Here is a 288,358-nt window from a genome sequence, read left to right as displayed (position 1 = left end):
TACTGCTTTTAATTGATCTTATTAAGAAGCTTGCTCTTTTTCTTGCCTGATCATTGTTTAAGTTATATTTCACAATAACTAACTAGAATCATTTGAGTAACTAAAAATAGTGTCTAAAATATAAAAATATGGATTGGTTAGGTTTACCAGGGCAAAGTTGTGTCCTGATTGTAGGTCTTTGTGTGTGTCTCTGTGTGTGTTTTAATCATATAAGATTTATTTATCTGGCCTGCTCGCATTCTTCAAAGCTTTATGATTCTCCTGTGTTTAGTATATTCACATATAAATAAGCCTCAAAATAATAATTCTTTTTTTAAAGTGTATTTTACTGATTATGCTGTTACAGTTGTTCCAATTTTTTTTCCCTTAGCCTCCCTCTTCTCAGTAACCCCCTTCCCTCCAGCAATCCCCCCTGCCTTAGTTCATGTCCATGGGTCAAGCATGCAAGTTCTTTGACTTCACCCTTTCCTATACTATTTTTAACATTCCCCTGTTTATTTTGTTCCTACCAATTATGCTTCTTAATCCCTGCACCATTTCCCTCTTTCTCCCCCTTTACCCTTCCAGCTGATAACCCTCCAAATGATCCCCATACCTATGATTCTGTTCCTGTTCTGGTTCTTTGCTTAGTTTGTTTTTGTTTTGCTTTTATGTTTTAGATTCAGTTGTTGGTAGTTGTTGGTAGTTGTGAGTTTGTTGTCATTTTAATGTTCATAGTTTTGATCTTTTTCTTAAATAAGTCCCTTTAACATTTCATGTAATAATGGCTTGGTGATGATGAATTCCTTTAGCTTTATCTGCCCTTTCATTCTAAATGACAGCTTTGTTGAATAGAGTAATCTTGGTTCTAGGTCCTTACTTTTCATTACTTTCAATACTTCTTGCCAGCCCTTTTTTACCTGCAAAGTTTCTTTCTAGAAATCAGCTGATAGTCTTATGGAAACTCCTTTGTAGGTAACTCTTCTTTTCTCTTGCTGCTTTTAAGATTCTTTCTTTATCTTTAATTTTTAGCATTTTAATTATGATATGTCTTGGTGTGGTCCTCTTTGGGTCCAACTTGTTTGGGACTCTCTGTGCTTCCTGGACATGTATGTCTACTTCCTTTACCAAATTAGGGAAGTTTTCTTTCACTATTTTTTCAAATAATTTTTCAATTTCTTACTCTTCCTTTTCTCCTTCTGGCACCCCCATGATTCAGATGTTGGTACTTTCAAAGTTGTCCCAGAAATTCCTAATCCTCTCTTCATTTTTTTTTCCAATTCTTGTTTCTTCTTTCTGTTCTGGGTGAATGTTTCCTCATTTCTTCCTTTTGTTCCAAATTGTCAATTTGAATCCTGGCTTCCTTCCCATCACTGTTGATCCCCTGTATATTTTTCTTTATTTCATTTTGTATAAGCTTCTCTTCTTCCCTTGTTTTGTGACCATACTCAATAATTTCTCTGAGCATCCTGATCACCAATATTTTGAATTCTGTACCTGATAAATTGGCTATCCCCATTTCATTTAGTTCTTTTTCTAGGTTTTTCTTTTTTTTTTTTTTAATGTTTTTACATTTGGGCCTTATTTCTTTGCCTCCTCAATTTGGCTGCTTCCCTGTTTGTTTCTGTGTATTGGGTAGAGCTGCTTTGACTTTATGTCTTGATATTATGGCCTAATGTAGTAGGTGTCCTGTAGGGTCCAGTAGCACAACCTCCTCTGTCACCTAAGCTGGGTACTAGAGCTGCACACTCTCTTGTAGGTGAGCCTTTGTTGCTGTCGGCAGATCAATGGGGGGAATTTACCCAGGCTAGTCAGCTGAGAATTGGCTGTGACTACTGACCACAAACCTCCACCCTCTGTGGAGGATCAGTGGTGCAGGAGTAGGGTGGTGGGCTCCAATGTGCTGTGTAGTTGTCTACTGGGTGCACTGGCCCTGGGGTTTCCTGGGTGGTGCAGCCCAAAGTCAGCCCCCACCTGTTTTCTGCCCAGGCCACCCTGCCTAAACTATAAAGCAATCTAAGGTGGCTGCTATCTGTGCTGGGCTTGGAGATTCCCAGGTAAAGCCAAACACTCTAAGCTGGCAGCTGGCAGTGCTGGGCTGGGAGCTCGCTGAGGCCTGCTGTTGCTTGTTTGATAGGATTTAGGAAGTTGTGAATCTTGAGCCAAGACCAGCCACTCATATGGAAAAGCAGCTTGGGTTGTCCTGTAAGTTGGGTGTGGCGGAGTCTTTGAGGATCTCCAAGATGGGTCAAACAGTGTTAGCCAGATTAATGGAGTCTCAAATGTGGCAGCAGCTTCCCAGCTCTGTGGGGGGAGGGCTTAGCAAAGGGACAATGGCTTCTGCTCCCCTTGATGCCAGCTACTTCAGCTTCTCCTTATGTACCACTGGTGCCTTTCAAGCTGCTACCCAGGTGCTGAAGTTCAGAGAGAGTAAGTCTGAGTAGGTGAGTCTGTGTGTGGGTTCTTTAAGAGGAACTGCTTGGGGCTCCAGCAGTTTCTTCCACCAACTCAATCCCTACTGGTTTTTGCAGCCAGAAGTTGTGGGGACTTATCTTGCTGCCACTGGAACTCTGGGTTGAGGGGCCTGGTATGGGGCTGGGACTCCTCATTCCTGAGATATCCCTCCTGAATTTTTAGCCACCATGCATGGTTGAGGGACCAGCCTGTTCTGCATCTGCATCACTGCTACCTGTCTCAATGGATGTGGTTTCTTTAATTCCGTAGTTGTCAGACTTTCATTCAACTCAATTTCTTACAGTTCTGAGTGATGGTTCTATAATTTAGTTGTAATTTTGATGTGGTTGTGTGAAGAGGTGAGCCATATCTGCCTATGCTACCATCTTGACTGGATTCTCTAATTATTCTTCTTGTGAATACTAGTTTATGCACAATGCATGAAAAAAATAACTAGTTTAATTAATTTTATTTGTTATTTTCAGTAGGAGGAACCAAATTGAAAACATAAATCTACAGGAGCTAGGTTTTATCTCTACTGTTTAAAGCATTTGTGAAAGGTGGACTTGCCTGCCACCTGTCTTATGCAGAAAAATCAGGCTTTATAGTTGCAGCTATGTTTTTAAAATTAGAATGTGTTCAGAAAACTTCAAGAGGAAAATGATTTTTTTAAACTTGCTGAGTTCCTATATTCTATAGTTATTATTCCTAATGGCATAATATTCCACAGAGAGTGAAAATATAATAACCTTTGCCATTTTTTAAACTGCCATTTCTTTGTTATTTTTATGTAAAGTAAATTTTTTTCTTGTTACGATAATGGGTATCTTCATCTTCATGAGTATGTTTTATCTTTTTTTTTATTTTTATCATTTCCTTATGATATGGCTATAAGTGGAATTATTCTCTCACCTACTTACAGCTTTCCCCCTCTCTCCTGTCACATAAAGGAAGTGTCTCCCCAAACATCAAACACATTGCATATGCTCTCCATTCTTTTTCTTCCTCTTTTTAAAATTCTACTTTTATTTTATTTACTTTTTCCTTTTTATTGACTATTAGGGTGACACTAGTTAAAAAATCATACAGGTTTCAGGTGAACAATTGTACAACCCATTATCTGTCCTGTGTGTTCACCACCCCAATTTAAGTCTCTGGCCATCACCATTTATCCTCACTATACCCTCCAACCACCACTCTTCCATGCAACAACCATGAGTTTTTCTGTGTCCATGAATTTTCCTTTTTTGCTCAATCTTTCCATTCCCCAGGCCCCAACCCTGCCTTAAGAGCTGTCAGCCTAATTTCTATCTGTGAGTCTGTCTATTTTGATTGTTAGTTCATGTTGTTCATTAGATTCCACACATGAGTGAAATCATATGGTACTTGTGTTTGTCTGACTGGCTTATTTCACTCAGCATAATGCTCTCCAGGTCCATCCACGCTGTTGCAAAGGGTAAGATTATGGCCAAGTAGGATTCCATTGTGTAAATGCACCACAACTTTTTACTCACTCATCTATTGATGGAAATTCAGGCTACTCCAAAATTTTGGCTATTGTAAATAATGCTTCAATGAATATAGAGATGCATATATTATTTTGAATTAGTGCTTCACATTTCTTTGAATGATGGCTTCCCATGCTGTGCAAAAGTTTTTTTTAGTTTGATGTAGTCCTATTTGTTTTCTTTCTCTTGCCCTAGGAGACCTATCAGCAAAAATACTGCTGTGAGAAGTGTTTGAAATTTTTACTGCCTATGTTTTTTCCCCTAGGATTTTTGTGGTTTTGTGACTTATATTGTATCTAAGTCTTTTATTCATTTTGAGTTTAGTCCTGCGTATGGTGTAAGCTAGTGATCTAGTTTCATTTCTTTTCTTTTTTTGCATATATCTGTTCAATTTTTCTAAAAGAGTTTATTGAATAGACTGTCTTTACTCCATTGTATGCTCTTGCCTCCTTTCAAATATTAATTGATCATAAAGGTGTGGATTTATTTCTGAGCTCTCTATTCCGTTCCATTGATCTATATATCTGTTCTTATGCCAATACCTGATGGTTTTGATTACAGTGGCCTTGTAGTATAGCTTGATATCCGGTATTGTGATCCCTCCAACTTTGTTCTTTTTTTTTTTTTCTCAAGATTTGCTTAGGCTAATTGGGGTCTTTTATGGTTCCATATAAATTTTTGGAATATTTGTTCTAGCTCTGTGAAATATGTCATTGGTATTTTAATAGAAATTAGATATAATCTATGGATTCCTTTGGCTAGTATGGCGGTTTAATGATGTTAATTCTTCCAATCTATGAACATGGTGTATGCTTTGACTTATTTGTATCTTCCTCAATTTCTTTTTTCAATGACCTAGTTTTCTGGGTATAGGTTTTTAACTCCCTGGTTAAATTTATTCCTAGGCACCTAACTTTTTTTGTTACTGTTGTTGCAATAGTAAATGGGCTTTTCTTACTTTCTCCTTCTGATAGTTCATTACTGGTGTGCAGAAATGCCACTAATTTCTGAATATTAATTTTGTATCCTGCTACTTTGCTGAATTTGTTTATTTGAGCTAGTAGCTTTTTGGTGGAGTCTTTATGGTTTTTTATGTACAATATCATGTCATCTGCATTTAATGACAGTTTTAATTTCTCCTTTCCAATTTGGAAGCCTTTAATCTCTTCTTCTTGTCTAATTGCTGTGGTTAGGACTTCCAGTACTATGTTGAGAAAGAGTAGTGAAAGTGGACATCCCTATCTTGTTTCTGATCTTAAAGGAAACGCTTTTAGTTTTTTCCCATTGCATATGATGCTGGCTGTAGGTTTCTCATATATGGTCTTTCTTTTGTTTAGATATATTCCCTCTATTCCCACTTTGCTGAAAGTTTTTATCATAAGTGGGTGCTGAATTTTATCCAATGCTTTTTCTGCATCTATTGATATGATCATGTGTTTTTTAAAACTAATTTTAAAATCCTCACCTGAAGATATGTTTCATTGATTTTAGAGAGAGATGAAGGGAGAGAAAGAGAAAGAAAGAAAGAAACACCGATATGAGAGTGACATTAACTGATCAGCCCCCTGCACTTGCCTTGATCAGGCATCAAAACCACAACCTAGGCATGTGCCCCGACAGGGAATTGAACAAGCAACCTTCTGGTGCACAGGGCAGTGCTCTGACCAACTCAACCCCTGAGCCACAGCTGATCCTGTGGTTTTAATTCTTCATTTTGTTTATGTGGCGTATCATGTTTATTGATCTATGGATATTATACCAACCTTGTGAATAATTTTTTTAAAGTACTGCTGGATTTGGTTTCTAATCATTTTTATTTTTTTTGAGGATTTTTATCATCTGTGTTTATGAGAGATATTGGCCTATAATTTTCTTTTTTTAATAGAGTATCTGGCTCTGGAATTAAGATAATGCTGGCCTTATATAATGAGCTTGGAAGTCTTTCATCCTCTTGAAATTTTTGGAATAGTTTGAGAAGAATAATTGTTATTTCTTATTTGAATGTTTGATAAAATTCACCTGTGAAGTCATCTGGCCCAGGACTTTTGTTTATTGAAAGTTTTTTTATTATTGCTTTGATTTCACTAGTTGTAATCTGTTTATTGAGATTCGCTGACTCTTTCTGATTCAGCTTTCAAAGATTGTATGTTTCTAGGAATTTGTCCATTTCATACAGATTGTTCAGTTTGTTGGCATATAGATGCTTGTAATATTTTCTTACAATCCGTTGTATTTCTTTGGTGTCATTTGTTTCCTCTTCTCTTTCATTTCTGATTGTATTTATTTGGGTCTTCTCTCTTTTATTCTTGATAAATCTGGTTAAATTTTGTCAATCTTGTTTATCTTTACAAAGAACAAGGTCTTGGTTTCTTCAATCTTCTGCATTTTTTAGGATTTATTTTATTTATTTCTGCTCTGATCTTCATTATTTTCTTTCTTCTACTCACTCTGGTACCCTGGCTGGTTTGGCTCAGTGGATTGAGCGTCGGCCTGCGAGCTAAGTGTTGCTGGTTCGATTCCCAGTCAGGGCACATCAGAGAAGGAAAACTCTGACTCCAAAAAACCTCCGCTGCCTTGCGGCATACCTCTTCAGGGGAAAGGCTAAGGGAGTAAACCCCGACAGAAAATCTGGAGCCGGAGTCCCTAAGGCGGTTTGACGTTGTAGTCAACACCGGCAACTCCTGCGGCGCACCTGAAGCCAAGCTGTATTGACTCCGTCTTTCCCTTGGATCCTTCAGCTGCGAAGAGAGGGGGGTTCTGCTGCATGGGCAACAGCAGACCCTCCATATCACCCTGCCCAGGCTCTGTAGCTTCACTGGAGAGGACACTCCAGCGTCATCGCAAGATGTCGATTCAACACGGGAGGAGAAAGATACCGTGTCACTCCCGAGTCGGACTGCACAGACATTCTCGGTGGTGCAGATAGACTCTTAAGAAGCTACACCATCGTCTCTCGAGACGGACAGCTGCCGACGACGACGACTCACTCTGGGCTTTGTTTGTTGTTCTTTTTCAGGATCCTTTAAGTGTAAAGTTAGATTGTTAATTCGAGATTTTTCTTGTTTCCTGAGATAGGCCTATAATACTATGACTTTTCCTCTTAGGAATTACTCTCTCACCTTCTCACATCTAAGCCTTGAAGCTCTTACATCTTTCCTCTCCCTCGTGTCACATGAGGAAGGTGTTGTCCCAAACATTGACCACATTGCATATGCTTTTCATTCTTTTTTCTTATTTTTACAATTTATTTGTTTTTTAAATTTTATATCTGTTCCTGGTATTCAGCACAGTGGTTAGATGTTTATTTAATCACCATTCTTTTTCTTTTAACATTCCCAAGGACTTATTCCTTTTGACTGTCCCTGTCCTCTTCTAAATGATCTACATCCACTTTCTACTACATGTTGTTTATTGGCATTCAAACTTTTAACATCTTCAACAATAAAAAGTCTTTCTTAAACTCTTCTTTGCAGATGAATGCTAGCTAATAAATTTGAAGAAATGATAGAAGTAGAAAAATGACCATTTGCAGTTAGAATATCAAGCACTTTAAAATAATTTATTTAAATGAGGTTTGTCAGTTGACACCAAAACTACTGGGTGAAAGATTTATCAGGAACAAGGATAGTTACATGGTGCCAAAATATTATCCCAAAGACTACCTGCTGATCGCAAGGGTAAAGGTATACCTTTATAAAGGAGATACCTAGTTAGATTATCAAGTAACCCAGTTTAGTATGATTAATGACAAGACAACCTGACATGATTTGCCATCTGATACTATGCACCATAACATATATGTATACACACACACACACACACACACACACACATATATATATATAGTACTATAATATATACAGGACTATTGTGATGTGTTTAACTATAACTTAGAAAACCTAGGGACAGAGGAATAGAAAAAAAAGTATATCATAAAGAAACAATCACACAAATTTAGAATGTGGGACAATTCTACAAAACTATCTTGCTGAATTTTTCAAAAAGACAATGTGACACACACCCACAAGAAATGAAGAAAATGCTCTAGGTTAAAAGAGACTAAAGAAAAATATTAATCAAAGGTAATGTATACACATTGACTGGATCCTTATTTGAAAGTGCTTTCAGAAGTAATTGGATAAAATTTGAATATGGATTGGACTTTAGAAATTATTAGAACTTTTTGATAATTTTCTTAGTTGTGTTAATGATATTTTGGTTTATAGAGAAATTTCTCTGTTCTTAGGATATGAAGATAGTCGTTTAAGAGTGAAGTGTCATGATATCTGCCTTTTACTTTCAAACTATTTGGCAAAATATCTATGCATACGTGAGTGTATGTCTTTAAATTCAAAGCAAATACATCAAAATATTTACAATTAGAGGGAAAACAGGTGCTCATTGTACTTTTCTTTCAACTTTTCTGTGTTTAAACACTTTCATAGACTTTTCTGTGTTTACATTTTATACATTAAAAATAAAGATTTTATTTATTTATTTTAATTTTTAGAGAGAGGGGAAAGGAAGAAGAAAGAGAGGAAGAGAAACATCAATGTGGGACCTGGCCTGTAACTCAGGCATTTGCCCTGACTGGGAATCAAACCAGCAACCTTTCAGTTTGCAGGCCGACACTCAATCCGCTGAGCCACACCAGCCAGGGCAAAAAAAAAAAATGTTTTTTAACCACATATGTCCCTTAAATCTATTGATCCTTTATAGCCAGTCCTGAAAGAGTTACACACATTTGGTCTACACCTCATTCCCCATGTCCACTCTGCAGGGCACCCTCATCTTATTTCTCTCATGCTGTCAACCCATGCAAAGAAATTCTATATTTATGTTGGGTGAAAATTGTCCTCCTGTTAGCCAATTTCTCAGCAATCCCTCTTTGAAACTGCATCTTCTAAGGTATTACTTCTCCCTGACTCCCACCTTATTCACTGCCTCTTCTTGGTGTAAATTACTGGGTCCTCATCTTTTTGACCTCAGAGTGTTGGTGCTCTTCAGTCCTACCTTTTCTGCCAGTGATATCAACAAATCTGAAGTGTCAATCACCTTGAATTTGCTCATGATGCCCATATTTCTTGTCCAGCAAACATTTCCTTTGATTTTTAGATTTGTATGTCTAATTTCCATTTAATATCTTTCTCCAAATGTCTCAAAACAACCTTATGTGAAACAAGCCCATTGAGCTCTCCCTTTGGGTGTGCCCCTGGTAGAGCTGATAGGGTCATGCTTTGAGGTTTCTGAAGCCACCCACTGGGTGTGTTGGTTCTGGGCCATAACCCTTAAACTATAGTCAATCAAATAATTTCCTTGCTTTGCTTCTGTGTCTTTTCTATAAAACTTTTCCTTAGCTCCTCTTGGTGGAGTGCTCCCAACTACTTCTGCTTTTTTCTCAAATAAATTCTTACAGTATTTAATATGGATCAGTTTATATTTTGCCCCTAGTTTTATGAATATATACTTGACTTACGGCATTGTATAAGTTTAAGGTGCAGCATGATTTCACTTACGTATATTGTGAAATGATTACCACAATAAGTTTAGTTAACATTCATCATTCACATATATATAAAAAGACAAAATATAATAATATTTTTCCTTGTTTTGAAAACTCTTAGGATTTACTCTCTTCACAGCTTTCAGATAAACTATATAGCTGTGTTAACTATAATAATCATGTTGTACATTATATATCTCTAGTACTTATTTATTTTGTAACTGGAAGTTTGTACCTTTTGACTACCTTTATCCAGTTCCTCCTCCCTTGAACCTCCACCTCTGGAAACCACAAATTTGATCTCTTTTTCTAAAAAATTTTTTCTTTTCTTTTCTTTCTAGATTCCACATATAAGTGAGATTATTTAGTGTTTGCCTTTCTCTATTTGACTTATTTTAGTTAGCATAAAGTCTTCAAGATCCATTCATGTTATCACAAATGACAGTATTTCTTTTTTATGGTTGAATAATATTTATTGATATATAATATCTATCTACCTACTATCTATAATCTATCAATATACCACAACTTCTTTATTCAATTACCCATCAGTGGACACTTAACTTGTTTTCACGCCCTGCTTATTGTAAATAATGCTACTATGCACACAGGATGAAGTTATCTCTTGATATAGGGTTTTTGTTTTCTTTGGCTATATTATCAAAAGGGGCATTGTTGAATTATATGGTAGTTCTTTAAATTTTTTTAGGAACCTCCATACTATTTTCCATAGTGGCTGTATGAATTTATAATCCTACCGATGGTGAATAAAGGTTCCTTTCTTCAGATCCTCACCAGTATTTGTTATCTGTTGCCTTTTTGATGATAGCTATTCTACAAGATGAAAGTGAAATATTATGGTTTTGATTTGAATTTCTCTGATGATTAGAGATGTTGAAAAGCTTTTCATGTCCCTGTTGATCATTCATATATTTTCTCTGGAAAAAGTGTCTATTCAGGTCTTTTGCTATTTTTAAATTAGATTATTATTATTATTTTTGCTATTAAGTTCTATGAGCAATTTATATATTTTAGATACCAACTTGTTAGATATATAATTTGCAAATATGTTTTCAAATTCCATATATTGCTTTTTCATTTTGTTAATTATTTCTTTTGTTGTGCAGAAGCTTTTAATTTGATGTAGTCTCACTTGTTTATTTTTTATTTTGTTGCTTATATTTTAAGTGTTATATTAAAAAAAATATTGCTGAGACATATGTCAAGGAGCTTTCCCCCTTATGTTCTCTAAAATTTTATGGTTCATGATCTTACACTTAAGTCTAATCTATTTAAAGTTAATTTTTGTGAGTGGTGTAAGATAAGGGTCTAGTTTTAATATTTTACATGTGAATATGAAATTTTCCCAGAACCATTTATTGAAGATACTATCTTTTCACCATTGAGTATTCTTTGTTCCCTTGCCAAATATTAGTTGACCTTGGTTTATCTTTCGACAGTAGACACTCAATGAATGCTTTTGAGTGAGGAATAAATGAGGAATTATCTTTAAACCCAAGCATTATGTTTCAAGTAGCTTCATTGCATATTTTATCATTTATATAAATAGTTTAGAGTTTTGGTAAATTTTCTTTGAAATTTTAAGAACTAAAAACACTGAATTTAGAGAGCAGATAAAAGTTCTTTTAGAGGAACTAAATAGAACAAAGAGCAGAATAGCAGTCAATAGGGGGGAGGGGAGAGGGAGAGAAGGGGGATTAGTAAGGGAAGGGTTTAATTAAAGAACCTGTATAAAAGACTCATGGACATGGACAACGGGGAGGGATATGATTGCGGGAGAGGGGGTGGGTTGGGTGGGGGAGAGAAATTAGGGGAAAAGGGGACAACTGTAATTGAAAAACCAAAATAAAAAAGAGGCCATATGAAAAAAAAAAAAAAAAAGTCCTTTTAGGAGAGAAGCCACCAGAGGGAGCACGAAGATAATTTTTTAAGAATAAAAACATCCTCAGCATTATTATTAACTATTCAAGTCAGTTGAATCTTTCATATAGGCAAATTCACTAGGTTTTGTTCAGAACAGAAAATTTTCCCCTGACTATGTAACTGTGTCTTATATATTAAAATAAAAATTATAGTTAATTTACAGTCACAAAATTTAAAATATTGATATCACAGATTTACTCAAAATGGTATTCACAATTAAGATAATTTTGGCCTGAAATAATTCCAATGATTATGTTAATATTATACCTGTTTAGAATTTGATAATATGTTTGAATAAAATTTTTAGAAAATTAAAATTTTATACTTATGCTTATATAATTAAAATATCAGGATTTTAAATTAATGATAACTTTACTTGGATATTATTTTTATATTATTTCAACCTTCTGAATTTCTCCTAATATAATCAACTTAAACATAATCTTTTAATTCTGTTATGTGGCTGTTGATTAGCTACAAGATCACTTATTAGCAATAAACAAATGATAAACAAGTAAGTAACATTGGTCTCCAAATTACTCTTATGATGGATGGCAATTTTTCTTATAGTAGGTCAGCAGTCCAGAATTGATGCAATGGCCCCTGGATGCCATGAATGTCCTAGGATTCTTTAAACACTTCACTGCACAACACCCCTATTATGTGCTACTTGTCTTGCCACTTCATTGTCACAAAATGGCTGCCCAACTCCAGCATCTTTTTTATATTACCTTCAGGAAGAAAGAAAGGAGAAAGAGGATGAAATCCTACCTGTGTAGAGAAAGAAACATTTTCCTGGAGATCCCCAGCAGATTTGCACTTATATCTCAGAAATATTTCCCATGGTAACCTTTATTTAGCTGTGCACATTTTCATCTGGAATAAACTCAGTATTGTGAGAGAGAAGAAAGAGGACATTGATATGTGAAAATAGTTAGCAGCCTCTGACACACTTCTTTAAAGAGCTGCACATTATGTTAGATACTAGGAACACAGAGATGATTATGACTGCCTCTTGGCTTCTGGTGTTCTCTAGTGGAGAAGACAAAAAAATGAAAATAAAAATACAGTAAGTTATGTGATTCAAAGCAGTAATTAACATTTCTTTTCTTTTCTTTTTTTTTTTGGCTTAAGAGTTTTACTTGTGATATTTCACTTTTTTTCTTACAATATCCTTATGTAGATCATTTTACTAGACCAGTTTTAGAAAGGATAAAACTGAGGCTTAACAAATTAGTGTCTTGGCCAAGACTGGCACGATTTGTATTCATGGTTTCCCTGTGAGTCCCCAGTCTTGCTTGGAAATCCATATGTGTGGTCATAGTCACCCCTCTGCGATCAGAGGATTTTCTACACCATTATTTTATTTCATTCAACAAATATTTGTGTTTGTACTAACATACTCTAGCCCTGGCTGGTTTGGCTCAGTGGATTGAGCGTCGGCCTGCGAGCTAAGTGTCGCTGGTTCAATCTTCCAGTCAGGGCACATCAGAAAAGGAAAACTCTGACTCCAAAAAACCTCCGCTGCCTTGCGGCATACCCCTTCAGGGGAAAGGCTAAGGGAGTAAACCCCGACAGAAAATCCGGAGCCGGAGTCCCTAAGGCGGTTTGACGTTGTAGTCAACACCGGCAACTCCTGCGGCGCACCTGAAGCCAAGCTGTATTGACTCCGTCTTTCCCTTGGACCCTTCAGCTGCAAAGAGAGGGGGGTTCTGCTGCATGGGCAACAGCAGACCCTCCATATCACCCTGCCCAGGCTCTGTAGCTTCAGCTTCACTGGAGAGGACACTCCAGCGTCATCGCAAGATGTCGATTCAACACGGGAGGAGACAGATACCGTGTCACTCCCGAGTCGGACTGCACAACCATTCTCAGCAGTGCAGATAGACTCTTAAGAAGCTACACCATCGTCTCTCAAGACGGACGGCTGCCGCCGCCGCCGCCGACTAGCATACTCATTTACTATGTGCCTGCACTGTATTCTAGGCTGGGATGCAGCAGTAACAGGCTGACATCATCCCTGCTTTTGGGTTCCTGTTCAGATTCTAGTAGGTGTTAGTCTTGAATTAATATTTACAATCTGAAAAGGGTTATACAAGAGCAAGGAAGTTTAGCTCTATTCTGAAAAAAAAAACAAAACTTCACTCACTATCTCACCCATTTTTACTTGTAACTAATAATTTTTTTCTCTAATTTTTATTAAATTTGGCAATTAAATGAGAACTGCCTCAATTTCTCACCCTTCACCTGTGATGTTTTTGTTCAGTTTTGGGACAAATGTAGGTGTCATTTCTTTTACCTGAAACTGGAACTGTGTTGTGGGTCCCATCTCCACTGTGAAATACTCTCCATCAATTAGCCCCACTCCTGCCTCTCTATCTCTCCTCTGTTGGTTCTTTCTCTTCACAGTGTGTGCATGCTCAAACTTGCACTCATTTTGAGCTGGAGCATAGTGGGAGAGAATGCAGGAGTTGATCCACTGATTCATTCAGCAAATGTGAAATATATACTATGACACAGGTTCTGTTTTGGGCACTGGGAATGCACTAATGAACCAGATGAAGGTGGCTTGACTGCCAATAGAATTTGCATTCTAGATGAGAGATATAGAAAACAAGTAAACAAGAAATCAGTAAAAGATAAACTTAAATGTTGGTAATTATTACAAAGAAAATACAACTAAGTGATGTAATTTTGTACGTATATATGCCCTCGATGTGCATGTGACTTACTGTATGAGTTTGCATGTGTATGTATATACATAGGTATTTCTTACTTTTATTTTAGACCAAATGGTTGTGTAAGTTTTTTGTTCATTTGATTTTTATTTCTGAATAAACATGTAACTATATTTCCCCCCTAAGAGCTGAGTGCATGGGACGCTTCTCTAGCAGGCAACAGAGAGTCTGAAAGTTACAGAGTGGGTTTCTCTGGCCGGGGCCTTTGGTTAAGATTCTCTTGATCTCTTACGAGTGGGAGAGGGATGGATCCACAGAAATGCATCCAGTGGAGGTCAAAGAGAGATTAACTCATGTCATTCCTGGTTCTTCTGTCCTCACTTGATCTCCCTGCACTTGTGCAGGCCAAGGCAAATGTTCTGTTTGGTCAAAAAGGAAAGTCACTTGGGCCTGGAGCTGGCCACATGCAGAAAAGGGGTGGTCACTGTACTGTACACTACATTTCTCCTAAACAAACATGGTGTTAAATTAATATGTGTGTCTTCAGTGTTTATGTGGTCTGATTCTGAATCTGTAACTGATATCAAGTATGATCATGTTGACTCCATTTAGATCTTTTTGTCAAGCTGTGTGTCTTTGTCATTTGTCACGCCCTTTATAAATCATGTTATCCTTTGCCTTTTGAACAGTGGTTTCTGTTTCTGTTTAAATACGTGCAGTTTCTTTTATGGAGAGTTGCAACCTTCCTAGAGTTTTACTAAGGGAAAAAGGGAAATTTGTATTCTCTTGCCAACCCTGTGGAATTCTTGGATTGTCTGATATTTTTCAACCAATAAAGGCAGCAGAATTGATGTCCAGCTCAATTCTTGTTTTATTCCTGAACAGCTTTGATGAGACGACTTTCCCCGTATGGCTGAATGTGCCATGAGCAAGCCAGAAAAGAGCAGGTGCCTGGAGACTGCCGTGGGAAGTTGTGTTGAAACAGTAACAATGCATTTCAGCCATTACAGACCCATGTCACCTTCTCTCAGTAGCTGAGATGGACTCCCATCCCCATGCCATCCTGCTAGAGACTGTCACTTGTGACCAGAAGGCAACCTCCTATCAATCTATACTTGTTTGCCTTGGTACCTTTGGAGGACTTAGTCTCTCATCCCTGTTGCCAAGCCCCAGAGATTAGGTTTCCTTTGTAAGGACTTTACATTTCTCCCAACAGATTCCTGTGAATGTTTTCCTTTTACAGAGTCAGTTGAGGTCCCTGAAGAGGGGACTTCCAACATCCTAATGAGCAATTGGCTCTCTGGGCTCTGGCTGTCCACAGGACCAGGTAGAGTGCATTTGATGTTTGCCTGACACTGGAGTTGTGCCCCACGGTCCTGCTCACATCAGGCAGAGCCCTGAGTGACAGGTCTCTGTGTGTGCCCTGAAGTAAGCCCACTGCTATCCAAAAGCCATTTGAAATTCCTGTACTGAAGGTGGTTTCTAAGACAGATACCAACCTATACAGCTACTCTAAAAAAGACAGTATAGCAGTGATTACTAAACTGTTAGATTTCATGGAGTGCTGAAATGTTCCTCCAAATTTTTGTTACTGATTTTCTTAGCCAAATAAGGATTTTTAAAAAAGCCTTGCCCTGTACCATCACCAACATTATTTTTTTAAAGATATTTTAACATAAAAAAATGTGTTGATTTTAAGCAAATAAACAGCTAGATATTTTCCCAGCAAAATGAGTTTACTCGAGACAATAAAGAATTGCAAATTGGGACATGAAGTCTAATGGTGAACCAGGCTGAAGTCCTGAAAAACAAAAAAGAAGGAACTCTTCCATAGGGAAGAGGAAGTTGGGGGAGCCGCTATAAACAGAATTCTTCTTGTTGGGCTCTGTATGGAGTAGGACATGAGAGCTCTCCCAAGCAGTTCCCCAAGTCCAATTTAACTGAGGTTTTTGTCCATTAATCTTCACAGGGGGTAATGATACACTCTCAATATTAAATTGAATATATTAGCCTTATAAAACACTCACTAAATTGCCTTTATCCCTTCATTTTGTGGGTAGACTAGTAAAAACTTAGTCATGGATCAGCCCTGAACCATAGACCAGATCTCTCTCTTTGTTTTCATTTTCTTTTTTTGATAAATGTCAGGTGACCTATGTTTGAATACCCTTTAGGGAAGTCCTCTGGTTAAGGTTTACACAAGGGAGCAAGGCAATAGAGAAGCTAGAATTTCTCAGGTATATATATGACTTTCTTTCTTCATTAATGGAAATTGTAGTCTGTGGTGTTTAATAGCATTATCCTAATGCTGACTGTGATGATTAGCTGTAGGCTAATGTAACTGTTCTGAATATGTATAAGGTAAACTAGGTAAAGCTATAATGTTTGGTTGGTTAGGTGTATTAAGTGTATTTTTGACTTATAATAATTTCAACTTATGATGGGTTTATCAAGATGTAACCCCGTTATAAGTTGAGGGGCATTGGTACTTACTAGTGGGATTGCCATGCTGGATGGTGTGTGTGTGTGTGTTCCAGTCTATATGTAACTATCAAATTACTTTCCAAGGTGTCTAAATCATTTTGAGACACACCAGTAATGGATGATATTTCTAACATTCTCATCAGCATTTGGTATATTTAGTCCTTTTTTTTTTTTCTTAAAGCCATATAAATTAGCATGTACTAGTGACATAAATTTGCAATTTCCTAATGTTTACTGTTGAATATTTTTCATGTACTTATTTTATGGGCTTCCTTGCTTCAGAGCCTATTCAAACCTCCTGTCCATGTTTTATTGGCTTGTTTGTTTATTTATTTATTTGTTTTTGAGTTATAAAAATTAATTTCCTATTTCAAACACAGGTCATTTATCAGATATTTATTTGGCAAATATTTTATTCCAATCTATGTCTTGTTTTCATGTTTTTAAGAAGTATATTTCAAAAAGTAGAAGTTTTTTAACTTTGATAAAGTCCAATTCTTAAGTATTTTTAATAAGTTCTTCTTCTTCTTCTTTTTTATTTTTTTGCTGTTCCCAGTCAATGGCATGCCCAGTTTAACAGGCTGGCATCCTTGTATTCTTGGGGCAACAGATTTGGCAACAGGGTTAAAAGGCATCATTAAATCCATAACCACTAGATGACAAAAGGCAGGTATTAATTTTTCAATGTCCCACATTAGGAAAAAAAAAAAAAAAGGCTTCTTTGGAAGAAGGTGTGCAAGGACATCACACCTGCCCAAAGCCCTTTTGCCCATTATACTTAGTTTGGGCTGAGGGAAATATTTTAGGTTTCCCCACCCTCTCAGACCTCTGGGCTCTTTCTGTCCAAGCCATTTGGATAGAAAAGAGAAATCAGTTTTAAAGTGAAGCCCAAAGACCACTCCATACTAACCCAACCACTTAGTTCAACCAAACTGTTGAGTCTCAGGAGGCAGTGCAGAAAAGATGAAGTGAGGCCTATATGTACGAACAACCATTCAGGTAATGAGATCATAGACTTGTGTCCTATGAAGACAGAACACACATGTTAATTTATACAACATAACCCATAAATCAGCCTCTAAATTTGAGAGACTGTCTTATTGGAAAGACATCCAGTTGCAAGGCATTTGACATTCTTCTTGCTTGTAAGTTAAGCATCTTTGATGATGTCACAGACCTAGTTTGACTTTCAAATGAAAACAAACTTTAAATGAAAAGAAACTTTAAAGACAACTGCACTACTTTGTAGTCTACCACTGAGCATTGTGGTATTCCTTGAATTGTAAATTTTCTCCTTAAGATTAACCTCCTTGCCATTAAAGGTACTGCATTAAGTCCAGTTTTAATTTATTCTGTTCATTTGCAAAAACACAAGAGCAGCAAATGATCACATATGACCTTTAAGTCTGCTTTGCTGGAACTTACACAAGGAACCTTTAGGGTGACTTTCAGTCTGCCCTTCAGGGCAGAGAAGCTGAGCCACACACCTTGCATTCAGTCCAGTTTTTATGTCATAAGAAATCTTTGTCTAACTGAAGATCAAAAGGTTATATTTAATATTTGTTTTTTTAGAAAGCTGTTCTAGAAATTTTAACTTTTACACTTAGGTGTATTATCCATTTCTAGTTAAATTTTGTCTATGTACAAGGAAAGAGTTAATTTGCCCTTCTTCTTCCTCCTTTCCTTCTCCCCTCTTCTTCTTATTTCTTCTCCTGCTGTTTTTTTTTTTTTTTTTAGTTTATTAAGGGAACTAATACCACTGATTTGAAATTTTCTTTTAATAAAAATATTTTGTGTGGTAAATTGCTCTTTAAGCATTGTTTAGCTGTTTGTCACATATGTTGATATATTGTGTTTTATTTTCATTCAAATAAAAATATTTTCTAAATTATTTTGAAAAATCTCATATGTTCCACAGATAACTTAGAAATGAAATTTTCAAATTTTAATTATGTTGGATTTTTCCTAGAAACATTGGCTAATAACATGTTTCAGGTGTATAGTTCTGTATAGTGCACCAGTTTTTTTAAAAGTATATTTTATTAATTATTCTGTTGCTGTTACAGTTGTTCCAATTTCTTTCTCCTTTTCTCCCCTCCACCCAGTACTCCATTTCCTTCCAGCAATCTCACTCCCCTTAGTTCATATCCATGGATTGTGCATATAAGTTGTTGGCTTTACCCTTTGCTATATTATTCTTAACTTCCCTATGTCTATTTTGTATCAACCAATTATGCTTCTTAATCCCTGTACCATTTCTCCCCCTCCCCCCTCCCAGCTGATAACCTTCCAAATGATCCCTATACCTATGATTTTGTTTCTATTCTGGCTGTTTGCTTAGTTTGCTTTTGTTTTTATTTTTTAGATTCTGTTGTTGATAGTTGTAAATTTGATATCATTTTAATGTTCATAGTTTTGATCCTCTTTTTCTTAAATAAGTCCCTTTAATATTTCATGTAATAATGGCTTGGTGATGATGAACTCCTTTAGCTTTACCTTGTCTGGGAGCACTTTATATGCACCTCCACTCTAAGTAATAGCTTTGCTGGGTAGAGTAATCTTGTTTGCAGGTCCTTACTTTTCATCACTTTGTATACTTCTTGTCAGTCCCTTCTTGCCTGCAAAGTTTCTTTTGAGAAATCAACTGATAGTCTTATAGGAACCCCTCTGTAGGCAACTCTGTTTTTTTCTCTTGCTGCTTTTAAGATTCTCTCTTTATCTTTCACTTTTGGCATTTTAATGATGATGTGTCTTGGTGTGGTCCTCTTTCAGTGTCGCTTGTTTGGGACTCTTTGTGTTTCCTGGACTTCTAGGTCTATTTTGTTCACCAAATTAGGAAAGTTTCCCTTCATTTCTTTTTCACATAAATTTTCAATTTCTTGCTCTTCCTCTTCTCCTTCTGGCACCCCTATGATTTGAATGCTTGCACGTTTAAAGTTGTCCCATAGGTTCCTAAGCCTATCCTTTTTTTCCCAATTCTTGTTTTCTCCTTCTGTACTGATTAAGTGTTTATTTCTTCCTTATGTTCCAAATCATTGATTTAAACCCCAGTTTCCTTCCCTTCACCATTGGTTTTGTGTAGATTTGCCTTCATTTCACTTAGCTTAGCCTTCACTTCTTCCTTTCTGCATTTGCTGTACTCAAGCATATCTGTCAAATCTGTGAGCATCTTTATCATCAGTGTTTTTAACTCTGCTTCTGTTAGGTTGGCCCTCTCCTCAACGTTTAGTTATCCCACTGGAACCTTCATCTGTTCCCTTTTTTGGGCCATACTTCTTTGTCTCCTTAACTTGACAGGCTCCTGTGTTTGCCTCTGTGTCTTATGTAGAGCTGTTGCACCTGTTACATTGTAAAGGGTGGAGCCTTATGTATTCCTCAGTATGGGCAACCAGTTTCACCATCTTGTGGCACTGTATCTGGGGGAGGGGTCTGAGAGGGAACAATGCTGCTTACTCAGCACTCGCCCCTTTTCCAGGCACTTCTCCCACTTCTATATGGGACTGGAGCCTCTCTAGCTGTTGCCCTGGCCGTCATTCTTAGAGTGGGTGGGTCCACAGATGTTCTAGGACCATGGAGGCCTCTAAACAAATGCACTCTGCTGAGAGACTGGCAGTTTCTTTCTTTGCTCCAGCTCCCACTGTTTTTTCACAGTTAGGAGCAATGAGGCTTTATTTTCCCCAGAGCTGGAACCATGAGTTGTGTGGTCTGATCTGGTGCTGGGAGTGCTCCCCAGGTGTCTGTCCCAACTTATTTTAATGCATTACTGCATTTTCCAGTGGCTGGCCACTGCCGCTGCCTCTGCCACTGCCTCCACCACTGCTGGTGCCACACTGCTTCCTCTCTACCGTGGCTCTGCCCCTTTTAGCTGTCTGGATGAGTATTTCTTCTTTATATCTTTGTTTGCTGGACTTCCAGGCAGCTAGATTTTTTGGAACTTCTTGTTTCTAGTTTTGAGATAGTTGTATTCCTTCTTACTTGTGGAGGGCGACTCAGCATATCCAATGGTGTAGTTTTGATTGGAAATGAAAGACTTCAGATCTTTGGTAGAAAGAAAAATCAAGCTTTCCCTGAAACTGATGACTCAGTGCCATAAACTAGTGAGGTATATAGTGCAGGAAGCCAAAAGTTAAGTCTGAGGCTCTTCCTGGTACACAGAGTGCATGAGAAGCCCCTGTCAATAAATGGTCACTACACTTGTATTATTTATAAAATTTTTCCTGAAAATGATACATATACCCAGACATACCCCATTTTATTGGGCTTTGTTATATACTGTGCTTCACAGATAGTGTATTTTTTACAAAATGAAAGTTTGTGGCAACCCTGCATTGAACAAATCTATTGACACCATTTTTCCAACAGCATTTGCTTACTTTGTGTTTCTATCACATTTTTGGTAATTCTCACAATATTAAAAATTTTAATTATTTTTCTATTTGTTATGATGATCTGTGATCAGTGTTTTTTGATGTTACTCTTGTAATTGCTTCGGATTGCCAGGAACCACAACCATATAAGGTGACAAACTTAATCAGTGTTGTATGTGTTCTAAGTGCTCCACCAACCAATTTTTCCCTGTCTTCTCTCCCTTTCCTCAGTCCTCCTTACTCCCTGAGACACAGAAATATTGAAATTAGGCCAATTAATAACCCTAAAATGGCCTTTGAGTGGTCAAGTGAAAGGAAGGGGACACATCTCTCACTTTACATTTAAAACTAGAAATAATTAGACTTAGTGAGGGAGGCATGCCAAAATCTGAGATACGCTGAAATCTGGGCCTTTTGTGTCAAAAAGTCCAGTTGTGAACACAAAGGACAAGTTCTTGAAGGACATTAATAGTGCTACACAAATGAACATACAAACAGTAAGAACAAGGACCTAACTCTGTTTGATTCTTTGTAGGCTGAGAGTGGTGATAAAGATGCAGCAGGAAAGTTTGAAGCTAGCAGAGGTTGGTTCAGGAGGTTTAAGGAAAGAAGCTATCTCCATAACATAAAGTGCACAGTAAAGCAGAAAGCGGTGATGTTGAAGCTGCAGCAAATTATCCAGAAAATCTAGTTAAGTTAATTAATGAAAGAAAACACACTAAACAACATTTTTTTAATGTAGACAAAACAGCCTTAAAGTGAAAGTAAATGCCATTTAGGAATTTAATAGAGAGGAGAAGTCAATGCCTGGCTTAAAATCTTCAAAGAACAGGCTGACTCTCTCATTAAAAGCTAATATAGCTGGTGGCTTCAAGTTAAACCAGTGCTTATTTACCATACTGAAAATCCTAAAGCCTTTAAGGATTATGGTAAATCTACTCTGCCTGTGCTCTATAAATGAAACAATAAAGCACTCTGTTTACAACATGGTTTACTGATTATTTTAATCCCACTCTTGAGATCTACTGTTCAGAAAAAAGGTTTCCTTCAAAACCTTCATCAACAATGCACCTATTTTACCAAGAGTTCTGATGGAGGTGCACAAGGAGATTAATGTTGTTTCCATGCCTGCTAACACATCACCTATTCTGGAGCCCATGGATCAAGGAATAATTTGACTTTTCTGCCTTATCATTTAAGAAATACTTCTGAAACTCAAAATGGATCAAAGACTTAAATGTAAGCCGTGATACCATAAAAGTCCTAGAGGAAAAAATAGGCAGGAAAATTTCAGATATCCCACGTAGCAACATTTTCACTGATATATCTCCTAAGGCAAGGGAAATAAAGGAAAGAATAAACAAATGGGACTACATCAAACTAAAAAGTTTCTGCTCAGCTAAAGAAAACATCAGCAAGATGAAAAGGAAACCAACCATATGGGAAAATATATTCGCCAATGACATCTCAGACAAGGGATTGATCTCCAAAATATATAAAGAACTCATACGACTCAACACCAAGAAGACAGACAACCCAATTAAAAAATGGGCAAAGGACCTGAACAAACACTTCTCCAAAGAAGACATACAGAGGGCCCATAGACATATGAAAATATGCTCAACATCACTAGCCATCAGAGAGATGCAAATAAAAACCACAATGAGATACCACCTCACACCAGTCAGAATGGCCATAATCAACAAATCAACAAACAACTTGTGCTGGAGAGGATGCGGAGAAACGGGAACCCTGGTGCATTGCTGGTGGGAATGCAGACTGGTGCAGCCACTATGGAAAACAGTTTGGAATTTCCTCAAAAAACTAAAAATGGAACTGCCTTTTGAACCAGCAATTCCATTACTGGGATTATATCCGAAAAATCCTGAAACACCAATTCAAAAGAACCTATGCACTCCAATGTTCATAGCAGCACTATTTACAATAGCCAAGTGCTGGAAACAGCCTAAATGCCCATCTGTAGATGAGTGGATCAAAAAACTGTGGTACATTTACACAATGGAGTTCTATGTAGCAGAAAGAAAGAAGGAACTTCTACCATTTGCAACAACATGGATAGAACTAGAGAGAATTATGCTTAGCGAAATAAGCCAGGCAACGAAAGAAAAATACGTTATGCTGTCACCTATTACAGGAAACTAATGAACAACACAAACAAATGAGCAAAATTGAACCAGAGGTATGTAAACAAGGAGTAGACTAACAGTAACAAGGGGGGAGGGGGTAGGGAGAAAAGGGGGTAAGAAGGGGAAGTGTAAAATCAAAGAACATGTATAAATGACCCACAGACATGGGCAACTGAGTGGGGACTGAATGTGGGGGAAGGGAGGGGCAGGATACAGGGAAGCAAGAGGGGAAAAAAAAAAAAAAGAGACAACTGTAATGGAAAAACAAACAAAAAAATTTTTTTTAGTGGGGGAAAATGAAAATATGAAGAATGGAAATGCCAGTTCAGTGAATATTAGGACAAAGATTTTCCTTCACGTTGTATATTTTTCTCCCTATTTGATCTCTCCAGAGTTTGGCATTCTAAACAAGTAAGTAATGACTTAAGTTTCTTTGCATAGACCTAATAAGACCAGTTGTTAATAGAGGTTCCTTTTTCTGAACAAGCCTTTGACTGGAATGTCAAGCCTAAAGGAGACATGCTTGGGCTCATGTTGTTACCAAAAAGCCCTAAGGAACTGGGAATGACTTTCAAAGGTAATAAAAGCCCGCGAAATAAAAGGCCTGCTGCCATGGTTGGTTGTGCGGTCCACAGCAATCTCTCCAGGGAAGGAACGAAGGTTGTTTTCCTGAAAGATGGCTAGAAGGGACCTTAAGGCACAATGGAAAACCAGAAAGACTTGGAAAGGACAGGTGTGTACAGGCAAGGATGAATGCCAGGTATGTGGCCCAGCTTCTGTGCACTGAAAAGCAGACTGAGGGCCACCCTAAATGTTCCTTGGGTAAGTTCCAGCAAAACAGAACTAAAGATCATAAGTGATCATTTGCTGCTCTTGTTATGCTTATGCAAATGAACAGGATAAATTAAAAATGGACTTAATGTAGTCCCTTTAAAGACAAGGAGAGTAATCTTAGGGAGAAAAATCAGTATTCAAGGAAAATCACAATGATCAGTGGCAGACTGTAAAGTAGGGCAGCTAACTGTCTTAAAAGTTTCTTCTCATTTAAAAAATGGTTTCACTTGAAAATTAAACCATATCTGTGATATCACCAAAGAGATTCAAGTTGCAGGCAAGTAGAATGTCAAGTGCCTTGCAACTGTATGTCTTCCCAATAAGACAGTCTTACAGATTTAGAGACTTTTTTGTTGGTTATGTTACATAAATTAACATGTGTTTTCTGTTTTCAAAGGGCATAAGCCTATGACCGCATTACCTGAGTGATTGTCTGTACGCATAAGCCTCACTTAATCCTCTCTGCAGCGCCGCCTCCGGAGACTCAACAGTTTGGCTGAACTAAATGGCTGAGTTGGTGAAGAATGGGGTAGTCTGTGGGCTTCACTTTAAAACTGAATTCTCTTTTCTATCCTAATGGCTTGGACAGAAAGGGCCCAGAGGTCTGAGAGGGGGGAAACATAAACTATTTCCCTCAGCCCAAACTAAATAAAATGGGCAAAAGGGTTTTGGACAGGAGAGATGTGCCTAGCACACCTTCCTCCAAAGAAGCCCTTTTTTTTTTTTTTTTTCTCCTAATGTGGAACATTGAAAAATTAATCCCTGCCTTTTGCCACCTAGTAGTTATGGATTGAATGATGCTTTTTAACCCTTTTTGCCAAATCTGTTGCCCCCAGAACACAACAAGGATGCCAGCCTGCTAAACCAAGCACGCCGTTGTCCGGAGACAGCCAACTGACCTGGAGTCTGCATGATCCTTCCCCATGTGGGAAGGCCACCCTCCCCTCCACACCCCCACTCTTATTAGGGATTTCTGGACCCAAGGGTAGGTAGGACGATGACCATGTCCAGCTTGAAGCAGCTAGAGGAGCTTGAGACCTTCGCCCATTGTCCTTTACAAGATTACAAAGGGTCTTAATATCTGAGAGGGAGGGATAGTTATTTTTTACGAACCATGGGTATGGACTTGGGGGGGGATGCTGGGGGAGGGAGATACTGGGTGGAGGGGAGTAAAGGGGAAAAAATTGGAACTACTGTAACAGCATAATCAATAAAATATATTTAAAAAAAAAAAAAGAAATACTTCTGAAAGGCTATAGTTGTTATAGATGGTGATTATTCTGATGGATTTGGGCAAAGTATATAGAAACATTTCTGGAAAGGATTCAGCCTTCTAGATAACATTAAGACTATTTGTGTTTCATGAGAAGATGTCAAAACATCAACAATTACAGGAGTTTGGAAGAAGTTGATTCCCACTCTCATGAATGACTAAGAAGGGTTTAAGACTTCAGTGGAGAAAGTATCTGCAGATGTGGGAAAAATAACATGAGTTGGAGAGAGAGACCTAATTAAGATTACTGAGGAGAAGTAGGAGGAGCCATAGGAGGAGTTTACCAAGGCAATGGAAAGCAGTCTAGGACAGGATTGGCTGAGAAGCTGAATGCCTCCAGAGTCAATGGAAATAAAGAGGGCTGCCTCTTTGTCTTATGAGCTTTTCTGGCTCCTGAGCTGGCTCTGTCTCAGACTCTGGCTTTGGCCAGGCTCAGGTTCTCAAGCTCTCATGTTCTACCTTGAGGATGCCTGGATGATCGTGCTGCAGCTTCCTAAATTTTCCAACAGTATTTTGTATGGGAAGGAACTCCAGGCACAGCCTAGGATTGGGATGGCCTGGCAGAGGGTGGCAGGTTTATTCTTTGGGTATTCTAGAGGGAACAGGCTCTGAGGCAGAAGCCTGCCATTCTTCCAAATTGTGTAGCTTTTGCATGTCATATTGTTTTAGGTTGTAAGCTAACCCTACAGGAACTAACATGTGAAAAGGTAGGAAAATTCAGGTGTTAGAGTTTAGCCTTAATTGATAGGCTTAAGTGATCAAAGCTGTGACTTGACAGGCTTTTTAAGTAACTGCTTTTATTTTTTATTTTTATTTTTTAAATTAATCTCTCATGGCTTGCATCTTCTTTTTTCCATTTTTTTTTTATTGTTGTTCTGTAACAGAACGCCTGGGCTGCTCCGATGAAAACAGAACCCATGGGCTGTTTAGTTAGGGGCCTGATTGCCCGCCGCCAGAATTATAACTCTCAATACCAGAGTTTAGTGAAAAGAAAAAAAAAACTGTTTATTTAACAGTTATATAGATTTAGATTATTTGCAGATTTCTGCTTTTAAGTCTTATGTTCTTTAAAACACCCACAAACACATAGTTCTGCCTCTCCCTACCAAATCAGGCTAGTTTTAGAAAAGTTAGAAATACCGTTTCCCTACTTCCTAGACACAGTTCAGCTTTACCGGTAGCTGCCAATCATTCAGTTCTTATAGGGGAGGTCTTTCTGTGTTGTGGTGCCCGCCAGCTTTCAATCCAGAACTGCGTGGATCTCCTCTCCTTCTCAAACCCGCATGGCAAGAGCCCCCGATAAAATGTCTTCAGCTGCTTTTTAAATCCCCGACTGCATCCTCTGACACAGTGGATGTGGCAACCAGTTCTGACCATTCGCAGAACGCTATGCAGGCTCTGTCCGCTCTTTCAGTACCATCCCATGGTCCAAGACCCCTTGCATCTTCCTGGGCCTTGGAAGTTTCAAAGCCATTTGTGCAACAATGTTGCCAGCCACTAGTCCCAGACATGCAAAGGCATCCTAAAAGCTGCTTCCTTTTCCCCATCCCCCAGCTGCAAGCTCTGGGTTTTTTTGGACACCCCAATTCTGTAACAGTTCTATTACAGTTGTCCCATACTTCCCCCATTGCTCTCCCCTGCCCTGCCTATGTCCCCTCTCTCCCACAGTCTGTCTCCACCCTGTTGTCTATGTCCATGGATCATTAATACTAGTTCCTTGGCTAGACCCTTCCCCCCCTTACCCCTCCCTCTGGTCACTGTCAGTCTGTCCCTTGTTTCCATGCCTCTGGTTCTATTTTGCTCATTTGTTTGTTTTGTTCAAAGATGATATAAAACAGCATCTTATGCTATAAAGAAATCATTCATAAAAGAGTCAATAGATGTGGCAAACTTTATTGCTATCTTTTTTTTTTTAATTGCTATAGCCACTCCAACCTTCAGCAACCAAAACCCCAATCAGTAAGCAGCTATCAATATTGAGGCAAGACATTTTACCAGCAAAAATATTCTGAATTACTAAAGGCTCATGTGATGGTTAACATTTTTAGCAATATTATAAATTTTATTTTATTATTTAATTTAATTTATTGTTTTATTTATTTTATTCAGTTAATTATTTGTTTTATTTTGTTTATCTAATTTATTTAATCCTCACCCGAGGATATGTTTAATTTTAGAGTGAGAGGAAGGGAGAGAGAGTGTGTATGTGTGAGACTGAGAGATAGAGAGAGAGAGAAAGGGAGAGAAACATTGATCTGTTGCCTTCAGTACACATCCTGACTGGGGATTGAACTCACAACCTAGGTATGTGTTCTGACCGAGACTCAAACCCACAATGTTTTTTTTTTTGTGTGTGTGTGTGTGTGTCTGGGACAATGCTCTAACCAACTGAGCCACCTGGCAAGGGCAAGAAATATTTTTTAGATGAGGTGCATATATATTTTTTTAGACATAATGCTATTGCACACTTAATAAACCATAGTATAATGTAAACATAACTTATATGCATTGGGAAACAAACAAAATTGTGTGACTAAATTTATTATGGTACTGTGAAACTCAACAGTTTCTATTCACAGCAAAACCGAATGGAAAGGACGAAGAGTTCCCATTTTCTCCCTGCCCCCATACATGCACAGCCTCATCCAAGATCAACATCCCATGCCGAAATGGTACATTTGTTACAAAGAAATGAACCTACATGGACACATCATTATCACCCAAAGCCTATGGCTTACATTAGGGTTCACTCTTGGTGTTACACATTCTATGTGTTTGGACAATAGTATGACATATAGCCTCCATTATAGAAGCATACAGAGTATTGTCACTGACCCCCAAATTTCCAATGTTTCATCTATGCATTTCTCTCACCCCTCAAACTTCCAGCAACCATTGACCTTCCTACTGTCTTCAAAGTTTGCTTTTTTAAAAATGCCTTGTATTTGATATTATACAGTATGTAGCATTTTTATACTAGTTTCCTCCAGGTCTTTTTGTGGCTCATTTCTTTTTAGTACTGAATAATATTTTATTGTATGGTTATACAACAGTTTGTTTACTCACTAAATTTTGAAGGACATCTTGATTGCTTCCAAGTTTTGGCAATTATAAATAAAGTTACTATAAATATCTATGTACAAGTTTTTGAGTGAACATAAGTTTTGGGTAAATACTAAGAAGCATGTTTTCTGGATCATATGATAAGTGTACGTTTAATTTTTTCAGAAACTACCACACTATCTACTAAAGTGACTGTAGCGTTTTTTATTCCCACCAGCAATAAATGAAAGTTCCTGTTTCTCCACCTCCCTATAAAATTTGGTGTGGTCGGTGTCTTGGATTTTAGCTATTCTAATAGGTATGTTGCGGTGTCATTCTTTTAATTTGCAATTCTTTATATACTTGACATTGTATATCTTTTTTACTAATATGTCTTTTGCCCGTTTTTAAACTAGGAATTTTCCTTTTTCTATTGTTGAGTTTTAAGAATCATTTATATAGTTTAGATAACAGTTCTTTATCAAATATATCTTTTGCAAATATTTTCTCCCAGCCTGTAAATTGACTTCTTATTCTCTTGACACTTTGTTTCACATAGCAGTTTTTGATTTTAATAAAATCTAACTTATCAATTATTTCTTTAATGTATCATGCCTTAGGCATTATATTAAAAGTTATCACCAAGCAGAATGTCATTTAGATCTCTCTATGTAGTCTTCTAGGAGTTCTATAATTTTCATTTTACATTTATGTCTTTGATCCATTTTGAGTTAGTTTTCTATTGAGCTGTAACTGACATTTGTGTAATTTTAAGGTACATAACATGTTGATATGATATATTTATATGTTGCAATATGATTACCACTGTAGCTAACACCTCTATCATATCACATTAGCTGTCACAATTAGCTAACAATTCCATCATGTCATATAATTATCCTATCTTTCTTGTCGTGGGAACAGTTAAGATTGGGTATCTCAATAGCCTTGAAGTTTATAATATAGTATTGTTGTCTATAATCACTATGCTGTGCATTATTAGATTTCCAGGATTTCTTATCTATTGGTTGCAAGTCTGTACTCTTAAACAGCATCTTTCCAATTTTCCCTCCTCAGCTCCTGGTAACCACAATTCTGCATTCTATTCCTACATAGCTAATCGTGTCACATGCAAAAAATGCTATTTTATTTCTTCCTTTCTAATCTGTATACATATCACTTTCTTTTCTTGTCTTTTTGCATTAACTAGGACTTCTAGTAAGATATTGAAAAGGAGTGGTGAGGAGGGACATTTATGCCTTGCTCATAATCTTAGCAAGAAAGTTTCTAGATTCTTGCCATTAAGTATTTTAGTATTGGTTTTCTGTATATGGTCTTTATCAAGTTTTGGAAATTTCTCTCTATTCCTTTTTTGCAGAGATGAGTAAGCTTTCCCACACTGGTGTTAGCAACAAAATGATGATTTAGGCAGGTATAAAGGAAAACACAAAGGCTGTACGGGAAGTTGGCTTTTCTATTACAAGTTATAGTTTGTTAACTATGTTACTGGAGGATATAGGTTTTTGCAGTGTCATGATAAAAGCATTTCAGGCACACTCAAGATGGAGGATTTGAGTGCTAGTGACAAGTTTATTTAGTGCAGAATGAGCGTGCAGGGCACAGATGCCCTTGAAAAGGCTGCCACACTCAAGGAGGCACTTCACTGGTGGGTTCAGCAACAGAAGCTGGTTGAAGTTGCTGGTCTTCCCCCACTCCCGATGTCTCATCCAGGACCAGGTGGTTCAGCTCTGTCTTGCTTAAGAAGAAATCTAGCTTTGAACTGCCGGCCTGCACTAATGATCACCAGGCCAGTGAGGGTCAGGGCCCAGAACTGCAGCACCATCACCTGAGGCTTCAGTAGTCCACCTCAGTCTCTGCTCCCAGCTGACATTAAAATGCTTAGCTGTGTGACCTCAGGCAACTTACTTAATTGCTCTGTGCCTCATTTCCCCACCTGCATTCCACCAGGGCCACCAGGCTGTTCCCGGAGGTAGACCTTTGTGTATCACTATGTTTCATTGGGCTTGGGAAAAAGAACAGGCTCTCTTTCAAACTATCCAATCCCTTTTCTGGCTTTCCAGGCCTGTGCTTGTGCCCTTCCCCTATCCAATTCCTTTCTTGGATCTTCTGGGGTTGTGCCCTTATCCTATCCAGTCTTTGCCCAAGATTTTCCCAGGGTGGTCTCCTTCCCTTTATGGTTTCCATTTTGGCTTTTACTGCACATGTAAAAAAACTTCACCTCACCTTTCTCCCTCTCCCATTAAACCAGGGGACTGTGGATTCTTCCCTTGGGTGATTGGAAAACAGGTCTTTCCTGCCCACTCTGATGTTATCTGTTCAGCAGAGTGATGCTGGCTTTTCTTGGAGTGACTGGGAAACGGTTCCTTACTAGTTAATCCAGCTCAATCAAATGTTTGCTTCCTTTCTTTTTGTTAATAACTTGCTGCCTACTGTAATAACTATGTTGCATTAGATCTTTCAGAAGACTTTCTTTAATAACATGAAATCAAATTATAGCAAGAGTAGCTTTTTTAGAAGAAAATTTTACCCTTTGGGACAATATGGATGGACCTGGAGAACATTATGCTAAATGAAATAAGCCAGCCAGGGAAAGAGAAGTACCATTTGAACTAATGAACAGATGGAGAGCAAGATGATAGCTAGTGTGTGTGTGTTGAGGGGAGGGTGCTGGTTAGGAGGTGGAGAGATTGAGCAAAAAAGAAAAAGGACTCAGGGACATGGACACAGTGTGGTGATTGCTGGGAGGAGGGGGTATAAAGGGAATGAAAGCTAATGTAAAAAAATGCAATAAAGATTAAAAGTAATAAAAGAGTAGCTTTTTTAAGCCTTGGGTGTCAGGAGCAAGGGTAATAGTAAAAGAAAGAAACACATAAGGAAAGTGATATTTGCCCCCTGAAGCTCATACCACCAACCTGCACCTAAAATATAATCAAAACTTAACATCTTTAGAAATATTTAAGCAATATTTTTCAGTATGTAACTAGTAGAATCAGTAAATTAAGATGAATCAAGTGAGAAAATAAAAATGAATAATTATTTTCCAGCTAAGCAAAGAAGTAAAATGTATCTTATTTGAAATGTCTTTGCATTCATGTAAAGGGCATGACAGACATAAATGTAGAGGGAGTATATTAAGAAAACTATAAAAAAAGTAAAATGTAATAGAAGTGCTCTTTTATAAAAATAAAACCAGTTTTTAATACTTTAAAATTATTTTTAATGTAGTATTCATAAAATCTTTATTTTTGAGACTATTAATTTTATGGAAAGGGCATTAATATTTATTCAGTAATAGCAAAGGCATATGGATTTAAACAAATTATATGCCTTAAATATCATTAAATTGCACATCTCCAGTAAAAGCTTTTCCTGGACTTAATTTTCAATTAATAGTTTATAAATGTTCACTAGATGGCACAAAGAGGCCAGTGAATCAGAGAGATCAGTAGAAATCATGTACTTCAACAGGTTCTGGCAAGGTTTAAGCATTATCAGGAGGTTCCTCTAAAAGTATCTTAAGGGACACTCTTAATTGAAAGTACTGAAGTCTACCAAGATTAGAAAGTATCACTGGGTGTCACCTTAGATGAACATTTGGGCTGAATATAATTTCTCAGTTGACATATTTCTCCTTTTTAATGCCTAAGATATATTGATTCATGTTATGAAATTTAAGATGCTGTTACTATATAAACTTAATGTCATAATCAATTTATAAAAATATTAAGGGTTAAAATTCTAAGTATTACAATGATTAATTTTTATTTCAAAAGTAAAAATGTTTTTATGTTATACCTTGAAAATAATGGTACTTTACAAGACCAGGGTACTTGTTCACACTTTTTGTTGGCATTCCCCACCTCCTTTTATAGCTAAGGAAAAAATAACAAAGATAGGCTGGTACTAGGTTTCAACTTTGGGTTTAGTCATGGTGGGTTTAATGAATGTAAAAATAATAATAAAATTAAATCACATTACAAACTAAATGATATTTATGAAGATATCCTCTTATAAAACCTCTCATGACCCTCAAAATTGGGCTCAGCACATCAATCATATAACCTTGTACCCTCTATCTATACTTACCACATCATAACTTTATATTTTATAATGAACAGTTGGTTATTCACCTCCCACACTTGACTCTGAGTTCCTTAAAGACAGAAGCTGTATCTTATCAACCATTGTGGCTTGTACTCAGGAAACACTTCTATGAGTTAGAAGTGTGGGTTCTGTTACCCCACAGACATTGGCTTGTATTTCTGCTCCACCGCTTACCAGGTAAAAGTTTGGACAAGGTACTGAAGCTCTGTAAGTTGGCAGTTAATAATAATGTCAAGATGACCACAGCAGCTATTCCATAAAGTTTTGGTGAGTACTAAATAAGATGTAAGACACAGTATCTGGAACACAGAAAGGTCTTTATAAATGTTTATTATTATTATAATTATTAAAATATTTGTTGAATAAATGGATATTAAATTATATGAAACCAGTTTTTTCTATAATATTTTGGATTATTAATATTACTGTGGTGTAGAATTTTCTTCTACTTTGTTGTGTAGACTTAAGAACATGGTAATATAAGATTGTTGAATATGTATCAAACTCAGACACACTATTTCTATGAAGTTATTAGAAAACTTATCTGAAACTTGGAAATAAGCTAAAGATTACCCAATATTCTTTTAATGCAGTGCTAAGCTTTTGTCTGGATAATGTAGCTTTGTAGAAGAAAAGGTTAACTATAGATTTTTGCCTGTTAAAGATGCAAGTAACTTCTGTCTGTTCATCACTTAACCTAGAGATTGTGGTCTATGGCCTTATTGTATTTAAATCAGTTTTATATTTAATGTAGCAATTATATTATCTAACTTTGTTTTTTGTCAAAAAGCTTGTATACACATAAATTCTTAAGTGTGTTTAGACTTGGCTTAATCTTTCACATAAGTTCATTTTATATCTGCATGAGAGTAATAATTATATTTTTGAAAATTCTCTAACATAGTGCAGTTTAACAATATTTTAGCAAGTTGTGAATCTCAACTCTGACAGTCAAAGAATAGAGAGGTTTCCCTATGAATCTGCACAGGGTTGTATAGTACATAGGATGATACTCTACCACTTCTATATATCCAGTTGACTTTCTTTGATGACTTATAGTTAATAATTGGAAGTTAAACATGGAGATATGATATATTCATTTGTTGACATTTGATGAACCCTGATGGTTTAAGTGATTTTAGTTTAATTCTCATAAAGGGGCCTTTTGAAGAAAACAGTAACAAAAACAACAATAAGAGTAACAGACTCTCCCAATAAGACAGTCTTACATATTTAGAGACTTGTTTGTGGATTATGTTACATAAATTAACATGTGTTGTCTGTTTTCAAAGGGCATAAGCCTATGATCTCATTACCTGAGTGATTGTCTGTATGTATCATCGGCAGCCGTCCGTCTCGAGAGACGATGGTGTAGCTTCTTAAGAGTCTATCTGCACCGCCGAGAATGGCTGTGCAGTCCGACTCGGGAGTGACACGGTATCTGTCTCCTCCCGTGTTGAATCGACATCTTGCGATGACGCTGGAGTGTCCTCTCCAGTGAAGCTGAAGCTACAGAGCCTGGGCAGGGTGATATGGAGGGTCTGCTGTTGCCCATGCAGCAGACCCCCCCTCTCTTTGCAGTTGAAGGGTCCAAGGGAAAGACGGAGTCAATACAGCTTGGCTTCAGGTGCGCCGCAGGAGTTGCCGGTGTTGACTACAACGTCAAACCGCCTTAGGGACTCCGGCTCCGGATTTTCTGTCGGGGTTTACTCCCTTAGCCTTTCCCCTGAAGAGGTATGCCGCAAGGCAGCGGAGGTTTTTTGGAGTCAGAGTCTGTATGTATAGACCTCACTTAATCCTGTCTGCAGCGCTGCTTCCTGAGACTCAACGATTTGGCTGAACTAAGTGGCTGGGTTGGTGAAGAATGGGGTGGTCTGTGGACTTCACTTTAAAACTGGTTTCTCTTTTCTATCCTAATGGCTTGGACAGAAAGAGCCCAGTGGTCTTAGATGGGGTAAACCGAAATATTTCCCTCAGCCCAAACTAAGTATAATGGGCAAAAGGGTTTTGGACAAGTGAGATGTGCCTGGCACACCTTCCTCCAAAGAAGCCCTTCTTTTCCCTAATGTGGGACATTAAAAAATTAATACCTGTCTTTTGTCATCTAGTGGTTATGGATTGAATGATGCCTTTAACCCTGTTGCCAAACCTGTTGCCCCCAGAATACAGCAAGGATGCCAGCCTGTTAAACCAAGCACGCCGTTGTCTGGAGACCGCCAACTGACCTGGAGTCTGCACAATCCTTCCCCATGTGGGAAGGCCACCCTCCCCTCCACAGCCCCACTCTTATTAGGGATTTCTGGACCCAAGGGTAGGTAGGACGATGACCATGCCCAGCTTGAAGCAGCTAGAGGAGCTTGAGACCTTCACCCATTGTCCTTTATAAGATTATAAAGGGTCTTAAGTCTGAGAGGAAGGGAGTGTTATTTTTTTATTTTTAAAATAAATAAATAATTAATTGATTATTTTAAAAAAGGAAGAAGAATATATGAAAGGGTGAAGTGGGAGAGCTTGTATGTACGACCCATGGGCATGGAATTGGGGGGCGGATTGCTGGGGGGCGTGCTGGGTGGAGGGGAGCAAAGGGGAAAAAGTTGGAACTATTGTAACAATATAATCAATAAAATATACTTAAAAGTAAATAAATAAAGAAATAAAATTAAAAAAATAAAAAGAGTAACAGACTCACAGGGCTTGTTACAGTTGCTTTGTCCTATAAGAGAGCAATATCATTTTTATGTGTTCTTAACCACTGCTGCTTTTGCTCAATTTTACAATTGTGAGTACATGAAACAGGGTTAGTAAAGCTTTGTAATAATCATAACCTGCAAGTCTTTTTCCATATGAACAACTGTATACCTACTTTTGCCAACCTGTGTATGTTAGCATGATCTACTTTATTCATTAGAACATTCTGGAGGCCAGAAAACTGGTTTCTGGCATGAGACAAAATTATTCAGCTGGCGTTAATAATAACAAATATTCATAAACAATATATTTATATATATCATGTCCAATTCTCAGTTACTTTTTCCAGCCCTGTGACTTGGCCATAAGATTGGTATTTGCCATAGTAACAGTCAAACATTTGATTCTAAAGATATAAATGATAGTTTGTACCAACCTCTTTAAATAGAAGTAAATATGTCAGAAACATGTATAATATAAAATTGATTATATAGTTACTTGAAAAAATTATATTTATGATTATATATCTATATGTATATACATTCATACATAAAGGTTCATATATTACGTATTTAAGAAATTGAGACTTTGGTTAAAGAGATGTATGTTCAATATTTAAACAACTTTATAATAACACATTTTCTATGATTTTAAAGGTAGTTTAGATTTCTTAATGTGTCTAATCAATGTTAAATGTTTGAGTATTTACCATTACTTTATTGTGTTTATATTGACCTGCCAGGTAATAAAATGTACTTGCTAAAAATACCTGTTAAGCAAGTTTTTAATGTAGTTGAATGTAAAAAAGCATGTTTTAAATAGCTTCCAAGACTCTACTTCTTCCCCACTTACTTTTGTTATTATTTCTCAAGGGTGAGAAGACAGCACTTTTGTAGAGGTATAGTGCAGCTTATGAATACTTCTGACCAAGGAAAATCACTTTAAAGGCAGGAAACCAGGCCACAGTAACCCTTGATGACACAAATTCTTAGAGGCAAATCTTGAGCAGAAATTTCAGGTAATTTTCCAGAGCTAGAGGATATTTCAGCTCAGAAGGAACAGCATAGAAATTGTGTGTAATCAGCATACTGATTTACCCAGTACAGAATCATTCTTATCTAGAAAGAAACTGGATTAGAAATCCTATTTCTTAGTTTTATATAAAAGGGAGTTAAATAGTACTCACAAAGAAAATGATTGTACCTAACCACATCAAAAATATCTAGAGAAGTCTAATATTTAGTCACTGAGATTCATAATATCAAATATCTAGATATTTCTAACATGTAAATAGTTGACAATGTATGGACAAAATGTCCAATAGCCATCCTTTAAGAAAACTATTTGAATATTTTAATACTGGCAAAAAGCTCAAAGGAATGAAAATGGATGAATGTATACATCTCTTAATTAACCTATTCATTCATTCATTAATGAACATTTCTTCTCTGCCTCTCTACACTATGATGACCACTGAGGTTATAAAAACAGGAAAAGAACTCATGGTCTAATGGTGCAGATGGACATGTCTAATGCAGGCCAATGTTCTGTCATTGACATAAGCATGATATGCTATTGGAATGCATTAGGAAATAAATCTGTAGCAAATTTTTATCTTAGTATCTGCTAAAACAATGTTTCACTCAGTCAGAAATAAGCTGTTTTATAATATTGTCAGGTGATTTTTTTAAATTTTATTTTTATTTTTTTTCTATTACAATTGTCTCACTTTTTCCTTCATTGCTACCCCCCACCCAGCCCACCCCGTCTCCCACAGTCAATCCCCACCCTGTTGTCTATGTTCATGGGTTATTTATACTAGTTCCTTTATTAAACCCTTCCCCTTCTTACCCGCTTCCCTCCCTCCCTCCCTCCTCCCCCCTGATAATTGTTACTCTGTTTCTTGTTCAATTTTGTTTATTTGTTTGTGTTGTTCATTAGTCTCCTGTATCAGGTGATATCATATGGTATTTTTCTTTCATTGCCTGGCTTATTTCACTAAGCATAATTCTCTCTAGTTCTCTCCATATTGTCATAAATGGCAGGAGTTCCTTCTTTCTGCTGCATAGTATTCCATTGTGTAAATGTACCACAGTTTTTTAACCCACTCATCTACAGATGGGCACTTAGGCTCTTTCCAGCACTTGGCTATTGTAAACAGTGCTGCTATGAACATAGGGGTGCATACGTTCTTTTGAATTGGTGTTTCCAGATTCTTCAGGTATAATCCTAGCAGTGGAATCGCTGGTTCAAAAGGCAGTTCCATTTTAGTTTTTTGAGGAAATTCCATACTGTTTTCCATAGTGGCTGCACCAGTCTGCATTCCCAAGGTCAGGTATTTTTACTGATCTGTTGGTTTACAGTATACATTAACCATTTGTTCTGGAGATGACAGTTTAGCACTAAGATCTTGTAGGCCTTTATAGTAATTAGGTAGTTGAAAATGAAAAGAGAAACAAAACTCAGAAGTAAATGATTAGGTGTCGTGACATTAGATGTAGTTTTTTATTTATAAACAAGATTTGATGTAAAAAAACTAGGTTTCCTGCATTGGGTCCTGTCGCTTCCCTGGGCCACATGTAGCTGAAGATTGTGGTTTCATGTGGTGTGCCAGCCACCTTTGGGGTCTTGCCTTTGTATTCTTTCTCTTTCTCTCCTCAATAGCAGTTTTTGTCAATTTCAGGTAAAAAAACGTGAATAATTTGGAATATAAACTGCAAAACTCTAGGGCAATTATATAAACTCAGTATAACCTAACAGATTCAGATCCTTCTATTGCCTGAATTGACAGAAATCTGCTTCCATCTTTAGTTTTACTAAAGTGTTACCTCTAAGATTGCCTGAGTCTTAAGGAAATAAGATCCTTCAGGAGGATGTTGCAAGGTCAGACTCATGTTCAGACTTTATTTCAGGCCAGGCAATTACCTGGTATTATACACTGTCCCCTGAGTTCCTCTGACTCATTTTCTCTACCTCCATTACTGTTGCCCTCTTTATTCTTACACTTATCTGTTATCTCATTTAATGGAGTTTTATACTTCTTATTTATTTATCTTTAATTATTTTAAGATTTTATTCATTTTTTTAGAGAGAGGGGAAGGGAGAGAGAGGAACATCACATGGATTGGCTGCCTCTTGCTGGCGCCCAAGTAGGGACCCAGGCATATCAAACCAGCCACCCTTCAGTTCTCAGGCTGGTGCTCAACCTAGTGAGCCACACCAGCCAGGAATTAACTAGTGTCTTCTATTGTTTTTTAAAAGTATATTTTATTGATTTTGCTATTACAATTGTCCCAATTTTTCTTCCTTTGTCCCCCTCTGCCCTGTACTACCATTCCCGCCAGCAATGCCCCCCAATCCTTTAGTTCATGTCCGTGGGTCATGTGTGTAAGTTATTCAGCTCCACATTTCCTATACTACTATTAACATACCCCTGTCTATTTTGTACCTACCAATTTATACTTCTTAATCCCTGCTCCTTTTCCCCCATTCTCCAGCTTCCCACTCCCAGCTGATAACCCTCCAAGTGATGTCCATATCTATGATTCTGTTCCTGTTCTGCTTGTTTTGCTTCGTTTGCATTTTTTAGATTCAGTTGTTGATAGTTATAAATTTGTTGCCATTTTAATGCTCATATATGTAATCTTCTTTTTCTTAAATAAGTTCCTTTTACATTTCATATAATAATGGCTTGGTAACGATGAACTCCTTTAGCTTTACCTTGTCTGGGAACTACTTTATCTGCCATTCAATTCTAAATGATAGTTTTGCTGGATAGAATAATCCACATTGTAGGTCCTTGCTTTTCATCATTTTGAATACTTCTTGTCAGTCCCTTCTAGCTTGGAAAGTTTCTTTTGAGAAATCAGCTGACAGTCTTATGGGGACTCCTCTGTAGATAATTATCTACTTTCTCTTGTTGCTTTTAAGATTTTCTCTTTATCCTTAAACTTTCGCATTGTTATTCATTCTCCATGAGTTTGAATGTCTGAGTTTTTTCCTTGAGGTTGATTTCTAGTTTCAAGGCATTGTGATCTGAGAAGATGCTTGATATAATTTAAATTTTCTTGAATTTGTTGAGGCTTGTTTTGTGTCCTACCATGTGGTTTATCTTTGAAAATGTCCCATGTGCATTCAAAAAGAATGTATATTTTGCTTCTATGGGGTGAAAAGTTCTATATATGTCAATTAAGTCTATTTGATCTAGTGTGTTGTTCAATGCCTCAATATCTTTGGTGTTCCTTTGCTTCAAAGATCTGTCCATTGTTGACAATGGGATATTAAAGTCCCCTACTATGAGTGTGTTGCTATCGATATATTTTTTGTAGTCTTCCAATATTTTCCTTATATATTTTGGTGCATCTATGTGGGGTGCATATATGTTTACGAGGGTTATATCTTCTTGATGGATTGTTCCCTTAAGTATTATAAAATGTTCTTCTTGTCTCTTTTTATGGCCTTTGCTGTGAAATCTCTTTTGTCCGATATAAGTATTGTTACCCCAGCTTTTTCTTTTCATGTCCATTTGCTTGGAATATGTTTTTCCATCTCTTCACTTTCAGTCTGTGTAAATATTTTCTTTTGAGGTGTGTCTCTTGTAGACAGCATATATGTGGGTCATGTTTTTGTATCCATTCTGCTACCCTGTGTCTTTTGATTGAAGCATTTAATCCATTTACATTTAAGGTTATTGTTGACATGTATTTATTCATTTCCCTTTGTACCTGTGTTCCTCTCTGTCTCTCTTTTTCTTCCAGCATTCCCTTTAGCATCTCTTGCAATGCTGGTTTGGTGGAGATGTATTCTTTTAGTCTTCCTTTGAGAAACTCCTTATTTCATCTTTCATTTTGAAAGCGAGCCTTGCTGAGTAGAGTAGTCTCAGTTGTAGGCCTTTGTTTTTCATAGCTTGAAATATTTTTTGCCATTCCCTTCTGGCTTGTAGTGTTTCTGTTGAGAAATCATTTAATAGTCTTATTAGAGCTCCCTTGTATGTTATTTGCTGTTTTTCTCTTGTTGTTTTTAGGATTGTCTCTTTGTCTTGGAATGTTGCCATTTTAATTATGATGTATCTTGGAATAGGCCTTTTTTGGTTCATCTTCATTGGGACCCTCTGTGCTTCCTGGACTTGCATGACTTTTTCTCTCATCAAGTTAGGAAAATTTTCTGTCATTACTTTTTCAATCAGGTTTTCTATCCCTTGCTCCTCTTCTTCTCCTTCTTGTATCCCCATGATTCTAATGTTGTTTTGTCTCATGTTGCCCCACAGTTCTCTTAAACCTTCTTCACTCTTTTTCAGTCTTTTTTCATTTTGTTGCATTGTTTGGGAATTTTTTTCTACATTGTCCTCTAACTCATTGATCTGATCTCTGCTTCATTTAGACTGCTTTTGATTGATTCTACTGCATTCTTCTGTTCAGAAATTGTATTCTTCATTTATTCCTGGTTCTTGCTGATAGTTTCTATGTCCTTTTTTATTCTGGTGTAGTTCTCAGTAAGTTCACTGTAGCTTGTCTAGAGTTCTTTATAGTTCCCCTGGAGTTTGTTATAGTTTTCTTTGAGTTTGTCAAGTTCATCGAGCTTCCTCATTACTATTATTTTGAATTCCATGTCTGATAGCTTGCTTGCTTCTATGTCATCTATCCCTCTTTATAGGAATTCCTCCTTTCTTTTTGGTGGCGTGTCAGCGGGAAGAGCCCTGCTCTCCTCCTGATTCCTCTCTGGGGAAACCTGGGGTCACTAAAAAGTCTTTGTGTACTGCCAGCTGCAGCTCAGGAAGCCAACCCAGTCAGAAATCCCATCTCGTTCCTTTCTCTTCTGCTATCCTCACCAAACAGGTTGCTCCTAGACAATCTTCTCTGATCCAGCAGTGCCAAGGTTCAACTCCTGCCAGTATCTAGATGTTAACTGAAGTGTTCTGTCTGCAATTAGTCCAAACTACAGACAGGTCTCGGGAGCAAGAAAGCTCAGCCTCCCCTCACTCCTCTGCCATCTTCTCCTCACGTCAACTTTTTAAAGTACAGGATACCTTCCCTTTGTCCCAAAAATCATACATAATGTACATATAAAGGAAAATAAAGAAAAAATTTACCTGAATATACTGTTTATTTAGAGTTACTTTATTCATATAAAGGCTATATATTGTTACTGTAAGTCAAATTGTGTACAAGTAGTAAAGTTCTGCTACCAAACATACATATTAAGGGATTTTATCTTTTCAAATGACAGGCTAGGAAATGCCAAAATGAGGTACTAAAAACAATCTTCTTCAGTTGGCAAAGCTTTAACAAATTGCTTTATAAGACCCAGTTTTATGTGCAGAGGTGGGAATATAATGTTCTTTCTGTCAACAAGTGGCTCATGTAGAATGATTGGATCACCAGTTTTGAGGTTAGTTCTTGGAGGCCAATTCGACTTCACCCAATGCTTCTCACAAGCTCTGCTGCCCACATACACAGAAAACAGGGATACTTGGTATATCCACATTGCTGACCAAGAAGGAAGTCGACTATTTTAAGGTCAACACAGATGATCCAATTGTGCTTGTGATACTGAAACAGATCAAATGACTCTCTTTACGTCTTCATATTCTTCATGAAAACATACTGAATGGCCAATTGGGACTGCACCAAATAAATTGCCATTGTGAAGGAGGACACACTTCAAGCTCCTCTGTAAGCCATTGATGAACAGTCATCATTCAGTTGCATTATAGATTGGAATTTTCAATTCCTCCATTAAACCATGTATGTTATGGCAATACACAAAGCCACCATCACTTCAAAAGTACTGCAGAAATGCACTTTCTCTTGATTGAAAGTAGGATGTCTTCACTCCTTTTTCAAGCAAGTTTTTCTCATGCAGTCTGAAGCCTTTTTTGGATAGTCCCAAATCTCATGCCAAATCATTCAACTAAGGCTCATCAAATCCCTTACAAACTGAGTCATCTTCAATTTCAAAATCTTCATCATTGCTGTCACTTAGTTCTTCACCATACTCCTGTTTTTTGAAAGAGGGTAGTTCAATGAAAATTAGCAGTGGAATTTCAGCTGAATGAAGCACTGGGCATATAGCTGATGGTAGACTAGGATACTCTATTTTACATTTATTTTTCTTGTTATATCATGACATTTTCACTATACAAAGGTAACAGTCACTTGCACAATCTCTGGGCTCTTGCCAAACCATAGGTATACCAAATGGCAATTGATCACATGTTCCCTTTGTTCACATCCGTAAACTCTTGACACACTGCTTGCACACCTTGTGAAGAGCCCAAGACTTATCTTGATCACCAAGTTTTATTTTAAAATATGCAAAATAGGCTTGTCTGACAAATGCACAGATGTTTTTCCTTTGACCGGGAATGTTGAAACTGCCACAGATATAACAAAATGAATCAAGGTTGTTTAGGCTCTTATGATGAGAAATAGCAGAGGCAGACATAATCTGAAGGAAAGGAAATAACTATGTATGTAAACAAAAAAATAAATTCGGCTAACTCCTTGTATACAGACAAGAACTCGGATTACACCTCTGAATACAAGTCACTATATAGAGAGGCACACCTCTCACCACAGTCTCCTGTGTAACTGAATAGCCTAGCAAATATGAACCTCATCCTGATCTCCAGGGTCATCCCCACCCCTCCCCACTTGAGGGAGGTTTGCTCTCAGCCAATAGGAGAGCGCTAGTGCTTCCCTCAATCCAGGCTTGATCCAGCCTAGAGTGGTTGCAATAAAATAAGCTGTTCAGAAAAAATGACGTGACAGAGGAACACTAACTGCAGTTCTGAAGTTAGCATGCCTATTTAAGTCTAAAACAGTTGAAAAATCTAACTCAACCAGAATTATGTTAAAAATTGTTCCCCTGTGTTATTTATATGAAATGTTAAAGGGACTTATTTAGGCAAAAGAAGATCAAAACTATGAAAAATAAAATGGCAAAAATACATATCTGTCAACAATTGAATCTAAAAAACAAACTAAACAAACTAAACAAACAAGAAGAACAGAGAATCATAGGTATGGAGAGTGTTTTGATGGTTGCCAGGTGGGAGAGAGGAGTGGGGTAGAGGTGAAGAAGTGAGGGCATTAAGAAATATAAAGTACAAATAGGTAGTTATAGAATAGTCATGGCGATCTGAAGTACAGTATAGGGAAAGGAATAGCCAAAGAACTTATATGCATGACCCATGGAAATGACCAATGGTGTGTGGATTGCTTGAGGAAGTGGGAGTCCCTGGGTGCAAAGGAGGAAAATCAGGACAACTGTAATAGCATAATTAATAAATATAATTTAAAAATAAAACCAGAAATAAATAAATAGAACCTTTAAAAAAAATAAAATTTTATAGCTATCATAGTAGATATGAAGTGATAGCACATTGTGGGTTTAATTTGCATTTTTTTATGACTAATGATGTTTGTTATCTTTCAGTGTGCTTGTTGACCATTTGCATATATTTGGAGAAATGCCTCCTCAATTCTTTTGCCTTTATTCATTCATTTATTTACATCTACTTTCACTACAAGGCTCAAAAGTGATATATATTTATAAAGTTGTAAAATAAAAATGCTGTTTTATTGAATAGTTTGTTAAATTTGCATTTATCTGTGGACACTGAAGCTGAGCAGCTGATTAATATAGATTTTTATTTAAAAAAACAGTGATAAAAAAATAGAATGCTCTATAGATCTTAATGTGTACCCATTCTTAAATTGGGTTGTTTGCCTTTTTGTTGTTAGATTGTAAGAATTCTTTATATATTATGCATCTTAGATACTTATCATACACATAATTTGCAAATATTTTTATCCATTCTGTATGCTGTTGTTTAACTCTCTTAATAATGTCCTTCAATGAAAAAAAAGTTTTAAATTTTGAAGTCTTATTTATCTAATTTTTTTGCTCATGCCTTTCCTAGTAAAAATTTAATTTTAAATCAAAGAAAAGCTGAAGAGATAGAAAAGCAATTTTTAAATTCAGTGCCATTGACTGTCTTCAAAAAATGATAAAGGAAGTGGAATGATGAATTCTGAATGACTTTACTTTCTCTTCTATATTTACTAGGATGAAGAACAGAGAGGCCTTTTCATATTTATAATTATAAATTTTTCTGAGAACTTACCACTCATCTGAAGTAGCATTTTTATTTCAAGAGGTAGAAATCTATCCTAAGCAATAAAGTGCAGACTGCTATGTTTATAATCAAAGGGCTGTTTTCTGAAAGTCCACATATTCTATTTTTTTTTTCTTAGAAAATACTATGGATGTTTTCCCAAACTAATATATGGCAAAAGTCTAACTCTAGTGAATGCGTACTAGAAAAGTGTCTTCTGAAAGAACTAACATTTACTGGGTACTTTCAAGTGTCAAGTACATGGGAGATACTTGACATGAATTATCCTTAATTTTCTAACACCTCATAAATATACTGTACTATCCACATCATCACATTATTGTGACTCTCTAATTTAGAGCTTAAGGTGATTATAGAAAATTTTCCTTAAGCCATTTAGTTTGTAGTTGATAAATTTAATAGGAGCTACTCAATTTCGTTTTGAAGGCTTAAGTCAATAGATGCCATATTCCAAAGGAAAGTAATCATTTTGAAAAGCAAATCTGATCATACCCTTCCCCTGCCAAAAACCTTTCAGCAGCTTCCCATTGTTGTGAGGCTGAAGTATAAGCCTTAGAAGACTCTTTTAATCTTTTTCCAGTACCTCACCTCATTTTCTTTTACCTCTCTGTCTTTTATTTCCTCCTCCACCCTATGACATTTCCTGTCTTCTCATATCCCAAACATGTAACTTTTTGCAGCTACAATCAAAGTGTGTTGAATTACCTGATGACCAATGTATCTCTAACACTGGGGAGATGGGTGAAACCTAGAAAACAAAGCTTTGGTTGGAACTCTATTTGGAGATAACTTATTGTTCATCATCAAACCAGAGTTGTTTTATTGAGACATGGGAATATATTGCTCCTCCAGCCTCCACGTTGACATTAGCAGTTGAGAAAGGGTCCCCAAATTCCCATGTTCCTGATCACAACCCTGCAATCCTAGAGAGCTGTCCAATCCTGGCAATACCCTTCCTCCTCCTTCCTTCTTCCTAATACAACTCCAGCACTTCAATCTGCCAGGAGAACATCATACATAATAGTACAAGGCACTTTGTTTCTATTTACATGAATTTCCAAAAGAATCCCCAGACTCCCAGATCACCTTTCCAGACCTGAGTTCTAACTTCTACCTTTCTTACTCCTCCATGAGTCACTTCTATGAGCCTCCTATCGACCTCTTTCTTTTTGCTCTAACCAAAATCTAGACCTTAGTTGAAAATACTGTTCCTTGTAGCTTTTCCAAGTGTTGCCTATTTTTAAATTCATTAACCCCTATAAAATAGGCCTTATTGCTCCATTAAGACTACTGTCCCTCCATCCTTCCTAAAAACCCCAGCTTTGCAGCTTATGACACTATTCTCTCTTACTCTTTAGCCCTCCTAGTGTTGTCATCTCTAGATTCTGTCTTACTCCCCACATTACAGGAAGATGTTAATGCCCAAATTGTCACTCTCTTCAACACTTCTGTCCCTTTTTCTAGTTTTTTAGAAATATAATTGATATTTAACATTAAGTTCAAGGTGTTGATTAGATATGTTTACATTGCAATATGATTATCAGTCACCATAACTGTAGCTAAGACCTTCATCACATCACATAATTATTATTTCTTTTTGTGGTGAGAACATTTAAGATCTGCTCACTTAGCAATTTGCAAGTATATAACTCAGCATTGTTAAATAAATCACAATGCTGTGCATTAAACCCCCCAGACTAAATCACCTTCTAACTGGAAATGTCTTAAGTCTAGGTCTTCTAGAATCCACTTAGATGATCTTTACAATATATTGGCTTCTTTATTTCCATGTCCTCCTCTTCTCCAATGTTCTTGTTCCCAATGATCTCTGCTATTTATTTGCAGGTTTATACTCTACACCTTTCATTAGAAATAACTGTTTCCTCCCCATAAAGTAAATTTTATATAATGTTACTCTTTGACCAATGCCTCCTATCTATCTAAGTCACCCTCTCAAATGTATGAATTCTGAACACTCCTTTGTCTTTAGCTGGTCTTATAATCCACCTTTCATTTTGCCATAATCCTATGTATCTTAACTTTTCTCTGTATCCAGTTTAGATGCCTTGTTGCCTAATTATAATTATTACTTAACATATATTCCCAAAAACTTTGACTCCTTTTCCTCTGAACTAGCCTAGAAAAATCCCACTGTAGAAGACACCCAGTTCTTAATATATGCCTGCATCTTAGAAGTGATTGAGGCTGGAGAAATATGTTACCTGGCCATATTTTATTTATTTAAAAATTTTAATTTTTTCTATTGCTCAAATTCTTATCTATTTCAACATGTTCTTTTAAAAACTTTTATTAAATTTATTAGGGTGAAATCGGTTAATACAATTATATAGGTTTCAAGTGTACAAGTGTATAATACATCATTTGTATATTATGTGTTCACCATCCAAATATGAGTCTCTTTCCATCACTATTTATCCTCCCTTAACTTTCTTCTATCTCTCCCCAACCCCTCTTCTCTAGCATACTGCTCTCTGTATCTGTTTTTTTTTGTTTAATCCCTTTACATTTTTTATACAATCCCCAACCTCACCAACAGCTGTCAGTCTGTTCTGTGTATCTGTGAGTCTGTTAGCATTTTATTTGTTAGTTTATTTTGTTCATTAGATTCCACATATAAGTGAGATCATACAGTATTTCTCTTTCTATGTCTGGCTTATTTTACTTAGCATAATACTCTCCAGGTTTATCTATGCTATTGCAAAAGGTAAGATTTCTTTCTTTTTCACATCCAAGTAGTATTCCATTGTGTAAGTATACCACAGCTTTTTTATCCACTTATCTGCTGATGAACACTTGAGCTGCTTCCAAATCATGGCTGTTGTAAATAATGCTGCAACAAACATAGGGGCACATATATTCTTTTGAATCAGTGTTTCAGGTTTCTTCAGATAAATTGCTAGAAGCAGAATGGCTGGATCATAATGTGGTTCCATTTTAAATTTTTTGAGGAAACTCTATACTGCTTTCCACAGTGGCTGCACCAATCTGCATTCCCACCAACAGTGCATGAGGGTCCCCTTTTCTCCACATCCTCACCAATGTTTGTTGTTTATTGATTTATTGTTAATAGTCATTCTGACAGACATGAGTTATATCTCACTGTGATTTTAATTTGCATCTCTCTGATGATTAATGACATCTGTATGTCCTCTTTGGAGAAGAGTCTATTTGGGTTCTTTGCCTATTTTTTAAATTGAATTGTTTGTTTTCTTGGTGTTGAGTTTTAGAAGTTCTTCATACATTTTGGATATTAACCTCTTATCAGATGTATCATTGACAAATACGTTCTCCTACTCAGTAGATTGCCTTTTCATTTTATTGATGGTCTCATTTGTTGTGCAAAATATTTTTAGTTTGACGTAGTCCTACTTATTTTTCCTTTTGTTTCCCTAGCCCAAGGAGATGTATCAGAAAAAAATATTGTTTTGAGAAATGGCTGAGATTTTACTGCCTATAATTTCTTCTGAGATTTTGATGGTTCTGAGACTTAGAATTAAGTTTTTAGTCAATTTTGAGTTTATTTTGCTATATAGTGTAAGGAGGTGGTTTAGTTTCTTTCTCCTCCCTTCCTTTCTTCTATCCTTCCCTCCATTGTTTTTTTTCTTTCTTTCTTTTTTCTTTCTTTCTTTCTTTCTTTCTTTCTTTCTTTCTTTCTTTCTTTCTTTCTTTCTTTCTTTCTTTCTTCCTTCCTTCCTTCCTTCCTTTCTTCCTTCCTTCTTTCCTTCCTTTTTTTATTGCAGATATTGTTTCAATTTTCCACACCATTTACTGAATAGACTGTCTTTACCCCATTGAGTGTTCTTGCTTCCTTTATCAAATATTAATTGACCATTATGGCATGGGTTTATTTCTGAGCTCTATATTCTGTTTCATGGATCCATATACCTGTTTTTATGTTAGTACCATGCTGTTTTATTTACTATGATCTTGTAGTATAGTTTGATATCAGATATCATGATACCTCTAATTTGTTGTTCTTTCTCAAGATTGTTGATGTCATTAGAGGTCTTCTGTGGTTTCACAAAAATTTTTGTAACATTTGTTTTAGTTCTGTGAGATATGCTATTGGTATCTTGATAGGAATTGCATTAAATGTATAAACTGGTACTGACCTCTGTGGCTCAGTTGGTAGGGCATCATCCTGCAAAGATAAAGGTCACAAGTCCAATTCCTGGTCGGGACACATTCCTGGGTTGTGGGTTTGGTCCCTGTTCAGGGTGAGTATGAGAGGCAACTGATCAATTGATGTTCCTCTCTCGCATCAATATTCTTCTCCCTCTCTTTTTCCAACCTTGATATCTCTCTTAAATAAGTGAATAAAATCTTTAGAAAAATCTACAGATTGATTTGGGTTGCATGGACACTTTAAAAATATTAATTCTTCCTGTCCATGAACATGGTATATGTTTCCACTTATTAATATGTTTCTGTTTTTTTTTTTTCTTTTTTCAGTATCTTATAATTTTCTAATTACAGGTCATTTACCTCCTTGGTTAAATTTACATCATACTCAACAGGGAAAAACTAAAAGCTTTTTTAGTTAAGAACAGGAACAAGACGGGACTGTTCCTTTTCACCACTTCTTCGACACAGTACTGGAAGTCCTATCCACAGCAATCAGACAAGAAGAAGAAATAAAAAGCATTCAAATTGGAAAGGAAGTAGTGAAACTGTCATTACTTGCAGATGACATGATACTGTATAAAGAAAACTCTAAAGTCCCCACCAAAAAACTGCTAGAACTAATAAATGATTTCAGTACAGTAGCAGAATACAAAATTAATATTCAGAAATTAGTGACACTTTTATACACCAATAATGAACTATCAGGGAGACAAACTAAGAAAACAATTTCAATTACAATTGCAACAAAAATAAAGTAACTGGTCATATTCTAAGTTTATAAGCATTACCCTCAAGTGGACTTTTAGTGCTACTGCCCAGAATCCTACTATATTCCTTAGGACTGATCACTCCTCCAACCTGCTAAATAATTACTTTACCTTTCTTTCTCATCATAAGCCTTTAACATCTTTCTCATTATTGTTCTCAACTGATGACTGTAGACTTTAATTTACTGAGAAAATGGAATTAAAGAGTATCACCCTCCACCATAGCTATCATATTGATATTTGTACTCTCATACTTGACTATTACTGTGACTTAGGTGAGTCAACTGTTTGCTCTCCCAACTGAGGTCAACCCCTTCGCTTGTCTACATGAAACATTGCTTCTTATCAACTAAAAGATTTTGCTTTAGTATTACTCTTCAATCAGCATATTTCTCTCACTATATCAGATTATTTACACTGGCATACAAAAATGTTGAATGTTTTTTTAAATTTCTTTTTTATTAATTATGCAATTACAGTTGTACTGATTTTTCTCCATTTGTTCCCCTCCACTCAGCAGCGCCCAGTCTTTCAGGCAATCCCCACAGCATTGTTCATGTCCATGGGTCAGGCATATAAGTTCTTTGGCTACTCTATTTCCTATACTGTACTTTACATCCCCATGGCTATTCTCTAATTACCTATTTGTACCTCTTAATCCCCTAACCTCTTCATGCATTCACCCACATCCGCTCCATCTGGAAACCATCAAAACGCTCTCCATATCCATGATTCTGTTTCTGTTCTACTTGTCTGCTTAGTTTGGTTTTTAGATTCTATTGTTGATAGATATGTATCATTGCCATAATTGTCCATAGTTTTGATCTTCTTTTTCTTAAATAAGTCCCTTTAACATTTCACATAATAATGGTTTGGTGATGAACTTCTTTAGCTTTTATTTGTCTGGGAAGCTCTTTACCTTCCCTTTGATTCTAAATGATAACTGCTGAGTACAGCAATCTTGGGCGTAGGTCCCTGTTTTTATGACTTTGAATATTTCTCCTCAAACCCTTCTAGCCTGCAAAGTTTCTTTTGAGAAATCAGCTGACAGTATTATGAAAACTCCTCGGTAGGTAACTAACTTTGTTTCACTTGCTGCTTTTAAGATTCTCTCTTTATCTTTGACCTTTGGCATTATAATTATGATGTGTCTTGAAGTGGGCCTCTTTGCATCCATCTTGTTTGGGACTCTCTGTGCTTCATGGATTTGCATGTCTATTTCCTTCACCAAATTAGGAAAGTGTTCTTTCATTATTTTTTCCAACATATTTCTAATTTTTTGCTCTTTATCTTCTCCTTCTGGCACCACTATGATGCAAAGGTTGGACCCCTTGAAGTTGTCCCAGAATCTGTTTATACTATACTCTTTTTGCAGAATTCTTTTTCTTGTTATTGTTCTGATTGGTTGTTTTATGCTTACTTATGTTCCAAACCATTGACTTGATTCTCAGCTTCATCCACTCTACTGTTTTTTCCCTATAAATTGTTCTTTATTTCAATTAGTGTATCCTTCATTTCTGACCAGATTATTTTTATGCTGCTGAAGTCCTCACTGAGTTCCTTGACTATCCTTATGGCCAGTGTTTGGAACTCTGCATCTGATAGATTGCTTATCTCCATCTTGTGTAGCTTTTTGTTTTTTCCCCCTTGGAGTTTCAATCTGTTCTTTCATTTAGGCCATGTTTTTTTGTTTCCTCATTTTGTCAGCATTCCTGTTTGTTTGTTTTTTTCCTATGTATTAGATAAAGCTTTGACTCCATGTTTTGGTAGTATGGCCTAATGTAGTAGATGTCCTGTAAGGTGCAGTGGCATAGCCTTCTCTATCACCCAAGCTAGGTACTTGAGGTGTGTCCTTTGTGTGGGCTGAGTACACTGTCCCCTTGTAGTTGAGCCTTGGTTGCTGTTGGCAGATCAATGGAAGGGATTTATTCAGACCAACGAGCTGGAAGAATTGACTATGACCACTCACTACCGACCTCTGTCCTCCATGGAGGATCAGATGTACAGGGACAGGGTGGTGGTGTTTTGATGTGGTGTGTAGCTGTTCATTGGTTGTGCTTTCTCTGGGATTTCCTGGGTGGTGCAAGTCAAGGTCAGCCCCCACCTGTATTTTTCCCAGGTCACCCTGCCTGAACTATAAAGCAATCTGAGATGGCTGGGCTTGGTGATTCCCAGATGAAAGCAAGCTGTGAATCTAGGCCGATTACTGCTAGTGCTGAGCCTGGGACTCACTGAGGCCAGCTGTTTCTTGTTTGAGTGGATTTAGGAAGTTGTGCAGCATGACCCAAGACCAGCCATTCATATTGAAAAGCAGGTTGGATCGGCCTGTAAATTGGGTGTGATGGAGTCTCTGGGGGTCTCCAAGAGGGGTAAAACAGTGTTAGCCAGGTTGCTGGAGTCTCAGTAATGGCACCAACTTTCTGGCTCTGTGATCCTAATGGGGGAGAGTTTAGAAAAGAGAAAATGGCCTCTGTTCACCTTAATGTCAGGCACTTCAGTTTCTTTCAATATGCTTCTTGTGCCTTTCAAGATGCCACCCTAGTGAGTAACTTAGAGTCTGAGTAGGTGAGTCTGTGTGTGGGTTCTTTAAGAGGAACTGTTTGGGGCTCCAGCAGTTTCTTTCACTAACTCAATCCCTACTGATTTATTTTTTTGCAGCCAGAAGTTGTGGGGACTTATCTTCCTGGCACAGAAAACCTGGGCTGGAATGTCTGATTCTAAATGATATCTGGAAAAAATCCCAATTGGTCATTATGTATATAGTTCTTTATATGCATTGCTAGGTTTATCTGCCAATATTTTTGTTCATAACTTTTGCATGTAAGCCCATAAAAAATATTGGTCTCTGTTTGTGTCTGTGTATATATATATATATATATATATATATATATATATATATATATATATATATATATATATCGTCGTCGGCATCCGTCCGTCTCGAGAGACGATGGTGTAGCTTCTTAAGAGTCTATCTGCACCGCCGAGAATGGCTGTGCAGTCCAACTCGGGAGTGACACGGTATCTGTCTCCTCCCGTGTTGAATCGACATCTTACGATGATGCTGGAGTGTCCTCTCCAGTGAAGCTGAAGCTACAGAGCCTGGGCAGGGTGATATGGAGGGTCTGCTGTTGCCCATGCAGCAGACCCCCCCTCTCTTCGCAGCTGAAGGGTCCAAGGGAAAGACGGAGTCAATACAGCTTGGTTTCAGGTGCGCCGCAGGAGTTGCCAGTGTTGACTACAACGTCAAACCGCCTTAGGGACTCCGGCTCCGGATTTTCTGTCGGGGTTTACTCCCTTAGCCTTTCCCCTGAAGAGGTATGCCGCAAGGCAGCGGAGGTTTTTTGGAGTCAGAGTTTTCCTTCTCTGATGTGCCCTGACTGGAAGATCGAACCAGCGACACTTAGCTCGCAGGGCGACGCTCAATCCACTGAGCCAAACCAACCAGGGTTATATATATATATATATATATATATATATATATATATATGCATTTAGTCTCTGGTTTTGGTAGCAGGGTTATAATAGTCTCATGTAATTATTTATAAAGTGTTTCCCTCTGTTTAATTTTCTGGAAAAAATTGTGTAAATTTGGTGTTAATTTTAAATGTTTGCAGAATTCTTCAGTGAAATCACTTGTACCTAGAGATATCTTATTTGGGAGCTTTATAAGTATGAATTTAATTTCTTAATGGTTATGATAGTTCAAATTATCTATTTCATCTTGATTGTAATTTGGTAGTTTTTGGTTTTTGAGAAATTAGTCCATTTCTTTTCAGTTGTCAAATTTGTGAGTATAAAGTTGTTTATTTTATTCTCTCATTATCTTTTTAATGACTTTAGAAAGTGTATTGAATTTCCATTGTATTTCTGATATCTGTGATTTTTGTCTTTTTTCTTTTCATCTTTGTCAGTCTTGCTAGAGGTTTAACAATTTTATTGATATTTATTCAGAGAAACTCACTTAATTTTATTTTTTCCTATTTTCATTGTCATTGATTTTTATTCTTCTTATTATTTCTTTTCTTCTATTTGATTTAGGTTTATTTTAACCTCCTTTTTCTAGTTTCTTAGCTTGGAATTTATATTATTTATTTGTGTCCTTTTTATTTATTTTTTGTCCTTAGAAATAACTTTATGGCAGGGTACCACATGTGTTCTTTCCCTAAAAGCTACTCGTACTGACAGTACTTATATAGATTATCTCATTAAATTTTCTTTTTTTAAAGTATATTTTATTGATTATATTGTTACAATAGTTCCATATTTTTCCCCTTTGATCCCCACTGCCCAGCACCACCCCTCCCCCAGAAATGTGCTCCTCCCCCCAAGTCCATGCCCTTGGATAGTACATACAAGTTCTCTGGCTTCACCCTTTCATATATTCTTCTTCTTCTTCTGCTTTTTAAAATTAATTAATTAATTATGTTAACAATAAAAATAACAATCCCTCCCTTTCAGACTTAAGACCCTTTGTAATCTTATAAAGGACAATGGGTGAAGGTCTCAAGCTCTTCTAGCTGCTTCAAGCTGGACATAGTCATCGTCCTACCTACCCTTGGGTCCAGAAATCCCTAATAAGAGTTGGGGTGTGGAGGGAAGAGTGGCCTTCCCACATGGGAAGTATCATGCAGACTCCAGGTCATTTGGCTGTCCCCGGACAATGGCGTGCTTGATTTAACAGGCTGGCATTCTTGTTGTATTCTGGGGGCAACAGATTTGGCAACAGGTTTAAAAGACATCATTCAATCCATAACCACTAGATGACAAAAGGCAGGTATTAATTTTTCAGTGTCCCACATTGGGGAAAAAAGGGGCTTCTTTGGAGGAAGGTGTGCGAGGCACATCTCACTTGTCCAAAACCCTTCTGGCCATTATACTTAGTTTGGGCTGAGGGAAATACTTTAGGTTTCCCCCTCTCTCAGACCTCTGGGCCCTTCCTGTAATTAGAATAGAAAAGAGAAACCAGTTTTAAAGTGAAGCCCACAGACCACCCCATACTTCACCAAACCAGCCACTTAGTTCAGGCAAATCGTTGAGTCTCAGGAGGCAGCGCTGCAGACAGGATTAAGTGAGACCTATATGTACAGACAATCAGTCAGGTAATGAGATCATAGGCTTGTGCCCTTTGAAAACAGAAAACATATGTTAATTTATGTAACATAACCCACAAGCAAGTCTCTAAATCTGTAAGACTGTCTTATTGGAAAGACATCCAGTTCCAAGACATTTGACATTCTTCTTGCCTGTAATTTAAACATCTTCGATGATACCACAGACAGTTTAACTTTCAAATGAAAACAACTTTTAAATGAAAAGAAACTTTAAAGACGGTTAGCAGCACTACTTTATAGCCAAACACTGAGCATTGTGATTTTCCTTGAATCACGATTTTTCTCCTTAAGATTACCGTCCTTGTCATTAAAGGGACTGAATTAAGTCAGTTTTTAACTTATCCTGTTCATTTGCATAAACACAACAAGAGCAGCAAATGATCACTTATGATCTTTAGTTCTGCTTTACTGGAACTTATGCAAGGAACATTTAGGGTGACCTTCAGTCTGCTCTTCAGGGCACAGAAGCTGAGCCACATAACTGGCATTCAGTCTTGCCTGTACACACCTGTCTTTTCCAAGTCCTTCAGGTTTTCCATTGTGCCTTAAGGTCCCTTCTAGCCATCTTTCAGGAAAACAACCTTCATTCCTTCCCTGGAAAGATTGCCATGGACTTCATAATGAACCAAGGTACCAGGTATTTTATCTCATGGACTTTTATTACCTTTGAAAGTCAATCCCATTTCCTCAGGGCTTTTTTGTAACAACCAAACCCCAAGCATGTCTCCTTTAGGCATGACATTCCAGTCAAAGTCTTGATAAAAAAAAAAAAAAACCCTCTATTAACAAGTGGTCTTATTGATTTTATACAAAGAACCTTATGTTATTACTTACTTCTTCAGAATGCCAAATTCCGGAGGGATCTGGTAGGGAGAAAAATATACAGTGTGAAGGAAAATCTTTGTCCTTCTAATATTCACTGAACTTGCATTTCCATTCTTTATATTTTCATTTTCCCCCCACTAAAAAATTTTGTGTTTGTTTTTCCATTACAGTTGTCCCACTTCTTTCCCCCTCTTGCTTCCCTGCACCCTGCCCACCTCTTCTCCCACATTCAGTCCCCACCCAGTTGTCCATGTCCGTGGGTCATCTATACATGTTCTTTTTCTAGACCCTTCCCCTTCTTACCCCTTCTCTCCCTCCCCTCTCCACCCTTGTTACTGTTAGTTTATTCTTTGTTTACATATTTCTGGTTCAATTTTGCTCATTTGTTTGTGTTGTAAAAGGTGACAGCATAAGGTATTTTTCTTTTGTTGCCTGGCTTATTTTGCTAAGCATAATTCTCTCTAGTTCCATCCATGTTGTTGCAAATGGTAGAAGTTCCTTCTTTCTTTCTGCTACATAGTACTCCATTGTGTAAATGTACCACAGTTTTTTGATCCACTCATCTACAGATGGGCACTTAGGTTGTTTCCAACACTTGGCTATTGCAAATAGTGCTGCTATGAACATAGGGGTTCATAGATTCTTTGGAATTGGTGTTTATCTTTATCTTTAATTTTTGACATTTTGATTATAATGTGTCTTGGTGTGATTCTCCCTGGGTCCAGTTGTTTTGGAACTCTTTGTGCTTCCTGGACCATGTTAGGGAAGTTCTGCTTCATTATTTTTTCACATAATTTTACCATTTCTAGTTCTTCTTCTTTACCTTATGGCAACCCTATGATTCGGATGTTGGCCTGCTTATAGCTCTCTGGTAAGTTTCTGAGCCTCTCCTCATTTTTCTCACTTTTTGTTTTCTCTTTCAGCACTCATTGACTATTTGTTCCTTCCCTATGTTCCGATTTGTTGATTTGATTCCTGGTTTTCTTTCCCTCACCACTAGTTTTGTATGTGTTTTTGTTCATTTCAGCAGGACTAGCCTTCATTCCTTCCCCGTCTTGTTTAAGATCTGCTATTAGGTCTGTAAGCATTATTATAACCAAAGATCTGAACTGTGCCTCAGAATGATTTCCTATCTGCTGCTTTGTTAGATTTAATATTTCCTTGCTGATCAGTTGCATCACTGGGATCTTTCATGATCTGTGCCATCCTGACAGTTTTGTGTTTATCTTTGCTTCCTGGGTAGGGCTGTCACACCTCCTGTGCTATAGGGGGTGGAGCCCTGTGCACTTGTCACAACAGGGCGACCTTTCTCCCTGCGCTGTGGCATTATCTGTGGGGGCGGGGGTCCAAGATGGATTCCTGCTGTTCACTTTCTGCTTAGAGACTGGGAGCCTCCTCCTCCATCCCCACCCCCTCCAGGCCTCACAGTCCAAGGCAATGAGGGTCTGCCTTCTTTGGTGTTGGAATCACAAGCTGATGGTTCTGTTCTGCAGCCAGGGGTGCTCCCTAGGCGATTCTCGCCTCTCCTTAAATATGGGTGTCTGTGCTTACCACCCTGTCCCACCATCATCGCTGCTGCTGCCACTGCAAACACAGCTTGACCTCTCTGCCCCAGCCCCACCCCTCCTACCCGTCTAGACGAGAACCACTTTATAACTTCATATGTTGGACTTCCATTTGTTTTCTGGAACTTCTGGTTATTTCTGGTTTTGCGGTAATTGTATTTCTTCTTATTTGTGGAGGGAGATGGAGCGTGTCAGTCTAGGCCTCCATTTTGGTTGGAAGTCTCCTGTATGTGTTTGCCTCTGTGTCTTAGGAAGAACTATCACTCCTGTTATGTTGTAAGGGGCAGAGCCTTAGGGATTTGTCAGTACAAAGCAACCTGTTTCACCACATTGTGGCGCTGTCTGTGGGGAGGGGTCTGAGAAGGAACAATGCCGCTTGCACAGCACTCACCCCTTTTCAAGCACTTCTCCCATTTTTGTATGAGACTGGTGCATTTCTAGCTGTTGCCCTGACTGTCGTTCCCAGAGTGGATGGGTCTGCAGATGTTCTAGGACTATGGGGGCCCTTTAAACAAGCAGACTCTGCTGAGAGACTAGCAATTTCTTCCTCTGCCCCAACCCCTACTGGTTTACAAAGTCAAAAGCAATGAGGCTTGGTTTTCCCTGGTGCTGGGACCATGAGCTAAGCGGTCTGGTGAGGAGCTGGGAGTGCTCCCCAGGTGTCCCTCCTGACTTTTTAAATGTATGACTGCACTTTTGCCAGCCTGCAGCTGCTGCCACTGCTGCCACCAGCAGACTGTGTCCTTTCTGCCCTGGCTCCGCCCCTCCTACCTGTATGGATGAGTATTTCTTCTTTTTATCTTTGTTTGTTGAACTTCCATGCAGTTTGGTTTTCTGGAACTTCTGGCTGTCTCCAGTTTTGAGGTAATTGTATTCCTTCTTAGTTGTGGAGGGGGACCCAGTGTTTCTGTCTACACCTCCATCTTGGCCAGAAGTAGTAATTATGATATGTCTTGATATAGCTATCTTTAATCCCTTTCTATTTGTGGTTCTCTCAGTTTCTTGAATCCATTGGTTATGTCTTTTGCTGAATTTTGAGTGCTTCAGCCATTTGTTAAAATACTTTTTCATTAATATTCCCTCTCTTTTCCTTCTGGGATACTTTTTCATAACCATTTCTTCTCTTTTCTTTCTACAACTCTAATCAAAAGAATACAATACATATTTGTTTTTCCCAAATCCCTGAAATATCATTCACTTTTAAAATCTATTTTACTCTGTTGTACAGATTGCGTATATCTCTGTTGTTCATATTGGTTGTAACTGTTTCCATCTTTATTCTACTGTTTAGCCCACTTAGTGAGTTTTCTTTAATTTTTGTGATTGTATTTTTCAGTTCTGTAGATATTATTTGTTTTTTCTTTTATTAATTCTACTTATTTGGTGGGGCTTTATATATTTTCATTTGTTTTAAGAAAATTTCTAATTGCTTATCGATACATTTTTATGATTGGTGCTTTCATATATTCATTAAATAATTCCAATATCTGCTTAATCTTGGTGTTGCTATTCATCGATTGTATTTATCATTTAAGTCATAATTTTCCTGGTTATTTACATGACAATTGATTTTATATTGTATACTGAACATTTTGGATATTATATATGAATCTCTGGAATCTAGTTAATCTTTTTCTTTCTTTTTAGACAGATATTCCTCCAATTGATATCTAGCAAAAGCCCTCAGTGGATATGTATATTTAGCTACCTTTTGGGCCTTGATGATACCATTCTGGCAAAAGTGGCATACTGATTCACACTGCCTTGTTGCGGACAGTTGTAGTAAAATATCAACTTCTCCCTTAGCCCCACTGAAAGTGTGGCACCAACCTGCACCACATCATAGCCTATGAGGGGGAGTGTAAGTGCATCCACTACCTGTCCCTTCCTGCCATCAGAGAAAAAGAAGGGCAGAGTTGAACCATAACACCACATAATAAAGTGAATACCACAAATTTTATATTTTCCTAGTGCATGTAATAGTTATGCTTATAATAAGTGTGCAGTAGCATTATGTCTAAAAACACAATGTGCATACCTTCATTAAAAATGCATTATTGTTAAAAAATGTGGTATACATCATGTGAGCCTTCAGTGAGTCATAATATTTTTGCTGGTGGAGGGTCTTGCCTTGATGTTGATGACTGCTGACTAATCAGGGTTGTGGTTGCTGAAGGTTTGGGTGGCTGTAGCAATTTCTTAAAATAAGACAATAAAAAGTTCGCACATCCATGGACTCTTTCTTTCATGAATTGTTTTCCTGTATCAAGTGAGGCTGTTTGATAGCATTTTACCCAAAGTAGAATTTTAAAAATTGAAGTCAACACTCTCAAACCCTGCCACTGGTTTATCAACAAAGTTTATATAGTAGAGTAAATCTTTTTTTTTGTCATTTTAATAATTTTCACTTTATATTAACCAGAAGTAGATTTCATCTTAAGAAACAACTTTCTCTGCTTATTCATAAGAAGCACCTCCTCATCCATTTAAAGTTTTATCATGAGGTTGGAGCAATTCAGTGAACATATTCAGGCTCCACTTCTAATTCTAGTTCTCTTGTTATTTTCCCCACATCTACAGTCAATTCCTCCACTGAAGTATTGACTCCTCAAAGTCATTGTGAGGGATGGAATCAACTTCTTCCAAACTCTTGTATGTTGATATTTTAATTTTTTCCTGTGAATCATGAATGTTCTTTATGTCATTTTGAACAGCAAATCCTTTCTAAAGTTACATTGTTCATTTACAGTACTTTGCCCAGATTCATCAGAGGAATCTCTAGCTATTGTAGTTATAGTCTTATAAAATGTATTTTTTTGTCTTCTCTGGGTTTCCTGCATTGCTTTTCTTCTATTTTAGATTTATTTATTGTTTTTCTATTACAGTTGTCCCACTTTTGCCCCCAGTGCTTCTCCCCAAGCCCATCCTTTCTCCCACAGTCAATCCTCACCTCGTTATACATGTCTATGGGTTATTTATACTAGGTCCTTTACTAAACCCTAAAATGTATTTCTTAATGAGACTTGCAAGTCAAAATTACTCCTTGATCCATGGGCTGTAGAATGGATTCTGTGTCAGCAGGCATGAAAACAATATTAATCTACTTGTTACATCCCCATAAGAGCTCTGGGTTACCAGGTACGTTGTTAGTAAACAGTAGTATTTAAAATAAAATAGCTTTTTTTCTGAATAGTATGTCTGAACAGTTATATTATGGAGACAGCTTCTTCTTTCCTTAAATCTTATGAACCAACCTCTGCTAATTTTATGATTTTCTTCTGCAGGTTTCTCCCCTCTCTCAGCATTCATAAAATTAGAGTTAAGTCTTTACTCTGGATTAAACTTTCACTTGAGGGAATGTTGAGGTTGGTTTGATCTTCTATCTAGACCAATAAAACCTTTTCCCCATCAGCAATAAGTGTTTTTCTTTCTTATCATTTGTATGTTCAATGCAATAGCACTTTTGATTTATTTCAAGATCTTTTCCTTTTCATTCACAACTTGACTGTTTGATACAAGAGGTCTAGCTTTTGGTGTATCTCAGTTTTCTATATACCTTCCACACTCAGCTTAATCATTTCTAGCTTTTGTTTCAAAGTGACAGATGTGAGACTCTTCCTTTCACTTGACCTCATAGAGGCCACTTGAGAGTTACTAATTGGCTCATTTTCAATATTGTTGTGTCTCAAGGAATAGGGAGACCTGAGGAGAGGGAGAGAGATCATTGGAGTAGTCAGAATACACACATTTATTAAGTTCACATCTTACATGGGCACAGTTGGTGGCTTCCCAAAACAATTATAATAGTAACATCAAAGATCACTGATCACAGATCACCATAACAAGTATAATAATAATAGTATTAATAATAATAATAATAATAATAATAATAATAGTTTAAATTGTAAAAATTACCAAAATGTGACCCAGAGACATAAAGTAAGCAAATGCTGTTGAAAAAATGGTGCCAATAGAGTTGCTTGACTCAAGGTTGCCACAAGCCTTCAAATTGTAAAAATGTAATTATCTGTGAAGTGCACTAAAATGAGGTGTGCCTATACTTAACAGCCGCTTTGTACCCCTTTGTTCTGTTTCATGATGCTTAATGGGCTGGAGGTTTGTCTCCCCACTGAGCTCTACTCTTATGAGTGGAGAGTGAGGGAAGCTGAGTACCAGCTCTCCCTGCTTTGGATCAGCTCATTCAGTCTCACTGCTACCAGGTAGGAGGCTCAGCTTCCAGTTGGGCTCTGCTGACACAGAGTAAAAAAGATGTAACTGAGTGCCCTACCTCACACCAGCTGTTTAGTCTCCCTGCTGAAGGTTGGGGTTGGAACCTTAGCTTGCTGCTGTATTCTGATAATACCATCTTAATTTGTGGAACCACAGTATTGCTTACTCCACACCCAGCCTCATTGATGGCACCATGGTGGGGAATTTAGGGTGTTGCTTGTTCTGCCAGGCAGAGCATGAGAGATTAACTACTGTCTTGGGTGCACAGACACCACTACACAAGGGACAAGAACACTAACATTTACATCTATGAGTAGCAGAATAGGATGGAAGACCAGTTCTTCACTCACTGCTATAGAGGAGTAAAAATGGAGTGCAGCTTTTTGTTGGTGTTTGTTTAAAGTAGGGTGGATACTGCCAGAACGATTTTCTGTTGTTAAACTATCCCAGTGTTTTGCTCACTGGAACAGGCTCTTCTCAGAGCTCTTCTTCTTCTTCTTCCTTTTTTTTCTTCCATTTTTTAAATTGTTGTTCTATTACAGTTGTCCCATTTTCCCCCCCATTGCCTTGCCCACCTCCCCCTTATCCCACAGTCAATTTACACCCTGTTGTCCATGTCCATGGGTCATTTATACTAGTTCCTTGACTAGACACTTCTCCTTTTTTGCCCCCTTATTCCCCTCCCCACTCCCCTCTGGTCACTGTTAGTCTGTTCCTTGTTTCCATGCCTCTGGTTCTATTTTGCTCTTTTGTTTGTTTTGTTCATTAGGTTTCTGTATTAGGTGAGATCACGTGGTATTTTTCTTTTGCCACCTGGCTTATTTCACTAAACATAATGCTCTCTAGTTCCATCCATGTTTTTGCAAAAGGTATTAATTCCTTCTTTCTTTCGGATGCATAGTATTCCATCATGTAAATGTACCACAGTTTTTTGATCCACTCATCCACTGATGAGCACTTAAGCTGTTTCTAGCATTTGGCTATTGAAAATAGCACTGCTATGAACATAGGTGTGTATAGGTTCTGAAACTAGACCACCAACTCACACTATAGACCAGAATAAACTCAAGATGGATAAAAGACTTAAAAGTAAACCATGATACCATAAAAGTCATAGAGGAAAACAGGCATTAAAATTTCAGATATCCCATGCAACAATCTTTTTGCCAATATATCTCCTAGGGCAAGGGAAAGAAAGGAAAGAATAAACAAATGGGACTACACCAAACTAAAAAGTTTCTGCTCAGTGAAAGAAAACATCAGCAAGATGAAAAGGGAATCAAACGTATGGGAAAATATATTTGCCAATGATACCTCAGACAAGGGTTTGATCTTCATAATATATAAAGAACTTGCACAACTCAACACTGAGAAGACAAAAACTCCAATTGAAAAATGGGCAAAGAACCTGAACAGACACTTCTCTAAGGAGGACATACAGAGGGCCCATAGGCATATGAAAGAATGCTTAACATCACTATCCATCAGAGATGCAAATAAAAACCACAATGAGAAACCACCTCACATCAGTCAGAATGGCCATCATTAACAAGTCAAAAAGCAGTGAGTGCTGGTGAGGATGTGGACAAAAGGGAACCCTGGTGTACTGTGGTAGAAATTCAGACTGGTGCAGCCACTATGGAAAACAGTATGGAATTTCCTCAGAAAACTAAAAATGGAACTACCTTTTGATCCAGCAGTTTCATTGCTAAGATTAACCTAAAGAATCTCGGAGCTCTTCTTATCTGCATTGCTGGTAGTTCTTGATATGAGGCTCTGGAGCAGTCTGTCTGGGATATATGTGAAATTAAAGAAAATCAGGGAAATCTACTGTCATGTTGTTCCTCAAGTCCCAATGTCTGTAGACAGTTCTCCTTTCTGCCTTTCAGAGTTCTCCTGTGCTTGCTGTTTATTATGTCTAAGGTTTATTTAATTGTAAGAGGGAGGTACTGGTAGGAATAGGGTCTTTGCCAGAATTAGGAATTTCCTATTTCTTTTCAACCCCTACAAACAGGATTTTATTCCTAAATCTCAATCAAAATAACTTTTGCTAAAGTCAATAATGACTTAATGTGGCTAAACCTAATGACAGATTCCTCATTTTCACTTTACTTGGCCTTGATCATTACTTTCTTACTTATTTACTTGACACAGTTAATATTTTTTTAAACACTCTTCACTTGGCTCAAGGACACCATTTTATTCTGGGTGTTTTTCTCTTGCACTGACCACTAACTTTTTTAGTCCTTTGCTAATTTCTCTCTATTTATACACTTTGAAAACAGTGTAGTACCCCAAACCTCTGTTCTCAGATTTCATCTTTTCTCTGGCTATATTTACTCTTAAGTAACCTCAGTTAGTCTTCTGGCTTTATATGCCATCTACACATAAATGTTTACAATTTCCAATGTATAATTCCACCTTGACTCCCCTTAGAATTCTAGACTTAAATATATAATCTCTTGCTTGACATTTCAGACATGGATATCTACTAACACCTCAAATTTAATGGGATTTCCTTCAAACCTGCTCTTTTTCAATAGTGACTTCATCTCCCCAGCTGATAATATTAAAAAGAAAAAAAATACCTTGATGTCATCTTTTATTTCTAATTTTCACTTTTATTTTACATCCAGTTTGTCAGTAAAACCTATCTTTTTTATTACTTCTAATTTCAAAATATACCTAGGAAGTGCTGTCATTTTCTCATCTCCCTGACAGCTAATATCTTGATTAAAACCACTATCACTTTTCATTAGGAGATTGCAATAACCATGTAATGGTATCTTGCATTACCCCTCTTCCTCGTCTGAGTTGCACACTGTCAATTTATCAGCCTAGAAAATCAAGTGTGCAGTAATCAATAAAACATTAGTGTCCTACCACCTCTATTTATTTACTATGTTAGGATTTGACATTTGAAATGTTTATGTGATATGTTTGTTTTACTTAAGTGATTTCCTGAGGTAATCTGATTCTTTCATAGAACACATTTTTATGATTTTCCAATCATTCATATTAATACTTTAAGTCCAATACCTTTCCCTTTCAGCAGGGAGATAAATTGAAAACAATTTAAGTGTAAGTAACTGAGGTTGACTGAGGTGGTATATTGACTAATCCATTCTTAATTAGTGTCAGAATTAGATTCTTAAAAATAAATTCTTTATTCAGTACCCTATAGTTTTCTGATTGCTGGTCTAGTACCTCCTTGGTTAAATTTATTTCTAGGTACCACATATACTGTGTTCATGGACTGGAAGAATTAACATCATTAAAATGCTCATACTACTGAAATCAATCTATAGATTCAATGAAATTCCTATTAAAACACCAAAGGCATATTTCACATGTCTAGAACAAATATTCCAAAAATTTATGTGGAACAAAAAAAGACCCTGAATAGCCTCAGAAATCTTGAGAAAGAAGAAGAAAGTTGGAGGGATCACAGTACCTGACATCAAGCTACAAGGCCATTGTAATCAAAATAGCCTGTTACTGGCATAAGAACAGACATACAGATCAATGGAATGGAACAGAAAGCCCAGAAATAAGCCCTCACCTTTATTGTCAATTGATGTTTGACAAAGGAGGCAAAAGCATACAATGGAGCACAGCACACCCTTCACTAAATGGTGTTGGGAAAACTTGTCAGGTACATGCAAAAAATAAAAATAAAAATGAAGTTAGACAACCAACGTATACCATACACCAGAATAAACTGAAAATGGATAAAAGACTTAAATATAAGTCACAATATCATAAGAATCCTAGAGAAAAACATAGGCAGTAAAATTTCAGATATTTCATGTAACAATATTTTTGCCAATATATCTCCTAGGGCAAGTATTCCAAAGTTACACAATGGAATACTATGTAGCGGTAAAAAGGAAGAAACAAACAAACAAATGGGAATGCATCACATTTAAAAGTTTCTGCACAGCTAAAAGAAACTGTCAACAAAATGAAAGCGGAAAGCATATTTGCCAATGATATATCAGATAAAGGTTTAGTTTCCAAAATATATAAAGTACTTCTACAGCTCAACACCAGAAAAAAAAATTAAAACATGAACAAAGGAAAAAACAAAAATAAAAGAACATGGGCAAAGGACCTGAGTAAACACTTCTCCAAGGAGGACATATGAAAAAGTGCTCAACATCACTAGCCATCAGAGAGAAGCAAATTAAAACCATAATGGGATATCACCTCACACCTGCCAAAATGGCCATCATTAGTAAGTTAACAAACAAGTGCTAGCAGTAATATGGAGAAAAGGGAACTCTAGTGCACTGTTGCTGGGAATGCAGATTAATCATCCACTGTGAAAAACAGTTTGGAGTTTCCTCAATACATTAAAATGGAACTGCCTTCTGACTCAATGATTCCACTTCTGGAACTATATTCTAAGAATCCCAAAACACCAAGTCAAAAGAATATATGCACCCCTATGTTCATAGCAGCATTACTTACAATAGCCAAGATCTGGAAGCAGCCTAAGTGCCCACCAGAAGGTTAATGGATAAAAAAGCTGTGGTACAGTTACACAATGGAATACTATGTAGCAGTAAAAAAGAAGGAACTCTTACCCTTTGTGACAGCATGGATGGACCTGGAGACTACTATGCTAAGTGTAATAACAGTGAAAGACAAATACCAAAATGTTCTCACTTATATGTGGAATCTGATAAACAAAATAAAATAACAAGCAAAATATATCAGAGGCATGAAACATGGAACAGACTGACAGCTATAAGCAGCGGGAGAGTTACTGGTTGAAAGAAAGTGAAGGTATTAGCCAAAGAACATATATGCATGGCTCATGGACATGGACAATGGTACAGAGATCACCTGAGGGAGTGGGGGTGCTGGGTGGAGGGCAGCAAAGGGGAAAAATTGGGATAACTCTACTAGCATAAACAATAAAATATTTTTAAAAATAAATTCTTATTCATGTGAGTTTTGAGACAAAGTGGATAAAAATTCCCTACAAGAACAGCCAGTCATTTTTCTTATTAAGGAAAAATATTTTTTCTTCCAAATGAGCCTTTCCAACTTTTGCCCTGCAGAGGCAACATGGAAGAGATTATATGGGCTGTTGGAGTGGTCAGTCTTATAATAAAAAGGCAGTTTAGTCAATGGAACACAAGGATTATTGTAGTAAACTTCGTGTAGATTCATGTTGGTTCTAACTTTTTCTCTCCTGAGATTAGGATTGTTTGCCTCCTCTAGGGATGTGGAAGAGGGGATGCAGGAAACCTTCACAAAGGGAAATATCTGCCTTGTTTTTTGGTAGGAAAGGTGAAGGTAGGGAGCTCTTCCTGTCTGTTGTTTCTTAATTGTCTTTAGATCAAAGTAGTCCTTATGTCAAAGTTTCATAATTTCAGGTAACATATTCTAGTCCTCTGCACTTTCTGTTTTTCTTATAGAGTTGTTCCATTCTACTCTGAGGCAAGTAGAAGAGTCCAGGCCATTGACTTCATGAAGTCTCATCCCTTTGTGTTCTGACTGCTCAGAACCCTCAGTGTTGATGGGAATCCAAGGACAACTCCTGGGCTCTCAGAGTGTGTTGTCTCTGGTAACAAGATTTGTCCTTTCATCACCAGAGTGTCCCTTAAGTTACTTCATGCCCCAAGGTCTTAAATATAAAAGTGGTTGATGCAACTTGATTAGGCCGTATAGTTTGAATTTATACACCTATAATTTAAATCTTTGAAAATCAGAATGCAATTGGTTTTAGTTACATATTAATAAAGAGTTAGGGGAGTATTTGGATCTAGACAACCCAACCCTAACTCTAGGGAGGAGTCAGACTTTTGGCCCCTGAGACAGAGAAGGCCCCCGTGGCCAGAGCTAACACAGCAAAGCACATTTAGGCCAGTGCCGGTGCTGTTGGTCTCTGGAAATATCTTTCTTTTGACATGTAAGTTGGGTTTGTTTGGAGACCCACAGACACTCAGAACAATCACTTTATTTCTCTGCCTCCAGTTCCTGCCCCTCTAGAATGGTGGAATGTTGAAGATCTATAACCCTTAAGCAGTCTAGGAATAGGACAAGAGGTAGTATAAAATCTTATTATACTTAATGATATTTTATAAACTTGTGTCTTAATACAAAACCTCACATACAGAGCAAAAATAGCTTCTGTATAGTTCTATCTCTGGACCTAAAATGCTAGTCCTTAATCAGACTAACATAGTCTAATGCATACGTGAGTGACAACATTGGATATAAATTTGAATGTTCTATTTATATTTTGTGAGTAATTGGTTTCTCATGGCTTGTTATGAAAAAGTTAAAGCAAAGGTCACCTTGAAAGAAAAACATCTCATAGATTGTCAAAATTTGGATTTGGTTGTCATAGAAATGCATCAGTAAAACACCAAAGTATATATGTTGCATAGATATGAGGTTATTATTGTTCATAAATAGCATAATATGACCTTCATTTTTATATGTGTGGAAAATAAGTTCAGTATTTTTTCTTTAATATACATTTGACTAATTATGTTGAGTTTTACCTTAGAAGTAAAGAAAAAATAATCTCAAAGGAAAATGTGAGAAGTATTAAGAACATGCAGAAAAAGGGAATGGACTTGCTGTACCCTGGGAACTTCCTTTTGGGCAGGCTCTGTGCAAGGCACTGCCCTCTGTTATCTCAGGGAAGACAGAAGAGCAGTGAATGATGAGCCTCAGGAAAAGAAAATAAAAACAAAAACAAAACCCTCTGGGGTAAAATTAACTCTTTCCCTTGAGAATCTTTTATCACCTTACAACCTGCCATCTTCACAGGCCAAAAATGGATTGGCTTGTGTGTATATAAATTGGCCTTGTTTTAAATAAAAGAAAGAATACATAGAGCATGTGCTTAGAGCAGAATTCTGGGCTGATTATAGGTCCCTCGAAATCACTTTCTCTGTTTTTCCCCTGCTCTTCATATCTGCTGATGACAAAACTAGTGAATCTACTTTTCCTATTATGGAACAGTATTTAATTTAATGTATATTTACTGTGCACATTTTCTGTTCAATGTAGTGTGACAGGTGAGGGGGGGGGGGAGTGAGAGATGATCTCTGTGCTCCAGGACACAGACATCTCCCGGAAGATAAACACAATGACCCACTGTACAGAGATGTGATATTCCATAGGAGAGCCAAATGCCAATTATGATGAGGGATTTTTAGGAAGCTTTCAAGAAAGGCTTTGTTTGGGTGGATGGAAAATAAAGGAAGGTGACACTAGATAGAGGGACTAAAGAAAGAGGAAGCATAGAAATGTCCAGCTCAACTATGGAACTGCAATAGACAGGTCTAGCTGGAGAGCCATCTGGGTGTATAGTTCAAAATAAGGGTGGAAAGATAAATTATATCTGGGATTTGGTGGGCTTTTAATGCCAGGCTGAACAAGAGTGGGAATTCCATTAAAAGGTTTTTATCAGGGAATGATGGAATAGAGGAGAGACTGGAAGCACAGGACCAGTAAAAATACCATTTCATTAATAGACTGTAAAAAAAATTATGTGGGAAAGAACCATGATGCTAACAATGAAAATAAGCCTGGTCTTCAGAAATGTAATAAGATTTTTAGAAAGAGCTTTGACCATGGGCCTCAGGAGACTGAGAATCTGCCACTTCCTGGCAATGTGATTAAGGCAAGTTGCCAAAATCAATTTCCTCATTTGCCTGATGGAGGTAGTATCTACCTTATGAGAGAAGTTTAGTGAAAATGTTTTTTAAATTGTAAAGTGCTATAAGCATCATTCTAGTCAGGAAATCTAGCAATTAATCAAACGAAATAGTTGAAGGAATAGAAAGATATACATTATAAATAAGTAAAATATATAGAATATTGATAGTAATGAGTGATGAGAGGAAGAAATAAAATGGGGACATAAAATGATTAAAGAACATGTTGAAATTGCAGACAAAGTGGGCAAGGCAGGCGCTCACTGAAACAGATTGAAAGGAAGTGAAGAAGTTGGCATGAAGATATCTGGGGGAAAGAGTTTCTGGAAGAGAAAACAGGAAGTGCAAGGTTCTTGAGGCAAAAGTATGCTTGAAATATTTAATAAATAATATGAAGATCAGTATGGCTAGAGCAGAAATATGGGAAATCAGATCATCTAAAGCTTGTGGGATACGGTAAGTATGTTGGCTTTAACCCATAGTAAAAGGGGAAATTGTTGGCATATTCTGAGGAAAGGAATAATTGGGTTTTAACTGCATCCTTTTAATAGTAAGTTGAGAAGAGATGCAGGAGGTAAAAGGAGAAAAAGGAAGACAAGTTTGATGCTTTCTAAAATGTATTTTTAGCCCTGACTGGTGTGTCTCAGTTGATTGGAGAGTTGTCCCATAACTGAAAGGTTGTGAGTTCAATTCCTAGTCAGGGCAATACCTAGGTTGCAGGTTTGATCTCTGGTCCAGATGCCGGCACATGCAACCCCTGGTTCAGACACATATGGGAGGTAACCAGTTTAGACTTCTCTTCTGCATTGATGTGTCTCTCTCTTTCTTCCTCTCTCCCTTCCTTTCTCTCTCTAAAAACAATGAAAAATAATGTCTTCTGGCGAGGATTAAAAATACATATATTTTTATTATTGATGTTTTTATTTTTGAATACCAAGCAGCTTTTTTCATTTTATATTATATTATTTTTAATTTAAACAGTTCAATTAGAATTTACATTTAATATTATTATGTATTAGTTTCAGGTGAACAACACAGTGGTTAGACAATCATATACTATACACAGTGTTCTTTCAGTATTCCCTAGGCCGTAATTTACATCCCTGTGACTCTTCTGTAACTACCAATTTGTTTCTTCTTAATCCTTTCACCTTTTTACCCATCCTGTCAATCCCACTTCCCTCTGGCAACCATCAGTCTATTCTCTATGAGTCTGTTTCAATTTTGATTGTTTGTTTATTTTGTTCTTTAGAGTCTACATATAAGTGAAATTATATAGTATTTGTCTTTCTCTGTCTTATTTCACTTAGCATAATACCCTCTGTATCTACCCATGCTGAAGCAAAAGGTAAGATTTTCATTCATTTTATGGCAAAAAACAAATTTCATTATGTATATATGCTACAACATTTTTATCCACTCAACTGTTGATGGGCACTCAAGTTGCTTATGGAAAACAGTGTAAAGGTTCCTCAAAAAATTGGAAACAATTTCTTTATGACCCAGATTCTGCTTCTTGGTATATATCAGAAGAAACACAAAACACTAATTAGAAAAAAATATATATCCATACACATGTTTATTGTAGCATATGTATTTAAAATAGCCAAGATTCTAGTCTTTAGCTTTTAACATTTTATTGGTAATGTGTTTTGTTGAGGGTCTCTTTGTGCTTATCCTATTTAGAATTCTTACAGTTGACACACATTATTATGAGAGGGTCCCCCCAAAACAAGGAATTATCTTCTGGAGAGTGGACCCCTCATAGTATAGGCTTCCCCTACTAGATGAATGTTCTAGGAATCCATCTGTATCACTGTACTAGCTGATGTAGGAGGCTGCATTCAGCTTCCATGAATTCTTTTTAAAGACTCTTTCAATGTATTTGCCCATTTCACAATGGGTGATTTATGATCATACCTATCCACACTGTGCTGAGTATTCAGAAGTTTCTGACCAAAAACAGCATGACCCAAATGCCCCCCCCCCAATTCAACCAATATTGCCCCAAACAGGTGTTTGTTGTTGTTGTTTCCCCAGATGAAAAAATTCCTCAAAGGGTAACTATTTGCTGATGTGAAAGAGGTGAAACAAAAACAATAGAAGCACTAAAAGGCATAAAAATCGATGAGTTCAAAAACTGTTTTGAGCAGTAGAACAAAAGGCTCAATACATTTATTGCATCAGATGGAGAGTATTTTGAGGGCAAATGAAGTTTAAACATGTAAAAATAAATACACAATTTTTTATAAGTGATCCTTCCAGTAAAATCTTAAACCCATCTGACACCATACATAGACTATTGTTGACTATATTCCTTATGCTAAACTTTACATTCCCTTGATTATTCTGTAACAATTAATTTGTACTTCCTAATACTTTCACCCTTTTCACCTCTCCTCCCAACACTCCTCCTGTCTGGCAACTGTCAAAATGTTTGTTGTCTGTATCTATTAATCTGTTTCTGTTGTGTTGTTTGTTTATTTTAATTTTTAATTTTTTTGTAGCTGGCTGGGAAATGACTTTTTTATTGTTTATGCTATTACAGATGTCCCATTTTTCCCCCTTTGCCCTTCTCTACCCAGACCATCCTCCACTTTCATAGTCAATCCCCACACCATTATCCATGTCTATGGGTCCTTCATGTATGTTCTCTGACTAGTCCATTCACCTTCTCTCAATCAGTCCCTTACTACTCCCCTCCCCTCTTACAGCTGTCAGTCTATTCTATGATTCCATGCTTCTGGTTTTATTTTGCTCATTAGTTTATTTTGTTTATTAAATTCTTCTTATAAGTGAGATCATATGATATTTGTCTTTCACTGACTCATTTCACTTTTTTAGATTCAATTGTTGATAGATATGTATTTATTGCCATTTCATTTGAGAGCTTATCAAAGGAACAATGACATCTGCCAACAGTCTGTCTAGTAGAAAGCTGACCCCCACCAGCCTTTGCCTCGATGCTGAACAATTCAGTTCTTCTAGGTATATCTCTGGTGCTTTTCAAGCTGCTGCCCCAGTGCTGGAGCTAAGAGGCTATGAGTCAGAGTAAGTCCATATATAGGCTCTTTTTTAAGAGGAACTGCTTGGACTTCCAAAGCCTCTGTCTTCCTCAGTCTCAATCCTTGCTGGTTTTTACAGCTAGAAGTTATGGGGACTCTCTTCCTCACACTGGAAACTTGGGATAGGAGGCCTGGTGTGGGGCTGTGAGAACTTGCTTTTCAGGGGGAACTTCTGCAGCCAAGATATCCCTCCTGATTTTTATCCACCACACATGGCTGTGCAACCATTCCATTCTATGTCTTCTGCTATTACTATCAACTTAATGTGGCTTCTTTTTTAATACCCTAGCTGTAGAACTTCCATTCAGCCAGATTTCATGTGTTCTGAATGATGATTGTTCTGTAGTGTACTTGTAATTTTGATATGGATGTGTGAGGATGTGAGTACCACATTTACCCATACTGCCATCTTGACTAGAATTTGAAATTTGTTAAGCTTCATGAATTTGTATGTCTGTAGCTTTCCGCAGGCTAGGAATGTTTTCAGCCATTATTTAATTAAATAAGTTTCCTGCCCCTTTATCTATTTTTTCCTTCTGGGATTCCTATAATATTAATATTAATCTATTTGATACTTTCCCTTAAATCTCTTGAGCTATCTTCACTGTTTTAAAAATTCTTTCTTTTTGCTGCTCTGGTTGTATGAGTTTCTGTGCCCTACCTGCAAGTTTAATTATTCCTTTATTCTACTTTAGGTTATTGTTGAACCTCTCTAATATATTTTTTCAGTATATTTATTTTACTCTTCAGTTTTGTGACTTCTATCGGGAACTCCATTGTATTTTCTGTCTCTTTGTTGAAGTTTCCACTGTGTTCATTCAGTCTTCTCTTGAGTTTGGTGAGCATCTTTGTGACAATTATTTTGAATTCTTTATCATATAAATGACTTATCTCTACTTCTTGATTTTTTTTCTGAGGTTTTGCCTTTCTTCTGGTTAGAAATATATTTTTTTCTTCATATCAATGGTCTTTCTTTGGTTTCTATGCATTAGATGAAATAGCCACTTCTCCCAGTCCTGAATGGTTTACTTTGTATAGAGATGTAACTTATCATTGAACCCTGCCCTAGCTCTTGGTTGTCTTTCAAACCTTTGTGGTTGTCCAAGAAGCCTATTTTATTTTTATTTTACTAGCTCTTAGCATTAGAGGATGTGCAAGACCAGTCAGTATCCCAAAGCAGAGGATTTCAGTCAGCACCTAGATTCATGCTGATTGGAAGTCAGACTCCCAGGCAATAGCTTTTAAAGAATTCAAATACATAAAATCCTATGGTACTGAAAGCATAAGCCTTTCCGGTCCCCAGAGACAGGTGGTCTGGAGGCATCCCTGGGCAGTAGTCACTAAAATTGGGTATCCAGATGAGTATACAAGCTCTTTGGGGGAGATATTTGTGAGTAGAAATGAGGCAGAGGAAGAGCACCTATTTCTTTGAGAATCCCTTAGTAGCATCTACATGTATGCCAAACCTGAAGTTGGCCCTTTGAGATTAAAGTTCCAGGACAAGCAAGTAGGCCTCTTTCACAGAAATTTGGGTGTGTTTCAGTCTGCTGTCTGTGCAGTGCCCTGGGGGTGGTAACCTGCCAAGAATTATCTTGTTTATTGTTACAGTCATATGGGACCCAGGAATGTATACCCTTTGGCTTTCAGAACCAGGGGATAAAGGTGCATTTCCTGGTTAGAAACCATCAAAACTTGTCACCAGACATAAAAACTGGGGCACCAGATGTGTATAGACACTTTCCTCTAGGAGATACAGGTATTTTGGAGTGTGATAGAAGGAAAGCACAAAGATGGTGCCCATCAACCTGATCGAGGCAGAGTTTGTATGCAAAGATGATACCAAAAAGAGGAAATAACACTAGTTCTGTGGCTCAGTTGGTTGCAGCATCACCCCATATATCAAAAGGTTGGGGGTTTGATCCCCAGTCTGGGCACATACCTAGGTTGCAGGTTCAATCCCTGGTCGGGGCATGTACAGGAAGCAACTGATCTATGTTTCTCTTTCACATCAGTGTTTCTCTTTGTGTGTGTGTCTCTCTCCCTTCTTCTCTTTCTAAAATTGGTAAACATATCCTTGGATGAGGATTTAAAAAAAAAGAAATAAAAAAGAAAGTAAAATAAAATTAAAAAGTAAAACTAAAAGAAAATTAAAAAGAGAAATGAAAAAAGAAAAGCAAAATTAAAGTTTTAAAAATGATTATGTTTACTGACTTTAGCAAAACAGAATGAAAGTGTGGAAGATGGTGCTGGAGCATAAAGAAAGCACCTGCAGGAAAGGGGAAAAATATGGAAGAAACAAGATGGTGCCTGCTGGATTTAACAATAAAGTGAAAGAGCAGGAAGATGGTACCCACTAACCTCCACTCATAGAAAGTAATTCAGTGGCACCTGCCTTTTAGACCAATGCTTTAAAATCTGGGCATTTTAAAGGGATTGCTTTTGCACTTGGCCCTGGGACCAGTGAGTCTGTGCCTGGGCCCTTTAAGAGCTGTTCCTCAGTTTGCCACCACCCTATGAGTCTTGTGGGCATCAGCCCCTTTGGTCTTTAAAGCCAGATGTTCTGGAGGCTCCTATCATATTACCAATCTTAAAAGCTAGGGTGCCTTATCTGGAAAATGAGCCCCTCACTCCTCGTGGTGCCCTGAGTTTTGAGTACTCTTCCTATTGCCATGTTGGGGGTGAGATTTATGGCAAGACTGTGCCTCGGCTTTTTCTACAGGCTTTAATATTGTTTGCTCTCATTTGCGCAATGTGAAGGTGTTGCTCTGGTAGTTTTTAGTTTTTCAGAGTAAATTGTTTTATATATAGCTGTAGATTTGGTGTATTCACAGGAAGAGGTGAGTTCAGAATCTTCCTACATCACCATCTTGAATGGGAACACCCGGAAGCTTTGACATGGTCCAGTCACAGGTTATGGTGCTTGCACCCGGTGGTGGTAAGGGAACTGTGGTATGAGAAGTGTCCATTTCCTGACGTTTTGAAGGCAAAGCTCACAGCATTTGCTCATAGACCCCAGGTAGAGTGTAAGAAAAAAAAATCAAGAATGACTCCAGTATTAATGAAGATGTCTTTGATTTAAATAAAATGCAAAAGTACCTGGGTTGTATAGGAGTCTTAGTAGCTTTATTCTGAACATACCGTAATTAAGATATCGAAGTGGAAGTAAGCGGCTGGCAGTTACCATTGCCCATAAATCTGGAGTGGACAGGAAAGACCTTAATGGCAATGTAGAGTTGGGAGTCAGACATTTAGTTACTGAGAGAAGTAAATTTTTCAAAGTGTTTTGTTGTTGTTGTTTTGTTTTGTTTTTGCAACACAGTTTTGGTTACTCATACCTAGTAAAGAAGAGGGGATTCATATTCAAAGCTCTGTCTCCCTGAAGGGAGGCTTAACCATTGCTTATATACACTCTTTGGTCAGTTATATGTTGATTTTTTTCTTTGCAGTTAGCTACATTTTTTCTGTTTTCTCCTGTTACTTCTTATTTTTTTAATTTAAACTTTATTTTTCAAGACAAAGTGGTTTATTGATCAAGAGTATAAAAATGGTTTTATAAGACTATGAGAGACTGACTAAACAAATGGACAATTGCCAAACCATATTTAAAACAGAATTCTGACCCACAGTCTTCAGCAACCAGCCTAGGAAAGCCATTCTATCACCCATCTATAAGTCGGACTTTCAGGTTATTAGAGCCCTAACTCTAGTGACAGTACCAGAAACTCAACAATAACCTCTGAAATAATAAGCCCCAAATGGTCAGGACTTGATTAATAACTAATAGTTTTCCTAATTTGTGTTCCTACTTCCAATTTAGAACCAACCAAAGAAAGTCTAATATATAACTCCTGACTAATCATACAGGATCCCTGCTTCTTATTACCCCACCTACAACTTCCCCATGCCTAGAACCTCCAATCAGGGCTCACAAAAAGCCTTCCCCTTTTCCCACTATAAAGCTTCCCCACTCCCATTACTGATTTTGTCTCTTTAAAATGCTAGTGATGATGGCTTACTTTATAGCAACCTCTAAATAAATGGCCTTTATTTGTTCTTATTTGATTGGTTCTGGTTTATTTCCACATCCTCTATCATATCTATATGTCAAAGAAGAATGACCACTCTAGTGAAGAGATTCCACTGGATAAATATGGAGATAGTTGGGACTACTTGATGAATTAGATTCCCTTCATAGGGAATATCCTAATATCCTCAACAAAATCTTCCTTTGCTTTCTATAAACATTCCTTAAGTATCATAATTAAAAAAATTTAAACATAACACTCATTGTTGATGCACTTGTATGCATCAAAGAACAATTATAGTATTAATTGTCTCTTTTCTCTTATGAAACACCTGAGCCCAAACAATTAATTATATCGTCAAGCAGTTGCCTTAATTTGGCTATTTGTACATAAATAACCAGAACAGTAATGGCCTATTTATTTTATGCTAATAAACAGTTGAATTTAGCTTGGTTTAAATAATTTGTTAAAAATGTTTTTAACTGAGATATGTTGGAAGAATTTTTATTATGAAGTCTGTAAATATTGTAATCAAAAATCTTAAATAGAATGGTTTAAAGGCTTATTTATTTAAAACAAGTTTTAAAATACTTATTTAAATCATTTGACTTTTTATTATAATTATTTTACATACAAGATTTTAAGATTAAAAAGAAACCGAGATGTTATGACCATTGAAAAAAAGATTTAGACTAAAATCAGATGAGACAAAAAAAATTTGTATTTGGTTTTATGAGACTTATGTTAAAGTCTTTGTTCCACTAGAGGCAAATTCTTTTGGGGCTAATCTCATAGTTGTTCAAACCCTCAGTTTCCTCATTCCTAAAGTAGAAATGGTAGTATCTGTCTCATGTAACTACAGGAATGAATTGTTCTGGTGAGACAATGTATTTGAAATAACGTTGCAAGCTATGTGCTAACAGCAATAAAATTTATTGTTACTACTAGTTCATACTTATATTTAGTACCTCAAAACACCCTAGAAATATTTTAAACATGTCTTGTCTTTATGCAGAATAAGAGATGTGTTGCTCTTTCAGGCAAGAACATTGTGTTCTCTTTTGCTTTGGTTGCTGATCTGGAGCATCTCAACCACCAGAAATTTCCAATTTTCCTGGGAAACTTACAGCATGTAGTGAACCACACTAAAGAGATCAGAACACAGCCAGCATACTAACACAGTTACACGAGACTGTTATGAGCTACATACCCAATAATGTTTCAAAAATAAAACTTAAGCAGTGAAGCCACCACACTTGTTAATAGCTTCATGTATCTGTACCTTGTTTCCAGAGCCTCCCACCTCACCCCAACTCCACTCCAGTATTCAAGGGTATATATAATATGCTCTCTAAGAGAAAATAGCTTCCCTCCTAGTCAAAGGAATGTAGCTAATGGGGACTGCTCAGGATTTCTTTATGTGTAAAAACAATTGAGATTCACCAAAATAAAAAAATTTTTCCTCTCTAATTAGGGCTTACTGTGCTAAAACTTCTGCAAAGCCAGGGACCTTGCTTTCCCCTAATTAGTGGCATTCAGATGCATTTGTAATTGGAACCTACAGGATGGTGCAGAGGAACTGACTGCCCTATTGCTTTGTGTCTCTCTGGAGGCACACCCGGAGTCAGAGGTGCCTGACATTTTCTCTCAGAGCTCTGTGGCTTTCATTGTGAACACAAACCAAATCAAAGAAAGAAAATTTTCAGCATTTTACAGAGTCTACAAATGATAGCTTATAACTGATCATGTACATAATTCCCCAAATGAGTCTGCAGTGCTACTACTTGTATCTAAATACTTGACTACATCTCATAGGTAACACTTAAGAGCCTATAATATACTTAATTACTTTTGCCATTGGGCAAATGTGAATGTATAATCTAGGACACAATAAAATCTCTAAACTATTTTTTTAAATCTTAGCTTTAAAAATACCTAATCACATACAACACAAATTTTAGCTTAGCTGCTAAATATCTTTTGCTATATGTAGGAATGAAATACTTTTCTAGGTTTTTTGGCTGGTCTAACAATTAAATTGACATGAAACAGACTCACAGGAGAAAAACATATTTCATATATATGAGAGCTACTAAAAAATATGAGACTCTCTGGTGCTCAGGTAATTGAGGCTTACTGGGCTAATGAGAAGCGGTCTGGGACATGGAGTGGGAGGAAGATATAATTCACAAGAAGAAGAGATAAGCAGGTGTTTAGTAAATAAATGTCTTCCATGCCATGCACATTAGTCTTCCTGATACAAAAAGTTATTTTTGGTAATAGCTTTCTTCTTGTTACAAGATTCCTATCTAAATTCTTTTAGGCAGATAAGGGAGAGGTAAAAACCTCTTCCAGAGTCTGCTGGGCCCTGATTGTCTTCAACTCAAAATAATCCACATGCCAAAGTGGCACATTCTGAGGTGGAGTATTCTGCTCCCCCTCAGCTGCATATATTAGTCCATTGTTCTTAAAAATAATAAATTTACTACAAAAAGCAATAAAAATATTAAAATTATAACAAGTCTTTGTTCAGAAGTGGTATCTTATTTTTTAAATTCAAAGTAACTTCTAGATGTCATCTTATTATCTTTCATTATCACACACAAATATAATTTTGTAGTTATTAAGATATAAAATACTAAAAATTTTATGTTACTGCTGAAACAACAATAAATGTCACTTTATTTTTTTATCTTTTCAACTGACATGCTGGGGAAGTCAATTGTGAGTGCTTTTGGATTTTCAGAATTATGACTGCCCCAACACTTCAACCAAAATAGGGTTCACTAAAATACTGGTTAGGGTTTGGAAGTTAATTATTTAAACTTCTTTAAACTAAAATTTACAATTAAATTGAAATAACTATTTAATTTTTTAAATTTTATAATTACCTTAATATTTTTCATGTTTTATTTTGTAAGCACAGACCATATAAAACAATTTAAAAGTGCTTCTTTAGGCCATTATCAAGTCCTCAGTTATCACAGTGCAGAGGATGTTGAGGGACTGAATATATAAACAGGCAATGGCTTGAGTACATGGCTGTAATAATATTAAATTCTATGAGGATAATAGACAAGTTGGGTCAGGAGGATATTAATATAACTATGAATAATTCTTCAATTGGGTTAATAGTTAGGGGAAGAGTTAGATTAGTAAGGCTTGCTAGAAGTCATCAAGCCGCTATAAGGGGGGGATAGTTTGTAAGCTTCTAGTAAGGCTTATATTTAGGCTGTGAATTCATTCATAATTTGACTTTGCTAGGCAAAATAATATTGAGGACATTAAGCCATGGGTGATTATTAGTGCTGTTGCTCCTATATAATTTCAGGGAGTTTGGATAAGGATTGTGACAATAACTAACAGTCTCTTGGCAGCCGTCTGTCTCGAGAGACGATGGTGTAGCTTCTTAAGAGTCTATCTGCACCGCCGAGAATGGCTGTGCAGTCCAACTCGGGAGTGACACCGTATCTGTCTCCTCCCGTGTTGAATCGACATCTTGCAATGACGCTGGAGTGTCCTCTCCAGTGAAGCTGAAGCTACAGAGCCTGGGCAGGGTGATATGGAGGGTCTGCTGTTGCCCATGCAGCAGACCCCCCCTCTCTTCGCAGCTGAAGGATCCAAGGGAAAGACGGAGTCAATACAGCTTGGCTTCAGGTGCGCCGCAGGAGTTGCCGGTGTTGACTACAACGTCAAACCGCCTTAGGGACTCCGGCTCCGGATTTTCTGTCGGGGTTTACTCCCTTAGCCTTTCCCCTGAAGAGGTATGCCGCAAGGCAGTGGAGGTTTTTTGGAGTCAGAGTTTTCCTAACTAACAGTACCATATACAAAAATAGAACTTTGATTCAACCTGCAGTAATCTACCCAGAAAACCGACCTTTTATCTACAATAAACAACCCAGGAAGCCAGCCTTCTATGAATCATGAAGGGGATCAGAATATGTGACTCCAACATATGCCACTTTGACATGAGGTTTATTTTGAGCTGATGGTAATTGAGAAACAATTACCTAAAAGTGGGGCATAAAATTATGCCTAAAAGTGGGGCATAAAATTCCCTTAGTGAACTGTTCCCTTCCCCTCTCCTGTATTAGGAAGAGGAGAACAACTCTTAACTAAGATGACTCTGTCACAGCAAATGGCAATGACTTGAGTCTGCATAAACCAACCTTACTAAAATAACACATCTCATTATATTCTGTCACATATTTACCTTCTGACCACTTATTGCCCTCAAAGCCTAAACTACTTTTTCTTTATAAGATACTTCACAGTTTGTTGTGCTTTACTAAAATAGAATATATACTTCCAAGTCTCATCGTCTGTCTGGGTTTTCACTTCTTTACTGTGAAGCCTCAGTATGCATGTTAAGGAAATCTTAAGGACTGGTAGTGTCCTTATCTGGCTTTAGTGTCAGACCTTGTAAAATGAGTTTGTGAGTGTTCCCTCCTTTTCAATTTTTGGACCAGTTTGAGAAGAGCAGACATTAATTCTTTACATTCTTATTAGTACTTCTTCAGTGAAACCATCTGATCCTGCGGTTTATAGGTCATTGTTTATAGTGAAATTATATAGTATTTGTCTTTCTCTGTTTGACTTATTTCATGCAGCACAATACCCCCTAGGTCCAGATGTTGGAATTGGCCGGATTTTGTGTTCTTTTTATTTTATTTTATCTTTTTTTGGCTGAGTCATATTTTGTTGTGTATATACACCACTTCTTTTTACCTATTCATCTGTTGAATTTGTTGATGAACACTTAGGTTGCATCCACAGCTTGGTTATTACAAATAATGCTGCATGGGCATGTGGGTGTATATGTCTTTTTGATTTTGTGTTTTGAGTTTTTTTTAAATAAAAAATTCAAAAGTGAAATTGCTTGGTCCTTCTTTGTCTATTTGATAGCCTCTGTTTTAAAGTTTATTTTGTCTGATATAAGTATTTCTACCCCAGCTTTTTTTTTGTTTGTTTCCATTTTCATGAAATATCTTTTCTATTCCTTTCTTTCAGTGTGTGTATCTTTTGATCTGAAGTGAGTTTCTTGTAGACAGCAAATGTAAATGTCTTCTTTACTTATCCATTCAGCCACCATGTGTCTTTTCATTAGACCATTTAATCCATTTGCATTTAAAGCAATTGTTGATCAATATATATTTATTGCCATTTTATTATTCATATTTTTTTATATTTTTAAATTTTTCTTCTTAAAGAAAAGATTTTAACATTTCTTGTAATACTGGCTTGATGGTGATGAACTCCTTTAGGTTTTCTTGTCTTGAAGCTCTTTATCAGTCCTTTGATTCTAAATGATAGCTTTTCTCAATAGAATAATTTTGGTTGCAGTTCTTTGTTTTCATCACTTTGACTATTTCATACCAATCCCTTCTGACTTAAAAAGTTTCTGTTGAGATATCAGCAGACAGTCTTAATGAAGCTCTCTTTTCTGCTTTTAGGATTTTACCTTTGTCTTTAACCTTTGGCTTTTTAATTATGATGTGTCTAGGGGTGGGCCCCGTTCAGTTCATCCTGTTTGGGACCTTTATGTCTATTTTTGAATGACTGACTACTTTCTGGACAGACTTGTATAGCTATCCATGATCTCTTTAGTTTCTAGTCACATGGAATATTTTTACCATTCCTGTATTTGGAGCCTATGTGTGTCTTTAAAACTGAGTGAGTCATTTTTTTTTTTTTAAGTATATTTTATTGATTATATTGTTACAATAGTTCCAATTTTTTTTTCCCCTTTGCTCCCCTCCGCCCAGCACCCCCCTTCCCCAACAATCCCCTCTCCAAGTCCATGCCCATGGGTCGTACATACAAGCTCTCCCGCCTCACCCTTTCATATATTCTTCTTCTTCTTTTTTTTAAAGTTAATTAATTAATTAGTTAAATATTTTAACAATAAAAAATAACAATTCCTCCCTCTCAGACTTAAGACCCTTTACAATCTTATAAAGGACAATGGATGAAGGTCTCGAGCTCCTCTAGCTGCTTCAAGCTGGACATGGTCGTCGTCCTACCTACCCGTGGGTCAAGAAATCCCTAATAAGAGTGGGGATGTGGAGGGGAGGGTGGCCTTCCCACAAGGGGAAGGATCGTGCAGACTCCAGGTTGGTTGGCTGTCTCTGGACAACGGCATGCTTGGTTTGACAGGCTGGCATCCTTGTTGTATTCTGGGGGCAACAGGGTTAAAGGACATCATTTAATCCGTAACCACTAGATGACAAAAGACAGGTATTAATTTTTCAATGTCCCACATTAGGGAAAAGAAGGGCTTCTTTGGAGGAAGGTGTGCCAGGTACATCTCACCTGTCCAAAACCCTTTTGCCCATTATACTTATTTTGGACTGAGGGAAATATTTTAGGTTTCCCCCATCTCAGGCCTCTGGGCTTTTTCTGTCCAAGCCATTAGGATAGAAAAGAGAAACCAGTTTTAAAGTGAAGCCCACAGACCACCCCGTTCTTCACCAACCCAGCCACTTAGTTCAGCCAAACCATTGAGTCTCAGGAGGCAGCAATGCAGACAGGATTAAGTGAGGCCTATGCATACAGATAATCACTCAGGTAATGAGATTGTAGGCTTATGCCCTTTGAAAACAGAAAACACATGTTAATTTATGTAACATAACCCACATACAAGTCTCTAAATCTGTAGGACTGTCTTATCGGAAGGAAAATCCTTGTCCTTCTAATATTCACTGAACTTGCATTTCTATTCTTTATATTTTTATCCCCCCCCCCACTAAAAAATTTTCTGTTTGTTTGTTTTTCCACTACAGTTGTCTCACTTTTTTTCCCCCTCTTGCTTCCCTGCACCCTGCCCCCCCCCACAGTCAGTCCCCACCCAGTTGTCCATGTCCATGGGTCATTCATACATGTTCTTTGACTAGACCCTTCCCCTTCTTACCCCTTCTCTCCCTCCCATCTCCCCCTTTGTTACTGTTAGTTTATTCCTTGTTTACATACCTCTGGTTCAATTTTGCTCATTTGTTTGTGTTGTTCATTAGTTTCCTGTAACAGGTGACAGCATAAGGTAATTTTCTTTTGTTGCCTGGCTTATTTCGCTAAGCATAATTCTCTCTAGTTCCAATCATGTTGTTGCAAATGGTAGAAGTTCCTTCTTTCTTTCAGTACTTATTCATTGTCATTTTCCCCCTTTGTACTCGTGTTCCTCTCTGTCTCTCTCTGTTTCTTCATCTTCTTAAAGCAGACCCTTTAGCATCTCTTGCAATGCTGGTTTGGTGGAGATGTATTCTTTTAGCCTTCTTTTGTCTTGGAAACTCCTTATTTCACCTTCCATTTTGAATGAAAGCCTTGCTGGGTAGAGTATTCTTGGTTGTAGGCCTTTGTTTTTCATTGCTTGGAATATTTTTTGCCATTCCCTTCTGGCTTGTAGTGTTTCTGCTGAGAAATCTGATGATAGCCTTATTGGAGCTCCCTTGTATGTTATTAGTTGTTTCTCTCTTGCTGCTTTTAGGATTCTCTCTTTGTCTTTGAATGTTGGCATTTTAATTATGATGTGTCTTGAAGTGGGCCTGTTGGGGTTCATCTTCATTGGGACCCTCTGTGCTTCCTGGACTTGCGTGACTCTTTCTCTCGTCATGTTAGGAAAGTTTTCTGTCATTAGTTTTTCAAAGAGGTTTTCTATCCCTTTCTCTTCTTCTTCTCCTTCTGGAATTCCTATGATACGGATATTATTACGTTTCATGTTGTCCTGCAGCTGTCTTAGAACCTCTTCAGTCTTGTTCAGTCTTTTTTCATTTTGTTGCATTGTCTGGGAGTTTTTGTGTAGGTTGTCCTCCAGCTCGCTGATCCGATCTTCTGCTTCCTCTAGCCTGCTTTTAATTCCTTCTACTGTGTTCTTCAATTCAGAGATCGTATTTTTCATTTCCTCCTGGCTCTTATTGATAGCTTCTATGTCCTTTTTCATGCTCACGTAATTTTCTGTGAGTTCCTTGTAGTTTTTCTGGAGTTCTTTGAAGTTTCCGCTGAGCTCATTCAGCTTCTCCATAATCCATGTTTTGAATTCCATATCTGATAGTTCGCTCCCCTCTATTTCATTTAGCACTCTTTCTGGGGATTCTACCTTTCCTTTTGATGGGAGGTTGTTTCTCTGTCTCCCCATTTTTTTGACTCCTATTGTTTGTTGGTGCTTCTTGGAATGATCTGCACTTCCTGGATCTGCCTCTGGTGGCGTCAGATCATGTACCAGTCTGGCCCTAGGCAGCCTGTTGGAGACTTCCAGGGATCTACTGCTGTTGTCTGTCTTCTTTGATTGTTAATCTATTCAATCTGTGATTAGCTGTCAGGCTTAAGGACTGTGGGTGTGGCAGCTTAATTCCTGTAGGCAGGGCTTTTGCTTCCCCTCAGGCTGACGCCACTTGGAGGGGAATGGTCTACCCGCAGTACTGGGGATGAGTCAGCACTGGGACCCAGTCAGCTGCTCCTCCAGTTCTCCCCTCAAAGCCACCGTGCCAAATTCTCCCCAAGTGTCTCCAGTCCTCTCTGCCTTCCCTCTGCTTGAGCCCAGGGTAAGTGGTGGCCAAAATATTTTTGTATGTGATCCACTTAAGAGCTCTTTTTCTCCTGCTGTTTCTCTCCGGCTAGCAAGAAAGCCTGTGGCTTTTCGCTTTTCACAGCTGATACTATTTTACTTTCCACTCTGTCGCTGTAGGCTGGGAAGCCCAGCTGGGGGTTTAGACCCTGCCCTTCTCAGGGGGAATCCCCGGCTGCTGAGCTGTTTCTCAGCCCCTTCAGCTGCCACCCGTGGGAGCCCAGCCAGCCCTTCCACGTCTCCGCACTCCCTACCGGTCACGTTGTGATGTAGCGGCCTTTTCTGTCTCTCCGTGGTTATAAGACTTCTCTCCAGCTGGTGTTCGGTTCGTTATTCCAGATGATTTCTCCAAAATTACATTGTAAATCCAGACTAGTTCTAGGAGGAAGTTAGTGTAGCTTCCACTTACTCCTCCACCATCTTGTTTCTCTCGTGAGTCATTTTTAAAGGCAGCAAATTGTTGGGTCTTATCTGCTATTCATCCATACATTCAATGCCTTTTGATTTGAGAACTCAATCTATTTACATTTAAAATAATTATTTTTGGGTTAATACTCATTAATATCATATTATAAATTTAATTGGCTGCTTTATAGTTTCCTTCCTTCTCCTTTTTGATATCTTGCTACATTCCTTGTGAATTGGTGATTTTTTTCATAATGGTATACTTAGATCCATCCTCTTTATTTTCTGTGAATCTACTGTAAATTTTTGCTTTCTGGTTATCATAGGTTTACATAAAACATTATATATATAAAACAATCCTTTATATTTTGCTGAACAATGCTGACTTGTGGATGGAATGAGGCAGGAAGACTCTCCATTCTAAACTTGTGCAATTATTCTCTATTTTCTTTATCCACCACATTGCTAAAACTTCTCAGTGGATTCTAGACATCTTTCAGAGCCATTTTGTTTGTAAATAATTGTTCAATTTTTGATCTTTGTGGGGGGCATGTAAAGGGACTGAGTTGTCTTACATTGCTGTTTTTCTGATAACTCTAAAAAAATAATCTTTGGAGTATTTTATTGTCAAATTAGTTAAAATATATAACTGAATAGTTGTTTCAAAGTGATCTGTGATTTTATTTAATTAAATATTTAAACCTTTTGACATTTTTGACAATGTTCTAAAATTAAATTCTGAATGCAGTCTATTTCACCTGACACTTATTTTGAGAATTCTCAGAGGAATTTTGGAAAAACTGAAAGGATTTGCTTTCTTATCTTATCAAAAGAGAAATGTGGACTTTCAGTGAAGATGGAGGCCTAGACAGACATGCTCATCTCCCTCCACAACTAAGAAGGAATATCATTACCTCAAAACTAGAGACAACCAGAAGTTCCAGAAAACTGACCTGCATGGAAGTCCAACAAACAAAGATATAAAGAAGAAATACTCATCCATATAGGTAGGAGGGCCAGAGCCGGGGTGGCAATAGTGGCAGGCTGGTGGAAAGTGCAGTCACACATTTTAAAACATCAGGAGGGACACCTGAGGAGGGCTTCCAGCACCAGACCATACCACATAGCTCACTGTCCCAGCGCTGGAGAAAATAAAGCCTCGTTGCTTTTGACTGTTCAAACCAGTGGGGGTTGAGGCAGAGGGAGAAACTGCCAGCCTATCAACAGAGTCTGCTTGTTTAAAGGGCCCTCATGGTCCTAGAACGTCTGCAGACCCATCCACTCTGGGGACAATGGCCAGGGCAACAGCTAGAGAGTCACCAGTCCCATACGGAAGTGGGAGAAGTGCCTGTAAAAGCGCAAGTGCTGACAGGTGGCATTGTTCCCTCTCTGACCCCTCCCCCACACACAGCGCCAAAACATGGTGAAATAGGTCACCCTCTACTAATGAATACCTAAGGCTCCTCCCCTTACCTCATAACAGGAGTGACAGCTCTACTTAAGACACAGAGGCAAACGAACACAGGAGCCTGTCAAGATGAGGAGACAGAGAAGTATGGCCCAAAAGGGGGAATGAATCAAAGTCCCAGTGGGAGAACTAGCCGATGAGGAGATAGCCAACCTAACAAATGAGAGGATAACCAACCTAACAGATGAAGAGTTCAAAACACTGGTGATAAAGATGCTCACAGGCTTGACAGATACGCTTAAGTATGGCAAATGCATAAGGGAAGAAGTAAAGGCTATGCTAAATGAAACAAAGGAAAATCCACACAAAACCAATGGTGAAGGGAAGAACACTGGGGTTCAAATCAATGATTTGGAACATAAGGAAAAAAAAAACAGTCAACCAGTACAAAATGAGGAAACAAGAATTGAAAGAAATGAGCAGAGGCCTAGGAACCTATGGGAAAACTTTAAACTTGCCAATATCCGAACCATAGGGGTGCCAAAAGGAAAAGAGGAAGAGCAAGAAATTGAAAGCTTATGTGAAGAAGTAATGAAGTAAAACTTCCAAAATTTGGTGAAGAAAACAGACATACAAGTCCAGGAAGCACAGAGAGTCCCAAACAAGCTAGACCCAAAAAGGACCACACCAAGACACATCATAATCAAAATGTCAAAGGTGAAAGATTAAGAGAGACTCTTAAGAGCAGCAAGAGAAAAGCAGAGTTATCTACAAAGGAGTGCCTATAAGACTATCAGCTGATTTCTCAAAAGAAACTTTTCAGGCAAGAAGGGACTGGCAAGAAGTATTCAAGGTGATGAAAAGCAAGGACCTACAACCAAGATTATTCTATCCAGCAGAGCTATAATTTAGAATAGAAGGGCAGATAAAGCCTCCTAGACAAGGTAAAGCGAAAGGAGTTCATCATCACTAAGTCATTATTATATAAAATGTCAAAGGGACTTACTTAAGAAAAAGAAGATCAAAACTATGAACATTAAAATTACAACAAACTCACAACTATCAACAACTCAATCTAAAAAATAAAAACAAAACCCAACTAAGCAAACAAGAATAGGAACAGAATCATAGGTATGGAGATCACTTGGAGGGTTATCAGTTGGAAGGGGGAAGGGGAAGAAATGAGGAAATGGTACAGAGATTAAGAAGCATAATTGGTTGGTACAAAATAGATAGGGGGAAGTTAACAAAACATAGGAAATGGTGAAACCCAAACTTATATGCACGACCCATGGACATGAACTAAGTGGGTGGAATTTCTGGTGGGAAGGGGGATACTGGACAGAGGGGAGAAAAGGGGATAAATTGAGACTACTGTAGCAACATAATCAATAAAATACACTTTTAAAAAAGTGAAATGTGAAACTGATGATGTTTGATATATTAAATTACATAGAAAGTGTTGTAAAAAAAAATACTAACATTTTCTAGGTTATATTTGTATGGGTATATGTTATTAGCATAAGTATTTCAGAAAGTATATAAAGTTCCTAAAATTCTTAATATTTTTGCTGTCTATGATATGTGTTGGTATAATACTCTGTAATAACTGGTTATTATCTAAAAATGTTGTGTGTCAAGGAGATATGGTTGGAGTTACGGAAAGAAAGTACCTAGTCCTCCTATATTTTTTAGGCATAACTGCTTTTATTTTAACATGAAATCATAGAATTTTAGACATATAAAAATAAATTATCTATGTCAAATACCTCAATATATTTGAAAATACTGAAAATGTGGTTTGCTCGGGTATTTTGTGCAGCCAGGGATCCAAGTCAGACCCCTCAATTCCTGTTCAGTACTCCTTCCAGGAAACACTGGCCTTATGTCGCTATGTAAAGTGAGTCATAGTGTTGTTCTCTATTTAAATTTTTTTAAATTGTGTTTCAGAATATTGATTTACAGTAAAATTACCAAGTTAACCATGTCAATTTGTATTTAATGTTAGTGGTTATTTGTTTATAGTATACTCTTCTAGTTTGCTTTTGTATATATTGGGTCTATATTTAGCTTAATTACTCAGTTACTTTTATTTTCTTGTTCTCAGTAGCTTTTAATTTTGTTCTTTATTCAAATTTAAATTATACCTCATTAAACTTTACAGAGGTCGGATCCCATACTATCACATAAGTGCAGCACACTTGTATCCCTGGTAAGGACCTACTTTGACAGGATTATGTTAAATGATGGGCAAATTAGAGGATTTGTAATATGACAAACTAGAGAATTAAGAAAATTACCAATCTATTCTATCTATCTGTCTATCTATCTATCTATTATCAATTATCTATATATCTGTCTCAGTAGTTCTCAACTAAGGGCTATTTTGTACTTTCCCTACCCTCCAGGGTCATTTGGCAATGTCTAGAAACAATTTTAGTTGTCACAACTGGGAGGTGTTACTGGCATGTGGTGGATAGAGGCCAGGAATGCTGCTAAACATCCTACAATGCAAAAATCAGCCTCTCTTCCCCAAAGGATTACTTGTCTCCAAATATCAACAGTTCTAAAATTGAAAAATTCATTTTATTTATTTATTCTCTTATTCTCTCTCTCTCTCTCTCTCTCTCTCTCTCTCTCTCTCTCTCTACAGAAACTTAGTTGAATTGTATTGACTTGCATATAGTCAAAGAAAGAATGATAAGTAAACTAGATATATGAAGAATGTATCATTCTGTCAGGAAACATAGATTGGACCCCTTGATTTTAACTTTGGATTTGGAAGCTAATTATAGTTTAGTTAAACTTCTTAAAGATTCTAGTCCTTTACTTGAAGCTAATAAAACAGAGCAGGAAACAGTATTTAATGTACGTTAGAACGTTTATCTTGAGAACTAATTAGAAATGTGCATTGACAGGAAATGTATCTATTTCTGATGGCTAAGCATGGGTTTTTATATTTATCTCTACATACGATAAAGTGTTCTCCCCAAAATTACCATCTAGCTCCTTCCTTTTCCATTGTTGTATTATTTTATTGCTGGCAAAACCTGTGGCCTTAAATAAATAAATGAAGGTAATTCATTGCCAAAGAATTCCCATTAATGAGCATAAAGAGAATGAAGGAATAGAAAATGGCTACTAGAACAGCACCATCATTATTGTTGCAAATTAAATCCAGTGATGAATGCTGAAATTCAGGGTAAAATTTTGTGGAAAAACGGGACAGATAATCTCAAAATATCTTTCCCCAAACATTTAATTATAAAGAAAAGGGTCGTGTATGTATTTGTTTTCTATTGTTGCATAACAAATCACCACAAACTTCATGGCTTGTAATAACATTTATTTATTATAACAGTTTCTATGAGTGTGGAGTCCAGGCAAAGTCTTCTGCTCAGTGTCACGGATCAAAATCCAGGTTTTTAGCAGTTTGTGTTCTCATTTGGAGCTCAGGTTTCTCTTCCAAGCTCATCCATATCATTGGAGGAATTCAGTTCCTGTGCTGGGGAGCTAAAGACTGCTTTTCTGATGACTGACAATCAGGGCCCTTCTCATCTTCTAGATGCACCCTGTTTCCTACTATGGGGCCTTCTCCACAAGGTACAGTTTTCTCCTTGCAGGTCAGCAGAATCTCTTCAAATTCAAATTTCTCCAAAGTTCTTTGAGGTCTCATTTCAATAATTTAGGCCCACCCAGGATAATCTGTCTTTTGATTCACTCCAACCGTTCATGACCTTAATTAAATCTGTAAAATTCCTTCTGCAGTACATTATCGCGGAAATTCTCTTCCCTATTTTTTGCAACTATTCTGTAAATCTAAAATTATTTCAAAATAAAAAGTTTTAAAAAAATCAGCAGTCTTCTATGTCAGTTGGTTAAGTTCAGAGACCTAATGATTTGAAGCTAAACATTCCCATTCGATGGTGTAAGTGACTGCAAGAATGAAACTTATCATTTGTTCTCCACAGGAAATGGCAGGAAATCTAGTATGGGAGGCAAAGCCAGGTGTAGTAAGGAAATGGCCACAAACACTAGGAATTAGCGAGAAATCTGATCAAAAGAAGGAAGGAGATCATGACACATCAAGTACCTAAAATGTGCCAAGTACTGTGCTAGATCCTTCTATACCCATTAACTTATGAAACAATTATGATCCCAATTTTACTGATCAAAAAATGAGTCTCAGAATTGTTAAGGACAAATAGGAGTGGATCTCAAAATTTGAACAATGTAGTTCTAGCTGACTTAAAGCTTAGGTTTTTTTATATTACATCACCAACATAGAATAACCAAACCATCTTGACAGATGAGAAAAGTGAAAGAATATTAGAATAATACAGATAAGAAACAAGGACCACAAAGCATCCTACTTTTTAGGATGTAGAACTGATGTGAAACGGGTTCATCAAGGAAAAGGAGGTGGTGTGATGATATAGCAAACTCCAGCATAATTTATGAAGTCATCATTAAAAAAAAAAAAGAGGCCAAACCAACAGATGGGGCAGAGTAGAGAACATTCTACACCCCTGTTCAATTCTGAAGTCAGGTGAGATGGCTGACTCTGCCAGGAACTCTGTTCCTTTGTACCAGAGCTGTGGGCCCAAAGACCAGGATCCAGTGCTGGAACAAAGAGACCCGGGAGGAACTACACAGATTGCATGTTTCCTGTCTAAGGAAGAACCAGGTAAGAGCAGCTGAACTAGTTATGGCACCTGGGAGCAGTAAAGGGAAACTCAGACAGAATCTCATCATTCTACTGAGCCAATATCAGGAATGGACAAAAGATAGGGTTGGTGACTCATGGACTGGCTCTGTCTTCAAGACTCAGGAACTATTAGGTCTGTTTGGCAGCAAAGAATATTTGGGTAAGTGTGAGGACAGCAGGGAAAGATTCCTGCCTCTGTCAGGGTTTGTTCAGGAATGTGCATGTGTGTGGTGGGTATTAGCAAAGCGTTCTAAGCAAGGACCAGAAAGAAACAGGCAAAAGAAAAGTTGCTGAAATGTTCACTAAGAGAGAATAACATCCACCTTTCACTTCTTTGAAAAGTATATTGAACTGGAGATGATTGGCAGGTATATTTAGTATCAATAAGACCTTTGACAAGGTCTCCCTACATATTCTTGCATATGATACATAATTAATTTACTGTGATATTTATTGAGTATTATGGATGAATGTTAGTTCAATTCTGTGAATTAATTAAATATTTTAAATCAATGGGTCCTGATTCATTTTAAGAAGAGTGTCAATAGTCGGTATTCCTATTCAATCTTTTCTCTAATGACAGAATCCAGAGAATGACAATTTCCAGGTGGTATACCTGCACAAAGAGCCAGGACTCAGTTCAGCTGTCAACAGAGGACCACCATTGACTGTTTTCAGAGTAGACAGGACAAAATTAGATTTGGAATTGCATTAAAGAGTAGGAAACAGAAGGAAACAAATTAGCAAGCATTCTTCTTCCTGGAAATGGGATTCCTGCATAGATATTTAATTAGCTCTGTTTTTCTTAACCTCATTTCAGGAATTTATTTTAAAAGCTTATTGCATTAGTAAAAATTTTAGTACAATTCTTCTCTAACATATTGAGACAATTTTTGTATACACTGCATTTTGACTAGAGTATATTGGCATCATGTAAAAGTGAACAATGACAAAAACTTAGCATTTTTTTTCATATAGAGAACAAATAGTCTTTTCTTTTGGTATTATTGGTTCCCTGTTATAACGAAGAAAAGGAAGACCCAGTTTATCTTTTTCACACAATTTTCTATTTTCAACACTGAATTTTTTAATTTCATAAAAAACAGGAGAAATCTACTTTAATGCATAATGGGGCTCAGGAATTTAATATTTTGTCATTTACCCAATTTTCTTATCTTCCCTACCCATAAAATTATTTTATAAATAATATCTTTATTGTTATATGGTTCACATACCACTCAATTCAATAATTTTAGTATATTCACAACATTATGTATCCAGCACCACAATAAATATGAGAACACTTTCATCACCCTTAAACCAACCCCATGCTCTTTAGCCATCACCCTCCATCCCCAACCCCTTTATCTCCACCACCTCTAGGTGACAACTAACCTACATTCTGTCTCAAAAGATTTGCCTATTCTGAACATTTCATATAAGGGAGTCATACGATACTTAGTCTTCTGTGACTGGTCATTTTCATTTAGACTTATTCATGCTTTGGAATCAGTACTTCCTTTTGTATTACTGAATAGTAGTTCATTGTGTGGATGTACCACATTTTATTCACCCATTCATCTGTTCATGAACATTTAAGTTTCCACTTTCTGACTGTTGTGCATATGCTGCTATGAATATTTGTGTACACATTTTTGTGTGGACATATGTTGTCATGTTTTGGAGCTATATTCCTAAGAGCTGAATTGCTAGGTCATATGGTCATGCTGTTTAATTTTTTGAGGAGTTGACAGACTGTTTTCTGAGGTGGCTGCCAATTTCTCCTGTCTTTACCAACACTTATCATATGTCTTTGATTATAGCCATCTCAGTGAATGTGAGCTTGTATCTTATTGTGATTTCGATTTCCATTTTCCTAATGACTAATACTGTTGAACATCTTTTCATGTGCTTATTGGCCACTGGTTTTTCTTCTTTGGAGGGATGCTTATTCAGATCCTTTGTTCATTTTTCAATAAGATTATCTGTCTTTTATATTATTGAGTAGTAGGGGTTATTTATATATTCTAGGTATAAATCCCTTATAGGATTCATGACTTGCAAAATTTTTATTCTATGAGTCATCTTTTTATTTTTTGCATTTTCAATTTTTTTTATTACAGTTTTATTTTCAATATTATTTTGTATTGGTTTCAGGTGTACAGTATAGCATAGTGGTTAGACAATCATATACTTTACAAAGTCTTTTCATTTGTGATAGTGTTATTTGTATGTCAAAGTTTTCATTTTTATAAAGTTCATCTTGTCTGTTTTTTCATTTGTAGTTGCTACATTTTTTGTGTCATATGCAAGAAATTATTGTCTAGTCCAAGGTCACTGAGATTTAAGTCTATATTTTATTCTAAGGTTCTTGTAGTATTAGCTTTTATCATTTAGTTTTTGATCATTTTGAGTTAATTTTTGTATATGTTATGAAGTCTCTGTAAATAGATAGTACCTAGTAAGAGAGCATGCATAGTCTGGAGGCTAAGATTTGATAACTCGGGGCAGGAGAGGGGAACAGGAACTAGGACAGGGTCTGTGGGGAGAAAATATTGGGCGGGTACCTATAGGATGCCAATATACAGGCCCTCATGCATGTGGAAGGATGGTACATTTATCCTTTTCTGAAGAAGCATAACACTAACTTAATAGTGGTTCCTCCTAATGAATAATAATGAATGAGGAAATTAGTTTTGTAGTATATATTGGGTAAACTTTCATTAGTGGTGATTTAATCTGTTTTGCTTTACTCTGACTTTTTCTTCTTTTCCTTTTTTAATGTAATAGAATATTTTAAGAGCTTGCTGATAAGTATAAATTTGTTTGTAGCAAAACTTTCTCTTCTATCAGTTAATTTGAAAATTGAACAACTGAAAAGAAATGACCAAGAAACATTACAATGGACTGACCCAATGCATTACTGCTCCAGGTAGTTTTTGAAAATAGATGTGGTTAGGATTAACACAGGAGAATGTGTCACACCTAAGTGAGTAACAAATGAAAGTTTAAGAGAAAGAGTAGTGTAGCATTGACATTGATAGGAATTAACGAAACAAAAAGTCACTGGATGCCAGATGAGAATGTAGCAGGTCCAGACAAACTCCAGCACTAGCCCTGTGGTTGCAGAGCTTCTCTGGGCTTCCCTCGGGCCTTCCCTCATGGGCACACCTTGGTCAGTCTTCCAGATATTGCTAGAAACTGAGCACCCACTGATGATACCAAGAAGATGTGGTCCCTGAAAGCATCTTGTGTGGGAGCCAATACAGAGGACAGCAGTCTAAAAGATCCTCTAACATGACTTGGCCAGTGTTGCTTATTTGGTTGGAGTGTCTTCCTGTGACTGAAGGGTTGTCGATTCAACCCTTGGTCAGAACACATGCCTAGGTTGTGGGTTAATCTCGGTGCATACGATCACTGTCAGGGCATGTATGGGAAGCAGTCTATTGATGCTTATCTCTTGCATTGATGTTTCTCTCCCTTCCCCTCTCTCTTGGGTGAGGATAAAAAATATTAGTTAACATGCAGTAACATGCTACATATTATCAACAGCTACAATTTCTTCACTAAGAAGGAAGAACACATTAAAAAGGAAAAAAAGATTTAATGAGTCCTTTTGATGAGTAGATCGCTTTCTCCTTAAAATAATTACATGCCTTAAGGTAAGTTAATTTGTATATAATTGTAAACCTTTCTACACATTCTCCCAAAAGTAATATTAGGTTTTCCCCATTATTTCTTATATTTTGTAGCCTGTCTCTATCAGGCAGCTCAATTTCAATGTGCAACTGTTTTTGAGAATTATTTCTTTTTCAGAGGATAATTGGTTTTGCTCATGAAAGTGATTGTTTTGAGTGGGAAATAGTTTTACCTATTCCTCTATATAAATAAGATTTCTGTTAGAGCAATATTGCTAAGGTCTAAGATTCTTTCACTTCTTGATAAATTATCTTCTAAAACTGGTAGATAAATTGTAAAATCACAGTGACAGAGACAGAAGAAACTTGCTACTCTTCTTGTTTAAATTACTTTGTAAGCTCACAAATAAAATGCTGTAATTCTGACAAGTTTCCACTGTAATATGAAACAGATAAAATATAATAAAAATTGTTCATGTTCTAAAACTGGACTGAGAAATTATTGTCCTTGAGTGGATGTCAAAATATTCTGGTATTAGAATTTTTATTTAACTTTCACAAAAATAAAAGCTCATTCTCCTACTTTTAAAATATTGTCATCTATGTTTGAATGTGAATCTGATGTATGTGTGAACAAGAAGGTACATCTTCCATTTCTCATCCAGGTTGTGCTAATTGTGTGGAACAAATGGAAGGTGAAGCTTCAGACAACCCTGCCTCTTGATATTGGATTAAACAGTTTCTATTTTCTTATATACTGTTTCTATTTTCTTATATGCCTGTGATATTTTGTATATTAAATTACCAGGAGTTGGAGAATGTTAGGATGTTAGCTTGAGAGAATGTATCAGATTCATCTAAGACATTTGTTAAAAATAACTATTTCAGGCACCCTCACCTTCCTCCCATCTCCCCTCCCCCAAACCCTCAAAGCTGTCAAGTCAGAGTCTCTGAATGTTACCCAGGGTATCTGTGTCTTTAATAAACATGCTCGGATACTTCTGAAGGTAAATCAGTTTTGGAAACATTAATCGCATCCATCCTCTCTATTTTACAGAAGAGAACATGAGGCTCAGCCAGCACTAAGCCATTCATGGTATTCTAACCCTGGGCTGTCAGAATTAGGGCAGAGGTTATCAGCGAAGTGCTAAGACCTTGGTTAAAGGCTTTAACCCCTCACCACTGCCCAGGGGTGGCTGAGGCCTTTTTTACAGTTGTATTGTACATCACCTCTGCCCAGTTCTGCTTTCCTCACATCCTAGAGGTGCTGATCATGAACAAATCCCCACTAAATGCTCCTATACACAAATCTCCTTCTCAGGGTCAGTTTCCCAGGAAACTCACCCTAAGTCAGAGGTCTACTAACAGATGAACAAAATTCTGTTCTGCTCAAACATCTATCAGTGTATTTCTCCAGCATGCAGCCAATGACATGGATTCCATCTTTTCTTACATTTTAGGACATTACTCAAGGGGAGGAAAAGAAGAGAAGATGGGTAAGCTACATGAAGGGCAACCATATTTTTACAACTCTCTTTTCAGTAACAAGTGATCTACCTTATCCAGGTGTACTCTATTCTGCCTAATCTGAAAGTAATGAATAATTATGGCAAAAATGGTCTAACAGAAATTCCAATGTATTGCATTAAGATTATTAATTGTATTAATATTACACATTCTCAGGTAGAAAATTTATTTCTCAATCTCATTTATGCCTGGCAATTTTGAGAAGATGACTGAATTATCAGTGCAAAAGATTTAATTAAAAAAAATAACAATGTATTCTAGAACTCATTAGATTCTTTGAATAATTTTTTCAAAGTTTTAGGCTTTCTTTTTAATCTCAGTGTTGTATTTCATTCTTCCTACATTTCAAAATTTCAGTTTCTAATAAAAGATTAATTTCAGTGAATCTAATTTTAGTGCATCTGAAGCAATGCAATTATTGATTAAAATGAAATTATTATTTAGGTTAGATGAGGAAACTATATCAAACTAACTTTTTTTCATAGGAAATTCAGAAACATTTAAAGACGAATGCTAACTGTACCTAATCTAGAAAAACACTATGTATAACTAGGGTTTGTTTCTATTTACAATTTTATTCAATTTTTATCCTATTCAGGGAAAATACAATATGTAAACTATTATAAAATTTTTTTATTCTAGATTCTTTAAGGAAAATCACATATTCAATAAACTTACTGGATATTTGGTATATGCCAGTTTAAGTTTAAGGGTACAAGATAAATATGATTTTGTTCCTTCTACCAAAAAACTTATCATCTATAAAAGAGACAGATATTTAAGCAGATAAGCAAATTATGTAATAACTACTATAATATTACCAACTTCATTATTGTTGTTAACATTGTTATAGCTGTTAACTGTGGAACATAATATGAATAACAAATAGTCTCAAGTTTTTGTTACAATTAATGAGAAACTCTGAATGAAAAAGGTGTTGACATGGGTATTTTTTAAATTTTATTTATTTATTTTTAGAGAGAGGGGAAGGGAGATACAGAGAGAGGGAGAGAAACATGGATGTGCAAGGGAAACATTAATCAGTTGCCTCCTGACTGGGAATTGAACCTGCGACCTTTTGGTCGGCAGGATGATGCTCGGTCCACTGATCCACATAGCCAAGGAAGACATAAGTATTTTGAAGCTTTAAAACACAGGATGAGACAGTAGTTTTTAAATTTTTATTTATTTAAATTGGGGAGTAAGTCATAAATACATAAAATTAACCATTTTAAAGTAAACAAATCAGTTGCAAGTAGTGCATTTGCAATGTTCTACAACCAATTCTATCTAGTTCCAAAACATTTTCATCACCCTGAATGGGAATCCCATACTCATTAATTAGTTACTCCTCTGGCAATTACCAATCTGTGCTCTATCTGCATGGATTTACTTCAGGTTTTTCATATAAAAAATTATACAGTATGTGACCCTTTGTGTCTGTTTCCTTTCACTTAGTATAATGTTTTTGATGTTCATTCATTACTTATGGATGCACCATAATTTGTTTATCCACTCATAGATTGATGGCCATTTGGGCTATCTCAACCATTTGGCTATTGTGAATAGTATGGCACCATTTTACAGTCCTACCACCTATATATATGGATTCTGATCTTCCGTATCCTCACCAACAGTTAGTTTCCCTTTAAAAAAAAAAAATCGTAGTCATCTTTGTGAGTGTAAGTTTGTATACATTTTGGTTTTGATTTGCATTTATCTAATGACTAATTATTTTGAGCATCTTTTTATGTGCTTTTTGGTCATTTGTATAGCTTTGTTGGAGAAATGTTCAATAATTTTTGTCTTTTTATTTTTTATCAGGTTATACTTTTATTGTTGAGTTATAAAAGTTTTCTATGTATTCTGGACCCTTCTCGGTTATATTATTCGCAAATACTTTCCTCCATTATGGTGAAACTTTCTTTCGTGATCCCCAACATATAAATGTTGCTGAATATCTCCCCCAAGAAGCCTACTCTGGTTCTTTCCAGTGTCCTCCACCTTCTTTATTTTATATGAACTTTTATATAAATCATATTTATTTGCTAGCTTGTTGAGGGAAGGAGAAAAGACAAAGCTGGTTTAAAATTCTGGTTAATTATATATCAGTCCTTGTAGTCCTATTTCATATTCTCCCTGGGAATAATGAATGAAGGGAATAGTTTTATATATGCCTACAAGTCATTATTTTTCAAATGTTTTATAAGGAATATATTTAAATTGTTCTCTCTGAATTTCAAGAATGGTAAATAATTATCTAACTAGCCAGCTTAGCCATACCTCCAATATAGTTTGACTGATCTGACTGGCATTGGTATTAATTCTAATTATGAGATTGAAATCTTATTGAAGAAGTGAGAAATGCTCATGTCTGGAGGTCCAAATCATGTTGTGAAACTTGTTTATGAGTATTTTAAAGTGTGCAAAATATTGTTGACTTTCCTTTTATTTGGTGTGTTATGTTTTTTATTTTCACTTAACAAATGCACAAAGTATTCTGATTCCTGTTAAGGTCCACTTGTGACCTTGATCCCTTAAAGCTATCTTTTTTCCAATTAGTAAACGCTGAATTAGAATACTGTTTAAATTATTTAAAATTTTTCAGTGGTAAAGTATTTAAATTAAAATTTTGAGGTCAATTTTGAGTCTGAACTCTGCCATGAACTAGCATGTTGTCCTTGGGTGAGTGGTTTGCACCCTCTGTGTCAGCACCAATGGGAAGAAGATAGTAAGTACCCACTGATCTTCTACATTCTTGAGTTTGTAATTTCATGTTATTATGCACCTGATTATATGGTTTGCTTTAGTAATTACATTTTGATTTTTGTAATATCTAGATTTTGGCAGTCTTTGTAAATCAAAATATTCCCAAGGCATGGACCGTGTTTCTTTCTTGTATGTTATCTTTCATTAAAACCCAGTACAGTTTTGAGCACGGAGTAGTTTTTCATAAATCTTTGTTGAGTAAATAGGCCTTGAGAATTTTAAAAAATATCAAAAAGCCAAATGTTATTAGCACCAGATATTTATGAGTTTATAGAAATGACTTTAAAATTTATTAGGGATCCCCTGCTATGAGGTATATCACTGCCACTAAGGATCCAGATTAAGGTTTTCATGAACTCAGTGACTTCTCTAATTCCATCTCCTTTCCTATGCCAAGGATATATTCTCTCTCTTACAAGCATTGGAATCTCAATTTAAATATGTCTTCTTAATTTAAAAAATGTAATAAGTCTGGTTTATTTTAGGGCATAAATAGAATTTTTTTCAAACGTGGCTTTTACATGGTTCCAGGGATGTAAAACTTAAATTGTATTCCATGTGCATTAGTGAGGAGGGAAGGGATTGAGGTGTTGGAGGATTTATGTCCAATTTACCTGGCATAAACAATTCAAAAATGGAGTGAGAAAGAAGGGGACTCTGTTTCTATGATATTGGTTAAATAAAAATCACCCAAAACTCTGTATTTCTCAAATATTCAAGTTATTGTACATCTTTAAAATCATACTGAGATTCAGAAACTAGAAATCAACAATTAAATCATAATATTCTAGTGGATGGAAGGTCAACAAATATTCTTAGCATTCATATTATCTGTCTTAATGACACTTTGGGGACTAGTGACCTTTCAAAAGTTCTAATTAACAAGAGATGGTAAATTGAAATTAACTCTACAATACCCATTATTATTGATTTCAAATGTGTACAATATTGTTGATTTTTTTTTTTTGCTCTGTGTTGTATTTATCACCTTGTTTCATTAAGGTATAAGGACTTTTTTATGGCCACTTGAGACATATCCTTTAAGGTTATTTTTCCCTAAAGCACTAATCTCTTCCTATAGTGATGATTTTTAGGTTAAATTTTTTGGAGCATAAATATAAAGGTTGCCAAGGAAATGCAATGTCCTTGTTATTTATAAATGTCTATTAGTCTAAAACAAGTAGCCTTGCTTCTGAGTGTCAACTCCACTGACGACAGTGGCTGAAGGTGTGTAGAATGCTTCTATAAGGCTTCATTGCTCTTGAGATACACATACAGCCTGGGGGTGGTTCCTGTTGGGTTCCTGACTTCCTGTAAGTTCTGGGACATGCAAACTGGAATGTCAGACACAAAATGCTAATGTATTTCACTGAGAATAAGCAACTCAGATTTATGAAGAGAGGAACATGTGAGACATACTTGTAAAAATACCATCTCCCTTCCTTACAACCATCTGATGAGATGCCATTGCACTATGTAGAATTGAGGAAACTGAGACCTGATATGTGTGAGGAACTTTCCTAAGGCTCTCCGCGACACACCCATGCCATTAATTTATTTCAAGTTGCTTCATTTCCTTCCCTGTAATTGCTCTTTTCTCTGCTCTCCTAATTGTCAAATCCCTGAGACAAAAGAATTTAGTCCAGTGCATGCTTTTTCTTTCTCCCTAATACATAGAAATTTATCTCTTACTCTGACACACACATGCCCAATATTTACTCTAAGCTGTTTCTCATAATATTATGAATAAAAAATCCTCACAATACCCTTTTGTGAAGTTTTTAAAAATGTGTTTTATTTATTTTTTGAAACATTTTATTTTTCAAGTACAGATGACATACAGTATTATTTTAGTTTCAGGTGTACACATAGTGATTAGATATTATATAATTTACTAAGTGATCATCCCGATAAATCTCATACCTATCTGACACCATACATAGCTATTAGAATATTGTCTATATTCCTGGTGCTGTGTTGTAACATCCCCATGACCATTCTGTAACCACCAATTTGTATGGCTTTATCCCTTCACCTTTTTCACCCATCCTCCCAATCCCCTCGCTTCTGGCAACCATCAAAATGTTCTTTGCATATATGAGTCTGTTTCTTTTCTGCTTTTCATTTTGCTTTTCAGATTTAACTGTTGATAGATATGCATTTATTATCATTTTTTAACCTTTTTTTCTTCTTAAAGAAGACCCTTTAACATTTCATGTAATACTGGCTTGGTAATGAACCCCTTAAGCTTTTTCTCTTCTGGGAAGCTCATTATATGTCCTTCAATTATAAATGATAGCTTTTCTGGATAGAGTAATCTATGGTGTAGGTCCTTACTTTTCATCACTTTGAATATTTTTTGCCAATCCATTTTGTCTACAAAGTTTCTGTTGAAAAATCAGCTGCAAGTCTTATGGGAGCTGCCTTGTAGGTAACTAACTAATTTTCTCTTGATGCTTTTAATATTCTCTGTCTTTTATCTTTTGCAATTTAATTATGATGTGTCTTGGTGTGGTTCTCTTTAGGTTCATCTTCTTTGTGACTTTGTGCTTTCTGGACTTGTATGTCTATTTCCATCACCAGGTTAATAAAGTATTCTGTCATTTTTTTAAATAGTATTGCAATTTCTTACTCCCTCTGTTCTCCTTACAGCACCCTTATAATGTGAATGTTGGCATGCTTGAAGTTATCCCAGAGGCCCTTTACACTATCCTCATGTTTTCTGATTCTTTTTTTTTAAACAGGCTTAATTCACTTTATTTTCCTTGTATAAAATTATGTGGTGGTCACAGCTGGAGCCTGAGTCCTCTGCAAAGAAACTCTGGTGTGGGTCTTTACAAGACGGTCAGTGAATTCCTGATAGAGAGACTTGGTGAACACAGTCTCTTTCCAGAGATAGCTGTAAGTCTTAGAGATGGCATCAAAGATGATCTTGGAAAATTTGTCCAGACTGGTAGTGCAGCCCCTGGCTGAGGTATAGCAGTCATTGGTACCAGTCATCAGCAGCAGCTTCTTGGGCACAGGGGCTGAGACAATGCCAGTGCTCCTGGGGGCAGGGATGAGGTGCACCAGCACAGAGCCACAGCACCTAGTCACCATGCAAGGCATGGTGTGGGGCTTGCCAATCTTGTTCCCCCAGTGGTCTCACAGCACGGGGGCAATAGAGAGCTTGGCTAGGATGATGGCCCTGCAGATGGCAGTGGCTACTTCCTTTGAGGACTGAACACCCAGACCAACCTGTTCATTGTAGTCCTCAATGGTGACAAATGCCTTGAACTAGGTCCTCTGACCTGCATGTGTCTGCTTTTGCATGGGCATAATCTTCAAAACCTGATCCTTGAGGGATGCCCCCAAGAAAAAGTCAATGATCTCAAATTATTTGATGAGCAGAGAAAGACAGATCTCCTTCGGGGACTTTATTTTCATGTCCTTGACCAGGCGGCCCAGCTTGGTGGCAGGTATCCACTCCTTGTCCTTGGTTTTGCCTCCACAAGCTCCATGGTCTCTACCATGACCCCAACCCCAGCCATGACCTCGGCCCTGGCTGCTGCTGCCAAATCCTCCATGGAAGCTGCCGCAGCCTCCCATTCCAGGGCCGCTGGGGCCTCCAGGCCCTCCTGCAACACCAGCATCATCTGCTATTTGGTTTTTCCTGGTAAACAAGGTCTTCCGTTTTATTTATTTATTTTTTGGCTATTCTTATTTGGTGTTTTTTTTTTTTTTTTTTGCTTCCTTATATTCCAAATTGCTGATTTGATTCTCAGCTTCATCTGCTGTACTTATTGATTCCCTGTCATGTATTCTTCATTTCTGACTGGTTCTTTTTTATGTTTTTTACTTCTGTTTTTATGTTTTCTATTTCTTTGTTCAAGTTCTCATTAAGTTCATCTACTCTTCCCCTAAGTTCATTGAGCATTCATATAATCAGTGTTTTGAACTCTGCATCTGGTAGATTGCTCGTTTCATTTTGTTTAGTTCTTTTTCTGGAGTGTTTGTATTTGGGACATGTTCTTCTGTATCCTCATTTTGGCAGTTTCCCTGTGTTTGCTTCTAAGTGTTAGATAGAGCTGCGATGTCTCCCGGGCTTGGTAGATTGGCTTATGTAATAGGTGTTCTGTAGGGTCTAATGACATGACCTCCCTGATCATCCAGGCTGGGCATCCTAGTGTGTCTCTGTGTGAGTTGTCTGCACCCTCTTATTTTAGTTGAGATTTAATAGCTGTTGGCCCATCAATAGGAAGAATTTACTCCCAGGCTGATCAGCTGTAAGGACTGGCTGTGCCCACCATGGAGGATCAGTTGTGCAGCATCCTTCCCCACAGAATAGGACTTACTTAAACAAGGCTCTGGTACCCACTGAGTCTGTCCCTTGAGTGTGTTGCTTGTGGAGGTGGTTGGGTGGTGGGGCTTTGATGTGGTCTTAAGCTGCCCACCAGGTGCTTCAGCTCTGCAGCCTCCCAGGAGGTATAGGTCAAGGTCAGCCACCACCTGTGCTCTTCCTGGGGCCACCTGGCATGGGCTACAAAGTGATCTGCAGATGGCTGCTACTTGTGCTGTTCCTGGGCTAACAGTGTGAGCCAGGTTGATGGACACTCAGATATGGTATGCACCAGCTGACTCTGGGGAGATGGGGCTCATCAAAGGGACAATGGCCTTTGCCAGCACTTTTGTCTGGGATAAAGCTGCCCTCCCCCAGCTCTCACCCTGATACTTGTCAACTCAGTTCTTCCCTGTATGTCTCTGGTGCATTCCAAGCTGCTGCCTCAATGCTAGAGCTCAAAGAGAGCGTGTACAAGTAAGAGGAACTGGCTGGAGCTCCAGGAGCCTTCTTCTCACTCAGCCACAATCCCCTCTTGCTTTTACATCTAGAAGTTATGGGGACTTCTCTTCCTGGCACTGGAACCCTGGGATGGTGGGCCTGGTGTAGGGCTGGGACCCTCCACTGTCGGGTGGAACCTCTGCATTTGATATATCCATCCTGATATTTATTCATCTCACATGGGTGTTAGACCAACCCTTTCGAAATCTCTGCTCCTCCTTCCAGTTTCAGTGTGGCTTCTTCTTTACTTCCCTAGTAGCAGGACTTCCATTCAACCAGATCAGGCTGTTAGTTTAGTTGTAATTTTAATGTGATTGTGGGAGGATTCAAGTACCACATTTACTTATACCACTTTCTTCAGTAAAAGTCTATAACATTTTTTTTAATAGGTAAAATTAAAGACAGTCTTTAAAATGTTTTTGAGTTAATATTTAACAACATAGCTATTTAATTTTGTACTCTCTTCTATTATTTAATTTATGCATGTGAAAATAGTGAGCATACCATGACTACTTATATTTAATCATTATTTAGCAGCTAAATTGATTCTACAAACCATAAAATTCTGAGGAAAATAAATTTTAAAAAACTCAAAAGTTAACATAATGGGTATGTAACTGACTTTAAGATGTAAATATATCATTCCATATGATATAAAAAATTAATAACTCATCATTTAATCTCCCCCTGTGCCAATGTTGGAGTTTTTATAATATCTGTGTGTACCTAAGGAGGCCCTTATACCTTTCCTAACAAAGGAGGACTGGGGTAACTATATGTTTGCAAAGCAGAAGACGAGACCTTGTTTAGAATCTGTGTTTATATGGCAGAAATGCTTTTTGTGTGTTAAATTCATAGAAGAAAATTAAAGTCATAGAGAAGAATATGGAACTAGATGGTCTGTCTTGGTCAAAACTGACATATAAGAACATTTCCAGGGGAAGTTGTTCTGGTTCTCATGCCCACTAACCCAGGTGTTGCATTTGCCCACCACACATTGCTTTTGGATATCTGAACCAGAATTTGCCTTTTTTCCCTGATCAAGAAAAACAAATGTAGTGACCTTTTCTCTGTTGATCTCCTTACAAATATTATCATTATTTTTCCACTTTGATCATGTTTTTTAAGTATGATCTATTAAAATGTTTCTCAGTTAGGAGAATTACTGGCCTACAATATCTTAAAAATGCTAAGGTTCTTGTGCAATATTATAGTAGAATATAGAGGTGAGCAAAAGTAGGTTTACAGTTGTCTGTGTGGACAAAGGCATGCAAGTTACGATTATTACAACAGCTTTATTAACTCTGTGTTTCCATACTCACAATTGTGAACCTACTTTGCCAAGCCCTGAAACACTGGATATGGGTCATAGATAATTAGGTCCACTTAGCAGCCTTGAGTTGTGGGTGGGGAGATGGTTTCAACTGGAAAATTTAGCTCTCTCTGAATTTTGTTACTGATGGTCAGGAAAGTTAATTTGAATTTTAATATCGCACATACCTGATACAGCTAGAATTTCTTTGTTGCCCATGAAATATACAAATAGATAAGAACCTATGGTATTGTAGTCATGAAATAATCAAGTGTTAAGGTAAGAAGGGCCCTAGAAATACTCTAACCCTGTCCCTCATTATTGCTACAAGTGTGTCTTTCAAATGACTAGAAAAAATTAATAGTAGAAACATACTTATATAAAAGGGAGGAGTTGTTTAATCTTTTTGTTATTTTATCTGTACACTAAAATAATAGATATTTCTGCTTTGTAATATGTTTTTGTTTTTAATTGGTATTTGTTTTGTTTTGTTTTTCAGACCCTTCCCCCACCTGATATTTGCTTTTTACTTTTATTATTATATAATTATGATCAAATATCAACAAAAGGAGACCACTGATGGAAACAAAGGGTGACTTCTAGCAGTCATGTGTGACATAGGAGGAGACTTGTTCTCGTTTTTCTTTTGCCATGACTGAAGGTGACACCACGCATATGCTTTAGTGCCTCACACTGTGGTCAGTGTCATTGCTTGCTGAGGGCTACTGTACAGATGAGGTCAACCAAAGGCTGAGGGTGTTTCCAAGACCATCAAGGTGTCTCCCTTCAACCTTTATCCAGTGCACCAGGACCCCAAAGCTGAGAAGCACTCTCTGTGTTCCCTGTGGTTCTGGGTGCTTCCCTGAAGCTGCTTCCCCAGCTTCTCCTGCACATTTAGAATAGGGACAGGGTTTCAGAGTCACTCATGTGATTCTTCTTCTTGACCAAACCATGGGCTAGAAAAGGTGCTAAGTTTCTAATTAAGTCACATCTTTCAAATGACCTGTCTAAATGGAATGGTGTTATGGCAATTACTCAATCAAAGCTCTAGGTCATTGGTTTCCTGAGTTAGAAGAAAAATGTAATAATGGAGTTAAACTTGACAGGAGTCTTATACCTATTTCTGAGCACTCCCACACTTTCTGGAAAGACTGACTAATGTGGACATGAAATTATAAAGGAAACATGAAAGTCAAAATTGAAAAATAAGCTGTGACTCTTTATTAATGTATACAATTATTTATTTATTAATTATTTTTAATGTTAGATTTTTCCCAGGGGATAATAGTAAAATTTATTTTCTTGAGTTTTGTTGTTGTTGTTGTTGTTGTTCAACTGCACAATCCTTAGAGTTAGCTTTCATATAATATTCTAAACTATTCTATGTCTTGCTGGGCTTTGAAAGGCTGATATTAAAAAAACAAAACAAAACTTGGCTTGTAATTAATGTAGAACAGGAAATGTACATTTAAGTATAGAAAAGGATAGAAAAGACCAAATCTATCATTTATTAACTGTTATCTTTGGTCTCATTTTAACCATCTGAAAAATTGGAATGCTTATAATATTGTTATAATTAGACTTTTATGAAGGTTTAGCACTCAGTGTAAAGAGTTCACAAGATAATAGGTATTTAACTCATTTTATATTAAAGGACTTAATCCATGGAGTCAGGGAATCTGGAAGTGAAGAGAAGGATGGAGGCATGCTTCTGTGTATACAATTCCATATGATGTACTTTCATTCTTGTGACTGTTTATATAACTGGCACTTTGTACTTAATCCCTTCACCCTTTTCAACCCCTCCATATGTGTCTCTAATTTTATTCCCATTTACTATTCCTGGTTGCATTCTCTGCTAGATTGCAAAAAGTTATATGTAATTCAAAAGCATCCATAAATTGAAGTAAGCTTTTGGTATGTGCTTCCCCACTTTGTTAAATGTACATTAGAGTCAGATCTTCAATATAATATAAAGAATAGATGAAACACAGTCATAGTCAGAAATTTTAACACCCCATTGACTTCAATGGATAGATCTTCCAGACAGAAAATCAACAAGGAGATAGCAGCCTTAAACAATACACTAGATCAAATGGATTTAATTGATATCTTCACAACATTTCACCCAAAATCAGCAGAATATACATACTTTTCTAGTTTACATGAAATGTTTTCTAGGATAAGCCACAAGTTAGAACACAAAACAAGTCTCAAAAAATTTAGGAAGATTGAAATCAAATCAAGCATCTTGTCTGACCACATGCTATGAAACTAGAACACAATCACAAGACTAAAAAACACACAAAGGCATGGAAGCTAAATAACATGTTATTAAACAATGAATGGGTGAACAATGAAATCAAGGAAGAAATCAAAAGATACCTTGAAACCAATTGAAAATGAGGACAACAATCTTAAATCTGTTGGACCCTGGGAAAGCAATCTTAAGAGGGAAATTAATAGTATTATAGGCCTATCTCAAAAGACAAGAAAAAGCTCAAATAAACAATCCAACTTTACACTTAAAAGAACTTGAAAAAGAACAACAAAGAAAGCCTGAAGTAAATAGAAAGAAAAAAATAATAAAGATCAGAGCAGATGTGAACAAAATAGAGTCTAAAAAATGATACAAAAAAATCAATGAATCCAAGTGGTGGTTCTTCAAAAAGATAAACAAAATTGATAAACCTTTGACCAGACTCATCAAGAAAAAAAAAAGAGGACCCAAATAAATAAAATCAGAAATGAATGAGAAAAAAACAACAACTGACATCAAAGAAATACAAAGGATTCTAAGAAAATATTATGAAAAATGGACAACCTGGATGAAATGGATAAATTCCTAGGAACATAACAATCTTTCAAAACTAAGTCTGGAAGAATCTGAATAGAAAGATTATACCTAGTAAAATGGAAGCAGTAATCAAAAAAATCCCAACAAACAAAAGCCCTGGACAGCATGGCTTCACAGATGAATTTTGAAAAACATTCTCAGAAGAATTAACACCTCAAACTATTTCCTAAAATTCATTTTATGAGGCCAGCATTATCCTAACTCAAACACCAGATAAAGACACTACAAAGAAAGAAAATTATAGGCCAATATTCCCAATGAACAAAGATGCTAAAAACTTTTTTAAATTAATTAATTTATTTATTTTTTATTTATTTTATATTTTTATTTTTTAAATATATATTTTTTTATTTTTTAGATTTTCAATTACAGTTGTCCCATTTTTCCCCAATTTCTCTTCCCCACCCAGCCCACCCCTTCTCCCACAATCATATCCCTCCCTGTTGTCCATGTCCATGAGTCATTTATACACGTTCTTTGACTAAACCCTTCCCTTACTTATCCCCCTTCTCTCCCTCCCCTCCTCCCCCCTTTTGAATGCTATTATGCTCTTTGCCCTATTTAGTTCGCTTGTTTGTGTTGTTCTTTAGTTTCCTGTATTAGGTGATATCATATGGTATTTTTCTTTCTTTGCCTGGCTTATTTCACTAAGCATAATTCTCTCTAGTTCCATCCATGTTGTTGCAAATGGCAGGAGTTTCTTCTTTCTTTCTGCTACATAGTACTCCATAGTGTAAATGTACCACAGTTTTTTGATCCACTCATCTACAGATGGGCACTTAGGCTGTTTCCAGCACTTAGCTATTGTAAACAGTGCTGCAATGAACATAGGGGTGCATAAGTTCTTTTTAATAAGTGTTTTAGGATTTTTCGCATATAGTCCTAGCAGTGGAATCGCTGGTTCAAAAGGCAGTTCCATTTTTAGTTTTTTGAGATAATTCCATACTGTTTTCCATAGTGGCTGCACCAGTCTGCATTCCCACCAACAGTGCAGTAAGGTTCCCATTTCTCCACATCCTCGCCAACACTGTTGTTTGTTGATTTGTTGGTATTTTAATGGGGATTGCATTGAATCTGTAAATTGCTTTGGGTAGTATGGCCATTTTGATGATGTTGATTCTTCCCATCCAAGAACATGGTATTTGCTTTCATTTATTTGTATCTTCCTTAATTTCTTTCTTCAGTGTTATGTAGTTTTCCAAGTAGCAGTCTTTTATCTCTTTGGTTAAGTTTACTCCTAGGTACATTATTTTTCTTGTTGCTATGGTAAATGGTATATTTTTTTGTCTCTGTCTCTGATATTTTATTGTTGGTGTACAGAAATGCCTTAGATTTCTGTATATTTATTTTGTACCCAGCTATTTTGCCAAAATCACTTATTATATTGAGTAGTCTTTTAGTGGAGTTTATAGGGTTTTCTAGGAATACTATCATGTCACCTGCATATAATGATAGTTTTACTTCTTCCTTCCCAGTTTGGATGCCTCTTATTTCTTTTTCTTGTCTGATTGCTGTGGCTAGGACTTCCAACACTATGTTGAATAGGGGTGGAGAGAGTGGACAGCCTTGTCTAGTTCCTGAATTCAGGGGGAATGCTTTCAGTTTTTGACCATTGAGTATGATGTTGGCTTCAGGCTTCTCATATATAGCCTTAATTACGTTAAGGTATGCTCCCTCTATTCCCATTTTGCTGAGTGTTTTCATCATAAATGGGTGTTGTACTTTATCAAATGCTTTTTCTGCATCTATTGATATGATCATGTGATTTTTGTCTTTCATTTTGTTTAGGTGATGTATTATATTTATTGATTTGTGAATATTAAACCATCCTTGCATCCCTGGGATGAAACCCACTTGATCGTGGCGTATGATCTTTTTGATGTATTGCTGGATTCTGTTTGCCAATATTTTGTTGAGGATTTTAGCATCTATGTTCATCACTGATATTGTCCTGTAATTTTCTTTCTTTGTTGTGTCTTGACCTGGTTTTGGAATTAGGGTAATACTGGCTTCATAGAAAGAGTTTGGGATGTTCCCCTCTTCTTGGATTTTTTGGAATAGTTTGAGGAGGGTAGGAGTTAGTTCTTCCCTAAATGTTTTGTAAAATTTGCCTGTGAAGCCATTCGGTCCAGGGCTTTGTGTGCAGGAAGATTTTTGATTGCTGTTTTAATTTCCTTCTTTGCTATTGGTCTGTTGAGACTTTCTACTTCTTCTTGATTCAGTTTTGGAAGGTTATATGTTTCTAGAAATTTGTCCATTTCTTCTAGGTTGTCAAATTCCTTGTCATACAGTTGTTTGTAGTAATTTCTTACAATCCTTTTTATTTCTGTGGTATCAGTCGTGATTTCTCCTCTCTCATTTCTGATTTTGTTTATTTGGGTCTTCTCTCTTTTGTTCTTGATGAGCCTGGCTACAGGCTTCTCAATTTTGTTTATTTTTTCGAAGAATCAGCTACTAGTTTTGTTGATCTTTTGAATTGTTTGTTTAGTCTCTATGTCATTTAATTCTGCTCTGATCTTGATGATTTCCTTCCTTCTGCTTGCCCTAGGCTTTGTTTGTTGTTGTTGTTCTAGTTCTTTTAGCTTTAGGGTTAGATTTTTTTATTTGAGATTCTTCTATCCTTTTCAGATATGCCTGTATTGCTATGAACTTCCCTCTTAGGACTGATTTTGCTGTATCCCATAGGTTTTAGGCTGTCGTGTGTTCATTATCATTAGTTTCCAGAAATTTCTTGATTTCTTCTTTGATGTCATTGTTAACCCATTCATTATTTAATAGCGTGTTATTCATTCTCCATGAGTCTGGGTGTCTTTGATTTTTTTTTCTGAGGTCGTTTTTTAGTTTCAACACATTGTGGTCTGAAAAGATGCTTGATATAATTTCAGTTTCCTTGAATTTCTTGAGGCTTGTTTTGTGTCCTATCATGTGGTCTATCTTTGAAAATGTCTCATGTGCATTTGAAAAGAATGTATATTTTGCTTCTTTGGGGTGGAAGGTTCTATATATATCAGTTAAGTCCATGTGGTTTAGTGAGTTGTTCAATGCCTGTATATCCTTGGTGTTTCTTTGCGTTGAAGATCTATCTATTGTTGATAATGGAGTGCCAAAGTCCCCTACTATGAGTGTGTTGCTGTTAATATCCTTCTTGTGGTCTTCTAGTATTTTCTTTATGTATTTGGGTGCTCCTATGTTGGGTGCATATATGTTTATCAGTGTTATATCTTCTTAATGAATTGTTCCTTTAAATATTATGAAATGTCATTCTTTGTCTCTTTTTATTGCCCTTGCTTTGAAATCCATTTTGTCTGATATGAGGACTGCTACCACGACTTTTTTTTCAGGTCCGTTTGCTTGGAATATTTTTTAATATCCCTTTACTTTCAGTCTATGTAAATCTTTTGTTTTGAGGTGTGTTTCTTGTAGACAGAAAATATGTGGGTCCTGTTTTCTTATCCATTCTGTTACCCTATGTCTTTTAAGTGGAGCATTTAACCCATTTACATTTAAGGTTATTATTGATGTGTATTTATTCATTTCCCTTTGTACCTTTGTTCTTCTCCTCTTTTTTTTTTTTTTCCTTCTTTTTCTTAGAACATTCTCTTTAGCATCTTTTGCAATGCTGGTTTGGTGATGATGTATTCTTTTAGTCTTCCTTTGCCTGAGAAACTTCTTATTTCACCTTCCATTTTGAATGAGAGCCTTGCTGGGTAGAATATTCTTGGTTGTAGGACTTTGTTTATCATTGCTTGAAATATTTTTGACCATTTCTTTCTGGCTTGTAATGTTTCTGTTGAGAAATCGGTCAATAGCCTTATCGGAGCTCCCTTGTATGTTGTTTGCTGTTTTTCTCTTGCTGCTTTTAGGATTCTCTCATTGTCTTTGAACATTGCCATTTTAATTACGATGTGTCTTGGAGTGGGTTTTTTTGGGTTTCTCTTCATTGGAACTCTCTGTGCTTCCTGAACTTGTATAACTTTTTCTCTCATCAGGTTGGGAAAATTTTCTGTCACTATTTCTCCTATCCGTTTTTCTATTCCTTGTTCTTCTGATCTCTCTTTAATTCCAATTATTTTGATATTGTTTTTCCTTATGCTATCCTGTAATTCCCTTATTTCTTCTTCGTACTTTTTCAATCTTTTTTCACTTTGCTGTACTGTCTGAGAATTTTTCTCTACACTATCTTCTAACTCACTAATCCGATCCTCTGCTTCATTTAGTCTGCTTTTGACTGATTCTACTGTGTTTTTCAGTTCAGAGATTGAATTCTTCGTTTCTTCCTGGTTCTTGTTAATAGTTTCTGTGTCTTTTTTTATGCTGGTGTAGTTCTCTGCAAGTTCCCTGTAATTTTCTTGGAGCTGTTGGTAACTTCCTTGGAGGTTGTCATAGTTGTTTTTAAGGTTGTCGAGTATATTCAGCTTCTCCACCACCATTGTTTTGAATTCCGTGTCTGACATTTGGGCTATGTCTATTTCATCTACCTCTCTTTCTGGGGATTCCTCTTTTCTTTTCATTGAGAGGTTATTTCTCCATCTTACCATGTTGGAGTCTTCTTGTTTGTTTTTATTTTGGGGGTTTGTCTGCTTTGACTTCCCACCTTTGTGGTATGAGATTCTTTATAGGAGATCTGGGGGTTTCAGTGGTACAGTCTCTTTGATCTCCTGAGCCTGATGTTCTTGGGTTACTTTTTATGTCGTTTGTTTATGCTGTCTGGTTTTATTTCAGATGCTCCTTGGTAGGATCTTCCTTCTGGATAGTTGACCAAGAGTCGCTCTATCCACTTTGTCTTGAGTTTTTTTGTAGAGATGCTGTAAAAAACATAAACACACAGCCCAGGCAGGAGACCCATGCCCTCAAAAATATCCCCCACCCTCTATCCCGCTATCGTCAGCCAACGAGCCAGTATTAATATAAGTGTAGGGAGATTAGATCTTTTATACCATAGGAAGAATAGATAAGAGTTGTTTTTAGGGAGGAAAACTATGATTTTTGAGAGAGGGAATGATAGATTAATAATAGTTGAGACTATGCAAGACAATAGGTAATATTTACATTGTATGTTAATAACAATAGAAGAAAAGGAGGGAAGAATGCAGAATATAGTAAGAAAGTGGGATTGTATAGTATTAGATTTATATAGTAGTTATATTCTATTTATTTAGAGTGAAAGGGAGGCTAAACTAGACACACAAACAAATAAACAACAATTAAAGAGAAACGATGAGAGGGAGAGATTGTATGAAACAGATTAGAGATATAGTTGTTTGTTTGTTTTATTTCTTCTTTCTCCTTCCCTCCCTTTAAGGAAGAAAAAAATTTTTAAAAAGTATGTTTTTACTCAGTTCAGCCTGTGTGTGTCGTCTTCTTTTTTTATGTCCACAGCTGGTCTATTGAGGCGGGTCAGAGGTTCCTGTTCCTTGCAGCAGCAGTGTGCACCTGTGGTGGCCAGCACAGGGCGTTCCTTTGGAGCCTGTTGGAGCTAGCCGAGTTGCCTTTGCGCGTGCAAGGTGGCCCAAGAGCTAGTCTCAGTCCTGCAGAGCTGCACTCTAGGAGTTGGTCTCTCTCCTTTAGAGTGGGGCCCTGGACACTTGTGCACAGTGGAATTGAGCACCTGTGAGTCACTGCTGCCCACTGTTCCTGCACCCACCTAGGCGGGCACGAGCAGAGCCTGAGCACGTGGTCTGTGCTCCAGCCTGGCAACCACTGGAGCTGGCCAGGGGTGTCTGCGCATGGTGTTCTGCGTGTCCAGTGGGCCCTCCCTATGCCAGTTGGGGCACTGATCTTATGTATGTTGGGGTGTGACCGAGGGGCACCTGGACTCGCGGCCCGCGCACCTGGGCCAGTGAATGAGGGCACTTCCCTATGCGTACCTGTGTGACCCAAGGGGTGGGTTGGGGAGTGGAAGAGCGTGCCTCTGCACCTGCACTCCTCAAGAATGTCCTACCACCCCCAAACTTTCCACCTCTTTCCGCAGTCCACAAGAGAAATATATAAAGGAAAAATTATGTTCTCACTTGCACAGCAGTACGCTGTCTCCTGTCCTTCAGCGCCAATGCCATCTGGTCGAGTCCTGTCTCTGCCAGCGGGCAGAGATCTGCTTTCCTCCTGACTCCTTTCTGGGGAAGCCTGTGGTGGCCAGAAAGCCTTTGTGTACTTCCAGCCACAGCTCGGGCAGCCACCCCAGTCAGGGATCCCGTCTCATCCCTTTTTCCTCTGCTATCCTCACTAAACAGGTTGTTCCCAGATGTTTTTTCTCTAATCCAGCAGTGCCAAAGCTTGACTCCTGCCAGCTGCTCACTGAGATGTTCTGTCTGCAATTAGTCCAAACTACAGGCGGGTCTCAGGAGCCTGAAAGCGCCGCCTCCCCTCACTCCTCTGCTATCTTCCAGCCAAGATGCTAAAATCCTCAACAAAATATTAGCAAACCAAATACAGCAATACATTAAAAAGATCATACACCATGATCAAGTCGAGCTTATTCTGGGAATGCAAGATTGGTATATCATTTGCAAATTCATAAATATAATTTACCACATAAACAAAATGAAGGATAAAAACCAATGGTCATATCAATAGAAGCATAAAAATCATTTGATATCCAGCACAATTTATGACAAAAACTCTCAGCAAAGTGGAATTAGAATGAACATACCTAAACAAATAAAGGCCATCTATGATAAACCCACTGCTAGCATCATATTCAACTGGCAAAATTAACAAGCATTCCACTTAAGATGGAGAACACAACAGAGATGTCTGCTTTCACCTCTCTTACTTAATGTAGTACTGGAAGAAGTAAAAGGCATTCAAACTAGAAAGGAAGAAGTAAAACTGTCTTTATTTGCAGATGGCATGATATTGCACTTAGAGAACCCCAAGGATTCCACCAAGAAACTACTAGAACTGATAAATAAATTCAAGAAAGTAGCAGAATAGAAAATTAATATCGAGAAATCAGTGCATTTTTATATGCCAATAACAAACTAACAGAAAGGGAAATTGAGAAAAAAAAACCCATTCACAATTGCAACAAAAAGAATTAAATACCTAGGAATAAACCTAACCAGGACATAAAAGACCTATACTCAGAAAAATGTAAGACACTGAAGAAAGAAAATGAAGACAATACAAATAAGTGAAAGCACATATAGTGTTCATGGATAAGAAGAATTAACATCATTAAAATGTCTGTGCTACCCAAAGCAATCTATAGATTTGACACAATTCCTATCAAGATTCCAACGATGTATTTCATAGAACTAGAACAAATATTTCAAAATTGTATATGGAACCACAAGAGGCCCTGCATAGCAACAGCAATCCTAAGAAAGAAGAACAAAGTTGGAGGAATCACACTACTTAATATCACACTATACTATAAGGTCATAGTAATCAAAACTGCACAATACTGGCATAAAAACAGACTCATAGATCAATGGAACAGAAGAGAGATCCCATATATACACCCACACCTTTATAGTCAATTAATATTCTACAGAAGAAGCAAGCACATACAATGAGCTAAGGACAGTTTATTCAAAACTGGACAGATACATACAGAAAAATGAAACTAGACTGCCTTCTTACACCACACACAAGAATAAATTAAAAATGGATCAAAGACTAAATTGTTTAGCCCAAAACCATAAAAATTGTAAAAGACAACATAGGCAACCAAACCTCAGACATTGCTTGAAGAAATATTTTATCAGGTAATATCGCCCAGACAAGGAAACAAAAGAAAATATATATAAATGAGACTACATCAAACTGAAAAGTTTTTGTAGGACAGAGAAAATCATCAACAAAATAAAGAGACAACCCACAGAATGGGATACCAAATTCACCAATACATCTGAGAAAAGGTTAATATCCAAAATTTATAAAGATCTTACAAAACTCAACATCAAAAAACCAAACAAACAAATTTAAAAATGGGCAAAGAACTTGAATAGACACTTCTCCAAAGAGGACATACAAATGGCCAACAGACAAATGACAAGATGCTCAAGATCACTAATCATCAGAGGAATGCAAATTAATACCACAATGACTATCATCAATAAATTAACAAACAAGTGCTAGCGAGGATGTGGTGAAAGGGGAACCTTTTTGCACTGTTGGTGGGAATGTGGATTTGTGCAGCCACTGTGGAAAGCAGTATTAAGATACCTCAAAAAATTCAAGATGGATCTGTCTTTCAACCCAGCTATGCCATTTCAGGGAATATATACAAAGGAGCCTAAAACACTACTTCAGAATAATATAAGCACCCCTGTGTCCATTGCAGTGTTATTTACAATCACCAAGAAATAAAAGCAGCTCAAGTGTCCATTAGTAGGGGAGTGGATAAAACAACTATAGGATGTTTAAACAATGGACTATTACTCAGCCATAGAAAAGAAGAAAATTTTACCCTTTGCAACAGTATGAATGGACCTGTTGAACATTATGTTAAGTGAAATAAGTCAGTCAGAGAAAAATAAATACCGTATGATTTCACTCATATGTGAAATCTAATGAACAATCTGAACTAACAAGGAAAATGGGGAAGATTCATTGATGGAAAGCAAGATGACAGCTGGTGGGGTAGGTGAAGGGGTAGAGGAATTGAGCATAAAGGAAAAAGGACTCATGGACATGAACAACAGTGCTATGATTGCTAAGGAGAGGGGAATAAGGGACTAAATGGTAATGGAAAAAATACAATAAGATTAACTTAAGAAAAGAATAGATAAAGCAAATGGGATATCATAACAGATAATGAATACTTTTATTGAGTGTTGTTTTGAATATGAGTTATTTAAAATGACTTCATGATGTTTCCATATCAAAAGAATCTTTAAGTATTAATAGAATAAAATTATTTCAGACCTGCAGTCAAATCACGAGGTAGCCAAGAAAATGAAGGGTGTGCTAGAACAGAGACTGATTGGCAGCAACTTGAACATGTTCATTGTGCCCTCTCCAGAGCCCTAGGCAATGGTGCATATTTAACAAATGAACAAAATATGTTCTCTGAACAATTATAGGTGGTAAAATCATTATAGTTTAATACACTTTGGGGCCTTTAAAAAAATTTGGAAGTCTAAAGGAGCAGCATATATCCTTAGGGAAATCATATGCAGATGAGCTTGATAGAAGTATACCCACCCCAGATGAAGGTACTGAGCATATATCAGGGATGCAAATTGTTTTTACCTTTTACTTCCTTTTCTATTAGATAAAAAACTCCTTAGGGACAGTTGACACTGCCTCTGAAGCATTCACATTCTTGGAAAAATAAAAATGGAGACTATAATAATCCAAATGGAACACTTCACATATTTAAATATTCAGTTACATGACATTAGAAGATTGTCAAGTAACCCAGAGTGAGGGGCAGGTGGTGTGAAGTGTCCACTGATTTTCTTCTCCTTCACCCCTTCTCCAAGCTTTCTCTTAGGGAGGCAAGAAGATAAACTGCTTGGAGTGAGGGGCTAATGTGGGAGTCAGAGTACAGTGTCATGAGGATGATGTGGGGGCTATGTGTACAGTGTAGTGAGGGGTGAAGTGGGGACTTGGACTGAAATGTTGATAGTTGGTCAGATATATCTGCATGTGCATTTTCCTCTCTGAGGTTTTCATTTCTAAATTGTGTTTTAGCTGATCTTTGAATTGCTCTGATGGCAACCTAATATAAATTATGCACAACACTTGGATGTATACTAGGACCAATTTGTGTTTTTCAGTCTGTTGTTCTATTTCCTATAAATTAAATCCCTACAATTGCACTGCTTTTCTATAAATAATTTGTCATAATAAGAAACCCAACTTATTTCTATATAAAAAGTCGTTAACTTTTTTCTAGTAAAGTGACTACTAGAAACCAGTGGTAGTTTGGATTGTATTTCATAACTAGAGAAGACAGAAGCTACATTCCTCATGTATATTTGACTCTCAATCATTTAAAGTAAGTTTTAAACCAAAGACAGATACAATAATTTCATTTAGGAGAAAATAAAATTGATTATAATTTGCCACCAGCATTTTGTACATTTTCTACATCCTGTTGAACTATTCACTCTGAAGCCAACTGCATAAAAGAAGTGTGATTATGGATATTTTATATATATATATATATATATAATGTATATATATATATGTAATTATATATGTAATTTTATTATATATTACATATATGTATGTAATAAAATTGTAAAATCATGTATAGAGATGATAGGCACAAACAGAGGACAGTAGTGATAATTCTGAGAAGTGTTAAAGGGAAAGAGGAAATGGATTGCATATGGTTATTAGCTTTTGCTTAGTGTTTTATTTCTCAAGAAAAGAGAGAGAAGTCTTGAATGTAGCAAAATATTGCTATCATGGGCCTCAGAAATATTACTATGTTAAGACCCTTTAGCACTTTTTTTAATTTTTAATATTTCATAATGAAAAATTTTTAAAGAAACAAAACCACTGGGTAGTGTTGGAAAATACAAAATATGACTACTACATTAAAAAAAAAAGATTTTAGCTATCATTAAAAAGCAATCATTTGTAAATTCATCCCAATCTGATATCTGCAGAACACAATGTAGGAAGAAAAGACATCAAAAGCAGTATAACTATTGAGTCATATTTTTAACTAATGTAAACCTTTATTTGCAAATACCCTAGTGGGCTAACACTTTGTTCAGATAAGGCTATATAGAATTCCTTTTAATTTGATTGAAGACAAAAAGAGATACTAGTTTTAAGAAACGGAGTTTGTACACTAATCAGTTTCTTTCCAGGATAAACTTAGGTCATACCCTCACTGACCAGAACTTCTATGGTAGACCCTTGAACTATTAGAAGCTGAAGGCCCTATTTTATCCTATATAACTGTATATGCTTGCCAGGCTAAACATGTGTTTAATCTATGATTAAGTCAAGAAAATTGTGACATTATTCCTACAAGGTCCTGTGTGAGTTGTGCCACTGTTTTAAATTATATTGTAGCTTTATTGTGAGTCTGAAGTTAGTATATGGCATTCTGTCACCAGAAGGATGAGTGGGTTCTTTCTGCAGCTGATTGGCCTGTTCAGCCACATCACATTTCTGCATCAGACACAGGCTTCCACCCAATGGTCATTTTCAGATTATGTAGCTGAGATCCATAGACCAGAAAAGATTTCTTTTTTGAGTTGAAAATTGTAATAGACTATATCTGGATATTGACTAATCTAAGATATGTAAAAGTTAATACATACTTTGCATTAAAAAGTATTATGGATTTAATTTTAATATTGTTTAATCAAGTAAAGTAGTTGTTAATGAACAGAAAATTCTAAGAAGGTTGTAAAAAAAGAAAGAACAGAAATTTCCTCCTAGTGTTATTGCATAACAATTAAAAATAAATAACTCATTTTGTAATACTTTTTCTGTCATAGCAAACTTGTTTCCTTTAGATGTTGATATTAGCAAGTTTTCTCATTTTTAAATATTAGGAAAAGTCTTAAGAGCTTTTACTATTTTAATTACATTACTTGTAATGTAATTCCAAAGTAAATGTCACAGATTGTCCCAAGTTGAATTCTTATTCTAGTTTGGTAAAGATGGAATGCACTGTATGTGTAATATATGTGATATATTAGTAGCTATCTATTAAATACAATAATAATATGGTAATATTGATGTAGCAACAAAAATATAATTAACTTAAAACACTCAATAATTTTATGAGAAAAAATTTTAAATTCTATTTTACCCATGAAAAAATTAAATGCTATGAAGCCCTGACTGGTGTGGCTCAGTTGGTTGGGTGTCTTCCCACAAAGCAAAAGTTTGCTGGTTGTATTCTGGGTCAGGGCACTTGCCTGGGTTGCAGTTTTGCACCTGTCTGGATGCATATGAGAGGTAGTCAATCAGTGTTCCCATTTCACATCGATGTTTCTCTCCCTCTCTTTCTCCCTCCCTTCCCCTATGTCTAAAAATAAATAAATAAAATCTTTAAAAAAAAAGAAAAATTAAATGCTATGGAAGTTGTGTTCTCTCTACAAACAACTAGAAAACCATTATAGACTTGAAATACGGTAAATGCTTTCAGACTTTGGACAGGGTCAGTAGAGGATGGTGAGAAGGGAAACAAGTAAGGTTAGGCCTATGACAGCTCCAGATTACTGTCTGCAGGCAATTCCCAGGCTTTGGTGCATTGAGTGGAAACCCAACCAGAGTCAGAGGTATCACAGAGCTTAGAAGAAAGAAGCCAGAGTTCAAGGAGGGGAAGTAGCTAAAATTTGAGTGGAATAGTATGGGATAGGTGGGAGCTAAACAGAGAGGAAGCTCTGGAGAGCTACAGAGGTATCCTCTTGAGTCTTTGGCAAGTATCGAAAGAATTACAGAAGAAAGTTAGGTAGGAGTTCTCAGAGCTCACATAGGACTGGGAAGACTTCATGTTCACATCAGCTGAAGTGAATAAACTTTGCAAAATATGGGCATTGAGTAGAATCCTCAGAAGAGTATTGCCCTAGGGTATTAGTCAGCTCTAGCTGTGATAGCAAATACCATAGATTTGGATTAATTACAAAAATTAATTTTATCACAATTCTGGAGGCTACATGTCCCAGGTCAAGTTTCAGCAAGGTTTAGCTTCTGGTGACAGCTTTCTTACTGACTTACAGACAGTTAGTTACCTTCTCATTCACTGCAGACTCACCTTGGTGCATTTCCTTGGTGCATTTTCATGAAGAGAGCTCTATCTTTTCCTTTTCCTGTAAGGTCACCAGTCTTATTGGATTAGGACTTCACTCTTATGACTTCATATAACTTTACCTCCTAAAATCCCAAAATAAAAGTACAATTATATTGAGGATTAGTACAGACTTGGGGGGAAGGGGGCGCAATTTATTTTATAGCACTTAGTATTGGAACTAATTAATTCTGGATGGGTTTAGACTACTATGTCATATATAAGCAAAGATTTAAACATCCCTCAAAAAATCAAACTCTTCCCCAAATAACATATATACTTGCCAGAATAAATATTATTACCCTTTAAAAAATTAAACAAAACCTAGCATTCAAAAACATCAAATTTACAATGTCTTCATTTTTTCTAAAATTACTATGTATGCAAAGAAGCGAGAAAATATAATCTATAAGGTTCAGAAAAAAATAATAAGAAGAAAATTCATAAATAACAAAGGTGATAGGAATAGCAGGTGAAAATATTAAAGCCAGTTTTATAAATCTGATAAATGTATGTTCAATGACCTAAAAGAAAATATGAGCATGGTAAGCAGAGAAATGTAAAATGTAAAATATCTAAATGAATAAGATAATGTCTGAAATAAAAAATACAGTAGATGAGATTAATAGATTAGGACAAAAGATCAGTGATCTTGAAACAACAGTTCAATGTATCTAAAATTAAGCTCGGAGACAAAAAAAATCTTTAAAATTATAAACAGAAGCCTAGTGACCTGTGAAACAATATCAACTAGCCTAAAACATATATGATTGGTGTCCCAAAAAGGGAAGAGAGAGAGAGAGTGTAGGGGCAAAAGTTATTTTTAAAAAAGTATAATTTTTCAAATTAAATACATAAAGGAGTTACATAGATACACAAATATCAATTAGAGTGAAGCAGAATAAACAAAATTATCAAGGTGCATTATATTTTAATTGCTAAAACCTGCATTGAGAAATTGTTAATAGTAGCCAGAGTAGGGGGAGGAAGGCATACATGTATAGCATAATTAAAGAATAGTCAATTTCTCATCAGCAACAACTCAAGCCAAAGCACAATGGAACAACATTTTTAATTTACTGACAAATAAGAGCCACCAACTTAGAATTATATATCTTGCAAAATGAAAGTGAAATAATGACCTTTTAGAAAAACAAACGCTGAAAGACTTCATTACTAGCAGACCTTACCTAGAAAAAGAATGTTAAGTTGTTTAAGCAGTAAGAGAATTATATCAAATGGAAGTTTGTATTTCCAAAAAAATAAATAAAGACTGACAGAAGGGTAAATACAGGCATCCCCTGTATAACACAGGACTTCTATAACACAGTTTTGCTCTAACACAATGTGACTGTAGAAGATATCCAAGAATTGCTAGTAGAAGAAGAAACTGATGAAGTAATTTTGGTGGAAATGACATCTGGAATGTGCCAAGATACCTTAGGGGATGATAGCACTGATAAGAATGAAAAGGTTAAGCAGTTTACTCTAAAAAGTGTAAAAAAATGGCCTAGACTTAGCCAAATAGTTAAAAGTCATATTTCTTAAATGAAGATTCTTGCACTGAAAGAAACACAAAATTTAAGAGAGAACCTCAAAAGTGCTTAGCACCGTATAACAAAATTTATAAAGATCTCTCAGCTAAAAGCAAGCAATCTAAAATAACAATTTTTTTGCAAAAAATAGAGGATAGAACTCAAGAGAATGCTGAAAAAAGTTCAGGGGATGAGTATATCTTGTCAAAAAGAAAACGTATTTGTTAATGGAGCTTAGTGATGATGAAGAAAACGTTACTTAATTCACATTAATATGTAATACTTTTAATAAAAATTGCTTTAATAAAGATATTTCTCTTAATTATAAAAATATAATAGTATATTTTAAAATTTTTTGGAACCTAGCCTCCTTTTTGTACTAGTTCATTGTTTGTATAACACTGATTCACATAACGTGTCATTTGTTAGGAGCCTAACAACTGTGTTATATGAGGGTTACCTGTATATAGATAAATATAAAAAATATTTTCTTACATATTAAAATATTTTTAAAGTATAATCAACTATTTAAAGCAAAAATATTAACTATATACTGACAGGTTTATATTAAAAAGCAAACTCCACAAAAATAGCATAAAAACAGGAGGAGGAAATAGAAATATAATGGCAGAAAATTTCCCCACCTGTATATAACATTCTTGAAAGTAGACAAGAGTCTAAAGCAATCATTAAAAATAAAATAAAATAAAATAACTAAAACAAAGAGTTGTATCTGAAAAGTCAGTAGTAGAAGTTAAATAAATCATAAATATGTTCAATCCAAAAAAGTCAAGAGAAGGGATAAAAATAAAATCTAGATGAGTCAAGTAGAAAAAATAGTAATGTTGTTGTATAGTTACACTCAACTGTATTAATAATTATAATAAATGTTAATAGTATAAAATATCTAATTAAGCAAAAGATCATTATTTCAGTTAAAAAATGTAAGACTCAATTTATGCTTTTTACAAGAGATCTATTTTAAATATAAAAACAGGTTAAAAATAAAATGATAGAAAAAGATATGTCATGACAATATTAAGCAAAAGAAAGCCGGAATGCATTTTTTTATATAAGACAATATAGATGTCACAACAAGGATAAATATTTTTAAATTTATAATAATAAAAGGATAATATACATAATTATTTTAATGTGTATGACCCAATAACAATGTCTTATAATACATGAAATAAAGACTGACAGAATAAAAACAAAAATTAGGACTAGAGACTTAAATACAGTATTCTCTCACTTATTGCAAGTAGTACATTCTAGACCCCCTGCCATCCCACAATAGGTGAAAATCCACGAAGTGGGAACCTTACATTTATTTTTGTATTTATATATATTTTAAGGCTTTATAAATCCTTCCCACGCACTTATAAACTGTTCCCAGTCCCCTATTTAACCTTCCCCACTCCCTTATTAACCTTTTCCACACTTTTATAAACACTACTTATGTTCTTAAACATATTCTACACTCTTCAACCTACCTAACTTTAGCAACATACATATACAGTACTGCAAAATCCTGCGATATAACGAAAAATCCACGATAAATAATTAAATATAATATTTTTTAAAACCCCATGATAGAGAGAGGCCGCAATAAGTGAACCACGATATAGAGAGGGACTACTGTACCTTCCTTTCTCTGTAAATAATTAAACAAGTAGGCAGAAAATAAAGACATAAAATATTGAACATTATCAATCACCTTGATCTATTTGATCTTTATGTATCATTCTGTTTATGACAACAGAATATTCATTCTCTTCAAATGCATGTAGCATATTGACTAAATGAGACCATGTATTTTGGGCCTAAAGCAAGTTTTAGTATATTGTAAATCACAAACATTTCGAAATTAAACATCCCAATACTAAATGAACCATGAGTCAAAATATAATTATAATGAAAATTTGAAAATATTTTCAAAGTAATGAAAGTGAAAAAACAATACCAAATTTTGTGGGCTACATCCAAAGTAAGAATTAGAAGGAAATTTACAGGTTAAATGTTTAGATGAGAGAAAAATTTTAAACTTACAAATTAATGATTTCAGCTTTCACTAGACAAGAAAAATAGAGCAAAATAAATTTAAGTATAGTAAAAAGAAGAAAATAATAGTAAAGATAAAAGCAAAAATTAAACAAACAAAAAAAAACCATACCCTGAAATATAAGACAGACAAGAAACAGAAAAAATAAAAGTAAAAGCCAGTTTTTGAAACTATGAATAAAATTTATAAGTTTCCAGCTACACTGATTAAGAAGAAAAAAGTCAGAAAGTCCAATATCAGGACTGAAAAATATTACTTCACTGCAGTTCCAGAGACATTAAAACAGTAATACTTATAAGCAACTTTATGCCAATAAATTCAATAATTTAGATAGAGATAATTTTCTTGAAAGATATGAAATAACAATGCTCAATAAAGCAAAAATAGATTTAATACCTATCTACTGAAAATAACTAAATAAGAGAAGACCAAAGAAATAAAAACCTAGTTTTTCAATAAAATTGATTAACTTCTAATCAAGCTAAGAAGAAAAAAGAACACAGAAATTAGTAATATCAGATATTATGGTTTTGGGTCTAACATTTACGTCTTTAATTCAGTTTGAATTTATTCTTATGTGTGATGTAAGAAGGTGGTCTAGTTTAATTTTTCTACATGTATCTGTCCAATTTTCCCAACACCATTTATTGAACAAACTATATTTAGCCCATTGTATGTGTTTGCTTTCTCTGTCAAATATTAATTGACTAAAGGTGTGGGTTCATTTCTGAAATAAACTAGGGGTCTGAATTCATGGCAACCTGCAGGGAGCCACAGAAGTTGGCTTGAAGCTGGGGCGGGCTCTAGGGTCAGAGCTGAAGTCAGATGCTCACTTTGCACTCCTTCTTGCATGGGGTGGGTGTATTCTATCCATTCAGGGCTGTCCAGACTTAGTGGAGGGGGTGACTGGGGTAGTGTGAATCTATCTTTGCTACACTCCTCTTTGCATCTTTCCTTATTTCCATGATTTATGCAGGTGCTACAATCCCTCACCTGGAATCCTTGGATCATATAAATGTATTTTGTGTGCAGTTGAGTATTAAAACTGATCTTTCTGAGGAGAAAGTGCTAGAGATTTCTATGCTACCACTTTTCTGACAGTATATCCTTGATATTTCAAATGAATTATTGAAAGTGAGAAGATTTGGCCATAAAATATGTCATTTTGGCATAAGAAATATTTTGAGCTGAAGGCAATTGAGAAGAGAAAATCCAAAAAATTATCTGAACTCATTTACCTAAAAGTAGGACATAAATTTACAAAGGTTTTCTTCCCTCCTACCTTGGCTTCCAAGAAGGACAAAGGTTAATCCCAGGAACAAGGTTAGATAGACCCTATCAGTCTGGAGAAGGCTCCAGAGGAATCCACCTGAAAAACTTTACTAACTAGTTTTCATCTCTGCTCATAGAAGTGTAAAACTGCTTTTCTTTCTGCTGTCAATGATCCACAAACTCAGAAAGGCAGAGGGACAATTTTCTTCCCCTATACTGTATTCCTGTTAGGACTTAGCTTTGTGGTATGATGTTATTTTTGTTTGTTTGTTTCCTGTAATGTCTCTGTTACTTTTCTAACACTGTAGTTCCCAGATTAGATTTCTAGTAAATTTTTGTTTATTCATTTGTTGGTTTATTGGTTGATTAATCATTTTTACCTCTATAAAAAATTGTTTTGATTTTTAGAGGAGGATATACAAAGGAAATTGAATTAAACTCCTGTTTACCATGATGGCTGGGAAATTAGAAATTGGATATTCTAATTCAGTAAATGTCTGATTAAATAAATTTAAAGCATTGGAATTTACTACATGTGTTTTACGCTGTAACATTTTTGAAGATATTTTTTTTAAATTAATGCGAGTTGTCATTCTGAATATCTTTTCTCTATCTATATCTATATCCATATCATATCTATTGATATCATCTATATCTCGTCGTCGGCAGCCGTCCGTCTCGAGAGACGATGGTGTAGCTTCTTAAGAGTCTATCTGCACCGCCGAGAATGGCTGTGCAGTCCGACTCGGGAGTGACATGGTATCTGTCTCCTCCCGTGTTGAATCGACATCTTGTGATGACGCTGAAGCTACAGAGCCTGGGCAGGGTAATATGGAGGGTCTGCTGTTGCCCATGCAGCAGACCCCCCCTCTCTTCGCAGCTGAAGGGTCCAAGGGAAAGACGGAGTCGATACAGCTTGGGTTCAGGTGCGCCGCAGGAGTTGCCGGTGTTGACTACAACGTCAAACCGCCTTAGGGACTCCGGCTCCGGATTTTCTGTCGGGGTTTACTCCCTTAGCCTTTCCCCTGAAGAGGTATGCCGCAAGGCAGCGGAGGTTTTTTGGAGTCAGAGTTTTCCTTCTCTGATGTACCCTGACTGGAAGATCGAACCAGCGACACTTAGCTCGCAGGCCGACGCTCAATCCACTGAGCTAAACCAGCCAGGGCATCATCTATATCTATATAGTAAATAAATACATGATTAAACTTTCAAGTTTTGTGAATAAGTGAAAATTTACTGTCAGAAAACAGTATTTTCTTAGTCCTGTTCTGTAGATTTCTTACACATATAGCAGATGGAAATGAGAGGTTTCAAAATGATTGGTTGAATTGGCAAAGTTTTTTAGAGAAACTTTAATTGTGAATTTAAATCCAGTTTTTAATTACCCCTTTTTCATTTCATTATATATCACTTTATTCTTGACAAATAAGTGATTTTCTACACTTGACAGAGACTGAAAAATAGATTAATATCTTATATTTTTATATATACATATATACACATACATAAACATACATATATGTACTTACATATTCCTTCCTGGTTCTCATAAACTAAGTGATTGTTTGCAAATGGCATTTGTTTTGCGAACTGACCACATAATCCTTATGTGCAAATGATTAGAAACCAAAAGCTACACATCTTTTAGGGTTGATTTCAGATTCTTATTCTTATATTTTGTTTCCAAAGTTTGATAAACTGGAGGCAGCTAGCACAAAAAGAAAACTATTTAACAAAATTCTTAATGGGAGAAGTTTCATGACTTCTGATTACAGACAGGACTTCTTCTCTGGTGACTGGAGGTGGTTTTGTCAAAGTTAAGCAAAACTGGACATTACTTAAGGTGGTAAAAACATGTTATTCAGTAACTACTGACAGTAGTGGAAAGAACTGAGCCCCATTTAGACTTGCCCAAAGGTAATAGTGAGGGACAACAAACAGGGCCTTAGTGGAGTCAAGGCAGTGAAAAAATCACAAAGGGTTGACCTTTGTAAATGGATAGTCCAGCTGTTCTGCTAGCTGGTGATTATTGAAGTTAGGATTTTATTATCCCATAGAGACTGGGAGATAGAGGCCCTATCCTTTTTGATGATTGATTACATGTCAAAAGCATGGCTTACAGGTTCTGAGAAAGGCACTTCAAGTTTTGGGAGATACATATATATATATATATATATATATATATATATATATATATATATATATATCTCAAAGGGACAGAGGAAGGATTCACAATTATAAGCTCTTTTTAGTAAATGCTCTAAGAAAGGGAGGTCAAGGGCCTATGCTCTGGTGTTAGCCAGAACATACAATAAATTATTTTGATAGACCTGAGCTTTTCCAGACAGGAACTCAGGAGGGGGCTGGGGTAGGTATTAAGCTGCTAGAAGCCATGTTAAAGTTTGATTAAGTGTCTCAGCATCAGAATTTTCACAAGTGGCTACATTTTAACAGTTCTTAGTTTCACCCAGAGGGACTCATTGCCTGGTTTATATTCATGTAAAACAAAGCTTTCTATGTATGGTATTACAGATCGAAGCTTCTTATTTTTGAATGGCACGAATGTCTTTTAGTTACCTCAATATTGTAAACAATATCAAAATAAGTCCAACTTAAATTTCTTGCTACCTGTTTATTTGAACACTTTTATAAATTGTTTCTAAGAAAAGTAGTTAATTAGGGTGATCCAAGATGGTGGAAGAGTAAGTAGAAGCTACACTAACCTCCTCCCAGGACCAATCTGGAATGACAACTTAATTGTGGAGAAATCATCTGGAATAACCAACTGAACACTAGCTGGAGAGAAGTCTTATAACCACAGGGAGACAGACAGACCACTTCATCACAACGTGACTGGTAGGAAATGTGGAGACACAGAAGGGCTGGGCTCCCACGGGTGGCAGCTGAAGGGACTGAGAAACAGCTCAGCAGCCAGGGGTTACCCTTGAGAAGGGCAGGGTCTAACCCTTCAGCTGGGCTTCCCAGTCTACAGCAACAGAGCAGAAAGTAAAATAGCACCCAGCTGTGAAAAGTGAAAAGCCACAGGGTTTTTTGCTGGCCTGAAAGAAACAGCTGAAGACAAAGAGCTCTTAAACAGATCATGTACAAAAATATTTTGGTACCCACTTACCCTGGGCTCAAGCAGAGGGAAGGAAGATAGGACTAGAGATGCTTGGGGAGACTTTGAAAGGGTGGCTTTGAGGAGAGAACTGAGGGAGCAGCCAACTGGGTCCCAGTGCTGACTCATTCCCCATACTGCAGGAAGACCATTCCCCTCCAACTGGCCTCAGCCTGAGGGGAAGAAAAAGCCCCACCCATAGGAATTAATCTGCCCCACTCTTAGTGCGTAAGCCTGATAGCTGATCACAGATTGAATAGATTAACAACTAAAGGAGACTGACAAAGGCATTAGTCTCCAACAGGTTTCCTAGGCCCTGACTGGTACACAACCTGACACCACCAGAGGCAGACCTAGGAAGCGCAGATCAATCTAAGAAGCAGAAACAAACAAGAAGAGTTACAAAAATGGGGAGATAGAGAAACAACCCCCCATCAAAAGGAAAGGAGAAATCCCCAGAAAGAGTGCTAAATGAAATAGAGAAAAGCAAACTATCAGACATGGAATTCAAAACATGGATTATAGGGAAGTGCAATGAGCTCAGCGGAAACTACAAAGAACTCCAGGGAAACTACAAGGAATTTACTGAGAATTACATCAGCATGAAAAAGAACAAAGAAGCTATCAATAAGAGGCAGGAGGAAATGAAGAATACAATTTCTGAATTGAAGAACACAGTAGAAGGAATTAAAAGCAGGCTAGAGGAAGCAGAAAATTGGATCAGCAAGCTGGAGGACAACATAGAAAAAAATTCCCAGACAATGCAACAAAATGACAAAAGACTGAAAAAGAATGAAGAGGTTTTAAGAAAGCTTCAGGACAACATAAAACATAATAATATCAAAATCATAGAAATGCCAGAAGGAGAAGAAGAACAAGGGATAAAAATCCTGTTTGAAAACTTCCCTAACTTGATGAGAGAAAGTCACTCAAGTCTAGGAAGCACAGAGGGTCCCAATGAAGATGAGCCCAAACAGGCCCACTCCAAGACATATCATAATTAAAATGGCAACATTGAAAGACAAAGAGAGAATCCTAAAAGCAGAAAAAGAGAGAAACAGCTAATAACATACAAGGGAGCTCCGATGAGGCTGTCATCAGATTTCTCAACAGAAACACTACGCACCAGAAGAGAATGGCAAAAATATCCAAAGCAATGAAAAACAAAGGCCTACAACCAAGACTACTGTACCCAGCAAGGCTCTCATTTAAAATTAAAGATAAAATAAGGAGTATCCCAGACAAAAGAAGGCTAAAAGAATACATCTCCAGGAAACCAGCATTGCAAGAGTTGCTAAAGTGTCTACTTTAAGATGAAGAAACAAAGAGAGATAGAGAGGAACACAGGTACAAACGGGAAAAATGACAATGAATACGTATCTATCAATAATAACAAAAGAACTTATGTACCCCTATGTTCATAGCAGCACTATTTACAATAGCCTAGTGCTGGAAACAACCAAGTGTCCATCTGTAGATGAGTTGATTAAAAAACTATTGTACATCTACTCAATGGAGTACTATGTAGTAGAACGAAAGAAGGAACTTCTACCACTTGTGGCAGCATGGATGGAACTAGAGAGAATGATACTTAGTGAAATAAGCTAGGCAATGAAAGACAAGTACCATATGATATCACCTAATACAGGAAACTAATGAACAACACAAACAAATGAGCAAAACTGAACCAGAGATATGTAAACAAGGAGCAGAATAACAGTGACAGGGGGGAGGTGGGAGTTAGAGAAGGGGTTAAGAAGGGGAAGGGCCTAGTCAAAGAACATGTATAAATGACCCATGGACATGGACAATGTGGTGGGGATTGACTGTGGGAGAAGGGGTGGGCAGGGTGGGAGAGAGCAATGGGGAAAAAAGTGGGACAACTGTAATAGCAAAACAAACAAATGAAAAAAATTTTAGTGGAAAAAGAACAATGAAAGCAAAATAAATAAATAAATGAGCCAGCAAATCCCCTCAACCAAAAATAAGCAAAAAAAAAAAAAAAAAAAAAACCTTCACATGTAGGAAAGTGAACTAAAGAGAATGTAAAATATGGAAATTCAATTTTAGTGAATATTAGAATGACAAGGATTTTCCTTCACATTGTATATTTTTCTCCCTACCTGACACCTCCAGAATTTGGCATTCTGAAGAAGTAAGTAATGACATGTTTCTTTGCATAAAACTTAAAAGACCAGTTGTTAATAGAGATATTGTTAACCAAGACTCTGACTGGAATATCATGCCTAAAGGCAGCGTGCCTGGGCTCTGGTTGTTATCAAAAAGCTCTGAGGAACTGGGATTAACTTTCAAAGGTACCACGATAAAAAAGGCCTTGTACCTTGTTGGTTGTGTGGTTCATGGCAATCTTTCCAGGGAAGGAACAAAGGTTGCTTTCCTGAAAGATGGCTGGAAGGAACCTTAAGGCACAATGGAAAACCTGAAGGACTTGGAAAAGACAGGTGTTTACAGGCAAGGCTGAATGGCAGGTATGTGGCTCAGCTTCTTTGCCCTGTAGGACAGACTGAAGGTCATCCTAAAGGTTCCTTGCGTAAGTTCCAGCAAATCAGAACTAAAGATCATAAGTGATTATTTGCTACTCTTGTTGTGTTTATGCAAATGAACAGGATAAGTTAAAAATTGACTTAATGCAGTCCCTTTAATGAAAAGGAGGGTAATCTTAAGGAGAAAGATTGAGCTTCAAGGAAAATCACAATGCTCAGTGGTCGACTATAAAGTAGTGCTGCTAACCGTTTTTAAAGTTTCTTTTCATTTAAAATTTGTTTTCATTTAAAAGTTAAACTGTCTGTGGTATCATCAAAGATGTTTAATTTACAGGCAAGAAGAATGTCAAATGTCTTGCAACTGGATATCTTTCCAATAAGACAGTCTTACAGATTTAGAGACTTGTTTGTGGGTTATGTTACATAAATTAACATATGTTTCTGTTTTCAAAGGGCATAAGCCTATGACCGCATTACCTGAGGGATTGTCTGTACATATAGGCCTCACTTAATCCTGTCTGCAGTGCTGCCTCCTGAGACTCAATGATTTGGCTGAACTAAGTGGCTGGGTTGGTGAAGTATGGGGTGGTCTGTGGGCTTCAATTTAAAACTGGTTTCTCTTTTCTATCCAAATGGCTTGGACAGAAAGGGCCCAGAGGTCTGAGAGGGGAAAACCTAAAATATTCCCCTCAGCCCAAACAAAGTATAGTGGGCAAAAGAGCTTCAGACAGATGTGACGTGCTTCGCACACCTTCATCCAAAGAAGCCTTTTTTCCCCCTAATGTGGGAGATTGAAAAATTAATCCCTGCCTTTTAACCCTGTTGCCAAATCTGTTGCCTCCAGAATACAACAAGGATGCCAGCTTGTTAAACTAAACATACCATTGTCTGGGGCAGCCAACTGACCTGGAGTCTGCAAGATCCTTCCCCATGTGGTAAGGCCACCCTCCCCTCCACACTCTCACTCTTATTCGGGATTTCTGGACTGAAGGGTAGGTAGGATGATGACCATGTCCAGCATGAAGCAGCTAGAGGAGCATGAGACCTTCGCCCACTATCCTTTATAAAATTATAAAGGGTTTTAAGTCTGGGATGGGGGAATTATTACAGAGCGGTGGCCCTCCCCCCTAAAAAAAAATAAATAAATTTTAAAAAAAGAAAAGTAATTCATTTGAACCTATGAGCTCTGAGGAAAAATAGAATAAAAGGGAATGTTTTTCCAACAAGTTTCACCCACTTCATTTACATTTACTTTCTATGAATAGTGACCAAAGATCTGACTTAAAATTAAGGTTTTAATCTTTTTTCATAATTTTGGCAATTTTTTCAAAATTTAACTTTATTATCTTATAATGCTCTTTTAAACCATTCCTGAAATCATTCTTCTGTCTTGGGGTTTATGTTAACCCTAAATAGGTTTTTAAACTATTTAAAACGAAATAACTTAGTTTTGTAGAAAATCAGTCACCTCTGGAGTCACCACAGCTTTTAGCCCAATACCTCAAAATTATTTATCATTCAATTAAAAAATTCTGCAACAAATGTAAGTGGCTTCAGAATTATAAAATATGTTGATCACGATAATGGCTTCCCATGAGACAAGCTGTCAAAGGAATGACGGCCATCTAAAATAAATGCTTCCCCACAGGCATTTCAAATCACTAGACTGAGTCACTGCATTTCAGACTCCGACTATTTCAAAGTGCAATGTTTTGGAAAAACAAGTTTCCTTTTTTAACAACCAGAAGCTCCACATAATTTTCAAAAGAGCCATGTCTGAGGTCACTGTTAATGATCCATAAAAGCCCACTTGCAATCACAGAAGGCAACAAATGACATTTATCTTGTAAATTAACAAGATACTCTTACTGCTCATTCATGTATGACATGTCTGTATGTGCGTGCATGTGTCAGAGAGAGTCACACACACAGGGACAGACAGAGAGAAGAAAGAGGGCATGAGAAGAAGAAGCTGCAGAAAAGAAAATATGTAAAAATCTAAGTCCCTCCTTCTGGATATTCTTCATTAGTCCCTGTATATCCACTCTCCATTTTTCTGTGTATTGCTCTGTAACCCTGGTATTTACTTGATTTGCTTCCCCTGGTTGTCAACTGGTCAGTCAGTGTAAAGCACTGACAGATTGAAGGGTGTTAGAAGAGACATATAAGAGTCTTTCTTTAGGCCCCGCTCCCTCCCTGCTGGGATATGATTGGCTGCATTCTTAATAAAGGTCACAGCACTGACTGGATGCCTTGTCCTACTGCTTCACAATTTCTCCCTCAATCCACACTTAGCATCTCAGCAAAGAATACAGGCTTATTTATGGATAAATTTATGAAATAGCTTGACCCCAGCCAGAATAGGATGTCCATGTTTCTGCAGCACCATTCTACAGTGTCTCTCAAAGGAAATCATGAAAGAAAATTTTCACAGTGGCAGAACTTTGTACAGTATATGTGGTTGGCCACTCTGCACATGAGAAATGGTCTGACATGTAGATCTATAATGATTATGGACAATGGTTTGAGTTTACAGTTAAGCAAGGGGTATGAAAAGAACAAAGACATTTGGGGAGAATGGTGTGGCTAGTTCTCTTGGAATGTGGGAATAGTTGATCAATGCCACACAGCAGTCATGCACTGTGGAGGTAGCCTCAATAATCAGGTAAATTAAATGATTACCCTGTGGATGTCAGACAGCACTTTTCTGTTATCCTTGAGTTTGCTTCCTGGGCCTAAGAACAAAGAAATCTTAATGGCAGGAATGGAGTACATTTATTCCCCAACAATTTAGCAACAACTACCCCTCACCCATGTTTATCTGACTATGCCACTACTGAGTGCCAACTTGCAAATAGCAGGGGATTAATGAGCCTTCAATATGATTACATTGCCCCACGGAACTGGCTGACAACTTGCAGGGTTATTATATGCATACCTCAGATGTGAGTTTACCTTCATTGTCTACATACAGCACTTTTTGTGAACTTAAGAAGGCCTTCTTCACCAACATGTTATCTCAATCTAAATTGATTCTGATCAAATCTTTTTTTTTTCAAATGGGCTCATATCCACAAAATTAATGTATCTACCTACATGTCCCATCACCCAGAGAGAGCTGTCTTAGTTGGGATGGTGAAATTATCAGCAGAAGATTTAGTTATTTTATCATCTGGGACATGACACTGTGAGTTTGGGGCACTTTACAGGATGCAATATGAGCCTTAAATAAGAAGCTAATTCGTGGTTTTATCCTTCCTACAGCCAGAATATTCTGGTCTGTGAACCAAGAGGAGAAAGATATGAAAGTGGCTTCTATCACTATTAAACTTAATAATCACATAAGAAAAATTTTCTTTTCTTCCTCATGAAGTAAGTTTAAGGGTTTAAGTATCCAAGAAAAAATGCTTCCACCAAGAAATATGATCCCAGTTCTGATCAATTGGAAACGGGAACTAGTTCTTAGCTATTTGGAGTTATTCCTACTATACCCCTAAGTGTATAAATATTTTGATCCCAGTCACTGAGAGAGGAAATAGTGTTGCTGATACAGAACAGGAAAAGTCTATATGTAAAGAATCCAAAGAATTCTCAGGGATGCTCTTTGGTCAGTACCTTGTCAAATAATTGTACTCAATGAAAAATGTGGTAACCCAATAAAGCCAGGGCCTCCAAGGGCTCAGACTTGCATTTACAAAGGTTGGCATTGTCTCATTTACTGAAGAATCATTTTCAGTTGAAGTGCTGGCAGAGAGTAATGGGTAGATAACCTGAGCTGTGGGAAACTACAGTGATGATGGCAACTGAGATCTTGCCACTACCTACAAAACCAGGGACAGAAACAGTAGAATCCTATGTTAAATTATTTTCTCTCTTGCCCCACCTATATAACAGATATCACTAGTGGCTGTTAATATTTTAGGTTTCAAAAGGGAGTATGATTGAATTGACAGTACTTGAGATGATATGGAAATTTGTGTGACCCCTGCACTGGGGACAATGTTTTCATCTATATGAAGAACTCAACATCCCAAAGAATCTACACTAGTAGTTATGGAGGGTCAAAGGAGAAGACTGTTCTGAACGTTCTCTTTTTGGCCCTCCTATATTTACTGACCACCATTATTTATCTTTTTCTGTTCTGCAAGAGGTTCTCTCAGCTACATCACTTGGGATCCTTGCCTGTTAGCTTCTCTGGTTGGGTTTTGTTAATGGGAAGCACTACAGATCAGATGTTAGAAATGGAGAAATGTCAAGGTTTTTTTTTCTTCCAGCTCCTTGCTGTTGGCCTTGTGGTTGGGCAGTGGCTGCCTCCTCTACTCAAGGCCAGAACACCTCTCAGGTGAACCAGTACTGCAGCTGCTGCTCTTTCCTATGCACTGTTTGCCCGATAAAGACTTCCCCCTAATGACAACCTGAAAGTGTCAGGTTACTTGTTTGATTTCCTCAAGCCTAGTCACACCCCTTTGGAAAGTGCCACTAATAATCACACTTGTCTGTTGTTTATTTCCAGCTAACAAATTCACATTTCCACAGATTCCTTTTGTAGGAAAGAAAACATTCAAGAGTAAAATAAGTTTATTTTAAATGTCTTCTAATGGACATTTTCCAATATAGAAGAGAATAATTAAGAACTATATTTATAATGAGAGAGATACTTGTGAACTCCACATAAAAATTTCAAACTCCTATCAGCAAGATGTGATCAATTTCCCTTGCACAAAGTCTCCATGTTTGGACCTTTTCCATGTGTCACAGAAATATTACAGAAATTAATCCATGTTTCAAAGACTCACCTATTAAAATAAGTATAGAACATACAAAAGTAATTTTCATCTAGATGAGTGGTGACCAACATTGAGGTCCTTGGGGATCCTCAAATTAATCATGGGAGGTTGTCAATCAATAAAACATTTTTTGTAAAGTTTCATATAAACCATCCATTTTCTACAATGTCTGCAAGAAAGTAATGTGGCAACATACAGAAAACATTTAAAAAAACAAAATTGCCTTTAAAATTTTTTTTGTAAAAATGTGACTTATAACACCTTAGGAATAAATATAATTATGAAATTACTTTAGTGTATATTAATATAATGTCATATGACAAAATCTTGTTTTTTCTACTATACATTTCTTCCAAAAGAAGCAATTCTGATAAAATTTAGTTTTAAGTACGTTATTATTATCAAGATAAAGGCTTACTAAACCTTGTTAGGAATACACATTGCTTATGCAGAATAGAATAAAGCAATTTGATAAAATTATTCAGGAAATTAAGGCTAGGTTAACAAAAATACCTGTTTCTCTTAGGTTCCTAAAATTTTGTATTGAAATCTAAATTATCTACTTCAATCAAACTGACCAACTCAGTTTTACCACTCAGACTACGTCTTTTCCGGATTCTAAGAAAAATTAGCCTTACCTGCAGCTTCTCCCATCTGCTTGCATTCTCAACACCCTTTATGGGCTGTAAGAGCCCGCTTCCTTTAATACAGCCTATCCCTGTTGGGGTCTTTTGTGCACATTCATAGCCTCTTTTATTACACTTCTTACTTGACATTTAGCATGAGTCACTAATTTGGTTAGTGATCTTGTTTGATGGACTTTTTTCCCTTTTTTACCACCCACAGGAGTAAATTCTTTAGAAGCAGAAGGCCTCTTATGATTCAATAGTAGTAGTTAATATGCACTAACCCATAGAAAATGCTCAAATATATAAATGTTTGTGATAATTTTGAATGTGTAAGTGGCTTCATTCCCAAGAACATGCCATACTGGGCCATTACGGCATTTGTAGGGAGTGTATCTTGAACCAGATATTTAATATTAATATGTGGGAAAAGCCCTGAGCTAAGATTGAAGGAACCTGAAATCTAGTCCCAGTATAATTACTAGTCTACATGAAACCCAACTATTTTCTATCTCAGTTTTCTTTGTCTAGGTCCTAGAAAGAGAGATAACTTCCAAACCACAGAAAACTACTGGAACTCAAATTATATGATAGCCAACCCTGCAAAAAAAAATTATCATTAATCAGACCTTTCCACAGGGTAGATGTACCTTCAAGCTATTGTGCTACTATAACTACAACCAGAAAGGTAAATGTTCTGTACATCAACCTGATCCTAAAATGACTGCTCCTGCCTTACTTCTGAATGCTCATCTGGAACTTTCTTCAAATGCTGTTCACTGATTATATGTACTGATTGCGGTATATCAGACTCAATCTGGCTTTAGTGTGTAATAGAATAATTAGTAATTAATCAAGAGGCTGGACTTCCAGTCAAGATGGTGGCGTAGGCAGACATGGCTCATCTCTTTGCACAACCACATCAAAATTACAACTAAAATATTGAACAACCATCACTTAGAACCATCAGAAATAGAGTTAAATGGAAGTCTGACAACTATGGAATTAAAGAAACCACACCATCCAGATTGGTAGAAGAGGTACATATGCAGAACAGGCTGGTTCCTCACCCACATGTGATAAATAAAAATTGGAGAGGGGCCCTGGCTGCTTTGGCTCAGTGGATTGAGCGTCGGGCTGCGAGCCAAGTGTCGCTGGTTCGATTCCCAGTCAGGGCACATTATCAGGTTGCATGTTAGGTCCCCAGTTGGGGGCGCAAGTGAGAGGCAACCACACAGTGATGTTTCTCTCCCTCTCTTTCCCTTTCCCCTCTCTCTAAAAAATAAAATAAATAAACAAATAAATTATAAATAAAATAAAATAAAATGAATAGATAGTGTGTTTGGGGGTCTCTGATATTTAAAAATAAATGGAGAGGGAAATCTTGGGAGCAAGGAGACCCAGCTCCATACCAGGCCCCCAGCCCAGGGTTCCAATGCCAGGAAGATAAGTCCCCATGACAAACCAGCAGGTATTGAATTTGTGGAAGAAACTGCTAGAGCCCCAAGAAGTTCCTCTTAAAGAACCCACACACAAACTCACTTATTCAGACTGACTCCCTCTGAGCTCCAGCCCCACTGGGTAGCAGCTTTAAAGGCACCAGTAGCATACAGGGAGAAACTGAAGTGTCTGGCAACAAGGGAACAAAGGCCACTATCTATTTTCTAAGTCCTCCCTGCATAAATCTAGCAAGCCAATGCCATATCTGAGACTCCAACAACCCGGCTAATAGTGTTTGACCTGCCTTGGAGACCCCCAGAGACTCCACCCCACCCAACTTATGGGCCCACCAAGCTGCTTTTCCATGTGAATGGCTGGTCATGACTCAGAACTTCCTAACTCCTCTCAAACAAGCAACATCTGGTCTCAGTTAGCCCCAGGCCTGGCATTAGCAGCAATCAGCCTAGATTCACAGCTTAGCTTCACCTGGGAATCACCAAGCCCAGCAGGAGTAAAAGCCATTTCAGATTGATTTATAGTTCAAACAGGGTGGCCCGGGTGGAGCACAGGTGGGGACTGACCTTGGCCTGCACTACCCAGGAAACCCCAGGGCCAGTGTACTCAATGGACAGCTACAGACCATGTTGGAGCACCACCACCCTGCTCCTGCGCAGTTGATTCTTCAGGGACGGTGGAGGTTGGTAGTAAGTGGTCGCAGCCAATCCTTAGAGCTGATTGGCCTGGGTAAATCTCTCCCATTGGTCTGTGAATAGCAACCAAGGCTCAACTATAAGAGGAGGATGTACTCAGCCCACACGAAGGGCACACCTCAAGTACCCAGCTTGGGTGATAGGGGAGGCTGTGCCACTGGACCCTATAGGACACCTACTACATTAGGCCACACTATCAAGACACAGAGTAAAAGCTCTAGCTAATACGTAGAAACAAAAACATGGAGGCTGCTAAATCAAAGAGACCTTAAAGAAACATGGCCCAAATAAAAGAATAGATCAAAACTCCAGAAAAAGAGCTAAATGAAATGGAGATAAGCAATATATCAGATGGAGAGTTCAAAACACTGGTTATAGTGATGCTCAAGGAACTTAGTAAGGACCTCAACAGCAAAAAAAAAAAAAAAAATAAATAAATAAAAGATCCAGTCAGAAACAAAGGATACACTAATTGAATTAAAGAACAATTTACAGGGAAACAATGGTAGAGTGAGTGAAACCAAGTAACAAATCAATGATTTGGAACATAAGGAAGCAAAAAAAAACCAATCAGAACAACATCAAGAAAAAGGTATCCAAAAAAATGGGGGAAATATAGCAGCCTCTGGGACAACTTCAAGAGGCTCAACATTCATATCATAGGGATGCCAGAAAGAGAAAATGAAGAGCAATAAATTGGAAATCTATTTGAAAAAATAATGAAAGAAAACTGCCCAAATTTGATGAAGAAAATAGACCTATAAGTCCAGGAAGCATAAAGAGTCCCAAACAATATGGATGCAAAAAGGCCCACTCCAAGACACATCATACTTACAATGCCAAAGGTTAAAGACAAAGAGAGAATCTTAAAAGCAGCAAGAGAAATGAAGTTTGTTACCTACAGGGGAGTTTCCATAAAATGGTCAACTGATTTCTCAAAAGAAACTTTGCAGTCTAGAATAGATTGGCAAGAAGTATTCAAAATCATGAAAAGCAGGGACCTACAGTTAAGATTGCTCTACCCAGCAAAGCTATCATTTAAAATCAAACGGCAGATAAAGAACTTCTCAGACAAGAAAAAGCTAATAGAGTTAATCGTCATCAAACCAGTAGTATATGAAATGTTAAAGGGTCTTCTTTAAGGTGAAGATGAAAATATGAATGATAAAATGGCAATAAATACATATCTGTCAACAATTGAATCTAAAAGACAAACTAAGGAAGCAAGAAGAACAGAGACAGAATCATGGATATGGAGATTGTTTTGATGATTGCCAGATGGGAGGATCATATAGGAAAAGGGGTGAAGGAATTAAGAAGTAGAAAATGTAGTTACAGAATAGCCATGGGGATATAAAGTACAGTATAGGAAATGGAGAAGCCAGACAATTTATACTCATGACCCAGGGACATGAATAATGGTGGGCGGATTGCCTGGGGGAATAGGGGTGTACTGGGTGGAAGGGATAAAGGGGGGTAAATCAGGGCAACTGTAATAGCGTAATGAATAAAATATAATTTTTAAAAAGGCTAGAGATTCATGGAGGTTATGTTTTCTTTCTAATCTGAAGCTAATAAAATCATCCAATATAACAGCAATTGTGTGTTTAAGCCTTCATTATTGGACAGTTTGTGTCTTGTCATTAGAAAAAGAACTGATGGTAGTCTACTCTAATCACACATTGACTAACACTAACAACAATAAGAAATCTTTTTTTTTTTTCTCTATAAAGCTAGAATGCAGTGCATACATGAAATAATGCAATGAACCATACACAAAAAATCCAGAAAAGAAATTAGGGGTTGTGTTCCCCATGATATCTGCTGTCTGAATTTATCTTGGCCTTAGCCTGGGCTTAGCCTGCACTTGTGAAATTTTATTTCCTTCACTTACATTTTAAAGGTTTCTTCTGGAAAAAAACTAATCTCATGGGAATAGTGGGCTAGAAAAATTTCAGAACCCAGGGAACACAGAGAGCTAAACAGAAGGAGTGGCTCCCAAGAGAATACAGATGTTCTCCCCCACACCACTCCCCCAGCCTGCTCTCTAAACCAGAGAGAAAGAATTTCTGAGACACGTGGCCTGGGCAGCCCTGGATACATCCTGTGTGATTCCACAATCCAATCTTCTCATCAGTAGCAGCTGAGCAAAACCCAAATATTTGCTTTAGTGTGTATATATCCATAGATATTTCTAAACACAATGAGAAAACGTAATTTTGTCATGCCATGTCTTCAAAAATTGTGTGATCTTCAATTCCTTTACCATTTTACTGTGAATGCATAGCATTGCATTGTTAACTAGATTGCATCCCTGAAACCAGGCTTTTTGAAATAATGGTGTTGATGGTATCGATGATGTTATGATGCAAGAATGAAATGCCAACTTATTCTGAAGGCAGTTTAAAATACTAGTTATGGAGTCCGTTTTGATAAGAAGTTGTAGGGTTCTAATCCTAACTTTGATTTCTCCTCTGAAAGACATTCACAAAGTTACTCTATTGTATCATTTTACTTTTTCTTTAGGAACATTTCAGAAGCATTGGTCAGGAAGATTATTTTTACTGTTATAACATGAGCAAAAGGGAAGACCAGAGCCAGAGAAGTGTGGAGACAGCAGTTTCAATTCCTCTGAGGCTGAGTCTTTAGACCCTGTGTTTGTTATGGTAAGCTTTTGTCTCTGGTTTCATTTTGTTTATATTGTGAATTTACTTTGCTCAGCAGTTGGCCTAGGTATTAAGATACATGAAAAGAGATCTTGGTCACTGGTTCAGTCCCAGTCCCCACTGCAATGATCAACTGCATGGATCCTGACTGATGCCCACACTGTGTTTCTTTGCTTCCTGTTCTGAAATATCTCCAACATGAAGATTTTATTATTCTAGGACCTGTCTGGTACCTGCACATAGAGAACCTGAAAGTCTAAGTAAGTTAACTTTCCTTAGAGTAAATATTTGACTAATGGAAGACGAAGGTTTGCAGAGAATTTTTTTCTCCTTCCTGATTGGACTTTATGAGGTACATTAATTCGTGTGGCTTTATGGAAAGAGAATCCATGAGTTCCAGAGTCAGGTGCACTTGAAACCAAGTAATGCCAGATCCATCCCTTACCTCTTTGTGTTTGCTATCTTCTTTTCTTGACTCACCTTTGTGCTCATTCTTATTTTTCTGGATTTGCACACCCTATTTATATGTTAGCACATATATTTTTACCTCAGGCTCTGTTGCTTTTTAAGACATTTTTGAGCTAAAACAATAGAAATAGAAATAAATATGAAGTGAAATGCATGAAGTCATGAACTTAATAAGACAGAAAAACTTTGAGGTCAGGGTAATAGAGAGGTATCCATTATCAACACTGAAATTGTGAAGAGAAAAAGACTATTATAAGTAGGACTGTTTTAAATAAGATTTTAAAAAGTCATTGAGGAATGTGTTGCTGTGATCTGAGTATTGGCAGGTAACAGCAATGGAAAGGATGGTTTTACTTAATGGTGAAGTGGGGGAATAATGGGCCAGGAGTGGCCATGATCTCTGAGAGGGTTCTGGTGCACTGGTGGTGCCTGTGGCCAGTGAAAAAACACTTATTCCATGGAGGGATGTTATCATCTATTGGGGCATACAAATAATATAAAAGCTTAATTGGATTTTTATAAGAAAGTTAAAGTTTCTTCTTTCTTCTTTGTCTTTAAACTGTGGGTTTATTTAAGATCCATTTTTGGCCCTCTGCATTTCTTAATCCCTTCAAAAATGTGTTATAAGAGACACATAAAAGCCAAGTATTTGTATCTCTGGTGAATACAAGTACGTAACCAAAATGATATTGCCAGAGATGTGAGTAAAGGGAAGGAGGTAGGATTTGAAAGGAGCCATTTCTTCTTTTCTTTTTTTTTTTTTTTTTTTTTTTGGTATAGGCATCAGCTTGCTAGGGAAAAGTGAAGCTGCCCCAATCTGAGCTCCCATCATCTGACAAGAAGGAGCCCTTTTATCACTACGGAAAACCAAAGTTATTTGAGTTAGTACTCCTATTCATCTCTGGTTCTAAGAACTGATTAGTGGTTATTTGCAGCAGCAACAGCAATACTATGAAAAATCACTAACTGTGAAAAGTGATGGGCCGCTTCATGTCCAGGCACAGAGGGACCTGAGTAGGGAGAGGGGAAAGGAGAGGGAGACCTGTTGTGGCGACAGCAGGCAGTGAGAAGCGATGTTGCCACAGTACTGTGTTAGGCTTAGAGATCCAAGGGACTTAACGAACTGTAGTGACTCTGGTGATGTCCAGTGCTGATGACTGGCATGACCATCCCCTTCAGCAACCAATCCCAATGCACAACAAGCTGACATTCCATGTAGGGACTCATGAACTACAAGCCAATAAGCTGGTGAGGGCTTAAAGTAGAGACATTCTTACCATTTCTGTGCTGCTCCACTCCCTGAATTGCCTGTGGTCTAGCAAACCCTGTCACAAATGGTTTCAACTGTTCTGTCATGCTACATTGATTTGGAAATCTCTGACTCCAGGATCCGTGAACTAGAATATTACTATATTTTTTAGTTCCCTAATATTAACTGAATTTATCTTGTTCCCTACCCCTACCTTCACCTAGCTTCTAAGCTATACTTTCCTGTGTCTGGTAACTATTGAATCATTCTTGTTACGTATACCCCAAATATAAGGTTATCATTTTCATCCCCTATATCCAGGCAGTCAAAATATTCTCTCCATAGCCCTTCAATCCTGTCTATTTCCAGTGTTGTCATTTACAATAAAATAAATCCTTTAATCAAATAAAATGCCTAATGCATATCCATAAAAAATTTTAAAATTAAAATAATTACCTTATACCCTCATACTAAAAATATTACTTACAGTCTGACCACACCTTAAATATCTCTTTTGTCATGAGACTCACCCATTTGAAACCTTCTTTGGGTCTCTATTTCTCAACAAAGTCTCTTTGAACTAGCTCAAATCTAAAATCATATATGAAGGAGACATTCAAATCTTGGCTTTACCACTGACTATACGTGTAGCCTTGGACTAGTTACCTAATGTTTTTGGGTCTCCATACAACTTTTTTCATAAAGGTGGACAATTCCTACCCTGTAATATCATAGTGATGTGTGAATGAATGCCTAGTATTTATCTTGCTAAATACTCTCCCAAGTGCTTTATGAGATTATCCAAATCAATCATCCAAGCAAGTAGAGTCTATTATTCCCACTTTACAGATAGAAAGCTCTAACTTTCCATATATTTAAAATAATTTAAATTATCTCATAAAGAGAGAGAGAGAGAGAGAGAGAGAGGAAAGGACAAAAAAATGACCTTGCCGAACTTGTGATGCTTAATTTGAGCATTTTTTGGTGGAAGCAATGTTCTTTTTTATGTATTATCTCATTTTAATCATTCAGCAATTTCTAGCTAGAAGGTGTTTTTTACAATGCTACAAATTTAACAATGCTTTGTTTTTAACAAAGCTACAGTGAAGCTGGGAAAGTTAAAGTAAATTTTCCAAAGTCCTATAGGAGATCCAAACTTCCAATTCAGGTTCAAATCTAAAGTACTATTGTTCCCACTCATTCAGTTTACTTACATACTAAGAAATTTTGAGTATATGCCAGGCACATATTGATGATGTCCCAAACTCCAGGAACTTGGAGTGTTTATGGGAGACAGATTGAGATATAGAAGAAGCAGAGGTGAAGTTATGTTGAAGTTAATAAAATTTAGATTTCCCAAGTGCTGAGAAGGGTTCTAATGGAGTGTTGAAAGTAGCTTTGTTTTTGTTGTTTAATTTGCAAAAATGAGATGTTTTAACTACAGCTGGCGAAGATAGCTGTCTTTTCTACTTTGACTTCCTTATATTACATTCCCCCTTTTGCTAGATAATTTTGAATAACTGTAACCATTTTATGGGTCCAGCAAAGGAAAAAATAAGGTGAGATAGCATTAGCTTGAACTTTGTGAGATATGTATTCACATATTTATGGTTTGCAGTTATTTCCATGCAAAGTAAAGTTGTTTCTGAGAATCTCAGGGAAGTAGTGTGTGGTAGGATAAATAATGGTCCCAAAAGTATTCAGCTACTAATGCCTGGGACTTATGAATGTGACATTCCATGGAAAAACAGACTTTGAAAATGTGATTAAGCTAAGGAGCTTGAATTGGAGAGGTTATCCAAGTGGGCTTTAACTGCCATTACAAGGAGATTTGACATGGAAAAAGAAGGCCATATGACCACTGTAGCGAGGTGCTGAGCTGCTGACTTTGAGAATGGAAGGGGAAGCCACAAGCCACACAATGCAAGGATAGCATGCAAAACAAGAAATAGATATCTCTTAGGACCTCTGGAGGGTTTGTGGCCTTGCTGACAACTTGAAATGGTTCAGTAAAACTGATTTTAGATTTATGATCTCCAGAACTGTAAGACATTATATGTTTATTGTTATAAGCCACCAAATTTGTGGTAATGTGTTATGGCAGACGTAGGAAACTAATAGAGGGTGAGATAGTCTAGGAATATTCCTACTGGTTGACACATTTAGTGTGGGAGAAAAGGATAGAGGCCACAGGTCAGTAAGACATTAGGGATTCACCCTACAGTGCCCAACACTAGAAGTTGAAACGTAGAAAACCAGAAGCTGTTCTCCAGAAAACTCTTTCAATAATCAGATGCCAAAATTGTAATCAAAGAACAGCTGATATAAATTTATCATAAGTTATTTGCTCTTATTTGACTTATATGAAATCAAATTAATCAGAATTCCCATGTTTGAGGATATAAATCAATAGCAGTACTATATTTGTATGTGAAGTTTTATGTTTTATGCATTAAGGAAAGCTTAACATTTTATGCATCCCAACTGTCAAATTTAAAAACAAGTTTTGATCAAATGTTAGTGGAAGAATGGTACTAACTTTTCACTCTTTAGATAACATTATTATAAAAATGCTAGGTGTTAAAGAGGCAAGCAAAGAGACTGCAGTTAAAATTGTAGGCAAAAAGGATTTTGGCAGAGTATCAGGCAATTAATAAAATAGTTATGCTTTTTTTCTGGATTTGGCGATGTTTGTGGTATTTAATATTTATTTTCCCATTATAGAAATGTATTCATTTTTACACACAATATCATATTATACTTCCAGTTATTTTTTGTTAATAAGGCCCCCATGATTCATAATTTCAGGGCCCACAAAACCTGATCTACCCACAGCACCAAGTGATTGGAAATGCCACTGAGAAACTTAACCTAGTGTGAGAGAAGTCAGAATGATCTTCCCGGGGTGGGGTGTGGGTGAAAGGGCTGTCTGAGACAACTTACTATGGCTGACAGAGGAAATCCAGATGTATAGGAAGGAGACTGGAGAGGAGACAGTGGTCAACTTATGAACTTTATCCGCTTCCTTTTAGTAAGAAATAATAAAATTTATATAAGTGTGGGAGTTGACAGCAGATAGGTTTTCAATATAATTTACCTCTTTCAATTTTACAGAATTATCACTCAGATTTATTTTTTAAGCAGCCATGTAGCTGCATACTAACACTGTAGACTAAAACCCACACCTGGAAAAAACACAACCCTCAGGCATTGATATGGAAGATCTCTGATATTTACCAGCCTTGAGAAAGGGACGCAATATATACAACAGGAAAGGCTTTTTAAACCAGCCAGAAAATAATGAGGGTGAGTTAGACTGTGTGAAGCCCCTGATAACTCAGGTATTAGTCTTAGAAATGTCTAAAATAGGTCTTAACTAGGCTGGCCCAGAAGTCAGTTTGATCAACAAAAGGTGATGGTCTGAGGCATGGATGGAAACTCATTCAGCAGTAGTTTAATACACAGTTTCTCTAGTTTAGAGTCATGTTATATAGGACTGCCCAAAAGCATACTGGTGATTCAGCATAAAAAGAAAAATTCTGATATTTTAGTAGTATTTCTAAATATGTTATTGATATTGGTATATTCAAGAACATTCTAAAATTCTATAGGAAAATATGTCACCCATAGCCTGCATTATAGGTAATTATCATAAACATATATTTTCTTCTGGTAATTTCTTAAGCATCTAACTTTTCAATTGGGTTCATTCTATGTAATTCTGTTGAGAAAACTCTTTTTTTCTTTGTTGAGGGTTTTATCATGAAATAAGTTTGTTTTGCTGATATTTCTCAAGTATTTTTGTCCATATTTACAAAAAGTATCGGTCTTTAGTTTTCTTTTCTTGTGTTATCTTTGTTTGGTTTTATTATTGGGGTAATTCTGATCTCATAGAATAAATTGGGAAGTGTTATCTTCTCTCTTTTGGAATAGTTTGTGAAGGATTGGTATTAATTCTGCTTTAAATATGTGATTGGCATTTACCAATGAAGCCATCTAGCCCTGGGCTTTACCTAGTGAAAAGTGTTTGGGTTGCTAATTCATTTTCTTTACTTGCTATGTGTCTTTTAAGATTTTCTAGTATACTTTGAAGGAAGATGGCAGAGGAGTGAGGGGACGCTGTGCTTTCTGGCTCCCGAGACTCCTCTGTAGTTTGGACTAATTGCAGACATAACATCTCAGTGAACAGCTGGACACTGATAGGATTCGAGCCTTGGCACTGCTTGATTAGAGAAAACCACCTGGGAAGGACCTGTTTGGTGAGTATAGCGGAGGAAAAAGTGATGAGATGGGGTTTCTGACTAGGTTGGCTCCCTGAGCTGTGGCTGGAAGTACACAAAGGCTTTTTGGTGACCACAGGCTTCCCCAGAGAGGAATCGGGAGGAGAGTGGATCTCAGCCCACTGGCAGAGCCAGGATTAGGCCAGGTGGCATCTGGCACTGAAAGACAAGAAACAGCGTACTGCTGTGTATGTGAGAACATGATTTTCCTTTATATTTTTCTCTTGTGAACTGTGGAGAGGGGAGGAAAGGTTGGGGGTGGTAGGACATTCTTGAGGAGCGCAGGTGCAGAAGTGCACTCGCCCACTCCCCAACCCTCCCCTTGGGTTGTGTGGATGTGCACATGGAAGTGCCCTCATTCACTGGCCCAAGTGTGCAGGGCCACGCATCCAGGTGCCCCTTGGACACACCCCAACAGACATAAGATCAGTGCCCCAACGGGCACAGGGAGGGCCCGCTGGGCACACAGAAGACCGTGCGCAGACACCCCTGGCCAGTCCCAGTGGGCACCAGGCCAGAGCACAGACCACTTTTGCGGGCTCTGCCCATGCCCGCCCAGGCAAGTGCGGGAACGGTGCACAGTGGCGACTCACACAGGCTCACTTCCACTGTGCAAAAGTGTCCAGGACCCCACACCAAGGGGTGAGAGCCCAACTCCGGGGGTGTGGCTCAGCAGGCCTGAGGGTAGCGTGAAGGCCACCTTGGGCATGCACCTGTGCGTGCGCACAAGCACCCCAGCCGGCTCCAAAAGGTGCCAAATGAACGCCGGCCACCACGGGCGCACACCGCTGCTGCAAGGAACAGGAAACTCTGGCTCACCTCATTAGACCAGCTGTGGATCCAGAAAATGAAGACGACACACAAAGGCTGAACTGAGTAAAAACTTTCCTTTTATATATATTTTTTAATTTTTAATTTCTATTTTAGTTTTTTTATCTGTATTTTATTTTATTTTAATTTTTTAAATTTCTTATTTTTAATTTAAATTTTTACTTTTATTTATTTATTTTTTAATTTTTAAAAAAACTATCTCTTTAATTTGTTTCATACCATCTCTCCTTCTCATCCTTCCTCTTTAATTTTTATTTGTTTGTCTGTTTTGTTTAGCCTCCCTTTCACACTAAATAAGTAGAATATAAGCCCTGGCTGCTGTGGCTCAGTGGATTGAGCGTCGACCTGTGAGCCAAGTGTCACGGGTTCGATTCCCAGTCAGGGCACATTACTAGGTGGCACGTCAGGTCCCCAGTTGGGGGCACGAATGAGAGGCAATCACACAATCATGTTTCTCTCCCTCTCTTTCTCATTTCCCCTGTCTCTAAAAACAAAATAATTGAACAAGTTATTTTAAAATAAATGAATAAATAAAATATAACTACGATATAAATCTAATACTATACAATTCCATTTTCTTACTATATGCTGCATTCTTCCCCCTTTTTCTTTTATTATTATTAACATACAATGTAAATATTACCTACTGTCTTGCATAGTTTCAACACTACTTGCTACTATTATTAATCTATCAACCTCTCTCTAAAAAATCACATTTTTACTCTTTAAAAACAACTCTTATCTATTCTTTCTATAGTATAAAAGCTCTAATCTCTCTACATTTACAGCAATACTGGCTCATTGGCTGACGATAGCGGGATAGAGGGTGGGGAAGATTTTTGAGGGTGTGGGTTTCCTGCCTAGACTGTGCGTTTATGTTTTTTACACCATCTCCACAAAAGAACTCAAGACAAGGTGGACAGAGTGACTCTCAATCAAATAGCAAGAGGCAAGATCCTACCAAAGAGCATCTGAAATATAACTAGACAGCATAAACAATGGGTATCCCGAGAACATCAAGCTCAGGAAATCAAAGAGACTGCACCACCGAAACCCCCAGATCTCCAATAAAGAATTTATACCACAAAGGTTGGAAGTCAAAACAGACAAATCCCAAAAACAAAAACAAACAAGAAGGATCCAACATGGTAAGATGCAGAAACAACCTCTCAATGAAAAGAAAAGAGGAATCCCCAGGAAGAGAGGTAGATGGAATAGACATAGCCCAAATGTCAGACATGGAATTCAAAACAAAGATGTTGAAGAAGCTCAATTTACTCGACAACCTCAAAAACAACTATGACAACCTCCAACGAAGTTACCAACAACTCCAAGAAAATTACAAGGAACTTACGGAGAACTACACCAGCATAAAAAAGGACATAAAAATTATTAACAAGAGCCAGGAAGAAATGAAGAATACAATCTCTGAACTGAAAAACACACTAGAATCAATCAAAAGCAGGCTAAATGAAGCAGAGGATTAAATAAGTGAGTTAGAGGACAAGGTAGAAAAAATTCCCAGACAACACAACAAAATGAACAAAGATTGAAAAAGTACGCTGAGGATGTAAAGGAGTTACAAGATAGCATGAGAATAAACAATATCAGGATCATCGAAATAAGAGAGGGAGAAGAGGAGCATGAAATAGAAAAGCTGATAGGAGAAGTAATGACAGAATATTTTCCCAACCTGATGAGAGAAAAAGTTATGCAAGTTCAAGAAGCACAGAGAGTCCCAATAAAGAGGAACCCCAAAAGGCCCACTCCAAGGAACATCATAATTAAAATGGCAACATTCAAAGACAAAGAGAGAATCCTAAAAGTAGGAAGAGACAAAGAGCAAATAACATACAAGGGAGCTCCGAAAAGGCTATTGACCAATTTCTCAACAAAAACACTACAAGTCAGAACGGAATGGTCAAAAATATTTCAAGCAATGAAAAACAAAGTCCTACAACCAACAATACTCTACCCAGCAAGACTCTCATTCAAAATGGAAGGTGAAATAAGGAGTTTCTCAGACAAAGGAAGACTAAAAGAACACATCCCCAGCAAACCAGCATTGCAAGAGATGCTAAAGGGAATGTTTAAAAAAAAAAAAAAGAAGAAGAAAAAAAGAGGAGAGGAAACAGATACAAAGGAAAATGAATAAATACATATCAATAATAACCTCAAAAGTAAATTGGTTAAATGCTCCAATTAAAAGACATAGGGTAACGGAATGGATAAGAAAACAGGACCCACATATTTGTTGTCTACAAGAAACACACCTGAAAACAAAAGATTTACACAGACTGAAAGTAAAGGGATATAAAAAAGTATTCCAAGCAAGCAAACAGGAAAAAGAAAAATCTGGGATAGCAGTCCTCATATCAGACAAAATGGATTTCAAAGCAAGGGTAATAAAAAGAGACAAAGAAAAACATTTCATAATACTTATGGGAACAATCCATCAAGAAGATATAAAACTGATAAACATATATATACCCAACATAGGAGTACCCAAATACATAAAGAAAATACTAGACGACCACAGGAAGGATATTAACAGCAACACACTCAAGTAGGGGACTTTGGCACACCATTATCAACAATAGATAAAACTTCAAAGCAAAGAAACACCAGAAAAAAAACGCATTGAACAACACACTAAACCACATGGATTTAACTGATATATATAGAACTTTTCACCCCAAAGAAGAAAAATATACATTCTTTTCAAATGCACAGGAGACATTTTCAAAGATAGATCACATGATAGGACACAACAGAAGCCTCAACAAATTCAAGGAAATTGAAATCATATCAGGCATATTTTCAGACCACAATGCCTTGAAACTAAAAATAAACCTCAGAAACAAAAATCAAAGACACCCAGACTCATGGAGAATGAATAACACGCTATTAAATAATGAATGGGTTAACAATGACATCAAAGAAGAAATCAAGAAATTTCTGGAAACTAATGATAATGAACACACAACAGCCCAAAACCTATGGGACACAGCAAAAGCAGTCCTGAGAGGGAAGTTCATAGCAATACAGGCATATCTGAATAGGATAGAAGAATCTCAAATAAAAAATCTACCCTAAAGCTATAAGAACTGGAACAACAACAACAAACAAAGCCTAGGGCAAGCAGAAGGAAGGAAATCATCAAGGTCAGAACAGAATTAAATGACATAGAGACTAAACAAACAATCCAAAAGATCAACAAAACTAGGAGCTGGTTCTTCGAAAAAATCAACAAAATCGACAAGCCTCTAGCCAGGCTTATCAAGAAAAAAAGAGAGAAGACCCAAATAAACAAAATCAAAAATGAGAGAGGAGAAATCACGACTGATACCACAGAAATACAAAGGATTGTAAGAAGTTACTACAAACAACTGTATGGCTAGAAATTTGACAACCTAGAAGAAATGGACAAATTTCTAGAAACATATAACCTTCCAAAACTGAATCCAGAAGAAGTAGAAAGTCTCAACAGACCAATAAAAAAAAAGGAAATTGAAACAGTCATCAAAAATCTCCTGGCACACAAAAGCTCTGAAAGCTTCACAGGAGAATTTTACAAAATATTTAGGGAAGAACTAACTCCTACCCTCCTCAAACTATTCCAAAAAATCGAAAAAGAGAGAAAAGTCCCAAACTCTTTCTATGAAGCCAGTATTACCCTAATTCCAAAACCAGGTCAAGACATAACAAAGAAAGAAAACTACAGGCTAATATCACTGATGAACATAGATGCTAAAATCCTCAACAAAACATTGGCAAACAGGATCCAGCAATACATCAAAAAGATCATATACCATGATCAAGTGGGATTCATCCCAGGGATGCAAGGATGGTTCAATATTCACAAATCAATAAATACAATACATCGCCTAAACAAAATGAAAGACAAAAATCACATGATCATATCAATAGATGCAGAAAAAGCATTTGATAAAGTACAACACCCATTTATGATGAAAACACTCAGCAGAATGAGAATAGAGGGAGCATACCTTAACATAATTAAGGCTATATATGAGAAACTGGAAGCCAACATCATACTCAATGGACAAAAACTGAAAACATTCCCCCTGAAATCAGGAACTAGACAAGGCTGTCCACTCTCTCCACTCCTATTCAACATAGTGTTGGAAGTCCAAGCCACAGAAATCAGACAAGAAAAAGAAATAAGAGCCATTCAAATTGGGAAGGAAGAAGTAAAACTGTCATTATATGCAGATGACATGATAGTATACCTAGAAAACCCTCTAAACTCCACTAAAAGACTACTCGATATAATAAGTGAATTTGGCAAAATCGCAGGGTACAAATTAAATATACAGAAATCTAAGGCATTTCTTTACACCAAGAATAAAATACCAGAGAGAGAGACAAAAAAGAAAATACCATTTACTATAGATACACGAAAAATAAGTATCTAGGAATAAACTTAACCAAAGAGATAAAAGACCTGTACTCTGAAAATTACGTAACATTGAAGAAAGAAATTAAGGAAGATACAAATACATGGAAGCAAATATCATGTTCTAGCATGGGAAGAATCAACATCATCAAAATGGCCATACTACCCAAAGCAATTTACAGATCCAATGCAATCCCTATTAAAATACCAATCACATATTTCACTGACCTAGAACAAATCCTCCAAAAATTCATATGGAACCAAAAAAGACACTGAATAGCAAAAGCAATCTTGAAACAGAAGAACACAGCAGGAGGAATCACAATACCAGACATTAAACAATACTACAAAGCTACTGTGATCAAAACAGCCTGGTACTGGCATAAGAACAGACATATAGATCAGTGGAACAGAATAGAGAGTCCAGAAATAAACCCAGGCCTCTATGGTCAACTAATATTTGATAAAGGAGGAAGGAACATAAAATGGAGTGAGAAGAGCCTCTTCAAGAAATGGTACTGGGAGAACTGGACAGAGACATGCAAAAAAATGAAACTAGACCACCAACTTACACCACACACAAGAATAAACTGAAGATGGATCAAAGACTGAAATGTAAGCTCTGACTCCATAAAAGTCCTAGAGGAAAATATAGGCAGGAAAATTTCAGATATCTCACGTAACAATATCCTCAGGGATATATCTCCTAAGGCAAGAGAAATAAAGGGAAAAATAAACAAATGGGGCTACATGAAACTGAAGAGTTTCTGCTCATCAAAAGTAAACATCAGCAAGATGAAAAAGAAACCAGCTGTATGGGAAAACATATTTGCCAATGATATCTCAGACAACGGACTGATCTCCAAAATATATAAAGAGCTTATACGACTCAACATCAAGAAAACAGACAACCCAATTAAAAAATGGGCAAAGGACCTGAACAAACACTTCTCCGAAGAGGACATACAGAAAGTCCATAGACACATGAAAAAATGCTCAACATCACTAGCCATCAGAGAGATGCAAATAAAAACCACAGTGAGATACCACTTTACACCTGTCAGAATGACCATCATCAACAAATCAACAAACAACAAGTGCTGGATGTGCAGAAACGGAAACCCTACTGCACTGCTGGTGGGAATGCAGACTGTTGCAGCCACTGTGGAAAACAGTATGGAATTTCCTCAAAAAACTAAAAATGGAACTGCCTTTTGAACCAGTGTTTCCACTGCTAGGATTATACCTGAAAAATCCTAAAGCCTTAATTCAAAAGAACTTATGCACCCCTATGTTCATAGCAACACTGTTTACAATAGCTAAGTGCTAGAAACAGCCTAAGTGCCCATCTGTAGATGAGTGGATCAAAAAACAGTGGTACATTTACACAATGGAATACTATACAGCAGATACAAAGAACGAACTCCTGCCATTTGCAACAACATGGATGGAACTAGAGAGAATTATGCTTAGTGAAATAAGCCAGGCAAAGGAAGAAAAATACCATATGATATCACCTAATACAGGAAAGTGAAGAACAACATAAACAAATGAGCTAAATAGAACAAGGAGCACAATAACAGTCAATAGTTTGGAGCGGGGAGGGAGAGAAGGGGGATAAGTGAGGGAAGGGTTTAGTCAAGGAACGTGTATAAATGACTCATGGACATGGACCATGGGGAGGGATATGATTGTGGGAGAAGAGGTGGGCTGGGTGGTGGGTGAAATTGGGGAAAAAATGGGATAACTGTAATTGAAAAACCAAAAAGTAAATTAATTCAAAAAAAGAAGATAAAATAGTATACGAGTAGAGTACAATACATAAATTATAAATATAATCCATAATGCGTACTATATATGAGATAGATAATAGGAAAGTTTAAAAACTAAAGTTTCCTAATAAATAAATTAAACATTATCCAAATTACAAAATTAACATTTTAAATATTACATATTACATTACAGAATTTCTTTAAATTTTATGATTTTTATGATTTTTTTTTATTTCTTTTATTTAATTTTTATTTGATTATGAATCACGACTTGGAATGTCAAAGATATAGGACAAACTTTAAAGCTTAGCATCATCCACACTTTTCAATTAAAGATTGATATAATTGTGTATAGTTTCTCTGAAATATAATGCAATATCATAGGAAGATAGAATTGATATCATAAGAATTAAATATAAAAGCACCTTATTGGGAATTAATAGTTGAACCTTGAAAAAAAGCCTACCTATTCACATTAATATAGGTACATAGAAAGGAGGATATGTTAAAACAAGAAAGATGATTATGCAAGTTATCAGTCTAAGTTATTTATTTAAGCCTTTTTTGGCAAAATTATTAGCCACAGACTCAGAAAATATCACAAAGACCCAGAGAGGGTGTAATAACCCAAGACTATATGAAGATCATTATCAGAGTGGGAGTTAGAGCTCCTGACTTTGCCTCATACAATATGTGCTATAAACCATGTTGCAATTTTTAGAAAGTCTACTTTTTCTGAGAAGTACCACGTGATTTTTAAGGCCACCCCTTTGAAGACTAAAGGAAAGGGAATTTGTAAAGAGAGTATGAGTGTTTTTGGTTTTTTTTTGAATAATATGTAAAGCATTTACTCACTACTTCTTCATTCATCATTTCTTTCACCTCATAAATATTTATTGATCCCTACAGCTTCACATAATTTACAGGTTAGCAGAGAAGAGACACAGTAAATAAATAAACCCAGTGAATAATACATAACAAAAATAAATGTAATTTATATGAGAAAAAATGTAAGGTCAGATTATCAGACATCAGAGAAGACCTCATCAAAGAAACAATATTTTCCTAAAATCCAAAGATAATTCACAGCAGGAGATAAATGAAACTCAGCTAATGACTAAGTACTTTATGTAACCTTCCTCCTTATTGGTCATCCATTGAATGATATAAGGTGTTCCTTAACTTGGCATACTATTGTGTGAACAAAATAATCACATATCTTTGAACATAATATCATGTTGTCATAGCTTGATGAATCCTCACAATTAAATAGTAGTTTTCACTTTTTCTTCTCCAAAAGTAGCTGTTCTTATACTCTCTAAGACATTTCAGGACTTCCTAGAGTGTGTTTTCCATAGAATAGCTCTGATTACATGAAATAAATTGCACTACTTTATACAGAGCTCTGTAAAACCTGGCGTCCTAACTACCTGATAGTTTTTCTTTCCTTCATGGGACTTCACAATAACTTACCTGCATAGTGACTTAAAAACAGTGCCCAGAGAGTCCTACCGTATAATTTACTCAAAACAGATGATGTCCAAATATTCAATCATATTTTTTAAATTTTCATAATCTCCTTTAGCAAAGAAAACTAAACCATTTTACTGTGATCACATTTCTAATGTGCTTTCTTTTATATATTTTATTTGTTTATTTTTAGAGAGATAGGAATCAAGGGAGAAAGAGAGGAAAACATCAATGTGCGGTTGCTTCTTGCTCACCCCCAATTAGGGACCTGGCCTGCAACCGAGGCATGTGTCCTGACTGGGAATCGAACCAGCGACCCTTTGGTTCACAGGCTGGTACTCAATCTACTGAGCCACATCAACCAGGGCCTAATATCCTTTTTTAAAAGTAATAATAGTACTGATTGAGGTTAATGTAGTTGGTTTTCAAAAATTATTTATTATTATTTATACTACCTATGATGATTTTACAAAATGCTACATTATTAGTCAGTTTGGAGAGTCCAAGTCACATTAACAAGCTGAACTGTAGGAACTGGCCTTTCCTGTCCTTTAAGCAGGCAATCTGAAAACTGAAAAGTCCTTTTAATTTCTGTGTCATGCGCTCTGCACTTGAGATTAGTCCAGACCTGGAGGGAAATAAGAGGACTGCAGACTGCAATGGTAATGAGAGAGGGCCAACTTTCTACTGAAAAATGGAGGGGAAGATCAGTCTTTATCTGGGTGAAATACAGAGAAAAACACACTTCCAAAGTAACATTCCATAGGAACTGAAGATCAGAGCCTGAAATCTAACAGTGGGATTCCAGGCAATTGGGCAAAAGACAAGCTCTAAAGCCAACTGCTGACTGAGATTGACTAAAGAAAGAAGCATTCACCAGTTTAATTTTCCATGCTTTTGTTTTTTGTAGTTCTTAGAAATGAGTAAAAAACTATCTTGAGTGCTCACTGTCAAATAGAAATACTTTTTCATTATTTCTACCTCTGCTCTCTGAAGAGGGTAAATAACCACCTTGGAAAACTTTAAACAAAACTAATTGTGATTGATTTGACTTCTCCAAAGTGGCGTTACGCCATCTGGGATTCTAAGACATTGCCAGTTCTGTTCTTCACTTTTTGTTTATCTTAGTAATTAGACATTGATCACAAAATAGAGGGGAGATATACATAGAAAAAAAGAAGAAAAAAACCTGTTTCCTATCAAATATCAAAATAGTTTGGATAAAATTGGTTGTGTCTCATTGTAATTTTGATTTTTTTGAATTGAGCTTTTAAAAAATGTAATTGTAAATGCATTTAGATTTCTTATGTCTACAATTCACACACACACACACACACACACACACACACACACACACACACACAAAAAAAAGTTTGGAAAAGCTATTTTCTTCCGGAAATGGAAAGGTGTCCTCAAAAAATTCAGGTGAAGGTGTAGCCGATGGGGACATGAATGAGGAGTTTTTCAATCCCAATGACACTGGGTAACTAGAGATAAAACAGGCTGCTGACTCATTGAGAATCTGGCATCAAATTGGATTATTTTAAGGCAATCTTATTTTAAAGGAAACACATTTGCTTCTATTCTTCCTCACAAGGTTTCAATCTCTTATTTGTGGATAAAATGTAAACTCAAATAAGAAAAATTCTGCTTCTTCTTTATATCATTTACTAAATCACCATTGGTAACTGCCTTATTAAAAAAATGGATGGTGGTTAATTTGTTTATAGAAGACAATAATTTAAGGGTTCCTAAGTGTCCCTCAGAGGGTCATGAGGGGACCATGGAAAGAGATTAAGGCAGTGATCGTGAAGGACCTTGGTCATTTAGAAACATCTCAGTAGGAGGATGGTGAAGCACTTGGAGTAATCAAGAAGCTGGAAATGTGAAGTGGGTTTTAACTTTTTGTAGAGATGAGATTGATTTTAGTTAGGTATACATTTATTTGTTTACAAAGAATAATTACAGAGCACATTTACAGTGCTTGGCACTGTGCTAGGATTTGGGGTTATATCGTCGGCAGCCGTCCGTCTCGAGAGACGATGGTGTAGCTTCTTAAGAGTCTATCTGCACCGCCGAGAATGGCTGTGCAGTCCGACTCGGGAGTGACACGGTATCTGTCTCCTCCCGTGCTGAATCGACATCTTGCGATGACGCTGGAGTGTCCTCTCCAGTGGAGCTGAAGCTACAGAGCCTGGGCAGGGTGATATGGAGGGTCTGCTGTTGCCCATGCAGCAGACCCCCCCCTCTCTTCGCAGCTGAAGGGTCCAAGGGAAAGACGGAGTCAATACAGCTTGGCTTCAGGTGCGCCGCAGGAGTTGCCGGTGTTGACTACAACGTCGAACCGCCTTAGGGACTCCGGCTCCGGATTTTCTGTCAGGGTTTACTCCCTTAGCCTTTCCCCTGAAGAGGTATGCCGCAAGGCAGCGGAGGTTTTTTGGAGTCAGAGTTTTCCTTCTCTGTGGGGTTATATATTTGAGTGGTATACCTCCTATTCCTGTCCACTTTACAGACTAATGGGACTGGGTTGGGGCAACAATAATTTCACTGGAGCATGATAGGTATTATGACAGAGTTAACTGCAAAGTGTCAGGGGGCACTAGACCTGAAATATTTAACAAATCATAATAAGAAACAGATGTTGACAGAATTTGAGGTTGGGGAACTCTCAAGGAAAAGTCGTGAAAAATCTAAATTTGTCACAGGATTCATTAAAACACATTTTTTCTCTTCCTTCCATCCTTTTCTGACAGAGATAGAATGCAGAAGCAAATATGAGAGCCCAGATACCTTCTACTACACTAGACATCAAAAAAACAACAGTGCATCCTTAATAATTTTTTTGTTTCTTTTGGAAAAGTTATTTTTTTTAAAAATGTCATTATGTTATCATGTAATAAATTTATTGTTTTTAGACAAATTGACAAATATTTTAAGAGGTTTCTTCTTCTAATATGATAATTATCAATAGATATAATCCACATAAACAGAAGTTCTTTGGGAAAAAATGTTTGAGAACCACTGGTGTTATCAAAACAATAGAATTTGAATCCTTGTACAACCTACTAGGAATGTGGCTTTGAGCCAATTATTTAACATCCCAGAAAATCAATTTGCTCATCTGTAACATGGGAATTTCAACTACCTTTCAACCTCATTGTAAGGATTAAAAAAAATACCTTTGTAAATTAGCTAGATATTGCTTAATTACCTGCAGGAAAAATTCAGACCCAGGTAGCATGAACATTCTGGACACAAAATTATTCTGTGATGAGAGAAGCAAAATTCACCATACCATTTTAATGTCCTGAATGGACAAATCTTTAAGACAATTTCATTCTTTTTGCTCTGTATTTTTGCTCATTTAGCAAGTTCAGTAATAAATTCAGTTTCCTAGCTATTCAAGAAAAAGAGGTATCTTAGGTAATAGGTAAGAGCAGGTAATTGCTAAAAGTTAATAACAATCGTTCTTATTTATACATCAATCTTTCATAAATTTGGGTTCCTTATAGTGATAATAAAACCTGCAGCTAAGCACATACTCTTTGGCAGGGCCTGTGTTAAGGTTACAGATTAAGCCCCTAGAGCATTTTCAGACTGAACAAATCATATTTAAGAGCTGAGAATTTATACAAAAATGTAAGGACAAAAAAAATGTAGTGACTTCTCCCAAACACTCCCCAGGCTCGGCAATCATATGATAAAGGACCCTTCCTTCTATTTCTCATTGTCTGTTATAGAGGCAGAATATTGTTGTTAATATTTCAAAAACTATTGTTAACAGCTTTCTCTTATAAATTGAACATATTAATAAATTAGAAAATGTTTTCTGAAAGTGTCTCAAAATATTTGTAAGCAAGTATTATGCCTGTATGGTACTTTATAGGAAATTATTACTGTCAACTTAAAAATATTTATTCCCCCCAAAAAAGTGAATTGGAAATTGTGTATTATCTTACCATCTACTTGAAATCTCAGTTTTTATTTTAGTTAAAAACCTAGGATTTTATGAAACAGCAACTCTTCCTTCATGTGCTGTGGCTAGTGTTTTGGAGAGAATAAATTTACATGGAAAATGCGAGTTAAGAATTTTACCTTAGGATTTTTAATATAATCACTAACCAATTCTATTTTTCCTAAAAAGTACACAATGTAACAGCATAGCTTTTTAGTGTCAAAGAAATTGAAGCAATCAGTCCAATAAAACTTTAGAATGATTCCTTAATTGAATAAGTATATTCAAGAGGTGAATAATTCACTTTAAAAACATGAGTAAAATTTAAGCTTTTTTCACATAAACCATTGATGTTTGTGTAGCTCACTTGGAATCTATTTCCTGCATTCCTATCCCACTAGAACTTGTAACATTTGTACCTATCATCCAGCAATCTGCATTTTTAATTTAAAATTTTTGGAGATTTATCCATGTTGGCATATATAATTTAAGTTTGCTCATTTTATTTTCTATGTAGTATTTTAGTGAATGAACATACCATATATTATTTATCCATTCTGTTCATGGACATTTGGGTTGTTTTGAAGATTACAAATAATGCTGCAATGCACACTTTTGTACATGTCTCCTTTGCACATGTGCCAGAGTTTCTCTTGAGTATGTGTCCAGATTTAGAATGACTGGGTTTTAAGATATATAAAGCTCTTGGAGAATGTTTAATATCTCTTCTAAGTGTTGAGATTTCCCATTCTTTTACATACATCTCAATATTTAATATCGTATGTTAAAAAATTTCAATATAATGTATGTGGGTTATTTCATTGTGGCTTAAATTTTTGTTTCCCTATTAGTTTGGTTGAACATTTTTTCCCACAGGTTTATTGGCTGTTTTAGTTTCTTCTTATGTTCAAATATATTCAAAGACCATAGTGCTTGTTAAAATTTTTTCCAATATGGTTTTGTTTTTTCTTTTACTATATAAGTCTTTTGTTGTTCAGAAAGTTAAAATTTTAGTAATCTCATTTGTTAATTTTTTATTAATAGAGCTTTTTGTGTTTTGTTAAGATCCTCTTTCCCACTCTAACTTTATAAAGATATTCTCCTATATTTTCTTCTAAAAGTTTTATTTTTTAAATTTAGAACTTTAATCCACCTACAATTAATTTACATATGTGTGGAGTATTGACTTGTAATTTTTCTTCATTTTATATTAAGATTCTCAATATACATGGGTCTCTTTTTGGTCCTGTGGTTTACAACATTGATTATTTGTGTATCCCTGCACCAATATTGCACTATCCCAACACCTCTTACAACAATTTTAGTATAACCTTGCTTTCTGGTATGGCAAACCTTTGTCATTATCATTGTTGTTTTTTGATACTAGCTTGCCATTTCTTGACCCTTTGATCTTCTATATTGTTTTATTAGTCAGTTGTCATGTTCCACAAGAAATGCTGTTGAAATTTTGATTGGTATTATATAGCATTTATAGGTTACTTTTGGGAAAACTGAGCTCTTTATGATAGGTAGTTTTGTGACTTATTTCTATGTTTATGTGGACTTCTTAGGTATATTTTAGGTATTATTTTCTAACTTTTTAATAAATCTTTGCTAGATTTTTTTCTATACATTTTATGGTTTAGATTAATTTTAGATTGATATATTTTTCTGTCATATATTCTATTGTTATTGATATATGGAAACAATTTTGTATTCAGTAATCTAACTAAATCCTTTTATAATAATCTTGGGAAAGGTTACACCTGGACCTGGACCTGGATACTTCTTTCTAGTTCTTCTTCTTTTTTTTTCTTTTTTAACTGTTTTTCTTGTCTTTTATACTGATAATAGAGCAAACAGCAGTGATTCTTAATCTTATTGTCAACTTTAATAAAAATTACTCTAAAAGTTTACTTTAATATTTTTACTTTACACTATAAAAGATTAAGGAAATTTTCCCATCAGACTATTCTAAATAATTTTACAGAGGCTGGGTTTATACCTGTCTAGAATCTTTTATGCATTTTTTTTACCAACAGGACTGAGAGTAGCAAGATGAAACCAACCAGTAATGTCATTATTCTTGGTCAATCTCTTCCCTCTACCCCCACCTCCACAGGGTCCTGGATCTAGGCAGCTAAATAAATTCCAGCGTGCTCTATGCTAGAAAGCCAGGTGGCTTTCTCTTTAAGTTTCCACTAGACCTGAGGTATTAATCCAGGTTCAGCAGAATGTTTATATTTTGTACAGGTTTTGCTTTTGCCTACAAGGATAAAATTTAAGACAATTCTATAATAATAATTCTGGTCAGTAGGTTGAGGCTGATTTCACTTCAAGGGTCAGCTGGTATCACTGATCACTTCAGATAGAGTCAGAGACAAATTTCTTACCACTTTTTCTAATTCACTGACTCTAGTAGGTAAAACTATTTACCAAGTGCTTTATTGAAGGCTTTCTGATTTACTGGGGACATTTTTAAAAATACTTGAACTTTTCTTATATCCACTATAGCCATCCCAAGCTATGAATCACAGTGTTCCTCTATGAGGCAAGTTAATGCTTGATATTCAAACAAGAAGGCAGAGTGAAGTCCTTGGAAATAAAATGTTTTTATAATTATCACCATTTTCCCCACCCTCCAGTAAGACAGTTAGCCACAGATGGCCTCTCGTGTGCTCTCCTTCCTTATATTCTGGTATGCTTTAGGTTCCCTAGTTCAGTCTGAATACTAGATTCCAGTCTTTCTGTTTAAAGAAACTATTTGAATTCAATCTACCTGCTTGTCTACTGCACTTTCCCATGGTTTTTTCCATGGGTCATGCAGAAGGAGGGCCATCCCCTGCTGCCTCATGGCCAGAGATGTCTGCTGCGAGGTGGCAGACCAAGGTTCAGTTAAATTCAAAATGCTCACAACAGTTTGAGAGAGCATCATCCATCTGGAAGAAAGCTCCAGGGCAATTCAGAAACCTGTGTTTCTGCAGTATTCATGCATTCTCCTGGTAACTCCTGGGTCAAAGGTATTTCCTCTTCAGGGCTGAGTGGCCGCTCTCTGTCCACTGCCAAAAAAATCTATATGACATTTTCCAGTAATTACATGTATTGACTATATATTCTTATTTTCTATATTTTTGATGCTCTGGCATTTGGGACCTTCTTGACTCTGGAGGAACTATCCCTCCCAAGGTTAGTCAATTCCTGGAAATAACAAAAGACTCCCTTGTAAGACTCTGATAGTGAACACGTGTTATTATACATTCATCTAAACCTATAGAATGTACAACACAAAGAGTGAACCCTAATGAAAGCTATGAACTTTGGGTGATAATGTGTCTGTGTAGGACCAGAAATTGTAACAAATCTGCCAGTTTGATTCCAGTTGTTGATAGTAGGGTAGGCTGTGGGTTGTGGGGGCAGGAAGTGTATGAGTACATGTACTTTCCATTTAACAGTTTTGTAAACCAAAAACTTCTCTAAAAATAAAACTAAAAAAAAAAATCATAATTAAGTCCCCTTTTTTGTCCAACTTGCCTAGCCATAGGTTGCTATTAGAAGAAACAATGTGCTAGTAGTATTCAGGGAGAATCCTGAATTTTCCCAATTTTCCCAACAAATTTATATCACCTTCCATACCTTTCATACTGACCATAACCCAGTAAGTAGCCCAGAAGAGATGATTTCTTTCTGGGGAGTGCAGCTACATTTAATGATCAAATTGTTTCACTAAGACATATGCACCCAGAGAAGCTAAGCTAAGTAGTCAGAGTCACAGCTCATTATTCAGTAGCTGCTGCCATAAAGGCTCATTGTTGCTAAACTGTGTCTGATTGGGAAAACTGAGCATATCAAACAATGTGAAATGAAAACAAACCCGGATGTGAGTAAGGAGAACTTCATTTAATGGGGGTGGGAAAGGGGACTATTGCAATAAGGAGAAAGTTCCAACAGTAGGATCTGCAAGTATTTCAAGGATCAAACAGGAGAGAGCTGTTCTTTTCTATGATAGCATAAACAAAGCTGTAAAGGACTAGGGTGTCAGGTGGGATGACTGGGTGACTTATGGTCAGTTGGTGAAAGAATGTGTTTCCCCTGAGGTCAGCCATCAAGAAGTTGTTCTGTGCTCAACACTCAGGATCCTGGTGGAAGAAGGGAAACCTGACTAATGATTGAGCAAGTCAAGTTTGTGGGCATTTTGTCTACTCAGATTGGTCAAAGGAGACACACAATTCACCTCATCATTTGTGAGGTAACAAATAGGCACTTGGAGGATCTGTGTCCATCCTTGTAATAGGAAAAAAATGGGAAAATCCTCAGGACTTATCTGGGTCATATGGGGAAGGGCAGTCCTTTGCGGAAGATTGGTTCAAGAAAAGAGTGGGGGATTCTTGATCATTGCTGCTTTCCAGAAACACAGCGCTCAGGTGAAGTTCAACATCCTTGTAGATTAATTTCAAGAATTAGGTCAATATGGTGAATCATCCAGTCCTCAGCCAAAGTCAAGGGTGGTGAAAAAGAACAGAAAGCCCAACGAGGGAGGCACAATGGGCTAGGGAACACACTTTATTTCAAGTGGCTTCCTCCAGCAAGAGGCAAATGGTCAGACTTGGTCACAGTCTGGCATGCAGCGGTGGCCTCTGGGACAGAAACTCTGAGTCCTTCGCTTTGTCCTCAGTCTGTGGCAGGGGGTTGGGGGATGTGTTCCCTATCTGGGACAGGACAAACACAGAATGCAGGCAGAAATGTGTAGACACTTTCCAGGGGTGATTCCAGCTGGTCTCCTCAGCATGAACTCCTTTCATGAGTACCAGCATGAGCGATCCAAACAGTTGAATTGGTAACCACAATCCATTTCCACAGTTCACAGCCCAGGAAAACGTGTCTGTAACCTGCAAGTCCATGAGTCTGAGTAGAACAAACATGTCTACTTTCCATTTGATAGAAATGGAAAACCACGGCATTCACCGTGGGGATTCAGCCTAGCTAAACATCAGTATACCAAGTTCAGGCAATTAGAAGGACCTCTGTGAATTGAGGATCCCATGGAGTCAGTGATTTTGCCTCATGCAGTGAAGTGTGTGAGATGAAGCCTCCTCAGCAGGTAAAGCTACTATTTATGCAAAGCTGAGATGCTGCTGGGGCAGGCACTCTTAACTGGATCACCTCCGATTGTCAAGCCAGGCTTTTTGAACCCTTTTCAACTGACATTGGTAAACTCCCCCCAAATAGGCATGTCAGGTTAGAGAGTTAGAAGACTTCTATGGGTTAGGGTTCAATTTCCACAGGCACCCAGTAGAGCCTGTAGTTTTTTTAAAGGAATGAGTCTACTGGCCAGGTCAGAATTTCAAGTCCAAAACTCTAAAAAGTAGCCAGCTGAAGGCTGCCTGCTTCTGCAGGCATCTCCCCTTTTCCAGAGGCTCTAATCAGCAACAGTCCTCATCAGTAACAGAAACTCATTCTGTCTCCAATATCCAAAATGGGTCCTCTATCTCTTCTTAGGCACAATTGACAATGAGATTTGGGTAAAATCATAATTAGTTAATGTTTATTTGAAGCCTCAAGATATCTCACTCCCCTGAACAACAACAAAAACTTGCTTAAGTCTGTATTTTTAAAAAACTCAGAGTTTGTACCATAAAATTTAATGTACAGGATTGTTTCACATGCATTTGTCTTGATTTTTATGAGAACAACCACTTATGATTATATATGCATTCTTATTACTTAGCATTTTCAAGTAATTAAATGGTTTTCTGTATTTTAGTAACCACTGACATATACACACAAAATGAAAACACTAGTTGAGAAATCAAAGCGCAGGGAGGGCAGCCCTGGTCTTTTTAATCTTTTTGTCACTTTATGATTTTCTGTTGCTCCCATCATTCTTAATTCCAAAATTGACACTCCTGTCAAAACAAAAGGCATATGTGCCACTTTTGACACTAACCGGCAATTTGAGAAATGAGTTGGTGGAAGTTCTAACACATCTTTATGTTTTAGGGTGACAATGCAATAAAAACTGAAACTTTCTAATAGGGAACATGCACTTAGTAATTGGTGACTAATATGTTTGAATAGAATTGAGTGAAATAAAAATAGGTAATATAAAATTGGCTATAGCTATGTTGTTGTTGTTGTTGTTGTCTACTATCACCAGTACAAGCACCCAGGGTAGACAGAGAACCCTGAGACTGGGTTGTAAGGGAAACACAGTCAGTTGTGACATTCATACCCCAAACTAGGTTTTTCCACCACAATACTGCATTTTTAGCATTCCTTGATGTTTTGTCTTTATATTCTCACCTCAACACTTTATTTCAGAAACTGGTTTCTGCTAACATCATAGATATAGAAATTTGAGGGATCACAAATGGACAGGATCTGACTGATACCAAGGCTTTAACATGCACAGAAAACTGAGAAGGGTAAGCAGATTTTCAAGAAAATTTCTTATGAGGCATCTGAGAGCTTCTGCCAGCTGCTAAGCATGGGCATAATTGTGTGCAATGACCAGGCCTAACTGCCTCCTAGCAACAACCAAAGCACCACAAATGGGTACCCACTGTGTGGCTGAGCACTGTGATTCTGCCAAGGATAACGACTCCACTTAATTTCATTGGAGAGGAGATTTGTGATTATGAACAATTTTCCCTGACATTTAGCCACAAAATGATGTTCAAATATTTAAGAACGTTGTTATCCATTACATAGTTTTTTTATCATAAAATGTACTAGAACAACCTGACCAAGAATTGTCAATAAATCTGCAGAAAAAAACATAATAATGTTTTCTATATATACAGCAATCAAAAAAGGGGGAAACTTAAGGTCAGCAATATGATTTCACTTAGTTGAAAATTTTTGTATGACAAACTTTAAATTCTCTTTGCTGTTTATTATATTTTCTACTTTATAAAAAAGTAATCATGATATGAATATGATGGCTTAATTTAATGCTTTTTTGAGTATTAGTCATCAAAATTAATTTGAAATGTGATAATATACTTGGAGAAAAACATCTGCTAGATTTTTCTATGAATAAATTTATAAGTATTAATAACCTTTATTTTAATTCAATTGATATTGTCTCACAGGATGAGAGCATTCAGACCAACAGTTTAAACTATACCAGAGGTAATTAAAAATGCAGGGTCTCCAGATAATAATTAACTAACTAAGCCAATTCTAAATTATTTTCTCACTTTTAAAGATTCTACCGATTTGGTCAGACATGAGGCATGAGTGACCACAATTGTAAAGATGACAAGTCATATTGACCTGAATATAAGGGAGGCTTATTATTTTGGGCAGCAACTTCCCATCTTTGTGTAAATTTTAGACTTGAATCTATTTCATAGTGCAAGCTGAGTATCCTGGAGATATAGTCATTAAAAGGCATCTTTTCTTGGAATAGCAAATGAGGTTGTTTTCTTAGTTTCCCTTTCTCATAGTTCATTGGTATATTGCAACAACAACAATAATAAAGTACCTAGGAATAAATCTGACCAAGGAGGTAAAAGACGTGTACTCAGAAAACTATAGGACATTAAAGAAAGAATTAGAGGAAGACCCAAACAGGTGGAAACATATACTGTGTCCATGGATTAAAAGAATTAATATCATTAAAATGTCCATACTACCCAAAGCAATCTATAGATTATATGCAACTTCTATTAAAATATCAGTGATGTATTTCATAGACCTAGCACAAATTTTCCAAAAACTTATACAGAGCCCCCCCCAAAAAACTCAAATAGACTCAGCAATCTTGAGAAGAAAAACAAAGTTGGAGGGATCACAATACCTGATATCAAACTATACTACAAAGCTATTGTATTTTTTTTTTAAAGCCTGTTACTGCCATAAGAACAGGCATATAGATAAATGGAACAGAACAGAGAACCCAGAAATCAACACACATTTTTATGGTGAACTAATATTTGACAAGGGATGCAAGAACTTGCAATGTAGTAAAGACAGCCTCTTCATTAAATGGTATTGGGAAAATTGGAGAGGTACATGCAAAAAAAAATTGAAACTAGACCACCACCTTACACTGTACACAGGGATAAAGTCAAAACATAACACACTTAAATGTAAATCATAAAACCATAAAAATCCTAAAAGAAAACATAGGTGGAAAACTTCAGACACCTCTCATCACAACATCTTTGCCAATACATCTCCTAGGGCAAGGGAAATAAAGGAAAAAGCTAAAGAAACTAAAAATCTTCTGCACAGCAAAAGAAGGCATCAACAAAATGGAAAAGGAACCCACTATTGGAGAACATAGTTGCCAATAATACATCGGATAAGGAGTTAAATTTCAAAATACTTAATGAACTTATACAACTTAACAACAGGAGGACAAATAATCTAATTAAAAATGGGCAAAGGACCTGAACAAATACTTCTCCAGAAAGAACATGTACATGGCCAATCCGTCGTCGTCGTCGTCGTCCGTCGGCAGCCGTCCGTCTCGAGAGACGATGGTGTAGCTTCTTAAGAGTCTATCTGCACCGCCGAGAATGGCTGTGCAGTCCGACTCGGGAGTGACACGGTATCTGTCTCCTCCCGTGTTGAATCGACATCTTGCGATGACGCTGGAGTGTCCTCTCCAGTGAAGCTGAAGCTACAGAGCCTGGGCAGGGTGATATGGAGGGTCTGCTGTTGCCCATGCAGCAGACCCCCCCTCTCTTCGCAGCTGAAGGGTCCAAGGGAAAGACGGAGTCAATACAGCTTGGCTTCAGGTGCGCCGCAGGAGTTGCCGGTGTTGACTACAACGTCAAACCGCCTTAGGGACTCCGGCTCCGGATTTTCTGTCGGGGTTTACTCCCTTAGCCTTTCCCCTGAAGAGGTATGCCGCAAGGCAGCGGAGGTTTTTTGGAATCAGAGTTTTCCTTCTCTGATGTGCCCTGACTGGAAGATCGAACCAGCGACACTTAGCTCACAGGCCGACGCTCAATCCACTGAGCCAAACCAGCCAGGGCTAGAAATCACAACTGATACCACAGAAATACAAAGGATTATAAGAAATTATTACGAACAACTGTATGGCAAGAAATTTGACAACTTAGAGGAAATGGACAAATTCCTGGAAACCTATAGTCTTCCCAAACTGAATCAAGAAGAAGCAGAAAGTCTGAATAGACCAATAACAGCTAGTGAAATTGAAGCAGTAATCAAAAAACTCCCATCACTATTAACATCAACAGAATTGTTCACGGGGCTGAATCCTCTTTCTAACTTTTGCTGAAGTAACAGTAAACATATTAAGTTATTTTTAGTCCTTATAATGCTTGCTCTTAATTTTGTATACTCAATATATATTCAATTATATTAATAACTAAGTCACAAAAGTAATTTATTGATATGTCATATTTAATTATATTAAACTTAATCCCTTAGCCCAGGAGAGAGGTTATGTAATATGCCAGTTATGAGCATAAGCCAAGGTACAAATTCTTTGTATGAAAAAATGCTCAATGTCACTAATCATCATAGAGATGTAAATTAAAATCACAATGAGGTATTACCTCACACCTGTCAGAATGGCCATCATCAATAAACCAACAAACAAGTACTGGTGTTGATGTGGAGAAAGGGAACTCTCATACACTACTGGTGGGTTTGCAGACTGGGGCAGCCAATGTGGAAAAAATAGAAATTTATTCAAAAATTAAAAATAGAGCTGCCATTTTACCCAAACATCCCACTTCTGGGAATACATCCTAAGAATCCCAAAACACTAACCAGAAAGAATATATGCACCCCTATGTTCATAACAGCATTATTTATAATAGCCCAGGTCTGGAAACACACCAAGTGCCTATCAGTAGTTGAGGAGATAAAAAAGCTGTGCTACATATACACAATGGAATATTATGTGGCTGTTAAAAAGAAGGAACTCTTATACTTTGTGACAGTGTGGATAGACCTGGAGAATGTTATGCTAACTGAAATAAGCCAGTCAGAGAAAGACAAATACCATATGATCTCACTCATATGTGGAATCTAATAAACAAAATAAACTGATGAACAAAATAAAACCAGAGGGAGGGATACATGGAACAGACTGACATATCTCAGAGGAGAGAGGGATGGGAGGACTGGAAGAAATTAGTCAAAGATCACATATGCATATGTGCAAAGTCCATAGACACAGGCACCAATGTAGTGAAAGCTGAGGGTTGGGGGCAGGTCAGGGGCTTGGTGGAGGTAGGGAAAGGCAGGAAAATGTGGGACATTTGTAATAGTGTCAATAATGAATATTTTTTAGAAAAAGTAAATTTTCTTGAGCTATTCAAATTAATTTGATTAAAAATGTTAGGTTAAATCTGTAAATATTGCAATGTTACCTATTCTGATATTTTATAAGTTTGAATTGACACAAAGCATTTGACTTGGTGGCTTATGCTGTCATAAAGTTCTTACAACTTTTTTTTTTAATTGTTCTATTACAGTTGTCCCAATTTCCCCCCATTGCTCTTATCAGCCCTACCCACCCACCTCTCCCACAGTAAATTCCCACCCTTTTGTCTATTTCCTTGAGTCATTTATACTTGATCCTTGACTAGACCCTTCCCCTTCTTTCCCTTCTTATCTCCCTTTCCCCTGCCCTCTGGTAGCTGTCAATCTGTTCCTTGTTTCCATGCCTTTGGTTTTATTTTGCTCATTTCTTTGTTTTGTTCATTAGGTTCCTGTTATAGGTAAAATCACATGGTATTTCTTGTTTGCTGCCTGGCTTATTTCACTTGGCATAACACTCTCTAGTTCCACCCATGCTGTTGCAAAACATGGGAGTTCTTTCTTGTGGCTACATAGTATTGATACAGAGAGATCTGATTAAGATCAGTGGGGAGAAGGAGCCATAGGAAGAGTTTGTCAAGGCAATGGAAAGCAGTTTAGGACAGGATTGGCTAAGAAGCTGAATGCCTCCAGAGCCAATGGAAATAAAAAGAGGGTTGGCTCTTTGGCTCACAAGCTTTTCTGGCTCCTGAGCTGGCTCTCTCTTTCTCAGGCTCTGGCTCTGGCTCTCACTTTTAGGCTCTTCTTCCTTGTGGATGCCTGGATAATTGTGCTACACTGCCTACATTTGCCAACAGACAGTATTTTGTAAGGGAAGGAACTTCAGGCATAGCCTAGGATCAAGCTGGCCTGGCAGAGGGTGACAAGTTTATTTTTGGGGTGTTCTACAGGAAACAAGCTCTGAGGCTGAAGCCTGCCATTCTTCCAGAATTGTTTAGATTTTGTGTATTATGTTGTTTTAGGTTGTAAACTAACCCTATAGAAACTAACAGAAGAAAAGCTAAGAAAATCCAAGTGTTAGAGTTTAGCATTACCTGATAGGCTTAAGTAATTAAAGCTGTAACTTGACAGGCTTAAGTAACTGCTTTTGAATAAAGACTCCTTTCCTTTATCACCAAACCTTTGCCTCTGGAAATTTGCCTAGAGGGTGGCAGAGGTCAGCAGAACCCCAATTACTGTTCAGTAACAGAATTTCATTGTGTAAATGTACCATAGTTTTTTGATCCACTCATTTACTGATGGGCACATAGGCTGTTTCCAGCATTTGGCTATTGCAAACAGTGCTACTATGAACATAGGAGTGCATAGGTTCTTTTTGAAGTGGTGTTTCAGGATCCTTTGTGTATAATCCTAGCAGTGGAAAAGCTGGATCAAAAGACAGTTGCATTTTTAGTTTTTTGAGGAAATTCCATAGTGTTTTCCACAGTGGCTGCACCAGTCTGCCTTCTCACCAACAGTGCACTAGGGTTCCCTTTTCTCCACACCCTCAATAGCACTTGTTTGTTGATATGTTAATGATGGCCTTTCTGACTAGTATGAATTGGTATCTCATTGTGGTTTTAATTTGCATCTCTTTGATGGCTAGTGTTATTTAGCATCTCCTCATATGCCTATCGGTCCTCTGTATGCCTCTTTGGAGAAGAGTCTATTCAGGTCCTTTGCCCATTTTTTATTTGGATTGTCTTCCTGGTATTGAGTTGTATGAGTTCTTCATATATTCTGGAGAGCAAACCCTTGTCTGAGGTATCATTGGCAAATATGTTTTCCCATATGGTTGGTTCCCTTTTCATTTTGATGATTTTTTCTTTAGCTGTACAAAAGCTTTTTAATTTGATGTAGCCCCATTTTTAAATTAGTATTTTTATTTCCCTGCCCTAGAGGATATACCAGCAAAAATATTGCTGTTTGGGATATCTGAAATATTCCTGCCTATGTTTTTCTCTAGGACTTTTAAGGTGTCACAGCTTATGTTTTAAGTCTTTTATCCATTTTGAATTTATTCTGGTGTATGGTGCAAGTGGTCTAGTTTCTTTTCTTTTCTTTTCTTCCTTTCTTTTTCTTTCTTTCTTTCTTTCTTTCTTTCTTTCTTTCTTTCTTTCTTTCTTTCTTTCTTTCTTTCTTTTCTTCCTTTCTTTCTTTCTTTTTTTTTTCTTTGCATGTACCTGTACAAATCTCCCAACACCATTTGTTAGAGGTCATTTTACTCCATTACATGCTCCTGCCCCCTTTGTCAAATATTAATTGACTATAGAAACCTGGGTTTATTTCTGGGCTCTCTATTCTATTCCATCAATCTATGTGTCTATTCTTATGCCAGTACCAGACTGTTTTGATTACAGTAGCCTTGTAGTATAGTTTGATGTCAGTGTGATCCCTCATACTTTGTCTTTCTCAAGATTTATGAGGCTCTCAAGGTCATTTTTGGTTCCATATAAATTTTTGAAATATTTGTTCTAAATCGGTGAAATATGTCATTGGTATTTTTATAAAGATTGTGCTGAATTTATAGACTCTGGATAGTATGAAATTTTGATGTTAATTCTTCCAATCCATGAACACAGTATATGCTTCCATTTATTTGTATCTTCTCTAATTTTTTTCTTCAGTGTTCTCTAGTTTTCTGAGCACAGGTCTTTTACCTCCTTGGTTAAATTTATTCTTAGCTACTTTATTACTCCTATTGATATAGTAAATGGGATTTCCACTCCTAGTTTCTGTTTCTGATATTCCATTTTTGGTGTACAAAAATGCCTTCAATTTCTGGATATTGACTTTCTATCCTGCTATTTTGACAAATTCACTTATTAGGTTGAGTCATTTTTGGTGGAGCCTATAGAGTTTCTATGTACACTATGTATCATATCGTCTGCAAATAATGACAGTTTTACTTCTTCCTTTCTAATCTGAATGCCTTTTTTTTTTTTTTTTCTTGTCTGATTGTTGTAGCTAGAACTTCCAAAGCTATGTTGAATAAAAGCGATGATAGCGGACACCCTTGTTTTGTTCCTGATCTTAGGACAGAAGCTTTTAATTTTGTCTGTTGATATGATTTTAGGTGTAGGTTTTTTCATGTATGGCCTTTATTTTGTTGAGGTATGCTCCGTCTAGTTCCAATTTGCTGAGCATTTTTATCATAAATGGGTGCTTTATTTTATCAAATGCTTTTTCAGCATTTATTGATATGATCATGTGATTTTTGCCTTTCACTTTATTTATGTGGTGTATTACATTTCTTGATTTGTGAATATCGTACCATCCTTGCATACCTAGGATGAATCCCACTTGGTCATAGTGTATGATCTTTTTAATGTATTGTTAAATCTGGTTTGCTAATATTTTATTGAGAATTTTAACATCTATGTTCATCTGCAATATTGGCCTGTAGCTTTCTTTCTTTATTGTGTCTTTACCTGATTTTGGAATTAGGATAATACTATTCTCCTAAACAGAGCTTGGAAGCCTTTCCTTTTCTGGAATTTTTTTAAAAATATGTTTTATTGATTATACTGTTACAGTTGTCCCAATTTCCCTTCCCTCTGCTCCCCTCCACCCAGTGGCCCCCCTCCCTCCAGTTGTGCCCCCCTTTTAGTCCATGTCCATTGGTTGTGCATCTTCTCAACCTCTTCCTGTCTATTCCATTCCCTCCTACTGTGTTTCTTTATTCCTGTACTATCTCCCTCCCTCTCCCCTTCCCCCTCCCTGCTGACCTCCCCCAGTATGTTCTCCATACCTATAGTTCTTTTTCCACTCTCGTTGCCTACTCAGTTTGCCTTTGTTTTGATTCCTTAGCTTCTATTGTTGGTTCTTGTGATGCAGTTTTTATTTTAATATTCATAGTTTTGATCCTCTTTTTTCTAAACCAGTCCCTTTAACATCTCATATAATAGTGGTTTGGGTCTAATGAACTCTTTTAGTTTTACTTTGTCCTTAAAATATTTTCTCTGCCCTTCCATTTTGAATGACAATTTCACTGGATAGAGTATTCATGGCTGTAGGTTTTGAATTTTCATTACTTTGAATATTTCTTGCCAGTCTTTTCTTGCCTGCAGGATCTCCCTTGAGAAGTCAGCTGATAGTCTAATTGGGACGCCTTTGTACATGATTCTTTTCTTCTCTCCTGCTGCTTTTAAGATTCTCTCTTTATCTTTAATTTTTGACAATTTGATTATAATGTCTTGGAGTGTTTCTCCCTGGAACTCTCTGTGCTTCCTGGACCTGTAAGTCTATTTCCTTTCCCAAGTTCGGGAAGTTCTGGTTCATTACTTTTTCACATAATTTTTCAATTTCTAGTTCTTCTTCTTTGCCCTCTGGTAATCATATAATCTGTATGTTTGATCTCTTATAGCTGTCCCAGAGGTTTCAGATCCTTTCCTCACTTTTTTTGTTTTATGTTTCTCTTTCCGCACTGGTTGACTGTTTATTCCTTCCCTATATTCTAGTTTGTTGATTTGATCTCTGGATTTTTTTTCCTCACCACTTGTCTCGTATGTGTTTTCATTCTTTTCAGAATGAGTGGCTTACAATCCTTTCTCATCTTGTTCCAAATCTTTTGTTAATTCTGTAAGCCACCTAATGACTATAGTTCTGAATTGAGCCTCTGAAAGGTTTCTTATTTGTTTGTCTGTCAGATTCTTCATCTGCTGCCGGGTGAGCTGCATCACTGGGATTTCTATAGTTGTGTGCCTCATTTTGACAAATTTGTGTTTTGCTTTGCTTCTTGGGCAGGCTATAGGGGGCAGAGCCCATGTACTCGTCACAACACAGAGGCCAGCGGTGATCCACTATCTTTTTTGCCGCTCTGTGACGCTCTGTGTGGAGGTGGGGGTCCAAGATGCATTCCTGCCGTTATTCTCCCCTTGGAGACGGGGATCCATCCTGCCACCCTCTGGGCCTCACCATCCAAGGCAATGCAGGAGCTGCTTTTCCCAGCGTTGGGGAAATGAGCTGCCAGGGCTCAACAGCAGCCAGGATTGCTCTCCCTGCCACTGTATCTGGTGCTATTGTAAACAACACAACCTGATTCCTGCTCTTCCTACCTGTCCAGTGAGCACTGCTGGTTTATAACTTTATATGTTGGGCTTCCGTTTAGTTCTATTTTCTGAAATTTCTAGTTATCTTTTGTTTTGAGGTAGTTGTATTCCTTTCTAGCTGTACAGGGAGACCGAGCGTGTCAGTCTAGGCCTCCATCTTGGCCGGAAGTCTAAATTTTTGAAACTATAAACACACTTTTTATTTTATCTTAATTTCTATTTTATTTCTTTATTTATTTTTAATTTTTATTTTTTTGCTTTTTCAATTAATATGTCCTACTTTTTCCTCAATGCTCCCCCCAACCCAGCCCAACCCTTCTCTCACAATCATATCCCTCCCCGTTGTCCATGTCCATGAGTCATTTATACACGTTCCTTGACTAAACCCTTCCCTTACTTATCCCCCTTCTCTCCACCCCTCCCCTGTATTGACTGTTATTGTGCTCCTTGTTCTATTTAGCTCATTTGCTTATGTTGTTCTTTACTTTCCTGTATTAGGTGATATCATATAGTATTTTTCTTCCTTTGCCTGGCTTATTTCACTAAGCATAATTCTCTCTAGTTCCATCCATGTTGTCGCAAATGGCAGGAGTTCCTTCTTTGTATCTGCTGTATAGTATTCCATTGTGTAAATCTACCACTGTTTTTTGATCCACTCATCTACAGATGGGCACTTAGGCTGTTTCCAGCACTTAGCTATTGTAAACAGTGCTGCAATGAACATAGGGGTGCATAAGTTCTTTTGAATTGGTGTTTCAAGATTCTTCGGGTATAATCCTAGTAGTGGAGTCGCTGGTTCAAAAGGCAGTTCCATTTTTAATCTTTTGAGGTAATTCCATACTGTTTTTCATAGTGGCTGCACCAGTCTGCATTCCCACCAACAGTGCAGTAGGGTTTCCATTTCTGCACATCCTTGCCAGCACTTGTTGTTTGTTGATTTGTTGATGATGGCCATTCTGACAGGTCTAAAGTGGTACCTCATTGTAGTTTTTATTTGCATCTCTCTGATGGCTAGTGATGTTGAGCATTTTTTCATGTGTCTATGGACATTCTGTATGTCCTCTTCAGAGAAGTATTTGTTCAGGTCCTTTGCCCATTTTTTAATTGGGTTGTTTGTTTTCTTGATGCTGAGTCATATAAGCTCTTTATATATTTTGGAGATCAGTCCCCTGTCTGAGATATCATTGGCAAATATGTTTTCCCATATAGTTGGTTTCTTTTTCATCTTGCTGATGTTTTCTTTTGCTACGCAGAAACTCTTTGGTTTCATGTAGCCCCATTTGTTTATTCTTTCCTTTATTTCTCTTGCCTTAGGAGATGTATCCCTGAGGCTATTGTTACGTGGGATATCTGAAATATTCCTGCCTATGTTTTCCTCTAGGACTTCTATGGTGTCACAGCTTACATTTAAGTCTTTGATCCATCTTGAGTTTATTCTTGTGTGTGGTGTAAGTTGGTGGTCTAGTTTCATTTTTTTGCACATCTCTGTCCAGTTCTCCCAGCACCATTTGTTGAAGAGGCTCTTCTCACTCCATTTATGTTCCTCTCTCCTTTATCAAATTTTAGTTGACCGTATAGTTCTGGACTTATTTCTGGGCTCTCTATTCTGTTCCATTGATCTATATGTCTGTTCTTATGCCAGGAACAAGACTGTGTTGATCACAGTTGCTTAGTATTTTTTGACGTGTGGCATTGAGATTCCTCCTGCTCTGCTCTTCTGTCTCAAGATTGCTTTGGCTATTCAGGGTCCTTTTTGGTTCCATATGAAGTTTTGGAGTATTTGTTCTAGGTCTGTGAAATATGTCATTGGTATTTTAATAAGGATTGCATTGAATCTGTAAATTGCTTTGGGTAGTATGGCCATTTTGATGATGTTGATTCTTCCCATGCTAGAACATAGTATTTGCTTTGATTTATTTGTATCTTCCTTAATTATTTTTCAATGTTATGTAATTTTCAAAGCACAGGTCTTTTATCTCTTTGGTTACATTTATTCCTAGGTACTTTATTTTTCTTGTTGCTATAGTAAATGGTGTTTTCTTTTTGTTTCTGTCTCTGCTATTTTATTGTTGGTGTACAGAAAAGCCTTAGATTTCTGTATATTTATTTTGTACCCTGCTATTTTGCCAAATTGGTTTATTATATCGAGTAGTTTTTTAGTGGAGGTTAGAGGGTTTTCTATATATACTCTCATGTCATCTGCATATATTGATAGTTTTACTTTTTCTTTCCCAATTTGGATGCCTTTTATTTCTTTTTCTTGTCTGATTGCTGTGGCTAGAACTTCCAACACTATGTTGAATAGGAATGGAGAGGGTTGACATCCATGTCTTGATCCTGATTTCAGGGAGAATGCTTTCAGTTTTTGTCCGTTGAGTATGATGTTGGCTTCCAGTTTCTCATATATAGCCTTAATGATGTTAAGGTACGCTCCTTCTGTTCCCATTTTGCTGAGTGTTTTCATCATAAATGGGTGTTGTACTTTATCAAATGCTTTTTCTGCATCTATTGATATGATCATGTGATTTTTGTCTTTCATTTTGTTTAGGTGATGTATTATATTTATTGATTTGAGAATATTAAACCACCCTTGCATCTCTGGGATGAATTCCACTTGATCGTGGTGTATGATCTTTTTAATGTGTTCCTGGATCCTGTTTACCAATATTTTGTTGAGGATATTGGCATCTATGTTTATCAGTGATATTGGCCTGTAGTTTTCTTTCTATGTTGTGTCTTGACCTAGTTTTGGGGTTAGGGTAATACTGGCCTCACAAAAAGAGTTTGGGATTTTTCCCTCTTTTTGGATTTTTTGAATAGTTTGAGGAGAGTAGGAGTTAGTTCTTCCCTAAATGTTTTGTAAAATTTGCCTGTGAAGCCATTTGGTCCAGGGCTTTGTGTGCAGGAAGATTTTTGATTGCTGTTTTAATTTCCTTCTTTGCTATTGGTCTGTTGAGACTTTCTACTTCTTGATTCAGTTTTGGAAGGTTATATGTTTCTAGAAATTTGTTCATTTCTTCTAGTTTGTCAAATTTCTAGCCATACAGTTGTTTGTAGTAATTTCTTACAATCCTTTGTATTTCTGTGGTATCAGTCATGATTTTTTCTTTTTCATTTCTGATTTTGTTTATTTGGGTCTTCTTTTTTTTTTTTCTTGATGAGCCTGGCTGGAGTCTTGTCAAGTTTGTTTATTTTTTCAAAGAACCAGCTCATAGTTTTGTTGACCTTTTGAATTGTTTGTTTAGTCTCTATGTCATTTAATTCTGCTCTGATCTTGATGATTTCCTTCCTTCTTCTTTTCCTAGGCTTTGTTTGTTGTTGTTCCAGTTCTTGTAGCTTTAGTGTTAGATTATTTAAGATTCTTCGATCCTATTCAGATATGCCTGTATTGCTATGAGGTTCCCTTTCAGGACTGCTTTTGCTGTGTCGCATAGGTTTTGGGCTGTTGTGTGTTCATTATCATTAGTTTCCAGAAATTTCTTCTTTGATATTATTGTTAACCATTTCATTATTTAATAGCATGTAATTCATTCTCCATGAGTTTTGATGTCTTTAATTTTTTCTTTGAGGTTGATTTTTAGTTTCAAGGCATTTTGGTCTGAAAAGATGCTTGATGTAATATCAATTTTCTTGAATTTGTTGAGGCTCATTTTGTGTCCTATCACGTGGTCTATCTTTGAAAATGTCCCATGTGCATTTGAAAAGAATGTATATTTTGCTTTTTGGGGTGAAAAGTTCTATATATATCAGTTAAGTCCATGTGGTTTAGTGTGTTGTTCAATGCCTGTATATCTTTGGTGTTTCTTTGCTTTGAAGTTCTGTCTATTGTTGATAACGGAGTGTTAAAGTCCCCTACTATGAGTGTGTTGCTGTTAATATCCTTCCTGTGGTCTTCTAGTATTTTCTTTATGTACTTGGGTGCATATATGTTTATCAGTGTTATACCTTCTTTTTTTTCCCTCCTTTTTCTCTGTTTCCTCTCCATCAGTGTTATATCTTCTTGATGGATTGTTCCCTTACGTATTATGAAATGTCCTTCTTTATCTCTTTTTATTGCCCTTGCTTTGAAATCCGTTTTGTCTGATATGAGTACTGCTACCCCAGCTTTTTTTTTTTTTATGTCCATTTGCTTGGAATACTTTTTTATATCCCTTAACTTCAGTCTGTGTAAATCTTTTGTTTTGAGGTGTGTTTCTTGTAGATAGCAAATACGTGGGTCCTGTTTTCTTATCCATTCCATTACCCTATGTCTTTTACTTGGAGTATGTAATCCATTTACATTTAAGGTTATTATTGACATGTATTTATTCATTTCCCTTTGTACCTGTGTTCCTCTCCTCCTTTTTTCTTCTTTTTCTTAAAAAGAAAAGCAATCTTGAGACAGAAGAACAGAGCAGGAGGAATCACAACACCAGATATCAAACAATACTACAAAGCCACTGTGATCAGAACAGTCTGGTACTGGCAAAAGAACAGACATATAGATCAGTGGAACAAAATAGAGAGTCCAGAAATAAACCGAGGACTATATGGTCAACTAATATTTGATAAAGGGGGAAGGAACATAAAATGGAGTGAGAAGAGCCTCTTCAACAATGGTGCTGGGAGAACTGGACAAGGATGTGCAAAAAAATGAAACTAGACCACCAACTTATACCACACACAAGAATAAACTCAAGATGGATCAAAGACTTAAATGTAAGCCGTGACACCATAAAAGTCATAGAGAAAAACATAGGCAGGAAAATTTCAGATACCTCATGTAACAATATCTTCAGGGATATATCTCCTAAGACAAGGGAAATAAAGTAAAGAATAAATAAATGGACTACATGAAACTAAAGAGTTTCTGCGTAGCAAAAGAAAACATCAGCAAGATGAAAAAGAAACCAACTATATGGGAAAACATTTGCCAATGATATCTCAGACAAGGGACTGATATCCAAAATATATAAAGAGCTTATACAACTCAACATCAAGAAAACAGACAACCCAGTTAAAAAATGGGCAAAGGACCTGAACAAACACTCCTCCAAAGAGGACCTAGAGAAGGTCCATAGACACATGAAAAAATGCTCAACATCACTAGCCATCAGAGAGAAACAAATAAAAACCACAATGAGATACCACTTTACACCTGTTAGAATGACCATCATCAGCAAATCAACAAACAACAAGTGCTGGTGAGGATGTGCAGAAACGGAAACCCTACTGCACTGTTGGTGGGAATGCAGACTGGTGCAGCCACTATGAAGAACAGTATGGAATTACCTCAAAAGATTAAAAATGGAACTGCCTTTTGAACCAGTGACTCCACTACTAGGATTATACCCGAAGAATCTTGAAACACCAATTCAAAAGAACTTATGCACCCCTATGTTCATTGCAGCACTGTTTACAATAGCTAAGTGCTAGAAACAGCCTAAGTGCCCATCTGTAGATGAGTGGATCAAAAAACAGTGGTAGATTTACACAATGGAATACTATACAGCAGATACAAAGAAGGAACTCCTGCCATTTGCAACAACATGGATGGAACTAGAGAGAATTATGCTTAGTGAAATAAGCTAGGCAAAGAAAAAAAATATACCATATGACATCACCTAATACAGGAAAGTAAAGAACAACATAAACAAATGAAGTAGATAGAACAAGGGGCAGAATAACAGTCAAATGGGGGGCGGGGGGGAAACAAGGGGGATAAGGAAGGGAAGGATTTAGTCAAGGAATGTGGATAAATGACTCATGGACATTGACAAAGGGGAGGGACGTGTTTGTGGGAGAAGGGGTGGGCTGGGTGGCGGGAAGTACTGGGGAAAAATATGGGACAACTGTAACTGAAAAACCAAAAAATAAAAAAAAAGAATTAAAAAATGAAATCTTACCGTTTTCAACAACATAGATGGACCTAGAGGGTATTATGTTAAGTGAAAAAAATCAGAAACAGAAAGACAACTACAATATCATTTTACTTTTGTGTGAAATTTAAAAATATTAAAATGAAGAAACAACAAAAAATCAGACTCATGGGGATAAAGAACAAACTAATAATTGCCAGAGGGATGGTGGTGGTGATGGTAGATCTGGGTGAAAAAGGTGAAGGGGGAAATATAATAAATAGTAGTGTGGTAATTTTGCAGTGACAGGTGGTTACCAGACTTAGTGTGGTGAGCACAGAGTAAGATATATAAATATTAAATCACTATGTTGTACACCTGAAACTAATACAATATATAAAAAACAAGTTACCAAATATTTGATATTTGCAAACTAATATGTGAGAAATAGTGCCTCAAAGCAGTTTTCATATGCTTGTATGATAATCAACAAAATTAAGCTTATTTTCATATATCAAAGAGCCACTTCTAATCCCTTATTTGTATGTCTCTTACTTATTTTCTTATTGGGTTATAGATTTTGTATTTTAGGAACATACATGGGCCTATTTTTAAATCTAATCCTTTTCCAGAGATATATTCCTAAAATATATCCCACAATTTCACATTTCTAACTTGATTATTTTGTGTTTCTGGAATCTTCTCAAAATTTTTTATGGTGTCCCCCCTCTAGCAGAACTGTTTTGTTTTCTGATGTAAAATCAATTAATATTTTCTTTCAGAGCTTTCAGTCATATTTAGCAAAATCTTCACTTCAGGATATATGTTCAATTTGCACCTCCTGTTTCTGGCTGCAGGGGTGTAGTGCGTAGCACTACTGAAAGGGATTCAGAATGAAAACACAGGCACTCTGGATGGTGATAAAGAAATGCTTTATTAGGGGAAGAGTATAAATCAATAGTAAGGCACGGGAAAAGGCAGAGGGGAGTTTTGGTGGCAATACATCACCACCCAAGCTCTCAGCATCTGAAGTCACAGAGCAACATGCTGGGAAGCCCCAGTGTGGCAGTCCTCTGGAGCCTCAGTGGGAACATTAGGGGTCCTAGGCAGTGCTTCCACTCCATGGGTAAGGCTTCAGAGGACCAGTCCCCACTCCCTAGCTTATATACAGATTCTACTAACAATAATTATATGGAAACAATTGCTCTCTTTGTGACAAGAAACACCTGGTGGGTCCGTGGCCCCTGGGAACTGGCCAGATTCCCAGAGTACATGAAGCTACCCCTCCACCCCACCTTGCTAGCATTCAAATTTGGTACAGCCTTGTTTTGGGGGATTCTTGTATAATAGCTCTTGGTACTTTTCCTTTCTGGGCTCATGTCCCCAGTTCACTTTTTAGGCCATAGCAGTACAAGGGGCCACAGAAATTTTCCTCTTTTGGCTTTAAGCTCAGGTCTGGTTGCTGTGAAAACTTTAATGATGGGAATTACACAGATTTTGTGTCTTCAGCCTCCTAAGGCATTGAAGGGATACTTGTTGGCTAGCCTTCAGTGTAGGAGAGACTCTGCACTCTCACTTCAATTCCTGCTGATCCTTTGAAAGTCATAGTAGATTTAACACAATCATACTAATCAACATCAAAATTCTTCACTTTGGGATCCATGAGCATTAATGTAAAGTTCTCTCTGGGATGTCTCAGCATCATGCCCTCACTTGTAGGTTCTTTGCTATATCTCTCAGCAGAGCTTGAGGACCTATCCAAAGTCAGCTTGATAGTATCAGTAGCTACCTGCAGAGGAGAGGCTAGTGGCTGGAAGCTGAGAGTGGAGGAAACTGGAGTCAGATTCCATGCTAGATTCACAGAGAAATGAGAGAGAATAACAACTTTATGAGTTGAATCTTTTTCTCCAAGAGAATAGTCTGCCTTTTCATTTGTTTATTTTTAAATTAAATTTATTGTGGTGGCATTGGTTAATAAGATTATATGTTTCAAATGTACATTTCTATGATACATGATCTGTATATTACATTGTGATCCCATCATCCAAGCTCAAATCATCTTTCATCACCATGTATTTGGTCCCCTTTTAGTTTTTACTACTCCCCACCCTCCTTCCCATCAGTAACTACCATACTGTTGTCCATGTCTGTGAGTTTCAGTTTTATATACCACATATGAGTGAAATTATATGGTTCTTACTTTTTTTATTGACTTATTTTGTTTAGTATGGTATTCTTTTATTTATTTATTTTTGTTTTACTATTACAGTTGTCCCATTTCCCCCCATTGCTCTCCCCTGCGCTACCCCCACACAGTCAATCCCCAATTAGTTGTCCATGACCATAAGTCATTTATACTAGTTCCTTGACTAGACCATTCCCTTTATTTCTCACCTTTTCTTCCTTCCCCTTTCCCTCTGGTCACTGTCAGTCAGTTCCTTGTTTATATGCCTCCGGTTCTATTTTTCTCATTTGTTTCTTTTTTCATTGGGTTTCTGTACTAGGTGAGATCATATAGTATTTGTCTTTTACTGCCTGGCTTACTTCACCAAGCATAATACTCTCTAGTTCCATCCATGTTGTTGCAAAAGGTAGGGCTCCCTTATTTCTTTCTGCTGTGTAGTATTCCATTGTGTAAATGTATCACAGTTTTTTGATCCACTCATCCACTGATGGGCACTTAGGTTGTTTCCAGTACTTGGCTACTGTAAATAGTACTACTGTGAAAATTGGCGTGCATAGGTTCTTTTGAACTGATGTTTCAGGAATCTTTGGGTATAGTCCTAGCAATGAAATCACTGGATCAAAAGGCAGTTTCATTTTTAGTGTTTTGAGGAAATTCCATACTGTTTTCCATAGTGGCTGCACCAGTCTGCATTCCCATGAACAGTGCAGTAGGGTTCCTGTTTCTCCACATCCTCGCCAGCACTTGTTCTTTATTGATTTGTTAATGATGGCCATTCTGACCTATGTGAGGTGGTTTCTCATTGTTGTTTTTATTTGCATCTCTCTGATGGCTAGTAATGTTAAACATTCTTTCATGTGCCTATAGGTTCTCTGTACATCCTCTCTGGAGAAGTGTCTGTTCAGGTCCTTTGCCCATATTTTAATTGGGCTGTCTGTCTTCTTGGTGTTGAGTTGTATAAGTTCTTTGTATATTTTGGAGATCAATCCCTTGTTTGAGGTATCATTGGCAAATATGTTTTCCCATACAGTTTGTTCCTTTTTCATCTTGCTGATGTTTTCTTTTGCTGAGCAGAAACTCTTTAGTTTTATGTAGTACCATTTCTGTAATCTTTCCATTATTTTCCTCGCCTTATGAGGTGTATTGGAAAAAATATTGCTGTGTAGGATATCAGAAATTTTATTGCCTATGATTTTCTCTATGACTTTTATAGTATCACAGTTTACATTTAAGTCTTTCATCCATCTTAAGTTTATCCTGGTGTATAGTGTAAGTTGGTTGTCTAGTTTCATTTTTTTGCATGTCCCTGTCCAGTTCTCTCAACATCATAGGACTGCCTTTACTGTGTCCCATAGGTTTTGGACTGTTATGTGTTCATTATCAATTGTTTCCAGAAACTTTTTGATTTCTTCCTTGATGTCATTGTTAACCCATTCATTATTTAATAACATGTTATTGATCATCCATGAATTTGAATGTCTTTGAGTTTTTTCCTTGAGGTTGGTTTCCAGTTTCAAGCCACTGTGATCTGATAAGATGCTTGATATAATTTCAATTTTCTTGAATATGTTGAGGCTTGTTTTATATTCTACCATGTAGTCTAACTTTGAAAATTTTCCATGTGCACTTGAAAAGAATGTATATTTTGCTTCTTTGGGATGAAGGGTTCTGTGTATATCAATTTTAGTTCACTTGATCTAGAGTGTTGTTCAATGCCTCAATATCTTTGGTGTTTCTTTGCTAGAAGGCTTGTCTATTCTTGACAATGAGGTGTTAAAGTCCCCTACTATGAGTAGGTTGCTGTCAATATCCTTCTTGAAGTCCTCCAAGATTTTCTTTATATTTGGGTGTTTCTGTGCTGGGTGCATATATGTTTACAAGGGTTATATCTTCTTGATGGACTGTTATCAAATATTATGAAGTGTCCTTCTCTGTCTCTTTTTATGTCCTTTGTTGTGAAATCTCTTTTGTCTGATGTAAGTATTGCTACCCTAGCTTTTTTTTTCATGTCCATTTGCTTGAAATACATTTTTTCTATACCTTCCCTTTCAGTCTGTGTAGATCTTTTGTTCTGAGATGTGTCTTTTCTAGAGAGCATATATGCAGGCTATGTTTTCTTATCCATTCAGCTACCCTATGTATTTATATTGGAGCATTTAATCCATTTACATTTAAGGTTATTATTGATAAGTACTTATTCATTGTGATTTTTTTCCCTTTGTACCTGTGTTCCTCTCTCTCTCTCTCTCTCTCTCTCTCTCTCTCTGTCTTTTTCTTCATCTTCTTAAAGCAGTCCCTTTTGCTGAGGCTGTCCTGCCTCCAATGCCCCAGATTGGCTGGAATCTTCCTGTCTAGTAGAGTTTTCATGACCATGGCAGAGAAACAATTTTATCCAGGACACTGTATTTTGTCTGGAGGGATGGGAGGTGACTAATTTCTTTAGGGGAAAAGAGTACAGGATTTCCATGTCCCATGCCTTTTATTGAGGAGGGGATTCAGGAGATACAAGGTCAAGACTTATGAATCATCAATAAGCTTTCAAGTGCTTGGATTACAGTTTACAGTTACTGATTACAGATATCAATATAGAGAACACAGTGACCAGACTGTGTCAGCATCTGCTAAACATCCTGATGCTATGCTAACATCAGATGCAAGGCTTCATTCCTTTTTAGCAACAGACTGTTTATAGTTAACCATGAGATAAGAAAAGTGGAGCAAGCTCTAAAGCATAATATGCGTTCTTTAAATCCAATTCTCATGGGAACCCTCTGAGTGGCCTTCAGTCCTGTGTGTTGCACAGCCTTTCAGATTTCTGCTGAGAATTAGAGGCCTTCCTGGGGGTGAGGGTGGCCTGGCTCACAGCTTGGGCTACAATTCCTGAAACCACAAGGGGCTTTCCCCTACATCTAGCATCTTTTGCAATGCTGGTTTGGTGGAAGTGTATTCTTTTAGCCTTCTTTTGTCTGGGGTACTCCTTTTTTCACCTTCCATTTTGAATGAGAGCCTTACTGGGTAGTCTTGGTTGTAGGCATTTGTTTTTCATTGCTTGAAATATTTTTTGCCATTCTCTTCTGGCTTCTACTGCTTCTGTTGAGAAATCTACTGATGGTCTTATCAGAGCTTTCTTGTATGTTATTTGCTGTTTCTCTCTTGCTGCCTTTATGATTCTCTCTTTGTCTTTGAACTTTGAAATTTTAATTATGATGTGTCTTGGAGTGGGCCTCTTTCGGTTCTTCTTCATTTGAACCCTCTCTGCCTCTTAGACTTGCATAACTTTTCCTCTCCTCAAGCCATGGAAGTTTCCTGTCATTACTTTTTCAAACAAGTTTTCTATCACTGGCTTCCCTTCTTCTCCTCCTGGTATCCTTACAATACAGATATTATTATGTTTCATGTTGTCCTGCAGCTCTGTTTTTATTTTGTTGCACTCTCTGGAAATTTTTTCTACATTGTCCTCCAACTCGCTGATCCAATCTTCTACTTCATCTAGCCTGATTTTTATTCCTTCTACTGTGTTCTTCAGTTCCAAAATTGTATTCTTCATTTGTTCCTGGCTCTTATTGATAGTTTCTATGTCCTTTTAAATGCTGGTGTAGTTCTAAGTAAGTTCCTTATAGCTTCCCTGAAGTTCTTTGTAGTTCCCCTGAAGTTTGTTGTAGTTTTCTTTAAGTTTTTTTGTTCATTGAGCTTCCTTATAACCATTCTTTTGAATTCCATTCTTGATAGTTATTTTTTTTTTATTTTTTTTTTAGATTTAATGTGTTTTATTGATTAAAATATTACATTTGTGCCACTTTCCCTTCCCTCTGCTCCCCTCCACCCGGTGGCCCCCTCCCTCCAGTTGTCCCCCCCTTTTAGATTATGTCCATTAGTTGTGCTTACAGTTCCTCCCAACCTCTCTCCGTCTATTCCATTCCCTCCTACCATGATCCCCAATTCCTATATCATCTCCCTCCCTCTCCCCACTCCCCCTCCCTGTTGGCCTCCCCCCACTATGTTTCCCTTACCCACAGTTCCTTTTCCACTCTCGTTGCCTGTTTCGTTTGCCTTTGTTTCATCTCCCTAGCTTCTGTTTTTTAAACCAGTCCCTTTAACTTCTCATATAACAGTGGTTTGGATCTAATGAACTCTTTCAGTTTTATTTTGTCCTGGAAACACTTTCTCTGTCCTTCTATTCTGAATGACAATTTCGCTGGATAGAGTATTCGTGGTTGTAGGTTTTGGATTTTCATTACTTTGAATATTTCTTGCCAGTCCCTTCTTGTCTGTAGGGTTTCCCTTGAGAAGTCAGCTGATAGTCTAATTGGGACCCCTTTGTACATAATTCTTTTCTTCTCTCTTGCTGCTTTTAAGATTCTCTCTTTATCTTTAATTTTTGACATTTTGATTATAATGTGTCTTGGAGTGGTTCTCCCTGGGTCCAGTCTCTTGGGAACTCTCCTTGCTTCCTGGACCTGCAAGTCTATTCCCTTCCCCAAGTCTGGGAAGTTCTCCTTTATTATATTTTCACTCAATTTTTCAAGTTCTAGTTCATCTTCCTCATTCTCTGGCAAACCAATGATTCTTATGTTGGGCCTTTTATAGCTGTCCCAGAGGTTTCTGATCCTCTCATTGTTGCTTGCCATTTCCTCTCGCTGCATTGGTTGACTGCTTGTTCCTTCTCCATATTCCAGTTTGTTGAAATGGACTCTGGATTCCTCACCATCTGTCTCGTATGTGGTTTTGTTCCTTTCGTTATGAAAGTTTTTCGCTTCTTTCATATCTTTTTCCTGCTCTTTTGTGAATTCTGTAAGCCACCTGATAACAATGGCCCAGAACTGAGCCTCTGACAGGTTTCTTATCTGTTCATCTGTCAGGTTCTCTATCTGCTGTCTGGTGAGTTGTGCCACCGGGATCTCTATATTTGTCTGCCACATTTTGACAGATGCGTTTTGTTTTCCTGGGCCGGCTGTCGGGGGCAGGGGGCAGTGCCTGCGTACGCGTCACAAATCAGCGACCGCTGGCGCCTGCCTGTCCGCGACCTATTTCGCAGCCCTGTGGTGCTTTCTGTGGGGGCGGGGGTCCAAGATGGATTCACACAGTTATTCAGCTAGGAGACCGGGATCCGTCCTCCCGCCCCCCTGGGCCTCACTGTTCAAGGCGATGCTGCGGCTGCTCCCCAGCGCCGGAGTCGGGCACGCCAGGGGCTTGATCGGAGTCGCCTGCCTGTCCGCGACCTATTTCGCAGTCCTGTGGTGCTTTCTGTGGGGGCGGGGGTCCAAGATGGATTCACACAGTTATTCAGCTAGGAGACCGGGATCCGTCCTCCCGCCCCCCTGGGCCTCACTGTTCAAGGCGATGCTGCGGCTGCTCCCCAGCGCAGGAGTCGGGCACGTCAGGGGCTTGATTGGAGTCGCGCACGCCAGGGGCTTGATTGCCTCCAGGATTTTTCGCCGCCCCGCCCCGCCGCTCCGCAAACAGCTTTGCCTTCTTTAACTCTTACCTGCCCAAATGGCACCGCTGGTTTATAACTTCATATGTTTGGCTTCCGTGTAGCTTTATTTTCTGGAATTTCTAGTTATCCTTTGTTTTGAAGTAGTTGTATTCCACTATAGTTGTAGAGGGAGACCTAGCGTGTCCGTCTAAGCCTCCATCTTGGCCAGAAGTCTCCATGCTTGATAGTTTGCTTGCCTGTTTCACCTAGCTCTCTTTCTGGGAATCCCGCTTCACTCATTGCGTGGTTGTTTTTTTGTCTCCCCATTTTATGTGGCTCTTATTGTTTGTTTTTATTTCTTATATTGATCTGCTTTGACTTCCTGCCTTCATAGTGTGACCTTATGTAATAGGAGACCTGTGCAATTCAGTGGTGCAGTCTCTTTTATCTCTTGAGCTTTATGCTCTTGGGATGCCCTTTATTTGGGCTGACTGGTTGTATTTTGGTTTTGGTTTTTTTTGTGTTGCTCTTTGGTGGGTCCTTCCCTCTGGCTAGCTGATTGAGAGTCACTCTGCCCACCATGTCTTGAATACTTCTGTGCAGATGCATTTTCTTCTCTTTCTGGATCTGCCCCTGGTCAAAGTTCTGTGGGTTTCATATCTTCCTTTGTGGCTGGCTGGCTGGCTGTGTGCAGATCTAGCTAGATGCCGAGGTTGATGTTCTCTCACTCATGGGTCTGCTGACCTCTCCCCTTACCACAGCTCTCTTCTGTGAGCTGCACTGGGTTGAGTCCCATGCATTGGTCTTGCGATACCCTCTAGCCCTCTTTGTTTTTGTTTAGGAGAGCCACTGTGTCCTAGCACTGGTGTGCACACCCAGCGTGCTTGCCAAGTTTCAAGTCTTGCCTCAGTTCTCCTTCCAGAAGTGTCTCATGCTTCAACACCAGTCCCTGTGGGCCCTTATCTCCATGCTCCCCACCCCCCAAAATTACAGTCTCTTGCACTCAGGGCTGGCCTCTGTCTTCCGGTGGCTCTGACAGTTTCATTCAAACCTTCTGACTGAAACTCTCTTGGATGTTGCTGGGAAGGATGCCTATAGTGGGAGCACAGTTTACAGGCCTCTGTGCCACCCTGGTATTTCTCTCTTTTCCCTGGTAGATCTTGGCTAATGATCCAGTCTAAGGCTGTCCCTATGCAGTGTGGCAGAGGCGCTTGCCTGTGCATCCCGGGTGACTCACTTAGGAAGAGCAGGCCACAGTTTTTGCCCTCCCCCATGCTGTTTGCATTCTTGTTTGCCCTATTTGAAATCCACTCTAACTCACTCTCCACTCCATGCTTATATTCCAAGTCAATTCCAAGATGGAGGCAAGAAGACAAGGCTGCTAGTTACTCTGCTGCCATCTTTCCCCATAGTACGATATTATCACAAATGGCAGTATTTTATCTTTGTTATTCCCGAGTAGTATTCCATTATATATATGTACTACATCTTCTTTATTCAATCATTTATTGAGGGACACTTGGTTTTTTCATGTCTTGGCCATCATGAATAATGCTGTAATGAACATAGGGGTGTATGCTCTCATTTTGAGGGGTTAGATACCTAGAGGATTGATTTGCTGGGTCATATGGTAACACTATTCTTAATTTTTTGAGGAACCTCATTACTTTTTCCATAATGTCTGTACCAGTTTCTTAAAGCCATTAGTTCCTTAAAGATTTTGGTAGTGTTTAACTCTGAATCTGTAGCAGTTAAGATTTTAATGCAAATATTTTAGATGTGTGTGGAGTGTTGATTAGATTTATGACAATCACATTCATTTCTTCCAAGTATTAACCATGTAATTTATATTTGCCCATTATCCATATCATTTACTTATTTGTACTGTACAGAGTTATTTTGTACTGCTAAATATTCTCTTTACTTCTATTAGTCATTGTATGAGTTCCAAATAATATCTCTATACCTTAATAACAAAAATAATAAAATTAACATACTTTCATATTGCCTTCCTTTACCTTTTCAAAATAATTTGGGAAATTTACATTTACATGATATTCTTTAATTCCTACATTTGTTTTAATCTAGTGTATACAATTAAATTAGACTCGGGGATCGCTGTCATTCCCCATATATATTTTCCATTTGTTTCTTAGTGGGCTGAATTTCATTCTATAGGCTTTCAAAATGAAAGTGTGAGAGCAATAGTCTTTATTGTTATCTTTAATATTAACAAAGAAGTTTGTATCTTGCCTTCATATTTAATGATAGTTTAGATAGGTATAAAATTTGGGAAATCTTGTCTTCTTCAAATGCTTAAGTCACCTCTTTTTAAATATTTTAATTAATGGGACTGTGAAGAATATTTTTACCTTTTGAGCATCTTAATGTATTTGCCTGGTTGCCAAATATGTCTTTCTTTCTTTCTTTATTTTTTCTTTTTCTTTTTTTCTTTTCTTTTTCTTTCTTTATTTTTGATGTCCAAAAACTTTACTATAATATGTCTTATTGTAGAACATTTGGTATAATTTTTTCTGGAATAGAGTATTTCCTTTAAACCTATTAATTCATGTCTTTATTTCTTATAAGTTTTATTAGATTATATATTTCAATAATTTTCTGTTCCATTATTTATAATTTAGTTTTGGGGTCAGACATTTTAAGTATGTATATTTTTAGTCTCCTTTGTTTCTTTCTTGATTGATTACTTTTCTTATTTCTATTCCATTTTGTTCACTCTATTCATTCTCATTTTTATTTACTATGTTATTTAATACTCTATTGTCTATAGCTTTAAATTTTGTCTTCATTCCTGTGATCAGTTTTGCTTCTATTTTTTTCCTGACCTTTTCCAATTCTTATTTCATCTTCTTTAGTGTTTTTGCCATTTCTTTTCTGAATTTTTGCATTTTTAAAGAGTTTTTTTTAGATTCATATCTTTTTATTTTTAAAGTTTATTGCATTTTGACAGTCAAATTCTCATCTGCTTCTGCTTCAATTGTTTTTGGGGGTGCAGGGTTGGGTGAGTGTTTTTTGTTAGTCATTCTCATGTTCCAATTTTTCTTTTTATTATAAATCTTGTAGTGCTCCCTTTTTTTTTTTTTTTTTGACAATTCATCTTTGAATGAGGTAAGTTTTTCATGGGCTATAAATGTTCTCCTTTAATCTTTACTCCTCATAACCCATGCAGATAGACAACTATGTATTATCCATAGTGAATATCTATTAAATAATAGATATTCCTCTTTTATCAAGACAAACAAGATGTTTCCTACAAATATAACTTGACTATGTGACTTTTTTTAATGCATCATAATATTTCATTACTTCTTGGAGCCAAACTGTGTCCAAAAAAATACCTTATTTCCATTTTCACACACACACAAAAAAGAGATTTGGGGTTTTCCCTTAGGTGTATACACCTCCCTGTGGTTGTAAACTTTGTCAGCTTGTCTCAAAACCTATTATACAGTTGTGTTATCTTCATATTTTTTTATACATCTGAACCATTCTTACACCTTACAATTATGTTTAGGGTTTCATGTGTTATCTATTTTTAAAAAGAAGGCTTCTTGTTTTATCATTTTTTAGTTGTTTTCAAGAGAAGATGACAACTTATGAATACATCTTAAGCACCATTAGTATATATAATTAACTTCTTAGTAGTATAAAATTTTTTTAAATATGTGTTAAAAATAAGGATAGGCTTCATTCTTATAAAGAACAGAAAAAAATATATAATTAAGTCCCACAATTGGTACATAATTAAAATGTTATTTTGATACTAGCTCTTTCAGATTTTGTCATATGTCTCTCTTCTCAGAAAAACAGTGTATTTCTAGGTAAATTCACTTTTCACAAAGACCTCATTAAGGCAGCTGACTACTGGACACAAAGATAAGCTTTAAATATTTGGTTGTGAGCTTCTGTACCTTGTCTAATAATATTAACATTCTAAAGACACCTGTAAACTTAATCTAAATTCCAAGGGATATTGCCAAGGCAATTTTCCATTATTATACCTATGAAAATAGCTGATAACTCCCAGAAAAAAAGAGGGTGATTTTAATATCTGAATTTTCTTATTGATCTATTAAAGTCTTATCACTGGGACAAAGATGTTCAGGGACTTTTAAATAAAACTACTTATAAGTCTAATTTTTGTTTTGATATTTGAAGGGGTAATAATGAGAAAAAAGTGGATGTGGGATAAGGGTATCTAACCAAAGTTGCACTGATTATAAGAAGGACAAACTCTCCACTGCAATATAAATTATACCCCTGTTTTAGAGATAATAAAAATACTTATTACAGTTTTCTCTAAAAGTTAAGCATTGTCATAAAATGATATGGAAATAACTTTTGGTTTTATTGGCATAATGAGTATGTTACTTATATAGCAAAAGAGACTCTGCAGATGTGATTTTGAGATGAAGACATTATGGTGGATTATGCAGATGAGCAAGTATGATCATAGAGATCCTTATAAGGAAAAGAGCGGAAGGTCAGAGTTATCGAAGGATATGACAGAAGCAGAGATGAGAGAGGAAGAGACTGAAAGATGCTTTGTTGCTGATGCTTTGAAGATGTAGGAAGGGATCATGAGCCAAGAAATGCAGAAGAACTCTAGAAGCTGAAAAAGGCAAAAAAAAAAAGAGTCTCCAGAAGGACCTAGTCTTGGTAACCCATTTTGGGCTTCTAATGTATAGAACTGTAACAGAATGAATTTGTGTTGTTTTAAGCCACTAAGTTAGTGATAAGTTAGTATAACAGTAATAAGAAACTGGTACATTTCACTATAATTTTTAAATAAGTGTTAATATGTGTTGGCATTAATGTTCTCATAGCTCTTCTATTTCAGGAATTTCTGACTCCTTCTTGCATGTTTATTTTTTCAAAATCTCTAAAAATAGCTTGTTACATTCCAGTTCTATTTTTATTACTATCACATAAATTTTGATTGGCTTAAAAAGAAATGACATTGTTTATAATATCAAGTATCAAAATCCTAATCAACTTTTGGATGAATATGTCTGTGAAGGGCAGATCAGTTAGTACCTGTGTTAGTCAGATTAGTAGCAGACAGAGATATGTCTCACTCCCTAAATCGACAGTGTTGGGCCTGGCCCCATAATATTGCCAGGTGTTCCAACATCACAAGAAACACTAGGTTAGCACAGGAAGAAGAAAGTTCTTGAAATTCTATGTATCCTTTCCACTATCGAGGAAGAAAAGACTTTGAAACTGTGTTTACATCCCAAGGCCACTAAAAGGTCCCATAGTGCCTAAAGGAAGAAGCCCATTAATACTTTTGGGTACTCACGGCCCCAGTCCTGGAAAACTGGCACCACCTTTACCTGTCAGTCAAAATGTAACTCCCGGACTTCTGGCCAAGATGGAGGCCTAGATTGACAGGCTCCATCTCCCTCCACAACTAAGAAGGAATACAACTACCGCAAAGCCAGAAATAACCAAAAGTTCCAGAAAATCAAACTTCATGGAAGTCCAACATATGAACATATAAAGAAGTGGTGCTCGTCTGGACAGGTAGGAGGGGAGAAGCCAGGGCGGAGAGGTCAAGCTGTGCTGGTGGCAGCAGCAGTGGCGATGGTGGCAGGATGGTGGTAAGCACAGACACCTATATTTAAGGGGAGGTGAGAAGTGCCTCACGAGCATCCCCGGCTGCAGACCAGACCCATCAGCTTGTTATTCCAATGCCAGGGAGGGCAAACCCCCATTGCCTTGGACTGTGAGGCCAGGAGGGAATGGAGACAGAGGAGGAGGCTCCTGGTCTCTCAGTGTAGAATGAATGACAGGAACCCATCTTGGACCCTCACCCCCACAGAAAATGCCACAGCATGGTGAGAAGGATTGCCTTGTTGTGATGAGTGCACAGGGCTCTGCCCTCTATAGCATATAAGGTGTGACAGCCCTGCCCAGGAAGCAAAGGTAAACGCAAAACTGTCAGGACAGCACAGATCATGATAGAGATCCCAGTGACGCAGCTGACCAGACAGTAAATATCTAATCTAATGGCTCAGCAGATAGAAAATCTTTCTGAGGCACAGTTCAGAGCTTTGGTTATAAACATGCTTACAGACCTAACAGCATATTTTAAACAAGATGGGGAAGGAATGAAGGCTAGTCTTGCTGAAATGAACAAAAATACATATGAAACTAGTGGTGAGGGAAAAGAAAAACAGAGATCAAATCAACAAATTGGAACATAGGGAAGGAACAAACTGTCAACCAGTGCAGAAAGAGGAAATGAAAAGTGAGGAAAATGAGATGTTCAGAAACCTATGGGACAGCTATAAGCAGGCCAACATCCAAATCATAGGGTTACCAGAAGGTAAAAAAGAAAAACTAGAAATTGAAAAATTATGTGGAAAAACTAATGACGCAGAACTTCCCTAACTTGGTCCAGGAAGCACAGACAGTTCCTAAAAAACTGGACCCAGGGAGAACCACACCAAAACACATTATAATCAAAATGTCAAAAATTAAGGATAAAGAGAGAATCTTAAAAGCAGCAAGAGAGAAGAAGAGAATTACATACAAAGGGGCCCCAATAAGACTATCGGCTGATTTCTCAAAAGAAACTCTGCAGGCAAGAAGGGACTGGCAAGAAATATTCAAAGTAATGAATAGCAAAAACCTGCAACCATGATTACTCTATCCAGCGAAGTTATCATTCAAAATAGAAGGGCAGAGAAAGTGCTTCCAGGACAAATAAAACTGAAGGAGTTCATCATATCCAAACCACTGTAATATGAAATGTTAAAGGGACTTTTTAGGAGAAAACAGGATCAAAACTATGAACATTGAAATGAAAACTGTATCACAACAACCAACAACAGAAGCTAGGGAACCAAAACAAAGGCAAACTAAGTAGGCAACAAGAGTGAGAAAAGAATTACAGGAATGGGGAACATATTGGGGGAAGGTCAACAGGGAGGTGGAAGTGGGGAAAGGGAGGGAGATGGTACAGGAATTAAGAAGCATAGTAGGAGGGAGTGGAGTAGATAGGACGATGCTAAGAAGCACTACATGCACAACCAATGGGCATGGACTAAGGGGTAGGACAACTGGAGGGAAGGGTGTCTCTAGGTGAAGGAGAACAAAGGGAAAAGAAATTGGGACAAGTGTAACAACATAATCAATAAAGCATATTAAAAAACAAAAACAAAAAAAAAATGTAACTCCCTTATGCCCATCCCACCAATATATAATCTTCAGAACAAAGGACTCACCTTCTTGGCTCTCTTGGCCCTCATGGCACTCTTGGCCTTCTGGCTGCAGGGCCTCTGGCCACCCTATGGTGAGCTTGCCACTCCAGCCTTTGGCCACCCTTGTTTGTTTTTGCTCTCCCATTCACTAATAAATTTTGCATGCACACTAATAGGCTCCACTGATTTGTAATTCCTTACTGTATCATTGAGAACAACCAGGGTTTATCTGATAACATCTGGAAGTTATAAGGGCAACACTTGGTTATCAACATAGACATAAAAGGAAGATTAATCCCCTAACAAGGCATAAACAAGGTTTCTTAAAACAGAAAAAAAAATTTTCTGTATCCAGAAACAAGGTTTATGGAAGAAGGGATTCTGTTTTCAGAGAGTTAGTAAGAAAGTCTAGCTTCCTTACTAATTCCCAGCTAAGCTTTTGTCTTACAATGCCTATTATCTTAGTTAAGAAACTATATATAGGAGCTCAAAAAAAAATTTCAGCATGACTTTCCAGCTTGCCAACCTACATCAGCAGTTTTAGACTTGCTAGGCCTAATAATCACATGAGACCATTTCTTAAAATATGTGTCTCTCTTACATGTTTTTATAAAATATAAAATGTACCTATTTCTCCAGATGAAAACAACCAAAATGATACACCTGTTCTCCTTTTAGCTCTGTTTCTCTGAGGAACCCTCACTAATACAATACCTTTTTGTGCTATAACATAGAGGTTTAATGATTTAATATCTCTGAATTTAATAGAATTTAGTGGTTTTCAAAATGACCAAAACTTGGGCCATGTGAGGATATGAATTCTCTTATGTAAAAATGAACTTTCCATCAATAGGGTATAAGAAATTAGAAACTTAAGGTGAAGATGACAAGGGTACACATTCTTTCCTGCAGACTTTAGTCTCTGAACTCTAAATGTTCTGGAATTTAAGATGAAAAGGAGCAGTTCTAGAAACTGAAACCCCAAAATACTTATTAGGTTCTTGTAATTTCAAACAGTATAATGTATTTTGTGTTATATAAGCATTGTGTTACCTGAGAGCACAGTTATTTTTAGATGATATGCAGAAATATCATCTTACATAGAAGTTTACTTTTAGGGCACAGTAGTCAGAATACTTGTGGTTTAATTCTAGAGACTCATTCTTTGATAATGTTAGGGATCTCTAGTACATAACACACCAAACAAGAGACCCAGTTTTTCAAATATTGTTCATCCTAATTTGTAAATATTATTACAATTATGGTAATGAGAAGTAGCACAGTCAGTGAGGATTAAAGCTTCCCCCCCCCAATTTTATTAAGATATATTTAACATGCAGCATTGCATAGTTTAAGGTGTACAATGAGGTGATTTGATACACACATATATTGTAAAATAATTACAACAATAAGGTTGTGTGATTCATCTATCCACTCACATACTTTTTGTGTTTGTATGGTGAGACCATTTAAGATTTATATTCTTGGTACTTTTAAATATATAAAGCAGCAATTGTTAACTGTGCTCTAGAATACAGTCACCATGTTATACATTAAGTCCCTTGAATTTATTCATCTCATAACTGGAAGTTTTGTACCTTTTGACCAACATCTTTTCATTTCTCCCACCCCCAGCCCTTGTCAATCACTATTTTACTTTCTCTGACAATTGTAGCTTTAACTTGGATGAATGCAGTTGAGAAAAGAAGCTAACACCTAATGATTTCTGGAACAATGAAACATGCACACTTTAATCAAAAATTTTGAAATTTGAGATGAAGTCATAAAAGAGGGAAAATAAAAATATTTGCTTTCATTTTACTAAAGATTTTAACAGAATGCAGTTTGAGGATATATAAGAATGTCACCAAGATTTAAACTAAAGTGGTAAAAGAAATCTATTTTAGATGAATAATGAGGCAGTGGTTTGGAGTCAGTGGATTGAGGAGTCAAAGGCTGCAGAAAGATAACTGCAGAGGTGTCAGTATGTCCAACCTGAAATGAAGAAGGCTTTTAGGAGGATTAAGGGGCCATATTTAACAGCAGGATTTGCTTCCCAGAACTGTTTTACATATACTTCATGTTATAAGTGAATTTACCCTATGTGAAGAGGTCACCTTCTAAATGTTCCTGAAAATATTTTATTAAAGAAAATGGTTCCACAGTAATCATTACCATTAACTCAACACTCTCTGTAAATGCGCTAAAGCAGAGACTTAGTGACAGCTAAAAAATTACTTACAGCAAAAGTATTGAGTCCAGCTGCTGCATAACTGAGCCTCTAGGACTATCAGAAGACAGTTCATAACCTTCAGGACCTCTAGTAGGGGTGTGCCATCTGACCCTGATTGTCAAGCCTCCCTGTCATAGCAGCCTTGCTCTGAGAAACCACCCGGAGACCACCGTGGGAGCAGGCAATGAGTTTATTGAGGGAAAAGCGGAAGGAGGTGGAGGGGAGAGGCAACTCCTGGACCGACTTGAGGGCCCCTAGGAGCAAGGGGAATGGGAAGACAAGGTAACGGAGACCAAGGGAATGGGGACCCACAGTCCTCCAGGCGGGCTCGTAGGAGTCCCACCCAGACTTCTGCAGGTATGCTTTTCAAATTTGCCAACCACACATTTCAGTAAGGGCAAGTTTGTTGTATTAGCATATTCAGCAAATCATTTGCATCTCATTGCTTACCCCCCCCCCCCCCCACTACCACTACCAGGTTAGTTAACATATTCTGTTGGTCTGGGCTAAGTCCATTAATATATCCTGTGGGAGCCCTGGCCAGGGCCAGGTTGATGAGCATATCCTGTTGCAGTTCTGACCAAAGTCCAGGTGTGCGTTCTAGCTGCCTCCATGTTCTGACACTTTCATGCTCCTTCTTGTCTGGCCTTCAAGCCAGAATCCATTGCTGGATCTTGAAACCAAGAATTCTAACTAATACAACTTCTCATTTTTCGTTTATCTGTCTTTTTCTTTTCTTTTCAAATTATGAACAGCCTCTTATGTTTTTTATTGTTGACACTATTACAGATGACCCCATCCCTCCTTTATCCCCCTCTACCCAGCCCCTTCCCCTCACCCCAGCCTTCATCACATTGTTGTCTCTGTCCATGGGCTATGCATATACGCATATATGTTCTTTGGGTAATCTCTTCTAGTCTCCCCCTCACCCTGTTTTTTTCTCAATCATCTTATTTCTATATATATTCTTTTTTTAAAGTTAACCCTGGTCATACAAGGAATTATATCAGTTTTTGTGGGTTTTATAGATATGTAACCATTATTAGAACATTTCCTAGGGTAAAATGTTTTTCACATCCCAAAATGACTTTTCAAATGACCTTGGCTAAGACTAGTTGTATCATTTTAGTGTACAAAAATAATTTCTTTCAAGTCTAGCCTTTTTACTAACTTCTCAGCTTAGTTTTTGTCTTAAAATACCTATTATCTCAGTTAAGGAACTATATATAGGAGCTCAAATTTTTATCAGGTTGATGAAATGTCAGCTCCTTCAGAAAATGGATTTTCAATAATCCATCTGGTAATGGTATAATTTTTTTAAAAGCTATGCGATTTCAAAATAAAAGATAAGAAAAAGTATTTCAATCCTTTTGCCATATTATAATTTTGATACCATGGCATATTTACTTAATAGAAGGTTTTCATAAGCAATTACAGCTTCCATCAAGGCCATTTCTTATACACAAATTATAATTAGTTTAGATCTGCTGTAGTTCACATCTCATTCCCTAGCTTATTTACAAAGAAAATTATAGGTCAAATTTAGAATTTTCAAAACTGTCCTTAAAATTCTTTGCCTCTTCCTAAGAGAAGAAATCCTCCTTTAAATTGATTTGACTAAAAGCCTAACATAGATGAAAGCTGTTAAAAATTACCTTAAGGTAACATAGCCAATCAGAGGCAAATCAGGGTTTGAAAATAGGTCTCCTGCTTCAAGGTCATATTCTATTTATAGCAAAATGCTGTTTTCCTTTACTTATCACCATTTTAGAATATTTTCCTAGAAATAAACTCCTGACACATACCATTGTGGAAAAACATTCCAGTTGCTTTCTTCTTCTTGGTTTAGTGCACTTTGTGATTTTGAGTTCCTTCTACCCCACATATTAGTGAGTTTATGTTAGTTCAATACAAAAACTGAGTTTTTATTTTAATACTAACATTAAAATCAATTAAAGATGTAATAATTCAACTTTCTTAAACACTTTTTGATAATATTTGGATGCTTCTTAGGAGCATTTTTACACTAACAACAGATTCTCATTGTCTTTCTTTTACTAAACCAATATTCTTGAGCACTGACTATGGGCCAGACACTGCTCTGGGGCTTTGGGGTGCCTGGGGGAGCAAAATAAATACAAAACTCTTCTCTTGTGGAACTTACCTTGTAACAATTAAAGACAGGTGATAAACAAAATAAGATCCTTTGAATAGTTTTAGATAGAAGAGCAACATGATCTGGCTAATATTTAAAAATAAATTCTGAGCATGATGTGATGAAAAGACTAAGGGGTTGGGGAAAAGTAAAGGTAGAAGCAGGAATACTAGTTGAAAATATATTACTATAGTGTAGGTGTGAACAAGATAATAGCAGTAAAGATGATAAGGAGGTTAGATTTGGAAATTATTTGAGGGTATAACCAGGAGAATTTTCTGGCAGATGAGGTATATGATTTGAGATGAAGAAAATTAAACGATAATTCCAAAAATTCGAGTAAACAACTAATGTTGCTTTCAATTGAAATGGGAAAAAAATGTGAGAGAAGCAAATTTTGTAAAAAGTCTTTTTGTACAACAGACTAAAAGATAGATTAAGAATTTGAAAGAAATTAGTGACATATTTCCATGTATCTCTTTTTGCAGTGAGTTTAAAGACAACAAAACAGACAAAAGCTCTGGGTAGGGAAAATCAAAATTCTGGGAGTTAGAATAAGATATTTGGCTTTGAAAGACATTCAATGCCATGGAGAACTTCAAACCAAAGATCTGAACTGTAGATAAAGTAAAACAGAAGTTTAGTAATTCTACTTTGTAAATAGTTTATTCATGCATTCTCTCACTCACTGATTTACTCTTTATTCAATTGCTCATTCATGAGGGCAACAAAAACAAATAAAGTGGTCCTTTCTCTCAAGGCAGAGAAATACAAAAGAAGCCAACAAAAATAAATCCCTCCCTCTTATTGATTACCCTTCATCACGTCAAATAGATTTTTTTACTCAAAATAATAGATAACATATTTGGGGAGAAATACATAAATTACTTTAATGTTTGTAATTATTAAAATATTTTAATGTTTGTAATTACAATGTGACTGTAACCTTTAAAATATTAATTCAAACCTATTCTGAATCTGGTGGATCTCCCTTAAATAGACTAGTATCATTTGATTTCTTTGGCTGCTTTAGCATTTGACTTCTCCATTAGCTTCCTAGAGCTGCATAAGAATATGTCACAAGTTCTGAAGCTTTAAACAAGAGAAATTTATTGTCTCACAGTGAAGCCAGAAGTCCAAAGTGATGGTGTTGGCAAAGCCATGCTCTCTCTGAAGATGGTAGGGAAGTACCTTTTCCAGGTCTCTCTCCTAGCTTCTGATAGTTTTTTTTTTTTGCTATGGCACCATAACTCCAATAGTCACATGGCATTCTCCCTGTGTGTATATGTCTGTATCCAAATTTTTCCTTTTTATAAGAACAGCAGTCACATCAGTTTAGGGTCTTATTCTATTCCCATATGACTTAATCTTAACTAGTTACATCTACAGTGACTATATCACCACATTCTCAGGTACTGGGATTAAGACTATAATATATGAATTTAGGGGGGACATAATTCAACTCTAATGCATTTACATTATTGTTGGTGCCAAGTGATCACCTATATTACTAGTCTTTCTTTACATGAGGCTCATGGACCCTGCAACAACACATTTTTTCTCCATATTCTAAAGGTCTCAAATTTTAAAAATAAGGATGTATAGAGATTTCTGTAGACAGAGCCATAAGGTGGTAATATTGGAAGAAATTGAGCTCTTTTATTGAGATTGTATAGCTTTTTGTGACTCTAGTCTAAGGTCAAACATACCAAAACCAAGTCTTAGAATAATCAAGCTTGGTCTCAGCCTGGAAATGGAAAATAATATCTGGGCTAAAGCTGAGGCAGTAAATAAGAAGTGAGACCAGGCACTTATTAATAAATACTATTGATCCTAGTAAAACACCCAGGAAGTAGGAGTCCAAGTGAGATGAAACCAGAGCACAGTGGATCTGAAATATCAGAGTAAAGACATTGGTGTTGGTACTTAAATTCTAGAAATACCTAATGGATTGCTCTTCTCTACCTGATGTTATCTTCCAGGTCAAAGCCTTAGCCTGGGACCTATGCATTTCTTTAATAGTTGGACCCACATGGAATCATCTGAGGAATCTGTGCTAAAGTCTTTAGAGTCTGATGAGTAAATTAAATAGTCTCTCAATATAATAAACCTTAAGGGTCTCTGTTTTAGGTCACAATATTGATTTTGGGAAGGAGATGGGGGTTAACAGTGGTTAGGATGCAATGTTTAAAAATTGTTTAACTTAAATATAATAATATGACAAGTGTTTTGGTTCACCCCACTGTTCCTAAAGCTATTTGAATAAAAGAATTCTTTAGATACCTTAAAAGTCAGAGGTAAGACCAAAATATACCTGTTACAGTACTAAAAATACAATACAATCTCCTTTTTATAAGCAAAGTTATTAATGCAGGGTTAAATAGAATAAAAAGAACAATATAACTCTATAAGAAACCCATTAAAATAAGTTATCACAGAAAGGTTATGAAAAATAGTTGGGTAAAGATATATTAAAAACATTGTATTCTTTTGTAATAAAGAAATATTAAAGGCTTTTTTTAAATGGCTCCCTATCAATAGTGGTTACACAAATATTAAATTTACAACAGAATAATCTATGTATTTGCCTTTTGTTAAAGAGCACTGTTGTGTGTGTATATATATGTGTATATAGGCATATATAAAATTACATTATTTTTTAAGTTAAAAAGAAAATGCTTGATACTCATATTCTGTGGGAAACAATTTGTGTTTAAAAATCCATTTGTCATTGTCAGAAGCTATAAGAAATATTAACAAGGTCATCAGCATGCTAAGGATGTGCTGTCCTGTGAAGAGAAATGTGATGTTACTGACTTAAAGTGCATGCATTGAGTAGCTAAATCAAGTACATCTTTTTGGCCAATAATGCATATAATATAGGTAGTTTTGGGGAGGGAGAATTTAGTGGGCAGGTGGAGTATGTAGCCAGACTGTCAACTGCACAGAGAAAAACAGCACAGATATGAATGAGTGAAATGTGTTCTGCTATAACCTACTGAAGTAAAATATATCTTGAATATTTTAATAAGTATAATTTAATGATTCTTACTTGTACCTCATATATACCAAAGGGACATAAAGAGCAACTACACAGACTGGAAGGTCCTTAGGACCAAGGGGTCGGGGCTATTCTGACTGTCAAATATCCTTTTATACTGTCACTATGCCTACATGCAGGATAGAGTAAAAGTAAAGTTACAGTTATGAGTATGTGAAACACAGTTTATTCTTGTATTAGAATATATTAACTATTGCATTATTTTCCATATGAATGACTGTAAACCTACTTTTGCCTTATACTGTATTTGTCTTCTTCAAGTTCAGCAGACTTTTTTTGAAGAATTTTATTTTATTTTATTTATTTATGTTTTCTATATTTTATTGATTATGTTGTTACAATAGTTCCAATTTTTCTCCCCTTTGCTCCCCTCCACCCAGTACCCCCATTTCCCCCAGCATTCCCACCCCCTTAGTTCATGTCCATGGGTAGTGCATACAAGTTTTTGGTTTCACCCTTTCCTATATTCTTCTCTTTTAAATTAATTGATTCTTTATAACAATAAAAAATAACAATTCCCCCCTCTCAGAATTAAGACCCTTTATAATCTTATAAAGGATGATGGTTGAAGATCTCATGCTCCTCTAGCTGCTTCAAGCTGGACATGGCCATTTTCCTACCTACCCTTGGGTCCAGAAATCCCTAGTAAGAGTGGGGGTGTGAAGGGGAGGGTGGCCTTCCCACATGGGGAAGGATCGTGCAGACTCCAGGTCAGTTGGCTGTCTCCAGACCACAGCATGCTTGGTTTAACAGACTGGCATCCTTGTTGTATTCTGGAGGTAACAGATTTGGCAACAGGGTTAAAAGGCATCACTCAATCCATAACCACTTGATGACAAAAGGCAGGGATTAATTTTTCAATGTCGCATATTAGGGGGAAAGCGGAAATAAAAGGCTCTTTGGAGGAAGGTGTGCAAGGCATGTCACACCTGTCCAAAATTTTTTTCCTACTGTACTTAGTTTGGGCTGAAGGGAATATTTTAGGTCTCTCCCCTCTCAGACCTCTGGGCCCTTTCTGTTCAAGCCTTTAGGATAAAAAAGAGAAACAAGTTTTAAAGTGAAGCCCACAGACCACCCCATGCTTCACCAACCCAGCCACTTAGTTCAGACAAACTGTTGAGTCTCAAGAGGCAGCAATGCAGACAGAATTAAGTGAGGCCTATACATATGGACAGCCAATTATGTAATGAGATCATAGGCTTATGCCTTATGAAAACAGAACACACATGTTAATTTACGCAACATAACTCACAAACCAGTCTCTATATCTGCAAGACTTTCTTATTGGAAAGACATCCAGTTGCAAGGCATTTGACATTCTTCTTGCCTGTAAATTAAGCATCTTTGATGATGTCACAGACCTAGGTTAACTTTCAAATGAAAACTAGCTTTAAATGAAAAAAACTTGTAAGACTGTTAGCTGTACTAGTTTATAGTCTACCACTGAGCATTGTGTTTTTCCCTGAATCACGATTTTTCTTCTTAAGATTACCCTCTTTACCATTAAAGGCACTACATTAAGTCCAGTTTTAATTTATCCTGTTTGTTTGCATAAACACAACAAGAGCAGCAAATGATCACATATGATCTTTACGTCTTTCAGCAGACTTTTTGGTAAACCATGAATCTATGTACATCAATGAGTTTGGTCTCAGATTTTTGCCATTCAAAGTGCAATATATTTTAACGTTAAAGAGTATAATAAGTTCACTGAAATTATTTCAGATTTCACATTGCAACTACCATTTGTTCAATTTGGGTGAGGTATCAAAGAACATCTAACATATAGAGAAAAATTCATGGACCTAAGAATCATTCTCCGTTTTACATTTAGAATAAGTTCTGGAAAATACAAAATCTGTTCTATTGTCCTGTCCCCCCTCAACATGACCAGAATAAAGACTTTAAAATGGATTACCCAGACTTCTTTGTATGACTTTTAAGAAGACTTGATATCTCCTCAATTTTTCAGTTTCATCTCTGCCATTTCTCCTCTAAATTCTACATTTGTAATTTTGACAATGTTCTTTGCTCTCAGGGAATATTTTAAATTATATTTTCTAAATCTAAACAAAAGTGTTTTAATATATGGACTTTACTACTCTCTTAATATTTATCACATAAAAATGTTTTTCTAGAGACTTCCTGCCAAAATGGAGGCCTAGACTGACTTGCTCCATCTCCCTCCACAACTAAGAACAAATACAACTACCACAAAATGAGAAATAACCAGAAGTACTAGAAAATAAATGGAAATCCAAAATATGGAGTTATAAAGAAGTAGTTCTCATCCAGACAGGTAGGAGGGGCAAAGCCGAAGAGGGGAGTTCAAGCTCTGCTCTCCGTGGCAGCAGCAGCGATGGAGGCAGGACAGCAGTAAGCACAGACACTCATATTTAAGGGGAGGTGAGAAGCACCTGGGGAGCACCCCCAGCTGCATACCAGACCTGTCAGCTTGCAATTCCAAAGCCAGGGAAGGCAGACCTCCATTGCCTTGGATTGTGAGGCCTGGAGGGGGTGGGGATGGAGGAGGAGGCTCCTGGTCTCTCAGCAGAGAGTGAATGGCAGGAATCCATCTTGGGCCCCCAACCCCCGCCAAAAACACCACAGCATGGTGAGATGGGTTGCCCGATTGTGACGAGTGCATAGGGCTCCACCCGCTATAGTGTAGGAGATGTGACAGCCCTGCCCAGGAAGCAAAGGTAAACACAGAACAGTCAGGATAGCACAGATCATGATAGAAATCCCAGTGACGCAGCTGACCAGACAGCAAATATCTAATCTAATGAAGCAGCAGATAGATAATATTTCTGAGGCTCAGTTCAGAGCTTTGGTTATAAAAATGCTTACAGACCTAACAGCAGATCTTAAACAAGACAGGGAAGGAATGAAAGCTAGTCCTGCTGAAATGAACAAAAACACATACAAAACTAGTGGTGAGGGAAAGAAACCAGAGATCAAATCAACAAATCAGAACATAGGGAAGGAACAAACAGTTACCCAGTGCAGAAAGAGGAAACAAGAAGTGAGAAAAATGAGAAGAGGCTCAGAAACTTATCGGACAGCTATAACCGGGTCAACATTTGAATCATAGGGCTGCCAGAAGGTGAAGAAGAAGAATAACTAGAAATTGAAAAATTATGTGAAAAAATAATGAAGCAGAACTTCCCAAACTTGGAAAAGGAAATAGACTTACATGTCCAGGAAGCACAGAGAATTCCTAAAAAACTGGTCCCAGGGAGAACCACACCAAGACACATTATAATCAAAATGTCAAAAATTAAGGATAAAGAGAGAATCTTAAAAGCAGCAAAAGAGAAGATGAGAATTACATACAAAGGGGTCCCAATTAGACTATCAGCTGATTTCTCAAAAGAAACTCTGCAAGCAAGAAGGGACTGGCAAGAAATATTCAAAGTAATGAAAAGCAAAAACCTACAACCATGATTACTCTATCCAACGAAGCTGTCATTCAGAATGGAAGGGCAGAGAAAGTGCTTCCGGGACAAAGTAAAACTGAAGGAGTTCATCATATCCAAACCACTGTTATATGAAATGTTAAAAGAACTTGTTTTGGAGAAGGAGGATCAAAACTATGAACATTAAAATGAAAACTGTATCACAACAATCAACAACAGAAGCTAGGGAATTGAAACAAAGGCAGACTAAGTAGGCAACAAGAGTGGGAAAAGAATTACAGGTATGGGGAACATTTTGGGGGGAGGTCAGTGGGGAGGGGGAAGGGGGAAAGGGAGGGAGATAGTACAGGAATTAAGAAGCATAGTAGGAGGGAGTGGAATAGATAGGAAGATGTTGAGAAGCACTATATGCACAACCAATGGGCATGGACTAAGCAGGGGAACAATTGGAGGGAGGTGTGTCACTGGGTGAAGGGGAACAAAGGGAAAAGAAATTGGGACAACTGTAATAGCATAAACAATAAAGCATATTAAAAAAATAAAAATACAAAAGTACAAAAAATGTCTTTCTAAGTATTATTACTTTTAATTCTTACAACACAATATGTGATATTATTCTATTATGAACTAACAAGTTAAAAGCCTAAGATTCATAGGTGTTATGTAATACTCTTAAGATCATGATTATTAAGTGAAAACTTTAAGCATTAGTCTTCTGATCAAAGATCCATGATAGTTCACTCCATTAATGTTGTCCAAAAAATGTCAATCTAGTATAAAATATCTACCTGATATCTACACCTCCGTTACTCTGCTAATCCCAATATTTTGAGATTTTTCACTTTTTTTTTTTGGCAGCTTCCCTACTTCCCACCAGCTGGGCCAGGGCCAGCTGTTTCGCGTTGATCTGGAGCATCCCAAGCCCTCTCAGGCGATGTTGGAAGGTGCGGAGATGGCCCTCGGGATGAGGATCTGGGAATGGGAGGTTCATGGGCAGGAGTTCCCTTAAAGGCAGGAGCTTCTGTCCTGTCTCTGGAAAGGCAAGGGAAAATCAGGTATGTGTGTCAATCTCTTTCTCCCTCCTGCTCCAGATCCACCTCCAGAGCTCGAGAGCACTGCAGAGACAGAGGACAGGCCTGCTCGCACTAGCACCTGCTCCAGCTAGAGGTCTCGCCCTGGCCTGGCCTGAGGCAGTCCCTGAAGCCAGGGTGGCGGCATCTCCCTGGGCCTTTTCTGTTGCTGTCTGAGAAGTTCCAAGCAATTATTCTAACTAAATAAGAATAGTTTTACGAGTTTTCAACACTACCTTGCTTTTGTTATAAAATAGATTTCTTTAAAGCAAATCCTATAAAAGAAAGAGAAATAAAGTTGTTTGTTCAAAACATATGTAGATAATATGTACTCCTATACATGTGGATTGAGCGTCGGCCTGCGAGCTAAGTGTCGCTGGTTCGATCTTCCAGTCAGGGTACATCAGAGAAGGAAAACTCTGACTCCAAAAAACCTCCACTGCCTTGCGGCATACCTCTTCAGTGGAAAGGCTAAGGGAGTAAACCCCGACAGAAAATCCGGAGCCGGAGTCCCTAAGGCGGTTTGACGTTGTAGTCAACACCAGCAACTCCTGCGGCGCACCTGAAACCAAGCTGTATTGACTCCGTCTTTCCCTTGGACCCTTCAGCTGTGAAGAGAGGGGGGGTCTGCTGCATGGGCAACAGCAGACCCTCCATATCACCCTGCCCAGGCTCTGTAGCTTCAGCTTCACTGGAGAGGACACTCCAGCGTCATCGCAAGATGTCGATTTAACACGGGAGGAGACAGATACCGTGTCACTCCCGAGTCGGACTGCACAGCCATTCTTGGCGGTGCAGATAGATTCTTAAGAAGCTACACCATCGTCTCTCGAGACGGACGGCTGCCAACGACGACGGATACATGTACATATTTCAATATATATGGTGTATATGGAAGGATGATCTCTATACATCACATTTGAAGGAGTTTTTAAAACAAATTAAAATTTTATGACAATTAACCTATCTCCATTTTGCTTAGTTCTTTCTCTGGGGTACTGTTCCATTCTTTCATCTGGGCCATATTTCTTTGTCTCCTCAATTTGCACTTCCTTGTGTTTGTTTCCGTATATTAGATAGAGCTGCTTTGATTCTCTGTCTAAGCATATCTGTTATTTTATATGGGAAGGAGCCTCAGTTATTCTCCAGGGGGGGCTATGCACTTTACCTCTTTGTGGCTCTGTGGAGGGGAAAGGTTTTGGGTAGGGGACATGGCTGCTGCCCAGACTCTGGAAGTTTGCCTGGCAGTTGTTCTATTTCCTGTCACTTCTCTCCCTTGGCATATGTGACTAATGCCCTACCAGCTGTTGCCCTGGTGGTGAATGCCAGAGTGCCTGTGTTTGTGTATGTTTTAAACGCATGCTGGCCCTTTAAGTGGACTCTGTGGAGGAACTGGCAGTTTCTTCCCCTGCCCCAAACCCCAACTGATTTATACAACCAGAGGTTATTAGGCTTTATCTTCCTGGTGCTGGAAACATGGGCAGTGTGGTCTGGCCTGTGCCTGAGATTGCTAGCTCCCAAGGTCTCCCATCTGATTTTTATCCACTGCATAAGAATGTGGGACCCATTCATCCACCTCAGCCAAAGCCTCTTCGCCTCTCTTGACTCTGCTTCTCTGTCCCTCCTACCAATCTGGATGAATGTTGAACTTCCATGCATTTATATTTGCTGGTAGTTCTGGGTGTTATTTGTTTTGACATTCACTGTAATCCTTCTTGTTGTTGCACCTGGAGGCAAAGCATGTGTTCCCATGCCACCACGTTTAGCAGAAGTAATAGCTATACATTTTAAAATCTCATATAAACTATTGTATGTGTTCATGAATACATGTACAAGAATGTTTCAATGGTATACATTACTTTGAGGAAGAAGGAGATAGTATGTGGGGTAGTCCATAAATAAATAAAATTAGTGTTAAAAACTTTATCTATAGGATAACCATACTCACTTAAACTTCAAAATAAACATGAAGTTGGTACCATTAGTAGGAATTTTCAGATGATAAATCTGAGATACAGTGACTTAAAATAGTGCTTTATAATAACAATTTAATACAATCTCCCAGTTTGGTGTGTTGACTGGACTCATCTGGGTGGCTCCCACGGGAGATGTCTCACAAAACCATAGCATCAGCTGAAATCATCTGAAGGCTCCACAGGGTACCATGACCAAGAAGGCTGAAACACATTGGCAGTTGAGGCTGGCTGTTATCTGGAACGTCAGTTGGGACGGCCCATCAGTGAGCCTACCTGTGGCCTCTGCAGGTGACCTCACCTGCTCAGAGTATGGCACAGGCTTTGAGAGGTCCATTTCAAGAGCAAATCCTCCAGTAAACACAGGCTGAAGCTTTGAGGTCTCTTACCTTTAGACATCTCAACCTCATTTTCATGCCTTCTGTTGCTAAGGTGAGTCAATAAGGCCATCCATGATTCAAGTGGAGGGAAATAAAATTCCACCTCTTGATATAAGGAGAAGCACGTGTATATGGCATTAAAGAAATGGATGAGGACCATCTTTGAAGCTGTCTACATAATGGCTAGTTCACAGTTCTTACTTGATTTCACATTAACTAAGATGCATTGCTTAGGCTGTCTTTCTTGAAACACCTTTTCTTTTGCATTTCTTGACACTGCCCTTGCATTTCCTGCCTCCCTACTTGGTCCCTCTGTCAAGGGAGCTGTGCAGCACACCCTCTGAAGTGCTCCACACTTCTCTTTAGAGCCTTGCTCTTTTCTCAGCGTTTGCATTCACTAGGTAACCTCATTTCCCCCAACAGCTCACAATGCCTGCTATGTGCCAATGACACCTAATTCTGTATCTCCAGCTTGGAATCCTGCCTCCCAACCGAATGGGCATGTCAAATAGCATACTGAATCTCGTATGGTTGCTAATGGGCATTTCTAACCTGCCTCAGCCTCTTTTTATTCAAGTCTTCTTTCAAATACCATCTTTAGTCCTTCCCTGAACTCTATATAAAAAATAGCACTTTTATGCCATTGTACTCTATCCTATGATTTATTTCTGTTTTTAATTTTTCTTTTGAATCCTCACTTGAGGATATATTTATTGATTTTAAGGAGGAAGGGTAGAAGAGAGAGAGAGAGAGAGAGAGAGAGAGAGAGAGAGAGAGAGAGAGAGAGAGAGAGAGAGAGAGAGAGAGAGAGAGAGAGAGACCAGAGTCCTTGGGTCCTCAGACCTGAAGGTTTTCATTGCCTCTTTTTAAAGGCAGGGAACTTAGGGGGTCCCAAGGCATGGATCTCAATAGAATATTTACCAACTTTTTCAGGATTGTGATATCCATTCATGGCCAAGCACCATGGCAGGGGATGATTGTTCATTACCGCTGCTCCTGATGTCAGCCATGGCATCACCCCACCTGGCTTTGCTTCTTTTCTGGGCTTGGAGCTGAAGCACAACTGAGGCCTGTATATTATCCCTACTTTGAGCAAAACTCTGTCTCTGTGGTCCCAAAGGCTTAATGCTTAAGGGACTGGTCATGTATGGACTTGTATGGAGTCTTATGAGGCTCTTCTCTGGCCCCCTGTTTCTCCTCTAAGAGGATCTACCATATGACTAGTGACATGCTAGGGCAAGAAAGGTCAGGGAAGAGTCTGAACCACATGGCCAGGGATAAAAAATATAAGAAAGGTCAGTGGGTCTAAACCACCTGACCATGAATATACTAGGGGTGAAGAGGTCACCTGGGGCGAGGTTCTTGTTTTCCCAGTTTTACCCATTGATAGGTATATGGGTCCTTCTGCCCTGGTGACCTTCTGTATCTGGCCACCTTCTGTACCTGGCCTATTGTTCCTACTGTGCTCATGTCTGTCTACTACCTACCACAGGTATGCAGTGATATCTCCTTGTGGTTGAAATTTACATTTCCATGATAGCTAATGAGAATGAGTATTTTTAATGGATTTATTGTATATTTATGTATCTTCATTAGTGAAATCTGTACACGGCATTATTTTTTAATTGAACTGAATTATTTCTCTTCCTATTATTGAATTATAAGACTACTCTATATAATCTGCACATATGTCTTTTAGCAGTATTTGTTTTGCAAGTATTTTATTCCAAGTTGTGTGTATTACAAATCGATATTAAAGTTTGTCTAATGCATTTTATGCATTTATTGAAATAATTACATAGTTTTACCTTTTTAGCCTGCTAAAATAATTTATCTTTTTTATTTTAAATATTAAACAAACTTTGTATTCCTGGGATAAAACTCACTCCATAATGATATAATATCCTTGCAAATTGCTGGATTTCATTTGCTAGAATTTTGTTAAAGATTTTACATCTATGTCCATGAAGACTATTAGTCTGTAGTGTTCTTTTCTTATAATAAATGTCTTTTTCTGGTTTTGGTATCAGTATAATGCTACTTTCATAAAATAATTTAGAAAGTATTCATTTCTGTTCTATTTTCTGAAAGAGTTTGTTTAAAATGAGTATTATTTTCTCTTTAAATGTTTGGTAGAATTTCTCAGTGAAAACATCTATTTAGCGAGGAATTTTTGTGTGTGTGTGAAAATGTTTTAAATTATGAGTTAAATTTCCTTGATAATAACAACTATTCAGGTTATCTATTTTTTTTACAACTGAATAAGCTTTAATACTTTGTGCCTTTCAAAAAATGAGTTATTTTTATCTAAGCTATAGACTATATTGACAACGTTTTTCATAAGATCTGTTTATTATTTCTTTAATGTTTTTAGAATCTGAAGTGAGATATTTTCCTTCTAGGTATGGTAATTTAGTCTCCTCTCTTTTTTTCTTGTTGGCTAGAGATTTTAAATTTTATTGATTGCTTCAAGTAACCCAATTTTTAGTTCATTGATTTTCACTTTTGTCTTTTACATTTTTCATTGATAATTTATTTTCCTCTTTTGTGATTATTTTAAGTTTAATATTCTCATTTTTCTTAGTTGCTGAAAGCAATAGCTTAGGTCAGAGGTTATCATGGCCTACTTTTCTATAACCTCTGTTAAGAATGGCTTTTATATTTGAAATGGTTGAATAAAAAACATTTAACAAAGACTATATGTGATCCACAAAGCCCATAATTTTACTGCCTAGTCACTTATTTTAAAAACTTAACAATTCCTGGTTTAAAACTTGGATTTGAATTTTGCTGTTTTTTTAAGTATATGCTTTTATTATAAATATATACACTTCTGTTATACTGAAAGTTTGATCATAAATGAATACTCAATTTCACCAAATGTTTTTCTGCATTTATGAGATGATCATATGCTTTTTCCTGTACTTCTATTAACATAGTAATTATTGATTTGAATGTTAAAACAACCTTGCATACTTGAATTAAACCCCACTCACTTATGATATAGCCTAGTTGCTATATACTGCTGGTTTTCATTTATTGATATTTGTTATGGATTTTAGTATGTATTGATTTAAGGATATATTGGTCTGTAATTTTCTCATAATGTCTTTCTCTTCCTTATTTTACAATTTTCCTGGCCTCATAGTAAATATATTTGAAGAACTGGCACCTCTTATATCTACTCAAAGCATATAGGTATTATTCATATTATTTCTTTCTTAAATGTTTAATTGACTTCACCAGTGAAACAATCTTGTCTTGAAAGTGTTATTTTGTTTGACTATGATTTCCTTTGTTTTTAATAGAAAAGCTTTTGGTAGTGAACTTATTTGGCTTTCTTGCCAGATACAGGACAATTTAGATTTTCTGCTTATTTGTTGATTAGTTTTGTTATATATTTCAAGAAGTTGTACATTTCATCAAAATTCTCTTATTTATTTGCATAAAATTGTTAATGCTATTATTTATTATCTTTTAATGTCTTTAGGATATATAATGATGTTAATTTTTTTCCTTATTGACATTGGATAATTGTGAGGTTTTATTCTTGATAAATCTTACTAAAATTTTGTCAGTTTTACTGTTTCAACATACAAATTTTTGGCTTGATGTTTATTATTGTTTTCCTCTTTTCTTCTTCATTGAGTTTAGCTTTTATCTTAATCATTTTCTGTCTTCTACTTATATTAGTTTTTAGGTTATTCTTCTATTTCTAGCTTCCTATAGTGGAATTTATTACTTTGAAGATTTTCTTCTTCTAAAATATAGACATTTAAAGTTATAAATTTTTCAATTAAGTGTTGTTTTAGCTACATTCCACACATTTTAATATATTGTGTTTTTAACAATATCTAGTACAAAATATTTTCTTTTTTTCCCATTATTTCTTCTTGAAACTATTGTATATTTTGTTTTTGTTTTTGCTGGTTTGTTTGTTTTTAGAAGTGAATTATTTTATTTTATAATATTGGGATATTTTGGATATTTTACTGCTATTGGTTTTTAGTTTAATTCCATTATAATCAGAAAACATACCTTCTGTGGTTATTACCTATATATTCTTTCTCATCTGACTATCTAGTCCACCAATGAGTCCATGCTTTAACATTTACCCTTTGCTTAATACAAAATTTCTTGCATTTGTCTATATGAAGATATTTTTCATATTACCTTCACATTTTAGAGTATATTTATACTAGATATAGAGTTACAAGTTGACAGGTTGGTTCATATCTTCTTTCTTCTATTGGTTCAGATGAGAAGTGAACTGCTAATATTGTTCTTTTATTTTTTCTTTGTTTTTTAAGGGAATCAGAGGTAAAACTAAATGAATGGGACTCTATCAAACCAAAAAGCTTCTGCACAGCAAAAGAAATGAATAATGAAACAAAAGGCAACCAACTGAATGATAGATGATATTTGCCAACAACTTTAACAATGGCTGAATATCCAAAAGAAATAAAGAACTAATACAACTCAACACCAAAACAATCCAATTAAAAACTGGGCAGAGGACCTGAATAGTCATCTCTCCCAAGAAGACATACAAATGACCAACACAGATATGAAAAGATGCCCAGCTTCACTAGCTTACAAGGAAATGCAAATCAAAAGTACAATGAGATACCACCTCACACCTGTTAGAGTGGCTACTATCAACAAGACAAGCAATAACAAGTGTTGGAGAGGTTGTGGAGAAAAAGGAACCCTCATTTACTGCTGGTGGTAATGTAAACTAGTACAGCCACTATGGAAACCAGTAGGGAGATTTCTCAAAAAATTAAGGATAGAGCTGCATTTTAAATAATTTCTTTCTACTTAGCTTCCAGCTTAGTAATATCTTTTTATCTGTGTCTATTTGAATGTTATATCCAGCTCATACTTTGTTCTTTTTTCAACATTTTTTTGTTTTCAATTAGTTGACACACATTATTTTATTAGCTTCAGGTGTGCACTCCAGTGACCAGACATTACATAACCTAATAAGTGACCATCCTGATAAACCTTGCACCTATCTGACACCATGCATAGTTACTAGAATTTTATTGATTATATTCCCTACGATGTACTTTACATCTCCATCACTACTCTGTAACAACTAATTTGAAGTTTTTAATCCCTTCACCTTTTTTGCCCACCTACCCAACCCCCTTCCTATCTGAAAAGCATCAAAATATTTTCTGTATCTATGATTCTGTTTCTGTTGTGCTTGTTTAAATTGTTATTTTTAGATTAAATTGTTGATAAATATGCATTTATTGCCATTTTATTGTTCATATATTTCTTCTTCAAGACCATTTAATATTTCATATAATACTCTTTTGTTGGTGATAAACTCTTTTAGCTTTTTCTTTTCTGGGAAGCTCTTTAACTGTCTTTCAATTCTAAATGATGTCTTTGCTGGGTAGAATAATCTTGGTTGTAGGTCCTTGCTTTTCATCATTTTGAATATTTCTTGCCAATCCCTCTGACTTGCACAGTTTCTTTTGAGAAGACACTTCACAGTCTTATGGGAGTTCCCTTGTAGATTACTAACTGCTTTTCTTGTGCTGGTTTTAATGTTCTCTCTTTGTCGTTACTTTTTGCATTTTAATCATGATGTGTCTTGGCTTAGGCCTCTCTGGGTTCATCTTGTTTGGGAATTTTTGTGCTTCTTACATTTGTATTTCTATTTTCTACACCAAGTTAATAAGTTTTCTTTCATTATTTTTTCAAATAGGTTTCAAATTTCTTGATCTTTTTTTTCTCCTTTTGGCACCTCCATAATGCAAATGTTGGTACACTTGAGGTTGTGCTAGATACTCTTTACACTATCTTCGTTTATTTGGATTATGTTTTCTTTTTGCCTTTTTGATTGGGTGTTTTTTGCTTCCTTATATTCCAAATTGCTGATTTGATTTCCAGCTTCATCCACTCTATAGTTGATTCCCTGTAAATTATTCTTCATTTCAATTAATTTATCCTTTATTTCTTTCTTTTTTTTTTTAATGATTTAATGTGTTTTATTGATTAAATTATTACATTTGTGCCAATTTCCCTTCCCTCTGCTCCCCTCCACCCGGTGGCCCCCCTCCCTCCAGTTGTCCCCCCCTTTTAGATTATGTCCATTAGTTGTGCATACAGTTCCTCCCAACCTCTCTCCGTCTATTCCATTCCCTCCTACCTTGATCCCCAATTCCTATATCATCTCCCTCCCTTTCCCCATTCCCCCTCCCTGTTGACCTCCCCCCAATATGCTTCCCGTACCCACAGTTCCTCTTTCCCTCTCGTTGCCTATTTAGTTTGCCTTTGTTTCATCTCCCTAGCTTCTGTTTTTTTTTTAAACCAGTCCCTTTAACATCTCATATAACAGTGGTTTGGATCTAATGAACTCTTTCAGTTTTATTTTGTCCTGGAAACACTTTCTCTGTCCTTCTATTCTGAATGACAATTTCGCTGGATAGAGTATTCGTGGTTGTAGGTTTTGGATTTTCATTACTTTGAATATTTCTTGCCAGTCTCTTCTTGCCTGTAGGGTTTCCCTTGAGAAGTCAGCTGATAGTCTAATTGGGACCCCTTTGTACATAATTCTTTTCTTCTCTCTTGCTGCTTTTAAGATTCTCTCTTTATCTTTAATTTTTGACATTTTGATTATAATGTGTCTTGGAGTGGTTCTCCCTGGGTCCAGTCTCTTGGGAACTCTCCTTGCTTCCTGGACCTGCAGGTCTATTCCCTTTCCCAAGTCTGGGAAGTTCTCCTTTATTATATTTTCACTCAATTTTTCAAGTTCTAGTTCATCTTCCTCATTCTCTGGCAAACCAATGATTCTTATGTTGGGCCTTTTATAGCTGTCCCAGAGGTTTCTGATCCTTTCGTTGTTGCTTCCCATTTCCTCTCTCTGCATTGGTTGACTGCTTGTTCCTTCTCCAAATTCCAGTTTGTTGAAATGAACTCTGGATTTTATTTCCTTTCCTTCTATCTCGTATGCGGTTTTGTTCCTTTCGTTATGAAAGTTTTTCGCTTCTTTCATATCTTTTTCCTGCTCTTTTGTGAATTCTGTAAGCCACCTGATAACAATGGCCCAGAACTGAGCCTCTGACAGGTTTCTTATCTGTTCATCTGTCAAGTTCTCTATCTGCTGCCTGGTGAGTTGTGTTACCGGTATTTCTAAAGTTGCCTGCCTCATTTTGACAGATGCTTTTTGTTTTCTTGGGCTGGCTGTGGGGGCAGTGCCTGCGTACGCGTCACAAATTAGCGACCGGCGCCTGCTTGTCCGCGACCTATTTCGCAGCCCTGTGGTGCTTTCTGTGGGGGCGGGGGTCCAAGATGGATTCACACAGTTATTCAGCTAGGAGACCGGGATCCGTCCTCCCGCCCCCCTGGGCCTCACTGTTCAAGGCGATGCGGCGGCCGCTCTCCCCAGCTCCGGAGTCGCGCACCGCCAGGGACTTGGCCACCGGGGCTCCTCGCCAGGGTCGCGCACCGCCAGGGACTTGGCCACCGGGACTCCTCGCCGGGGTCGCGCACCGCCAGGGACTTGGCCACCGGGACTCCTCGCCGGGGTTGCGCACCGCCAGGGGCTTGCGTAGCCGCTCTCCCCAGCTCCGGAGTCGCGCACCGCCAGGGACTTGGCCACCGGGACTCCTCGCCGGGGTCGCGCACCGCCAGGGACTTGGCCACCGGGACTCCTCGCCGGGGTCGCGCACCGCCAGGGGCTTGGCCACCGGGATTCCTCGCCGCCCGCCGCTCCGGGTGCGACCGCAAACAGCACTGCCCACTTTAACTCTTACCTGCCCAAATGGCACCGTTGGTTTATAACTTCATATGTTGGACTTCCGTGTAGTTTTATTTTCTGGAATTTCTAGTTATCCTTTGTTTTGAAGTAGTTGTATTCCTGTATAGTTGTAGAGGGAGACCTAGCGTGTCCGTCTAAGCCTCCATCTTGGCCGGAAGTCCTATCCTTTATTTCTAACTAGTTCTTTTTTATGCTCTTGAGGGTCTCACTTTGTTCGTTGGGTATCTTTACAACAAATGTTTTAAATTTTACATCTAGTAGATTGCTTGTCTCTATTTTATTTAGTTCTTTTTCTGCAGTTTTGTTCTGTTCTTTCATTTGGGGTATTTTTTTAATCTCCTTATTTTGGAAGCCTCCTTATGTTTGTTTCTATGTATTAGGTAGAGCTAATATTTCTCCCAGGCTTGATAAAGTGCCTTAATGTATATATGTCCTATTGGGTCCACAGACACAGCCTCCCCCATTGCTAGAGCTGGATACTCAAGGTACACCTTCCATATGGGTTATGTACACCTTCCTCTTATAGCTGAGTCTTGATTGTTGTTGGCATGTCAATGGGAGGGACTTACTCAAGCCAATTAGCTACAAGCACTGGCTGTGACTACTGACCATTGATCTCCAACCATCGTGGAGGATCATATGTGAAGGTGCCCTCCACAGAGAGCAAAAATTATTTCAGCAGAGCTCTCATGCCTGCTAAGTCTTCCTCTTGATTGTGCCACTTGTGGAGATGTTTGGGTGGTTGTGCTTCAATGTGATCTGAAGCTCTTCACTGGGTGCACTGGCTCTGGGGCTTCCTGTGAGGTGCAGGCAAAGGTCAGCTACCACCTGTGTTCTGCCCAGGGTAACCTGGCATAACCTAAAAAGTGATCTGCAGATGGCTGCTACTTGTGCTGTGCTTGGCATTGCCCTGATGAGGCCAAACTGTGAACCAAGGCTGTTTGCTGCTAGTGCCAGGCCTGGGACCACTTAACAAAAGGCATGAAGCTTGCTGAGGCTAGATCTTATTTGTTTGAGAAAATTTAGGAAACTGAAGTATGAACTAAGACAAGCCATTTGTATAAAAAAGCCACTGGAAACAGCTTTGGTGGGCCCAAAACCTGGGTGGTGTGGGGCCTCAGGGAATAACCAGGACAGAGCAAACAGTGTAAGCCAGGTTGATGGAGTCTCATATATAGTGCTAGCCTGCCGGCTCTGTGGGAGGAGGGATCAGCAAAGGAACAATGGCCTCTGCCAGAACTTTAGTCTGGGAGAAAGCTGTACCTGCCAGCTTTCACCCTAATGCCAAACAATTCAGTTTCTCTCTGGATGTCTCTGTTGCCTTTCAGGCTGCTGCCTGATGTTGGAGCTCAGAAGCAGTGAGTTTAAGTAAATTTGTGCAAGGGCCATTTAAGAGGAACTACCAGGAACTCCAAAAGCCTCCATCTTCCTCACCTCAATTCTCACTGGTTTTTACATCCAGAAGTTATTAGGACTTCTCTTCCTGGCACTGAAACCATGGGCAGGAGAACCTTGTGTGGGGATGGAACCCCTTGTTCCTCAGGGGATCCTATGAAACTCAAATATTTCTACTATTTTTTATGCCCTACACATGCATGTGGAACCAGCCCATTCTACATGTCTGCCTCTCCTACCAGTCTTGATGTGGTTTCTTTTTAAATTCTGTAGTTGTAGAATTTTCATTCAGCTCAAGTTATGGTGGTTCTGAATGATGGTTGTTCTATAGTTTAGTTGTAATATTAATATAGCTGTAAGAAGAAATGAGTACTGTGTATACCATGCCACCATCTTGACTGGAAATCTCATTTGGTTTTTGTATTTTTCAGTCTAAAGGTCTATTGATTGATTGATATTTAAAAGAGGCAGTTTCTTATTCCCTATATTTTTTTCAGTAGTCTTCTTGCTCATTTCTTCAACCATAGCAAGCATAGTTAATTTGTTGTCAGACTGATAATTTTAATATTTTAAGTCTTTTTATATCTGTTGTTTCTCTTGTTCTTCTAAACGTGTGTCTAAATATCTTTGATTGGATCCTAAGTGTAATTTTGAAGGGTGGAGGTAAAATATAAGAATAATTTGAAGCCTAGAGTGATACCACATTTCTCCAGTAAACCACTCTTTATATCTTCTGCTGGGTACTATCTATTCTTATTCAAGATTAGGGCTTGAACTTTTTCAAACCATGTAGGCAACATGAACCTAAGATGTAATTTCAAGAGAAGGTTAGATTACTTCATCTTCACTCATTTTTTGTAATGTAACCCATTAGGTCCAAGGCTTAATTTGGAAATTATCCATTTCTCCATCTTAGGCAAACCTCAGATTGAATTTTTCTAAACTTTTTAATAGAAAGCCACCATCATCTTAATTTCATTTTGTATCTATTTGCTTATTACTCTGGATTCTCACCATTTTCTAAAGGCCAACCTGTTTTTTTCTCATAAATTCATTAGTGCTTTTTAAACTTTTAAGAATATTTGTTTTATTATGAACTATTTGACCCTGAAACCAAAGAAAGAAAATAATTATAGGTACAAAGAATATTTGTGAGTAACTTAAGCGTAACTTCACATTCCCTCATGTGGCCTATGTCTACTGTTGTATCTCCCAACCTAAGATGTAAGATCTGAAACTCAAGTAAGGCCCTCCCATAATTTGATCACTTAAACATTTTGGGTATATGGATCTGGAATATAGTAACCCCATATCAGGTGGAAGACAAGGAAAAATGTCAAAAGGCACTGGTAGCACTTTTCTCTTAAGTAATCTGTAAATACTTTTATCTTTCATGAATTTAAAATAATTAGCTTAGTTGATAAGACAGTAGAGACATATGCTTCTGGTAATAGAAGGCCTTGTAATTGGTGATAACTTTTTACTGAATAATTTTTCATTTAAAAAATAGCAGCTAAAGGGAATCATGCATTGCTTATAGAAGCAGATTTTGCCCTCCTGGCTATCTTAAAACCTCTATTTTAAAACCTGCAAGATCATTTTTTCCCCAAACTCTAGAAATGGTGTTAGCTTTTACAAAATGACAGTTCATTAACAAAAAAAATTTCCTACAATTTTCCTTTGAACATTGCTATCAAATTGGATAGTACTGTCCACTCCAATGACTTCCATGGGAATTCTTTAAAGCAACTGGAAGGCTACCATCATGTCATTATGAATAGATGGATAAGTTAAATAGGAATAAAGATGACTCTAAAGCTGAACAATTTTTGAAGCTTCAAAAAACGTGAATTGAATTTATACAGTTCTGAATTCATACAGTTCTTTCTCTTTTATTTTACTATTCCCAGGCAATATTATTTCTGTGAATGCAACATTATATGTATCTCATATTGTATATTTTTAATCTTAATGGAATTATGAAAAGAGTTATTGAAAAAGCCTAAGGAAAGCTAAACTTATCAATAAGCTAGAATCATCAGATATTTAAACTCACTTGTAGTACATTTGAGGATAACAGATTAATTTGTGACTATTCCATTTTCACAGCACAATTTCCTTTCTTCCATATCCAAAGTGAGCGGCAAGTTTTTTATTCAAATAGATTTTTAAGAAAAAAAGTAACATATTTAGTTGATTTTTATTAATATTAAAATTGGAGTTCCAGAAAAATATTTTACAAAATGACTACATAGACTGGGGTGTGAGGTCTAATAGTTAACTTTATAAGTAAATGTCTATAGCTTCAGAAATCTAGGTGTGCCTGCTCCATTAATTTCTATAATTTCTCTACTGGTAACATAAAAAGACATTTTTTAATGAATCCACTTGGATGTTATCATAAAAAATAAATTTTACATCATCTGATTTCAGGCAGGAACTCCTATTAGTGCTTATGTACTCTACCCCCTCTGCAGAGTTCAAGCAGGGCATGGAGGTAACCTTCTAAATTCAGAGTCTGAAGACTCAGGCTCAGAGTTGCATGACCCAAGGCCCAGTCTTTGCTCCCCATGGCACTAACCTCACTGTTTTACAATAAAATGAACACATTTTTTTTCTGAACGTGCAGATGTGTAGGATGTGATGTCAAGTACCATCTGCAGATTCCTGATCTCAGCACCAGGCAGCAGCAAAAGAATCCCACTCTATCTGGGAGGTACTTTCAATTATTGTAGGACAATTTTCTTTTCTTTTCTTTCTTCTTTTCTCTAACATTAAATAGAGTGAGAAATATGTGCCTCTACCTAGACTAGAAAATGCAAATGTAATTAGCAGCCATGCTAATCTTCACATTATTTTAAAGCTCATTGGTATCAATAAGTTTTTCACAAATACAAGCTCCTTTGCTATTGGAAATTCCCCATGATAATCAGCAGCCTTAGCAAAAATAGAGATGTAGACAGATGTTAGGAGTAATACTACATCTATGATAACAAGAAATAAATAATATATTAGAAAATAATATTACTGGAAGATTTGTAATGCCTGAACTAAACATTTTTATCTGAAAATTGAGGTTTTCCTTCATTGTAAAGAAAAACTTCTCATACTCAAAATAGTTTTAAGAGAAATTCATTCCACTGAAAATGGGTGACACAACTATTAAAATAATTACTGTTTCTAAATTGATACAAATGTAAACTAACAAAAAGCTCTTTGCCTTGTTTAACCAGCAATTTTGGAAACATTATTATTAACCTACTAAATTTAGTATAGAGAAGATATTAAAATAATTGACTCAAATAGATGACTTATTTAGGACAAATTTAATCATAAACTCTCACTTTGAATAATTCTGTTAATATGCTTTGATTTTTTAAATTATATTAAATTTATTGAGGTGACATTGATTAATAGGGTCATATTGGTTTCAAGTATACATTTCTATGATACATGATCTGTACATCGCCTTGTGTGCCCAGCACCCAAAGTCAATCATCTTTTGTCACCATATTTGGTCTCCTTTACCATTTACTACCCCCCCACCTTCCTTCTGGTAACCACCATGCTATTATCTATCTGTGTCTGATTTTCAGTTTTGTATCCTTAATATGAGTGAAACCATATGGCTCTTAGCTTTTCTGTTTAATTCATTTTGCTCAGCATAACATTCTCAGGGTCCATCCATGTTGTAAATGGAAGTATTTCATCTTTTCTTATGGGTAAATAGTATTCCATAGCATATGTGTATCATATCTTCTTTATCCAATCCTCTATTGAAAAACACTTTGGTTGTCTCCAGGTCTTGGCCACCATGAATAATGCTGCAATGACACAGGGGTGAATAAATCTTTGCGAATAAATTTTTTGAGGGATTGCTGGGTCATATGCTAACTCAATTTTTAGGTTTTTTGAGGAATATCCATACTTTTTTTCATAGTGATTATACTGGTTTATAGTCTCACCAGCAGTAAATGGTTCCTTTTCCTCCACAACCTTTCCAACACTTGTTATTACTTCTCTTGTTGATAATAGGTATTCTAATCAGTGTGAGGAGATATCTCATTGTAGTTTTGATTTGCATTTCCTTAGTAGTTAGTAAAATTGAACATTTTTTTCATATATATGATGGCCATTTGTATGTCTTTTTGGGAGAGATGTCTATTCAGGTCCTCTGCCCATTATATAAATGGATTGTTTGGTGTTGAGTTGTATTAGTTCTTTATACATTTTGGATATTAACCCCTTGTCAGAGCTGTTGTTTGCAAAAGCCATCTCTCATTTGGTTGGATGATTTTTTGTTTTGTTGCCAGTTTCTTTTGCTGGGCAGAAGCTTTTTAGTTTGATATAATCCAATTTATTTTTGCCTTTACTTCCTTTGCCTTTGATGTCAAATTCATAAAATGCTCTCTACAATCCAGGTTCATAAGTTTAGTACCTGTTTTCTTCTACGTACTTTGTTGTTTCATATTTTATATTTAGGCCTTTGACATATTTTGAATTAATTTTTGTGCAAGGGTACAATTTCATTCTTTTGCATGTGGCTTTCCAATTCTCCTAGCACCATTTATTGAAAAGGCTTTTTTCTTCACTGTGTGTTTTTGGTTCCTTTTTCAAAAATTATTTGCCCATACACCTACAGTTTTATTTCTGAGCTCTTGATTCTGTTCCAATGCTCTGTGTGTCTGTTCTTCTGCCAATACCATATTGTTTTGATTATTGTAGCTCTGTAGTTAATTTGGTGTGAGGTAGTGTGATACACCCAGCTTTGTTCTTTTTTCCCTCAGTATTGCTTTGACTATTCTACTTTTTTGTGGTTCCATACAAATCTGATGACTTTTTGTTCTATTTTTTTAAATAATATTGAGATTTTGATGGGGATTGCAGTAAATCTGTATACTGCTTTGGGTAATATGGCCATTTTAACTATGTTGTTTCTTCCAATCCATGAGCATGAAATGTCTTTTTATTTCACTGTGTCTTTTTCAATCTCTTTTAGTAATGCTTTGTATATAAGTTCTTTATATCCTTTGTTAAGCTTATTCCTAGGTGTTTTATTCTTTTGTTTGCAATTGCAAGAATAATTGATTTTTTCATTTATTTTTCTGAAGTTCAATTTATTTTGAAGATTCTGTTTCAGTAGATATTTCCAAATGTCCTATACTTATTCAGTCTTTAGAGCAGATATTTATATTACCTTAAAACATAAGTATTTAGTTTGCAACATTCACTTTGTTTGGCCTAAGAATATTTTAATGAAGTATTAATCCAATATAATATATCGAACTCGAACTCGGCAGCCGTCCGTCTCGAGAGATGATGGTGTAGCTTCTTAAGAGTCTATCTGCACCGCCGAGAATGGCTGTGCAGTCCTACTCGGGAGTGACACGGTATCTGTCTCCTCCTGTGTTAAATCGACATCTTGCGATGACGCTGGAGTGTCCTCTCCAGTGAAGCTGAAGCTACAGAGCCTGGGCAGGGTGATATGGAGGGTCTGCTGTTGCCCATGCAGCAGACCCCCCCTCTCTTCGCAGCTGAAGGGTCCAAGGGAAAGACGGAGTCAATACAGCTTGGCTTCAGGTGCGCCGCAGGAGTTGCCGGTGTTGACTACAGCATCAAACCGCCTTAGGGACTCCGGCTCCGGATTTTCTGTCGGGGTTTACTCCCTTAGCCTTTCCCCTGAAGAGGTATGCCGCAAGGCAGCGGAGGTTTTTTGGAGTCAGAGTTTTCCTTCTCTGATGTGCCCTGACTGGAAGACCGAACCAGCGACACTTAGCTCGCAGGCTGATGCTCAATCCACTGAGCCAAACCAGCCATGGTAAATCCAATATAATATATACTATTCCCCAAATTATTTCAAGTTAATGAAATTAAATGCATGTTTTTCTATAAGATTTCTAAATATCTGCAAAAGCTATATTTCAAAAAGAACCTCAAAATAAAAAGGAGCTTTTATTGTGCAAAGAACATTGGATTTGAAATCAGATGATCCAAGCTTAAAATCTGGATTTTGGGGCAAGTTGTATAGCAAGTTATTTTGCTCACTCTCCTCTGAATGAATTCTTATTTCTCTATCTGCCTCTTAAGTGTGATATCAAGAATTGCACTGTCTGAGAGCACCTTTCAGGGCCACATATGTCATCTGAAGCTTAACAGGTGTATCACATGGCACCACAAGATTAATTTCAATTATATAATTGAAATTGATCAGTTCCATACTCAATCTACAAACAATAACTTCTGCACTTCAAAATGTATCCCTTACACTACATCTGTTTATCTTTTATTTTGTCAGATACCTGAGGTAAAGCACAGATTTATAACAAATAAGTATTTAATAGACTTTTGTTAATTTTTTTGTTGCAATAAACAGAATCTTCTGGAGAGAGAAATTGTGTCAGAAATAACCTGTTCTGATTTTAAGTATAATTCACAAAAATGTACATGACTTCCTTTAGATATCTACATAGACAATACTGAGCATATCATCATGATGTTTGTTACTCGTTTTAAAAAAAAATCTTTTAACCCTCACCCAAAGATATGTTTATTGATTTTAGAGAGAGGAAGGGAAAGAGAGTGAGAGAAACAGAGAGAGAGAGAGAGAGAGAGAAACATTGATGTGAGAAAGAAACATTGATTGGATGCCTCCTGTACATGCCCTGACTGTGGATCAAACCCACAACCTAGGTATGTACCCTGACTGGTAATTGAACCCACAATAATTTTATGCACAGGATAATACTTCAACCAACTGAGCATCCCAGACAGGGCTGTTACTTTTTTTTTTAATTAAAAAGGAAGCACCCAATAATCTCAGTTTGGGGAAAAAATAAGAAGCCATTAGAATTCTCAAAGCATCACTTTACTTGAGTTTGCACCTCAGGACCTTGCACTTTTTGTCCCCCTTCTTAAAAGATTTTCTGCAGGTACCATATGGATGCTACCTCTATGCCTCCATATATTTATTTAAAGCATACCTCTTTTCTGAAGCTCTCTTGATATCCTTCAGGATGAGGTATACAAGCAGACACCTCAGAGAGGTGCCACTGTTGAGATGTAACAGTTACTGAGCAATACATAGGCCATTCTTCAGTGTGTGTCAAGGTAAGAGGGTATGGAAGTAACGAAAATTAGGGAGGTCAACAGAGTTCCAGACAAGGGGATGGGGCTCAGAACTCTGTGACTCTTATAGTTTCCAGGAACTAGAACACACTTGAGTCAGGGCTCCCTTCTACTAAATGCAAAGGCATAGTCAGATCGAGGGCAAAACTGAAATTTGGAAGGTACACACACCTAGAAGTCTACACACCAGGACCCAAGAGTCTAGGCCATACTGGTGTGGGAGGTGAGTCTTCATGTGTTTCAGAAACAGGTGACTAATTCTGAATCTCAGCTTTGCCACTTATGCTTGTTTACCCTCTATGAGACTCATTTTTCTTTTTATTTTTTTAAATTTTATTTTTTGTTATTCAATTACAGTTGTCCCATTTTTCCCCCATTGCTCCCCCCTCCCAGCCCATCCCTTCTCCCACAATTATATCCCTCCCCGTTGTCCATGTCCATGAGTCATTCATATACGTTCCTTGACCTGACCCTTCCCTTACTTATCCCCCTTCTCTCCCTCCCCCCTCCCCCTTACTGACTACTATTCTAGTTTTTGCCTATTTAGTTTGTTTATTTGTGTTGCTCTTTAGTTTCCTGTATTGGGTGATATCATATGGTATTTTGCTTTCTTTGCCTGGCTTATTTCACTAAGCATAATTCTCTCTAATTCCATCCATGTTGTCGCAAATGGCAGGAGTTCCTTCTTTCTTTCCTCTACATAGTATTCCATTGTGTAGATGTACCACAGTTTCTTGATCCACTCATCCACAGACGGGCACCTAGGCTGTTTCCAGCACTTAGCTATTGTAAACAGGGCTGCTATGAACATAGGGGTGCATAAGTTCTCTTGAATTAGGGTTTCAGGATTTTTCGGGTATAATCCTAGCAGTGGAATCACTGGTTCAAATGGCAGTTCCATTTTTAGTTTTTTGAGGTAATTCCATACTGTTTTCCATAGTGGCTGCACCAGTCTGCATTCCCACCAACAGTGCAGTAGGGTTCCTGTTTCTCCACAACCTCGCCAGCATTTGTTGCTTGTTGATTTGTTGATGATGGCCATTCTGACAGGTATAAGGTGCTATCTCATTGTGGTTTTTACTTGCATCTCCCTGATGGCCAATGATGTTGAGCATTTTTTCATGTGTCTATGGACCTTCTGTATGTCCTCTTTGGAGAAGTGTTTGTTCAGGTCCTTTGCCCATTTTTTAATTGGGTTGTTTGTTTTCTTGATGTTGAGTTGTATAAGCTCTTTATATATTTTGGAGATCAGTCCCCTGTCTGTGATATCATTGGCAAATATGTTTTCCCATATGGTTGGTTTCCTTTTCATCTTGCTGATGTTTTCTTTTGCTGAGCAGAAACTCTTTAGTTTGATGTAATCTGATTGATTTATTTTTTCCTCTATATCTCTTGCCTTGGGAGATGTATCCGTGAAGATATTGTTACGTGTGATATCTGAAATTTTCCTGCCTATGTTTTCCTCTAGGACTTTTATGGTATCATGGCTTACATTTAAGTCTTTAATCCATCTTGAGTTTATTCTCATGTGTGGTGTAAGTTGGTGGTCTAGTTTCACTTTTTTTGCAAGTCCCTAGCCAGTTCTCCCAGCACCATTTGTTAAAGAGGCTCTTCTCACTCCATTTTATGTTCCTTCCTCCTTTATCAAAGATTAGTTGACCATAGAGGCCTGGATTTATTTCTGGGATTTCAATTCTGTTCCACTGATCTATATGTCTGTTCTTATGCCAGTACCAGACTGTTTTGATCACAGTGGCTTTGTAGTATTGTTTGATGTCTGGTATCGTGATTCCTCCTGCTGTGTTCTTCTGTTTCAAGATTGCTTTTGCTATTCGGGGTCTTTTTTGGTTCCATATGAATTTATGGAGTATTTGTTCTAGGTCAGTGAAATATGTCATTGGTATTTTAATAGGGATTGCATTGAATTTGTAAATTGCTTTGGGTAGTATGGCCATTTTGATGATGTTGATTCTTCCCATCCAAGAACATGGTATTTGCCTCCATTTATTTGTATCTTCCTTAATTTCTTTCTTCAATGTTGCATAATTTTCAGTGTACAGGTCTTTTATCTCTTTGGTTAAGTTTATTCCTAGGTACTTTATTATTCTTGTTGCTATAGTAAATGGTATTTTCTTTTTTGTCTCTGTCTCTGATATTTTATTGTTGGTGTACAGAAATGCCTTAGATTTCTGTATATTTATTTTATACCCTGCTATTTTGCCAAATTCACTTATTATATCGAGTAGTCTTTTAGTGGAGTTTATAGGATTTTCTAGGTATACTATCATGTCATCTGCATATAATGAAAGTTTTACTTCTTCTTTCCCAATTTGGATGCCTTTTATTTCTTTTTCTTGTCTGATTGCTGTGGATAGGACTTCCAACACTATGTTGAAAAGGAGTGGAGAGAGTAGACAACCTTGTCTAGTTCCTGAGTTCAGGGGGAATGCTTTCAGTTTTTGTCCATTTAGTATGATGTTGGCTTCAGGCTTCTCATATATAGCCTTAATTACGTTAAGGTATGCTCCCTCTATTCCCATTTTGCTGAGTGTTTTCAACATAAATGGGTGTTGTACTTTATCAAATGCTTTTTCTGCATCTATTGATATGATCATGTGATTTTTGTCTTTCATTTTGTTTAGGTGATGTATTATATTTATTGATTTGCGAATATTAAACCATCCTTGCATCCCTGGGATGAATCCCACTTGATCATGGTGTATGATCTTTTTGATGTATTGTTGGATCCTATTTGCCAAATTTTATTGAGGATTTTAGCATCTATGTTCATCAGTGATATTGGCCTGTAGTTTTCTTTCTTTCCTGTGTCCTGACCTAGTTTTGGGATTAGGGTAATACTGGCTTCATAGAAAGAGTTTGGAATTTCTCCCTCTTCTTGGATTTTTTGGAACAGTTTGAGGAGGATAGAAGTTAGTTCTTCCCTGAATGTTTTGTAAAATTCGCCTGTGAAGCCATCCGGTCCAGGGCTTTTGTGTGCAGGGAGATTTTGGATTACTGTTTCAATTTCCTTCTTTGTTATTGGTCTGTTGAGACTTTCTACTTCTTCTTGATTCAGTTTTGGAAGGTTATATGTTTCTAGAAATCTGTCCATTTCTACTAGTTTGTCAAATTTCTTGCCATAGAGTTGTTTGTAGTAATTTCTTATAATTGTTTGTATTTCTGAGGTATCAGTCGTGATTTCTCCTCTTTCATTTCTGATTTTATTTATTTGGATCTTCTCACTTTTTTTCTTAATGAGCCTGGCTAGAGGTTTGTCAATTTTGTTTATTTTTTCAAAGAACGAGCTCCTACTTTTGTTGATGTTTTGGATTGTTCGTTTCGTTTCTATGTCGTTTAATTCTGCTTTGATCTTGATGATTTCTTTTCTTCTTTTTGCCCTAGGCTTTGTTTGTTGTTGCTGTTCTAGTTCTTGTAGGTTTATGGTTAGATTTTTTATTTGAGCTTCTTCTGTCCTTTTCAGATATGCCTGTATTGCTATGAACTTCCCTCTTAGGACTGCTTTTGCTGTGTCCCATAGGTTTTGGGCTGTTGTGTGTTCATTGTCATTAGTTTCTAGAAATTTCTTGATTTCCTATTTGATGTCATTGTTAACCCATTCGTTATTTAATAGCATGTTATTCATTCTCCATGATTTTGGGTGTCTTTGATTTTTTTCCCTGAGGTTGATTTTTAGTTTCAAGGCATTGTGGTCTGAAAAGATGCTTGATATGATTTCAATTTTCTTGAATTTGTTGAGGCTTGTTTTGTGTCCTATCATATGGTCTATCTTTGAAAATGTCCCATGTGCCTTTGAAAAGAATGTATATTTTGCTTCTTTGGGGTGAAAAGTTCTTATATATCAGTTAAATCCATGTGGTTTAGTGTGTTGTTCAATGCCTGTATATCCTTGGTGTTTCTTTGCTTGGATGATCTGTCTATTGTTGATAATGGAGTGTTGAAGTCCCCTACTATGAGTGTGTTGTTGTTAATATCCTTCTTGTGGTCTTCTAGTATTTGCTTTATGTATTTTGGTGCTCCTATGTTGGGTGCATATATGTTTATCAGTGTTATATCTTCTTGATGAATTGTTCCTTTAAGTATTATGAAATGTCCTTCTTTGTCTCTTTTTATTGCCCTTGCTTTGAAATCCGTTTTGTCTGATATGAGGACTGCTACCACAGCTTTTTTTTCAGGTCCATTTGCTTGGAATATTTTTTTATATCCCTTTACTTTCAGTCTGTGTAAATCTTTTGTTTTCAGGTGTGTTTCTTGTAGACAGCAAATATGTGGGTCCTCTTTTCTTATCCATTCCGTTATCCTATGTCTTTTAATTGGAGCATTTAATCCATTTACATTTAAGGTTATTATTGACATGTATTTATTCATTTCCCTTTTGTATCTCTGTTCCTCTACTCTTTTTTTGTTTTTTTCTCCTCCTTTTTTCTTAGAATATTCCCTTTAGCATCTCTTGCAATGCTGGTTTGGTGGAGATGTATTCTTTTAGTCTTCCTTTGTCTGAAAAACTCCTTATTTCACCTTCTATTTTGAATGAGAGCCTTGCTGGGTAGAGTATTCTTGGTTGTAGGCCTTTGTTTTTCATTGCTTGAAATATTTTTGACCATTCCCTTCTGGCTTGTAATGTTTCTGTTGAGAAATCGGTCGATGGCCATATTGGAGCTCCCTTGTAAGTTATTTGCTGTTTTTCTCTTGCTGCTTTTAGGATTCTCTCTTTGTCTTGGAATGTTGCCATTTTAACTATGATGTGCCTTGGAGTGGGTTTTGGGGGGTTCCTCTTCATTGGAACTCTCAGTGCTTCTTGGACTTGCATAGCTTTTTCTCTCATCAGGTTCGGAAAATTTTCTGTCACTATTTCTCCTATCAGATTTTCAATTCTATGCTCCTTTTCTTCCCCCTCTCGTATTCCGATGATCCTTAAATTATTTTTTCTAATGCTATCCTGTAATTCCCTTACATCTTGTTCATATTTTTTCAATCTTTTTTCATTTTGCTGTATCATTTGAGATTTATTACCTACATTATCCTCTAACTCACTAATCCGATCCTCTGCTTTGTTTAGTCTGCTTTTGACTGATTGTACTGTGTTTTTCAGTTCAGAGATTGCATTCTTCATTTCTTCCTGGTTCTTGTTGATAGTTTCTATGTCTTTTTTTATGCTGGTGTAGTTCTCTGCAAGTTCCCTGTAATTTTCTTGGAGCTGTTGGTAACTTCCTTGGAGGTTGTCATAGTTGTTTTTGAGGTTTTCGAGCATATTGAGCTTCTTCACCACCATTGTTTTGAATTCCATGTCTGACATTTGGGCTATGTCTATTCCATCTACCTCTCTTTCTGGGGATTCCTCTTTTCTTTTCATTGAGAGGTTGTTTCTGCATCTTACCATGTTGGATTCTTCTTGTTTGTTTTTGTTATTTGGATTTGTCTGCTTTGCCTTCCCACCTTTGTGGTATGAGATTTTTTTATGGTAGATCTGGGGGATTCAGTGGTGCAGTCTATGAGACTCATTTTTCTACCTGTAACATGGGAATCAAAATAATACTATCAACCTCATAGGGTTTTTGTTAGGATTAATTGAAGACATGTGTATCTCACATTAAAGAACCTCTCATGAAGGTTAACTTGTTGTTATTACCCTGATTTAGTGAAGAAAGCTAATATGGCAATGGTTGTAGAATTCTTTTTCCAGGATTGAGGGTGGTGGGAGGAACAGGAGAAACCTAAGTTGACAAGAAAAACAGGAAATGAGAACTTGAACTACACAAGGTGGAAAAGAAAAGAAGAGTTTAAGTCACACAATAAGTGGTAGGTTCAAAGGTCTTGGTGACTGGCTGTGGAGAAGCAGGTGTCAAAACTTCCACAAAGAGCTCAACCCTTAGTGACTGGGATAATTATAGTAATTGTGACAGAAATAAGGAGTTTTTTAGTTAGGGTATCTGGGAAGAAGAGGAGACAGAGTTGGAGATAGTGGAATTTGAAATTAAAATGTAAAGACTAAGTCAAAGCTCCAAGTGGAGTTTTGGGATCCCTCCAAAATGAGCTGAGAGAGATGAGCAGGTACCCTGACAGAGAGGACAAGCCTTGAAAGAAAGGTCACAGAGAGGGTGCAGTCAGGGAGAGCAATATTGGAACTTGAGAGGTGGAAGCTCCAGCAGCATAGAGAGCAGAGAAAACCCAGGAAGGGATAAACAATAGCACATAAAGAAGCTAAGAAGATGGCGGACTGTCCAGAAGAAGTATGTGTACACCCAGGTACTATTCACAGATATCAGCTGTGTGTAGAAGAAATAACCCCACTCAGGCTTTAATTTTCCTCTTTTGTGAAACAGGAGTTAACAGGCGATCTCTCAATTTCTTTCTGCCTGTGAAATGCAGTGCAGAACTGGAGTTGTGGGGTGGAAACCAGTCTGTGTGAAATTAGAGACATAGTATTTGAAAAAGTCAGTGAGTTAAGACTGTACTCAGAATTTTTAAGGTGAAAGGAACTTGTATAATAGCTTAAGAGACTAACAAGGTCAAAGAAAGTGGTTCAGTAGCCATAGATGCAGAGCTCTGCACTGTGTTCCAGTGGAAAATAGAGCAGGCTAAAAGAATGGGCATAATAGAATAAAATCAGCAGAAGAATCTTATGAGCTGTCCTTTCTCTGAATCTCTGTGAAATATTCTCGTCTTACAAACTCAGTTGAATCCACAAAAGCCTGCACAGGTAGGAGAGCCAGGACCATGGAGTGCTATGGAAACTAAGAAACTCCTTTTTGGAAGTGTAAATACACATGTAATTATCTTAGGATTTGAGTTAACTGCTAATGATTACCCATGGACTAGTCACAAAACTATATTCTCATGTCCATATACTTATAAACTTTGTACTTTACAGAACATTAAGTTTGTTTCTTTCCCCTAATAAGTTCAGTATGCAACTGTTTCTATATGTAAAGTGTGCTTAAGACTTCATGGAGTTTAAAATGAAGTTGAACTTAGCACCAAAAGTCTAGAATTGCTGTATGTGTTGGCAATGCCAAAACAGTGTCTTTATTATAGTGATTTATTTCACTATATATTTTTTCTGGGAAAAACCAATCTTTGTCTAAGGTCTCTATAACACATGAAAGCACATTTAAAGGAAAACAGTTTGAAAAAAATTTCCTCAGCAGATAATCATTTAGATTATTTAGTGGACCTAGGCCTTTAAGAACCTACAGAAGATTTCTCCAAAGTAAGATTTTTTTTCTCAGAAAAAAGATTGTTTTCTCATGGATGATGATGTTAAGAAAATGTTTTGTGTCTAAGAAAGAAAACCTTAGACTTCACAAAAACCCTTTGAATTCTAGCTCAGACAATCTGTCTGGATTTTAACATTTACTAAATTACCTGAAACAGATCTAGCCAGACATTGCCAGACATAGCTTGATACTTTGATATTAGAGTTTTGGGATATAATTCTTCCCTTAGGTCACACAGGCTTTAGTGTAAACATAGTTTCCTTCCAAAAGGCAATAATTGGCCCTAGTCACACTCCTTAATTCACTATAAAATGAAGACAATAGGGAGTCTTAATTTTGTTATTCAGAAAAGTTTTTGAATCATTATTTATCAGGTCAATAATAACATTTTTTTGTATAGAGGTCAATTCTTTATAAATCATTTGAATATAAATCATCTCATCTTTTTATAATCATCCTGAAAGGTACTTATTACTCTCACATTATAGATGAGAAGAACAAACTAACTTAAGTTTGTTCAAGTAGTAAATGATTCAGAAGAGAAGTCTGCTGCTGCCATAGCACCATGTCTTTTCTACTTCACATAATGCATTCATTTTCTCATTAATTTATTCAATAAACATTCATTTTGCTCACTAAAAACAGAATACCAAAAGGCATGCCTTGATCACAACTATATGAGCTTCTTTTTTATTAAAAAAAATTTTTATCGTCATTTGAGAATATTTTTTTTCATTGCTTTTTAGAGAGAGAGGAAGGGAGAGAGACAAACATCAATGAGCAAGAGAAGCATCAATTTCTTGCCTCCTTTACATGCCCAGACTGGGGATTGTACACATCCAGATCAGGGACTGCACATGCAATCTAGGCATGTGCCCCAACTGGGAATTGTACCCCCAACCTTTTAGTTAAGAGATGGTGCTCTAACCAACTAAGCCACACAGGCAGGGGCACTATACGAGCTTATTCTATACAAATCATTTGAATTTTAGTCATAAGCCTCCAAAAAGGCTTTACTAGTGACATTAGGGGTCACTAGCAAAGTAATGATAACCTGTAAGAATGGTATTATAATTCTAAAGCTCATTTTACTAAGAATGAGCATAGAAATAAATACAATAAGTCAATGTTATGTAATATTTCCTGGATTCCTAAGGTGACTTGGGGTTGGAGATAAAATCAAGAGTCCAAAGAACTAAAAAAATTTTTTAAAAAATTGGAGAGAAGAAAACATAAAGGGAAGAGAAGGAGACAGGTAAAAAGAGAGTCTATGATGATCTGACGTTTCACAATTATTTTTTCCAGCTGGATCTATGTCTGGTCAGGAAAAGAGTAACCACCTTCTCTGAATTTATAGCATAATACCTAAACTGATATTTAAAATGGAGACGATCATGTGGCCAAGATAAACATGTAGTTGACTTTCCAGAGCTTAATTAAACATTGCAGCTGCGGACTTTTAGTTGGTTGGACCTTTAGAATTTCTCTATGGTCTTTCAAATCTCCCAGTTTAATATAATGAAGCATGTATATTTTTCTACTTGACATTAATATGTTTAAAATTAAAACCATGCTAATATTCTAGAAGAAATGTGGTTCTTAATATTTAAGTGTGCATTCTCCATATTAAAATTATTATGCCATGGCTGATGTGGCTCAATGGATTGAGTGCTGGCCTGCAAACCAAAAGGTTGCCAGTTCAATTCCCAGTCAGGGCACATGCCTGGGTTGCAGGCCAGGTTCCCAGTTGGGAGTGTGTGAGAGGTGACTGATTGAGGTATCTCTGGCACATAGATGTTTTTCTTCCTTTCTTCTTCTGTTCCGCTCTCCCTAAAAATATATATATTAAAAGCAAAAACAAAATAAGACTTTAATAAAATAAAAATGAAACGATTCCAATATGGACCAATCCATTTCATTCTTTGCCAGTGAAAAAAATCACTAGCCTCATTAAAATTATTTTCTTATGACCTCTTTTTTCACATTTCAAAGGATTGTTTATATGCAGTTTTTCATAAAACTAATCATACACCTACCTTATTGCCCAGAAATTTTACTCTTACTTATTCAAAACAATTAAATACATGTGTCCACAAAAGGACGTGTACAAGACTGTTTATGAGACTTTATTTTTTCACAATGTGGTTCCATTTATAGAACATTCAAAATCAAGCAAAAGTAACTACATGGCTACAAGTTGGGATAGTGGCTCATTTGGAGGAGTTGGTGGCTGGCAAGGATTCAAAGGGGCTTTGGGGGGGTTGGTGATGTATCTTAATCCAGGTGCTGGTTATACAGGTGTGTTCCATTTGTAAAAACTCATCAAGTTGTACACTTAGGATGTGTACAATATTCTAAGTGAACAGTACACAATAGAAACTATTTTTCTAATTCAGCAGCATTATAATGGATCTATTCTTTGGACTTCTCAAAGGAAAGACTTGAACTACTGTAAAACTGCTTTGGTTGACTGGGTAGTATTTACATGAATGTGATGCCGTGCTGAGACAATGCTTTCTTGTCTCTCACTTTCAATTAATGTTCCTCATGTACTCTTGGGAAGACTTGTTTCTGAGGTTCCCTATGGTCAGTTGAGACCACATAACTGACTGCTGGCCAATAGGATGTGGGCAGAAACAACATGCTGCTTTCAATCTGGCTCCTGAAATCTCTGGCACAACCCTCTACCTGCACTTTCTTAATCTGTTCACCATCTGCAAAGAATTTAGTGGAGGATGCTGAGATTCTGAGAGATAATGAATGTACCATGACACCAAAAAAAAAGTTTAAAATTCCTGCATAAAATGAAAGGAGACCAAGTGCCTGAGTAAGTGTATGAAGCCAAGCTTTCTCATTCCCCACCCCTTCCTTGACCGACCATCTCACCTGCCTACCCACAATCCCATTTGACTATGATTTGAACAAGAACTGTATTTCTGTTGTGACATACAATGGAGATTTGGGAATTGTTTATTATAGCTATTATCCTAACCTGACTATTGCCTTAATAGCAGGCATTTGAGTTCTGGTTCTCCAAGTGGGACATTCTCTACCTTATAAATGGGAATGGAATTGAACATTCTTAGGAAGAAATAGTTTCTTAGGGAGAAACGTTTTCTTACTCCTTGCATTTCCATGGAAGAGAGGGAATTTCCCAGACATAAAAATACACACAAAAAAACTCTTTTATTTTCTCCCAAAAGGAAGACATGTAATTGGTGAGTAAATAAAGGACTAAAGCTTAGCTCTTGTGAAGTCCATCAGGCCTCTGGAAGCCACCTTCTCTTCTCTTCTCTTCTCTTCTCTTCCACATGGTAAGCTTATAGGACTCAGTCCTGCCCTTGTCTACCTGAGCTACTGACCAGGATAAACTTTCACATCCTTAACATTCACACGACATCACCCTTTGTAACATATCTTCCAATCCAACTCTCCTCTGAAATGAAGCTAACATTTTTATCTCTTATAACCATGAGTATTTCTCAGTTGGTTCCAAACCAAGGAGGAAAAGAAGAGAATGATTTATAGGTTGCCTAAAATAAACAACAAAGACTAGGAAAGCTGCTGTTCTCTGTAGCAATAGTCCAGAAACAGGGACAGCTTTGAAAAACTCTTTTGACAACAGAAATCAGAGTAATTTCAGGAAATTTGGTTTTTAAAAATGGGGGCAAAAAAGATTGAAATAGGGGAATTTGAGACAACACTGGCTGTGACCCTCTCTTTCTTACCAATTTTATTGATTGATTGATTGGTTTTAATTTTTTAGTGTTACTTTTCAATTATAGTTATATTCAATATTATTTTGTATTAGTTTAAGGTGTACAGCATAGTAATTGAACAAACACATACTTGCAAAGTAATCCCCCCGATACCCTACATAATTATTGCAACATTATTGACTATATTCCCTGTGCTGTACTCTTACCCCCATGACTATTTTGTAACTACCGATCTGTACTTCTTAATCTGTTTAATTTTTTCACCCAGCATCTCATCTCTCCTCTCACTTGGCAAATTACAGTTTGTTTTCTATAGCTTTAAGTCTGTTTCTGTTTTGTTTATTTAGTTCTTTAGATTTCATATATAAGTGAAATCATATAATATTTGTCTTTCTCTGTCTGACATATTTAATGTAGCATAATATTCTCTAAGTCTATTCACGTCACAAATGTTGCAAATGGTAAGTTTTAATCCTTTTTATAGCCAAGTAATATCCCACTGTATATATGTACAACTTCTTTATTCAATCATCTGTTGATAGGCACTTTGCTTGCTTTCATGTCTTGGTTATTGTAAATAACACTGCAACTGCAATGAACATAGAATTGCATATATCTTTTCAGATTAGTGTTTTGGGTTACTCTGGATATATACCCAAAACTGGAATTTCTGAATCATGAGGTATTGAGGAATCTCCATACTGTTTTCCATACTGGCTGCACCTCTGTATTTTCACCAACAGTTCATGAGGATTCCCTTTTCTCGAAATCCTCACTAACACTTGTTTGTTGATTTATTGATAGCCATTCTGAACAGGGTGAGGTGATAACATTGTGACTTTGCATTTCTCTGATGATTAATGACTCTGAACATCTTCATAGTCTATTGGCCATCTATAAGTCCTCTTTGGAGAAATGTCTATTCAGACCTTCTGCTCATTTTTTAATTGGACTGTTAGTTTTTTGGGTGCTGTGTTATATAAGATCTTTTTAAATGTTGGGTATTAACTCCAAGGAGATATATCAGGAAAATAAATATTGCTAAGAGAAGTGTCAGAGAGCTACTACCTATGTATTCTAATGTTTTATGGTTTTGAGTATTACATTTAAGTATTTAATCCATTTTGAGTTTATTCTTGTATAGGGTGTAAAAAGGTGGTCTAGTTTCATTTTTTTGCACATACCTGTTCAGTTTTCTCAACACCATTTATTGAATGCACTGTCTTTATCCCATTGTATGTTCTTGCCTCCTTTGTTTTATATTAATTGACTATATAGGTGTGGGTTTATTTCTGGGTTCTCTATTCTGTTTCATTGATCTATGTGTTGTTGTTGTTTTTTGTTTGTTTGTTTGTTTTTATTTTTTTTAGCTTTCACATTACCATTTTTTGGCCACTGGCAGCAAAGACAACTGATGAACCAGAAAAAGGAACACAAATCTCTAAAGCATTCACATACCATTCACATCCCCAAAGTCTTCAGACTTCATCTTTCGGCAGTACATCTAGACCTGCAGACCTCTTACTGTCCTAAGAGGAGCCCAGACTGTCACTACCAGTATATTCTCTCAGAATTCAGTCATGATTCTTACAAAATGCATTGCCATGGAGTTGCTGCTGGAGGTCATGACTTTCTTTGTCCTGAGTAAGATGAGCATTTATCTCCCAGAATGGATCATGGGATCCCTGGAGAGTCACTGGATGTTGATGTGGTTTTTCAGAGAGTCGTGCAAGTTTTTATTGAGAAAAAGACCCTTACTTTTATCCTGGGTGGTTTACTAAATAACTTGTATGGTTTTTTAAAAAAGGTGTTTTCTAAACCGAATGCTGTGGTTGTGGCTTAATTACCCCCACACTCTCTGCACTTTGATGCCACAAAAAAGCAACCAAAGTCAAAATGAGCAAGTGAGGCTACATAAAACTATAAAATTATAAAACTATAAAACTACCACACTGCAAAAACACTGCCGGCTACCAAAAAGAAAGAGGCACCCAACCTCCCTGTCTCAATGTATCAAGAGTTTGCCAGCTGACTCCCTCTTACCTTTGAAAAAAACTTTAGAAAACTCGATTGTGTCAAGCACCTAACACTCACCTCCATCTCTTGTCCAGAGAAAGAAACCCAATTCTGTTATGTTTCCAGTCTTACTGACATCCAGTGGACCTGTTTGTCTGACAGTCACAAACCACGCCACTCTTTCTGCTGCCCTCAAACTTCCCTGTGTGTGGTTTCAGGTGACTGAAGGTGAGAGCCCTACTGCTGCACCCATGTGCTTTTTTCATGCTAGTACCATGATGTCTTGAGTACTATACGTTTGTAGTATAGTTTGTTGTTTTTCTTTCTCAAAATTGCTGTAATTAGTCAGGGTTTTGGGGATTCCATGCAAATTTTTGGATTATTATTATTTTGGGGAGGGGGGTTATGTAAAAATATCATTGTTATTTTGATAGGAATTACATTTAATTTACAGATTGCTTTAAGTAGTATAGACATTTTAATCTTAATTTTTTCAATACATAAACATGGTATATTTTGACACAATTGTATAAGGGATTGTTTTCTTAATTTCTCTTTCTTAAAAAAAATATTTTATTGATTTTAGAGAGAATGGAAGGGAGAAAGAGGAGACAGAGAGATAAACATCAACATGAGAGAGAAACATCCATTAGTTGTCTCCTATAAGTGTGCCGACTGGTATTGAAACCTCAACCTAGGTATGTGCCCTGACCAGGAATAGAAACCACAACCTTTCAACTTATTGGATGATGTGCCAACCAAGAGCCATACTAGCCAGGGCTTAATTTCTCTTTTTCATAGTTCATTATTAAAATATATAAACTTGCACTCTATTTCTGAATATTTATATTGTATCCTGATACTTTACCAAGTTTATTTATCAGTTCTAATAGATTCTTTAGTGGAATCTTTAAGGTTCTCTATAGAGAGTATCATGTCATCTGCAAATAATGACAGTTTTGCTTCTTCCTTTCCAGTTGAATGCCTTCTTCTTCTTTTCTTTTTCCTTTTCTGATTAATAGAGGCTAGGACTTCAAACACTATGTTGATTAAAAGTGGTGAGAGTGGACATTCTTGCCTTGCCCTATCCTGATCTTAAAGAAAATGCTTTCAGCTTTTCATAGCTGAGTATGATGTTACCTTGGGTTTGTCATATATGGTCTTTATTATGTTGAGGAATGTTTCTTCTATCCCCATTTTGCTCAGTTTTTATCATACATAGATGTTAAATTTTGTCAAATACTTTTTCTGCATATATTGATATAATTGTATGATTTTGCTCTTCATTTTGCTTATGTTGTCTATGATGTTACTTGATTTACAGATGTTGAACCAATTTTGCACCTCTGGGATAGATCCCACTTGATCATGGTGTATGATTTTTTTAATGTATTGCTGAATTTAGTTTGCTAATATTGTGTTGAGGATTTTTTAACCTATATTATCAGGGATGTTGGCCTGTAAATTTTTTTTGTAATGCTTTTTCTGGTTTTGAAATCAGGATAATACTAGCCTCATAAAATAAGCTTGGGAGTCTATCCTACTCTTGAAGTTTTTGAAATAGCTTGAGAAGTATAGGTATTAATTATTCTTTGAATGTTTGGTAAAATTTACCTATGAATCCATCCAGTCTAAGTTTTTATTTATTGAGTTTTTTGATTACTGGTTTGACTTCATTGGTTAAAATTAGACTGTTCAAGTTTTCTCTTTCTTCTTTTATTCAGTTGTAGAATATTTTATGTTTCTAGAAATTTATCCATATCTTCCAGATTGTTCAGTTTGAGGGCATATAATTTTTACAGTATTTTCTTATATACATTTGTATTTCTGTGGTATCAGTTCCAACTCCTCTTTTATTTCTAAGTTTTTTACTTGGATGCTTTCTTTTTTTCTGATGAGTTTAGTTAAAATTTTATCAATCTTTTTAATCTTTTCAAAAAAATGTTATTTCCATTGATCATTTCATAATTATTTTCCTCTTTTCCTCTCTCATCTCTATTATTTTCTTATTCTAACTGACTTTTGGTTTTGTTTGTTTATATTTTCCTAGTTTGTTAATTTATTTACTATTGTTATTCTGTTAGAGTTGTACCAATTCCCTCCCCCCTTGCCTCCTCCACCCAACCCACCACCCACTCCCACAGTCAATGCCGACACTGTTGTCCATGCCCATGGGTCATTTATACACATTCTTTTATTGATCCCTTCCTCTTCTTTCCACCGTTATCCCCCTCCCTGATTCCCTCTGGCAGCTATTAGTCCATTGCATGTTCCATGTCTCTGGTTCTTTTTTGCTCCTTAGTTTATTTTGTTCATTAGATTTCTCTCATAAGTAAGATCATATGGTATCTGTCCTTCACCAACTGGCATATTTCACTTAGCATAATAGTCTCCAGTTCCAACCATGTTGTCACAAAAGGTAGGAATTCCTTCTTTCTTTCTGTTCCATAGTATTACATCGTGTAAATGACCCATGGTTTTGTTTTGTTTTTTGTACTGATGGGCACTTAAGCTGTTTTTAGCAGTTGGCTATTGTAAATAGCACTGCTATGAATATAGGATTGTATAAGTTCTTTGAATGGGTGTTTTAGGATTCTTAGGGTATATTTCCAATAGAATCCATAGGTTAAAAGGCAGTTTCATTTTTAGTTTTCTGAGGAAATTCCATACTGTTTTCCACAGTGGTTGTACCAGTCTGCATTCTCACCAACATTACACTAGGATTCCCTTTTCTTCATGCCCTCACCAGCATGTGTTGCTTGTTGATTCACTAATGATAGACATTCTAACAGGTGTGACATGCTATCTTATTGTGGTTTTATTTTATTTTTTATTCTTTTTTTACTTTTTGTTTTTTGAGTATATTTTATTGATTATGATGTTATAGTTGTCCCAATTTATTTTCCCTTTGCTCCCTTCTGCCCAGTTACCCCCTTCCCTCTAGCAATCTCATCATCCTCAGTTCATGTCCATGGGTTGTGCATATAAGTTCTTTGGCTTCATCCTTTCCTATATTATTCTTAACTTCCTCCTGTCTATTTTGTACCAACAAATGATGCTTCTTAATCTGTGCACCATTTCCCCATTTCCCCCTGTTCCCCCACCCAGCTGATAACCCTTCAAGTGATCCCCATACCTATGATTCTGTTCCTATTCTGGCTTGCTTAGTTGGATTTTGTTTTTATTTTTTAGATTCAATCATTGATAGTTGTGAGTTTGTTGTCATTTTAGTGTTCATAGTTTTTATCTTCTTTTTCTTAAATAAGTCCCTTTAACATTTCATGTAATAATGACTTAGTGATGATAAACTCCTTCAGCCTTACCTTGTCTGGGAAGCACTTCATCTGCCCTTCCAGTCTAAGTGATAGCTTTGCTGGATAGAGTAATCTTGGTTGTAGGTTCTTGCTTTTCATGAAATTGAATACTTTTTGCCAGTCCTTTTTTGCCTGCAAAGTTTCTTTTGAGAAATCAGCTGACAGTCTTATGGGAACCCTTTTGCAGATAACTCTCGTCTCTGCTGCTTTTAAGATTCTCTCTTTATCTTGAACCTTTGACATTTTAATTATGATGTGTCTTGGTGTGGTTCCTTTGGATTGAGCTTGTTTGGGACTCTCTGTGCTTCCTGGACTTCTATGTCTATTTCCTTTGCCAAATTAGGGAAGTTTTCCTTCATTATATTTTCATACAAGCCTTTGATTTCTTGCTCTTCCTCTTCTTCTTCTGGCACCCATATGATTCTAATGTTGGTACATTTAAAGTTGTCCCAGAGGTTCCTAAGCCTCTCCTCAATGTTTTCAATTCTTGTTTCCTTTTTCTGTACTGGTTGACTGTTTTTTTCTTCCTTACATTCCAAATCATTGATTTGAACCAGTTTCCTCCCCCTCACCATTGGTTTTGTGTGGATTTTCTTTCATTTCACTTAGCATAGCCTTCACTTCTTCCCTTATGTGTTTGCCATACTTAAGCATATCTGTGAAGCCTGTATCTTTATCACCAGTGTTTTGAACTCTACATCTGTTAGGTTGGCTATCTGCTCATCACTTAGTTCTCCCACTGGAACCTTGATCCATTCCCTCTTTTGGGCCATACTTCTCTGTCTCCTCATCTTGACAGGATCCCTTGTTTGTTTGCCTCTGTGTCTTAGGTAGAGCTGTCATACCTGTCTGGATGAGTATTTCTTCTTTATACCTTTATTTGTTGGGCTTCCATGCAGCTTGATTTTCTGGAACTTTGGTTGTCTCTTGTTTTGAGGTAGTTGTATTACTTCTTAGTTGTGGAGGGAGACCCAGCATGTCTGTCTAGGCCAGAAGTCTTTGGTGGTTGTGTTTTTACTTTCATTTCTCTCAAAGTACCTTTTGATTTGTTCCTTGATCTCGATGTTTGGCAGGCACAAGACCCTGCTCCGGTGAATTTCACTTCGTGTAGTCAGCACTTTCATAGCAGTTCCCATGCTGTGGTTGGGGTTCAGCTTCACAGTCAGCCAGCCTGAGGGTCACTCCTACAAACAAACTGGGCAATAGCAGTCAAGACTCAATTATAACAGGAAGGTCCATATAACCCACTGTTGTGGAACTGTTCTAGACAGCGCAAGTTCAGTCTTGATTTGGGCAACCAGAACAATAGACAGGATAGCGAAGGAATTTCTGACATTCCTTTATTGCAGGTACTACAGTATTTGTGCTTGCTCCCTGCCAAGTGTGTGAGGTTCCATGGGGATTCCACTCCTTATATACTATGCATAGACGAAGCCAGTTGCTTGCCAAAATATGACATCATTATTTATATAACTGCAAGTGCACTGCACATGCAAATCTAATTATATCTCTAAGTGGCCCATGCCCAGGCATCCAAAGTGAGGGAGCTTGACAGCCTCTATTGTCCTCACACCCACACAAGGTACCTTTATGGAGCACCCAGCTCAGGTAATCAAGGAGACCTTACCACTGGACCTCATAGGACACCTACTACGTAAGCCACCCCATGAAAACTGGGAGTCATAGCAGACCTATCTAATATATAGAAACTGACACAAAGAAGAAACCAAAATGGAAACTTCATAACCTTGGTGCCTTATGTTAAAGGCAGTAGAACTATGTAGGGGACTGCCCTGCATGGTTACAAGAATTATAGCCCAGTTACAAGCTAGGCCCCCCTGGGAGCCCTGTAAGTCTTAACCAGAAGACCAGGAAGGCTGGAGATCGATATGACCCAAAAACTCATTCAGGGGGTCCCCATGGGAATTGGATTTAAAGAATGCATATTCTGCTTCAAATCTTGCTCTGTTTTTCTTATATTTTAAGTTAGCTATAGATTTTGAGTAATATCAAGTACCCAGAAGGTGTATTCAGTTAATGTCCACATAGTGCCAGGATGCCTAGTGGACTGTGACCCAGAATGTTCATTGTGTTCCTTGCATTGTTATTAGTAACCAGTGATTATTAACAGTAATTTAAGCACTTGAGATGGATTGATGATTTGTATATGCTGACTCTGTATTCCCCCAGATACCCTCCTCAATAAAAGGAGCCTGGAAGGTTTGGTAGGGGCTCTTCTCCCTTAGAGAGATCAGCCACCTTTCCTCCTTCTAGACGAAATACAGTGTTTGGGTTACTTATTGTCTCTCATCCACATTCCTGAGACCACTGCTAGACAGTGAGTTTCCACTAAGCCATGGGCATTGGGGGTGGCCTGCCTCAGAACTACATCATGGAGAGGCCCCAACTCACTGAAAAAACAATACTTGCCTATAAGAAATATCTTTTTTTAAATTTCTGTGTTAGAAATATACTTCTTCTGGTTAAACCATAAAAACTTGTACAGTAACTAGTGCTACTATATATTGTACATAATTCTACATGATATGGACTATTAGTATCTTTATGTAATGTATAAGCACCAGTCCAGAAGTCAGAGAGCTCAATGGCAGCCCTGGTTTCCAGCCCAGGCAGTTTGACTGTAGATTCCTGTGCTAAACTTATAAGTATTACACTACTGTGCCTCTTTCTTATTTGCTATTATAGCTATACAGTAAATATTTGTTTGCTTCTTCTTCAAGCAAGTCATATAACTCAGTGGCAGTAGATTGCCTTTCAAAATACAAATTTGTATTCTCAGGAACAAACTGTTCTTAATAATGACCTAGCATGCTGGTTAGGTAATTCTCTCTCATGTAAGTCATAATATTTCAGCTAGCTGGAAACTACCAAGACCATAATGTCTAAGGAAGAAAAGGGGAAACATGCAGGAAGGAGAGGACATAAACATCAGCTTCATGGACCTTTGTAGATATGTTATTGTCACTGTTAGTCTAAGTCAATTTTGAAAGGGAGGAATCTGTTTCAATTCTAGAAAGCTCACTAGGAACCTTCTTGCTGGTACTTCCTGTGGTCTCCAAGAATTCATATCAAAATGGAGAGGATTGAGCTCTCTTCCTTGTCCCCCACCTCACCATGTCTCATTAATAGTGACAAGAGAATGTATTTGCTCCAGAAATAAACTGTGCATATTGATTTATTGATCTCTTGATAATGAAGCAGTGCCCAAATGTAAAAGAGAGTGGCCAGAAAAGAACCTCTGATATTTTGTTCAAGTAAGGGTTTTTCTGTTTTTGTTTTTGTTCTTGTTTTTACTTAATCTTTATTGTATTTTTTCCATTACCATTTAGTCCCTTTATACCTCCCTCCCCCTAGCAATCACCACACTGTTGACCATGTCCATGAATCCCTTTTCATTTTTACTAGACCTTCCACCTCCTAACTTCCCCCCACCGCTGTCATCCTGCTCTCCATCTATGAGTCTGTCCCCATTTTCCTTGTTAGTTCAGTTTGTTTATTAGATTACACATATGAGTGCAATCATATGGTATTTATCTTTCTCTGATTGTTTGAGTTTTGATGAGCTTACTGTATCCCAAAGAAATAGAGTTAATGACTAACATATAGCATATGTTCCTCCAATATGCAGATGTGGGAAGCCGAAAAATTTATATATAGACCTACTATTGTTGCCTCTCTGGATCCTGTGCTAACCATCAGGCTCCTAATTACCAAATGCCATGCAGCTTTGAGTTAGATTTAGAAAATTACTGAAGATGCCAAATTTTCAGTTAATGAGAGTAACAAAGTACACAGCAATATCAAATAAGCTTGTGAGTCAAATATAGATCCCAATAAAATTCAGCCATGGCCTGTTTTCATGTTTGTGATGCTTTATATGGTCACTGAATGTGAAAATAAATCCATATAAGTCCTTTGCTTTTTAAATGTGTAGCCATAGGATACAAGCCAGCAAACAGTTGGCAACAGAACTATTGGCAATTATTCTGAATACTAATGGTTAAAAATAACAGAGCATCAAGATGATCTGAAATATATTTGATTTCAAAAGAAAATCTTTAGCTTTCTCTAGATGACTAACATGAGAATAGATATTAGACAACCTTACTCTTTAGACTTAAACTTTAAGAAACTTTTATAACCTGAGCCTGAATAAACCAATGGTGTATTATAATGATGCTGACACTGCTCTCAGTTTCTTCCATTCATGTCAGATGTTGGATCTGTTTTGCAAGCATTTGTCAATTGAGTCACCAGAGATCACCAGAAATCACCATGCTGATATATGGCCTTTAGGGGATGCTCTGTTGGTCACTGTGAAAAAAAATTGAATTTTAGACTTTCCTCTGCTCTACCACATAATTTCTGAGGGACAAATATTTAACTACCCAGCTTCCAGATAATGTCCCCCTCAAAATTTATATCCATCAAGAACCCCAGAAATAACTTTATTTAGAAATATGGTCTTTGCAGATGTAATCCGGTTAAAATGAGATGATTACAGTGGTCCCTAAATTCAGTATGCCTGGTGTCCTTATAATAGGAGAAACTGAAGACAAAAAAGACCCACAGAGGAAGGTCATGTGATGACAGAAGCAGAGATTAGAGGGCTGTGTCTTCAATGCAAGGAACACCAGATTGCTAGCAACCACCAGAATCTAGGAAGAGGTAAGGAAGGAGCCTTTGGAGATGTCATGATTCTGCTGACAGTTCAGTTTCAGACTTCTAGTCTCTAAAACTGTGAGACAAAATGTCTGTTGTTTTAAGTTACTAAGTTTGTGGTACTTTGTATAGCAACCATAAAATCTAATAAAGAAAAGATCTGGTAGAGATAGAATGTTTTTAAAGCTTTATTACTAAATAGTTGAAACCAAGTCAATGTGACATATATGGTGGGTTTTTCTTCTTGCTCTCAGTCCGTTCTCCACATGCATATAAGCAACAAGTATTTCCTCTAAGGCCATAGCTACAGGTATCACCTAGTCAACAGTAAGCCATTGGTCACTCTCCATGACTGCATTTATTGCATTTCTGTGGTAAATTGTAGCCAGAGAGTATGGCCAGAGACATAGGGCTTCTTCTCTCAGTGACCAGCAGTGTTTTCTAAAATGATACCTGTAAGACTGAAAATGAGACAACCCTCATGGATTAAAGTCAAGGATATGGGCATCTCTTTGCAAAAATGTTTAGCATGTGGCTCCAGAGCATGTGCATAACATGACACTCATTACATGCATGAGCTTGCACAAGTGGTTTAATCTTCTGATTTCTTAAGTCCATCATCATCTATAAAATGGTAACAATGGTACTGCCTACCTACATTATGGGGTTATTTACTGAGTTAAATTAATACATAGTAAGTGCTTAGACAATAGCTGTCATGCAAAAACACTTAATAAATGTCCATTTTATTGTCTATGATAGCCTCCAATGTCCTAGAGGGAGTTTAATACTGAAGAGCAGTTTTTGCTGTGGTGATTACAGTCATGACTCTGGCATTTAAATTTAATCTATTAAAATTCCACACTTATGTAGTATTACCTACCAGTCCAAAAGGTATATGCTATACAAAATGAAACTCAATAAAGGCTGTATTTTTCATTCCTTAATATGGAAATAGTTTTATGAAGAAAAAGTTCAATATAAAGGATATTAAGGTCTAGTAGATATTATATTTGACTTCTATTTCCAAAAGGCTGCAATAAAAAAATATATTGTAGAGAGAGGTAAGATGGTGGAGGAGTGAGGAGAGGTTGCAGTTTCAGGCTTCCGAGACCCGTCTGCAGTTTGGGCTAATTGCAGACAGAACGTCTCAGTGAGCAGCTGGACACTGGCAGGAGTTGAGCCATGGCACTGCTGGATTAGAGAAAATCCATCTGGGAACAACCTGTTTAGTGAGGATAGCGGAGGAAAAGGGGAAGAAATGGGATTCCTGACTGGGGCGGGTGCCGGAGCTGTGGCGGGAAGCACACAAAAGCTTTTTGGCAACCACAGGCTACCTGGAGAGGAGTCGGGAGGAGAGCGGATCTCTGCCCACTGGCAGAGACGGGACTCAACCAAGTGGCATTGGCGCTGAAGGACAGGAGACAGCGTGCTGCCGGGCAAGTGAGAACATAATTATCCTTTATATTTTTCTCTAGTGGACGGTGGAGAGGGGAGGAAAGTTTGGGGGTGGTAGGCCATTCTTGAGGAGCGCAGGCGCAGAGGCGCGCTCATCCACTCCCCAACCCTACCCTTGGGTCGCAGGGGCGCACATAGGGAAGTGCTCTCACTCACTGGCCCAGGTGCATGGGGCCGGGAGTCCAGGCGTCCCTTGGACACTCCCCAACGGACATAAGATCAGTGCCCCAACGGGCACAGGGAGGGCCCACTGAACACGCAGAGGACCGTGCGCAGATACCCCTAGACAGCTCCTGTGGGCGCTGGGCGCCGGGCCCCAGGCCGGAAAGCAGACCACCAGCACAGGCTCTGTTTGTGCCCGCCCAGACAGGTGAGGGAAGGCGGGCAGCTGCAGCACGGGAACAGCGGGTGGCAACGACTCACGGAAGCTCGCTTCCACTGAGCACAAGTGTCCGAGGCCCTGCCCTAAGAGGCGAGAGACCAACTCCCGGAGCTCGGCTCAGCGGGACTAAGGGCACGGGCGGCGCGCGAGCAGGAAAACACTTCAGCCAGAGGACAATAGGCGCCAATCCCGGGGCAAGCTCTCTGGCTGCCCGCGCGCATGCAGGGACCCGCGCAGGGACACCTCAGCGCAAACGCGGAACCACCTCGGCCCGGCAACAATAGACTCCAACCGCGGGGCAAACTCTCGGGCTTCCCGAGCACGTAGAGGCTCCCGTGCGAGCAGGGACACCTCAGCTGGCTCCAGCAGGCAGCAAAGGAGCACGCCGTGCTGGCAACCGTGGGCGCGCACCAGTGCTGCAAGCGGACGCAGAAAAAGAAGGTAACACACCAAGGCTAAAATGGAGTAAAAACATCGATTTTTTTTTCAAATTTTTTCTCCCTTTTCTCTTTCTTTCTTTCTTCTTAATTCTTTCTTTTCTTTCTTTCTTTCTTTATTCTTTTCTTCCTTCTCTTTTCTTGGGTTTTTTTTGGGGGGATTTCGGGGGTATTTTTTTTTCAATTTTTTTTCTCTCTACCTTCTTTCTTTCTTCTTTATTCTTTCTTTTCTATCTTTCTTTGTTCCTTTCTTTCTTCTCTTTTCTTGGGTTTTTTTGGGGGGTTGTGGTTATTTTTTTTCTCTCTTTCTTCTTTCTTTTTTCTATATTCTTTCTTTTCTTTCTTCTATTTTCTTGGTTTTTTGGGGGGCGGATGTTTTTTTTTTTCTCCCCTTCCAAAAAGAATAACAAACTTTATCTCTAACGTGTTGCATATAACCTCTCCTTCTCATCCTTTCTCTTTAATCGTTGTTTATTCATTTGTGTGTCTAGTTTAGCTCCCCTATCACTCTAAATAATAGAATATAATTACTATATAAACCCAATACAATACAATCCCACTTTCTTACTATATTATGTATTTTTCTATCCTTTTCTTCTATTTTTATTAACATACAATGTAAATATTACCTACTGGCTTGCACAGTTTCAACTATTATTAATCTATCACCTCCTCTATCAAAAATTATATTTTCCTCCCCAAAAACAACTCTTATCTATTGTTCTTATAGTATAAAAGCTCTAATCTCTTTACATTTATATTAATACGGGCTCGTTGGCTGATGATAGCAGGATAGAGTGGGGGATACTTTTTGAGGGTGTGGGTCTCCTGCCTGGGCTGTGTGTTTATGTTTTTAACAGCATCTCCACAAAAGAACTCAAGACAAAGCGGATAGAGTGACTCTCAACCAACTAGCCAGAAGGAAGATCCTATCAAAGAACATCTGAAATATAACCAAACAGCATAAACAAACGACATAAAGGGTAACTCAAGAACATCAGGCTCAGGATATCAAAGAGACTGCACCACTGAAACCCCCAGGTCTCCGATAAAGAATCTCACACCACAAAGGAGGGAAGTCAAAGCAGACTATCTCCCCCCAAAAAACAAACAAGTAAATAAATAGAAACAAACAAAAAGAATCCAACATGGTAAGATGCAAAAATAACCCCTCAATGAAGAGAAAAGAGGAATCCTCAGAAAGAGAGATACATGGAATAGACATAGCCCAAATGTAAGACATGGAATTCAAAACAATGGTGGTAAAGAAGCTCAATATACTCAACATCCTTAAAATCAACTACGACAACCTCCAAGGAAGTTACCAGCAGCTCCAAGAAAATTACAGGGAACTTGCAGAGAACTACACCAGCATAAAAAAAGACATAGAAACTATCAACAAGAACCAGGAAGAAATGAAGAATGCAATCTCTGAACTGAAAAACACAGTAGAATCAGTCAAAAGCAGACTAAACGAAGCAGAGGATCAGATTAGTGAGTTAGAGGATAATGTAGGTAATCTCAAATGATACAGCAAAATGAAAAAAGATTGAAAAAATATGAACAAGATGTAAGGGAATTACAGGATAGCATGATAAGAAATAATATCAGGATCATAGAAATTAGAGAGGGAGAAGAAAAGGACCATGGAATTGAAAAACTGATAGGAGAAATAGTGACAGAAAATTTTCCAAACATGATGAGAGAAAAAGTTATACAAGTTCAGGAAGCACAGAGAGTTCCAATGAAGAGGAACCCCCAAAAACCCACTCCAAGGCACATCATAGTTAAAATGGCAACATTCCAAGACAAAGAGAGAATCCTAAAAGCAGCAAGAGAAAAACAGCAAATAACATACAAGGGAGCTCCGATAAGGCTATCAACTGATTTCTCAACAGAAACATTACAAGCCAGAAAGGAATGGTCAAAAATATTTCAAGCAATGAAAAACAAAGGCCTACAACCAAGAATCCTCTACCCAACAAGGCTCTCATTCAAAATAGGTGAAATAAGGAGTTTCTCAGACAAAGGAAGACTGAAAGAATACATCTCCACCAAACCAGCATTGCAAGAGATGCTAAAGGGAGTGTTCTAAGAAAAAAGAAGAAAAGAATAAGAGAGGAGAGGAACAGAGGTACAAAGGGAAATGAATAAATACACGTCAATAATAACCTTAAATGTAAATGGATTAAATGCTCCAATTAAAAGACATAGGATAACGGAATGGATAAGAAAACAGGACCCACATATTTGCTGTCTACAAGAAACACACCTGAAAACAAAAGATTTACACAGACTGAAAGTAAAGGGATATAAAAAAACATTCCAAGCAAACGGACCGGAAAAAAAAGCTGGGGTAGCAGTCCTCATATCAGACAAAACGGATTTCAAAGCAAGGACAATAAAAAGAGACAAAGAAGGACATTTCATAATACTTAAAGGAACAATCCATCAAGAAGATATGACTTTGATAAACATATATGCACCCAACATAGGAGCACCCAAATACATAAAGCAAATACTAGAAGACCACAAAAAGGATATCAACAACAACACACTCATAGTAGGGGACTTCAACACTCCATTATCAACAATAGACAGATCATCGAAGCAAAGAAACACCAAGGATATACAGGCATTGAACAACACACTAAACCACATGGATCTAACTGATATATATAGAACTTATCACCCCAAAGAAGCAAAATATACATTCCTTTCAAGTGCACATGGGACATTTTCAAAGATAGACCACATGATAGGTCACAAAACAAGCCTCAACAAATTCAAGAAAATTGAAATCATATCAAGCATCTTTTTAGATCACAATGCCTTGAAACTAGAAATCAACCTCAGAGAAAAAATCAAAGACACCCAAACTCATGGAGATTGAATAACATGCTGTTAAATAATGAATGGGTTAACAATGACATCAAAGAAGAAATCAAGAAATTTCTAGAAACTAATGATAATGAGCACACAACAGCCCAAAACCTGTGGGACACAACAAAAGCAGTCCTGAGAGGGAAGTTCATAGCAATACAGGCATATCTGAAAAGGATAGAAGAATCTCAAATAAAAAACCTAACCATAATGCTACAAGAACTAGAACAACAACAACAAACAAAGCCTAGGGCAAGAAGAAGGAACAAAATCATCAAGATCAAAGCAGAACTAAATGACATAGAGACTAAACAAACAATCCAAAACATCAACAAAACTAGGAGCTGGTTCTTCGAAAAAATAAACAAAATCGACAAGCCTCTAGCCAGGCTCATCAAGAAAAAAAGAGAGAAGACACAAATAAACAAAATCAGAAATGAAAGAGGAGAAATCACGACTGATACCTCAGAAATACAAATGATAGTTAGAAATTACTTCAGACAACTGTATGACAAGAAATTTGACAACCTAGTAGAAATGGACAGATTTCTAGAAACATACAACCTTCCAAAACTGAATCAAGAAGAAGTGGAAAGTCTCAACAGACCAATAACAAAAAAGGAAATTGAAACAGTAATCAAAAATCTCCCTGCACACAAAAACCCTGGACCGGATGGCTTCACAGGCGAATTCTACAAAACATTCAGGGAAGAACTAACTCCTATCCTCCTCAAACTGTTCCAAAAAATCCAAGAAGAGGGAAAAATCCCAAACTCTTACTATGAAGCCAATATTATCCTAATCCCCAAACCAGGTCAAGACACAACAAAGAAAGAAAACTACAGGCCAATATCACTGATGAACATCGATGCTAAAATCCTCAATAAAATATTGGCAAACAGGATCCAGCAATACATCAAAAAGATCATACATCATGATCAAGTGGGCTTCATTCCAGGGATGCAAGGATGGTTTAATATTCACAAATCAATAAATATAATACATCACCTAAAAAGAATGAAAGACAAAAATCACATGATCATATCAATAGATGCAGAAAAAGCATTTGATAAAGCACAACACCCATTTATGATGAAAACACTCAGCAAAATGGGAATAGAGGGAGCATACCTTAACATAATTAAGGTTATATATGAGAAGCCTGAGGCCAACATCATACTCAATGGACAAAAACTGAAAGCATTCCCCCTGAACTCAGGAACTAGGCAAGGTTGTCCACTCTCTCCACTCCTTTTCAACATAGTGTTGGAAGTCCTATCCACAGCAATCAGACAAGAAAAAGAAATAAAAGGCATCCAAATTGGGAAAGAAGAAGTGAAACTTTCATTATATGCAGATGACATGATAGTATACCTAGAAAATCCTATAAACTCCACTAAAAGACTACTCGATATAATAAGTGAATTTGGCAAAATTGCAGGGTACAAAATAAATATACAGAAATCTAAGGCATTTCTGTACACCAACAATAAAATATCAGAGACAGAGACAAAAAAGAAAATACCATTTACTATAGCAACAAGAAAAATAAAGTACCTAGGAATAAACTTAACCAAAGAGATAAAAGACCTGTACTCTGAAAATTACATAACATTGAAGAAAGAAATTAAGGAAGAAACAAATAAATGGAAGCAAATACCATGTTCTTGGATGGGAAGAATCAACATCATCAAAATGGCCATACTACCCAAAGCAATTTAAAGATTCAATGCAATCCCTATTAAAATACCAATCACATATTTCACAGACCTAGAACAAATACTCCATAAATTCATATGGAACTAAAAAAGACCCTGAATAGCAAAAGCAATCTTGAAACAGAAGAACACAGCAGGGGGAATCACAACACCAGATATCAAACAATACTACAAAGTCACTGTAATCAAAACAGTCTGGTACTGGCATAAGAACAGACATATAGATCAGTGGAACAGAATAGAGAGTCCAGAAATAAACCCAGGCCTCTTTGGTCAACTAATATTTGATAAAGGAGGAAGGAACATAAAATGGAGTGAGAAGAGCCTCTTTAACAAACGGTGCTGGGAGAACTGGATAGGGACCTGCAAAAAAATGAAACTAGACCACCAACTTACACCACACACGAGAATAAACTCAAGATGGATCAAAGACTTAAATGTAAGCCGTGACTCCATAAAAGTCCTAGAGGAAAACATAGGCAAGAAAATATCAGATATCTCACGTAACAATCTCTTCATGGATACATTTCCTAAAGCAAGAGAAATAAAGGAAAAAATAAATAAACGGGATTACATCAAACTAAAGAGTTTCTGCTCAGCAAAAGGAAACATCAGCAGGATGAAAAGGAAACCAACCATATGGGGAAACATATTTGCCAATGACATCACAGACAGGGGACTGATTTCCAAAATATATAAAGAGCTGATACGACTCAACATCAAGAAAACAAACAACCCAATTAAAAAATGGGCAAAGGACCTGAACAAACACTTCTCCAAAGAGGACATACAGAAGGTCCATAGACACATGAAAAAATGCTCAACATCACTAGCCCTCAGGGAGATGCAAATAAAAACCACAATGAGATACCACCTTACACCTGTCAGAATGGCCATCATCAACAAATCAACAAGCAACAAGTGCTGGCGAGGATGTGGAGAAACGGGAACCCTACTGCACTGTTGGTGGGAATGCAGACTGGTGCAGCCACTATGGAGAACAGTATGGAATTACCTCAAAAGATTAAAAATGGAACTCCCTTTTGAACCAGTGACTCCACTACTGGGATTATACTCGAAGAATCTTGAAACACCAATTCAGAAGAACTTATGCACCCCTATGTTCATTGCAGCACTGTTTACAATAGCTAAGTGCTGGAAACAACCTAAGTGCCCATCTGTAGATGAGTGGGTTAAAAAACTGTGGTACATTTACACAATGGAATACTATGTAGCAGAAAGAAAGAAGGAACTCCTGCCATTTGCAACAACATGGATGGAACTAGAGAGAATTATGCTTAGTGAAATAAGCCAGGCAAAGAAAGAAAAATACTTTATGATATCACCTAATACAGGAAACTAAAGAACAACACAAACAAAGGAACTAAATAGAACAAAGAGCAGAATAGCCGTCAATAGGGGGAGGGGAGAGGGAGAGAAGGGGGATAGGTAAGGGAAGGGTTTAGTCAAAGAACCTGTATAAAAGACTCATGGACATGGACAACGGGGAGGGATATGATTGCGGGAGAGGGGGTGGGTTGGGTGGGGGAGAGAAATTAGGGGAAAAGGGGACAACTGTAATTGAAAAACCAAAATAAAAAAATATATTGTAATAAAACTGAAATAAATGTTAATAAATTACCCATATCTTTTACCCACCAAAGTAAAACCATGATTTAAAGTAGTTATCTCTTTGGCAAATAACCTTGTGTCTCTTGGCATAAGCAACATCATAGCTTTCTGATAATAGTCTCAGAAATATCATTTGTCTATTATAAGAAAACCTTTTATTTAACCTTTTTGCATTATATAGAAACCACCCTTGACCTTTAGCCAGGCTTAGTGCCAGTTCTAAATAACACATCCAGTAGAATAAACACCAAGTTTTTCTCCTCCAACACAGACAATTCTGATCTCATTGGCATCTGAACCACGCTCTTGTAAGACTGACAGGACAGCTCCATTGCTCAGAAAATACAAGTATCTTAACTGAAAACTTGATGTCATGAATATTCTGGCTTCCTTAATTTCACTTACTTCCTAGAGAGAAGGTTGGTTATACTTACAAGAAAGTATGAAATCTATTTATAATGTTTCTACATGAAGTTGGCTATTTAGGCTGCTTAGTTTCTTGGACTTCTGTGTTATTTGCTCAAAGCATATAGTAACAGAGTGAAATGTCAAAAAGTAGATGAGTAACCCGTTGCATTGAGCTTACATCTAACTTTTACATGGTCTCTGGTCAAACTGCCTTAAAGAGAACTAAGAATCATTCTTCAGTTCAAAACAAGGGCAGATCATTGCATTTAGTTCATCGCACAAGCACCATAGCATTACATACTCCATTTATTTCTGGAGACTTCCAGTTCCTCATCTGACATGTAAAGAGCCTGGAAGTTATTACTCCCATCCTTACAACAATGACAACAACAAACACTAAGAAAAACTAAAAATCTATGACTTTTATTTTAGATTCATCAGAGAACTGAGGTCACAAGGCAAACTACCAACCTGAAAGCTGGAGAGGGAGGAAGATAGAGAGAACCAGAGCTTACCTGGAGAAGAAGCTGCAGCTGTAAGGATAATTGAACAATTCCTGGCAGCTGAGTGTGGACTAGCTCCAGAGAAAACAAAACCCCTGCAGGCAGAGTCATAAGGGGCCCCAGTTTTGTAAGTTTTACCTCCAGGAACCCCACCAGGTTCTCAAGATTAATCAGAAAATAATCTTTGTCTGCTTGAAGCAGGAAGTGGGGACTCATTAACAAAGGAAACTTGCTTTACCAGACCCTAAGGAGCTCGGTTGGGTTTTACCAGAGTCTAACAATGAAGTGCAGTTCAAAAAAACAAAACAACTAGGGCTCCAAACTTTGTAAGTAATAGGGATGGCTTATTAGATAATCTACTCAGTAATAAGGGCAATAAGTGGCTCTTATTTAGTGTGTCCTTACCCTGGCTGGTTTGGCTCAGTGGATTGAGCGTCGGCCTGCGAGCTAAGTGTCGCTGGTTCGATCTTCCAGTCAGGGCACATCAGAGAAGGAAAACTCTGATTCCAAAAAACCTCCGCTGCCTTGCGGCATACCTCTTCAGGGGAAAGGCTAAGGGAGTAAACCCCGACAGAAAATCCAGAGCAGGAGTCCCTAAGGCGGTTTGATGTTGTAGTCAACACTGGCAACTCCTGCGGCGCACCTGAAGCCAAGCTGTATTGACTCCGTCTTTCCCTTGGATCCTTCAGCTGCGAAGAGAGGGGGGGTCTGCTGCATGGGCAACAGCAGACCCTCCATATCACCCTGCCCAGGCTCTGTAGCTTCAGCTTCACTGGAGAGGACACTCCAGCGTCATCGCAAGATGTCGATTCAACACGGGAGGAGACAGATACCGTGTCACTCCCGAGTCGGACTGCACAGCCATTCTCGGCGGTGCAGATAGACTCTTAAGAAGCTACACCATCGTCTCTCGAGACGGACAGCTGCCGACGATGAACCAACAGAGGAAGGGAAATATCCAACTGCATCCTCATCTAGTCCTCCTCCTCCTCCTCTTCCTCCTTCTCTTCTCCTTCTTCTTCTATTCTTCTTCTTCCTTTTTTATTTTTTACAAATATTTTGCTTATTTTAATGAAGCTGGTACAATTCCATTTAAAACTCATATCCCAGGCCAAAAAGTACAAATAAAATTAAAAAGAGCAGTGTTCTGTTGTACAAACTTCTGCATGAGTAACTTTATTAACTGCTAATGAAAATTAGAACATTTCTGGGATCTTCTCACAAGATCTTTATTTTTAAAATCCTTTCTTTTCAGTGAAGCCATCTATGGAGTTAGTCCTTAATCTCACCTCATCTGTTATCTTGACTCCAACTTGATATTCCTCTCTTTTGATCCAGACATTCAGATTTTAAAAGTAGTTCCAAGTCAAGGAAAGATCATTTTTCCACAGTTCAGTTCTCTGAAAAACTTCTATCTCCCACTGAAAGTCATAGTCCAGGAGTGAAGCAATCACATGCTAGAACTTTAAGGTTAATTAGAAATGTCATTATGAACAAATTCACAGTTCTAAAAAATGTGGCCTCTCTGTGCACACATGTAATATTTACAAAGGAGAGGGCAATATGAAGGAGGCTGAGGTTTGATCACCAAAAATCAGCACAATGAAAACAAAACAATAATGAATAGGCACTAGAATTCAAATTACCAGATGTTTTAAAGAGACGGGGGCAGTTAGTTTTCAATTTAATTTTGAACACCACATTACAAAAGAACTATTTTTAAAAATAAATATGAACTGAGAAAAAATAAAATAAAATAAAAAGAATATCTAAACCATTGAATGACCTGTTGTTTGTTCCTGATGAACTTCAATCACATTTTCTTCCTTCATTTCCAGTTCTTTTGGTGTGTAAGTATCAGCAATTCTCTGACCTTCAAAGAGAAACCTGAGTGAATTCATTGGAACTCCCTGACAGCATGATTCTTTGAGTTTCTTGAGATGTGTTGTCATTTTCACTTTAGAATGAATCTAACTGCTATCCTGTCCAATGACTTTGAGTTTAATGTATTCTTCTTCCTTCTTATCCCTCAAGTCCTCAGTTGAAGGTTTTCCCTCCTGGTCAGACATGGTGATGGTGGCTTCACCAGGGTCTCTGCATGTTACAGAAACAGGGGTGTCCAAAAACAAACCCCAGAGTTTGCGACTGGGGAATGTGGAAAAGGAAGCAGCTTTTAAGATGCCTTTGCATGCCTGGGGCTAGTTGCTAGTGTCTTTGTTATGCAAAATGGGTTTGATACATCCATGGCCCAAGAAGATGGGAGGAGTCTTGAACTGTGGGATGGTACAGAAGGAGCCTACAGAGCCTGCATAGGGTTCTGTGTGTTTAGTACTTTGTGGTCAATGGCACAGAAGTAATTCCAGCAGTTAGAATGAGAGATGGTCAGAGGGCTGCCGCTCAATCAGGCAGAATCAGCACTGAGCAGAACAAGCACCTTCCTTTTATTGGATTTTGCAGATATGTTTATTAACAGGGAGGGTCCAGGCATGAGCTCACAGGCGCATCCCAGGAATGATCACAATGTACTTGAAACTTACAACAAAGGAAGGTCAAAAGGTCAACTGAAGAGAATGTTTCCTGACAAACAAGTTTATACAGCATTCATAGACAGAAAAACAGGAAAACAGAAATCCAATCACTTACTCTTTTAAGGCTAAGGAACGGATGCACTGTTCAGAAAGCAATTAAGGTTAAACACCATTTGTACTTAGTTTCGTTTGATTTCCTTATCAACATCAGGGAAAATGGAGTACTCATCAAGATTCTTTTTAAGTCACAGAATGTCTTTAAGATCCTGAGGCCTGAGCAGTCAGAGACTGTTGGCACCAGTGAGTCCAGCTCACTGCTTGGATCATTAAACACCTGGACCGAGAGGCATGTAAACATACCTCAAATCAGAAGTCTTGGTTTCCAGCATTATCTGTGAATGGTCAGAACTGGTTGTAACACCCACTGCATCAGAGGATGCAGTCAGGGATATATAACAGCTGCGGACATTTTAGCTGGGTCTCACGTTCTCTCTGGCTTGCTCGGTCTCGCGCTCTCCCTCACGCTCTCTCTAGCGCTCTCTCTCTCTCTCTCTCTCTCTCTCTCTCTCTCTCTCTCTCTCTCTCTCTCTCTCTCTCTCTCTAGCTCTCACTCTCACTCGATCTCTCTCGCACGCGTGCGCCTTTCTCTTGTGCCCAATCCATGCTGCTTGGTGAAGAGACCTTCTCCATGTGGATTAAAGAAGCTAAGTTCTCCATGCAGTTTTGAGAGGGCTCTCCAGACTGCTTTAAGAGGCTCTCACCATGCAGTTTTGAGAAGGAGAGGAGATCCATGCGGTTTGCAGGAAGAAGGCAGTTTATAAGGAGGCTGAGAATCCAGGCGGTTCTGCATTGAGAGCTGGAGGGCACCACAGCACAGAAAGGACCTCCCCAATCATATTTAAGTGATTGGCAGCTACTAGTAAAGCTGAACTGTGCCTAGGAAGTAGGGAAACAGTGTTTCTGATTTTTCTAAGGCTGGCCTGGTTTGGTAGGGGGAGGCAGAACTATGTGTTTGTGGGTATTTTAATTTTTTTTTTCAGATTTAATGTGTTTTATTGATTAAAATATTACATTTGTGCCAATTTCCCTTCCCTCTGCTCCCCTCCACCCGGTGGCCCCCGTCCCTCCAGTTGTCCCCCCCTTTTAGATTATGTCCATTAGTTGTGCATACAGTTCCTCCCAACCTCTCTCCGTCTATTCCATTCCCTCCTACCTTGATCCCCAATTCCTATATCATCTCCCTCCCTCTCCCCACTCCCCCTCCCTGTTGACCTCCCCCCAATATGCTTCCCGTACCCACAGTTCCTTTTCCACTCTCGTTGCCTGTTTAGTTTGCCTTTGTTTCATCTCCCTAGCTTCTGTTTTTTAAACCAGTCCCTTTAACATCTCATATAACAGTGGTTTGGATCTAATGAACTCTTTCAGTTTTATTTTGTCCTGGAAACACTTTCTCTGTCCTTCTATTCTGAATGACAGTTTCGCTGGATAGAGTATTCGTGGTTGTAGGTTTTGGATTTTCATTACTTTGAATATTTCTTGCCAGTCCCTTCTTGCCTGTAGGGTCTCCCTTGAGAAGTCAGCTGATAGTCTAATTGGGACCCCTTTGTACATAATTCTTTTCTTCTCTCTTGCTGCTTTTAAGATTCTCTCTTTATCTTTAATTTTTGACAATTTGATTATAATGTGTCTTGGAGTGGTTCTCCCTGGGTCCAGTCTCTTGGGAACTCTCCTTGCTTCCTGGACCTGCAAGTCTATTCCCTTCCCCAAGTCTGGGAAGTTCTCCTTTATTATATTTTCACTCAATTTTTCAAGTTCTAGTTCATCTTCCTCACTCTCTGGCAAACCAATGATTCTTATGTTGGGCCTTTTATAGCTGTCCCAGAGGTTTCTGATCCTCTCATTGTTGCTTCCCATTTCCTCTCTCTGCATTGGTTGACTGCTTGTTCCTTCTCCATATTCCAGTTTGTCGAAATGAACTCTGGATTTTTTTTCCTCACCATCTGTCTCGTATGTGGTTTTGTTCCTTTCGTTATGAATGTTTTTCGCTTCTTTCTTATCTTTTTCCTGCTCTTTTGTGAATCCTGTAAGCCACCTGATAACAATGGCCCAGAACTGAGCCTCTGACAGGTTTCTTATCTGTTCATCTGTCAGGTTCTCTATCTGTTGCCTGGTGAGCTGTGCCACCGGGATTTCTATAGTTGTCTGCCTCATTTTGACAGATGCGTTTTGTTTTCTTGGGCTGGCTGTAGGGGGCAGTGCCTGTGTACGCGTCACAAATCAGCGACCGGCGCCTGCCTGTCCACGACCTATTTCGCAGCCCTGTGGCGCTTTCTTTGGGGGCGGGGGTCCAAGATGGATTCACACAGTTATTCAGCTAGGAGACCGGGATCCGTCCTCCCGCCCCCCTGGGCCTCACTGTTCAAGGCGATGTGGTGGCTGTTTTCCCCAGTGCTGGGGTCGCGCACTGCCAGGGGCTTGACTGCCTCTGGGCTTTTTCGCCGCCCCGCCGCTGACCGCAAACAGCGCTGCCCTCTTTAACTCTTACCTGCCCAAATGGCACCGCTGGTTTATAACTTCATATGTTGGGCTTCCGTGTAGTTTTATTTTCTGGAATTTCTAGTTATCCTTTGTTTTGAAGTAGTTGTATTCCTCTCTAGTTGTAGAGGGAGACCTAGCGTGTCCGTCTAAGCCTCCATCTTGGCCGGAAGTCCCTGTTTGTGGGTATTTTAAAGAGCATAAGACTCAACAGCAGAAATCCACAAATAATCTAAATCTATTTAACTGTTAAATAAACATTTCTTTTTCTTTTCACTAAACTCTAGTAATGAGAGTTGTAATTCTCGCGGCCAGCAATCAGGCCCCTATCTAAATGGCCTATGGGTTCTGTTTCAATAGGAGCAGCCCAGAGGTTCTGTTAACATGCACAGCAGCAGCTTCAAATAGGCAGAACCTCGCTCTGGGGTTTAGAAACCCATCTCTTTCTTCCCCACAGCACAACACTGTATCTGGAGGAACTTCTGCTATATCTCACATCACTTCTGCCCTTCTAGTCTTATCTCACCTAAGAGGATAAATACAGCTGAGGAGCACTTGTGAAGTCCACATTCCAGGGGCAAGCGCTGACACTTAATCATAGAAATATAGAATGCATCTTCCTCCCACAAACCCTACACCACAGCAAAAGACTCCTTTATAATAGCAGAGGAGTTCAGCTAAAAAGAACTGCAAGGCTCAGACTCTGTTTTAGGAGATTCTAAGAAAACCTAAAGACATCAGAGAAAACAAAAGCAAGGACACTGGAGGAGGAACTGTTGACCTCCTACACCTACTGCTACAGCAACAGTAAACACAGCCTAAATCCTTAGCCTCACACCAAAGACATATTGACTTTAGCTTTTCTTACTTAGTACACCATGTCCAGCTTTCAACAGCAGCAAAGGCATGCTAAAAAGCAAAAGTACAGACTGCAGAGGCAAACCAAACATCAGAACCAGACTTGAATGTGGCAGAGATTTTGGAATTATCAGATCAGGAATTTAAAATTGCTATGAATAATATGTTAAGGACTTTAAAGTGGACAGAAAAATGGACAAGATGTAAGAACAAATGGGTAGTGTAAACACAGAGATGAGAATTTTAAGAGAAAACATCAAAAGAAAATGCTAGAAATAAAAAACATTGTAATAGAAATGAAGATAGAAATTTAAAAAATGGTAATGAAAATGAAGAATGCCTTTGATGGGCTCATCAGTACTGGATACAGCTAAGGAAAGAATCAGTGAACTTTTAAGATATGTCAATAGAAACTTCCCAAACAGAAAAGCAGAGATTAAAAAAAAAAAAAAAACCCCAGTGGGAGAAAACACAGCTAAATATGAAAGAAGAGTAGAAGAATTATTATTTTTTAAGTAGACTTTACTTTTTAGAACAGATTTAGGTTTATAGTAAAATTGACATTTATTTTAGAGATTTTCCATATACTCTGCAACCAGTTTCCCCTATTATTACCTTACATTAGCATGGTACATGTGTTTACAATTAGCAAACCAATAATACTGAGACATCAGTACTCACTAAAGTCCATCCTTAATTCAGATTTTCTTGGTTTTTCACCTGTGTCCTTTTCTTTGTTCCAGTATCCCATTACATTTAGTTGTGATGTCTCCTTTGGCACTTCCTGACTCTTGCAATTGCTCAGACTTTCCTTATTTTATTTTATTTATTTTTTAAGTATATTTTATTGATTATATTGTTACAATAGTTACAATTTTTCACCTTTACTCCCCTCCACCCAGCACCCCCCTTCCCCAGCAATCCCCCCCCCAAGTCCGTGCCCATGGTTCATACATACAAGCTCTCCTGCTTCACCCTTTCATATATTCTTCTTCTTTTTTAAAAATAAATATAATTAATTATTTTAACAATAAAAAGTAACAATCCCTTCATTATTTTAAGTGATCCTGACAGTTTTAAGTACTATTTGGGGGCATTTTTCTGTTATTTTTATCATGACATATACATATGTTTTTGGAGAGGAAGACTAAGGTAAAATGCCATTGTCATCACATCTTCAAGGGCACATACTACCAACACGACATATCGCTAATGTTGACCTTGGCCAAGGCAGTGTGTGTCAGGTTTCCCCACTGTAAAGTTACTCTTTTTCCTTTTCTATATTGTGCATAGCCTGGACTTGAGGAGAGGGGAGTTGTAACATACCTCCTAGGGTTGTAGAGGGAAGAATATCTGTATAAAGTATTTGGAGTTTGTCTCTCCTCCTTCATTTATTTATTTATAGTCATTTATCTGTCTCTCCTCCTTCATTTATTTATTTATAGTCATTTATCTGTGAGTATAGACTCATGAATACTTATTTTATAATTTGGGTTATAATCCAAAATTGCTTTTAAATTTTTTGTTGCTCAACCTATTCCAGCTTTAGCCATTGGGAGATCTTTCAGTTGGCTCCTGGGTCTCGTTGACATCTCTCCAGAATTACAGTTTAAGTACTTATTTTTAGTACATCCTAACTTCCTGTCTCTACAGAATATTTCAGACTCATCTCTTATATGACCTGCTTCTGTTCTAGAATTAGAATCATTCCTGGTAATTGGATATAAAATTAAAAACTATGATCTAGGCACTAGGTATGCTCATTACTACTGGGATGTCTTTTCTTTTTAGACTCTCTCAGTTGACAGAAAAAGGAAATACATTTTTATATAATTGTGGATACACATACAACTATAAATTTGTCTATATGTAACCATCTGTATCTATATTAAAATATATATGAAGTTATACAGAGGTCTCCAACTCTAACTCATTACTATATGGATTATTCTAGCTTCTTCCTCTTGTTTGTAAATTCTCATTTCAACTGGGAAGTCTGATTTACACCATCTGCTATCCATTTACTTAATTACTCAATTCCAATATACATATATAACAATATAAGCATAGTTAACCCTTAGCCTCATGAGAAACAACTTTATCAACTAGAGTACATTGCTCATGTGTTCCTTTTGTCTTTAGTCTCACAGATTGCATTCATCTCCAAAGTTACTTAGGTCAACACCTTTCCCTCCAACCCTTTAGTAACTTGTCCTATATTTTTGGAATGTAGTTAAACTGTCTTGTCTGGTCTGCATTTCTTTCTGGGATCCCCCAATACGCTAAATTATTTTTAAATTTGCATACATTAAGGTATACTTTTTGTAAAATGCATAATGTCATGTATCCATCATTACAGTATCAAGGAAATTGTTTCACTGCCCTAAAATATCCCATATGTTCAATCTGTTCAACCTTCCTTTCACCTCCTGAACTTCTGGAAATCACTGACCATTTTATTATCTGTATAGTTTTGGCTTTTCCAGAATGTCTTGTAACTGGAATCACATTATGTTGCCTTTCAGGAGTGGCTTCTTTGACTTAGATATATGCATTTAAGGTTCAACCATGTCTTTTTTTGTGGCTTCATAGCTCTTCTTATCACTGAATAGTATCCCATTGCATGTGTATACACAGTGTGTTTATCCTTTCACCTATGAAGGATATCTTGTTTGCTTTCAGTTTTTGTCAATTATAAATAAATCTGCTACAAACATTCATGTGCAGGTTTTTGTGTGGACATACGTTTTCAGATGAGTCTGGTAAATATCTAGGAGCATGATTGCTGAATTGCATGGTAATACTATGCTTATATTTGAAATAAATGAGAGGAATTATTTTCAAAATCACTTCCATTATCAATGTTTTATGATCCAACTGAAAGATAGCATTAGCTTAATTCTATCACAATGGTTAATAGTGATAAAATACAAAATATGAATGTGGAGATGGAGAAAATAAACAAAGGTATGCCATATTGGTATTATTTTTCCCAGGGTAATCTTCTCATTGAAGTAGTACTTTATTTTAACTGACTCATTTGGGATTAACAACAAATTCACATAGCAAAACAGGTGCTAATCCGTGTGACTAGCACATTAGAGATCGCAAATAAGGCAATGCGTTTTCATGCTAATAGTAATTAAGAAGTTGTTTTCTTTTTCAATGTTTGACCTACTTCTAGCATTCAGTTGGAGGTCTTCATGCCAGATATTGCAGTCTTATGTAGTAACAAGACATCAACCCAGTGGTTCATGAACTCTTTGGCAAAATGCAATCTGAGTGTTAAAATTGATCATAGATAACAATACTATACTATATACTGTTAAAAGAGTCAATATTAAATGTTCTTACCACAAAAAAGTAATGGTAATTATATGATGTGATGGAGGTGGAAGCTAATACTATAGTGGTAATAATATCACAGTATTTAAGTGCATGAAATCAACATTTTGTATATCTTAAATTTATATAATGTTATATGTTAATTATATTTCAATAAAGTTGAAAAATTGAGATGTTTTGTTGCAGAGAAATCTGATGAAATTTGGGATATTCTAAAAATCCCACAGTTTAAACATATTTAAATTCTAGTTAAAGAATGTTGCAATTAACATAGGGATGCATATATCTTTTCGAATTCATGTTCTGGATTTATTCAGATAAATACCCAGAAGTGGGCTTGCTGGTTCACAAGGTAGTTCCATTTTTAATTATTTTAAGAACTTCCTTACTATTTTCCATAGAGATAGCACCAATCTTCAATCCCACCAACAGTCCATGAGGGTTAGCTTTTCTCCACATTCTCACCAACATTTGTTGTTTGATTTATGGATGATAGCCATTCTGACATGTGTGAGGTGATATCTCATTGTGGTTTTAACTTGCATTTCTCTGATGATTAGTGACATTAAGCATCTTTTCATTTGTCTGTTGTTCATCTATATGTCCTCTTTGGAGAAATGTCTGTTCAGATTATCTGCGTATTTTTAACTGGATCATTGTTTTTTTTTATATTAAGTTGTATGAGTTGTATGAGTTCTTTATAAATTTTAGATATTAATCCCTTAATGTATTTATCATTGGTGAATATCTTCACTCAGGAAGTTTTCTTTTCATTTTGTTGATGGTTTCCTTTGTTATGCAGAAACTTTTTAGTTTAGTTCAGTGCCATTTATTTCTTTTTTGTTTTCCTCGCCCAGGGAGATATATCCAAAAAATATTACTAAAACCAATCAGAGGGTTTACTGCCTATGTTTTCTTATAGGAATTTTATTGTTTCGGGTCTTACATTTAAGCCTTTAATCCATTTTGTTTATTCTTTATATGGTGTATAAGAGTGGTCTAGTTTCATTTTTTGCATGTACCTGTTCAATTTTCCCAACATCTTTTATTGAGGATACTGATTTTATCCTATTTTTATTCTTGCTTCCTTTGTTACAGTTTAATGGGCCATTTAGGCGTGGGTTTACTTCTGTCATGTCTATTCTGTTTCACTGATCTATGTGTTTTTATGTCAGTACCATGCTGTTTTGATTACTATAGCCATTGTAGCATTATTTACAATAGTCAAGATATGAAAGCAACCTAAGTATCTATCAATATACAACTGAATAAAAAAGATGTTACATATATACAATGGAATATTATTCAGCCATAAAAAATATCTTACCATTTGAAAGAACATGCATGAAGCTAGAGTGTATTATGCTAACTGAAACAACTCAGAAAGAGAAAAATGCCATATTATTTCACTTATATGTAGAATATAAAAAAGAAAGTAAACAAAAAAAATGGAAGCAGACTCATAGATACAGAGAATGAATGTGTGGTTTCCAGATAGCAGGAGGGTTGGGAGCTGGGTGACAATAAATGAAGGATTAAGAAGGACAAATTGGCAGTTACAAAATAGTCATAGGACTGTAAAGTACAACACAGGATATATAGTCAATAATATGTAAAAACTATGTATGGTGCCAGGTGGGTACTTAAAATATTGGGGAGATTGCTTCATAAATTGACACTAATATAATATTGAATGTCAACTACAATTAAAAAATAAAAATAAAATGTTTTAAAAAGTGTTGTCTACAAGTTAAGTATTTTGAGATTAATTGTGTACAGTAGGGCTGCCATAACACAATGCCACAGTTTGACTGACTTAAACAACAGATATTTATTTTACTACAATTTTGTGGGCTGGAAGTCTGAGATCAAGGTGTCAGCAGGCTGTAGTGTGAGAGCTATAGTCTGATTCCTCCCTTGCTAGTGTGCTTGCATGAGCCACAGTGGGTGTGCCAGTGGGCACCAAACTGCACCTGTGGTTACCACTCCTGTCCTTCCTCTGCCCTGCCTCCTTTACTTGTTCCAATATGCCCACCTTCAGATGTACTGATGCGTGGATTTTTTTGGGTGTGTTTGTGTGGTGAACGGGTGATCTTTTGTTAGGTTACAATTGTTTAAGTTGTAAATTTAAGGGGAGAAATAATGGAGTCTTTTCACTCCATGACAATGCTGTGGATACTGGTTTTTAAATTGCTCTTTGTGTATACAAAATACCACGAGGTCTAGAAATAGATAACTCATGGCAGTGATGTGCTTGTATTGGGAGCAGGGCAGAAGGCTGCATGTGTTTATAGGTTGAGTTTATGTTGTTATTGGTGGGACGGTTTGATTTTGAATTTTGCATATTTTCATAGTGAACACATAGTTCTTCACAGGAAGGGCAGTTAAGAAACACTGTTTCTGGTGTTTTGGCAGCATTGCTGTCAAAACAGGTACATTTTCCTAAGAAATTGATAGGTTTGAAATTTAAGATCATAGTTTATATCCCTACATGTTTTGGTCCTTCTATTAATCTTCCACAGCATTGTCATGAAGGGAAAGTCAAAGAGATTTTTTTATAGCATTCAGAAACAATTAACATCATTCTTGCTTAAGTACAGCATCATTTCAGGCATTAAAGAATAAATTATTTACCACAGCAATCCTCTACTGTGATTTTTAGTACTACAATTTTTATTTTATTGCAATGCATACAATCATATATACAATGAATAATTATCATCTAAAAATACAAGATATAAATAATAAACATTAAAGTATATATGAATATACTTTGGTTTCAAAGAATAAAATTGCCTTAGGGATGATATTTTCATATTTATGCTGAATCTTCCAAACAGCTCTTGCTTAGAAAATAAATCTTATTGAAGGGACATACAAACTTGTCACAGTTTTCTCCTTAAAAAGCTCTAACTTAAAGCCAGCCAATGTATTTCTTTTATTTCAATCATTTATTTTCCTATGTCCCAACTAGAGGAAACATTTATAAATTTTCTGATAATGGTTACAGAACTTTGAAAACTTTTACTTTTCAGTACTATATTATAGAATGGAGCTATTTCCTGAAGACTTGTGTGAATATTCCTTGCTTTTTTCAAAACTATCTTTCCAAATGATGCTTCCATTTTTTTAATAGGGCATGGAGCTTTTACTTAAACTCTTCACAGAGTGGATGCTCCCAGGTTCCTAAGAGTAGTCTGAGACACTAATACTCTTCTCCCGGTTAGAATTATGTTTTGCACCTGCATGATTTTTACATGTCTTTTTATTCCTATAATTTTTTTCTTATCCATCACTAGATTCTATTTTCCAGAAGTTGTTACCTGGGTTGGAAGATATAGCTTATGTAGAGAGATATTATAATTTATAAGATACAGGCAGTTCCACTCCCAAAGAGATACAGAGAGCAGTGCCCTCCGTGTTGTGATGGGAGAACAGAAGCATCAAGAGGTGGGACATATCTAAGAGACAGTTGGGCTTGGACAAATGTATCATATAGAATGATGAAGTAATTGCAATATGACCACTGCTTCATTACAGTAGACACACACACAGACATGCACACATACTCTCACACAGTATCACACACATCTGTACACACCCTCACACACACATGAACACACAGTCTTATGCACATACACACTTTTAACCAAGAAACACATTTGTGTAAATAGTATTTTTCTAACATACTTGTACATGCTTCACTTTATTATTCTTTAATATAGTGTCTTACAGTGATACTGTATAGCCATCCTCCCTCCTCTTTCAATTTGGGGAAATTGGTGTTAACAATAATGGAGAAGCTTGTAACACCCCTCATGGGCACTTAGAGCTACTTCCTTCTCCCTGGGCTACACATTTATACATGAAGAGATGGAAGAAAATCAGACTAAAGCTCAGGCTCCAAAAATCGCAATTGATGCTATGAAGGCATGTGACTACTAATTTAAAGAGGACACATTACTGTAAGTTTGTTTCATTAGTTTATCTCTGTTAAAGTTTTACACTGTTTAAGAAGCCATCAAGAAAATGTTCTGGGCTTTACTGTTGCAAAAAGGCTTCTATATTTTCCACTTCAGTAGGGTTTACTCCTGGTACTACTTGCTATATAGATATCCTCCCTGTATGATAGCCAAGATTTTTAACAATGAGGTGAATGTCAACCAATATTTAAGCCATTTCTATATACATTCATTTATAAGACTACAAGGACACCTAAGGAAAATCAATAAAATTTAAGAAATGCTCAAAAGAGCTCTAAGTTTTCATCTAAAAAACCTCACCTTGCTACCATAAGGCATCTGTATTAGGTGCCACGAAAATCTGGAATTAGTATGTCAAAACTAATTGACAAACATCATCATACTAAAATTCTGAAGCCACATATAACACCTCCAGTCCAAAAGGAAAGAGTATATACACAGAAGAAAGCAGACAGTGAACAGAATTTACAGTTATGTAGGTCTATACCTTTGATTTTCCAATTAAATTTCAGAGGATGCTTTCCTAATAACATAACATATAGGCTAAAGAAAGATGGGTGGTATTTTTGTTATCCCTTTCTTCTGCCCAGGCAAATTACAGAAAAACCATTACCTCTGAAATGATAAGTTTCAGGGAAAGAAAAGGGAATTTATATATCATAGGGAAGTTTTAGCAAAATTACCCTAAATGTGATGTTTACTGCATTTTCCTGTTAGGTACAGTGCAAGATATGTGCAAGTACCACAAGTGACATAATGTCCTCATTCAGCTCACAGTCAGGAGCATTGCTACCTTCTACTGAAAGCCACAAAATATCTTGAGATTTAATGAGCAAAATGCTCTCCCTTCATGAAGGGAAATAATATGGTAATGGCTATATGTTCATAAAGAGATGTTGCATATAAACTAGATTCTGCAACCAGGCTACCACCTGGCTGTGAGTTAAATATTCTGTGATTCATTAACACAGAAGTTATGGGCTCTATTAAAGGACTAATTGGTGCTCAGGGAGCTGGAAAAAGTTGGTGCCATTGACTGATCCCAAACCGAGATGCTTACAAGTTGCAGCAAAACGCCTCAGCATTAACTCTGGATAACTCAGAGACATTATTAACATGCCCTCAAGAAACTGCCTGGGTGGAAGGCAAATCCATTCCTTCTTTACACATATACAATTATTTACAGACGAAAGATATATATTTACTTTTGGTTGTATTTAAACCACTTTATGTTTCTTAACATCGGGGCATGCTTTATCATGAGATCATTTATCTTAATAGCATGCTAAAAATATAGCTTTTCAAGAAATTAAACTATGTTGGAAACCATCTTTTGCATGTTAAATATCAAGATAATTTTCTACTATACATGAACATCAGGCAGTTCAGGTTTGGTCCAAGTAATAAAACTTAAGGTAGAATCCTCACCACACAGCCACATGAAATGCTTGTCCACATCACATAAAGGAAGTAGCATGGGCCCTGAAAACGGTTGTCTTTCTTACTGAGGTTGTTACTGTCAACATTAAGTATCTGAATTGGATGCCCAAGCTCTAAAACCAATATTTATTTGTTTGCTCATTTGTTTTCTAAACAGAGCTTTTGGAACCACATTGCATAGGAATGCCACAGCAGCTAAGTCCTGAACTAAATCTAGGTAACCAGAAGAAAAAGGCTCGTTTCTTGTTCATCAAAGGAACAGGGAGCCAGCCTTGCTCTCTAGAGAAGTGTAGTATTTACTCAGTCGAACCTTTCGTATGCAATTCCTCCAGCTTTGATGCTTCCACTAACCTGGGGCGCTAGTGCAGCCTCATTTATGACTTCAGACCATGAGATTTCTAAAAATTTATTAACAATTCTACTTTTCCATATCAGACTGCAGTAGTAATCTGAGTTAAACCTAGATCATTGAATTCTTCCCGTCCTGGAGAACTATAAGAAGACATCTCCACGACTAGTCATACCGGTTTATTTATCCCATCTACATCCCTCATGTAAGTAGGATCCTGAATCGTATTTCTGACTCTAGTAGTGCTCTGCCGCTCCATCCTCATCTTAATTGGAAAACAGAAGTCCCTGAAACACCTCTTGAAGTTTTCATCAAGAAAAGCGTAGAGAATGGGGTTGAGGCTGCTGTTGGTGTAACCTAAGGCAATGCAGAAGTAATAGCTGGAGAGGGCAGCTGTGCTGTGGGAGGTGCTCCCCAGGGCCTCCACAAGGATGAAGATGTGAATGGGAGTCCAGCAGATGATAAAGACAGCTACCACTACGAGGACAAGCCTGGTGATTCGACGGAGGTTGCGATCTTTCTCTCGGGAGCCAGAAAGGAGTCGGACGCTCTTTAAGCGCAGGATCATCAGAGTGTAGCAGATGATGATGATGATGACAGGGATCACAAAGGCAAATACAAAGACACAGATTTTCATGAAGAGGTCCCACCAGGAGTAATTATCATCTGGGAACTGCAAGGAACACTCGATGACATCCATGTCTGTAAGAGGTGAACAAAAACAAACCAAAGCACAAAAAGAAAATTGTTATTATCATGGCTGCAAAGTGTTTTAAATGTGAATTTTAATATTTTTGGTTGCAAAGGTCCAATTATAGTGAGATTATATTACTTGAAGCAGATGACCTAATTAGGAATCAAAGCCATGTTTATTAACCATCCTATTTTTGTGCAAGGAACAATGGACCCAGAAGGTCACCATGTATTGGTAACATACACTAAACTACAAAATAAATTAAATTAGCTATCAATATGAATTATCTAGTCGTGAAAACTAGTTTCACAATGATGATTTTCAGAATACCTAAGTTGTTCATTTATAGCATGAAAACCTATCTGAATTTTATTTATTAACAGTTCTCCCAGACCCAAGGTTCTGGCAATAAAAGCTAGTATTTATTAGTAATAAATGACTAAATATTACAAACCTAGCCATTTAAATTAACAAAAACATTAACTGGTTTACAAGAAACCATTATGAAAGTCAGTAAAAATTTACATAAAATTTGTCTAACTATGACCCAGATATTATGATTTAGTGGAACCAATGGCGACCCTTGTGATTAAGGGCATTGCTGAAACATGAACAACTTCTGGAAGACAAGAAGGTGGGGGGGGGGGGAAAGAAAAATTAGAAGTCAGAAAGGAGAGGAGAAAAAGGAAGAGAATCATCATCATCATTATCAAGGAAATTCATAAATCAGACATATTTTTCATTTTTACCAAGATTGACTATGTAACAGGTAAAATAAATATTTTTATATGATTACTTAGAAAACTGCTTTATTTTCTCTGCTTCTCTTTGATGGAGATTTTCTTTTTTTTTTAGTGATGTTATTATTAGAAAGAATAGACACCAGAAAAAGCAGACCCATGATAAGTACCTTTTTTAATACTTTCACTGGGGATCTGCTCTCCCCTACAGAGCTCCCATTTTCCTCAAGCATCAACCAGCCCACACTTTTTCTTCTCACCTCTGGGCAGTCATCAAGCGCAGAACAGGCATAACTCTCTTTGTCCTGATCCTTCCTTATGGATAAAGTAATCGTGAGTAATACTGTGTGTAATTTTTATAATGAAAATATTTTCTTCTGATATTTCAAAAATCTGACATTTTCAAAAAAAGTACTTTACCCTGATATGATTGTCTAGCCATTATGTTATATACTTGAAACCAATAAAACATAATATTGAAAGTACTGTAATTAAATTTTTTTTAAATACTGTTTTGACAAAGAAGTGTCTCAAAATATTATAGTGTTTGTTTTACAATGTTTGGGAAACCAAATTTGTATATGGTTTGGGTGTAGGCTATATATAAAATATTCAGGATTATTTTTCTTACACATTGCTAATAAAAAACAGTTAAAATTTAAAAATAATTTTTCTGTGTTTTATTTATCTGTTGACTCTGGCTTCCTTAAAGGTAAAGGAATGTGTTCTTGTTTTCTCTGCTTAACATTTCTGTATTCCAACGTTTTCTCTTCCTTGCTGTTGGCCTCAGCATAAATGTCACTTCAGAGACATTTATACAGAAGTCAATCCATGTGAAGAGATTTCTCCACTGCAAATTATATTATGTCTATATTACACTCATCCTACTTTTATCATTATATCATGACAGAAGCTAGGCAGAAGCTCTTCTGTAATAATGTGTTACTTTTCTTCATGTTTTTCTCTTCATTCAGAATGTAAAGTACTTTAGGATAGGTAGTCAACTGCCATATTCAATATTTAATCCCTACTCCATAGGGTAGCAGAAACATTTGGTGCTTATGGAGAATAAATTACAAAATAAATGAAAAATGAATACCACATGGAAACTATTAAAAATATGAACTGACTGCTGTAGTTATTATGAAAGAGTACCTGCTAAGATAAGCAAAGCACCATAAGGGCTGGAGTCTAGCTTGGATACATTTTTTTTACTCTAAGGATCAGCTTCCTCTTGAACAAATTGTCTTGCATGTACTAGAAGCTCTAAAATATTTGATGAATAGGAGATAAATCAACTACAGCTACAGCTACTTTTAGAAGAATTTGAGAAACAATTATATCATGGAAATGTATTCCAAAAATGTCAGTGAAGCTTAATTTATACCAAAAAAGAGAAAGGAGAGTACTGAGACAATCATCAAGAAAACTCAAGTCCAACACACCATTTTTATGAAATGTTCTGTTTCAGAAAAGAGCATGCACCTTCAGCTTTAAGGACATTCATAGTCAAAAATAAATGGATAGAAAAAGATATTCTATGCAAAACGGTAAGCAAAAGAAAACAGGAGTAGCTATTCTTACATTAGGCAAAATAGATTTTAAGTTAAAAACTGTTGCAAAAGGCAAAGAAGGTCATTATATAATTATAAATGTTTTAATTCCTTATGAGTATATTATAATTATAAATATATATGCACCCAACATAGGAGCACCTAAACATATAAAGAAAATATTAATGGAACTAAAGGGAGCCATAGGTAACAATACAATATAGTAGGGGTTTTCAGTACCCTACTTCCAAAAATGAATAGATGATCCAGATAGAATGGTCAATAAGGAAACAGCATATTTGAACAACACTATAAATAAAATGAACATAACACATATATAAAAAATTCCATTCAAGAGTAGCAGAATATATATTCTTCTCAAGCACATATGGAACATTATCCAGGATAGATCATATGTTAGACCACAAATTTAAGAAGATTGAAATCATATGAGGTATCTCTTTTGACCACATGAAAACCACATGATAAGGGAAATCAATAACAGGCAGAAAATTGGATAATTCACACATATATGGTTAAGCACTCTTCAAGAAGGGTGCCAAGAACACAAAGTGGGGAAAAGATAGTCTCTTCAATAAATAGTGCTGGGAAAACTGGATAGCCACATGCAAAACAATGAAATTGGACCTTTATCTTATAACAGACCCATAATTCAACTAAAAATGGATTAAAAACCTAGATTTAAAGCCTGAAACCATGAATCTCCTGATAGAAAACATGGGGGGAAAGCTACTTGATACTGCTCCCAATGATGATTTTTGAGCTATGACACCAAAAGCACAAACAAAAGTCACAACAACAAGTGAGATTACATCAAACTAATGCAAACCAAAAAACGTTTCTGCAAAGAACGGACAAAATCAGCAAAATAAAAAGGCAACCTAAAGAATAGGAGAAAACATTTGCAAATAATATATCTAACAAGGGTTTAATATCTAAAATATATAAGGAACTAATACAACTCAATAGCAGAAAAGCAAATAACCTTATTAAAAAACAGGCAAAGAACCTGAATAGATATTTCTCCAAAGACAACATACAAATTTCCAAAAGATATATGAAAATATGCTCAACATCATTAATTATCAGAAAACTGCAAATCAAAAGCACAATGACAGAACACCTTATACCTGTTAAAATGGCTTTTATTGAAAAAAATAAACAAGTATTGGTGAGGATATGGAGAAATTAAAACGTGTTTGCACTGTTAATGGGAGTGTAAATTGGTGCAGCCATTTTAGGAAAACAGTATGGAGTTTCCTCAAAAAAGCAAAAATAGAACTACCATATGATCTAGCAATCCCCTCCTGGGTATTTATCCAAAGGAACTGAAATCAGGATTTCAAAAGATATCTTCTTTTTAATGTTCATTGATGCATTATTGACAATACCTAACATATGCAAACAGCTTAAATATCCATCAATGGATAAATTTAAAAATATTATAATTTATTATAATGTAATTTAATTATATATGTAATTAAATATTATTAACCCTTAGAAAAGAAAAAAATCCTGTCATTTGCAACAACATAGGTGGACCTGGTGCACATTATGCTAAGTGAAATAAGCCATTTACAGAAAGACAAATACTGTATGATCTCACTTATATGTGGAATACAAAACAATCAAATTAATAGAGGCAGAGTAGAACAGTGGTTTCCAAGGGATGGGTGGTGGAGTGAAGGGGAAATAGGAGGTGATGTTCATGGGTACAAAGTTTCATTTATGCAAGTAATAAATAAGCTCTGCAGATTTATTTTGCAGCATAGACCCTATTGCTAGCAGTACTGTACTATAGTCTTAAAATTTGTTGGAGGGTAGATCTTACTGGGAAATGGTCTTAACAAAGACACAAAAGTAATAATAAAGAGGGCAGGAGGAAATTTTGGAAGGTGACAGATATGTCTACGGTCTTGACGGGGTGATGGTTTTACAGGTATGTAGTTATTCTCAAACTTATTGAGTTGTATACATTAAATATGCAGTTTTTTACATGTAAATAATAACATAATAAAATATTTTTAAAACAGTATTTCTTTTCCTTTTCCTTTTATATTCATATTAGTAGGTTACAACTTTTCTGCACATGTTCCAGTGCTTCATGGCTATCATAAATATAGTTAGCTCTAAGAGCTATACTAGAGTTTTCCTGGTGTCTATTTTGTAAGAATAATGCTGTTTCTAGCAATAATAATAATAATAATAGGCAGGCTATGAATTCCTAGGATAAATAGTAATAAATAGTACACATACATAAAACATAAAAATAAAATTTAAAATGTTGTATTTAATATAGTAAGTCCATAAAGTAAAAATTTTACTTTATACAAGAACCCCTCAATATTGAATGAAAATCCTATAGATGTTGATAAACAGAAGCAGTTAGGCAGGTCCTACTACTTTATGACATCAGATGATGATGCTAGCAGCAACCATTTTTCAAGTGTTCATTGGACCCTGGGCACTGCTTTATTAGTTTTCTACACACTGACTCATTAAATCTGGAAAACACCCTAGGAGATAGGCCCTCTTATTATTCCTGTTTTTCAGATGAGGAAATTGAGGCATAGAGGCCTAAGTAATGTCTCCGAAGTGACACTGCTGATAAATGGTGAAATCAGAATTCAATCACAGGTAGTTTGATTCCAGAATCTGTGCTCTTAACCAAAAAGAATACTGTGAACTCAGAAGCATTAACCAAGATTTCTTGTCCAGGTGGATGTGTTCTAATGCAATTAATGCCTGATTCATTTCAGTAAGCACTCTCCACAAACAACATTATGACCTACTAACACTGTTCAGATTTGGCTTGGCATATAGAAATTATCTAAACACTCCTCTTGGTCATTCAAGACTCTTGATATGCAGTGTGATGCAACACTCCAAAATGGTCTGGAGACAGTCTCTCATTACATGAAAGAAATCTGCTGCAGAAAATAAAGACACAAAGAAAGAATGGAGCCCTCCCACAAGACTCCTTTAATTTTCACTCATTTCCTATTCTGTTTGCTGCACAAATTAATCTTCGGCCTACACTGGTGGACCTTTTCTTCCATTGCATATGTACACATTCATCTACAGCAATTCTTACCTAAAAAACCCACATCTATCTTTGTTTCCTCTTTCAAAACAAATCAACAAACAAGTGCTGGCAAGGATGCAGAGAAAAGGGAACCCTTGTGCATTATTGGTGGGAATGCAGACTGTGGAAAACAGTATGGAGATACCTCAAAAAACTAAAATGGAACTGCCTTTTGATCCAGTGATCCCACTGTTGGGATTATACCCTAAGCACCCTGAAACACCAATTCAAAAGAACCTATGCAACCCAATATGCATAGCAGCATTATTTACAAGTGCTGGAAACAGCCTAAGTGCCCATCAGTAAATGAGTGGATCAAAAAACTGGTATATTTACATAATGGAATACCATGCTGCAGAAAGAAGGAACTACTACTCTTTGTGACAGAATGGGTGGAACTGGAGAGTATTATGCTAAGTAAATTAAGTCAGGCGGTGAAAGACAAATACCATATGATCTCACCTATAAGTGGAATCTAATGGACAAAACAAACAAAATAGAACCAGAGACATGAAAATAAGGAACAAACTGACAGCGACCAGAGCGGAAGGGGGAGGGGAATAATGGGAGAAATAAGGGGTACGGTCCATCTAGTCAAGGAACAAGTATAAAGGACCCATGGACATGGACAACAGGGTGGTGACTGACTGTGGGAGCCAGTGGAGGCGGGGGGTGAGGCAGGGGAAAGCAATGGGGGAAAAATTGGGACAACTGTAATTGAACAACAATAAAATAAAATAAATTTAAAAATCTAATTGATATTTATGTTTTCTAGGATGTCATTTTCGGACAATGATTAGAGGAGTGTAGTGGTTAAGTCTACAAGTATAATGTGAAATATAAAAAGCAGTTCTTTATTTGCCCTGGGGAAAATCATCCATGTTCTCTTATTCTTTAGCCTATTCTCTCAACCTCATAATATATATGCAGCAACTCCTCTTAAATCCAGGTTATTCTGCGTGAATACCTAAGGCTCAGACTTTCTTGCAGTTTTATTTCCATTTGTTCTATGTCTGAAGAAACAAAATTCGATATGTAATTAATCATATATTTTTAAATCCTCTTCTCTGATAAAGGTTGGCATTTCTTAACATTTTTCAAATATTATAGCTTAACACTTTCAGTGGCTATACTGGAAATTCATTTTATAGTTTCAGAAGAAAAAAATTATGCTCCATTAAAAAAAAAATGTGTATCATGCAAGATAAGCTATACTTTTAGCACCTGCCCTTTCACTATAACCTGGAAAGTCCCTGTGCACACATTCAATTATCTGTACTCACAGTTATCATGAACCTCCCTAATACAATGAAACATTCAGACAATTGCTAAGTCAGTAAATAACATTAATAAAATCCAAATTGATTCTTCTACTCCTCTTTTCCCAGGAGTTTCTATTAAGACCAAATATATTTTTACTCTTTTATCTTTTACTAATAAAGCAAAACTACTAGAACAGTAGTTCTCACCTTGGCTATAGGTCAGCCAAGGTCAGCATTAGCCTGGGGAGAGCTTAACAATCTTGATACCCAGACTCTGCCTCAGGCCAGATAAACCAAACCCTCCAGGGTGGGACCAAGGCAGCAGTATTTTCTAAAGTACCCAGATGGTTCCACTGTGAAGCCCAGGATGAGACCACTGTCCTAGAAATATAGGGAAACAATCAAGTATCTTTTTGGCATGGGGTAAGAAAGAACTAATATGTCCAAAATTTAATGATCTAGTCATCTACACTACCATCCATCTGTGAACCTGATTTTGAATGGCCTACAACCAAATGTAGCTATTATGATACTGTTGTGGAGATCAACCCTGAGGAAGAGGGTACAGAGCAATATGTCTCTAATGATTCAGGGCTCTTTGCAAGGAGAAAACAAAAGGAGTGAAGAGGTGTATCTCAGAGTTGCTGGAATACAGTGGAATTGTACTTCAAAAATCCACATGCTGCTAGCATTTCTGAAACAGAAGAGAGGTTGGCTTCTGTGTTCAGGTAATGTCATTATCTCATCTTCTGTTTAAATGTGGAAAGAAACACAAGATTGTTTTATGCTTCATCATCCATGAATTTTGTCATTATATTTCCATTGGCTTTTGACTTTTCCCATAGATGTGTGTCCTAATCACTCCCAAATTAAAAGTCTGTTTCATTAGAAGTTATGTTTTAAAAAATGAAATGAAAATGCCTTCCCTTACCTTCCCTGACTTTGGTCCCTCCGAGGACAATCACAGATATGCCAACAGATGAAGACAGGAGCCAAATACAGATATTGATGATCTTTGCCTTCAAGGGTGTGCGAAAGTCCAATGCCTTGATAGGGTGGCACACAGCGATGTATCGGTCCACACTCATCATAGTCAACGTGAATATGCTGGTAAACATGTTGTAGTAGTCAATGGAAATGACTATCTTGCACAGCACATCCCCAAACGGCCAGGAATTCATCAGATAGACTGTGCTCTGGAAGGGCATTGTGGTAGTAACTAAAGCATCTGCCAAAGCCAGGTTAAATATATAAATATTGGTCGCTGTCTTCATCTTAGTATATCTAAAAGACAAGAAATGAGATCATTTCCCTCCATCTTCATGTCAAATCCATGAGGTTAATGTGTTTGTGAAAATCTTTGGATTACTAAATTTGTTTTTTATTCACTTATTCTTTACATGTTTATTGAATGTCTAATTTAGTAAAAGAACTGTTCTAGACTTCAGGGGTAGTATAAAAATGGGCAAAAATCTCTGACTTAAGCTTTTGTTATAGTGTTTTGTGTAAAATGTATTCAAATGAAAATTAACAGGTAAAGAAAACAGTATAGATACATAGACGAATTTACACAGTATAGAACTCCATATAATACAGGTCTTTTTAATTTCATTGGCTAACAGACACAAGTTTGTTGATTTTTGTTTGCAACTGTGCACTGGTTTTTCATTTTCAATACATAATGTGAACAAAGTTGCTTAGTACTTCCCTTATAAATGCCATAGCACTAAATGCAAACTGGTACAGTAGGTGAGGAAGAATTCTATTTTTCTTTACTTCCATCTTGAGTAAGTCTTCAAGCACATAATTTGTTTCACTTTCCAACCGAGGAGAGAGTAATTTCCAAGGTAGGTAAGAAAATTACCTTTAAGCTCAAATTATTCTTTTCATTACAACATGAAGTTAAGAACAATTCCGTTTTAAACTAAAACCAAATTAAGAGAATTCTTTTACTTAGAACACTTCTTCAGGGATTTATAGGGCATGAAATGTTCCAAACTATATCAGCAGGTTTTCAGAGACCAAAAATGCTAATATATGTTAGGAAAATCCATATGTTAATTACTTTCTACACACTTCAGATTTGTAGACTTTATCACAATTTAGCCATGCCCCATGAACCTTCAAGGAGCCAGACTTCCTCAATGTTATGGTCATGACTTTTATTGAAAGTCATTTAAAAGGATCTATCTTATGGAAATCCACTTCTGCTTTGGTTATAAAAATCAATATTCATGATATTCATTGGTCACTGTGTTGGTGTCATTCAAGACATAAATTTCCACATGAGAAACTTCTCTTACCATGAAATGATAGAACAGCCTTGGCTCTCCTTGGCAAACGTGTGGTTTAATGTGAAGTCAGATAGTGCTTAGTCTGAACTCAGTATAAGACTTTTCTGAATTTCAGTACTTGTTAAATAAGGTTAGTAAAACCTAACTGGTAATACATGAAATAAAGACAGTGGATGGCCTCACTCAAAATATCTGACTCACAGGATCACACTTCACTCTCAGTTTCCAAATCTCCCCAACCCCCTAATCTTACCTTTCTTTTCTCTTTTCTTGTTAGGAGAGGTAATTGTTTGTATTTGGATGAAGGCATTATAAGGACTGGTGTTAAAGTCAATATATTTTGGTTTTCATTTTGATGCTGTTGGCTAAACAGTGATTTGATCTTGAGACTGAGGAGTTTATTTAAAACCATGATTTGCCTTACAGTTTTTACACAAATATTTTTTAATAACCTGTAAACTTTAGGAAGTGATTAAATGTGCAAGGCCAAAACTCAGAGCACAGGTTTTATAAAAGCATAGATAAGTAAGCAAGTACATTTAGTGAGACAAAGCCAAGCATTTCTAGTGAGCAAGACTGTAATGCTATCTGTTCAATTACTATCTTCTTAAAAATAAAGTTTTATGTTTGAAAAATGCATCTCACAAGTTGACCTCTTACTCTCTCAACTTTTTCCCTTCAAATCCCTAATACTTGCAAAGATATTAGCAGTCAATATCTTTGACTTCTAGTCTCGCATCGTTGACCTGATATTCTAGTCTGTCTTTATAAAGGTAGCCTGATCTTCTCTGCCTTACACTATTAGGTAGACCTGGGTTCTAGTCATTTTTTTCTTCCAACTTTGGATAGGTCACTAAAAGCCCTGAGTTGCAGTTTCCCAACTATAAAATGGGAAATAGAATTCCTATTTCAGAAAGTTCCTGAAATAATTAGTAGCATGCATATAATCTGGAGAATATGTCTAAATTATTTTATATTCCCCTACTCCTCTTTCCTCTCTCATGTGGACAGAAGCCACCAGTTGCCGCCAGAACCAGAGGGGAACATAGGTTCTAGTTAAGGCCCAAGGTTGTATTACCCAATTTATTTTAAATAAAAAATAAGAGTAAAAATGAAGCCCAGAATTTTATGCACTGGAAGAACAAGAATAGAATGATATATAATGTTATAATACAATATACATCTTAAGTAATCATAAAATGTTGAATGGTAACTTGCTCATAGCTTTTCAAAAATATTTATAACAAATGTATTATGAAATTGCTTAAGAACTTATAAAGAATTCAAATTCTGTCATTGGATCTCAGAACATGAGAAACGCCCACAACAAAAATGTCTACAAGTTACATTAACTGTAGCAAAAGCCCCTGCTCCCAGAGAAACAAGCTCAGCCCACATCACCCATGTAAGAACTACCACTATTACCATCCCAACAGGCTGGGAACATCTACCAAGGACCTAGAGGTGTCTGCATTCTTCTGCCATGGAAGACACTGGATCTGCCAAAATCCCAATGTCGTGGTCTCACCTTCTTGTTCTGAGAAGTTTCATAGTAATGACAACAATACTAATAATAACCATTTATTTCAAAACACTCCCTGTGTCAGGCATTCTGCTGTACAGTATATTCCATATGCTTTATCCCATTTAGTCCTCATAGCAACTCTGTGTGGGAGAAATCAGTCTCCTGACTATATAAATTCTGTAAAATTCCCTGTTCTATAAATTTCTCAAAGGAATATAGTTATAAAGAGCAGAACAAAAATTCAAACCCAGAATTTTGTTCCCAGTCCCCACACCTTTACCTCTTGCCAGCACTGTATAATTCATTGTACAAAACTCAGTACTTTGACTTCTGTGTATCTTATTTGATTCTCACAACTACTGTCCTTCAAGTTTATCCTGGAGATTTATGTCTCTTCCCCAATTTAGCTGAAGAAAGTTAGACTTCAGTAAATAATTTGTCTAGTGGTTGCAGAGGCAGGAGCTCAGTGGGAAGATCTGGAAGGGGTGGGAGGGCAAGGCTCCTCTCCCTTATTTCTGAAAGACACATGCCTATAACCCTGCAATGCTGGAAAGAGAAAACTAAACAGGTATAATTAAAAGTAATAAATAAACAATGAATTCAACAAATATTTACTGACAGTCTTTTACATACCATACTGGACTGGATCCTACAAACACATTATAAGACAAAACTCAACCTCAGTGGCAGTCTGGGTTGAGCTATTGGGTATTGTTTATATTTAACCAAATGAAACAGTAGTCTTCCCAGTCACTGTATACCCACTGGGGGAAAAAAGAAGTAAGCTTTCTTACTATGATAAGATATAAAATTAGTTTCCATTTCATCTACACTGCTCTACAAAAATTCACAAGTATTTAGAGTAAAACAGTAGCATGTGGGTGGGAAGTTGGGGCTCATACGGGGAAGCTGAAGGTGGGCTGGCAGCAAGTGGTTGCACTTTTTAACACACATACCACAGGAGCATATGGCACTAAAATAGCAAAGTCTGTGGGCTTTCCTCACTGAACCTGCCCATGTTCCAAACCTGAAAACAACAGGACAGTGCACCAGAAGGGGCGATGGAGCAGGCCAAAAAGACAGCTCAACTAGGGAGCTGAGAGTGCCAGCTGTGAGACAACATCCAGAGGTGTCTCCAAGAGTTAAAAATGTTCCCCATCATGCCTTAATTCAAGGCCTTCCTAGTGTAGTTCTCTTTATAAAGCATTTAGGCATGACTTTTAAATTTTGACAGCCAAGGGAACAAAGTTATCTGCTGAGCCATCAGGAACCAATGTCAACAGGCAGGGTTTCTGAGAAAGCGTGACATTTGCCACCCTAGAAATGAGGTACCAGTGGGAGGAATGCTGAGCTTGCTATTGAGGTGCATTGGACAATTGTGTTTTTTTTTTTTTTTTTTTTAATTTACTTAAATAAGGATTCATTAATCAGAAGCTCCTTGTTAGCTTTATGAAAGCATGATAAATCCATAATCTTGATGGCTAAGCACCAATTACTTAATATGAGACTTGGTACTTGGTAATTGCTCAGTAAATACCAGCCCTTATTGTCATCATTGCTACACTTGCTGTTGTTGTTATTATTAATGTTATTATTAATTATTAATTATCTACTACTGTCCTAATAACCCATATCATAATCCCATAAGATAACAATGCCCTCATTTTTTCCTGAAGATGATTCTCAGGGGTTCTCAGGGCCCGTAGCTAATAAGAAAATCAGGATTGTCATTCTAAAGCTTCTTAAAGAGTCAGAAATTTTATCAGAGAAATAGGGTGATCCTGAGAATTCTGCCACCTCCATCAACTAAATATTAAAAAATATTGTGATTTGTGCGGTCACATATGCATCATGAGGGTAGACAACATTTGACATGAGGAAATGGTGTGGTCCAGAAGGTAATACTGATATAAAACATTAGCATACTGCCCCTCAATGGACAAATGCTGCCATGTACACTATGGTGTTTTAGTTTTTCCAAAGGCAGTGCACATTTTTCAGGTGAGGAAACTGAGTAAAGAAGTCAGTGACTTTCCTGAAACCACAAATCTGTGTGACAGTGGGAAGTAAAATCTGAGCCTTTTGAGTAGCCATCAAGCTACAGCTCCAACATAATAAAAACAACAAACACCTACAAGCTGACCTTTAATGTGCAATGCTGGAGCTGCACTAGACATCTGAAGACCCCCCAAAACTAAACTCAGTAGGAAGAAAGTTCTGCAGCCCCTGAGAAATGTAATCCTTTAACCAACAGTGGAAGGCTAGCATAGTATGAGACAAGTTTTGACACTCTTTTCTCTGCATTGCCAACAAGCATGATTTATTCACTTTCCTGGGCATGTTTTCCAGACACATAGCTTTTATGTTGAAAATGGTCAAAAATAATGATGATCGTACTGATGTGAATTCTCAGAAAATTAATCTGAAAACATAATAAGTTTGATGAAATTAATTTTCTATGTGTCCTTTTGGACTATTTACTATTAAAATTATCATTCTTTCCTAAAGGGAAACAGCTTATTAATTTTAGAAAATAAGGGAAATTCGGTCATTTTTTTTTCCAATGATCTTTGAACTTGCCTCGATCTGTAGTATTCTAAAGGAGTCATATTCCCATAGGCATCAGGCCCTTTCAGTTCCCCAAAATTATTCTCTTATGCAAGGAGCAGAAGCTACAAAGAGTACTGAGGATAAGTGGAGTGTATCCTTAAGTCCCACAACTGTGGAGACTGCAGTCACCAGGCAGGTAGTGACACACAGCCAAAATGGCGGACAAGCATCATATCACACCCCATGAAGGGTGGTGGGGAGAATAGAAGAAGGAAAATGTCAAAGTAATAATTTCACTGGAATAGCAAGCACCCCAGGAACTACTCATGATTTTTTAGTAAGGACCCTGACTCCCAGAACCATGTTCAAGCACATTCACTTGTGCATGCAGTATGCTTCTAATAGCCAATAATACCTGGTGGAAAACTACCAATCTCAAATGACTGAAGTTGTACAGCTATCTGGATATAAATGTAAATATCTTAATTTATTTTTCCATTTTTATACTGAAAACTGAGTTCTCTGATAAAATTTCTTACACCTTAAGAAGCTTTGGAAAGACAGTCCTGAATTCCTTTACTTATTAGATACAGGCTTTGAGAACTGCTGAGAATCATCTTCATAAAAAGTGGGGGCATTGATATCTTATGGGATTGTGACACAGGTTAGTAGAACTGTAGTAGATAATTAATAATAACATTAACACTAATAATAATAATAACAGGAGTGGCAATGATGACAAGGGCTGGCATTCACTGAGCAATTATCAAGTACCAAGTCCCATGCTAAGGTAGGCTACAGGGTGCTGGCAGAGAGGAGACACAATTACCCTCCTGCTCTGTCCTCTACCACAGGAAGAGAGCCCTTCACTAGGTGGAAAAAAAAAATCATAAAGTATAGAGTTTCAAGGTTTTTATAAAATAAAAGTATGAGTTAACAATGAGTTAATGAGCTAAACAGGAGCTCAGAAAATTGTTCCTATTGTTATAGTTGATCTCTAAATGCTCATAACTCTAGCCATTCTTAATCTGATGGCTTCCTTCCCCATCTATAGACCAAGTCCTCTGAAATCTCTCAATTCATCATGTTATGTTTTCTTATCTTTCATGTAAATTCTTTATTTATTGATTTTAGAGGGAGGGAGGGAGAAAGGGAGGAAAAGAGGGAAAAATAGAGGGGAGTAGGAAGAAGGGGAGGGAGGGGAGAAGAAAGGGAAGGAAGGAGGGAGAGAAAGAGAGAGAGAGAAAGACTGAGACTTGTTTCATTTATTTATGCATTCACTGGATGCTTCTTGTATGCACCCTGACTGGGGATCAAACCCCCAACGTTGGTATGCTCTAACCAACATGGCTACCTGGCCAGGCTCATGTATATTCTGACCTGCTTGATCATCAAGCCTTTTGCAATATTATTACCACTCCTAAATCTATTCTTCTTACATAAGTTTTCTTTATCTAAGTCATAAGCCAGCATCCCTTCCAAAGAAAGAAACAAACAAAAAGATCTATTGGTTAGTTTTCTGTTGATGAATAAATAAATGTTATTCTGAAATTATCCTTTGTTAATACAGTTCTAACCCTGTCTTGCACCCATACAATTTTAGGATTTTAGCTGAGCACTGAGCGAGCTTCCCGGGGGTACAGTTGAGTGTATTCATAAATTAACATGGATAGAAGGAGGTGCCAACTGCACAGTTCACATAAATATACTGTTGCTCAGAAGATAAAACTGAATGATTAACGGAAAGGATCTATCATCTCCCAGCGAGAAATAAGTTCCTCGTGGAATTAACTCTAAGATAGGCACCAGGAAAAACTGCCATCTTGTAACGTCAACATAATCAAGAAGTGATCATAGAGACTACAATTTATGCTTGGCGTGTGTTAGAGTTCAGGTACTCTATAGTGATCACCAAATTAATTTTCTTTTCCTCTTTATCCTTTTTTTTTTTTTTTCCTGGAATGGCGGGGGGCTGTTTAGTCTCTCATCTCTGAAACAATTCCACAAAGACTTGGACTTCATCTGGAATCATATGTCCCACAGAGGAGAAAATAATTCCATTTAGCTAATCCACATAAACACTTGCAATAAAATCAATTCTCTCTTTAGAGCTTGTCAAATGATAAGATTACTTTGAGAAATGCAAGGTAGGTTCTTTTTGTAAACAATTTCTGAAGTTATCTTTGCTATTCTTGCTTTAAAGAAAATGTTTACTGTTGATTCCAAGAGAGAATTCAGGATAAACCAGAACTTCTTTGTTTTAATGAAAGCCTAAGTTAAAACTCGTTGGCAGCCGTCCGTCTTGAGAGACGATGGTGTAGCTTCTTAAGAGTCTATCTGCACCGCCGAGAATGGCTGTGCAGTCCGACTCGGGAGTGACACGGTAACTGTCTCCTCCCGTGTTGAATCGACATCTTGCGATGACGCTGGAGTGTCCTCTCCAGTGAAGCTGAAGCTACAGAGCCTGGGCAGGGTGATATGGAGGGTCTGCTGTTGCCCATGCAGCAGACCCCCCCTCTCTTCGCAGCTGAAGGATCCAAGGGAAAGACGGAGTCAATACAGCTTGGCTTCAGGTGTGCCGCAGGAGTTGCCGGTGTTGACTACAACGTCAAACCGCCTTAGGGACTCCGGCTCCGGATTTTCTGTCGGGGTTTACTCCCTTAGCCTTTCCCCTGAAGAGGTATGCCGCAAGGCAGCGGAGGTTTTTTGGAGTCAGAGTTTTCCTTCTCTGATGTGCCCTGACTGGAAGATCGAACCAGCGACACTTAGCTCGCAGGCCGACGCTCAATCCACTGAGCCAAACCAGCCAGGGTAAAGTTAAGACTAATGTTAGGTAATAGGGAGCAGCACATGACTAATTATACCAACATACTTCTGTCTTTTTTCTAATGCCTCTCTAGGTGTAGTTTGGAAATATTATCTAAGGTAGGCTATTTTGACATTTGAGAGAATATGGAATATGTGTGCACATAAATTGCAATACTTATGAGTATTTGAGGAGGAGGAATAAAACAGCCTGGAAAGAAGAGAGGCAGGCATTGTAGTGGACACTCTGATTGGGTCACCCATTCCTCCCAACTTCCCCAATTTGGTTATAGCCACACAGTTTTGGTATGACTGGCTCAAGTTCAACCACAAGGCCCAGACTAAG

General features: G+C 37.1%; 1 protein-coding gene and 2 pseudogenes across 1 annotated transcript in view; all 3 read right to left on the bottom strand.

The window, feature by feature from the left end:
- Positions 1-101,374: 101,374 nt before the first annotated feature.
- LOC150004446 (small ribosomal subunit protein uS5 pseudogene) lies at positions 101,375-243,477 on the bottom strand (annotated as a pseudogene).
- Positions 243,478-258,214: 14,737 nt separating this feature from the next.
- Positions 258,215-258,514, bottom strand: LOC150004445 (small ubiquitin-related modifier 1-like; annotated as a pseudogene).
- Positions 258,515-271,652: 13,138 nt separating this feature from the next.
- The window catches only part of OPRK1 (opioid receptor kappa 1), a 21,301-nt gene continuing 4,595 nt past the window's right edge, over positions 271,653-288,358 (bottom strand). The window contains exons 2-3 of the mRNA XM_090282861.1: positions 279,770-280,122; positions 271,653-272,185 (exon numbers count right to left, since the gene is read on the bottom strand). Coding sequence (XP_090138987.1) covers positions 271,653-272,185; positions 279,770-280,122 — 886 coding nt within the window. The remainder of the gene's footprint in view (positions 272,186-279,769; positions 280,123-288,358) is intronic.

This window comes from Furipterus horrens, unplaced genomic scaffold, assembly GCF_987537825.1.
Source record: "Furipterus horrens unplaced genomic scaffold, mFurHor1.1.pri manual_scaffold_7, whole genome shotgun sequence".
NCBI lineage: Eukaryota > Metazoa > Chordata > Mammalia > Chiroptera > Furipteridae > Furipterus > Furipterus horrens.
The sequence above is the reverse complement of the archived record's forward strand: the minus strand, read 5'-3'. Positions and strand labels throughout refer to the sequence as shown.